Source organism: Onychomys torridus, chromosome 10 (genome assembly GCF_903995425.1).
Source record: "Onychomys torridus chromosome 10, mOncTor1.1, whole genome shotgun sequence".
In the NCBI taxonomy this organism is placed as follows: domain Eukaryota; kingdom Metazoa; phylum Chordata; class Mammalia; order Rodentia; family Cricetidae; genus Onychomys; species Onychomys torridus.
Genome location: NC_050452.1, coordinates 7,772,113 through 8,016,845, shown reverse-complemented (window position 1 = coordinate 8,016,845; position 244,733 = coordinate 7,772,113). Strand labels below are relative to the sequence as shown.

General features: G+C 39.5%; 2 protein-coding genes and 1 pseudogene across 7 annotated transcripts; 1 reads left to right on the top strand and 2 right to left on the bottom strand.

The window, feature by feature from the left end:
• The first annotated feature begins 31,240 nt into the window (after positions 1–31,240).
• On the top strand, positions 31,241–225,199 carry Usp34 (ubiquitin specific peptidase 34). Of its 4 annotated transcripts, none has more exons than XM_036201252.1 (80): positions 31,241–31,747; positions 50,995–51,082; positions 63,868–64,288; positions 71,260–71,310; positions 71,444–71,593; positions 75,538–75,605; positions 79,845–80,037; positions 82,081–82,142; positions 84,499–84,580; positions 84,660–84,752; positions 92,929–93,054; positions 93,240–93,369; positions 94,401–94,436; positions 94,885–95,015; positions 95,548–96,179; positions 99,103–99,317; positions 103,043–103,158; positions 103,245–103,372; positions 106,615–106,704; positions 107,878–107,973; positions 111,521–111,603; positions 116,193–116,347; positions 117,856–117,969; positions 120,304–120,403; positions 120,871–121,030; positions 125,160–125,286; positions 125,405–125,552; positions 131,031–131,131; positions 131,434–131,643; positions 136,092–136,217; positions 138,002–138,124; positions 138,230–138,313; positions 139,507–139,593; positions 146,864–147,064; positions 149,320–149,402; positions 155,503–155,543; positions 155,694–155,818; positions 157,194–157,346; positions 158,137–158,241; positions 159,825–159,880; positions 159,965–160,085; positions 162,648–162,831; positions 163,225–163,385; positions 166,754–166,819; positions 167,756–167,902; positions 167,989–168,045; positions 168,123–168,200; positions 168,535–168,629; positions 171,713–171,885; positions 175,251–175,404; positions 176,635–176,713; positions 180,208–180,261; positions 180,366–180,461; positions 182,839–182,903; positions 182,999–183,074; positions 183,195–183,242; positions 183,361–183,426; positions 186,282–186,362; positions 188,213–188,298; positions 188,780–188,948; positions 189,034–189,108; positions 190,316–190,467; positions 193,534–193,582; positions 193,671–193,775; positions 193,854–193,898; positions 194,908–195,012; positions 196,470–196,617; positions 200,656–201,290; positions 203,884–204,041; positions 206,172–206,250; positions 207,701–207,827; positions 208,499–208,606; positions 209,714–209,818; positions 209,933–210,057; positions 211,029–211,152; positions 219,909–219,988; positions 222,116–222,256; positions 222,368–222,511; positions 223,622–223,781; positions 223,962–225,199. In XM_036201252.1, exons 1-80 carry the CDS (start codon positions 31,705–31,707, stop codon positions 224,567–224,569), a joined length of 10,662 nt encoding a protein of 3,553 aa, XP_036057145.1. In that variant the 5' UTR covers positions 31,241–31,704; the 3' UTR covers positions 224,570–225,199. The 4 variants fall into 4 exon arrangements, with proteins under 4 accessions (XP_036057145.1, XP_036057144.1, XP_036057146.1 ...); XM_036201251.1 differs by having other exon boundaries at positions 31,597–31,747; positions 163,222–163,385; XM_036201253.1 differs by lacking the exon at positions 94,401–94,436 and having other exon boundaries at positions 31,597–31,747; positions 163,222–163,385.
• On the bottom strand, positions 112,777–113,059 carry LOC118592372 (annotated as a pseudogene).
• On the bottom strand, positions 225,114–234,582 carry LOC118592371 (activator of 90 kDa heat shock protein ATPase homolog 2). Of its 3 annotated transcripts, none has more exons than XM_036201256.1 (9): positions 234,384–234,582; positions 233,292–233,482; positions 230,330–230,415; positions 228,762–228,876; positions 227,759–227,847; positions 226,926–227,039; positions 226,547–226,648; positions 226,006–226,057; positions 225,114–225,901 (listed from the first exon to the last, which is right to left on the bottom strand). In XM_036201256.1, exons 1-9 carry the CDS (start codon positions 234,461–234,463, stop codon positions 225,729–225,731), a joined length of 1,002 nt encoding a protein of 333 aa, XP_036057149.1. In that variant the 5' UTR covers positions 234,464–234,582; the 3' UTR covers positions 225,114–225,728. The 3 variants fall into 3 exon arrangements, with proteins under 3 accessions (XP_036057149.1, XP_036057150.1, XP_036057151.1); XM_036201257.1 differs by having other exon boundaries at positions 226,926–227,033; XM_036201258.1 differs by having other exon boundaries at positions 233,388–233,482.
• Between the last annotated feature and the right edge of the window lie 10,151 nt (positions 234,583–244,733).

Genomic DNA, 244,733 nt, shown 5'->3' with positions numbered 1-244,733 from the left:
TTCTTCCAATCAAGCTACATCCCTAAGAAGCTATTCTTTTTATGTGTTAAAATGATTTAGTTTTCCATGTACATTTCTGTTAAGTGTGTACTGTCTTGTGTGGGCACATGTGCCATGACTCTTGTGTAAAAGTCAAAAGACAATTCTTGTGAAGTTGGTTCTTCTTCAACATTTATGTTGGTTCCAGGTCTCAAATTTAAGCGTCCAGGATTGTATGGCAAGTGCTTTTACATACTGAACCATCTCAGAAGCCATTTTTTTTTTTTTTTTTTAAGAAATATTTCCACTCATTCAACATAAAGAGATCCATCTGGATCTCTGTGAGTTCAAGGCCACACTGGGCTACATGAGAGAAACAGGACCAGGCAGTGGTGACACACATCTCTAATCCCAGGAAGTAATATGGCAGGACACAGAAAGGTATACAAGGCGTGAGGAAACAGGAACTCGCTCTCTTGAGGCTGAGGATTTTGTAGAGGTAAGCAAGTGGCTGACTGTTCTGCTTCTCTGACCCCTTTAGCTTTCACCCCAATATTTGGATCTGGGTTTTTAATTATAAGAACTTTTAAAATTTATGTTACATACGAAGTTTATTTTTTTGTGTGTGGCAAGTTAGCCACTGGGCAAGAAAATGCCCTTGCCTTGACTGCTGACAGTGTGCTGTGCAAAAAGATAATCAGGACACAAAAGAAAGGACTGTTGGTCCTTGCCAAGACAAGGTAGGAAGGCTCTTAGGAAATCCTGCTTCAAAGATGAGTGTGTCAGATATGCTAGGCCTGTAGACTGAAGATGATGCCCCAATGCTGCAAAGGAACCTTGGGTGACTGTCCCTGAAGCCAGCTCTTTCTGTCATTTCTCACATTTTTTTGGAAATCACTTGTTTGCATTTCTTGCTTACTTAGGTAATATTATTTCCTTCTCGGGTTTCTGAGGGAGGAGTTGAAGATTAGATAGTTATAGTTTTCCTTGTTAACAAATTCAGATAAGAAACTCACTAAAGAGGTGTAAAGTGTATTGTGGCAGCATTCCTGCTGAATTGCACCTAGCCTGGCTCCAGAGGTACAGCCCTAATCCATCTTTGGTTTAGCAGACACCTTTGTTTCCCTCTATGTGAATCTTGTCTCAGAGTCTCCCAAGGATACAGAGACCTATGCAAAACTTGGTTCAGGAAACCTAGAAAACCGTGGCACCTGATGAATCAAGGAATTTGCACTTGGCATTGTACTGTTGGGATCCCCTTTCAGGTTGTTTTGAGCATATGGAAATTAACTGGCTGACCTGAAATGGAGAGAAATATAACTGCCCTAGGCAAGGGGAAGTGCTTCAGTACTTCGAGGCTGGACGCCCCTGCAGCCATGAAAGGCTAGATTCATTCTTAAGATGCCGCTGAGTCTTTGTTCCATGGATCTGTGTGAAACCACACACCTGTGTCATGACCACTCAGTTACAGTGTATAAGTTTGGAAGATATCAAAAGACAGTTTTGTGTTTGTAATACAAGTTAGGATAGAAATCAATTTAGGTACAACACTTTCGACACAAAAATAGGATAGCTAATGGAGTATTTTCTCTGAATTTGTCAGATGTTTATGGACTGGATATAGTTAACATAACTCTTGATTGTATATATTGTATATACTTATTGTATATAGTTTTTCTTATATTAGTTATAATCATCTTTTATTATTTTAGAAAAAAGGGGAAATGTGGTGATATATTGTGTACCCTAATAAAGCTTGCCAGAGGATCAGAGGACAGGGCCAGCCACTAGATTAGACATAGAGGCCGACAGTGGTGGCACACACCCTTAATCCTATCACTCAGGAGGCAGAGATCCCTGTGGATCTCTGCGAGTTCAAGGCCAAACTGGTGGCACACTGTCAGAGTGTCGAGGTACGTGTGTGGGTTCATGTGGATCCGTGGAAAGAAGACTCAGAGGACTGAAGCACTTTCCCTTCACCCAGGGCATTTTTATTTTCTCTCTATTTATAATTTAAGCAGTTAATTTCTGTATCTTCAAAGCAACCTGAAAGGAGCTCCCTAAGATACAATGCCAAGTGCAAATTCCTCAATTTATCAGGTACTGTGGTTTTCCCAGTTCCCGAAACAAGTTTTGCATAGGCCTTTGATCCTTTGGAGACTCTCAGACAAGACTCACATAGGGAGATAAGAGAAACAAAAGGTGTGCTTAAACAAAGGATGGATTAGGGCTAGGTGCTGCTCTCTGGAGCCAGGCTAGGAGGAGCTCAGCAGGAATGCAGCCACACCACACACCTTTACTCCCAGTACTAGGAAGCATGTGTGCCCTTAATCCCAAGAAGTGACAGCAGGTCAGAGAAAGGTATATAAGGCATGAGGAAACAGGAAACAAGGCAGTTCAGCTGAGATCCATTCAGGTGAGGATTTAGGATTTCAGTCAGAGGATTTGTGGAGTTGAGATGAGGTTGGCTGTGGCTTGCGTGCTTCTCTGATCTTTCAGCTTTTATCCCAATATCTGGTACTGGATTTTTTATTAAAAGACCATCTAAGATTCGAGCAACATCTGGCACCCAATGCTTGTGGCACAAATTCATTAAAAAACGGCTTGCCTATGGCGTTGCAGGCCCAGTTCAGTCCTGAGCTGCATGTGACCAGGGTCTACACCCCACATGGGGCGGAGTCCCCAACCCACTGGCTAAGTTTTTGTTGCAGCCTCTCTGCAGCAAACTCCTGTGGTTGAAGATTTTCTTCGGTGCTGCCTGGCCCTGCAGTTCTGCAGCCTGCTTATAAAATAATCATTCAAAAGTTTCTATTAATTATAACTGCTCTCCCATTAGCTCAGGCTTATTACTAACTAGCTTTTACACTTAAATTAACTCATAATTCTTATTTGTGTTTAGCCACGTGGTTTGGTACCTTTTCTCAGTTCTGCCTTGTCATCTTGCTTCCTCTGTATCTGGCTGGTGAGTCCTCACTCAACCCTTCCTCTTCCCAGCATTCTCCTAGTCTGCTCACCCTGCCTATACTTCCTGCCTGGCTACTGACAAATTAGCATTTTATTAAGCCAGTGCACAAGAGCATTATCCCACAGCAAACTCCATTAGTTTTTTTGGGCTCCAAAAACAATAGGAGTTAGCAGCTTTCTTGTGTTTCTGAATGCAGACAGGCTTCTTCTCTCCTGGTGGGTTGTAGGCTCTCCCTGGATCCCCATCTCCAGCTGCTGCCACACTAGGTAGCCACCTTAAAACCTCTTGGGCTTCTACTGTTCTACACAGTCAGAGGAGCAGGTGAGTCAATTAAGATTTCATAAATGGAGAAATTAGTTAAAAGAGAATTTTTTCTCACACTAAAAAAAGGGAAACATATTAACAACAGAGTGTTAAAATGTTTGGTCTCTGATAATATGATCGACGTTCTGAAAATGGAACAATTAAATGAGAGAATAATTAATGTTGATGGGATAGATGTAATGGCAATTATAAATATTAGTTGTTTGATCATTTCTATTTTATCATTAAAAGGTTGGTTAATATGAGTGCCAAGATAAAAGTTTTAGGAAACCTTGTTAAAATAAATCATAAATTCAGAAATTCAGACCCAGACAGAGGAATTTAAAGGTGAACCAATCTCAGTATTACATTATACAGTTACAGAAAAACAGCCTAACTTTCAAATAACCAACTTTAATCTATCCAGTAACCTTACAGGAACTGCCAAATGCAGATCCTGTAATGATAGATCTGAGGAGATTCAAAGAAGGTATAGTATCATATGGTATGGAGTCTCCATTTGTGAAGCAGATGTTAAACTTGTGGTCAACTTGTAAAAGAATTATCTCTCAAGACTGGAGAGATTTGGTTAGAGCTGTTTTAGAAGTTGGTCCCCAGTTACAATGGAGGATGTGGTGGAAAGAACAATGAAGTAGAGCTAGAGGTTTTTGAAATCTACCAAGATCAACTTCTTGGAGAGGGAGATTATGCTAATGTAGGAGGGCAATCTCTATATGATGACCATACCCTGGCTTTATGCAGAATGGTAGCCTTCAATGCTTGTGACAGAACTGAAGAAGTAGGAAAGAAAATTGAGTCATTTACAAAAGTTATACAGGGCCCAAAAGAAACCTTCACTGATTTTTTTTTTTCCAAGACAGGGCTTCTCTGTGTAGCTTTGCGCCTTTCCTGGAACTCACTTTGGAGACCAGGCTGGACTCGAACTCAAAGAGATCCACCTGCCTCTGCCTCCCAAGTGCTAGGATTAAAGGCGTGCGCCACCACTACCCAGCTCCTTCACTGATTTTTTGAAAGGCTGTTTTTGGCAGTAAATAGAATAATACCAATTTCAGAAGTTAGATAATAATTGAATTTCTGGCTTTTGAAAATGCTAATGCACAATGCAAAAGGATAATTAAGACATTAAAGGCAAGATCAGCACTCTTGAAGGAATGGATTTGAGATACAATGAATGTTGAATCTCATGACCATGGTGATACTTGGATAGGAGAGGTGATTTCTAGAGGTTTGAAGAAAAATAGTAATGTCAGAAGTTTCAATTGTAGTAACCAAGATCACCTAAAAGGGACTGTAAACAGGGTGTTCCTAGGAACAATGTTTTTTCAAGGAACAATGACAACAGAATGCCCCTCCCTTTTGGATTATGCAGAAGGTGTGGTAAAGGCAAGCATTGGACTAATGAATGTAGGTAAACATGGGACAGACAAGGTAATCCTTTGCCTTTGCTGTCAAGAATCTCCCTGAGAGGCCTTTTGCAGACAAATTCAGTTTAGTCCTTTCCTGCCATCATAGAAGAAACCCTTTCCCAGAGCAATTAAAGAACTCACTACCTAGTGTAAAAAACCATATTGCTCAAGGTGATAGAACAGCTATAGAGGAGAAAACAAACAACAAAAAAACTGGAGAAACCATAAAGCGAATATTTTGGCAAAACTTTTATAAATGAACAAAGACCAAAGTTAAAAATACAAATAAATGACCTTCTCATTGAAGGTCTTATAGACATAGGTGAGGTCATAACAATAATTGCATCAGAATCTTGGCATCCAAACTGGCCTCTTTAGGAGGTAAATGTTCAGTTTTTAGGGATTGGAACATTATCTAAAGTGTAACAGAATGTGATATGGGTCAAATGTAGAGGGCCAAGAAAGACAGAGAGGAAAATTAAAGACATATGTTGCAAATATAGCAATGAATCTATAGGGACATAATTTATTACAACAATGGAATACCCAGATTAACATTCCTCCAATCACAGAAACAAACCATAAACTAACATATGTTTATAAGAAAAATATTAGAAGGTATTATAAAGAACAGACACTGACCATCCAGATCATACAAGAACAGGGCACAACAACTGCTGATCTTTCAAAGACAGCAACATATCTACCTGTGTGAATTCAGCAATGACCTTTAACAAAAGAGAAACTACAGGCCTTAGAACAGCTGGTATAAGAGCAGTTAAATGCTCAGCATATTGAAGAATCAACCAGCCCTTGGAATTCTCCTTGCTATTAAAAAGAAATCTGGTAAGTGGAAAATGGCAACAGATATAAGAGCAATTAATAAGGTAATTCAGCCAATGGGCTCTCTACAATCTGGAATTCCTTTGCCTACTCTGTAACCTAAAAGATGGCCTCTTATAGTTATCGATTTAAAAAACTAATAAGGATATAAGAAATGCAAGTTAATAGTCATTACAATCAAAGTTGTAATCATATTAGGTATGTTTTCAAGGTTAAACAGAAATATATTTTAGATAGAAAGGTCATCTTCAAACACTTCAGAGATCTATAGAATATGGTATTTAAGATGTTTTAATAACACAGATTTTTTTTTTTCTTTATGACTGCGAGACATGTCTGTTCCTGGCAGCACCAATCTACTTCAGAGAAGATGATCAGCATTGAAGAAACTCCATATGGAGTTTACTTTCTTCATGGCAAAAGTTAGCCAATGGGTAAGAAAGTACCCTTACATTGACTGCTGACAGTATGCTGCCCAAATGGACCAGTAGGACACAAAAGAAAGAACTGCTGAACCTTGCCAAGACAAAGTAGGACAGCCCTTCAGAAAATCCTGCTTCACAAATGAGTCTGTCAGATATAGTAGACCTGTAGTCACCCAGAGGAACCTTGGATGACTGTCCCTGAAGCCAGTTGTTTCTGTCATTTCTCACATATTTAGAAAGTCACTTGTTTGCACTTCTTGCTTACTCAGTTAATATTATTTCCTTCTCAGGTTTCTGAGGGAGTTGAAGATTAGATAGTTATATTTTTCCTTGTTAACAAATTCAGAAAAGAATCTCACTAAAGAAGTGTAAAGTGTATAAGTTTGAAAGATATTAAAAGATAGTTTTGGGTTGGTAATGCAAATTAGGATAGAAGATGGATTAGATACAATCCTTTGGATTCACAAAGATAGGATAGATAATGGAGTATTTTCTCTGAATGCAAATGGAATAGACATTGTTGATGTATTTATTGCCTATATATATTGGATATACTTATTGTATATAGTTTTTCTTATATTAGTTATAAACTTCTTTTATTAATTTAGACAAAAGGGAAATGTGTTGATATATTGTGTACCCTAATAAAGCTTACCTGGAAATCAGAGGACAGGGCCAGCCACTAAATTAGACATAGAGGTCAGGCAGTGGTGGCACATACTTTAATCCTATTACTTGGGAAGCAGAAATCCGTCTGGATCTCTGTGAGTTCAAGGCCACATTGGGCTACATGAGAGAAACAGAACCAGGCAGTGGTGACACACGACTTTAATCCCAGGAAGTAATATGTAAGTAAGTAAGGTATATAAGATGTGATGAAACAGGAATTCGTTCTCTTGAGGCTGAGGATTTTGTAGAGGTAAGCTAGTGGTTGGCTGTTCTGGTTCTCTGATCTTTCACATATTTGGCTCTAGGTTTTTTTATTATAAGACCTTTTAAGATTCATGTTACAGATCCTTCTTCCACCCCTCCTCCCACTTCCACCCAGCTTTCCCCTCCCAACCCATCCTCCATCCTTTCCTCCAAAATTGTAAGGGCTCTCATGGGGAGTCAGCAAAGCCTGGTTCATTCAGTTGAGGCAGGACTAAGGCTCTCCCTGCTGTATCAAGACTGATCAAGGCATCTCATTATAGGTAATTGGCTCCAGAAAGCCAGCTCATGCACCAGGGATAGCTCCTGATCTCACTGCCAGGAGCCCCTCAAACAGACCAAGCTATACAACTGTCTCCTATAAGCACAGGGCCTAGTTCTTTTCTGTGCAGGTTCCACAGCTGTTGGTGTAAAGTTTGTGAGTTCATAGGAGCTTGGTTCAGTTATCTCTATAGATTTCCCGGTCATAATCTTGAACCCCCCTTGCGCATGGAATCCTTCTTCCCTCTCTTTGACTGGACTCCTGGAGTTTGGCCTGGTGCTTGGCTATGGATCTCCGTATCTGTGTCTGTCAGTTACAGGATGAAGGCTCTCTTGGTCCAATTGGAGCTGATGGAGTCTGTGTCTCAGGAAGCAGCTGTGGTCTCTGGGGCGGGGTTATGGGTGGGTTTGAGATGGAATGGGGCTTGTAGACTCCAGGGTCCAATGAGGGGTGTTGGTGGGCAGGTCTGCCTACAGGTCTTGCCTGCTGGCTTGCAACTGAGGCTGCAATCACCATTCTTTAATTTTATTTATTTATTTGTTTTTTTGAGACAGGGTTTCTCTGTGTAGCTTTGCGTCTTCCCTGGATCTCGCTCTGTAGACCAGGCTGGCCTCGAACTCATAAAGATCCTCCTGCCTCTGCCTCCTGAGTGCTGGGATTAAAGGCCTGTGCCACCACCGCCCAATGGCCATTCTTTATTTTAACATTTAATTATTTTCTGGGGTGGAGGAGAGTGAGCAATTGGGCACATGAATGTCATATTGCCAGTTTTGAGGCCACTGGACAAGCCTCAAGAGTTGGTTCTCTCCTGGCATGTGGGGTGTGCAGCAAAACTCAGGTTTTCTTTTTCCTCTTTCTTTCTTCTTACAAGGTTTCTCTACATAGCTCTGGCTGTCCTGGGACTTGCTCTGTACACCAGGCTGGCCTCAAACCCATGAGATCTGCCTGCTTCTGCCTCTCCAGTGCTGGGATTAGAGGTGTGCACTGCCACCGCCTGGCTAACACTCAGGTTTCAAGCTTGGCAAGCTCCTTCATGCTGCTGTTTACCTTTGCCCTTTCACTCCTCCATGGTCCCTCTGACTCTCTGGGGGACCGCCACCCAGCTTCCACTTAAATACACAGAGACGTATGCATACTTTGGAATGTCTGCCTTTAGCTTGGCTTGTTGCTAGCCAGCTTTACTTAAATTATTCCATCTAGCTTCTGCCTTTGGGCTTTTACCTTTCTCTGTTTCTGTACACCTTTCGTTATTTCTTACTCCATGGCTTGCTGTGTAGCTGGTGGCTGACCCCTGATGTCCTCCTCCTTCTCTTGCTCCTAGATCTCTCCTCTCCCAGATTTCTCCTTCTATTAATTCTGTCTGCCAGCCTCGCCTATCCTTTCTCCTGCCTTGTTATTGGACATTCAGCTCTTTATTAGACCATTTGATGTTTTAGACAGGCACAGTTAAGTAACACAGCTTCATAGACTTAAACAAATGCATCATAAACAAAAGTAACACACCTTAAAATATTCCCCAACACCTTTATTCAGAGCTATCTTGCTAACTGTGGTTTCCAGTAGTAATGTTATGCTTTAACCTAAACTCTACAGATTAAAATCCTATGTTTAATAATAGCAACTGTGGTTAGGGGAAATGAGCAAATGATTTCCACAGAAATGTTAATTTTTTCAAAATTTCAAACATGGGTTAATTTTCAAATACTTGGTGTAACTAGAGTATCTAGAGTATAAATGAGAAAATTGATTTCACATAGAATATATAGGTTTTTTTTGTTTTTTGTTTTTTTTGAGATAGGGTCTCACCATGCACCCCTGGGGCTGGCTTGGAACTGCCTGTCTCTGCTAAGATTAAATGAATATATCACAACATCTGGTCTTGTAATTTTATTTTATTATTTTTAAAGATTTATTTATTATGTATACAGTTTTCTGCCTGCATGTGTGTCTGTCTGCAAGGCAGAAGAGAGCACCAGATCTCTTTCCAGATGGTTGTGAGTCATCACGTGGTTGCTGGGGGTTGGACTCAGGACTTCTTGTTGGCATCCAGTGCTCTTAACCTCTGAGCCATCTCTCTAGCCCCAAGCAAGGCCTTGTAGTTTTAAAAAGCATAATTCCGGGCTGGAGATAGCTCAGTGGTTAAGAGCACCAGCTATTCTTCCAAAGGAACTGGGTTCAATTCCCAGCACCACATGTTAACTCACAAACTGTAATTCCAGTTCCATTATGTACATGCAGACAAATCACCAATGCATATAAAAAATAAAATCTGGGTTGGGCAGTGGTGATGCACGCCTTTAATCCCAGCACTTGGGAGGCAGAGCCAGGTGGATCTCTGTGAGTTTGAGGACAGCCTGGTCTACAGAGCAAGTTCCAGTACAGGCACCAAAACTACACAGAGAAACCCTGTCTTGAAAAAACAAAACAAAACAAAACAAAAATTTGGTGGGTTGGTGGTGGCGCATACCTTTAATATCAGCACTTGGGAGGCAGAGGCCAGCAGATTTTAGTGAGTGTGAGGCCAGCCTGATCTACAAAGTGAGTTCCAGGGCAGCCAGGAAAAGAGAGTAACCATGTCTTAAAAAACCAAAACAAAACAAAACAAAAAAACAAATAAATGAAACAAAATAAAATTTATTTGTGCAGCCAGGTGGTGCCAGCACTGGGGAGGCAGAGGCAGGTGGGGAGGCCCACAAAGGTTTCCTAGTGAGATCTGAGCTTGCTTTACCCAGAAGAGCTGCATTAGAGCTGCATTGCTTGACCATGTATGTGGTTACCAGGTGATTGGAAAGGGTCTGTACTAGTCTGTGCTAGGGGAAGGTCTTTTGCTGCACCCCTTGGCATTCCTATAAAAGGCCCTTTAGAAGAGACAGAAGAGGCTGGTGGATATTGATCCAGGCCCTCCCAAGGTTATCCTGTGTTTCTGTTTCTCTCCTTTCTATCCTCTATCTAAATATTTCTCATTTCACTCTCCTCAAGAGTACCCTGGGGAGAAATTTAAACAGAGCCTCCCATAAAGAAATGAGTAGGCCCACCACAGGCAGGCAGACAGACCTGTCTCAAAAAACCAAACCAACCAACCAACCAACCATAATTCTACTACTAGATGGTATGTGTAAACAAAATACTGAATGAAAAAAGCCAGCCTCTAGCCTGGTGGTGGTGGTGGTGGTGGTGGTGGTGGTGGTGGTGGTGGTGCACACCTTTAATCCCAGGACTTGGGAGGCAGAGGAAGGAGGATCTCTGTGAGTCTACAGAGTGAGTTCTGAAACAACCAGGGCTATACTGTCTTAAAAATCAATCAATCAAACAAACAAAAAGACAGCTTCTTCAAAATGTCCAGCTATCTACTGCTTTTCAAGGTAGACCAAAAGTAGTATGGTATCAGTTAATGGTCTGAAAATCCCAACACTTGGAAGGATGACTGCTTTGAGTTGGAACTTTCCACTGAATGTTGGTATTACATTAAAAAAATCTGTTTTTTTTTTTTAAATGTTTTTTCCCTCCTCAATCAATAAAACACAGGTAGGGATGACCTTGGTGATTAAGCATTTGCCCTGCATATGCACAGCTTTGGTTTCTACTCCTAGAACACACAGACCCTCAAAGTACAGCCATTCTCAACTTACAAACATTTAAAACAATGTAGTGGACCAGACTTGGCCTGTGGGCTGTAGTTCAGCAGCCTCTCTCTTATCTATGGCTGGGAGGGGGGCCTGCCCCGACGTGGCCTATGACCAGAGGTCAGGTCATTAAAGAAAAACTAACCCTCTGCTAACAGCTATCGAATGCCTATAGCTCCTCACCTAGTGGTCGGGTTTTGTATGCACCTTTTCCCCTTCTGTGCTAGGATACTGTCAGTTCATGTGACACTGGCTTAAGTGTTTGGAAAACAATGTTTATCCCCTGGCTCTTACAATCTTTCTCCCACAAAGACGCCAGAGTGTTGGGGCGAGGAATGTGATATGTACAGCCCATTTAGGAGTGAGTGGTCCACTCACATTGAGTAGTTGAGTCTCTGTGTTAACTGCCATCTACTGCAAGGAGATTCTCTGATGAGGGTTGGGAGCTGCTCTGATCTATGGGTACAGCTCTAAGTCAATAAGAAGTTGTTTTAATATTATGTCCAGCTAGTAGAATACTAGTACTGGGTTTTCATGACAGGTTCTTAGCCCTTTTACAGCACTAGGTATAGATTCTGTCTCATTAGCAGACCTTACATTTGACCAGAAAGTGGTTTGTTACTCCTATATTTGTGCCAGGTGACATACTTTGTTAGGTTAGTTGTAGTTTGCAGGGTTCACAGCTGGGTGAGATTTGAGGATGACTACTTTCCTCTTGCAGTGTTTACAACACTTTCCAGGACAATGAAAGCTAGCCAGTAGAGCTTCCAGGTGAGTACTAGCTTGATTTTTCCCATGTTTTATGACTCTAGTATGTGGTATCATCAGCAGGATTCTACCATCAAGTTCTAGAGGGTAGCCAAGAGTATCAGCAATAGCCTATTAATGCTTTTGGGGATCTATGTGACCCAACTGGCCACAGTCAAAATAGTGGTACTGTTTTGCTAGGATGAGGTTAGACGCTAATGGGTTTTTTGCTAATGGGTTAGACGCTGACTATTATGCTCTGTTTTCCCAAAGTGAATTACTGGTTTTTTATCTGTAGTCTGATTTTGTAATCATCAGGATAGCATTGAGTTCTTGGTATTCTTTTTTTGTTTTGTTTTGTTGTTTTCGAGACAGGGTTTCTCTGTGTAGCTTTGTGCCTTTGTGGATCTCGATCTGCTGGCCTCAAACTCACAAAGATCCACCTGCCTCTGCCTCTCTAGTGCTGGGATTAAAGGCGTGTGCCACCACCACCCCGTGAGTTCTTGGTATTCTTGAGGGGAAGTTCAGGAAAATGGTGGGTAAGCATTTCTAAGTTGAACACTTAGTGTCTGTTAGCAGTTAAGACCTTCAGTTACTGTAGTTCTAACCAGACACTTAGGGTACCACTTAAGTACCAAATGATAGGATAGTGTGCACCGTATGTGAGGTGTGAAAGTAGGGCATTTAATTCATAAGGCAGTAGGGCTTGGGATTTGAACATTGATTGAGCCAAGGAATCACAGGCATGGCATCACACACCTGTCATGCCAACCCCTGGGAAATAAGGTACACAGATCCTTAAATCGAGGTGCTGTAACTGACCAACTCACTCTCCCCAGATTATTGATTTTTCCAACTTGAAGCTATACAAGAAAGATTCTAGGAACAGTTTTAGCTTAAACTAGTACAAAACCACTATAAAGGGTCTCCATGTAGACCTGGCTGGCCTAAAACTAAATCAGGCTGACCTTGAACTCAGAACTCTGCCTCTTGAATACCAACCACCATATCTGCTCTGGATTTTACAGGTAGATGTTGGTGAGCTGCTACGATGATGCTGGGAACTAAACCAGAGTCCTGCAAGAGTGGGACACTCTCGAACTCTGAGCTGTCCCTCCAGTACTGTGAGACATGTTTTGACAGGAGCATATGACAATATTTCAGTATTAATTATCTATACTTTGAAAAGTGGTGGACTACATAGAAAGTTACTGGTTTACTTAGGAAGACCCTGTCTAAAACAATAAACAAAAACTGCAGCACACCCAGGAAGATGTTAGCTCTAGCTACTGAGCAAGTTGAAAAGTTTGAGGTGAGGAGTTCAATACCACCCTCTGAAATACACTCAAATTTCTAAAATGGTTAATTTTTCAGTGGTGCTGGTGTTCAAACCTAGGACTTGGCACATAAGAGGCAAGTGTTCTCTATCCTTGAGCTCCGTACTCCCAGTCCAAGTTTTGTTTCTGAGACAGTGTCTTTAGCTCCATCAGACCTAAACACCTTATACAGTGGAGAGAGGGTGATCTTGTACTCGTTGGCAGTTCTGAAGTGATGGGTTTATTTGGTGCTAGTAATGGGTCCCAGGACGCTGTACATGCTAAGCAGGCACTATAACAGTGAAGCTACACCCTTAGGTCCAAATTTCCATTTTTATCTATTACAATGCAACATCTACTGCAGTAGGGCTTTAGTCAGTTCCTCCCTGTGACCTTGTGTTAAACCTAATGAGTGAGTACTTTGAAGGAAGCTGGGGAGGTGGTTCCTACAAAGCAGAGGGTAGGAACAATTGTTTGCTCTTCCAGAGGACGTGTTAAGTTCCTAGTACCCACTTCTGTATGGTAGCTCACAACCATACATGACTCCATTTCTAGGAAATCTGATGCTCTCTCCTAGCCTCCTTGGCCACCAGGATGCTGGCAAAACATACACATAAAAATCTTTAAAGAAAATACTTTGTAGATCTCACTTGAATCAATTATTTCTCAAAAACATTAAAAGTCATTTTATCCTTTTATTTAAATGGCATTACAGTCTTCTCAAAACACTTCAAACTCCTTTGAGGTCTAATCTACCCATATACATATTAATTATCTCTCACTCTCTCCCCCTTTACTTCCTATTCTCCCTCCTTTTTGTTATTTTGTTTGTTTTGGTTTTTCAAGACAAGGTTTCTCTGTGTAGCCCTAGCTGCCCTGGAACTCACTGGCTGGCTTTGAACTCAGGACCCTGGGAGTGTTAAATCTAAAGACATGCTCCACATTTTTTGGTGTTTTGTTTGTTTGGCTTTTTTCATACTATATATGGCTAGGGTGGGCATGGTCAGCTGAATACAAAAGTTTTCTCAATGGGTAGTGGTGTTTGCTACCAAAACTGGTGAATGAATTTGATCTTTGTATATACATGGTGGAAGGTAAGAACCAACTCCTGTATAAGTTGTCTACTGACCTTCACAAGTGGTTGTGGGGGGGTGGCAAGAACATGCCCACATATAGATGAATAAATGAATGTATTAGAGTGAGGCTAGAGAGATGGCTCAGTGGTTAAGATCACTGGCTACTTACACTTCCAGAGGACCCGGGTTCAATTCCCAGCACCCACATGGTAGCTCACAACCATCAGTAACTCCAGTTCCAGGGCATCTGACACAGACATACAAATGCACATAAATAAATACATAAATGAGCTGGGGTTTTGTTTGTTGAAAGAATGGGGAGATGGCTGTCAATAACCTACCATTCAACTGTGAGAACCCAAGTGCAGATTCCGAGAATGCATGCAAAACAGTCGTATCTGCCACCCCAGTACTCTAGTTAGGACTTAGCGGGGACTGGTCCCTGAAGCCCAGTGACCAGTCAATTTAGCCAATCTGTCAGTGCCAGGTTAATGAGACCTTGTCTTAAAAAAAAGTAAGGTGGAGATAGGGCAAATAGCTGGTGTTGACCTCTGACCTCTACATCTAGACCCACACAACTACCTGCATGCACATGTGCATGCATCCACAGAAATGTTTCACACACATAAGAGTGTGCCTGGATACTTTGTGAGGCCCTAAGCTAGCTAGATCTTCAGCACAGAAAAAAAAAAAAAAAAAGCTCCAGATGCTAGGGTAACTGTTTTTACCTGTGATTACCCATTTTGGCAGATCTCATAAGAATTCAGTGCACACTATCTCCTTCGTTTTACTTCATTGTCATAAGCTGGGAAGAGAAGTACTATATTGAAACACTTTTTTTTAAATTTTATTTAAGATTTATTTATCATGTATACAGTGTTCTGCCTGCGTGTATGCCTGCAAGGCAGAAGAAGGCACCAGATCTCATTCCAGATGGTTGTAAGTCATCATGTGATTGCTGGGAATTGAACTCAGGTCCTCTGGAAGACCAGACAGCACTCTTTTGTTGTTTTGTTTTTTGAGACAGGATTTCTCTGTCTAGAAAAACCTTTCCTGGAACTCACTTTGTAGACCAGGCTGGCCTTGAACTCACAGAGATCCACCTGCCTCTGCCTCCCGAGTGCTGGGTTAAAGGTGCGCTTCACCACCGCCCGGCACGCTTAACGGCTGAGCCATCTCTCCATCCAGAAGAACTATATTGAATCACACAAAGGTTGGAACTATTTCCATTCGGGTCTTGCTTTGTGGGAGTTCGAACCATACCACAGAGGCCCTTATCTTTACTCTGCGCCTCCTCACTGTGAAGCATCATCTTGCTCTTTTCCTCCTGGCAGCCCCGGGACCTCCATCCACACCAGGAAGTTAATGACTCACCATGCACTTGAGAAGAAACAACGGTCACTGATGTCCTTCACCCGGGAAGGCACCAGTGGCGAAGACATTGTACAAAACCACACCAGATGACACATTTGGATTTGGGTTCAGAACCCGTTTTACGTTATGCAAAGAAGAATGAGCCTAAACGCAGACTTGCAAGGCATGGTCTTTATGAAGAGAGAAAGACCTCCTCCAGAAAGCGGGCAGGAGCAGCGGAAGGCGGTCTGGACAGCTGCTGGTGCTGGTAAAGGCAAAGGGAGCAGATCCTCGATGACTGTTTGCTGGGATGTGTGGGTTTCTAGGGAGAAGACACATAAACCAAGAGCTTGCCTTATCTGAAAAGAAGCATAATGGTTGTTCGCGTAACAGTGACTGTCCTGAAAGCTGGAGGCAGAAGCCATCGAGTGAAGTCGGGCAGGCTGGAAGGCCGGTGAACCACTGCAATGGGCAGTCTTGTGGAGTCTACTGCTTTTCATTTGTTTTAGCATCCCCTGCCCCTTGTGGTGTTAGGGAGGGACCCAGAGCCTTAATAATTGCATCAATGGACTATATTCTCAGCCTACTGATTTAAAGTTTTCATGTTTGGTGTTGCATATCAAACCCAGGGCCTTAGAAATGCTAAGCAAGCTTCCTAACTTTGAGCTTCATGCTGGCTTCTTAAGCCATCCTTTGGTGAGTTCTGGGACAGGTCTTCCTATGTAGCACAGTTTGGCTTCTTGCTTGTCTCCTGCGCACTGGGAATATCTTACAGTGCAATCAACTTTGGTTTTGGGGATGGGCTCTAGCTACCAGACAAAATTTGAATTCTCCAAATTTTCGTCCCTCAGTTTCCTGAGTCCTGGGATTACAGGTGTGCATCTTGATACCTGGCATAAAGTGAACTGCTCTATTTATCTGTCTGTCTATCTATCTATCTATCTATCTATCTATCTATCTATCTATCTACCTACCTATCTATCTATCTATCTATCTATCTATCTTTTTTGGTTTTCCAAGACAGGGTTTCTCTGTATAGCCCTGGCTGTCCTGGAATTCACTTTGTAAACCAGGTTAGCCTGGAACTCTGAGTGCTGGGATTAAAGGCATGCACCAGCACTGCCCGACTTCTCTTTTTTAAAAATATTTTTATGTGTATTGGTATTTTGACTCCATGTATGTCTATGCACTTCTTGTGTTCATCCTGCCTGCAGAGGCTAAAAGAACTACTGGTGGTCTTTTTGTTTTTGGTTTTTCCAAGACAGGGTTTCTCCATGTAGTTTTGGAGCCTGCCCCAGAACTTGCTCTGTAGTCCAGGCTGGCCTCAAACTCAGAGATCCATATGCCCCTGCGGATGTGATGGAATTAAAGGTGTGTGCCACCATGCCTGGCTTGTTTGTGTGTGAGCACACACGTGCCCTGAATTAAACCAAAGTCCTCTATAAATGCAGCAAATACCCTTAACCTCCATGTCATCTCTCCAGCACCCTACATCCTTTAAAATTAGTTCCCAGTAGATCAGCAGAGGGCATCAGATCTGGAACTGGAATTACAGATACTTGTTAGCCACCATGTGGTGCTGGGAAACAGTCTGGAACCTCTGTAAGAACAAGCCTGCTGGGTATGGTATCACATGCAGTAGAAGCAGGCGGATCTCTGTGATTCTGAGGCCAGCCTGGGCTACACAGTCCGTTGCAGACAGCCAAACAAAACAACAAACAAACAAAAATAGGGTGTTATTATTAAATGTTGAAGTCCTGTCTCTGCCATCTAAGGGATGAACAAAGGCCTAGCAAGAAGCCTTTTCTTTGAGACAGTGTGTCATGTAGCCCAGGCCAGGCTGGCTTTGATCTTATTACTAAGGATGCACAGTACTTGGGATTGAACCTAGGGCTTCATCCAGCATTCTTCCAATCAAGCTACATCCCTAAGAAGCTATTCTTTTTATGTGTTAAAATGATTTAGTTTTCCATGTACATTTCTGTTAAGTGTGTACTGTCTTGTGTGGGCACATGTGCCATGACTCTTGTGTAAAAGTCAAAAGACAATTCTTGTGAAGTTGGTTCTTCTTCAACATTTATGTTGGTTCCAGGTCTCAAATTTAAGCGTCCAGGATTGTATGGCAAGTGCTTTTACATACTGAACCATCTCAGAAGCCATTTTTTTTTTTTTTTTTAAGAAATATTTCCACTCATTCAACATAAAGAGATCCATCTGGATCTCTGTGAGTTCAAGGCCACACTGGGCTACATGAGAGAAACAGGACCAGGCAGTGGTGACACACATCTCTAATCCCAGGAAGTAATATGGCAGGACACAGAAAGGTACACAAGGCGTGAGGAAACAGGAACTCGCTCTCTTGAGGCTGAGGATTTTGTAGAGGTAAGCAAGTGGCTGACTGTTCTGCTTCTCTGACCCCTTTAGCTTTCACCCCAATATTTGGATCTGGGTTTTTAATTATAAGAACTTTTAAAATTTATGTTACATACGAAGTTTATTTTTTTGTGTGTAGCAAGTTAGCCACTGGGCAAGAAAATGCCCTTGCCTTGACTGCTGACAGTGTGCTGTGCAAAAAGATAATCAGGACACAAAAGAAAGGACTGTTGGTCCTTGCCAAGACAAGGTAGGAAGGCTCTTAGGAAATCCTGCTTCAAAGATGAGTGTGTCAGATATGCTAGGCCTGTAGACCGAAGATGATGCCCCAATGCTGCAAAGGAACCTTGGGTGACTGTCCCTGAAGCCAGCTCTTTCTGTCATTTCTCACATTTTTTTGGAAATCACTTGTTTGCATTTCTTGCTTACTTAGGTAATATTATTTCCTTCTCGGGTTTCTGAGGGAGGAGTTGAAGATTAGATAGTTATAGTTTTCCTTGTTAACAAATTCAGATAAGAAACTCACTAAAGAGGTGTAAAGTGTATTGTGGCAGCATTCCTGCTGAATTGCACCTAGCCTGGCTCCAGAGGTACAGCCCTAATCCATCTTTGGTTTAGCAGACACCTTTGTTTCCCTCTATGTGAATCTTGTCTCAGAGTCTCCCAAGGATACAGAGACCTATGCAAAACTTGGTTCAGGAAACCTAGAAAACCGTGGCACCTGATGAATCAAGGAATTTGCACTTGGCATTGTACTGTTGGGATCCCCTTTCAGGTTGTTTTGAGCATATGGAAATTAACTGGCTGACCTGAAATGGAGAGAAATATAACTGCCCTAGGCAAGGGGAAGTGCTTCAGTACTTCGAGGCTGGACGCCCCTGCAGCCATGAAAGGCTAGATTCATTCTTAAGATGCCGCTGAGTCTTTGTTCCATGGATCTGTGTGAAACCACACACCTGTGTCATGACCACTCAGTTACAGTGTATAAGTTTGGAAGATATCAAAAGACAGTTTTGTGTTTGTAATACAAGTTAGGATAGAAATCAATTTAGGTACAACACTTTCGACACAAAAATAGGATAGCTAATGGAGTATTTTCTCTGAATTTGTCAGATGTTTATGGACTGGATATAGTTAACATAACTCTTGATTGTATATATTGTATATACTTATTGTATATAGTTTTTCTTATATTAGTTATAATCATCTTTTATTATTTTAGAAAAAAGGGGAAATGTGGTGATATATTGTGTACCCTAATAAAGCTTGCCAGAGGATCAGAGGACAGGGCCAGCCACTAGATTAGACATAGAGGCCGACAGTGGTGGCACACACCCTTAATCCTATCACTCAGGAGGCAGAGATCCCTGTGGATCTCTGCGAGTTCAAGGCCAAACTGGTGGCACACTGTCAGAGTGTCGAGGTACGTGTGTGGGTTCATGTGGATCCGTGGAAAGAAGACTCAGAGGACTGAAGCACTTTCCCTTCACCCAGGGCATTTTTATTTTCTCTCTATTTATAATTTAAGCAGTTAATTTCTGTATCTTCAAAGCAACCTGAAAGGAGCTTCCTAAGATACAATGCCAAGTGCAAATTCCTCAATTTATCAGGTACTGTGGTTTTCCCAGTTCCCGAAACAAGTTTTGCATAGGCCTTTGATCCTTTGGAGACTCTCAGACAAGACTCACATAGGGAGATAAGAGAAACAAAAGGTGTGCTTAAACAAAGGATGGATTAGGGCTAGGTGCTGCTCTCTGGAGCCAGGCTAGGAGGAGCTCAGCAGGAATGCAGCCACACCACACACCTTTACTCCCAGTACTAGGAAGCATGTGTGCCCTTAATCCCAAGAAGTGACAGCAGGTCAGAGAAAGGTATATAAGGCATGAGGAAACAGGAAACAAGGCAGTTCAGCTGAGATCCATTCAGGTGAAGATTTAGGATTTCAGTCAGAGGATTTGTGGAGTTGAGATGAGGTTGGCTGTGGCTTGCGTGCTTCTCTGATCTTTCAGCTTTTATCCCAATATCTGGTACTGGATTTTTTATTAAAAGACCATCTAAGATTCGAGCAACATCTGGCACCCAATGCTTGTGGCACAAATTCATTAAAAAACGGCTTGCCTATGGCGTTGCAGGCCCAGTTCAGTCCTGAGCTGCATGTGACCAGGGTCTACACCCCACATGGGGCGGAGTCCCCAACCCACTGGCTAAGTTTTTGTTGCAGCCTCTCTGCAGCAAACTCCTGTGGTTGAAGATTTTCTTCGGTGCTGCCTGGCCCTGCAGTTCTGCAGCCTGCTTATAAAATAATCATTCAAAAGTTTCTATTAATTATAACTGCTCTCCCATTAGCTCAGGCTTATTACTAACTAGCTTTTACACTTAAATTAACTCATAATTCTTATTTGTGTTTAGCCACGTGGTTTGGTACCTTTTCTCAGTTCTGCCTTGTCATCTTGCTTCCTCTGTATCTGGCTGGTGAGTCCTCACTCAACCCTTCCTCTTCCCAGCATTCTCCTAGTCTGCTCACTCTGCCTATACTTCCTGCCTGGCTACTGACAAATTAGCATTTTATTAAGCCAGTGCACAAGAGCATTATCCCACAGCAAACTCCATTAGTTTTTTTGGGCTCCAAAAACAATAGGAGTTAGCAGCTTTCTTGTGTTTCTGAATGCAGACAGGCTTCTTCTCTCCTGGTGGGTTGTAGGCTCTCCCTGGATCCCCATCTCCAGCTGCTGCCACACTAGGTAGCCACCTTAAAACCTCTTGGGCTTCTACTGTTCTACACAGTCAGAGAAGCAGGTGAGTCAATTAAGATTTCATAAAGGGAGAAATTAGTTAAAAGAGAATTTTTTCTCACACTAAAAAAAGGGAAACATATTAACAACAGAGTGTTAAAATGTTTGGTCTCTGATAATATGATCGACGTTCTGAAAATGGAACAATTAAATGAGAGAATAATTAATGTTGATGGGATAGATGTAATGGCAATTATAAATATTAGTTGTTTGATCATTTCTATTTTATCATTAAAAGGTTGGTTAATATGAGTGCCAAGATAAAAGTTTTAGGAAACCTTGTTAAAATAAATCATAAATTCAGAAATTCAGACCCAGACAGAGGAATTTAAAGGTGAACCAATCTCAGTATTACATTATACAGTTACAGAAAAACAGCCTAACTTTCAAATAACCAACTTTAATCTATCCAGTAACCTTACAGGAACTGCCAAATGCAGATCCTGTAATGATAGATCTGAGGAGATTCAAAGAAGGTATAGTATCATATGGTATGGAGTCTCCATTTGTGAAGCAGATGTTAAACTTGTGGTCAACTTGTAAAAGAATTATCTCTCAAGACTGGAGAGATTTGGTTAGAGCTGTTTTAGAAGTTGGTCCCCAGTTACAATGGAGGATGTGGTGGAAAGAACAATGAAGTAGAGCTAGAGGTTTTGAAATCTACCAAGATCAACTTCTTGGAGAGGGAGATTATGCTAATGTAGGAGGGCAATCTCTATATGATGACCATACCCTGGCTTTATGCAGAATGGTAGCCTTCAATGCTTGTGACAGAACTGAAGAAGTAGGAAAGAAAATTGAGTCATTTACAAAAGTTATACAGGGCCCAAAAGAAACCTTCACTGATTTTTTTTTTTCCAAGACAGGGCTTCTCTGTGTAGCTTTGCACCTTTCCTGGAACTCACTTTGGAGACCAGGCTGGACTCGAACTCAAAGAGATCCACCTGCCTCTACCTCCCAAGTGCTGGGATTAAAGGCGTGCGCCACCACTACCCAGCTCCTTCACTGATTTTTTGAAAGGCTGTTTTTAGCAGTAAATAGAATAATACCAATTTCAGAAGTTAGATAATAATTGAATTTCTGGCTTTTGAAAATGCTAATGCACAATGCAAAAGGATAATTAAGACATTAAAGGCAAGATCAGCACTCTTGAAGGAATGGATTTGAGATACAATGAATGTTGAATCTCATGACCATGGTGATACTTGGATAGGAGAGGTGATTTCTAGAGGTTTGAAGAAAAATAGTAATGTCAGAAGTTTCAATTGTAGTAACCAAGATCACCTAAAAGGGACTGTAAACAGGGTGTTCCTAGGAACAATGTTTTTTCAAGGAACAATGACAACAGAATGCCCCTCCCTTTTGGATTATGCAGAAGGTGTGGTAAAGGCAAGCATTGGACTAATGAATGTAGGTAAACATGGGACAGACAAGGTAATCCTTTGCCTTTGCTGTCAAGAATCTCCCTGAGAGGCCTTTTGCAGACAAATTCAGTTTAGTCCTTTCCTGCCATCATAGAAGAAACCCTTTCCCAGAGCAATTAAAGAACTCACTACCTAGTGTAAAAAACCATATTGCTCAAGGTGATAGAACAGCTATAGAGGAGAAAACAAACAACAAAAAAACTGGAGAAACCATAAAGCGAATATTTTGGCAAAACTTTTATAAATGAACAAAGACCAAAGTTAAAAATACAAATAAATGACCTTCTCATTGAAGGTCTTATAGACATAGGTGAGGTCATAACAATAATTGCATCAGAATCTTGGCATCCAAACTGGCCTCTTTAGGAGGTAAATGTTCAGTTTTTAGGGATTGGAACATTATCTAAAGTGTAACAGAATGTGATATGGGTCAAATGTAGAGGGCCAAGAAAGACAGAGAGGAAAATTAAAGACATATGTTGCAAATATAGCAATGAATCTATAGGGACATAATTTATTACAACAATGGAATACCCAGATTAACATTCCTCCAATCACAGAAACAAACCATAAACTAACATATGTTTATAAGAAAAATATTAGAAGGTATTATAAAGAACAGACACTGACCATCCAGATCATACAAGAACAGGGCACAACAACTGCTGATCTTTCAAAGACAGCAACATATCTACCTGTGTGAATTCAGCAATGACCTTTAACAAAAGAGAAACTACAGGCCTTAGAACAGCTGGTATAAGAGCAGTTAAATGCTCAGCATATTGAAGAATCAACCAGCCCTTGGAATTCTCCTTGCTATTAAAAAGAAATCTGGTAAGTGGAAAATGGCAACAGATATAAGAGCAATTAATAAGGTAATTCAGCCAATGGGCTCTCTACAATCTGGAATTCCTTTGCCTACTCTGTAACCTAAAAGATGGCCTCTTATAGTTATCGATTTAAAAAACTAATAAGGATATAAGAAATGCAAGTTAATAGTCATTACAATCAAAGTTGTAATCATATTAGGTATGTTTTCAAGGTTAAACAGAAATATATTTTAGATAGAAAGGTCATCTTCAAACACTTCAGAGATCTATAGAATATGGTATTTAAGATGTTTTAATAACACAGATTTTTTTTTTTCTTTATGACTGCGAGACATGTCTGTTCCTGGCAGCACCAATCTACTTCAGAGAAGATGATCAGCATTGAAGAAACTCCATATGGAGTTTACTTTCTTCATGGCAAAAGTTAGCCAATGGGTAAGAAAGTACCCTTACATTGACTGCTGACAGTATGCTGCCCAAATGGACCAGTAGGACACAAAAGAAAGAACTGCTGAACCTTGCCAAGACAAAGTAGGACAGCCCTTCAGAAAATCCTGCTTCACAAATGAGTCTGTCAGATATAGTAGACCTGTAGTCACCCAGAGGAACCTTGGATGACTGTCCCTGAAGCCAGTTGTTTCTGTCATTTCTCACATATTTAGAAAGTCACTTGTTTGCACTTCTTGCTTACTCAGTTAATATTATTTCCTTCTCAGGTTTCTGAGGGAGTTGAAGATTAGATAGTTATATTTTTCCTTGTTAACAAATTCAGAAAAGAATCTCACTAAAGAAGTGTAAAGTGTATAAGTTTGAAAGATATTAAAAGATAGTTTTGGGTTGGTAATGCAAATTAGGATAGAAGATGGATTAGATACAATCCTTTGGATTCACAAAGATAGGATAGATAATGGAGTATTTTCTCTGAATGCAAATGGAATAGACATTGTTGATGTATTTATTGCCTATATATATTGGATATACTTATTGTATATAGTTTTTCTTATATTAGTTATAAACTTCTTTTATTAATTTAGACAAAAGGGAAATGTGTTGATATATTGTGTACCCTAATAAAGCTTACCTGGAAATCAGAGGACAGGGCCAGCCACTAAATTAGACATAGAGGTCAGGCAGTGGTGGCACATACTTTAATCCTATTACTTGGGAAGCAGAAATCCGTCTGGATCTCTGTGAGTTCAAGGCCACATTGGGCTACATGAGAGAAACAGAACCAGGCAGTGGTGACACACGACTTTAATCCCAGGAAGTAATATGTAAGTAAGTAAGGTATATAAGATGTGATGAAACAGGAATTCGTTCTCTTGAGGCTGAGGATTTTGTAGAGGTAAGCTAGTGGTTGGCTGTTCTGGTTCTCTGATCTTTCACATATTTGGCTCTAGGTTTTTTTATTATAAGACCTTTTAAGATTCATGTTACAGATCCTTCTTCCACCCCTCCTCCCACTTCCACCCAGCTTTCCCCTCCCAACCCATCCTCCATCCTTTCCTCCAAAATTGTAAGGGCTCTCATGGGGAGTCAGCAAAGCCTGGTTCATTCAGTTGAGGCAGGACTAAGGCTCTCCCTGCTGTATCAAGACTGATCAAGGCATCTCATTATAGGTAATTGGCTCCAGAAAGCCAGCTCATGCACCAGGGATAGCTCCTGATCTCACTGCCAGGAGCCCCTCAAACAGACCAAGCTATACAACTGTCTCCTATAAGCACAGGGCCTAGTTCTTTTCTGTGCAGGTTCCACAGCTGTTGGTGTAAAGTTTGTGAGTTCATAGGAGCTTGGTTCAGTTATCTCTATAGATTTCCCGGTCATAATCTTGAACCCCCCTTGCTCATGGAATCCTTCTTCCCTCTCTTTGACTGGACTCCTGGAGTTTGGCCTGGTGCTTGGCTATGGATCTCCGTATCTGTGTCTGTCAGTTACAGGATGAAGGCTCTCTTGGTCCAATTGGAGCTGATGGAGTCTGTGTCTCAGGAAGCAGCTGTGGTCTCTGGGGCGGGGTTATGGGTGGGTTTGAGATGGAATGGGGCTTGTAGACTCCAGGGTCCAATGAGGGGTGTTGGTGGGCAGGTCTGCCTACAGGTCTTGCCTGCTGGCTTGCAACTGAGGCTGCAATCACCATTCTTTAATTTTATTTATTTATTTGGTTTTTTGAGACAGGGTTTCTCTGTGTAGCTTTGCGTCTTCCCTGGATCTCGCTCTGTAGACCAGGCTGGCCTCGAACTCATAAAGATCCTCCTGCCTCTGCCTCCTGAGTGCTGGGATTAAAGGCCTGTGCCACCACCGCCCAATGGCCATTCTTTATTTTAACATTTAATTATTTTCTGGGGTGGAGGAGAGTGAGCAATTGGGCACATGAATGTCATATTGCCAGTTTTGAGGCCACTGGACAAGCCTCAAGAGTTGGTTCTCTCCTGGCATGTGGGGTGTGCAGCAAAACTCAGGTTTTCTTTTTCCTCTTTCTTTCTTCTTACAAGGTTTCTCTACATAGCTCTGGCTGTCCTGGGACTTGCTCTGTACACCAGGCTGGCCTCAAACCCATGAGATCTGCCTGCTTCTGCCTCTCCAGTGCTGGGATTAGAGGTGTGCACTGCCACCGCCTGGCTAACACTCAGGTTTCAAGCTTGGCAAGCTCCTTCATGCTGCTGTTTACCTTTGCCCTTTCACTCCTCCATGGTCCCTCTGACTCTCTGGGGGACCGCCACCCAGCTTCCACTTAAATACACAGAGACGTATGCATACTTTGGAATGTCTGCCTTTAGCTTGGCTTGTTGCTAGCCAGCTTTACTTAAATTATTCCATCTAGCTTCTGCCTTTGGGCTTTACCTTTCTCTGTTTCTGTACACCTTTCGTTATTTCTTACTCCATGGCTTGCTGTGTAGCTGGTGGCTGACCCCTGATGTCCTCCTCCTTCTCTTGCTCCTAGATCTCTCCTCTCCCAGATTTCTCCTTCTATTAATTCTGTCTGCCAGCCTCGCCTATCCTTTCTCCTGCCTTGTTATTGGACATTCAGCTCTTTATTAGACCATTTGATGTTTTAGACAGGCACAGTTAAGTAACACAGCTTCATAGACTTAAACAAATGCATCATAAACAAAAGTAACACACCTTAAAATATTCCCCAACACCTTTATTCAGAGCTATCTTGCTAACTGTGGTTTCCAGTAGTAATGTTATGCTTTAACCTAAACTCTACAGATTAAAATCCTATGTTTAATAATAGCAACTGTGGTTAGGGGAAATGAGCAAATGATTTCCACAGAAATGTTAATTTTTTCAAAATTTCAAACATGGGTTAATTTTCAAATACTTGGTGTAACTAGAGTATCTAGAGTATAAATGAGAAAATTGATTTCACATAGAATATATAGGTTTTTTTTGTTTTTTGTTTTTTTGAGATAGGGTCTCACCATGCACCCCTGGGGCTGGCTTGGAACTGCCTGTCTCTGCTAAGATTAAATGAATATATCACAACATCTGGTCTTGTAATTTTATTTTATTATTTTTAAAGATTTATTTATTATGTATACAGTTTTCTGCCTGCATGTGTGTCTGTCTGCAAGGCAGAAGAGAGCACCAGATCTCTTTCCAGATGGTTGTGAGTCATCACGTGGTTGCTGGGGGTTGGACTCAGGACTTCTTGTTGGCATCCAGTGCTCTTAACCTCTGAGCCATCTCTCTAGCCCCAAGCAAGGCCTTGTAGTTTTAAAAAGCATAATTCCGGGCTGGAGATAGCTCAGTGGTTAAGAGCACCAGCTATTCTTCCAAAGGAACTGGGTTCAATTCCCAGCACCACATGTTAACTCACAAACTGTAATTCCAGTTCCATTATGTACATGCAGACAAATCACCAATGCATATAAAAAATAAAATCTGGGTTGGGCAGTGGTGATGCACGCCTTTAATCCCAGCACTTGGGAGGCAGAGCCAGGTGGATCTCTGTGAGTTTGAGGACAGCCTGGTCTACAGAGCAAGTTCCAGTACAGGCACCAAAACTACACAGAGAAACCCTGTCTTGAAAAAACAAAACAAAACAAAACAAAAATTTGGTGGGTTGGTGGTGGCGCATACCTTTAATATCAGCACTTGGGAGGCAGAGGCCAGCAGATTTTAGTGAGTGTGAGGCCAGCCTGATCTACAAAGTGAGTTCCAGGGCAGCCAGGAAAAGAGAGTAACCATGTCTTAAAAAACCAAAACAAAACAAAACAAAAAAACAAACAAATAAATGAAACAAAATAAAATTTATTTGTGCAGCCAGGTGGTGCCAGCACTGGGGAGGCAGAGGCAGGTGGGGAGGCCCACAAAGGTTTCCTAGTGAGATCTGAGCTTGCTTTACCCAGAAGAGCTGCATTAGAGCTGCATTGCTTGACCATGTATGTGGTTACCAGGTGATTGGAAAGGGTCTGTACTAGTCTGTGCTAGGGGAAGGTCTTTTGCTGCACCCCTTGGCATTCCTATAAAAGGCCCTTTAGAAGAGACAGAAGAGGCTGGTGGATATTGATCCAGGCCCTCCCAAGGTTATCCTGTGTTTCTGTTTCTCTCCTTTCTATCCTCTATCTAAATATTTCTCATTTCACTCTCCTCAAGAGTACCCTGGGGAGAAATTTAAACAGAGCCTCCCATAAAGAAATGAGTAGGCCCACCACAGGCAGGCAGACAGACCTGTCTCAAAAAACCAAACCAACCAACCAACCAACCATAATTCTACTACTAGATGGTATGTGTAAACAAAATACTGAATGAAAAAAGCCAGCCTCTAGCCTGGTGGTGGTGGTGGTGGTGGTGGTGGTGGTGGTGGTGCACACCTTTAATCCCAGGACTTGGGAGGCAGAGGAAGGAGGATCTCTGTGAGTCTACAGAGTGAGTTCTGAAACAACCAGGGCTATACTGTCTTAAAAATCAATCAATCAAACAAACAAAAAGACAGCTTCTTCAAAATGTCCAGCTATCTACTGCTTTTCAAGGTAGACCAAAAGTAGTATGGTATCAGTTAATGGTCTGAAAATCCCAACACTTGGAAGGATGACTGCTTTGAGTTGGAACTTTCCACTGAATGTTGGTATTACATTAAAAAAATCTGTTTTTTTTTTTAAATGTTTTTTTCCCTCCTCAATCAATAAAACACAGGTAGGGATGACCTTGGTGATTAAGCATTTGCCCTGCATATGCACAGCTTTGGTTTCTACTCCTAGAACACACAGACCCTCAAAGTACAGCCATTCTCAACCTACAAACATTTAAAACAATGTAGTGGACCAGACTTGGCCTGTGGGCTGTAGTTCAGCAGCCTCTCTCTTATCTATGGCTGGGAGGGGGGCCTGCCCCGACGTGGCCTATGACCAGAGGTCAGGTCATTAAAGAAAAACTAACCCTCTGCTAACAGCTATCGAATGCCTATAGCTCCTCACCTAGTGGTCGGGTTTTGTATGCACCTTTTCCCCTTCTGTGCTAGGATACTGTCAGTTCATGTGACACTGGCTTAAGTGTTTGGAAAACAATGTTTATCCCCTGGCTCTTACAATCTTTCTCCCACAAAGACGCCAGAGTGTTGGGGCAAGGAATGTGATATGTACAGCCCATTTAGGAGTGAGTGGTCCACTCACATTGAGTAGTTGAGTCTCTGTGTTAACTGCCATCTACTGCAAGGAGATTCTCTGATGAGGGTTGGGAGCTGCTCTGATCTATGGGTACAGCTCTAAGTCAATAAGAAGTTGTTTTAATATTATGTCCAGCTAGTAGAATACTAGTACTGGGTTTTCATGACAGGTTCTTAGCCCTTTTACAGCACTAGGTATAGATTCTGTCTCATTAGCAGACCTTACATTTGACCAGAAAGTGGTTTGTTACTCCTATATTTGTGCCAGGTGACATACTTTGTTAGGTTAGTTGTAGTTTGCAGGGTTCACAGCTGGGTGAGATTTGAGGATGACTACTTTCCTCTTGCAGTGTTTACAACACTTTCCAGGACAATGAAAGCTAGCCAGTAGAGCTTCCAGGTGAGTACTAGCTTGATTTTTCCCATGTTTTATGACTCTAGTATGTGGTATCATCAGCAGGATTCTACCATCAAGTTCTAGAGGGTAGCCAAGAGTATCAGCAATAGCCTATTAATGCTTTTGGGGATCTATGTGACCCAACTGGCCACAGTCAAAATAGTGGTACTGTTTTGCTAGGATGAGGTGTCGAATTGTGGTATTCCCTCCCCCATTAAATAGGGTATGTGTGCATGTGAGCGTAGGTTATATCTCTCTAGAGCTGAAGTTACAGGTGGTTGTGAGATGCCGGTTGTGGGTGCTGGGAATTAAACTTGGGTCTTCTGCTGAGCCCTTTCCAACCCTAAAGCTCTTTTCATGTACAGATATAGTTTAGGAGGCTGCTGCACAGTTGTTTCCATGTGGCTTTTACTATTAGTTACCCTCCACGCTCCTTCCTCCCCGTCCTCACTCCCCTTTACCCGTTCCTTCTCTATCACTCCTGTTACCTTCTACACCACTGGCCTTGTCCCTCTTAAAGCCTCTTCCCCTGGCCCCTTACCAAATCCCTGACCTCTACAGATATTCCAAATGGAACACAGATATCTGAAGATTCAAAGCTAACATCCAGAAATGAGAGAAAATATGCAACAGCAGTATTTTCTAACATGTAAAAATTACAACTTTCAAAACTCATTGTCCATTAACTTTTGTTTTCTTTTTTGAAACAGGGTTTCTCTGTGTTAACAGTCCTGGCTGTTCTGGAACTAGATTTGTAGAGCAGTCTGGCCTCGAACTTCAGAGACCCACCTGCCCCTGCCTCCTGAGTGCTAGGATTAAAGGTGTGCACCACCACCTCCTGGCTTAAACTTTATTTTTTAGTTTATGTATATGAATGTTTGCCTAAGTCTCTAAGTATAGGTCAGAAGGTGGCTTAAGACCCCTGAAGCTGGAGTTACCAGCAGTTACAGGTGCCCTGTCAGCACATCCTGAGCCACGTGTCCAGCCCTTATATTCAGCCTGCTGACTTGATTTACAGGTTTGTAACCACTAGGGCCCAGATTTTCTATAAAGTCTAAAACATTTACTATTTGCACCTACTAGGGGTCTGTTCAGCCCTGTAGATAATGAAGAATCATCACTGGTTCTCCAGATTCTCAGAGCATTTCTGTGTGTCTATGTATATGGATCTGTGGGGACTGAATTGAGGTATGTGCATGCTAAGCAAGCTGCCTAACACTTTACTACAACCCAGCTCAGTTTTTTTGTTCTTGTCCTTGAGACAGGGCTGTGTCATGTAGCCTTGAGTGGCCGGGACTCAGGATGTAGACCAGGCTGACCTTAAACGAGTTACAATCTTGCCTCTGCTTCCCAAGTGCTGGAATTACAGGCTTGATACTAGCATTTATTTATAGTGCTACAAGACTTGTCAGAAAGATTTTTTCTCGAATAACCGGTGTAAGAATAGACACTTGGTCAAGGGAAGATTCAGGGCCCAGATTTTCTTTTCTCTTCTTTTTGAGACAGTTTCTCTGTGTGCCTCTGGCTGTCCTGGAACCAGGCTAGCCTCGAACTCCCAAGTGCTGGGATTAAAGGGGTGTATCACCACCGTCTGGCAGGGACCCAGATTTTATTACCCTGTACATCAATGTCAAGGTTAGCTCTTATCCTACTTGTAACTTTAAATGTTAGAAGTCGGGATAAGGTATAACTGCACAGAGTGACACACACCTGTAATCCCAGTTCCTAGAAGGCAGGTGCACGAGAGGGAATTCAATTCCAGCCTGGACTAATACAGCAAGAACCCTATCTAGCGAAAGCACTACACCAACCTTACAAAATGTTTTTTTTTTTTTTTTAATTACTTTCCATATTTAGATCATTTTTTTCTGGCAAAAAGAAGGGCTAAAATACACGTTAGTTGAATTAACCCATATATTAGGGAAGGGTAATTCTTCCCCAAAGATTCCATTTCTGTACAGACTTGTCAATATCACAGGCGAGAATTTAAAAGTCGATCATGCTGCCCTCGAACTCAGATCAATCCTCCTGCCTGCGTTTAGGGATGGGTCACCGCATTAACCATCACGCCAGGCTTCGTTCCTCACGCTAGCCGCTCGTTCTGTCTGGCTTGCTGAAGACGCCCATCACACCACTTCCGAGGAAGAACGGGCAGGCAGCGTGTGAGGAGACCTCGTGAGTGAACTCGAGGTGTCGCGGGGCACTCCAGCGCGCCATGTCTAGGCCCGCCAGGGAGTCCCTGCGGAGGCGCACGAGAGCCACAGCAGGGGCTGAGGGCAGGACGCGCCCCGGGCTGCTCCACTCTCTCCGCGCCAGGCGCCGACCACGCCGCCCGCCCGCACGCCCGAGCCTCCCCGGAGCGCCGAGCCGGCCGGCCGGGGCCGGAGGTCCGCCATCTTCTCCTCGCCCGACTCCCTTCCGGCCTCTGACAGAGATCCGGGCGGGGCGGGGTGGGCGAGCGCGCGGAGGGGGTGGGCCGAGGGCGGGGAGGCCGGACGGAAGAGGAAAGGGAGGGCGGCCAGCGGCTCCGGCAGGGCGTGCGGCGTGCGGCGTGTGTGCGGCAGGAGGCGGAGGGCGGGGGAGCCGGGAGGGCGGAGGAATGAGCGCGCGGCGCCTCTCCGCGGCTCCTGCGCCTGGGCGGAAAGAGCCGAGCGCAGCCCGAGCGCTCCATTAAAATGGCGGCGGCGGCGGCGGTGGCCGCGGCGTCCGGTCGGTGGTGAAGTGACTCTGCTGCTTCTCTCCCCACCCTCCCCTCCCTCCTCCCTCCCCCGTCCTCCCCCGTCCCCCGCCGCCCGCGCCTCGGCGCCCCGAGGCCTGCGCCTCCCTCCCCGCCCCCGCCCGCCGCCGGGCCGCCGGCCCCCTCCCCCACCCTCCGCTCCCCGCCCCGTCCTCGCCGCCGCCGCCCGCCCCGGTCGTTTCCCCGCCCCGCCGGCAGGCCGGCCCCCTCCCCTGCCTCTGTCCCCTCCCCCCCGCCGGTCGGGATCAGTCCGTGCGATCCGAAGCGGGGGAGGGGGGGGGCGGCGGCCGAACGATGTGCGAGAACTGCGCAGACCTGGTGGAGGTGTTAAATGAAAGTAAGGAGCCGGGCGGGGGACCTGTCGGGGTGCACGGTGTGGGGGCCCCGCGCCGCTCTCCGGCCTGCCGCGGCCTGCCCAGGGCGACGGTCCGGACGGCCGGACGGCCGGACGGCGTGCGGGCCCGGGAGCCCGGGAAGGTGCGCGGTGGCGGGGCGGCCGGCGTCTCGGGCCCAGGCCGGCCGGGTCACCTGCGCCCGGAGGCCGCGGCGCAGCTCCGGCCCAGTCAGGCCTGGGCGGGCCCGGAAAGTTTCCTCATTACAGGTGTCAATTAATGGAGGCCCTAATGAGCCCTGCCGCCCCCGTCCCCTGCGGAGGAGCGGAGGGAGGTGGGGTCGGAGGACCGGGCTCTCCTCCGCAGTCCGAGCCAGAGGGCCGCCCTCTTTGATTCCCAGCGTGCTGGGGAGGCCTTGCTTACCTGCTCGTTTTCATTAAAGTCCCCGGGAGAAGGGTGGTGATTTTCCCTTCCCTTGAGGGTGTGTGGGTGTATTAAATCCATCTGCCAGCCCTTAAATAGCAGAAAATGAACTGCGATAGTGATGATTGGGACCGTCTTACCTTAATTAAAAATGAAGGCGATAGTATTTCTTTAGCGTACCATTCGTGGTTTAAGGAGTAAAATCTATTATAAGAAGATCTCTGTACCAAAGACAACCATCTCGAGTACTCATGGTCTATATCTGAAAATGATAGGCCTTCTTCTTTATTATTGTATTACATATTTTATTTGTGGCCCTTGCAAGATTGTATTTCTGCTTTCAAAAAGAGGTATATTGCAAGTCAGCTACTTAATGGGCCCACAGGCCTAGGTTGGAAGAGGTGATTCAGATGAAAAGGTAATTTACAAAAACTTGATTTGTGAGAAAATGTTCATTTGAAGTATCGGCACTTACATTCAGTGTAGACTGTAATGCCCTTTTTGTGTTTCAGTTTTACATTATTATGTACTTGAACCTTATTGACTAAAAGGGTTGTAATTTATTTTCAGCTGTGTATATTTACTTCATGAGAGATACAAGTAGGTGTTTGCATATATTCAAATTATACTTTCCAATATTTGTGTCATTGTGAATTTTCCTAGTATTTTAAAGTTATTCCTATTTTGACATAAATTTCATTCTTGGTACAGTGATATGTAAACATAAGTTTTAGCACTTAAAATTTTCAGTAAAACATTTGTAACTTAGAAATATATTGGTTATTGTGTCTTCTCAAACTTGAAAGTAGCTTTATTGTTTAGTATGCATTAGGAAAAATGATTAGGGGGAATTTAAAGATTAATTTTTGTTTTTGTTTGTAGGTAGGGGTGTGTGTGTGTGTGTGTGTGTGTGTGTGTGTCTGTCTGTCTGTCTCTGTCTGTCTGTCTGTCTGTCTGTCTGTGGGTATATTCTTGTGAATGCAGCTGCCTAAGGCCAGAGACATCAGATCCCCGGAGCTGGAGTTTCAGACAGTTGTGAGCTGCCCAATGTGGGTGTTGAGAACTGAATCTAGCTTCTCTGGAAGAGTTATCAGTGCTCTTAACCACTGAGCCATCTCTCCACCCATTTCTTAAGGTGTGATTTAAAACATTATTTTAAGCCTAACTAGGAAAGTTGTAAACTAAAGTTGTATCTAAAGAATATATTTGAAAAGAGATGACATCTGTATGATAAAGAAAGAGACCATTTTTAAGGGCTGATGGGATTGCTCAGGGGTAAAGGTGCTTGACTGTGTAAAAGGATACCTTGAGTGAGTTTATTCTCTGAACACACACATGCTTGCACACGACCATAAAAAGAAAAAGGTACCATGTGTAAGTCAGTGGTCTCTAAAGGTTCTTACCCCCCTTAATGTTTTCTTTAAGGCCCCTTTGAAAGAAAATGTGATGTCTTCAATCATCTCATGAGATATTTTCTTTCTTTTTTCTTTTGGATTTTTTGAAACAAGGTTTCTCTGTGTTTCCTTCCTCCCTTCCTCCCTTCCACTAGGTTTCCTAGTGGCTGTACCCAGCAGGACTACATGGGAGGTTGACTGGACCACGGGCACCAGGTGACTGTGACTAGCAAGGGGGAGGTCCTTTGCTCCACCCCTTGGCATTGTTATAAGTAGACCTTTGGACTAAAGTTCTGGCCTGGTGGATAAGGATCCAGGCCCACCCGGGTCTACCCTGTGTTTCTCTCCCCTCTATATTTCTAAGTCTCTTACCCCGCATTCCTCAAGAGTTCCTTGGGTAAATAAGTTTGTATGGGGGCTGGTCTCTTACCCTCCCTCCCTCCTTCCCTCCTTCCCTTCCTCTCTCCCTCCTCTGTCTCTCTCTCTCTCTCTCTCTTTTTTTTTTTTTTTGGTTTTTCGAGACAGGGTTTCTCTGTGTAGCTTTGTGCCTTTCCTGGAACTCACTTGGTAGCCCAGGCAGGCCTCGAACTCACAAAGATCCGCCTGGCTCTGCCTTGTCTCTTTCTTTCAACATTGTAGTTATCTTAACTGTTTTCATATGTAGTGAGACCCTATCTCAGAACAATATTTTCATTTGTGCTGTGTGGTTTTTTTGTTTTTTTTTTTTGTTTTTTTAATTTGAGCTGGGGATCGAACCCAGGGCCTTGTGCTTGCTAGGCAAGCACTCTACCACTGAGCTAAATCCCCAACCCTTGTGCTGATTTTGTATTGCAATTGTAATATTAAATTATCTGAGAACAAGGCCAACATATCACATGTGGTAATGTTTGCCCATGCACATGATGCATGGAGCTTCATGATGGTTGAACTTTGACTAAAACTTGTTGAATTAGCCTGGCCTGGTGGTACAGACTTGTCTGTAATCCTAACTACTCAGGAAGGTGAGGCAGGGGGATCACAAGGTCAGGGGTCTTCTAGGCTACAAGATGAGCTCAAGGCCGGGTGGTGGTGCACCTTTAATCCCAGTTCTGTGGGGGCAGGGGGGGAGGCAGAGCCAGGCGGATCTCTGTGAGTTCGAGGCCAGCCTGGTCTACAGAGCTAGATCCAGGGTAGGCACCAAAACTACACAGAGAAACCCTGTCTTGAAAACAAACAAACAAACAAAAAAGATGAATTCAAGGCCCTCCCCTCAACAAAAGCAACAAAGAAAATCAGGTTTTTAAAAATTTTAGATCTTTAATTTTCTGTATATGAACGCACCACCTGCACTCCTTGTGCCTGCAGAGGTCAGGGAGCAGCCGTCAGATCCCCAGAGCTAGAGTTCAGCCTTTTAAATTGCAGTGGGTTATGTCTCTCTTGTAACTTTACCTGGTAGTTATGTGTTGGCTATCCTTCCCTTCCCTATAGGTGGTGCAAAGAGGAGTACTCATTCTTGATTCCAAGTTCAGAATTACGTCCCTCAAACCATGTGCTTTTTCTTTTTCTTTTTTAAGACCGGGTCTATCTCTCCCTCCTCCTCCCCGTGTCTCTGTCTCTCTGTCTGTCTCTCTGTAGCCCTGACTGTCCTGGAACTCACTGTGTAGTCCAGACTGGCCTCAATTCACTGCCTCTCCTTCTTAAAGGTGTGTAGTGGCCACTTATTTAATCATTAAGGGGCTCAAATATAAATTTAATAAGGAAAAGAGAACTCTTGAGATTGGAAGAGGCTCAAAGGAGGAATACTGTAGAACATTTTAAAAAAAATTGACAGAGACTAGACTGAGGAGATGATTCTATGGTTAGGAGTATTTGCTTGCTCTTGCAGAGGACCTGAAATTGGTTTCTAGCACACATGTGGGGTGGTTCACGGCTGCCATATTACTCCAACTTGAGGGGATCAGAGGGTCAGACACTGTCTTGACCTTCAAGGTATGTGAACATACTCACCCCTACACATACAATTAACAGTAAAAACAAAAAAAATTAGCAGAGAGCAGAGCATTGTGGGGCATCCATGTCTTTACTTGGGAGTCGGAGGCAAGATCCTGAGTTTGAGGCCAGACAGGCCACAGTGAAACGTTGTCTTGAAACCAGGTAAATAAATCTGGTAGAATGTAATATGTCTAACAAGAAAAAAAAATAGCAATAATAGTTTCTAAACTGTTTACTTTGTCATCAGTGTTTGGCTACAATATTATCAGTTGTACCTGTAGTCCTGGAGAGGTTCTCTAGCTGTAAATTCTCACCATATAAACATAACATTATGTAACTCTGCACATAAATTTACCTACAGGTAAAAGGCCTATTGAAGTCTAGAATCAGGCTAAGAATCCTATAGGGTACTTACCTCTACCTGTCCCCCCCCCCCAAAAAAAAAAGGTTGCTCTGTGTAGCAGCTCTGGGTTTCTAGGAACTTGCTTTGTAGACCAGGCTGGCCTTGAACTCACAAAGATACACCTGCCTCTGCTGGGCTTAAAGGTGAAGGTGTGTGCCACCACGCCCAGCTGTACCTTTTTTTTTTTTTTTGAGCTGAGGATCGAACCCAGGGCCTTGCACTTGCTAGGCAAATGCTCTACCACTGAGCTAAATCCCCAACCCTCTACCTATTGTTTTGACAATTCAAGGCTGGCTTTGAAGTCCTTCCTGGTCCTCTTGCCTCAGGCTCCCAAGTGTTGGAATTACAGTCATGAACTATGTCTGGCTTTTGTATGGGGAGAATGACATTGTTCTTTTACTTTTTAGTCTAGGCTGGCCTGGAACTTGCAAGTAATATTCCTGTTTAATTGCAGATTTTTTGTTTTTGTTTTTGTTTTTGTTTTTTTCAAGACAGAGTTTCTCCTTAGTTTTGGTGCCTGTTCTGGATCTGGCTCTATAGACCAGGCTGGCCTCGAACTCGGAGAGATCTACCTGGCTCTGTCTCCCGAGTGCTGGGATTAATGGAGCGTGCCACCACCACCTGGTTGCAGATTTTTTTTTAAACTTGGAAAATCTTAAGTTATTATTTCTCTAACCAATTAATATTTGAAGCACTGGCTAACAGATAAATTATTCACAATTTCCATCTAAATATTATTTATTTGTATTTTGGGCCTAGGTCTCTGTAGCCCAGGCTATCCTCAAATAGTTCTGTTTCAGTTCCCAAGGAATAGATTATAGGCATGAACTGCCATGATCAGCTGTAATTCAAAAGCTTTATAATGTAACATCTATAAATGATGAAGCACTATAAAATATGCAGTATATTAACACAGGAAGGTATCAGCATTGTCTCTGTAATGAACACTGATTACTATGCAGCTCTGGCTGGCCTGGAACTCACTCTGTAGACCAGGCTGGTCTGGAACTCACAGATCTGCCTCCTAGATGCTGGGATTAAAGGTGTGAGCCACCACAGCTGGCATATTAACCTCTGTGTGTGTGTGTGTGTGTGTGTGTGTGTGTGTGTGTGTGTGTGTGCGCGCGCGCGCGCGCGCGCGTGTGTGTGTGTGTGTGTGTGTGTGTGTGTGTGTGTGTGTATGTGTGTGTGAGTGTGTGTGTGTGTGTGTAAAATGAAGGTAGTAGAGGTGCTAGAGGAATGGGTCAGTGCTTAGGCTCTTGTTGCTCTTGCAGAGGACCTGGGTTTGATTCCCAGCACCTACACGGTGGCTCACAACCATCTTTAATTCCAGTTACAGGAGATTTGATGCCTTCTTTTGACTTCTGGAGGCACCAGGCATTCATACCTACATATAGGCAAAACACTCATAAATAAAAATAAACCTAAAACAAAAGGCTTGTTTGTGTACTATGTATATATATGTATATATGGGTGTTTTGTCTGCGTATATGCCTAACACCAGAAGAAAGCCTCGTGAGTCATCGTGTGGGTGCTCAGAATTGAACTTAAGGACCTCTGGAAGAACAGACAGTGCTCTAAATAACTGAGCCATCTCTTGAGCTCCCAAAGATAATTTTTTTCTTTTGGATTTTGAGACAGGGTTTCTCTGTGTAGCCCTGCCTATCCTGGAACTGGCTCTGTAGACCAGGTTAGCCTCAGAGATCTGTCTGCCTATGTCTCTTGATACATGTATGCCTCCATGCCTGGCTTTAAAAAAAAATACTGGGGCCCAGCAAGATGGTTCAGCTGGAAAAAGCATCTGCTGCTAAGCCTGCCACCTGAATGCCATTCCTGAAACCTACTTGGTAGATGGAGATAACCCAGCTTCTTCAAGTTGTCTTTTGACATTGACACACTTGCCACACACAAAAATAAATGTTAAAAAAAAAAAGTGGGACTAAAGATATGGCTCAGTGCTTAAGAATGATTGCAGCTCTCGGGAGAGGACTGGAGGTAGTTTCCAGCATCTGTACCTCACAACCACCTGTAAATGCTGTTCTAGGGGATATAGTGTGCGTGTACACACACACACACACACACACACACACACACACACACACACCACACGTAGATGCAAATATATATAGTTTTAAAAAAGGTAGTATTTGGATTGTGAATGTAGCTCAGTTGGTAGAATGTTTGCCTGACACATGGTGAAATCTAGGTTTGTTTAGTCCCTAGTACCACATAAATTTTTTGAGGTAAGATCTGATATCTCCAGTTCACAAGCATATACAGGATTGATTTGAAGCCACCTTGCACATCAGCAGATCTCAAACAAGTGTTTGGTAAAAGCTTTCTCACAGGTAACTTCCCTCTGAACACTCTACCTGAATCTTGAGCTAGCCTGCCCCCCATCCCCCCATGTGAAAACCAAAAGTAATATGAGCTCTTGCAGAATCCATATCTCTTTATTAAAAAAAAAAATGTCAGAACTTTATGTTCCATTTTCATTCAGCTAAGGAACAGAGAGAACATTCTCTCCTAGGAAGCAAGAACTGGGGAAATGTGGTAGATTTTGTGTGTCTTTATTGATAGAGCAGTTAGCAAAGAAGAAATGATGAACTGCCAAATTCTGGGGAATTGAGGATGCTGTGTTAGAAACGTAGGACAATTGTTATTCATTTTATGGAAATTTCAAAATGAGTAGCTGCCATTTGATGAAATAGGCCAAAGCTATAATTCTCAGATTTCAGTTAGGGACTAGTTCTAATAAAGAGTGTCAAACTCTTCCTCCAGTCACTTTGGTCAAGTGTGGTATCCATTTATCTAACTATTTATATCTGTGTACAAATACTATGGCAAAAAGTTGCCCCTGGCAAACAACTATGTATAATAGTTATTATATATAGGTTAGTCAGAAAGTGATGACCCTAACCAAGAAAACAGCCTGGGTTCTTTTAGACACCAGCACTTGGTGTTATGTAGAAACTGTGGCCTTCGTTGTTCACTGGGAAGCTGGATCTTGTTCAGAGTCTCAGGTACGGCAGGTCAGGACGGACCCATTGTCTCTTTACCCTTCCACTCTGCAGCAGCTGCGCCTCCCTGGACCGTGCTCTGTCACCAGGCCAGCCTTTGGTTACTTTGTTGGTTTATAAAAGCTCATGGCTTTCAAGGAACTTATGTGAAGGTAGGATATGCAGCTTTCTGTGGGTGTACTTGGGAAGGCCAAGTACATGGCCCTAAAGTATTAAATGATTCTCAAGCAAACCTGTTGTAGCAACATGGCATATCTGTAGAACAGTGGGGTTTGTGGCAGCCCCTTCCTCATGATGTGAGGTCCTAGTGCAGGTAAGCATGGAAACTTAGGGGACAGTTGGCATCTCAAGCAGAATTGTTGGTTGGTTGTCTTCCAGGATCGGGTGTGCACGGGTGAGGCTGTGTCTTTGAGAACTGCTTGCCTGCCTTTGGTGGTGGCGCACGCCTTTAATCCCAGCACTAGTAGGCAGAGACAGGTGGATCCCTGTGAGACCAGCCTGATCTACAGAGCAAGTTCCAGGACAGCCAGGGCTACACAGAGAAACCCTATAAAAGAAAGAAAGAAAATTTCATGGGTTGGGTATATAGCTGTCAGTAGCAAGCTTGCCTAGCATGCTGAACTCTGGGTTTGATAGTATTACTCCATAAAACCTATTTTAGTGGTATACACCTGTAGTGTTAGCACCCAGGAGTGGACGCAGTAGGATCACAAGTGCAAGGTTATCCTCAGCTACATAGGGAATTTGAGGTGAGTCAGGGCTGCATGAGGCCCCATTTCTTCCAAAGTAAGAAAAGGGAAAAGTAGTCATTGGATGTGGCCTGTAGACATAAAAGCTTATTCTGTAGATGTAACCGGCTTATTAAATAAGAAACACAGCCAGTTGCAGAGTTAAAAACCACGAGGTCAGAGCAACAGCTGAAAACCTTACCCTTCACTGCTTCTGCTGTCCTTCCTCTCCTCAAGAGACCTACTTCTGTGTGTCCTGTCTTTTTTATAGACTTTCTGTTCTGCTTTCTCATTGGTTGTAAACCCAGCCACATGACCTCCTTGTCACGGCCTCTCTATACAGACCTCCAGGTCTTCTATGGTTGGTATTGAGATTAAAGGCGTGTGTCCTTGAACACACAGAGATCCGCCTGCCTCTGTCTCCCAAGTGCTGGGATTAAAGGCATGCACCACCACCACCCAGCTTCTGCTCTGGCTTGCTCTGACCCCAAGGCAACTTTATTAATATACAAATAAAATCACATTTTACAAATATAGTATCACCGCATTTCCCCTTTTCTATTTTAATAAAAGAAAAAAAAGGAAAAAAGTTATAACTAAAATCCTAGTCCATTTATATTTGACAAATTCAGAGAAAATAATTCCATTATCTATCCTATTTTGGTAAGTCCAAAATGTACCTGATTCACTTTCTATCCTAACTTATATTACTAACAGAACTGTCTTATAACGTCTTTCAAATTTATACACTTACAGCTCTTAGTGAGTTTTTCTGAAATCCTTAACAAAGAGATTTATAACTATAACTAACTGATCTTCAACTCCCTCAGAGACCCAAGAAGGAAATAATACTACCTAATAAAAAATAAAAACAGGAAGTGCATGCAAGCAGCTTCCAAAAAAAATGTGTGTTGACAGAAACAGCCAGCTGCCTGGACAGTCACCTGAGGTTTCTCCGAAGTGTTGGGGCATCATCTTCAGCCTATAGGCTTAGCGTATCCAATAGACTCATTTGTGAACTAGGATGTATACAAGGTCAACAGTTTGACCTCACATTTGGTGAGAGCAGTCCATGTACCAGAAACACCTGAATTCCATTAGTGTCATGTCATGTCATGATTCAGGATTTTAAATTCTGGAAATAGTTGATGTTTTTTCAATTCAGCTGTCCATTTTTCTTGGCTGTGTATATGTGGCTTCATCTTGGCATCCTGTTCTTCTCCACATCCCTCTATTAAACGCCAGTCTACTACTGAGAGGGGTGAGCTTAGTTATTCTTCAAGAATAACTGTTTCATCTGCTGTTCCATTGCACATCAGAAGCCATTGGCCCACTCCCTGTTCAGCTGCCTTCGAAGAAAAGGGCACGGTACCTTTTACAGATTGCAAAGGTCACTCACTTCAGGGATGGTGCCATATTGTCCTGGCTTCAGAAGATGCCTTTTGTTAAAGCCACAACCACACTTGTTTTGGCAAGAATTGGTAGTCCTTGGTTTCATGTCCTGTCTGTCCTGTTTGTCAGCAGTTGATTCGAGGATACTTTGTTGTCCAGTGGCTAACTTTTGCCACAATGAAAGTTAACTCCATATGCAGTTTCTTCAATGCCTATATTTTCTCTGAAGTAGATTGGTACTGCCAGGAGCTGACATGTCTTATAGTCATAGCAAAAAAGAAAAACTCCTAAGTTATTAAAACATTTTAAATGCCATATTCTATAGATCTCTGAAGGGTTTGAAGATGACCTGTCTATCTAAAATATATCTGTTCGATCTTGAAAACACACCTAATATGACTATAAGTTCAGTTCAATTGTAATGTCTAACCACTAACTTTCATTTCTATGTATCCTAATAGTTGGTAATACTAACATTCAAGGATTAGCAAGTTGCATTACATTGTTAAATGAATGGTATATAAGTACAATATCTCGAGCAAGATTAGAAATATGTGTATGGCATATTCTAACAATCTCTCTCTCTCTCTCTCTATATATATATATATATATATATATATAATTTGTATACACTATAAAACAATCCAATTCAATGTAAAGTATTTAAAACTAGTAATTTTCTTTTTCTTTTATCTCTTTTTTTTTTTTTTTTAACAAGCACCTTAAATCTAATCTCCTTTGCCTAGCCCTTTTCCTAACCCTTAACAACAACTTGTAACCAACCCTCCTAAACAATGAAAACTATCCCAGACCCAAAACCCATTAAAAGACCCAAAACCACCCGCCCCACACCACCCCTTTGGGAATGTGGGTGTCTTATTTGTAAAATTGCTTCCTGCTGGGTATGGGCGAAGGTATCTTTAGTCTGAAAAGAAAAATTTTGGGTTAATTGACAAACTCTAGGAAAGGTAACTATATTCTTTGTTATCCATAATTTCAAAGTTCAGGGTTTATCTCAAGTCCTTATTTAAGTAATCTTTGAAACTGGATCATCTCAGCTAGCCATCTCAGAATTGCTCTAAGCACTTTGTAGTCCAAAGCTGATCTGTAGATGATGTTTGTCAGCTTAGTGATATTATTTTCCACGTGGAATTGTCGTTGTGGGGCCCCATCTTCTTCCTGGAGATTTCAGTTGATGTTAGGCCTGGCCGTGATTTCCTGCAGAAAACTGAAAAGAGACTCGAACACAAAGACATGTATAGGCAGCTAATCGAAGCCTTTTCTCTAGAATTAATTAGTACTCTATACGACCATTATTATCTTAACAAAGTTTAATATATATATATATATCGTAAATTTTGATATAAAATTCATACTTTACGAAAAGTTTAAAGAATTAGAATAGAATCAAAGAATTGAGATTAGTAATAGAATAGTCCCTTAATTAATTTGGTTTTTCTCCTATCCCATGTCAGAAGAGCTTATTCTGCTGTGTGTGTGTGTGTGTGTGTGTGTGTGTGTGTGTGTGTGTGTGTTTTAAGACAGGGTTTCTCAGTGTAGCTTTGGAGCCTGTCCTGGAACTCACTCTGTAGACCAGGCTGGCCTTCAACTCACAGAGATCCGCTTGCCTCTGCCTCCCAAACATGTTCCACCACCGCCTGGCTATTTTGCTGTTTATTGGATATGGAGGAAATGTTTTCAAGTGGTTAAATAAAGGACAGTGCCATAGTATATCTCTGAATTTATGGAGTTTGGTTCTGGGAGAACAAGAAGAGGAGGTCGAGATAGGACTAGGAAGATGATGACCTTGTTTGTTTGTTTGAGACAGATTGACTCTTTGATCTATACTTGACCAGAATTCAGTAGCCCTGACTGTTACACTCACAACTATCCACTTGCTTTAGTTTTCTAGTGCTAAGAATGACAGCATGAGCCAGCATTCTTTGCTAATAAAATTTTATATGGTTTTTAGTAGCTACAGATAACTTTTTTTTTTTTTTTTTTTTTTAGTTTTCATGTGTATGTGTAGATGTAGTATACTGCGTGTGTGCGGCAGCCACCAGAAGTCAGGTTAGGGTTCCAGGTCCATGGAACTGGAGTTGCAGGCTCTTGTGAGCTGCCATGTGGATGTTCAGAGCTGATTGGATCCTCTGCAAGAGCAGCAAGTGCTTTTAACTGCTGAGTCATCCATCTCTTCAGCCCCCAGATTACATTTTGCAGTTATGCAGACAATACTTCTTACATGTCTATGAGAACTTGCTCTTATAAAGTTGATGCAAGTGAGTATAGTTTGGGTCCCTAGGAGATTGGTGTTTTTATTTGTGTGTGCACCAGTGTGCATTTGGAGGTCAGGGACAACCAGTGGGAGTTCTCCTTCTGTCCTGTAGGTACCAGGCATTGAATTGCAGTTGTCAGGCTTGCTGGTGAGGATCATTTTTACTTGCTGAGCCATCTTGCTGGCCTGGAGATTGCTCACTATGTTGCCTTGGCTGGTGGGAACTGGATATGTAGACCAGGCTGGCCTCGAACTCAAAGAGTTGCTTTTCTCTGTCTCCCTAGTGCTTGGATTAAAGGTGTGTGTTGTCATGCTTGGCTAGATTGCTGATTTTTTTTTAAAAAAGATTTATTTATTATGTATACAGAAGAGGGCACCAGATGTCATTACAGATGGTTGTGAGCCACTATGTGGGTGCTGGGAATTGAACTCAGGACCTCTGGAAGGGCAGTTGGTGCTCTTAACCTCTGAGCCATCCCTCTAGCCCCAGATTGCTGGTTTTTAAACTGTAGTTCTAGTGCTATAAGTACTAATCACGAAGTTTTATGTATTCTATGTTACTTGAAGACTTTGAAATTTTAATTCAATTTTTGAAGCTTTTATTTATTTATTTGGGTTTTTTGGAAACAAGGTCTCATATAACCCAGGCTAGTCTCAAATTTGATATGTACCTGAGGAGGACCTTGAACTTACTCAAAGCCTTTTAAATGTTTGTAGTAAATTAAGCACCTTCACCATGGATATACAATTTCAGCAGCCTTGGGTAAATACTGAATTTCTCTTTGGAATGTAAATAAAAGTTTATCTTTTAAAGAACTCATCATATGTATATACTTAATAGGTTTTTCTTTTATGTGCGTCCTGGGAATTGAGCTGATTGTCAGACTTTGGCTGCAGGTCCCTTTATCCACTGAGCCATCTCCTCAGCCCTGCATTTCTTATGTTCTGTGCTGTTAACTAAATAAAGCCCAGGATTACATTTTAAAAAAATTTTCCTTTAGTCTTTGGTGAGGGCCTGGATTATATTTCCAGCACCACATACAAGCAAAAATAATAAGATGGCCCATTGTGGTGGTGCATGCCCAAGGCAGGTGGATCTCAGAGTTCAAGGACAACCTGGTCTATAGAGTGAGTTCCAGGACAGCCAGAGATACACAGAGAAACCCTGTCTTCTTGGAAAACCAAAACCAAACAATAAAATTAAAACCCACAGGAGGTAGGAGAAAACCAAAATTGTTACTTTAACTGCTGACTCCTGATGTGATACTTTGAAATATTTTTTTACTTTTCCATAGACATTTACATTGAAAACAAAGTTTATGCAGTATAAAATTTAGCTAGTTTCATCTAACATTGATGATGGCTGTTTTGTATTTTTACCTCTTTTCTTAAATTTTATTTGTGTGTAATGGGTATTTTGCCTGCATGTATGTCTTTGCATTGTGTGTGCAGTGCCCATGGCATGAAGAAGGTGCTGGACCCTTTGGAACTGGAGGTATAGGCACTTGTGAGCTACTATGTGTGTGTTGGGAATCAAACCCAGGTCCTCTGGAAGAGCAGCCAGTGCTCTTAACTGTTGAGCCATCTCTCCCTTCCTTTCTAAAATTAACAAAGTAGTAGGTTTCATTATGGCATTTTTGTAAATAATTTGCTTTTATTGATTTCTTTTCCACTTCATGCCATGTCATGTGTGTTCTCTTACCTATACCACATCTTCAAAACCCATTTCACCTCCCCCCCCCTTTTTTCCTTTTTTTATTTTTTGAGATGTGGTTTCTCTGTGAAACAGTCCTGGCTGTCCTGGAACTCACTCTGTAGACTAGGCTGGCCTCGAACTCACAGAACTCCTCCTCCCTTTGCCTCCCGAGTGCTGGGATTAAAGGTGTGTTGCCACCACTGCCTGGTTTAGATTTATTTCATGAGTACTTTTCTGCATGTGTATGTGTGTGTACTGAGTGCATGCCTGGTTCCCTCAGAAGTCAGAAGAAGCCATTGAATCTCGTGGAACTGGAGTTATAGGTGCTTGTGAGCCACTGTGTTAGTCATGGGAACCAAGAGAACTCAGTACCTTTATAAGAGCAATAGGTGCTCTTAGCCATCTCTCCATCCCTTATCCATTGTCTGCACATTTAAATTTTCTTTATGGTTGACCAAAACTCCATTGTTAACACATTTTTATTATCTATTTACTTGTTGATATACGAGTAGGTTGATTCATCTTATTGTGAAGAGAGAAAACATCAATAAATGTGGATGTGGCCAGGTGTGGTGGCAGAGGCAGGTGGAGCTCTGTGTTTGAGGTCAGCCTGGTCTACTGCATGTCACATTTCAGGACAGCCAGGGATAAATAGTGAGACTGCCTCCCCCACCAAAAAAAGTAAAAATGGACGTGCAGGTATATCTCTGTGGTTGGCTACAAAGCCCTTTGGTTATGGGTTATGTTTATGCCCAGGAATGGTCATACCTATTTTTTAATTGGTTCATGAATCTCTGTATTACTTCTGCAGTGGCTGCACTTGCACTCTCAACAACAGTGCTGATAAGGGTTCCCTTTCCTCACCAGATGTTGCTTGATTTTTTCATAGTTTTTTTTTTGCATTTATTTACTTACTTTGTGTGGGGGTGTTTGCCTGTGTGGATGTGTCCGTGCATGTCCATGTGAGCGTATCTTGAGGAAGTCAAAGGACAAGTGCTCAGTGTTTGATTCTCTCTTTCCATGCCCGGGTTCTAGGGATCAGACTCTGATATTAGGACTGGCAGCGAGCACTTCTGTTTACTGAGCTGAGCCACTTCTTTCCTTTGCATCTTTCCTAGAACTCTCTAGAGCCGCCTGCCTCTGTCTTCTGAGTGCTGGCATTAAAGGACTGTGCCACTACTGCTGGCTCTGAGCCACTTCTTAATTCTTAATTCTTAATTTTTAATTCATTCTTTTCTCTCTTATCTCGAACTCTTCGGTAGCCCAGGCTGGCCTTGAACTCACAGAGATCTGCCTGCCTCTGCCTCCCTGATTGCTGGGCCATCACACTTAGGCTTCTTTGTTTAAATAAGCAAATTTTGCATGTTGCCTTTTATTATTATTTACCACTGAGCTATACCTATCTCTAATATCATTTATTTTGTGGCGTTGGTGATTGAACACGGCTTTGTACATAATAAGGAAGCACTGTCGTAAAATACACTTCCAGCCCTCTAAAATTATTATTTTTCTCCTTTTTTCAGTGCTGTAGATTGAATCCTGGTCGTGTACATACTAGGCAAGTGTTCCACCACTAGCTACATCTCCCCTGTAATGTTGTATACTTATAGCTTGAGTATGTCCTCTTACACTTGTGTGTTTGGGATTAATGCATGTCAGTGTACAAGTAAAGGGATGTTTTCTGCTTTATTCCCTTGAGACAAAGCCTGTTACTGAATCTGAAACATGAGGTTATGGCTGGTCAGTGAGCTCTCAAGATTTGCCTCTCTGCTCCACAACGCTGAGGTTAGAGGCCTTTGTGGCCACATCTGGCTTTTGCCTGTGAGTATTTCAATTTAGAGCCTCATGCTTATACATCAGACATTCTTATCAACTGAATTATATCTCCAGTTAATATCTATCTATCTATCTATCTATCTATCATCTACTTACCTACTTACCTATTTTTTAAGACAGGCTCTCATGTAATCCAAACTAGTCTAAAATTTATTGTGCTACCTTGCTCTTAATTATGTTTAAAAACACAGGTTAAGGCTGGATGTGGTAGCACATGCTTGTAATCCCAGCAGTAGATAACTAGGGAATCTGAGAGGATTGTGACTTCAGGGCTAGCCTGGACTACATAATAAAACTGCTGACAAAAGAGGAAAAGATAGCAGCATCTTTTCCGTATAAGTATCCAATTAAATTTTACCTCTTACAGTCTTAATATAGTTTTTTATTATTTGGTCTTACTATAACTTAAATAGCCTCCTGATATTTCTTTTCTTTAAAAAATTTATGTGTATGAGTGTTTTGCCTGAATGAATATACATGCTTGCAGAGGTCGTCCACAAAGGGGTGTCAGACCCCCTGGAATCAGAGTTACAGATGGTTGTGCGTCACTATAAGAGTGCTGGGAATCAAACCCAGGTCCTCGGCAAGAGCAAAAAGTACCTACCTGCTGAGCCAACTCTCCAGCCTACCTCCCGGCTCCAGATTTATTTTTTTATTATTTCATTTTATATGTACTGGTATTTTACCTGCAGGCATTTCTGCACCATGTGCATGCTTGTGCCCACAGAGGCCATGAGAGGATGTTGTATTCCCTGGAAATGGAGTTACAAATGGTTTTGGGCCACCATGTGCATGCTTAGAATTAAACCCATGTCTTCTGGAAGAGCAGCCAGTGCTCTTAACCACTGAGCCATCTCTCCATGCTGCCCTCCAGCACCTTCCACCCTAAAAGGCAGTTTCTTGCTATGTAGCTATGTGGCCTTGAACTCAAGATCCTCTTGCGTCAGCCACCCAAATGTTGAGACTCTAGGCCTTTACCGCTATGTGGCGAAGGCAGTAGAACCTTTCAAGTTGCATTCTCAGTAAGAAGATAACAGGATACTGTTCATTGTTTGTCAAGTGGTGGAATGTGGCCAACAATGGTGTTTTATGGTTTTTTTGTTTTGTTTCTTTGTTTTTCAAGATAAGGTTTCTCTTTGTAGTCTTTGTTGTCCTTTAGCTCTCTCTATAGCCCAGGCTGGCCTCGAACCCAGATTGCCTGCCTCTGCCTCCTGAGTGCTGGGATTAAAGGTGAGTGCCACCACCACCCAGCATGTTGTTTCATTCTAATGATGTTTTGTTTCCATCTTCCCTCCCAGGATGAGTTCCCCAAATAGCAAGATAAGTCATATATTAAGTGAGGTAATATCTTCTAGTTTGATGAAGAAATAGAGGTTGATTACCATCACTAAACCTAAAATCTAATGTTTTCTAGTCAGTGTGATGCTAGAATTTAAATTTTGAATTAAAAATTAAAAGTTTTAAAAATTACATTGATAGACATTTTGTGTGTGTGTGTGTGTGTGTGTGTGTGTGTGTGTGTGTGTGTGTGTGTGTGGCGGGGGAGAGGGAGGGAGAGAGAGTGCGTGCATGCATGCCATGGAAAGTGTGGCGCTCAGAAGACTTGCAGGAGAGTTCTCTCCTTCCACCAATTGGTTTCTGAAGATTAAATTCAGGTTTTAGGGGTTGGAAGCAGTAATTTTCACTTGATGAGCATCTTGCCAACTCCATTAAAGATTCTGCTTGTTTATTTGTTCATGAGTATACAAATGTTTGTGCGGTAAGAGGATCTCTGATCCCTTGGCCTTGCCTGACATAGGTGTGGAGAGCTAGACTCTTGTTAGCTGGAAGAGCAGCAAGTTCTTAACCACTGAGCCATTTCTCCAGCACCCATCCCCCACCACCAGCTTTAATTTTTTTTTTTTTTTAAATGTTTTTTGAGACAGGGTTTCTCTGTAGCTTTGGAGGCTGTCCTGGACTAGCTCTGTAGACCAGGCTGGTCTCAAACTCACAGAGATCCGCCTGGCTCTGCCTCCCGAGTGCTGGGATTACAGGAGTGTGCCACCACCGCCCGGCTTAACTTTTTTTTTTTTTTTTTTTTTTTTAATGTCATATTCAACTAGTAAAGTCTGCACTATTTAAATTCTGAAAAATTCTGAAGTCTGGAATAGTTCTAATTCTAAGCATTTCAGGTACAGAATACTGAGCCTGTAATGAGAGAATGTTAATGGTATCCAAATTTAAATCTTCCAAGTCTTGGGAGTAAATGAAGAATACTGAGTTTGTGGTTATGTGATTGTGAAACTTTTGGCATTTTTTATTTGATTTTACTATTTTATGTGCTGGGTGTCTGCCTGCATGTATGAACACCACATGCATGCAGTGCCTTCAGCAGTTGAAGTGTAGTACTTTGGATCACCTGTAACTGGAATTAGAGACAGTTGTGAGCTGTCACATGGGTGCTGGGAATTGAACCCTTGTCCTCCCAAGGAGCAGCCAGGGCTCTCAACTGCTGAGCCATCTCTAGCTCAGTGGTTCTCAACCCATGGGTCACGATCCCATTGGGGTCACATGTCAGGTATCCTCTATATCATATATTTATGATGCATAACAGTAGCAGAATTACAGTTATGAAGTGGCAAGGAAACAGTTTTATGGCTGAAGGTCACCACAACAAGAAGGTCTTTCTCAAAGGCTCTGCATTCGGAGGGTTGAGAAGCACTGTTGTAGCCCCTTTGAATTGGAAGCTTTAATTGGTGATGTTTCTGGAGTAGTGTGAGTTGACAAACATTGTTTTAGATTGCTGTTCCTCTTTTTCCCCCTTTGGAATTACAAGAGAAATCTTTACTGTGTTATAGAGTCACTTAAAGAAAGGTTAGGGCTGGGACTCAGCTGTTGATAAGGCAATTCACTGTTAAACCCGATGACTTGATTTTTGATTCCTACTGCAAGTTGTTTTCTGACAACTTAAAACACATGTACACAAAATAAATGTAAAAAACAAAAAACAATCAAACCCACCGAAAACCAAACACAAAAATACCAACCACAAAAACTCAGCTGGGCATGGTGGCACATACCTTTAATCCCAACACCAGGGGCAGTGCATGTGGATCTCATCTTTGTCAGTTCACAGAGAGACAACAGCAACAACAAAAACCAGGCAACAAATTGGAAACGTAAACGGAAAATGCATTCAATGCACACAACCTGTCAAACAGTTCATTGGATATATACTGTATTTGTTGTTGGCCTTCATGAAGCTATGGTTTTCTGCCCAGCATTGTAAGAGTTTCTTAGAGCATATTTATCATCTGGGAAAAGAGAATGGCAAAGTAAAAAAAAATCTCATGCTATCTGTGTACTTGTACAGCTTTTTCAACACTATAACACTACATCCCTCGCAGGAGTCATGAGGAATGGTTTGGTCTAAATAGGACAGTTCATAAGCAGCAGGGATAGAATTAACTTGTTCTTGGTTTGTAAAGTATTTCATTTGGGTTGAAGAGATGGCCCATTGGTTTAGAACATCCAGTACACTTGTAGAGGACCTGGATTCAGTTTCCACCACCCGCAAGGTAGCTCATAACCAACCGCCTGTAACTTTAGTTCCAGGGGCTCCTGCTGGCACCTGAGGCACGTAATCACGCAGTGTCACACACATATATAAATAAAACCCAGTCAATCCTAAAAACACTTTGATAAGCTAAGCCTTTTTTTTTCCCTCATTTTTTTGAGGTAGGATCTCACTATGTAGCCCTGGCTAGTCTGGAACATAAAGAGGCCCTATCTTAAAAAACAAACAAACAAAAAACTTAAAAAAAAAAAAAAAAAGGGCAAAAGAAACAAACAAAATAAGAAAGCAGGCTGAGCGAGCTGCATTTCTCTATGCCCTGTTTTCCTCTAATGGTGGACTGTAATCTTTTAGTAAAATAAACCCTTTCCTCTCTGGGTTACTGTTGGTTATGGTCTCTATCACACACATTAGGAGATACTATTCTCAGTAATCAAGATTTTATTTCAGTAATGAAATCAAAAGAATTTATGTTTGCATTTGTGTATCTAAGCTTTATTTTTAAAGTATTGGCTTTAGTATGGTTTAACATTTATTCCTACTTTTATCCTTCTATTTCAGTATCAGATATAGAAGGTGGTGATGGACTGCAGCTCAGAAAGGAACATACTCTCAAAATATTTGCTTACATCAATTCCTGGACTCAGAGGTATGCAGTTGCACGTATTTTGAAGATTAACTTGGTGAAATTGTATAAATTGCCATTCCTTGTCATTAGATTTTCTTCAAGGATGTTTTACTACGTGGTTTTCTTTTTTTGTATTAAATGGTAGTTACCAATATTCAGTCATTGTGCCTTTTCCTTAGTCATGGGCTTGATTATGACATTATCTTTAAAACAACATAAAATTGGTTTCTTTCTTTTACTTTTTCCTCATTCTTTAGGAATGAGTGGCCAAAATTTTGAAAGACATTTTTATACGTGTGTGTGTGTGTGTGTGTGTGTGTGTGTGTGTGTATGTGTGTATGTATAAAATTTACTTATATATAAATATCTCAATTATTTTGAGAGATAGGATTTTTTTTCTTCTTCTCTCCCCCGCCCCCCTTGTTTTTTGAGACAAGGTTTCTCTGTGTAGCCCTGGCTGTCTTGGAACTTATTCTATAGACCAGGCTGGTCTCAAACTCACAGAGATCCACCTGCCTCTGCTTCTAGAGTGCTGAGATTAAAGGTGTGCCCTGCTACGCCCAGCTCAGTTCAACTTTTATGTAATATATAAGTTTAGAATACACAGAATGACACTCTAAGGATCATAGTTGTTAATACAGTCAATATGAAAAGAACTAAATATCTGTCTCTGTGTGATTTTAATTGGTGGTGGTAAACAATCTTTTTTACAGTGCTGAAGTTCAAACCCAGCATCTTAATTGCTGGGTTCTACCACTGAGCTTATACCCCAGCCCTCTGGTAATCTTTTTTCAGGGAGATAAAGAAGGAATTTGAGTTCAAGGACTTGTATGTACTAAATAACTGTTCCTATACTTATATACATATCCTTAGCCCCCCACTAAATATTTTTATCTTTACGTGCTTTGCCCAATTTGAACTAGTCTTTCTGACATTTTTATGAGTTAGAAAAATGTTAAAAGTGGAACCAAGACTCCTGCTACTAAGCCTGATAACCGAGGCCCAAGCTAGGGACATTGATAAGGTGGAAGGAGAGAACTATTTCACAAGTTGTTCTCTGATTTCCATACATGTCATAGCACCAATACATAAATTAACACATGTGTGCAGGGACACACACTATAGGTATATAAACTAATTTTTTTTTTTTTTTTTTGGAGACAGGATTTTACTTTGTAGCTCTGGCTGTCCTAGAACTCACTGTATAGACCTACTGGACTCAATTTCACAGAAATCTGCCTGCCTCTGCCTCCTAAGTGTTAGGATTAAAGGTGTGTGCTTCTACACTGGGCAATAAATAGAAAAATTTAAAAAATACTTGGTTAGTGATCAGTGAACATATGTGTTATAACATGAAAGTGTATAGTATGGCTGATGATAAAAAAGCTTAAGCTGGGCAGTGGTAGCACCTGCTTTTAATGTGACCTTCAATAGACCTGCTGGCCTCAAACTGAGAGACTCCCCCTACCTCTCTGCCTCCCAAGTGCTGGGATTAAAGGTGTGTATCACCACAGCCTGGCTTGTTACTTTGTTTTTCTTTTTTAAACATTGTACTGGTACTTTGCCTGTATGTATGTGTGAAGGTGTTGGATCCTGGAGTTACAGACCGATGTGAGCTGTCTTGTGGGTGCCAGGAACCCAGGTTCTCTGGAAGAGCAGTCAGTGCTCTGAACCTCTGTGCCATCTCTCTAGCCCCACTTGTTATTTTCTTATACTTGAACAACTATTATTGCCTACATAAAAGATTGTGCTTATTTTATGGAGTAAATAGCGATTAATAGTTAATCTAAAAAATGATTAGGTTGAGGCCAATAAAAGGATCTTGGTACACTAATAAATTGGTGACCTTTCATGGAGAAAAGTAGCCTTCACGCATAATAGCAATAGAATGGGATATACATAATATAGTTGTGTTCAGCATTTGTGAAATCCTGGATTTGATTCCTGTCACCACATACAATGTACAGAAAGATTATCAAATAAATGTATTATCAGTGGTCAGGATTTGCCATTGTAATATGTTAACCAGGATAGATAGGTGAGGGGAAATCTTCATTTAGTATCATGTTGGAAGCTTGGTGTGGTGGCCTCTACCTCTAATCTCAGCACTCAGGAGTCAGAAGCAAGGGGATCTCTGAGTTTGGGGTCAGCCTGGTCTACATAGTTCCAGAGCACCCAGGGCTATGTAGAAAGACCCTGTCAAAGAAGACAAAACCAAAAGGAAAGAAAAGTCAGAGATAAAGTATTGAGGGCTGGAGAGACGGCTCACTGCTCAAGAGTTCTTACTGCTCTTCCCGAGGACTCCAGTTTGGATCTCTGCACCCACATGGTAGGCCACAGCCCTGTGTAACTTCAGTTCCAGGGGATCCAGCGCCTCTTCTGATCTCTGAAGGCTCCTGCACACATGTGGTACACATACACACACTCACACAAAATAAAAAAAATAATAATTTGCTGAGTTGGACATGGTGGGACATGCCTTTAATCCTAGCTCAAGGGAGACATAGACAAGCAGATCTCTGAGTTCCAGGCTAGCCAGAGCTATGTGGTGAGGCCCTGACTTAAAAAACAAAAACGGGTTGGGGATTTAGCTCAGTGGTAGCAAGCGCAAGGCCCTGGGTTCAATCCTCAGCTCCAAAAAAAACCAAAAACAAACAAAAAACGAAATAAAAAGATATTGCTATTATTATTTAAAGTATTTCCCTCCAGAAGTTAGCTCATATAAAATAATTCACATTTAAGATAGTCAGTAGACTGACGAAAGCCTTCGATGGAATCATCTTATTCAGGCCTGTAATCTCAGAACTGGAAGATGGGGCAGGAGGTTCCCAAGTTCCTGGCCAGTCGTGGCTACATAGTTAGGCCTCATCTCAACAAACAAACAAAATGTGTGCAATGAGAACCTGTAAAATCAAGTTGATGTAGCCCTGGCTGTCCTGGAACTAATAGAGATCTGCCTGCCTCTGCCTCCCAAGTGTGTCACCACACCTGGCCAGTATTATTGTTTCTGATAATCATATGATAAGAACTTATGATATGACATGATATGATAACCATATGGTAAGAACTTATCCATATAAGAACTCCCGAACAATTGGAATTAACTTTTTAATAGAATATCTGTTGAAACTGTCATTGATCACATTTAAAATCAACATAATTGAAAATTTGCGGGTTGGGGATTTAGCTCAGTGGTAGAGCACTTGTCTAGCAAGTGCAAGGCCCTGGGTTCGATCCTCAGCTCAAAAAAAAAAAAAAAAAAAAAAAGAAAAAAAGAAAAATTGCTAGGTTTGCCTGTGAGTAATTAGGTGCTTGGAACTGGAAGCCCTCAACAAAGGTTTACCAAGTAATCTAGTTCCTTTGAGCACTGCTGAATTACTAGTCTGAGTACCAGCTGTGGGCTGACCTAGCAGACCCCTGGTGTTTGCTATGGCAGTTACAACATTCAGCAGGTTTTATTTTGCTGTATGATGTAGGCAGCTTGACTGGAGAGATGCCTGCTCTTCCAGAGGACCTAAGTTCAATTCCCAGCATCCACATGACCCTCACAACTGTCTGTAACTCCAGTTCTGAGACCCAACACTGTGGAAAAACACCAGTGTACATGAAATAAAAATAAATAAATTTTAAAAAAAGTAAACATCTGAGTTAGAAGCCAGCACAGTCCATAAAGCATGTTCTAGGCTCCAGCCCAAAATGCAGTTGAAAGAGAAAAGAGAGAGTATTTTTAAAGTCCCCTTCTCAATCCTGTTCTGTTTTCAAGGAATGGTTTAATATTCTGCTTTTTGAAATTGTATTTTCTTGCAGCTCTTGCTTCATGTCAATTTTAGGTATAGTTGTATCTTCCTTTTATGATATATAGGATTTTACTTTATCACGTCCTTTTAATATAGTTGCTATCAATTTTTAGATACTTGTAAAAGTAAAAATGCTGTTCAAAGAGGTGCCAAAATGTTAAGTAGTTCATTTCATATCTTAGACATTTTTTGGTTTCCTGGGGTCTCTATGAATTTTTTTTTTTTTTTTTTTTTTTTTTTTTTTTCCAGAGCTGAGGATGGGACCCAGGGCCTTGCACTTGCTAGGCAAGCACACTACCACTGAGCTAAGTCCCAGCCCCTCTTTTTTTTTTCATTTAAGTAATTTTCTATATATGTATCACAAGTTCTTCTTAACCCTTTGGAGTGGTGGTGACCCATTATTTTTATTTTGTGCCCAGTCTCCTCTTGGGGTAACCTTCAGTTTCAGTTTGTGTTGTCTGCTCTTAGACTAGCTTTTCCTCAGATCTCCTCCTCAAGCTTTTACCATTTCCCTAGCCATGCTTCCTCAATTGCGTTTTTGAGTGCTTATTGCTTTATTGTTTTACTTTGACCTTTTCTGAGAAAAGTTATATGGAAAAACATGCGTTTTGGACTTGGCATGTCTAAAGTGTCTAGTCTATGTGTATGCTTTTGTTACAGGTTTTTGTTGAATACAGGATTCTGGGTGGAAAGTTATTTTCTCTCAGAATTGTGGAAGTAGTGCTTCATTGTATTCTAGGGATCCAGTGTTTTTCTGAAGTGCTGCCTTTTTAATTTTTTTAATCTCCTTTAGAAACACTTGTGTAGCTCTAGTTGGCCCAGAGTTGGGCTAAAACTTGATTCTCCTACCTCAGTCTTCTGAGTGTAGAACTGTAGATGTGTTCCATGACGCCTAGTAGTTTTTAACCCCTTAGCTTTCCCTTGTTACTATTAATTACCCTGCTTGAAAGCTCTAGGATTTTTTTCTCTTGTATTTCAAAAATGGTAAGTGGTGTATGTTTGGGTAGGCCTTTCTATTCTGAAGTGGTTACCACAAAGTGGCTGACAGCATAGGCTGCAAAGAGAGGGTCTAAGCACTGGTGGGATGTAAACTGGAACAGCCTTTATGAAAATCACTGTGGTGGTTTCTCAGTAAACTGCAAATGGAACAGTCTTTTTCTTGAGACCAGGTTTCTCCCTGGAGCCATGGCATGGCTGTCCTGGAACTTGCTCTGTAGACCTGGCTGGCCTCAAACTCAGACCCACCTACCTGTCTCTGCCTCCCCAGTGCTGGGATTAAAGACATGCGCCACCACTGCCTAGTCAAATAGACCTTTCATATGATCCATTTATACAACTCCTGGACATTACCTGAAAGTATCTTGTTACAGATACTTGCTTATCTATGTTTGTTACTGTTTTCACACTAGCAGGTAATTATAATAAACCTAGATGTCCATCAATAGAAGAATGGATAATGGAAATGTGGGAGATATCTATATATCTATACACACACAAAATGAAATTTTATTTATCTGTAAAGAAAAACAATATCTGGGTGGTGGTGGTAACACACACCTCTTTAATTCTAGTACATGGGAGGCAGAGGCAAGCGAATCTCTGAGTTCAAGGCCAGCCTGGTCTACAGAGTGAGTCCAGGACAGTCAGGGCTACACAGAGAAACCCTATCTCAGCCCCCCCCCCCCAAAAAAAATTATGCTATTTGCAGGAAAGTGTATTGAACTGGAAAATATTACATTAAATAAGGTGATTTAGAAAGACAAACACCACACACGTATCCTTCTCTCATGTGAATCTTAAAACTGTTTTTAAAGATTTATTTATTTATTATGCATATAGTGTTCTGCCTGCATGTATCCTTGCAGGCCAGAAGAGGGCACCAAGTCTCATTACAGATGGTTGTGAGCCACCATGTGGTTGCTGGGAACTGAACTCGGGATCTCTGGAAGAACAGCCAGTGCTCTGAACCTCTGAGCCATCTCTCCAGCCCTGAATCTTTTTTTTTTTTTTTTTTAAAGATTTATTTATTTATTATGTATGCAGAAGAGGGCGCCAGATCTCATTACAGATGGTTGTGAGCCACCATGTGGGTGCTGGAAATTGAACTCAGGACCTCTGGAAGAACAGTTGGTACTCTTAACCTATAAGCCATCTCTCCAGCCCTGCGCCCCTGAATCTTACAACTTTTTATGTATGCACATCTATGTGGGAGGGAGAGCAGATTGTAGGAAACCAGAAAGGGACTTATGAGAAGGGAAAATATTACTTCCAGTAGAAAATTATAATTAAGTCTCAGTAACTAATATCTAGGCTTTACTTAAAAACCCCTAAAAGCTGTGGTTGATTGGATTAGCATATGACCATTTATGAAAAATCTTAAACTCCTGATTATGCTGTTAGAACTAGTGTTTATGCTTTAGATGTATTCCTTCTTCGGGTTAGTAATTTCATTTTTGTGCATTCTATACATTTAATACATTTCCATTGAGTTTCACTTTAATTTTCATCTTGATTTTATCTTTCATTAGTACTCTTTATGTAAATTTAAATCTTCCAGTAATTTGAAAGAAAGACTAAAGAACCTTGAGGATTTTTATTTATCTGCTGACTTCTGTCTTCTATTACCAGTCTTTGATTGGTTGTGTGCTTTCCTTTTCTCCTCACTGTCAGACTTGTGTCTGTCTTTTGGGGAGATTGTTTTAGTTCCCTGTTTGTACCTTCTGTTATGTGTTATAAGCTGCTAAGATTTTAATCGGGTTTAAAGTGATAAATGATTTATTTATTTAAAAGGCATATAAGCAGGGTGGTGATGGCACATGCCTTTAATCCTAGCATTCAGGAGGCAGAGGCAAGTGGATCTCTGGGAATTTGAGGCCAGCCTGGTTTAGAGGTCCAGTACAGCTGGGGCTACACAGAGAAACCCTGTCTTGAAAACCAAAAAAAGAAAAAAGAAAGAAAGAAAAAAAACCATGCAAATAGTCTATATATGTACAGTACAGTTAAAAAGCCTTTTACCTTTCTTAAAAAAAAAAAAAAAAAAGATTATTTATTTATTTATTTGTTCGTCCGTTCATTCATTCATTCATTCATTCATTTATGGTGGCCCAGGCTGGCCTCGAACTCACAGAGATCCGCCTGGCTCTGCCTCCAGAGTGCTAGGATTAAAGGCGTGCGCCACCACCGCCCCGTTGATTTATTTATTTTGTATACAGTACTCTGTCTGCATGTATGACTTCATGTCAGAAGAGGGCACCAGATCTCATTGTAGATGGTTGTGAGCCACTATGTGGTTGCTGGGAATTGAACTCATGATCTCTGGAAGAGCAGCCTGTGCTCTTAACCGCTGAGCCATCTCTCCAGCCCCCAAATCCTTTTATCTTAAATGGTGGTTAGGGTTGAATCCAGGGTCTCATACATACAAAGACAAATGATCTAATACTGAGCTCCTTGCCCATCTGTAAAGGACCCAGTTTTTGTATTCCCTCCTTTGGTTTTTATAACATTCATTCTTTTAATAACCTAATATCTGTTAGATTCTAAGTATTAGAAAGTACAGTTAAAGTTTTTGCTTTCTTGTGATTGTGTTGGTTAGTGTTTTTTCTTTTTTTACTTAATTTATATTAACTTTAAATAATTATATGGTCATCTGGAAAGAGGTAACCTCAGCTCAGAAATTGCTTCCATTAGATTGTGGAATATTTATGGATTAATGATTGATATGGGGTGGTTCAACCTATGGTGGGGTAGTGCTACCCCTGTGCAGGAGTCCCAAAGTAGAAGCAAGCTAGTAAGCAGCATTGCTCCATGTTAATCTGTTTAACTCCTGTCTTCAGGTTCCTGTAGTGGTTGGGTTTTATGTGCCTTGTCTTCTCTCAGTGATGTACTGTGGGTCAGGAAGTGTAAGCCAAATAAAACCTTTTTTTCCTCGAGTCACTTTTGGCAAGTGTTTTATCATAGTAACAGACAGCAAACTAGGACAAAAGTTGGTACCAGACAACTGTTGTAGCTATTGTAGTGATAGACATCACCATGTTGTTTGGGAAGATTGTGGAAGTGTTGGGAACTTAGGGCTGGAAAAGCCATCGATGAAAACTTGTAATGGCCTGTTGTGTGGAAACTTGGACAGTGGTGTTTAGGAAAGTGCAGATGACAGAGGCCTGCCTTGTAGAATTACATAGAGAAGCAAAACTGGGTCAGGGCCATTGTGGTGATCTGTTTGAATTAATAATCTGTGGTTTCTGGTCAGCCGTGGCCAAACAATCAGCTCTGAACAGAAGGACAGCATACCGAGATAAAACATCTGCTTTACTGGGACAATTTCTTCAGGGCCAACACACAGAAGCTGTAGTCCAGAGGAGCCAATTCTGTTTCTCAAGTTTGCAGCTGAACTTGATGATAATGTTTAAGAGTCTTACACATGGTGCTGGTTTTGGCTGTGAAAAGTTGCGTTGTTGTTGTTTTTAACAACAGGGTCTCACTGTGTAGCCTTGTCTGTCTTGGAACTTACAATGTAGACTAAGCCAGCTTTGAACTCAGAGATGTGCCTGCCTCTGCCTGCCAAGTGCTGGCCCTGAAAGCTTCCTTTGAAAGGGATCATGGAGAGTGACTGATGCTTGGTAGTGTGAGAGGCCAGGAAAGGTCATTGGTTAAACTGTAGCCTCAGTTGTTTTGGAAACCCCAGGATTGAAGGGATCATGGACAGAAGCTGAGACTTGACACTGTGGTACAGGGTTGGAGTCCTTAAAGAGAGCCCAGGAGAGGCCATTGGTGAAGATACAGCCTCAGCTGCAGTGGAGACCCCAGCATGGTAGAGATGCCAGGATTATGGGCATTTTCTTGATTAATGATTGATATAGGAGGACATGGCCCACTGTGGCAGGTGTCGTAGGTTTTATCACAAAGCAAACTGAGCAAGCCTGGGACTATGCTAATAAGGAGCCTTTCTCCATGGCCTCTGCTTCCACATTGACTTCTGCCTTGTCTTTCCTCAGTGAGGGGTTATAACCCGGAGTTGTAAGACAAATGAGCCCTGTCCTTCTCTGAGTTGCTTTTGGACACAGTTTATCAAAGTAATAGAAAGGAAACTAGAAAATTCTGTGTTGTATTTACTTTTGAGTTTTTTTAAAAAAAATTCATTGTTATTTTTTAACTTTTTATTGATTCTTTGTGGATTTCACATTTTTTTTGAGAGAGTCTTACTCTGTAGCCTTGGCTGCCCTGGAATTCTGGAACTGCTATATAAACCAGGCTGGCCTTGAATTCAGGGATTAAAGGTGTGTACCACCAAGCTAGGCTCTATCTTTTTACTGTTCGTTTTTGTCATCTTTGGTGATAGTTTTTTATTTATTGTTTGTTTTGGTCCTTTTCTTTGCTCTTACGAAGACTTATTCTTGGCTGTCCTTTATGGTTAAGACAAGGGCACAGCAAAGTTGGATATTCTCTGTGGGTGGGACATCTTAAAATGATGATCTATACTATATGATAGGTATAAATGGTGAACAGGCTTTTCTTTTTTTGGGACAGAGTTTCACTGTGTAGCTTGGTTGGCCTGGAACTCATTTTGTAGACCACGCTGGCCTCAAAGTAGGCTTTCTTATCTAGGATATGTCTTTTGGACTAATTTTCTAAGAGATCTATCCTTTAGTCTTTGGCTGTGATAGTTTAGCTATTGGACAGGGAAAGTTACTTGAAACCTTTTATTGAATCCTTTTTCTGTCCTACTTCATCCTTGCCTGAGGCTCCAACTCTTGAGTCTTTCCAGTGTTCTTTTTTTCTTTTTTTTTGAGACAAGGTCTCACATTGGACCTCTTGTTGGTCAAGAACCTGCAGATCTAGCTGCTTCTGCCTTCCTGATTCTAGGATTAAAGGCATTCACTGCCACCCACCTTAATTCCCATTTCCTTTTTCTTTTTCTTTGTCTTTGTCTTTTTTTTTTTTTTTTTAAGATTTATTTATTTATTATGTATACAGTGTTCTGCCTACATGCATGCTTACAGGCCAGAAGAGGGCACCAGATCTCATTACAGATGGTTGTGAGCCACCATGTGGTTGCTGGGAATTGAACTCAGGACCTCTGAAAGAGCAACCAGTGCTCTTAACCACTGAGCCATCTCTCCAGCCCTCTCTTTCTTTTTTAAATTTTATGTGTATGGACATTTTGCCCACATGTATCTTCAATGCTCCACATGTATATGGTACCTGCAGGGGCCAGAAGAGGGCATTTGGATCCTGTGGAACTGGAATAATAGACAGTTGTGATCCACCATGTGGACACTGGAGACTGAAACCAGGTCCTCTGGAGGAGCAACTAGTGTTATTAACCACTAAGCCATCTCCAGCCTCAATTCCCATTTTCTGACAGCTAATTTTCAAAATAAATTTATCTTTCCTATTCTAAGTGTTAGCCAAGATCTTTAGGAACTCAAATTCTAGCTTTAATCATAAAAATGCCTAAGTCTGAGGCTTCTCACTTTAAAGATAATTTTCTGTTAGTATTATAGGAAGAAGCTGAGTCTGGAGTGGTGGTGCATGCCTGTAATCCCCTAATTTTGGAGTTCTTAAGGCAAGAGGATTCTGATCAGCCTGGACCCTGTCAGTGTAAAAAATGGGCTCAGTAGTTAGAGGGCTTTTCCAGTATTCATGAAGTTCTGTATTTGACCCCCAGTATTGGAAAAGAAAAAAAAGGGATATAGGAGATAAGAGGTAGGCAGGCTGTTTAGCAGAAAAACATTATGAGTAAATTTGGTTTTTCTTTTTGGGTTTTCAGCGTTTTTCTGTAGCTCTTACTATCTTGGAACTTGCTCTGTAGACCAGGCTGGCCTGGAACTCAGAGATTCTCCTGCCTTTGCCTCCTGAGTGCTGGATTTAAGGCGAGTGCCACCACTGCCCTTGAGTAGTTTTTGTTGTTGTTTTAAGATTGGGGGAGGGTGTCTCACTTTGTAGTTGTAGTTTACACTAGAATCACTCTGGCCTCAACTCGGAGAGGTCTATCTGCCTCTTGATGCTGGGGCTAAAGGCATTGTATTTGTTTTTCCTCATACAAATTATAATATGGCCTGGGGGTTGGGGCTGGAGAGGTGGCTCAGTGGTTAAGAGGACCCATCTTCAGTTCCTGCCATTCCTGTCTGGTGGCTTACAACTGCCAGTAACTGCAGATCCAGGGGCTCTGATGTCCGCTTGTGGCCTTCCGAGGCATGTGCCCAGACACACACAGACGCACGCTCTCTCCCTCCCTCCCTCCTTCTCTCCCTCTGTCTCTCTCTCTCTTCTTCCCCCCCTCCATCCCCATCCCCTTAGATGGAGGTACAGAGAAAAATCTTTCTGAGTGTTGTGGCACACATCTTTAATCCTAGCATTTGGGTGTCAGAGGCAGGTGAATCTCTGAGTTTGAGGTCAACCTGGTCTACATAGTGAGTTCTAGGCCGTCCAGAGCCACATATTGTCTCCAAAAAATTTCTTAAAAATCATGGTAATATGAACTTTTGTTTTGTTTTTCGAGACAGGGTTTTCTGTGTTGTTTTTGGTGTCTGTCCTGGGTCTTGCTCTGTAGACCAGGCTGGCCTTGAACTCAGAGAGCCTCTTGGCTCTGCTTCGTGAGTGCTGGGATTAAAGGCATGTGCCACTGCTACCCAGTGTGGTAATATGAACTTTTATAACTGGCAGAGACCTTTGAAGTAAAAGCACTTTTATTTAACCAGTGTAACAGATTCCTCCATAAATAGTATTTAATTAATTAGAGACAGGATCACAGTGGCATAGGAATTTTGGAAAGGTATAGTTGATTAATTCTGTGGATTATAAGGTTTTAGTCAGGATATCATCTGGAGACTTACATGGGGCTAGAGGATCTGCTGTCAATTTAAGTGCTTGGGGGAGGCCTCATATAATTTTCTTCTATAGGCAGCTGTAATGTTATTAATGACATCATGGTTGCAGTGTCTTTATGGCCTATTCTTAGATGTCCCATCCTTTAATTTCCACCACATGCTATTCATTGGGAATGAGTCCCTTTTACACTCAAGGAAGAAAATTAGGGTTTGCTTTTCAAATGACAATATGCCAGTGGTTTTTCTGGTCATACTTCCAAGTTTATTAAACCTATAAAAATGAGATTATTTTTCTGTGTGGTCATACAGTGTGCTGGTGATATATTTGGACCATGGTGGAGACATTTTGCTAATACTTCAAGGCTTAAGTCATGAGTAATAGCTGATTATCTGTCATCAGTCTTTAGATACTAATATAATTAGAGCTAGGTACTTATTGTGTGTATCATTTAGTTACTGATTAAAAGATTTTTAGTTTCTTGAAGTGTGCCAGGCATTGAGCTATTAATTGAACTTATTTAAAAGAACTAGATTTGTATGTAATACCTACTTGGCACTTCCTGGTTTTTGTTTTTGTTCTCCCCCCCCCCCAGGGTGGGGGGGGAAGCTGAGGATCGAACCCAGGGCCTTGTGCTTGCTAGGCAAGCACTCTACCACTCCTACCACTGAGCTAAATCCCCAACCCTTGTTTTTGTTTTTTTTACTGGCATTGAAGAGAGGGTTTTGTGTTCCTGAATGTGTCTGGTCTTCAAGATAGGTTCAGAATACCCATCCCAAGTGATCTTCAAGCAAATTGTTCATTTAAAAATGTAGCTAGATAATAAATTTTGTTAGTAGAGTAAAACAAAAAAAAAAAATCCTTTATTAACAAATTTTATATTACTATTACTTTTTTTTTTTTTTTGATTTTTCTGAGAGAGGGTCTCTATAACCTTGGCTGTCCTTGAATTCACAGAGATCCACCTGCCTCTCAGCTTCCCGAATGCTAGGATTAAAGGCATGTATCACCATACCTGGCCTGTGATTCTATTATTAAAAGTCAGTACAGTATTACCTTAGCAGAAGGGGGGAAAATTGATATTTTAAAAAAGTATTTTAGTATTTGCTTCTGTTATTTATTAAGATGTATAATTGTTCCCTCTCTAGGAAGCATTTATTTATTGCATTTTATTTTCTCTTATAGGCAATGTCTATGCTGCTTCAAGGAATATAAGCATTTGGAGATTTTTAACCAAGTAGTATGTGCACTTATTAACTTAGTGATTGCCCAAGTTCAAGTGCTCCGGGACCAGCTTTGTAAACATTGTACTACCATTAACATAGATTCCACGTGGCAAGATGAGAGTAATCAAGCGGAAGAACCACTGAGTATAGATAGAGAATGTAATGAAGGAAATGCAGACAGACAAAAATCAATAGAAAAAAAATCAAACTCTGCAAGAATTTGTAATCTGACTGAGGAAGAATCTTCAAAGAGTTCTGATCCCTTTAGTTTATGGAGTACAGATGAGAAGGAAAAACTATTACTGTGTGTAGCAAAAATTTTTCAAATTCAGTTTCCCTTATATACTGCTTACAAGCATAATACTCATCCTACTATAGAGGTAGGTAAAAACAGATACCATGACTCTTTTACATTATCAAGTTCTGCTAAGCTTGTCAGTCCACTCCTTATCTGTGAATGACCAAAACTAGTTATTTTTGATGGTAACCTTTCTTTCTGACTACCCTGCCCCTATCCCATTCCCTTCTCTCTCCTTCCTTCCTCTTTTCTTCTTTGAGACAGGGTTTCGCTGTGTAGTCCTGCAGTCTATAGACTTTGAACTTTCTGTATATCCTTGAGCTGGCCTTGAGCTTTGATTCCCTTGCCTCAGCCTGAGTATTTGGATTACATACAGGTGTGCACAATCATGTCCCAGTTTGTTGGAAACTTTTCTAAAAATTACTGATGTTGTCAAAATTATTTTCTCCAGACCTTTCTGTAACAGTTTATGTTGAAAATCTGTATATTTATAAGTGAACTTACAGAACTTAAATTTTAAGTGATTTAAACATTTTCATTATGACTTTTAAAAATAATAGCGTATACTTCAGTGATGGAGTGCTTGCCTATCATTTGCATGAGGTCCTAAGTTCAGTTCCCAACACTATCAAAAGCAAATAAAAATAATAGTCGCAGAAGACCCGGGTTCTGTTTGCAGCACCCATTCAGTGGTCCACAACTGTCTGCAGCTCTACTTCCAGGGTATCTGACCTCTTCAGGGAGTCTGACCTCTTCAGGTTCCTATACACACGTGATGGGAAAACATACACTTAAGCACACACATATACATAAAATTAAATAAGTAGTTGTGGTGAAAAGAACCAGATAGAGGTTTTAATTTCATTTTTAGAAACAGCTGTCAGACTAGAATTTTTAATCGTCAAACAGGGCTTAACAAATTATACACTCTAAAAAGTATTTTCTTTTGTAAGGCTAGCTGCTTAATTCTGTATCTTTTTTTTTTTTGTTTTGTTTTTGTTTTTGTTTTTGTTTTTTGTTTTTTCGAGATAGGGTTTTTCTGTGTAACTTTAGAGCCTGTCCTGGAATTTGCTCTGTAGACCAGGCTGGACTCGAATTCATGGAGATCCGCCTGCCTCTGCCTCCCAAAGTGCTGGAATTAAAGGCTTGCACCACCACTGCCCATCCACATCTGTTATTTTTGTAAGCATTTTCAGAAACTTAGTAATTTCAGGTTTGTGAAGATAATTATATTTATAGGAAGAAGGAATTGGGGGCTGAAGAGATGGCAGTGGTTAAGAGCTCTGACTGCCCTTCAAAAGGATCTAGGTTCAATTCCTGGTACCCACTTGGCAGCTCACAACTGTCTGTAATTTCAGTTCCAGGGACCTGACACCCTCACACATACCAGGCAAGGCAAAACACCAAAGCATATAAAATATAAATTTAAGAAAGGAAAGAAGGAATTGAGACAATTATGTGGTGTTGCATTTGCCTCAGTATAGTAATTTATTACTTTTCATTCTGTGGGAATGGGAGTTCCCTTCCAGGCTTGTGTGACTCATCCATGTACTACATTTACTCAGTGATGGATGGGTTGAAGTCATAAGTCTCACCAGTTGGGCTGCTTTGTGCGGGTTCCTTGTGTTTTCTTCCATGGCTACGGCTTCTACTCGGGTGAATAAGTCTCTTTACATTGCGGTTTAGGAGTGTTTGAGGGAGGCAAAGGTAGAAGCTGTAAGGCATCTTGGTTTCCTCTGAAATGGCATAGAGTAAATTTTTCACACTTTGGTGATTGGTAGAATTCATCAGGCCTTCAGCATTCAAGGACGTGGTGAAAGTCTCTAGGTGGGGAGGAAAGGTAGTGCTGCTGCTGTTAAAATTATAAACTGGGTTCAGATTGGCTCAAGACTCACTGTGTAGTAGAAGATAACCTTGAACCCACTCTTCTACATCCTGGGTGCTGGAATTACAAGCAAAATTACCATATCTGCTTATGGGATGCTGGGGATAAAATACAGAGCTTTGTGCTTCCTAGGCAAAGACCCTGTCAGTTAAACTCTTTGTCCAGTCCTCATGCATATCTTCGACACTCTGCTTCCCATAATGCTGAGATGCTAATCATTCACATGCTCACTTCATTTATTCATTCATTCAATTTATTTACTTACGTATTGAAAGGGTTTCACTTATGTAGCCCTGCCTGGTCTGGAATGTGTTGTATAGACCAAGATGGCATCAAACTCACAGAGATGTGCTTGCTTCTGCTTCCTGATGCTGGGATTTATTGATTTTGTTGTTGTTTTCTCTGTGTGGCCATGACTGGCTGTCTTGGAGCTGTCTTTGTAGAACAGACTGGCCTCAACTCAAGAGATCCACCTGCCTCTGCCCCCAAATGCTGGGGGCTTTATTGTTTTTTTCTGGTCTGTTGTTTTTTTCAGCTTATATCTTCTGTAACCTTCATACTATCAACTTTTCTTCATCTGAAAATTAGTAGTCCTTTATTGGATTATTTTCACATTGTACTGAGAAACCATAGCCCATGAAATGGTTACTATCCCCAGTAGAAATATTCATAATAACATTTTGAGCTAGATTCTGCTTTCTTCTAGAATTTAGTGTGTTGTTTCTGTATAGAAACTTTGTAAAGAACATTATAAGATACATTAAACATACCAAAAAGTGTCAAGATTTTTTAACAAATGAATTGCTAAAAAAATGTGATCTTTAGGGGCTGGAGAGATGGCTTAGTAGTTAAGAGCACTGGCTGCTCTTCCAGAGTACTCAGGTTGGATTTCCAGCACCCACACAGCAGCTCACAACTGTCTGTTCCAGGGGATCTGTGGCAGTGTTTGCACATGGTGCACACATTTACATTTGGGCAAAACACCTATACATATGAAATAAAAATTAACCTAGTTTTAATTTAATCAGAATACAGTGTAAATTGTGTTTTCATGCTTCAAATTGCCATTGGAAGATACTAGAAATACCTTCATTAGGAACCTAGGTGTGTGAATTTTATTCAGAAATTAATTTTATCCATTTAATTCATTTTTTGGTGGCGCAGAACCTCACTTTGTAACTGCTTAGTTTGCCTGGAGCTTCCATTGTAGATCTGGCTGGCCTGGAAGTCAGGAAGATCCACCTAGGTCTGCCTCCACACCCTGCTGGTTACAAACTTTTTAAATGAAATCGAATGTACTAGCTCATGCCTTTAATACCAGTTCTCGGGAAACTGAGGCAGGAGAGTCACCAACGTTTGGGCCAGCTTGGGCTAACTGTAGTAAATTCTAGAACAGCTTGGCCTTCAAAAACACCCAAACCAGAAAGAATTTTTTTTTTTTTAAAGATTTATTTATTATGTATACAGTGTTTGGCCTGCATGCCAGAAGAGGGCGCCAGATCTTATTACAGATGGTTGTGAGCCACCATGTGGTTGCTGGGAATTGAACTCAAGACCTCTGGAAGAACAGCCAGTACTCTTAACCGCTGAGCCATCTCTCCAGCCGAAATTCTTTATAAATAAATAAAGCACTATGAGTAGTACTGAACCTGTTATTTTGTTCTTTTTGTTTTGTTTTTTTGAGACAGGGTTTCTCTGTAGCTTTGCGCCTTTCCTGGATCTCACTCTGTAGCCCAGGCTGGCCTCGAACTCACAGAGATCCTCCTGCCTCTGCCTCCCGAGTGCTGGGATTAAAGGTGTTCGCCACCACCGCCCGTCTGTTATTTTGTTCTTAATGTCAGTTTAATCATCAGTGGTCCTTTTTTTTTTTCTTGGATTTAAAAAATAATGGTCTGTAAATGTCATAGTTACTGCTTAATACTTTTTGGAGTAAAGTGCTTTGTTACGACAGTTTTTCAAGACAATTTCATGTGGTTGCCTGGTTGAAAGTAATGGTATCATAAAATGTTTGAGGTAAAATTATTTTATTAAAATATTGAAATTTTTATTTAAAAACATTTTTTAGAAAAACTTAATTAAAATTATTTTACTGAAAAACCCATAAAAGACTTTTCTTATTGAATTTTGTATAGTTAATGTTTATTAAATATTCTGTTCTTATTCATTGTTTAAAAATACCCTAAAATTGTTGTTTCTATCGTAGTGATCATGTAATTAGCTGTTAATTGTCTTTTTTTTTTTTTTTTTTCCTCAGAAAGTCCTAGATTGCAACCTTGCTAAGTCTACATATTTTCTAGAGTTAGACTGTATGAATTTGTATACACCAACAATTGTTTTGGTCCGATGTTTAATAAGCAGTACAGTGACACTTAATTTCTAGTTTGCCTTTTTGTTGTTCATTGAGACAAGGTCTGACAGTGATGTAGCATATATTGGCCTTCACCATGATGATGTAACATACAGTGACCTTCAACTCACAGTCTTGAAAAAAAAAAGTCCATCTAGTCTTTACTTTTTTTTTTTTTTTTTTTTTGAGACAGTGACTTTTTTTTGGCCAGAGCTGAGGATCAAACTCAGGGCCTTGTGCTTGCTAGGCAATTGCTCTACCACTGAGCTAAATCCCCAACCCCCTAGTCTTTACTTTTATTCTTGTGCCATCCTTTCCTGATTAACCCTTTTACTTGAATTCCTATTTATTTATTTATCTATCTATCTATCTATCTATCTATTTATTTATTTTTGTTTTTTTGAGACAGGGTTTCTCTGTGTAGCTTTGTGCCTTTCCTAGAACTCACTTGGTAGCCCAGGCTGGCCTTGAACTCACAAAGATCCGCCTGGCTCTGCCTCCTGAGTGCTGGGATTAAAGGCGTGCGCCACCACTGCCCGGCTGAATTTTTATTTTTAAGAGATGCAACTTGATGAAATCTTTTACATGGAAAAAGTTCAGGACTCATGCTGTTCATATTTTGATAGCAGTGACTAGAAACATGATCAGTGCCCTTATTTAATAGAGGAAGGGTTTCTGTGACTTCTAGACATCAAAAGATTTGGCCAGGTTCCTGCTGTAGATTGCTGTGAAGTCCTAGGATCAGGGCTTAGAACGTACAACACAGTTTCTTGATAATTTGAACTGATTATCCACAGCAAATACTCAAGAGGATGGAAACTTTGAGACTCTAAAAACACCTCCCCTCTTTCATGCCTAGCACCTCTCTTAAAGTTGAATAGTATATGTGTCTTCCTTCCTTCCTTCCTTCCTTCCTTCCTTCCTTCCTTCCTTCCTTCCTTCCTTCCTTCCCCCTTCCCTCCCCTTCCCCCTTCCCCTCTCTTTCCTCTCTTTCTTTCTCTCTCCCTCCCCTCCCTCCCTCCCTCCCTTCCTTCCTTCCTTCTCTTTCTTTCTTGGTATTTTTGAGACAGGGTTTTTCTGTGTAGTTTTTTTTGTGCCTGTCCTGAATGTCATCACTTTGTAGACCAGGCTGGCCTCAAACTCACAGAGATCCGCCTGGCTCTGCCTCCCGAGTGCTGGGATTAAAGGGTTGTGCCACCACCGCCTGGCTAACATGTTTGTGTTTCTTTTTTTTGTGTGTTTATGTAGATTGAACATACACATATGTATGGGTGGGAGGAGCTGTAATAGGATTGACTAAGGCTTCATGTCTGAAGGCCAGTACTCTGTCACTGAGTCACGGCTCCTCCCAAGTCCTAAATCACTGACTATTTTTGTGTGTCTTGTTGTGTTATACACAGCTAGTCTTGAACTTGTGCGGCTCAAGTATCCTGCCTTCTGTGTCGTCATGCTCTGCTGAAAGTTAAAAATGCTTAAAAATACTTAGTGAATGCAACGAAGTAATATTGTTGGGGGCCAGGTGTTATTAGTAATCCTATGAAGTGATTTACTGTCCTAGTGTTCTAAATTTTGTTTTGGGGGAGGAGAGTTTCGAGACAGGGTTTCTCTGTGTAGTCTTGGCTGTCCTGGAAACACACACACACACACACACACACACACACACACACACACACACACACACTCTCTCTCTCTCTCTCTCTCTCTCTCTCTCTCTCTCTCTCTCTCTCTCACTGCATGCATGCCTGTTGTCTAGAGACCAGAAGAGGGCACTGGATTCCCTAGAACTGGAGCTACAGATGGTTATTAGCAAATACCTGATTTCTTGGGGCTGGATGTTATGGTCATACCTTTAATCCCAGCACTTGGAAGGCAGAGGCCTGCCTGGTCTTCATAGTGAGTTCCAGGACAGCCAGTACTATACAGTGAGACTCTGTCTCAAATAGAAAATTCACAGAGAGGAGAGAAGTGGCAATAATTTTGTTTAATGTATATATACGTGGTATGATGATACTGCATGCATATAACTTGACAAATTCAAGTCTTGCTGTATTCTCCACTACTTTATAGAGGGTGTGGTAGAGAATGCTTGACTCTGCTTCCCAATGGTGGGATTAAAGGCATGCGCCACTACTGCTGGATATGGAACACACATTAGGGACCTCTGGAGTCTCTTTAGAGATTTCCAGGTCATAGTTTGAAAATCATCTAAGTTGTATTTTTATGAAAGTCACCCTGACTCTTTTGAAGTATGCCCCCCAAGTGGTTAAGATCCAACCAGGATCTTACACATGCTAAGCAAGCAGTCTCTACCACTAAACAGCAGTTTGCCCAGATACACCATGATTTTAAAGGAAAACATATATTGTTTAATTTGTTTTTATTTGAGAAGGAAAATAAACCCAGTGTGGTTGTGCACATCTGTAATTTTAGGTCTGTGAAGATGAAGACAGGAAAGCCATGAGTTCAAAGCTATTCTGGGTTCCTGCAGAGAGACCTTATCTCAAAAAAAAAAAAAAAAAAAAGAAAGAAAGAAAAGAAAAGAAGAGAAATCAAAGGTTAGGGGCATAGCTCAGTTGTAGAGCACTTGCCTGACACTTGCTGTGTACTGAGCAGGCGGAGAAGATGGTGTCCAGTGTGTACTACAGGAAGAAGCTTTCTGAAGAAGGCTTTAGGTGCTCCAGAGCTGAGTTACTGTCACTTCAGAGTGGTTGTTGCTGTCAATGGCGATAAAAGTTAACTGTGATTTTGTAAGATCACTTTTAGAAAATTTATGTTTTTTCATTGTCATTTAATGACTTAATATTCCTTTTTTTTAAATTAGGATATATCGACGCAAGAAAGTAACATATTAGGGGCATTCTGTGATATGAATGTAAGTATTTATCTTCTTTATTCTAAAGTTTATGGAAAATTTTCTTTTGTCTTTTGAGTTTGTTTTATATAGTACTGTTTCAGTGTTTTTCAGAATTGAAAATTGTTTCTTATAAACTTCTTTGTTTTTGTAGGATGTAGAAGTACCCTTGCATTTGCTTCGTTATGTCTGCCTGTTTTGTGGTAAAAACGGCCTTTCTCTCATGAAGGATTGCTTTGAGTATGGGACTCCTGAAACGTTGCCGTTTCTCATAGCACATGCATTTATTACAGTTGTTTCTAATGTAAGTATTACTTGGAATTAGTGCTGAAATTTTTTAGCACAATATCTTGCCTTTCACTGCTATGAAATTTTTTTTGTCTAGAAATGGTCAAGTTTTGATTAATTTGCATATGTAATCTTTTGCATAATTAAAAACTGAATATGTAAGTCTGTTTTTAAAAAGCAATAAAATTATAATTTGAATAAAATTAATTTTAAAATTTAAAATAGATAAAGATTGTCCTTATCTCTTTTATGTAAAATCAAAGATAGGTGGCTTTTATTGAAATTAACCTTCTTTGTCTGGAATTTTTGTACTGGGAAAACTTTTTGCTACTTAGTGTTTTGTGTTATTGAAATGATGGCAATCTACTTCATTACTGAAGTATATCTCACTTCCCTGCACTTACATCAGAGGATATCATGTTTCCTTTTCCCTTTATACTGTCTGAACGGTAAAAATGACCTGAGAGAAGTGATTTTAGTGCCTGTATATTCAGCCTTTAATTTACTGTGGTCATTTCAGAAAGAGTGTAGCTCAAGTGGAATGTAATTTAACCAAAACCAGAATTTTGTTATAATTATTCAAATACAGTTTTAAAAATAAAAATAGTCTATGAAAAGCACCTGGTCATCCTTTTGCTGCCTTGCTTCCAGTTTTGGTCTCCAGTGCCCCAGTGTACTGTAGCGGGAGGGCGGGCACTGGCAGTGCTCAGATTTGCTGAAGGTGTGTACTTACCTACCTGTTTCTTCAGTTGATGATTTTTTCAAGATTAGTTTTAAATCCATAAGTCCATGTTTTCTGGTATGGTGAAAAAGTTTAACACAGAAGTATATGTAGTATGTATGTACTCTTGTCTGTATCATTTAGACTGTGTGTGTGTGTGTGTGTGTGTGTGTGTGTGTGTGTGTGTGTGTGTTAGGCAAGGTCTACTTTTAGAGTCGTGGCTGGCCTAGGCCCCTTTATAGCTGTGTTTGTTTTTTGTGTTTTCCAGTTAAAATGTTAACTCTTAATGTTAAAGCGAGAAAGATGATGGTGTCTTCCTAGTCTGGCAAGATGTGAGGTGCATGTGGTAGGCATGATGAGCTTAGTGTTGTCCTCAGGTTTCATAAAGTTGAAGAGAGAACATCGCCTGAGTTATCCTTTGATTTCTACTTGTGTGCTGTGGCATGCAAGTGTCTGTGTTCACATCATAAATACAAATGTAAAAGAAAATTCAGTTTATAGTTGCTATGGTAGCACTTGATGTCTGTGTAAGCACTTAATAACGACATGTTATTACTCATTTTAGCTATGAGACATTTAACTGATTCTGTTACTCTAACTTATTTTGCCAGTAGAAATTGTACTCACTCTGCTTCCTTTGGCCCTGTTCCCTTAAAACTTAACCAATCCTAGCCTTGGCTACAAAGCAGGTTGGAGTTCAGCCTAGAGTGTATGAGCCTTTCTGAGAAACTAGGAATGAATGAAAAATAGTTTCTTTAAATTAAAAACTTATAAACATTAGACATTTTGACATTTTTTTTTTTTTTAACCTGCCTTTGGTTCTTTGATCCCACCCCTCCTGAAGTTTATAAATAAACACAAAGTGATGCTGGGCGTATAAATGCATGCCTTAATTCCAGCATTGCAGAGGCAGATGGATCTGTGTGAATTCAAGGATAGTGTGTGTTCTATATAGTGAAATCCTGCTTCCAACACCGTGTCTTTAGTCAATTTTAATGGACATTGTAAATTTCAGTGTTTTTTTTTTTTTTTTTTTTTGGTCTATCATGTCCATCCTGAACACCGTAGTTTCTTCTGCTAGTCATTATGTGAACTATCATTTGTTGTTGGCTTTGTCTTTTGTTTGAAATTGTTACTTAGCCCAGGCTGACCTCACATTTTCAGTTCCCTTGCTTTATGTGAGTCACTATCCTTACACTGTTTACGTCCATTTCTTTTCTTGAAAATAGCCCGTTTTTGGCATTCTATAAATTTACGTGAACTTTCATATGGAATGAAATGAGTGATAAACAACAAAAGAGTTTCTGTAAAGATCCTATAAAGAAAAAGAAAAGCTGACGAATCCTAGTACATGATCTAGTTTAGATAGACTGGCCTTACCGCGCCCTTATTTCTCTCACAGTGTAGATTACATGTCCCATGAAAGGATAGTTACATTCTGGGGAACTAGATTAGTATGTCTGTTTTAGAGTGGTTCACTTTTTTTTTAAAGACAGGCTCTCATTATATAGTCTTATTATATGTATGTTCTGGCACTCACTATGTAGACCAGGTTGCCCTCCAACTCAGATCTGCTTGCCTCTCTTTCCCAAGTGTTGGGATTAGAGGTGTGCACCATCACGCCTGGCTGGCTTCAGCAGTTCTTGGTCTGATTGTTAGTACATTTCTCAATTTTGCACAAAGCCCACTTGTTGTATGGATCCATTCTCAGAAATAATGGCTATAGCTGCAGGAAGAGAAGATGCCTTCTCTCACTGCTATTGTTCTGATCTGTAGGTCTTTAGGAAGGGCAGTTACTAACATTTCTTGCAGATTAGAGTAGTAGAACATAAATTAAAAGAGGAGGTTTTCCTACTGAGACCCGGGTGGTGCTTTATCTTTGTTTTGAGGTTAGATTTGGTTCTAGCGTATAGTATCCTTCCTCAGCTTTTAGGTTTTCTCTAGCGTTTTCCTGTCCCAAACATATCTTTGAACTGTCTCAGTACTGCTCTAGCCAGGTGTGGTGGTGCGTCCTTTCATTTCAGTCCTTAGATGCAGAGCAGGGGCATCTCTCAATTGCAGGGGAGCCTGGTCTACATATATAGTTCCCCCCAGCTAGAGATACATAATGAGATCTTGCCTTACCCACACTCACTGTTTTTACAAGTGGAGAATAACAGAGACTTTTAAATATAAGAAATTAGTTTAGGATTATGTATTTTCACATATTTCCATGCCAGACCAAACAGTAGGTTGACAGTTTTGTAAAAATATTTTTTTGCTATTTTATCAAAAAGTAGCTCTGTGATTAAGTTATGGGTAACAGAGAACATTTTTCCTCCTTTTATTGACATTTAATGTGTAGTTAGAGGCTTGTTAGAGAGAGCAAAGGTAAACCTGAAAAGCATATTCATATTGGACATCATCCTGTAGTTTGCTTGTTTTCTATCCTAACTTTTGGAACTTATTTCTTATAAGCTTTATTTCTTATATGCTTTCTGGTAAGGCAAACCCAGAATCGATGCCATTTTTCTTGGAGCATTTGAGCTCATTATTCTGTCTTTGTAATTTGAGTCACTTTTTATATTTTGCACATAAACAAACCTTGTTTGGTTGCGATGAATCTTCAGTTTTATTTGGCTTAATCTTTACAGTGTTCAGTCTTCTATAAGGGGGCAAATGTTTCTGTAAAAAAATTTTTAGGGTTGGAGAGATGGTTTAGTGGTTAAGAACACTTCTTGTTCTTGCAGAGGACCTGGGTTCAGTTCTCAACATCCACATGACTGTTTTCAATCATACCTAACTCCAGATCTAAGGTGCACATGAAACACAGAGATACTTGCAAGCATAACATTCATATACATAAAAGAAAGTAAATAGAAAATTTTTAAAAATTATATTTTTTGTTTGTGTGTTTGTGTGTGTGTGTGAGAGAGAGAGAGAGAGGAAAGAGGGAATGAATGAGCTGTTTTTTCTGCTCATACTACACACACAGTTTGTTCATGTATACATATTTTGCTGTCATACAAGAGATAAATGGAAAAGCATGGTTTTAGCATTTTTCAAGTTTACTTTATATTATTGTATGTAAATTAGATTATCTGATAGAATTATAACTTTTGTAGTTTACCCTGTTCAAAATTTATAAATAAAATGGGTTTAAGAGGCAGCCAAATATTAATTGTTGTTTTAAATTAAGTGGAAGGCACCAAAATGTTTTGCATTTTATGATACATTGTTTTGTTTATGTTTACTTACAGATTAGGATATGGCTACATATCCCTGCTGTCATGCAGCATATTATACCTTTTAGAACGTATGTTATCAGGTAAGTTTATAAAATTTCTTCCCTCATTTATTAAGTTATAACAACATAATTAAACAATTCATAACAATTCCATTGCTATTGAAAGAGCCTCGCAGATATATACTCTAGGGAAGATTGCAGTGTATAGATAAGTATGTAGTAATTTTTATGCATGTGTTTGAGTTTATATTTGATATGTACATTTGGCAAACATATTTTTTACATGTAAGTTTAGGAAGAATGAAATAGACTTCTTAGGGTTTTACTGAGTTCATTCAATAAGTAATTAAGTATTTTGCTAAGGAACAGCTTATTTAGAAAGTAACTTGTTACACACAGTTTATAAGAAATCACAAGTATTACAGGCTAAATATCAGGAAGGAAAGAAACAGTGAGAATATGAGAATGCGGATGATAATTTTACATACCCAGGAAAGGGGTCAGGGCTGCGGAGGTGGCTCTGTTGGAAAAGCACAAGTGTGAGGACCTGAGTCCCGATAAAGACTAAAGGCCCATGACTGCAAATTTTGTAGGTGAGATGGGATTGGAGACTGATTCCTGGAAGCTCACTAGCCCCTTGTCTAGCTTACTTGATGAAGTTACAGGCAAAGGGGAGGCCCTTTCTCAAACAAAAGAGCTATGCTTCGTAAAAGGATGCCTCTTACCTCTCTACACATGAACAGAGACATAAGTCAACTAACTACAGGAACAAGACAGGTCTTTTGGGAGGAGGAAGTCAATTTGAGTTTGATTGTTAGCCTAGGAAGGAAACCTAAGATGATGTCTCATATAGCTTAGATATGAACTGTGCGAGTACTTAGAATTATTTTTCTTGATTAAAAATCAGTTCATTGTCGTTTTTCATTTATTCATTTGTAAAGTTTACTATTTTTCCTGATACTGTTAGAGGTATTACAGAATAATTAGAGCATCAAGATAGCTCAGATGTGCTGAGTTCCTTATAAGTAAAGCAGTATGGTACAAAGGAAATATGAACAGCTACTCATATGGTGTCGGGGATATGTTCTAAAAAAAAAGAACATAGGGACATAGAAAGAGTGTGATGAAGAAGATCTGGAAGTGGAGCGGTGGGAGCCTGTTGGAAGGGAGGGTGTAGTAGTGATACAGGTGGGAGTGCCCAGCAAGGGCAGAGTATTTAGATCTTTGTAGGCCACTGTGAGTATTTGGGTTTAGTTTTAGCAATGGTGACTCTGTTGAAGTTTTTTTTTTTCTTTTTAATTGGTTTTTCAAGACAGGGTTTCCCTGTGTAGCTTTGCTCCTTTCCTGGAACTCACTTGGTAGCCCAGGCTGGCCTTGGACTCACAGAGATCCGCCTGCCTCTGCCTCCCCAGTGCTGGGATTAAAGGGGTGCGTCACCACCGCCTGGCTTGTTGAAGGTTTTAAATAGATGAATCATAATGTTTTTAAAAGACCAGTTTGGCCTTTAATAAAATTTACATTTTAAGTTCTTTTTTAATAAATATATTTTTATTTTCTGTGCATTGGTGTTTTGCCTGCATATATGTCTGTGTGAAGGTGTCAGATCCCCTGGAACTGGTGTTACAGATAGTTGTGAGCTGCCATGTGGGTACTGGGAAGTGGGTCCCTTGGAAGAACAACCAGTGCTCTTAACCTCTGAGTTATCTCTCCAGCCCTCATATTTTAAGTTCTATAGAGACTTTAGTAGAAGCTTAAGGGACCAATTGAAAGTTCAATGCCATGTTGTAGGCAGAAATTTATTATTTATACCAAGATTATTGATGGCTGTATTGAAATTGTAATAGGTATATTAAGTGAAAATAAACCCACTAAAACTAGTAATTATGGGACTATAAAGAACAAGGTAATATCACAGGGGTTGGAGAGATGGCTCAGGGGTTAAGAGCATCAGCTGCTTTTGCAGAGCCTCTGGGTTCAATTTCTAGCACCAGTGTGGTAGTTTACACACAGCCATCAGTACCTCTAGTTCCGGGATTCCAGGTCAGTCCTGTTCTGACCTCCATGGGTACAAGCATGTGTGTGGTGTATGTACATGCATACAGGCAAAACACACATAAAATGAGTAAGTCTAATTTTAAAAATTTAAAGAAAAAGGAAAAAAGGTGACATTACAGATGACACCAATACTTGCCCCTTCTTAGGTCTCTCTTTTGCCATGGATATCATGAACAGTGATGGAAAAGATGGAGAAAGCGTAGATGAGACTTTGCATTCCCTGTGAGACATTAATGTACTGTTGGAAAATTGAGAGCATGAGCTGCTAGAAGAAAAATCCATGTAGTTCTCAGCATAAGGACTGGGGAGTTTGCTTTATGGGTACAGTGCTTGCTGCATAAGTCTGCAGACTGCAGTTTAGATGCCCAGCTCACGTGTAAAAAAGGAGAGTCCAAGGTGTCGTTGGCCAGCCAGCTCTTCAGGGAGCTGGCTTTAATTCCCACACCTGTGTGTAACTCCAGTCCTAGGGAAACAGATCATACCTTCTGGCCTTTCAAGCACTAGGCATATAAGTGGTACTCACACATATGTGCAGGCAAAACAAACAGATACATAAAGTAAGTATATATTTAAATAAATAAGAAAACAATAAAATGAATAATATATAAAAAAGAAATTATGAAATAAAGTTAAATTAAAAGCTAATAAAAATAATAAGAAAAATAATATAGAGAGCAGTTGAAGAAGATACTCCACATTGATGTCTGCCCTCCATACAAATGTACACACACTCACATACAAATATATCACAAACATACACACCTGTAAAACATGAACAGCAACCCCATGCTCCAAATTGTCAACATAAAAAGCAGTACTTGGAAACTAGTAGAATATAGGAGGTCAGTTAGAGAGAACAAAAAAAGAAAATATAGATGAGTCTAGGCTGAAACCCTGTGTCAGTTGCTTTTGCTATGTAAGCAACCCCCCTCCCCCATATTTAGTGTTTTAAAAAGTAATGGGCATTTATTATTTCTCATATTTGGTAGGATAGACATTTCAACTGATTCGGACCTGCTTGGCTGAAACTGCGTGGTTGAGGAAGGATAACCTTACTTGTTCTGTGATTAGCAGCCTAATTGGTGTTGAGAAATAGGATGCTCGTTCACGTTTGGCAGTTGGCTTGCTGTCAGTCAGGTTGACATTGTTCTTTCATGAAGTACTCTAATTTGTGTTTCTTCCTTTAGTGGTGGAAGTGTTTGTAATAGAGTCAAGCTCTCCATTTTCTTATGTAGTCATGTTGGTTAATACCTTCTTGGCCAAAGCAGATATTCTGACACAGTCCAAACTCAGTAGGGTAAAAAAATAGTTTTGATGGGAGGAGTAATGGAGTCACATTTCAAACACTTATATGTGTAGCAATGAGAGGAATATGTGGCATTGTTTACAGATCCCAAACATTCAGAGGTGTAAGCCAGGGCCTGAGAAAACTTTTAAAAAGCAGATGATTATTGGTTTTCAGAAAAAAAAAAAGTATTTGCACACCTTAACGAGGTTTACCTGTGTTTCAGAAGGAAACGTGCTGTTTCTTATCAAGTCAGCTGCTATTCACTAAAATGGGACTGTAAATATGACAGGTTTTTAGAGAATGATAAAGCATTATGGAGGTATAGATACATGATAAATGACCTTTTTTTTTTTTTTTTTTCAGTTGTCAGTTCAGCCTGGTCTCTCAGCGATGACACATTGTTACAGTTCAGAGTTTTAAAAAAAATTATTAAGTAGGGCTGGTGAGATGGCTCAGCGGTTAGGAGCAGTGGCTGTTCTTGCAGAGGTCCTGAGTTCAATTCCCAGCAACCACATGGTGGTTTCCAACCATCTGTAATGGCGCCCTCTTCTGGCATGCAGGCAGAACACTATACATAATAAAATAAATCTTTTAAAAAAATTATTAAGTATGAAATAGTTGAAACTAGATGGGAAACTAGATGGCTCAGTGGATGAAAGTACTTGAAGCCTCATAGCTTGAGTTCCATCCACAGGACCCATCTAAGTGGTAGTGAAGAGAACCAGCTCCCATTAGTTGTCCTGTGACTTCCACACCCACATTGTTGCACCAACCAACACATGCCTACACACACAATAAATAAATGTTAACATTTAAAAAGAGAAAAGAGGAAATTTCAAGTTGAAAATAAATGTAAAGATTCCATGGTTCTAATATATAAAATGGAGATCTGGAGCAAAGGAATGTTGATGATTTTCTATTGGGATTTTAGAAGTGCTTAGTGAGTTTTGTGTATTTTCTGTTTTTGAATCATTCAGGTATTTATGCAAGCTCTCTGATCAGGAGTTACGACAGAGCGCAGCTCGTAACATGGCTGACTTAATGTGGAGTACAGTGAAAGAACCATTGGATACAACACTATGCTTTGATAAAGAAAGCCTAGATCTTGCATTTAAGTACTTTATGTCACCAACTTTGACCATGAGGTTGGCTGGATTGAGTCAGATAACAGTAAGCAATGTCCTTTGTTTTTGCTAACTTTTTTGTTTGCTTGCTAGACAAACATAATAATGATACTAGTGAAGGACTTTATGTTAGGCTTAATGCTGTTTTACATGGATTATTTTGTATTGCCTTCACAAATAATTTTTGTATTTTCCTTTTTAAAAAATAAGACCACTGAGGACTAGAGAGATGACTCTGTGGTTAAGATCATTTGCTGCCCCTGCAGAGGACCTGGGTTTGGTTGCTGTCCCCCTTTTGTAGGCTGATAACCATCTGCAGATGCAGCTTCATGGGATCTGATGCCACCTTCTGGTGGTGCATTTGCATGGATGCAGACAGAACACTCATACATGTCAAATAAAGATAAATCTTTAAAAGTGAGACTGACACTTTGATTATAGTTTAGAGCTGTTGGGTTTCAGAGTCATTATTGTTACATGGTTTATCTTGTTTGCATTTACTCACTTGCACTCAGGTGATAGCTATCTGCTTCAGTCTGGATTACAGATGTGTACCACCATACCATATACTTATGTATGTATGGTGTATGTGTTCATGTGTGTGGAGGTCAGAGGTTGATATCCATGACTTCACTAGTTGCTCTCTCCTTTTGAAATAGGTTCACTTAATGAACCTGAAGTGCATGGGTTTGGCTAGACTACTTGGCCATTAAAAGCCCTGGTCATTGTTCTTGGCCAGTTCTCCAGCACTGTGATGATAATAAGCATGTGCTGTTGTATCCAGCTTTTTTTATGCTGGGGATCCAAACTGAGGTCCTCATGCTTGCAGGGTAAGCACCATTGAGCCAGTTGCCTTTCCTGCTTGCCTGCTTGCTGGCTGGCTCCCTCCCTCCCTCCCTCCCTCCCTCCCTCCCTCCCTTCCTTCCTTCCTCCCTCTCTCTCTTTCTCTCTCACCCCTCTTTGTCTCCCCCCCTCTTTCTCCCCCCTCTTCCTCTCTTGCTCTCCCTTCTCTCCCTTCCCCTTCTCTCCTCCCTCTCTGTTTCTCTCCTCTCCTTTCTCTCCCCCCTCTTCTCCACCCCTTCTCCCCCTCCCCTCTTTCTTTCGAGTTATGTGGCCTCAGACCAACCTTGAATTCACCATGTAGCCAAGGCTAGTTTGATCTCCCAATCCTTTTGCACTTACTGACTTCTGGGATTGCCTGGCTGTTTTTAAATTTTTATATCATTGTTGTTTGTGGAAAACATTATGATGAATTTGATCCACGGTTCGATTATATAGCCCTGGATGGCCTTAAACTTAGGATTATCCTGTCTCTGCTTACTGAGTTCTTGAATTACAGGGGTGGGTATAACCATGTCCTGTTCAATATTCTGGACGTAGACAGCATTTTAAGATAGAAAAATAATTGGCAGTGATTATCCAGAGTTAATGATAATGTTAACAGAAGCCACATTTAACTAACAGCAATGTGTTTTGTACATTAAGTACTATTTAAAATAGGGAAAAATCAAATTAATCTGTATGTTTGAGTATCTAGAAGAAGTGGGGATAGGTGAACATTTTGCGTGTTGCATGAACTAGTTGTGAAGACAAGTAGTTGACTCCTTTAGATGGATCTGCTTTCCTAGTTTACTCTGATCCTCACTAGCTTTTACTTCTTTCCATTTCTCGTTTATTTTTGTAATGTCAGCACACTGAAAATCTAAAGCAATCTAATTTTACTTAGGTGTTGGGTTTTATAAATACAGAAAATGCTTCTTGATATTTTCTCAAATAAATCTCAAGTCAGTTTTCCCTAGGAAGCCTAATGACATATGATTTACTGCCTACATTGGGTTTACCTCTTATTCCTTACTCAGCTTTATTTTCTGAAAGTGTTTAATGAAATAAAGCATACTTGTTCCTTTTGTAAAGAAATTTAGTATTTAATATGATAAAATAATATACTCAGGGTTTTATGTCTTATTTTATAATTGCAATCTTATCAGTTGTGATCTATATATGTAACGGGTTTATTGTGTTTCTTGCCATTTGCTAACAGTTTTTTGTTGAAAAAAGATAGACCTTAATTTCTTTTCTTTAATCTTAGAATCAGCTTCATACTTTCAATGATGTGTGCAATAACGAATCATTGGTATCAGACACAGAAACGTAAGTAGGGGCATTAATTGATATGGAGGTACACTTTTTTTTTCTTTTTAAAAGATCATTGCTCTGGTTGTTTTGGAACTCACTGTATAGACAAGGTTGGCCTCAGATATATCTCCCTGTTACTCCTGAATGCTGGGATTAAAGGTGTATGCCACTATGCCTGGCTGAAATACATCTGTTTATATAATAAATATAGTTGTGACTTTATTTGAAGTGTTTCTTGGAAATCTTTACCTTGTGGCCCCTGTTTCTATGTAACAGAACAATATGATGAAACTTTGCTTTTTAAAAAATACACACTTCAGTGCTGGCAAGAGGCTTAGTGGTTAAGAGAAGTTGCTTCTCTTTCAGAGGCCTCAGGTCAAGTGCCTCAGGACTGCAACTACAGTGATCTAAAGCCCTTCTGGGCTCCATGAGCAGTAGTATGCTCACACATGCACACATGAATATATATATATTCTTAAAAAAACAACAATATATATTAGAGGCAGGAGAGACCTAGTCATGAAAACCACTTGCTTTCAGAGGATCTGAATTCAATTCCCAGTACCCTTGTGGCTTCCAACTACCTGTAACTTAAACTCCAGGGGTTCGACACTCTTTTGCCCTCTACAAACATGCACACACATATATTAACCTGAGAAGCAGCTCAACTACGTGAAGCAGAGCTGGGTGTGATAGTACACACCTGTCATTCTTACATTTGGTAGGTAGAGAAAGGATCAGGCATTTAAAACGATCCTCAGTTTCCTAACAAATGTGAAACAAAACTCTGCTATAGAGCAAGACTGACTTTAAAGACAAAAAGGAGTGGGGGTGCAAGACCTATAAAACCACAGTGAAAGCCACAATGAAATAGCTATGATAAAAAGTGTAGTGATTGAGTAGGAGGGCTTTTAACTTACTACTTAATATCTATAATGAAAAATGTATGGTCCAAAGACCTGAACATGAATGGAACTAGCATCTTAAAAGTAGAAAATATCCAGACATCCATCAAAAAGAAGTGGAGAAACAGAATGATACAGCAGTGCACATGTAATCGTATTTAACAAAATAAAAAGAATGGTGTATTAGTACATACTACAAAATAAACAGAATAATTGAATAAACAGTGTAGTATATTTGAATGATGTAATACTATTAGGGAATAAAAAATACCCACTACCATGTGAGTGAACCTAGTAAATTCCATAGGCATCAGGCAGGCACATATCATTTATCTATATAGGCATACCCACACACTCATAAATAAAAATAAAAGGTTTTCTTAATCTATATCATGAAACAATACCATTCAGCAATATAAAAGAATGAAGTTCATTGGTAGAGGACCTGCCTCACATGAATGAAGCCCTATGGATTATGAATATAAATAACAATATGTAAGAACCTGGTAAATAGGTAAAGTATGATATATATTACCACATAAATAAAACTTAAACAAAAAAAATGTAGGGCTGCGAGGATGGCTCTGTTGGTTAAGTATTGGCCATGTAAACTCAAGGACTGGAATTTGGATCCCCCCAACCCACATAGAGTGCTAAGTGGGCCTAGCTAGAATCCCATGGCTTGGAAGGCAAAAACGGCATCCCTGGAACAAACTGGATAGCTAGGCTAACTGAATTGGTGAGCTTTTGGTTCAGTATATAAGAATAGAGAGCAGTTAGGGAAGACACTGAGCATAAACCTCTAGTCTCCACATGTGTGCACCCACATGGCTGCATACATATACATCACCTACGTGAATACAAATACAGCATAGTACAGTACAGTACAGGTGTACAAGGTTCCAGATACCAGCTTTGAATAAAGCATGCATAAAGGCCATAGGTTCAGTCTCTAGAATATATCTGCCTGCTTTCCACAAGGCCCAATGGAAAGTAATGTTACCATATAATCCCATTTACCTGAAATGTTTATGAATTGATAAATTATGGAGACAAAGTTAGACTAATAAAACTGGAAATGAGAATAAGGATTGACTACTGCAAGTGAGATTTTCCTGAAGTGATGCAAATGTTTATTAAAATGTGTTGAAAACATTTCATTCAAAACAGGTGAATTTTGTATGTATATCTTAGTTAAAGTTTTAAAAAATACTCAGTTTGGTCTCCACCACCGCCTGGCATGACTTGGTAGTCTTACCCTGGGTAGCTGGTGGTGTTACCTTAACTTTTCAGTTGTTAATTGTTTATAAAGTCAGGGTCTATTTATTTTAGTTATGCTTTGTAGTATTGTGTATAATTTTTTGTAATTCTTTGTATTGTATGGAAGTGAATTTAGGTTTCCTGTTGTATCTTTTTTACACATGTGAAAATTGCTTTAAATTATTTTTTCAATCATTTGGTCTTAGGTCCATTGCAAAAGAACTTGCCGACTGGCTTATTAGCAACAATGTAGTGGAACATATATTTGGACCAAATTTACATATTGAGGTTTGTGGACAATTATATTGGTTATGTATTATATAAAAGTACTTTAAAAAAAATAACTATACCAAGTTTTCTTTTTTAGATTATTAAGCAGTGCCAAGTGATTTTGAATTTCTTGGCAGCAGAAGGACGATTGAGTACTCAGCATATTGACTGCATTTGGGCTGCAGCACAGGTGATACTAACATTTCATATCTACTTAATGCTTTTTTTTTTTTTTAAATGTCCTAAATGCTTCTATTTTATGAAAGGAAACCAAGATACGAGGAAGATGTGATAGGAACCTGTGAGGATTGGGTTTAGTCCATGTGTTATTAAGTTACTGATAGAACACAGGCTATTAGAATCATTAGAACTTAAGGAAATTACTCAGTTTTAATAAAGAACCATTTTCCTGTTATTCCCATTTATAAAGTCCACTCTTACACTATGATTGTTATATGTTTCTTTTTTTTTTTCTTTTCTGTGGTATCCAACCTGCTTGTTTGCCTGCCTTCGAGCTGGGGTCTCACTGTGTAGCTCTGCATGGCTATCCACTGCCTTTTTCTCCTGAGTGTTGGGATTAAACACTTTTGCCAGCATGCCTGGATGTTGTGCTGTTTTTTTTTTCTTTTTGAGTAGCCCTGTATCCATCTGGATGGTTCAAAAATCTAAAATGTAGAAGTATGATGTTGAGTATGGATGGAGAAATGGCTCAGAGGTTAAGAATACTTGCTGTTAGAAGACTCAAGTGTTGGTTTCCAAACCCAGGTTAAGTGGCTCCAAAGTGCCTAAAAGCACTTACCCACGTGCGTCCTAACTCAAACATAGATCCACATGCACACACTTAAAAAGAGAGAGAGAGCAAGCCCAAATTCAGTACCCAGAAGTATTTGTCATTTTAATTGCACCTTAGTCTCTGAAGCAGCTTTTTTATCCTCAGGGCTAAGCCAGACATATACATAGTTCACTATATATTTTTCATATGTGTTTTAGTTTTTATTTCACTTAGTTTCATTTTTCTGAAAACATACTGCTATGTGAGCAGTTAGGCTACCCTAGAACCAAGCTTTCCTTAGCTTCCTGAGTGTTGGGATTTTAGGCATGAACTAACAGTTTAAACCTACGTGTCTGTCTGTCGATCTAATCTAATCTATCATTATATAGTTTTTAAAGGTTTATTTTTAATTTATATGTATGTGTGTGAGCACATATGTGTATGCACACCATGCATATGCAGAAGCCTGTGGAGGCAAAAACAAACGAAAAACAAAAACACAGTGTCAGTTCTGGAACCAGTTGTGATGTAGTTGTGAGCTTCTCTGTTGGTGCTGGGAATTGAACCCAGGTATTCTGCAAGAGTAGTATGTGCTGTTAATCAGGGAGCCATCTCTCTCTCCTAGTTAATATTTTTTGTTAAGACTGTGATGTATAATTATTTAGAAGTGAAATAATTTAACTAATCCCATCCATGGGTGAGTTTCCTTCTAGTAATTCTGTAATAGGGGCTGTGGTAGTTCCTGGCAGAATTACCCCTTACTCATGTAGAACTTACGGAGGGTTAACGCCTACTGACCTTGAATGATTGTGTTAAAGCAGAGGCCTGCTTTTCTTGCAAACACTGCTAGGACAGTGCCACCTTTTCCTCAGTTTCCTTTATGTGCTATCAGCAAGCTTGAGAAGAAGTTAGTATTTTATTTTGTTTTTATTGTATTATGAAGCAAGTTGAGATCGTTTTTGTTTCTTTTCTGGGAATAACTGCTTATATTCTTTGATGTTTATTAGTTGTTTTGTTTGTTTATTCTTTTTTAAACATTTATTTACTTGAGGTAGGGCTGGTGCCATGGCATGCTCATGAAGTTAGGACAAAGTTGTGGGAGTTGATTGTTTCTACCAACTGAGTCTTAGGAATAAAACTCAGATTAGTCTTGGTGGCAGATATCTTTACCTACTGAGTCATTTTAGTGGCCCTTTGATCTTTTATTTTGATAGAGTGGGTGGGGGTAGGGGTGTTCATATTCAAACCCTGTGCCTCTTGTATCTGGACAAGTGTTTGCTAAAGTGATTGTCATTTAATTTTGTTTTTTTAAGTAATTCATTTTTATTATTTTAGTTATTTATATGTGTGGGGGTTATGTTCCACTTGATTGCTGGTGTTCCAGGTTGTCAGAAGCATTGGACTGCCTGGAACTAGAGTTAGTTATAGGAGGTTGTGAGCTGTCTGCAGTGGGTGCTGGGAATGGATCTCGGGTCTTCTGGAAGAGCACTAAGTGCTTTTAACCTCTGAGCCATCTCTCCGGCCCCTGTGTACACATTTTATTATCTACACATGCACAATGGTGACATTCCTTTTAAAGTCGGTGATTGAATGTTTTTCTGGCCTGTGACATTTGTGTCATAAAATTCTTTTATTTCTTTAAGATTACAAAACAATTACATTATTCTTTAGATGCTTCTTGCGTGTTTTTTGTTGCCATTTTATATTTTCGTCTTGGATTCAACTAAAATTGACCTTGGTTTAAGGAGTCCTGTATGGTCCAGTTTTCTATCATTTATTTTGTGTAGTTCTCCCAGGCTCATTTGTTCAGTAGCTCACCCTTTCGTCAGGGGCATGGGCACCCATTGAACTTTGTGTGTTTTGTCAAGTTTGTAGCCTTGTTCACTTGTTTGTTTGTATAGTCGTCGTATATACCAGGGATTGCCAACTTGATGGTCTATAGTCTGGGTCTCCTGTCCCCCACATTTACATTCTTACCTAACCCCTAAATTTCCTGAGCGGAGTGGTTCTCACCTTCCAATGCCTCCATTCTTTAATAGAGTTCCTCATGTTGTGGTGACTCCAATCATAAAATTTTTTATTTTGCTACTTTATAACTGTAATTTTGCTACTGGTATGGATTGTAATATAGAAATATCTGTGTTTTCCAATGGTCTTAGGTGACCCCTATGAAAGGGTTGTTTGACCCCTACTAAAGGGGTCTTGACACACAGGTTGAGAACTACTGCCTTATGGTCTTATACATTCAACAGCATTTTCTCTCTCTATATAGACCTGGCTGCCCTGGAACTGACTATGTGGATCAGGATGCCCTCAAACCTTAGAGAGCTTCCTTTGTCTACTACCACACCTAGCTGAAGTAACCTTTACCTTTTCTCATCAGTTAGGTTTAAAATCTATTGTGTAAGATATCCTAATACAGATCCTTACCTTTCCCAGTTGCATTTGCTTTGGAATACCTTTTTTTCATCCTTTCATCCTAACACAGTATCTTTCTTTGATGGCGAGGTATGTTTCTTGGAGACACAAACAGATGGATACTGTCTTTTCATCTAATTTCTAGTCTTTTTTTTTTTTTTTTTTTTGGATTAAAATTTTTAGCCAGGTGGTGCACACCTTTAATCCCAGCACTCGGGAGGCAGAGGTAAGCAGATCTCTGAGTTTGAGGCCAGCCTGGGCTACTAATCGAATTTTAGGACAGCCAAGCCTACACAGAGAAACCCTGTCTTGAAAAACAAAACAAAACAAACAAGCAAATTTTATGTGTATGGTTGTTTTGCCTGCATGTTATGTCTGTGCATCCAGTACCTATGGAAGTCTGAAAGAGGATATTGATCCCTGGGACTGGAGTTACAGGCAGTTGTGAGCTGCTATGTGGGTACTGGGAGTTAAACCTCTGAAGAGCATCCAGTGCTCTTAACCACTAAGCACATCTCTCAAGCTCACCTGTGTCTTTTAATTGGAGAATTAGAACCATTAATAGCTATGTTGTTAATTAAACCATGAATAGTTATTGTTATTATAGTGGAAGGTGTTCCTTAATTCTTTATCTTTTGTTGATTTTATAGTTTTGGTGTTTTACTAATCTTCATTTAATTGTAGTTGCAATATCTTTTGCTATTCCTCCTGTAGCTTTGAGAATGTTTAATTCTCTTTGAGTCTAATTAGTCTGTGGGGTATTCTCTTTAGAGCTGGCTTAATGGTCATAAACATCTTTTTTTTTTCCCCCCCGAGACAGGGTTTTTCTGTAGCTTTGGAGCCTGTCCTGGACTAGGTCTGTAGCCCAGGCTGGACTTGAACTCCACCTGCCTCTGCCTCCCAAGTGCTGGGATTACAGGTGTGCGCCACCACTGCCCGGCCATAAACATCTTTAGACTGCTTTTGTGTTGGAGTTTTTCTTTCCCAATCAGTTATGACAGTTTTGCTGGGTTTAGTAACTGGGGTTGGAAGTTTTGGTCTTTCAGAACCTGAAATTTATATTTTTATGCCCTTCTGGGTTTTAATGTTTCTGTTGGGAAAACAGCCTTACTCTGATAAGGCTGCGTTTATTATATGTCTTTGTCTTTGGTCTTGCAGCTCTCAATATATTTTAAAAAGTTATTTATATTTATATTTAATATTTTAACTACGTTATGGGGAGGTTTTGTTTTTGTTTTTGTTGTTCTGGTCCTGTATATTTGCTGCTGTTTTGTGTACCTTTTGTATATGGGTGGACCTTCTAACATTTGGATGTTTTTCTTTTTGCTTATATTGGAAATATTTTCTGTGCCTTTATTTAGTTTAAATTAGTTTGTCATATATTACAATACTGATCCTTGACTTTTCCTTCTGTGTTCTTAATTCATAGATGTGTTCTTTTCCTGGTATCCCCCACAGTAGTGTTTTCTGTTCATACTTGCAAAAGCTTTTAGTCTCTCTTTAACCCTTGGTACTCTGTCCTCACTGTGGTCTGTTTTGTTGGGAGGCTTTCCAATGACGTTTGTTTGATTTACTGACTATTATATTTTGAGCATCATTTAATTTCTTTTTCCATATTTTTATTTCTCCATTGAAGTTCAGTTTTATACACTGTGTTGACTTCTTTATTTCATTTAGTGTGTGTTCTCTTGAAAACACAGTTTACTCATGGCCCTTTTTCGTTTCTTTTTTTAAATTTTAATTTCACATACATTGGTGTTTTGCTATGGATGTTGGGTCTCAGTAACTGGAGTTACAGACGGTTGTGAGCCACCATGTGGTTGCTGGGAATTGAACCCAGGTCCTCTGGAAGAGCAGCCAGTGCTCTTAACCTCTGAGCCATCTCTCCAGCCCCCCTTTTTCATTTTTTTAAACATACTGTTTATTGTTCTTTTAATTCTTTAGACTTGTCTAAGTGGTCTTAATTTTAGGCCATTAGGGATGGGATTGGTAGATTTTAGAGCAGTTTTGTGCCCTCTGTCTTCTTTGAACATGCTTTGTTTCAAATAGATTTGGAGTTTATTATTTCAGTTAGTATAGATTTTGAGTCTATGGTTAAGAAAAAGGAAAGTGCTCAGTAAGAAAGTAAGATCACTTGCGAACATAAGTATGGAATTCTCAAATGTGAGTTGCTTCCTTAAACATTAACAGTTTTTTGTTTGTTTGTTTTATGTTTGTGGATGTTTAGTCTGACTGTGTATGTATGTACCACTTGCATGCCTGGTGCCTGCAGAGGCAGAAGGGAGTGCCTAATTACCTGGAACAGGAATTATAGAAGGTTCTGAGCCACCATGTCGGTGCTGGGAATCAAACCCAGGTTCTCTGGAAGAGCAGCCAGTGTTCTTAACCATTGAACCATTTTCAGCCCATATTTTTATTTCTTCTGACTTCTTTTGTGTGGAGGTTATTAATATGTGCTAATTAATTTCAGAATCATTTTGCCTTGGTTTTTCATGTATTTTGTTTGGGGACAAGTTTTTTGGGATTTGGTCATTTTTGTTTTTCTTTCTTTTTTTTTTTTTTTCCCCCAGAGCTGAGGACCGAACCCAGGGCCTTGAGCTTGCTAGGCAAGCGCTCTACCACTGAGCTAAATCCCCAGCCCCTGTTTTTCTTTTATTTCAGTCTCTGTGGTGGATTTGAGTATATACATGTTCATTTGCTGTAGTTATGCACAAGTATGTGCATGTGAAAGTCTGAGGTCCACATTAGGTGTATTCCTCACTTGCTCTCTACCTGTGGGTGTTTTTGTTTTTGTTTTGGAATTCATGGTTTCTCATTTTTAAGCTGGAAGTCACTTAATCAGCTAGATAGCCTGGCCAGCAATCCCTGGGGGTTCTTCTGTCTTTTTGGCTGGTGTTTAGGATTACAGGTGCACTACCATGGATGCTGGGTATGTGAATCATGTTCTCATGCTTTGGATGTACGTGAGCTTTATTGACCAGGTCCTTTGCGAGGGCAGCCAGTGCTCTTAACCCACTGAGCCATTTCTCCAGCCTCCCTAATTCTTTCTTGTAGCTCAAGCCTAGGTTTGAACCCCTGTAGTGTATTTTTATTTCAGTTATTGTACTTTTAAGTTCTCGGTATTCCTTTTACTTTTTGTTTTATAATTTCTCTATTTATGATCTTTTGTTTGTGCATTGTGTTCTTGAATTTTTTCAATCCTGTTTTAGTGCTGGAGAGGGCATGTATGTGGAGGTCAGAGAACAAATTGTAGAATCAGTTCTCTCCTCACACCATGTAGGTATTGGGGATCGAATTCTGGTTTGTCAGGCTTTGCTGCAGGCCTAATTAGCTGCTGATCCATCTTGCTGGTCTTCTCTGCCTTGTATTCTTTTTTTTTTTTGTTTGTTTTTGAGCTGAGGATGGAACCCAGGGCCTTGTTGCTAGGCAAGCGCTCTCCCACTGAACTAAATCCCCAACCCGGCGTCTGCCTAGTATTCTTATCTTCATATTTGTCTTAAAGTGCTCGCTGTCTGTCTGTCTTTTTGTGTCTGTGTCTGTCTCTCTCTCTCTCTGTATTAAGAGGAAAAAACGGGCTCACTTTCTAGCCCTGGCTGGCCTGGAACTTGCTGTGTAGACCAGGCTGGCCTCAAAAACAGAGAGATTCACCTCCCTTTGTCTTTCATGGTGTCAGGATTAAGATTGTGTACCATCTTGGACCTTTGAAAGGTTTTATAATGTATGTGTTGAAAATCCTTGTCCTGTTTGTCCAAAGATGGTAATCCTTCTGAGAAATTGTCTTTTCCTCTTTCTTTTTCTTGGATCTTCCCCCCCCTTCCTTTTTCTGTTCCCTGTGAGTGAGGCAGTATTTCCTGTGGCCCAGGTCAGCCGCAAACACAGCAGTAGCCGCACTCCTCTGACTCTTCTGTCTCAAGTGCTGTATTAGAGGCCTGCTCTCAAGTCCACTAATTCTCTTCATTAGAAAGGGTGCACCTTAGTGGTTTGTTTTTAGATTGTTTTGAGAAGTTCTAGTATATTCTTTAGAAATTGTTAAATATTTGTAAAATTTTTAATAATTGGAATAGAAGCTATCAGAAAACATTTGTTTTTACTCTTTAATATCATCATCATTATTATTATATTAATACATTTTTCTTTTTGTTTTTTTGAGATAAGGTTTTTCTGTGTCAAAGCGTGGCTGCCCTAGAACTGTCTTTGTAGACCAGGCTGGCCTCAAACTCAGAAATTCACTTGCCTCTTTGCCTGCTGAGTGCTAGGATTAAATGCGTGCACCACCACTGCCTGGCTTATTTTTGTTTTTTTTTTAAATTCATTTTTATTTCATGTGCATTCTTGTTTTGTCTGTGGATGCATGTCTGTTTGAAGGTTTTGGATTCCCTGAAACCGGAGTCACAGGTAGTGGTGAATTGCCATGTGGTGGTGAGAATTGAACTGATTCCTCTGGAAGGGCAGCCAGGTGCTCTTAACTCCTGAGCCCAGCCCTTTTCTTGGTTTTAATTGCCTACATTATAGTCATTATTTTAAAAGATTGATTGATTTATTATGTATATTATACAGTGTTTTGTCTCCATGCATGCCTACACAACAGAGAAGGGCACCAGATCTCATTCTAGATGGTTGTGAGCCACCATGTGGTTGCTGGGAATTGAGCTCAGGACCTCTGGAAGAGCAGCCAGTGCTCTTAACCTCTGAGCCATCTCTCCAGCCCCATAGTCATTATTTTAGTATTGGTGATCAAACCAAGGTTTCACACTCTAACATGTGTTCTTATCTCTGAGCTATTTCCTCAAGCTCTTTTAGATTTCTTTTATAAGAATGATATTGGAATCCTTTATTTTAAAATTATGAAAACTTATGTAATTACTTGCTTCCCTTTTCTGACTAGAAATTAGCTTGTAGTTTGTTTTGTTAAGGTAAGTCAGTTAAATTTTTACTATTTATTTATTTATTTTGCTTTTTTGAGATAGGATTTCTCTGTGTAGCTTTGCACCTTTTCTGGAACTCACTTTGTAGCCCAGGTTGGCCTCAGACTCACAGAACTCCATCTGCCTCTGCCTTCTGAGTACTGAGACTAAAGGTATGCACCACCACCACCCGGCTACAACCTAGCTTTTTAATATCAGTTAATTAATTTACTTGTTAAACTTGGTTTTTTTTTTTTTTTTAAATTTTCTAGCTGAAACACTGTAGTCGATATATTCATGACTTGTTCCCTTCACTCATCAAGAATCTGGATCCTGTACCGCTTAGACATTTACTTAATCTTGTCTCAGCTCTTGAGCCAAGTGTTCATACTGAACAGGTAATAAATACATTGAGAATTTAGTCTTATGTTTTGTTTCCTGCACATTATAATTGTTCTTAGTTGTTCAGATTGTTTTGATTGTAGTTTTTTGTACTGTTTTAATTTCATTTAGAATTTTTAAAAGGTGTTAAATTTCTTATATGTCAGCCGCAGAGCCTCTAACCTTCTTCTTTTTCTTTTAGACACTGTACTTGGCATCCATGTTAATTAAAGCATTGTGGAATAATGCACTTGCAGCTAAGGCCCAACTATCTAAACAGAGTTCTTTTGCATCTTTATTGAACACTAATATGCCCATTGGAAATAAAAAAGGTTAGTCAGATATATTGTAGTTTGAAATAAAGTTGTACTGAAATTTGAGTTTATTAGTAAGGTGTCAAGTATTTTCTACTAGTGCAGTTTGAACATTCCCAGTCTAAAAATTCAAAACACTCCAAATCCCACAACTTTGTTGAATAAAGACATGTTGTTACACATAAAAAATCCTACATCTTTACTTAAATGCCTATCACCATTTAGTTCTAAGTGCACTGCAGAGAATATATAAAATTATTTTTAGCCTGAAAACGGAAGTTTTGTATAAGAAGCATATTAATTGAAGGGCTAGAGAGATGACTTAGTAGTTTAGAGCACTGGCTGCTCTCCCAGAAGTTCTGAATTAAATTCCCAGCAACCGCGTGGTAGCTCACGACCATCTATAATGGATCCAATGCCCTCTGCTGTCATGCGGGCATACATGGAAGTAGAGCACTCTTATACATAAAATACATGAATATTTAAAGAAGTGTATCAATTAAAAATGAATCTTGTGTTTAGAATTCTAAAATTTTAGGATAAGCATAATCTGAGACACATTAAAATTCTGTGCATTTTAGATAAAAGTTACTCAACAGGTGGATATGGGAAGTAGGGTATGTATCCAATGATTAATAAAGTGGTTTTGGTTACTGTTTTTCATTTAAATGACCTTCAAACAGTGCACATGCTTTCAGAAGTTTGTAAATTTTCTCATGTTTAATTTTTCTTTCTGGTCAAAAAGAAACAATGTTCTGTTAAAAGTAATTTTAAGATTAGAACATACTAACAATACTCTTTTTGGTTTTTGTACATCAGTTTTTCTAACTTATTGGTTGCATGTATGGGTAATTTTGAAGGGATTTCTAAAACTTTATGCACTAAGTCCAGTTTTCTTTTGATCATCTGTACTACTGTTTTTCTGAGCAGACACCCACCATAACTGACAGTTTTCCTCTCTGTGTCTTACATACATACACAGCGTCTGTGCTGTCTTAGAGAAGCTTAGTCACTTAGGATGTTTCCTCCCTGTTTTCCTTTTCCTTCAGAGGAAGAAGAGCTGAGAAGAGCGGCTCCTTCACCTTGTAAGTCGAGCCTTAGAAATGCATGACAGTGTGGCTTGGAGTTTTGGGGATCTTTGAGCTCATCGGTCTCATGTAGTGTATATTTCATGCAGTGTATGAGTCACAATTTTATTTTGAGGAAAAGACAGATTGTTAAACTATTCATCTCACCTTACTTTTTTGTTTTATTTTGTGTTTTTCTACTCTGTGGTAGTCTTAAGCCTGCTAGACAGCAAACGACTATGTCATTGAGCTATAACCCCATACCTCATCTTACCAGTTTTATTTAAAATCATTATTATTTAGGTTTTAATTGAGTTTATGTTTATCTTTAGAAATAACAAATTTAGAGGTTTTTTTTTTTTTGCTACTTCGCATAAGCTTTGATAACTCATAGAATCAAAGCTTGGTGTCCTATCAGATGCATGTTAATTTAAATTAGAAATAAGAATTTAAAAATGTATTTCAGGGTCTCCTGCAGCAAGTCCTCAGAGCAGTGACAACAGTGACACACACCAGAGTGGAGCCAGTGACATTGACATGGAGGAGCAGCTTATCAACAGAAGCAAACATGTGCAGCAGCGGCTCTCCGACACCGAGGTCAGTGCACGCTTTGTCCTTTAGGATAGGGTTTAGAAAGTCTGTGCCATGCTTGTTACTGGAATTCGGAATATGTGAGGTTTACATTTGTTTTGTAGTGTTCACAGAAATACGGCAGGACTGTTGTCAGCATTTAAAAAATGTTCGTTGTATCGAGGCTAGCCTGGTCTACAGAGCGAGTTCCATTTCAGGAAAGCCAGCACTATGCAGAGAAACCCCTGTCTTGAAACACCAACCAACCAACAACCAACTAAACAAACAAACCAAAAAACTCATTGAGGGGCTCAAAGGATCAAGGCACTTGCCATCAAGTCTGACAAACCAAGGATCCCTGGGATCCCCAGTAGAAGAGAACCAACTCCTGCATTTGTCCTTGACCTCCATGTGCACCCCACATGCATGCCATAGCACATGTGCATAGAGGCACTCATAATAAATAAATGTAATTTAAAAAAAATAATAGCACATTTTCTACATGCCAGTTTCTTTTTCCCTGGTCTGAATTTTTAAATATATTTGTTTATAAATACAGGAATCCATGCAAGGGAGTTCTGATGAAACTGCTAATAGTGGTGAGGATGGAAGCAGTGGTCCTGGGAGCAGCAGTGGGCACAGTGATGGATCTAGCAATGAAGTCAATTCAAGCCATGCAAGCCAGTCAGCTGGCAGTCCTGGAAGTGAGGTGCAATCAGAAGACATTGCAGACATTGAAGCCCTTAAAGAAGAAGAAGATGATGATGATCGTGGTCACAATCCTCCCAAAAATAGTTGTGGTACAGAACTTCGAAACAGAAAGCTAGAAAATCAAGCAGGCATTTGCTTGGGGGAGTCCCAAGGCACGTCTGAAAGAAATGGGACAAGCGGTGGAGCAGGAAAGGATGTGGGTTTTCATACTGAGTCGTTGCCATCTGTAGATAATCGAATACGAATGCTAGATGCTTGTGCTCACTCTGAAGATCCAGAGCATGATATTTCAGCGGAAATGAGTTCTCACATAGCACAAGGTTCTCAGGAGTCTTGTATCACACGAAGCGGGGACTTCCTTGGGGAGACTATTGGAAATGAATTGTTTAATTGTCGACAGTTTATTGGTCCACAGCACCACCACCACCACCATCACCACCACCACCATCATCACCACCACCACCACCACCATCATGATGGGTAAGCATGCTTAAAAATGAATGCACTGTTTGGATTTCTTATAGTAAAATACTGCTACTACTTCTTTAATTACTATTTATTTTAGTTGAGTACTATTTAGGAGTAATATAATGCAAAAATATAAATGGAATTCTCAATAGATAATGTTGAGTTTATTGTCACCAACTTAAAAAATGCACAGTGAAAGGCAATGTGATTGCTGCTAGTGTACCTCAAGGCCCTGGGTTCAATCCACAGGGACTGAAAAAAGTAAGCTTAATTTTCTTTACAAATTTTATTTAAACAAGTAATACTTAAAAGAGCATAACTACATTAATCAATACAAAACCAAATATTTTTTATTTCTATTTAAGTATTCAATATTACATTTTGCAGAGCTGAGAATTATATACAGTGTTTTGTAACTGATATGCAAGCATCTGCTTCCTAGCTATATCCTTGACTCTCTTCAGATTATATTGCTAAAATCACAATACATCTCTATTTAAAACAGCCATTTTTGCCCTGTACTATAATAGCCACGTGTACATAGCAAATATTGTACCAGACGGCATAGACTTAGATCTTTAACTTTTTGTTACAGCAATTCCCTGAAGGCACAAGCAGAATTGCTTGTGGACAGTTGAACTAAATGTTGATGAAAAACATTGACCTTCTAATTCATTATTTATTTATTTATTTATTTATTTATTTATTTATTTATTTATGTTTTTCAAGACAGGGTTTCTTTCTTTCTTTCTTTATTTTGGTTTTTCAAGACAGGGTTTCTCTGTGTAGCTTTGTGCCTTTCCTGGATCTTGCTCTGTAGATCAGGCTGGCCTCAAACTCACAAAGATCTGCCTGCCTCTGCCTCCCGAGTGCTGGGATTAAAGGCGTGCGCCACCACCGCCTGGCGACATTCCAGTTTTTAAGAGACTGTTTCTTTAATTTTTGTGATGATTTATTTTTATTTTATGTGTGTTGTGTTTTGCCTGCGTGCATGTCTGTGTGAGGGTGTCAGATCCCTTAGAGCTGTATTACAGACAGGTGTGAGCTGCCATGTGGGTGCTGGGAATTGAACCTGTGTCCTCTGAAGAACAGGCACTGCTCTTAACTGCTGAACCATCTCTCCAACTCAAGGCAGTGTTTCTTATGTTTCTTACTCTTGACACTATTGTTTTGAACCAGATTATTCTTTTGAATTCTTAATTGTCTGAATGTTTCTTGGATATTGTTTGTGGTTCTGCACTGTCCTCAGGCCCTGTCTGTAGATGCCAGTATCCCCTCTTTTGTAACAATAACAAAATAAAAAATGTAGCTAGACATCGTTAAATATCTCTGTGGGAGTGAAATCATCACTAATTTGGCTATAACGCCTCACATTGTAGATGCACACGTTATAAATTGTCCCTGGTAGTCCTCAGGATGTTGACAAAGCAGGTGGTAGTGTGTGGTAAAACGAAGGTGCAGTAAGTACAGTTTCAAAGATTGGACATCTTTTATAGTACTGACCCACTCCCATAATAAGTACAGTTTCAAAGATTGGATATCTTTTATAGTACCGACCCACTCCCATAATGTATTAAAAACCAAAATTATTAGATCTTAAATGTCTACCCCGCAAGTTTTAATAATTGAAATTTTCCTTAATCCTTTTGTATATTCTGTATAGATGTATTACTTGTGAGTCTTTGCATTAATCCTGAACTTCTCTTTATTTTTTCATCATTTTGTCTTTGATATCTTGAAAAATACCCAATGTGGTATTATTTAGAAATATGGGCCACTTAAATAGCTCCTTATTGAGTTGAAGGAAATTAATTTGTAGACTTGAAGTTATTTTGGTGGTGCCTAGGATTAAATGCAGGGTGCTGTTCATGTTAAGTTTGTGGTGTACTTTTGAGCCATACTTTTGAGACCTCCTCAATTAACAATAACTTCCTAGATTGCTACCTTAAGCTGGAATATTTTCTGTTCCTAACTATATCATTTGATAATGCACTTACATGAACAAATGTAAACAAAACTTAGTTTCACATTGTTAAATTGAGTTTCTTTAATAGTACATAACAAGTGTTACTAATAGTGCCTAAGATGAGTTTTTTAAAAATTATGGTAGTGAGGTATATTAATATGCATATTTTATAGAATATAAATATGGGTATATGTTACAAAATTAACTAGTCCATATATTAAAGTCTTCATAGTTTTTATAAATGTCTCAGTATTCCATATTGTTAAAATATTTCAACCCACTGCCTACACAGACCAACAGCTTAGTTTCTGTTTGTGGAATTAAAAAAGAAATTTATATCAAAACATTTACCTTTCATTCCAGTACTAAGAAGTCTGAGGAAGTGGATCTCTGTGAGTTTGAGACCAGCCTGGTCTATATAGTGAATTCCAGGACATCCAGAGCTACATAGTGAGACCCTATTTTGAAAAAACAAACAAAATATTGTTTATGATATTTGATTAAGTTTATAGTTTTTTTAAATAAAGATTTATTTATTATGTATACAGAAGAGGGCGTCAGATCTCATTACAGATGGTTGTGAGCTACCAAATGGTTGTTGGGAATTGAACTCAGGACCTCTGGAAGAGCAGTCACTGTTCTTAACCTCTGAGCCATCTCTCCAGCCCTAAGTTTATAGTTTTAAGGGCTAGGATACAGCTCAGTGGTAGAATGCAATAGGACTTGGTTTTGTTTGTTTATTTATTTATTTGGTTTTTGGAGACAGGGTTTCCTGGAACTTACTCTGTAGCCCAGGCTGACTTCAAACTCACAGAGATCCGCCTGTCTCTGCCTCCTGAGTGCTGGGATTAAAGAAGTGCATCACCGTCTGTCTAGGACCTGGGTTTAATCACTAGCACCAAATAAATAGATAAATAAGTAAATGAAAAGTTTGTAATTGCTAAGCTTATGGTTTTCTGTGTGTTGTAGACATATGGTTGATGACATGCTAAGTGCAGATGATGTCAGCTGCAGTAGCTCGCAGGTCAGTGCCAAGTCAGAAAAAAATATGGCTGATTTTGATGGTGAAGAATCTGGATGTGAAGAGGAACTAGTTCAGATAAATTCACATGCAGAACTAACATCTCATCTTCAACAACATCTTCCCAATTTAGCATCTATTTATCATGAACATCTTAGTCAAGGTAAGATTCTATAGTAAGTCAATATTACCTTGTTCAAACCTGGACTAATTTAATTGTATGGTTAAAAAGAATAAACTGTTAATGATATGTTTAAATGGTTTTGCCAAAATAACTTAAACAACAGCTTTCTTTTTCTTTTTTTCTTTCTTTCTTTTTTTTTTTTTTGTCAAGACAGTAGAGTTAGCATAAGCGCTCTATCATGAGACTAAATGAGGCCTTTTGTCTGTCTGTGGTGCTGGGGTCATAGAAGCAAGGGTTCTTTGCATTGTCAGCAGAACTCTGCTATTGAGTCGATTTTCATCAAATGATGTTCACCTTGGGAAGACAATGCGTATTAATGATAAGTAAAAAAATATATTTTGGGAAATGTGGTTATGATAGATTTTATTTTTAGAAATTTAGGACCCACAGATAAATACAGCACAAAATATTGTCATATAATGTGTGATTCCATTTTTCTGAAGTGCCCAGAGTGATCAGATCTATAAAGACAGAGGTACAGATTGCTTGGAGTTAGGGAGGGTTGGGAAAGTAAGAGATCACTGCTACAAGAGAAAGGTCTGTCTTCGTCTGGTAATGAGAATGGTTGAGAAGTGGTTAGTCAGATCACTCTAAATTGAACTTAAAAGTAATAGAACCTTGCCAGATTTGTAGGAATGGAGATTACGTAAGGATTAATAGACATGCCTGTAGTCTCAGCTTCAAGCAGAGTGTCTTAAACTCGAGGCCAGCCTGTACTATATAGAAAGCAAGCCTCTATCTCCAGTCCACAACAAAATTATATTAGAAGATGATGATGATGATGATGATGATGATGAAGAAGTAGAAGAATCAGAAGGAAAAGGAAGAAAAGAAAAAGGGGGAAATAATGTCTTGATTTATACCATCAGCACACAGCAGTTTAGGCTTTGGAATGACGGAGCAGTACAGTCTAAGGGAATGTGGTAGGTTGGGTTCTGGTGGGAACTGTATTGCTGCGCTTAGGTTGTTTCATCGCAGTTTGAGGACACCAGCACGAATTCGATGCCATGTTTTCATTCTTGTGCCACGAGTTTCCCTTGAGTTAGCTAGTTTTTACACATTGTTTTTACTATATGAAGTTGGAAATTAAACCAAATGGTTATGTATTAATACTGCAAACAACAGTAACAAAAGTTTTGGTATTCTAATGAACCCTTCCAACACATTGAAACAAACAGTTAAATTTGCATATGGGATCCAGGTGTGCTGTATGCTTATATTCTCAGGTTATTAGAAGGTTGATACAGAAGGATTTCCATAGCTGAACAATTTGAAGTCAGCTTGTGGATATTATAATAAAACACTTCCTCCAAAACAACAACAACAACAAAAAACCTGGACAAAAGATTGAACAGTCTCAAAAAAAAAAAGATTTGAACAGTTACTTTATAGAAGAAGAAATGATTATAGTGCATTCTACATGAGTTAATACTATACACATAACAGAATGGTAAATTTAAAGACCAGCATTAACAATGTACAACGGGGGACTGGAGAAATGGTTCAGCAGTTAAGAGCACTTCCAGAGGACCTAGATTCAATTTCCAGCACCCACAGGGTGTTCACAAATGTCTGACACTATAGTTGCAGGGCTTTTGACACCCTGTCACACACATACATGCAGGCAAAACACCAATGCACATAAAACCAATAGAAATAAGTCTTTTTGGTTTTTTGAGACAGGGTTTCTCTGTAGCTTTGGAGCTTGTTCTAGACTAGCTCTGTAGACCAGGCTAGCCCCGAACTCACAGAGATCCACCTGCCTCTGCCTCCGAGTGCTGGGATTATAGGCATGCACCACCACAACCCGCCTAAGAAATAAGTCTATAAAAAAATAAAAGAATGTACAACAATTGGAAATTCATGAGGAGTATAAAATAATGGACACTTTGGAAAACTTTTATTAGAAAGTCTGATATATTAGAATCTGTTGATTAAATTGGCTGTTTTGAGTATAAATCCAATACATTTTTTCAAAAAAGATTTTATTCATTTATTTATTTTATATGTACGGGTGTTTTGCCTACATGTATGTATGTCTGTGCACAAGGTGCATGCGCTGCCAATGGAGGCCAGAAGAGGGTGTCATACCCCCAGGGCCTGGAGTTAACGAAACACTATGTGGTTGCTGACAATCAAACCTGGGTCCTCTGGAAGAGCAGTCCGAGCTCTTCACCCTCTCTCCCTTTCTGCTTGATATATGTTGTGGGGGCGAGGAGGTGGTGGTGATGGCGATGGCAGGGTCTCACAAGGTAACTTTGCTGACCTGGAATACACAGAGATCTCACCTGCCTCTGTTGAGTGCTCCAATTAAAGGTATACAATACCTCATTATACTTAATTCCCCCCCCCCTTTTTTTTTTAAACAAACAAACAAAAAAACCAAACCAAAGTCCAAGTGTCCTTGTGGTATGGTGGAGTGTCCTTTGGGTATGTGCCCAGGAGTGGTGTTGCTGGGTCTTGAGGTAGATCGAATCCCAATTTTTTGAGAAACCTCCGTATTGATTTCCAGAGTGGCTGTTCAAGTTTCCACTTTCACTAGCAATGGAGGAGTGTTCCCCTTGTTCCAGATCCTTGCCTCCATGAGCTGTCACTTGTGTTTTTGGTCTTAGATCTCAGAGTCATTTTGATTTGCATTTCCCTGATGGCTAAGGATGTTGAACATTTCTTTTAAGTGTTTCTCAGCCATTTGAGATTCTTCTTTTGAGAATTCTCTGTTTAGATCTGTTCTCCATTTTTAATTAAATTATTTGGTTTGTTGATGTCTAATTTCTTGAGTTCTTTATATATTTTTGAAGTTAGCCCTCTGTCTGATGTGGGGTTGGTGAAGGTATTTTCCCATTCTGTAGGCTGCCGCTTTGTACTATTGACATTTTGTACTGTGTTCCTTTGCTGTACAGAAGCTTTTCAGTTTCATGAAGTCCTGTTTGTTGGTTGTTGATCTTAGTGCCTTCAAGTTTGGTATTCTGCTCAGGAAGTTCTCTGCTGCAGCAGTGCATTCAAGGCGACTCCCCACTGTCTCGTAATATATCTGGTTTTAAGTTGAGGTCTTTGATCCCCTTGGACTTGAGTTTTATGCAGGGTGATTGATATGGATCTATTTTGTGGGAGCATTCTTGTTCTGGTTTCTGGGACCCTTACCCTCAGACTGGGTTGCCTCATCAAGCCTTCAACTTGATATGCCATGTTTGGTTGATATCTATCAGAGGCCTGCCCATCTCTGAATAGCAATGGAGGAAGAGTGAATGGGGGAGGCAGAGGGGAGGTGAGGAGGGAGAAGAGGAAGGTGGGGAAACAGCAGTCAGACTGCAAAAATAAGTAAATAGAAAACAAAGCCTCCCAAAACTAAGAACTATAAATGATTATACTTGAGGGTCCCAGAATGTCCAGTGATTAAAGTCTTGTTTCAGATAACTTACCTATATGCTTCATAAGAGTTCCAGGTATTCATACAGTTCTCTTGATATGATGCATTCATATTTATTAAAAATAGAGACAATAGAATGAATATTTCACTTTAGCCTTAATTACAAACAGACCTATTGATGTTCATTCATTCATTAGTGAAACAATTATGCTAATATTATATTTTATAAGCTCAAAATTTATTACATATTTATTGGGATTGCTAATTTATAAATTCTGTAATTTCTGATTACACTCAGCTGTCTTTATCTATAATGTGTTATCTTTTGTCCTTTTAGGTCCTGCAGTACATAAACATCAATTCAACAGTAATGCTGTGACAGACATTAATTTGGATAATGTCTGCAAGAAAGGAAACACTTTATTATGGGATATAGTGCAAGATGATGATGCAGTAAGTTGTATAATAAATCCAGAAGGACATAAAAATTACAGCAAAATGTAGTCAAGATAAGAAATAACTATATATATTTTTTGTAGGTTAATCTTTCTGAAGGATTAATAAATGAGGCAGAGAAACTTCTCTGTTCTTTGGTTTGTTGGTTTACGGATAGACAGATTCGAATGAGATTCATTGAAGGCTGCCTTGAAAATTTAGGGAACAACAGGTAAACAAGAATTGCAATTTTTTTTTCTTGTTGAGTAACAGTTCTTTCTGTGCAGAATGGGTATGCTGTTTTCATAGTATTTAATGTGCACATACAATCAGTCACCTTGCAGCTGTTAGGATCGTCATGCTCTATTTCTATTGAGGGACATGTTCAATACTTTATCTCTCAGTAATAGTTCTTTTGTATTCTGCACCCAGATCAGCTCCTCTCTAGCATAATCAAAGGATTAGTAATACTCCTTTTATTTATTTTTTCTAATGATTAGAGTGTATTTATTTTCTAAATAATTGGATTCATTATACTTTCTTACATAACACACTTTCTTTGATTTTTGGCAACACAGTTGTGGTTATTTTGTTCAAATTGCATTAAAATGTTCTTGTACTTTCTTGTTATATATAAAGAAGTTAAACAAAGAAATGAATTAACTTAATCTAAAATGAAAACATTTTAGAAACCATTATTCTAAGTAGATGAGCACTTTCTTTTGGTCTCAACTTCTTTCATGTATAAAAAAATGAGGCTAAGAACTCATCGAGTTGAGTACATAAAATACATCGTTTTTAAATGTCATTCACACTCCAGTAAAGTAGATTTTTACAAAGTAGAAGATAGTACTTATGGTCCCCACACCTGTAATCTTAGATCTTGAGAGACTAAGACAGGAGGGTTGTGAATTTGAGGCCTCTGGACTGCATAGTGAGACCTCGTTTCCAGGGGTGAAGAAGGGGACCAGGAAGAGATCCACTCTGTGACCTGAATCGCATGTTCCTGTGACATCTGCCACTAGACCAGTCATTCATGACCAGCTTCTGGAGAGCAACTTCTTTGTCGAAGCCTTTAGAACATCAGCTCTCCATACAAGGTTTATTTGGAATAAAGACAGAGCCATTGGGTAAAGATGCTGCTGCCAAGACGAAAAACCAGTTTGTTCCTTTTGACCAACGTAGGGAAAGAATAGAACAGACTTTAGAAAAGTTATCCTCTGGCCTCCACATGTGTTTTACGCTCTCTCTCTCTCTCTCTCTCTCTCACTCACTCACTCACTCACTCACTCACTTAAATTTTGTTTTGAGAAATTTTGTTATTGATGTTTTATGTGTATTAGTGGTTTTCCTGTTTTTATGTTTCTTTGTTTCTTTGTTTTTTAATCATGTCCATGCCTAGTATCTGTAGAGCCAGAAGTGGGTATAGGATCCCTTGGAACTGGAGTCATGGTTCTAAGCTACCATTTGAGTGCTCGGAATCAAACCCAGGTCCTGGAAGATCATCTAGTGCTCTTAACCACTTAGCATTCTCTCCACTCCCAGTCTTTCTCTTTTTTAAAAAAACTGTTGTTGAAATTGTATTCTATAAACAATTTTGAAATTTGCTTTTTTTGTTGTGATGTTACTGTTCTATTTTTCCTTTGTGGTTTCTCATTGATTTTATTTTTGTGAAGACAAATGAAATTGATGTGTTCTATTTTAGTTAAATCTTTCAGGAAAATAAAAACCATTAGTGATGCCTGGAGATACAGTGATAGCATATATATCTAGCATGTGCAAGGCCTATTCTATTACCAGCAACACGTATGCTTACATATATACCCAGAAATAAAGCCGGTAATACTGGGCCAGTGAGATGATGCAGTGCGTACAAGCACATGCTTCCTCGCCTGGACCCGCCTTGTGTTTCCACTGCCTACAGGTTCTCCATTGATCTCCACACATGTGCCTTGGTTCAAGTGTGAGTGCACACATGCCGGCAGACAGACAGACAGACAGACAGACAGACAGAATTGACAAATAAGTAAAAACCAGTTGTTCTTCATGGAGCTTGAGAGAGGATTATTTGATGATGACTCTAGATTATAAACTCTGGATTCAGCCTAGGCAACAGAGTGCTTGTTTAGTTTGTACAAACGTGGGTGTAATGCCCAGCACATAAACCAGGGCTAGTGGCTCATAGGTTATCGCTCAGGTGATTAGGCTTGTTCAGTAAGTAATTTTTTTTCTTACTGAGCTATTCTATTGGAAAACATGTTTGACTATTTCAAAACACTTAAGTTTTAAATATTTATTTAAAATATTCAGTTAGTTCTTAGATGTCATTAGACGTTAGTTTTATTACTGTCCTGTCACTCTTTAGTTTATACTAGTGTGGTATATTCCTCTCTAGTTCTATTAAATACTGTTTAATTTTTCAGTTTTTTGCTTTTTTTCTGCCTAAGTCCTTCATACTTTTATGTGCCATTTTATATTTTCATATTCCTTGAAAATCTTGTCTTCTAAGTTCTTTGGCTTATTTTAAAAGCAACTATAGTCAGATGGTGGTGTATGCCTTTAATTCCAGCACTCATGATGAAGAGACAGGTGGGTTCACTGTGAGTTCCAGGCCAGCCAGGGTTACACAGAGAAACCCTGTCTGAAAACCCTCCCCTCCACAAAAAAAAATAATAAATAAAAAAATAAAAATTAAAGGCAACTGTGTACTTAGTATGTGCCTTTGTATAGTTTTTCATGTATAAAACAAAGGGTGTTGCACAGAAACCTCCTACCTGCCTTTACCCCACACACAGTGGGCTGAACCCAGGACCTTGCTAATGTTAGGCAGATAGTGTGTTATTGAGCTCTCCCAACCCAAAGGTTAGCACTTCTTTAGTTGAGGTCTCTCTGCAGCAGAGTGACTACCCTCCTTTCACGTTCATCTTTAGAGTATGACGAGCTCTTTGTTTCAGAAACACTGTTTATGATGCAGTGAGGGTCCATTTTTATGTAAATGATATAATAATTTGGGAAAAGTGATAATAACTATCATAAAGTTTATTTTTAAAAAAAACATATGTACTTTAAAAGGCTCTTTCAACTTGGATTTAAACCAGATATTTTTACTTTGTTTAGTTGTTTTTTTTTTGTTGTTGTTTTTTCGAGACAGGGTCTCTCTGTGTAGCTTTGCGCCTTTCCTGGAACTCATTTTATAGACCAGGCTGGCCTTGAACTCACAGCCTCCTGGGTGCTGGGATTAAAGATGTACATTATCACACCTGCTCCCTAAGTCTTTTTATAAGTCTTGGTTTGGAAATTTTGAAACTTGAATTTTTGCCTACCAATATAAACAGACATTAAATACAATTATTTTTGTAAGAGTATATTTATATGTCAAGTCCATTAAGAACTTTTAAGATTCTTAAGGACTGGGTATCTCTAACAGTCTAGAGTTCCTTGTTTTATTCTGTGCAATGTGTTTTACTGTTTCAGATCAGTGGTGATCTCACTCCGTCTTCTTCCAAAGCTGTTTGGTACTTTTCAGCAGTTCGGCAGCAGTTATGACACACATTGGATCACAATGTGAGTGAGTAAGAGATGGGAGATACTTTGTAAGATTTTCTTGAAAATTATATTATTAGGCTTTGTAGTCGATTTTGCTGTGCTTAAAGGGAAAAAGTTGGGTTTCATAATTTAAAAATTTTGCTCCCCTTTTCTGTCTTTTAACCATATGAACAGTATTTATTTATTAGTAGACTTGTTTTCTTTGTAGTTTGAGAACAATACTATAGCATTTGATGCTCTAACTCTGGGAGAATGTTTTTATTATATGTGACCACTGTAGAGACCTCCTGATAAAGATCTGTAATAAAATAAATGCTCACATTCTCTTAGTTTTTTCTATCACTAGAATATGGTACAAAATCATCTTATAGTGATCATCTGAACACTACCTTATTGTTTCTTTGTACTTACAGAGAAGTTATGATTAATGAATACTAAAACAATTGTTCTAAGGGTAATAGTCTGATAGGAAAACGCTCTGAGCTCTTATGCCTAACTGTTACCAGTTACTTAGCAGTTGGTATATCGTATATCTGTCACACTCTCTAATCTCATAGGCTTTTTTGCTATGTGAGTGCTGGAAATTGAACCTGGGATTCTTTAAGGAGAGTAGCCAGTACTGTTTACCACCAAGCCATTGCTCCAGCCTGATTTAAAAAAAAAAAAAAATTGTTTTTTGTCACAGGGTCTTATATTATATAACTTTGACTAGCCTGGAACTTGCTAAGTAGAACACATTAGCCATGGATTCACAGAAATGGACTTGCCTCCCATGTGCTGGGACTAAAGGTGTTTGCTGTGCTGTCAGCTGGGCATGGCGACTCATGTCCGTTCCAGGACAATCCTATTTACACAGAGAAACCCTGTTTTGAAATACAGTCTAATCTAGCAGGGTGGTGGTGGCGCACACCTTTAATCCCAGCACTCAGGAGGCAGAGTCAGGCGGATCTCTGTGAGTTCGAGGCCAGCCTGGGCTACAGAGTGAGTTCCAGGACAGGTGCAAAGCTACACAGAGAAACCCTGTTTCGAGAAACAAAACAAAACAAACAAAAAAAAGATAAACAGCCAAACCAAATCAAAAGAACAACTTAAAAATTTGAAGATTTCCTACACTTTCTCCATTTAAGGCGTATCTTTTGTTCTCAGGCCCTTTCCCTGGTAACAATTTTTATTCTCTTCTAATTGGGCCAGGTGGGCAGAAAAAGAACTGAGCATGATGAAGCTTTTCTTTGACAATCTGGTGTATTACATTCAAGGCATCAGAGAAGGGAGGCAGAAGCATGCATTGTAAGTACTTTTCCAGTGGGTTGGATGAGTTCTTGTCCTCTGATAGATAATTTTCTACTTTCTTTGATTAATATGTAAAAAGTAACTGTTTTTATGTGAAACTGTAAGAGAAAAAAATCAAAGACATTATGTTACAAGATTTTCATGATGTTACTTCCATAATTCTTAGTAAAATTTGGTTGTTTTACTTGGGACTTGGTTAATTTTTACTACTCAAATTAATTGAAAGTTATTATCGTTAGTTAAAAGTAATTCTCCAGAAAAGGTTAGTGTTTTTCCAATTTAGTAATACTTTTATTTTAAAGTTTGTAAATATATTTTTAAGTTGTTTATTTATTTCACTTTATGTGTTTGCATGTTTTGCCTTCGTGTACACCCATGTGATTTGTCTGCATTCCTTTCATGCCTAGTGTCCACAGAGGCCAGAAGTGGGCTTAGGATTCCCTGAAACTAGAGTTACAGATAGTTGTGAACTCTACCAAATGCATGCTGGGAATTGAACCCAGGTCCTCTGGAAGAGCAATTCTTAACCATTGAGCCATCTCTAGCCTAGAGACCTTGTCTAGAAAAGATGGGTGGAGAGTGATCAATGAATATTGTCATCTGTCCTCTTACAACTGCATGAGTGGTGTGCACTCATCATCATCTTACACTTGTACACGGTAATCAATAAAAGAATTAACTGCCAACCTTTTCAAGATGTACAGCAGCCCATTTGAGCACGACAGTCTCCTTTTTCAAATAAGAACACTAAAGAGGAAACAGTAGATCCCAAGGCCACTCATGTGGTGAGGAAAGGAGCTGGGATTTATGTCTAAGTAGTGTATAATCTTCTTTAAATTTACTTTTAAAGCAGATTTTCTTGGCCTGAAACTCATTATAGAGCCTGATTTGACCTTAACTTTAGAGTGTTCCCTTAGTGGTGAAATCTCACCAAGCTAGAACTTTTTGTGTTAAGTACTACATATTGCCATCAGTATATTCATCCATATTCAAAGTAGAGAGGTATTATCTGGGCTGCCTTAGTGTATGTTCTCTGTTTTTTCAGGCTGTATAATAATACTCATTTTTAAAAGCACATTGATCTCATGAATTTGGGGCATCTTTCGCCCCTTATGGGGATTATAATACAGAAATGCTGAGGTTCGGCCAGGGGAAGATACTGTTGGATAGGAAGGGAAATTCAATTCTTACACAAGCATGTTAGAAAATTTCTTGAGTCCCAGGGTTCCTTAGATAAAAGACTGACCTATTTTGGTATTAAAACTCCAAAGAGAGTGGTTTATGTTACTTGTTTACTTTTATATTTATGTTGTGTATGTGCATGTTAACAAGTATGGGTGCATGTGTGTGTGTGTGTCGGGGGAGACCAGGTCAGCCTCAGAGAGTGTTCCTTAGGAATTCTCTACTGTATTTTAAGAGGATTGTGCTAGTGGGTCAGAATGTCTAAATAGTCAGCCCCACTGGATTCTCTAATCTCCACATCTTCTGCTTTGGACTCTGGATTGTAAGTGCACAGACATGGGTTCTCTGGCTTTTCTGTTCTTTCTTGTTTGTTTGTCGAGGCAGAGTTTCTCTGAGTAACCCTGGCTGTCCTGGAACTCACTCTGTAGACCAGGCTGGTCTAGAGCTCAGATTATGTGGCTCTTCACATGGGTGTTGGAGATCAAAGATTGATCCTTATGCTTGTCTGATGTCACTTGATTCAAACTGAAGTCGTTTGGGAAGAGGGAACCTGGCTTGAGAAAGTCATGCTCACTGACTGGCGTTGGAGCATGTTGTTGGGGCAGGGGCTTCTTTAATGACTGGTGTGGGAGGTCCCAGCCCACTGGGCATGATGCCGCCCCTGGTGGATGGTTATAGGGTGTATAAAAAAGAAGTTTAAGAAAGCCGTGAAAAGCAAAGCCCATAAATTCCATTCCTCCATACTTATAATGCCACTGCTACGAAATTCCTGTTTATTTAAAGACTAGAAGGTATTAAAAGCCTTGAACTTCATCTTAGGTTGTGAGTTGCTTCCTACTTTTCTTCATGGCTCCAGATTTTTTCCTTTTCACAAAAAAGCACTGATACATTAAATAGCCACTAAGAGCAGGAAAGGTGCCCTATGACCTTAGTCTTTCGAGTAGCACTTTTCAGCCTGTGGGTCGTGGCAACCCCTGTTAGGGCTTGAACAACCCTTTCACAGGGATCTCCTAAGACCATTTGGAAACACAGATAATTATGAATCATAAGAGTAGCAAAATTATACTTATAAAGTAACAAAGTAAATAATTTTATGGTTGGGGGTCACCACAACATGAGGAACTGTATTAAAGGGTTAAAGCGTTAGGAACATTGAGAACCAATGTTGTTGCTGTTTGTTTTTGTTCTTTTTTTTTTTGGTTTTTTTTGGTTTTTTTTTTTTTTTTTTGTCTTTTTTTTATTTGAAAGATTTATTTATTTAATATGTATACAGTGTTCTGTTTGCATGTATCCTTGCAGGCCAGAAGAGGGTACCAGATCTCATTACAGATGGCTGTGAGCCACAATGTGGTTGCTGGGAATTGAACTCAGGACCTCTGAAAGAACAGCCAGTGTTCTTAACCTCTGAGCCATCTCTCCAGCCCGTTTTTTTTTTTGTTTGTTTGTTTGTTTTGAGACAGGTTTCTCTGTATAACAGTTCTGGCTATCCTGGAACTTGCCTTGTACATCAAGGCTGGCCTGGAACTCATAGAGAACCACCTGGCTCTGCCTCCCAAGTGCTGGGATTAAAGGCATATGCCATCACCGCCTGGCTGTAAAGGTATTTTTTATGAACTAGATTTATATCATGTTAAGTTAAATAATATCTACATGGATAGTGATATAACATGTGCAGTACAGATGGACCATGTAGTCTTTCATATATTAACTTTTAATTTATGTGGATATCATATAATTTTCAAATATCCTTTCTTTTATTTACTGATGATTTCTTAGAATTTTTTTTTTTTTTTTTTTTTTTTTACTTTTGAGTTTTTTATTTACATACTTAAAAAAAATAACTTGAAGGCTGGAGAGATGGCTCAGTGGTTGAGAGTACTTGTTACTCTTACAGAGGACCTAGGTTCATGGTGGCTTATAAAGATCCGGATGTCCAGGTTGAGGGACTCTGATGCCCTTCTAACTTCAGTGAGCACAAACAAACATTTATGTATATAAAATAAAAGAAATGTAATTTTTTTTAAAGTATAAAAAAAAAAAACTAAGTGAAAATAAATGTTGTTATAGCCTGAAAATTTTCATGACCTTGTTAATGCATACAGTTGTGTAATTAAGACAAAGGAGCATTGTATAAATCTTTATAGGATTTCTGCTTTTTTGGCATATATTATGATTAGGAACATTAAGTATGTTACTGTAAGATGTAGGATATTGTTGAGTGTGGTAGCCTAGACCTGTAATCCCAGTGATTGGCATGATGAAGCAGGATGATTGCCTTGAGTTCAAGGCCATTCTTCATCTACACTATGAAGACCCTGTTTGGTATAGAGCTTGTGTTAATTGTGTGAATGGTTCTTTGTAGGTACAGCCATAGTGCCGAAGTTCAAGTTCGACTCCAGTTCCTAACCTGTGTGTTTTCAACTCTGGGATCGCCTGATCATTTCAGTAAGATTTTAATTCATCTTATATTTATTTGTGCTTGTACATGCATGTGCCTGTTAAAGGTGCATGAGGAGATCACCGTGAAAGAATCAGTTCTCTCCTCCATGTGGGCTCTAGATCCCTGACTTGCATCGCCAAGTGTCAAGTGCCTTCCCCTCCCCTAGATACTGCATTAGACATTCCATTAGAACATTTTTTTTAAAAGATTTATTTTCATGTATTATGTATACAGCATGTATGACTGCAGGCCAGAAGAGAGCACCAGATCTCATCACAGATGGTTGTGAGCCACCATGTGGTTGCTGGGAATTGAACTCGGGACCTCTGGAAGAGCAGTCAGTGCTCTTAACCTCTGAGCCACTTCTCCAGCTCTAGAACATTTTTTTAGACATTTCAAGTACAAAATCCCCATGGCTTTTCATAGTAATTTTTATATCTTTGTGCTAGCATCATTGAATAAGCATTTACTATTAATATTTTCTTGTGGATGTTAGTATAGTATAAGCATGGCCAGGATAAAATCTCTTTCTGGCTTCACTGCTTTCAAGTGTTTCTCAAGTGGTAAAGGACTCATTTAAGGTAAAATATTAGGAATAGGAGAAAATACCACTTGAGTGTAACTACATCTTCCATCACTATTTTTGGAATCTTGTAATTTTAGTTTAAAATAGCCACAAACTTTATTCTTTGGGTTAATTTTTCCTAAAATTACTTGGGTTCATAGGTGGTATTTGGAAGCTCCAGTTACATTTCAAGTCATGTATGCTGTTTCATTAATAATTTCTCTCTCCCTCTCCCTCTCCCTCTCCCTCTCTTCCTCTCTCCTTCCAAGTACTAATTGCTTTTGTAGATTTAAGAATGAGGCCAGGTTTGCATGATAGCTATTCTTACATGGAAGAGGAATCTTGATTGCTCTTTTTCTGATTACACTGATGGTGGCTTTTCCTTTTTATGTTAGCATGTCAGAATAGCTTCATTTGTTAAACAGCATCTTTCACATGCTTTAGTTAATATGGACAGTCTCATCATCACTTTTTTCCATTAACACAGTATTTATTTGTCTTATTTCTGTCAAACTCGGAGCCAAGCACTTTCCTGGGGAGGTACAGGAAAAGGAGCACACAGGGCAGATGGGACATGACAGAGCGATGGGAGGTGGAAGTGGAGATGGCTGCTTCACATGGCGAAGAGGAGGAGAAAGGCCACCGTTAGGCAGAAGAGCCCCGTGGCCTCTGAGAGGGAAAGCTCAGAATCGCGTAGGAGATGAGCTGTTGCTTCAGGGAAGGGTTCCTGGGAAACCAATGATGAGGCTCCCCGAAATAGTCTCAATTCCAGCCCCAGAGCCAGCCACCCCAACTGTAGCAGCCCTAGCCCCTAGAAATGACTCTGGTTTGGAAGCTGCAGCTAGGGATGAGTGAGGTCAGAGGTGGAGGAACTGCTAAGCTGATGGGGCCTTCATCTGTTCATAGGTTCAACTCCACTCAGCAGCAATCGAGGAGTGGGTGGAGATGAACTTGGAGCAGGCATACATTTTCAGGAGCGAGGGGCCAAGGCAGGAGAGCTGCTCCCAGGGTAGGGAAGACAGAGAGAGCATCATCACTTCTTTAAATGTCCTGATCTATGCTAAACCATGTGTTTCTCTTGTTGGTTCAAGTCTGTAATTTTTTCACATTTAGACTAGAAGATGTTCACCTAACATTGGAATACCAACAGATTTAAAAATATAACATCTTTTTTATAGAATATTTGTTTTGTTTTATTAGGTCATTGTACCCCACTATGACTAAAAACAAAAAGAAACAAAATATAACATCATCTTATATGGAGATAGGAAATAAAACAAATAAGATCAGTATAAATAATTTCTAATAATTGCTAAGTTTTGTGTTTATTTGATTTCTTAGTAGGGGAGTTTGGTCATTCCTATTCTTTCATGCCCACCCCCAGACTATAGGAAACCACAGTAGGCTTTGGGTGGTCTCATTAAGTTAAAAATTCTTCGAATTGTCTGTTTTGTTTTGTTTTGTTTTGTTTTTCCTTTTTTTCTTTTTTCTTTTGGTTTTTGAGACAGAGTTTTTCTGTGTAGCTTTGCTCCTTTCCTGGATCTCGCTCTGTAGACCAGGCTGGTCTCAAACTCACAAAGATCCGCCTGGCTCTGCCTCCCAAGTGCTGGGATTAAAGGCGTGTGCCACCACTGCCCAGCTTGTTTCTTTTTTTAAAGCATATTCAGACTTGTGACTGCCTATAATGTTTTCTCTTTGATTCTACAGAGATTTAGATTTGTCTTTCCTTGTTATATTTGGAAGTCCTTTGATTTTTGGGTCAGAGTACTATGTATATGTCATCTGGATCCAGCAAACTTAATCCTCTGTATTTCATCATTTCCTGCATTCTTGCTTCGTGCTCCTAAGGATTTTCCCATAGTTTATAGAAATAATGGCTTTATCTCCTATCTTGGATATGCTTTCTACTCTTGTAATCCTCAATTTAGAATTGAATCCTCAAAATGCTGTGATTGCTTGTCTCCAGGTAAGACAGGTAATCCTGTCTGTAAGATAGAAGAATTTTAAGTTATTTTATGCAATATAACTTCTCTATAAAAAATTTAGTTACTGTCTAGATAAAAAAGCCAAAAATAACAACAACGAAAAGAAAAATAGCACTCCTCCCAGAGAATAATAGTATTACAAATATAGTGTAATGATGTTTAATTATGCTGGGTACATTAATACATTAATAACAGCTTTGAAAGATTATTGAATGTGTTTTAGTGGTTCAGTGAATTTGAGCAATTCTAATTTGTAATTTACTATAATTAACCATAATACTTTTTATTTTGTATAATCTTTTAACTTTATTATCATTCTTTATAACAACCGAAATTGTTTAATAACATATACTAAGCATTATCTGTAGTTTATATTACCTCTAGTCTTCTAAGATTTATTGTAATTTCTATTTTACTTATTTATTTTGGTTTTCCAGACAAGTGTGAGAGAGAAAGACAGACATGCGTGCTGGTGCCCACCAAGGCTTGAGAGTAGAACGTTAGATCTCCTGAAGCTGGAATTAGAGGCAGTTTTGCACTGCCCATTGTTGATGCTTAGACCAGAACTCTGTTTCTCTAAGTGCAGCAAGCACTCTTCACCACTGAGCCATCTTTTCAGCTCTCAGGTTGCCTCTAAGCAACACGTGTTTTTCTTAGAAAATAATCCACAACAACATATGCGATTTTTGAGACAGAGTTTCACTGTATGGCTGGTTGTCCTAAACTGCTTGAATAGCATTAATTGACTTTGAACTTGAAATTCTTGTCTTATGAACTGAGTGCTAAGATTATAGTTGTTGAAGACATAAAACATTTCAGAATATATTGATAGGTAAATGTTTTCTGACATTGTGATGTATTCACATTTTACAAACCTGACACAATCCTTTAAACCTAATTGTATGACTCTTCTAGAATACTTTCCTTTCTTTGGTGTTGCTGAAGATTAAACCCAGGGACCTCATCATTCACTAATGAGCTATATCCCCAGCCTTTCAAGTTGTGTGTTTTTAATTATGTAAGATTATGAATATGTAATATTTTGTTTTGTTTCATTTTTAATTATGTGTATCTATGTGTGGATGTGTGTATCCATGTGTGGGTACCCACAGCAGCCAGAGTCTGGAGGTATAGGTGGTTGTAAGCTAATTAATGTGGGTTCTGGATCCTCTGGAAGAGGTGTGTGTGCTCTTAAACTGCTGAGTCATGTCTCCAGCTCTGGTATTTCTGCTTTGATAGCTAATGTTAGTGCAGTTTCTCTCTCTCTCTCTTTAAATTTATTTTTATTTGTGTTTGTATTTTATGGATGTTGGGTCCCCTGGAACTGGAATTACAGACTGTTGTGAGCTCCCATGTGGGTGCTGGGAATTGAACCCGGGTCCTCTGGAAGAGCAGTCAGTGCTCTTAACCACTGAGCTATCTCTCCAGCCCCATAGTGCAGTTTCTTTTAAAGTACTTTCTGTGAAATGCTTTCAGCTATCCAGGCAGTGGTGGCACTCATCTTTAATACCTGCACTTGGGAGGCAGAGGCAGGAAGATCTCTGAGTTCTAGGTGAGTCTGGTCTACAGAGTGAGTTCTAGGACCACTAGAGCCACACAGAGAAACCTGTCTCGAAAAACAAAAACAAACAACAACAACAAAAAAAGCATGCTTCCAGCTAGCTGCTTTACATACATATTTGGCTCTAGCTGCATTTAGTATACTGAATTAGGACCAAAATGTTCTGTATAATCCTTATTCAAATTTCCAGACCGAAAATCATAAGGAATTAATACTGAGCTAGTAGTTACAACATATATGTATTTTATGAAAAAAAAAAAAAACTATATATATACACATGTGTCCAAAATTGTTTTTTACATAATTTATAGAACACAAGGCAGATGTGGTAAGTCACTATTTCATTAATTTTATAATCAATATTTCATCACTTGAAGTTGCAGGCAGGTGGAATACAAGTTGTAGGCCAGAAAGAGCTGTGTAGCAGTGTCCTGTCCCCTTCCTTGAAAAGTAATGAAGTACAAATTTATCATTTTTGTTCAGGGTTAAGTTTAGAGCAAGTCGACATCTTATGGCATTGTTTAGTAGAAGATTCTGAATGCTATGATGATGCACTTCATTGGTTTTTAAATCAAGTTCGAAGTAAAGACCAGCATGCAATGGGAATGGAAACCTATAAACATCTTTTCCTGGAGAAGGTAATTTCGCATCTTAGCAGTTCTATTTTGTATTTCCTGTATGCACTTTGACCTCTTGAAGACTAACTTCAACATATTTGTCTTAGTCTTTCTCTCTTCTACATAGATTTCTTTTTTTTTTAAGCTGAGGATCGAACCCAGGGCCTTGCGCTTGTTAGGCAAGCGCTCTACCACTGAGCTAAATCCCCAACCTCTACATAGATTTTAAATGGAACAAATGCATCAATTTTTATCCTTATTTATATGTTTTCCAATTCATATTTTCCTGTCATATTACCTTTTATTTTTAACTAAGTGTAAATTTAGTTTATTTATAAATATAATCTATTTATTCAAGAATTTAGAGCAATTAAAATAATGTTTAAGGATGGCACTAATCATAAATGTTGATTTTTGGGTATTTATTTTTAAAAATGTTTGTCAGTTTGAAATGTGTGCCCATAACAACAAGTATAAGACCCAAGTCTTTGAGTCTATTTGAGTTAAATTCCCATAATTTCAGTCTGTCTTTGGCCAACTATAAGCTAATACCCACATTTGTTAGCTACTTGGGAAGGCCTTGTAAGAGGTATAATGGTGATAGTATTGTCTGTGTTTCTGTTCACCATAATCAGATGTTGCAGGTTGTCATTTTTATATAAACTGTAACTTTCACAGCAATGATTGTTAAAAACAGATGTGTGTTATTTGTGGTACATGGCCTATGGTCTCCATATTTGAGAGGTGGGAGAAAGAGGATCAGGTATTCACATAGCAAGTTGGAGGTCAGCCTAGGCTGCATGAGACTATCTGAAAAATTAGTTTCTTTTTCCTATTTTCTTCTTCTTCTTCTTCTTCTTCTTCTTCTTCTTCTTCTTCTTCTTCTTCTTCTCCTCCTCCTCCTCCTCCTCCTCCTCCTCCTCCTCCTCCTCCTCCCCCTCTCCCTCCCCCTCCTCCTCCTCCTCCTCCTCCTCCTCCTCCTCCTCCTCCTCCTCCTTTCTTCTTCTTTTTTTTTTTTTGAGCTGAGGACCAAACCCAGGCCCTTATGCTTGCTAGGCAAGCACTCTACCACTGAGCTAAATTCCCAACCCCTTCCTCCCATTTTCTTAATGCCTTTTTTCTTGAGATTAGAAAAGTTCCCTGCAAATTCATAATGTCTCCGTTACAGTATAATAAATCAGTTTTAGGTTAAGGTACAGATAAAATTTTATTTATCATAAATTTTGTCTTTCAATGTTGCATTTAGCTACATATCTTGTAAATGTATAAAGTCATAGTATTTAAGAGACGACAGAATGTTTTTATTTACTTTTCCTGGTGTGTGTGTGTATGTGTGTGTGTGTAATTGAAGTATACATCAGGTAGGTGTGTCTGTTTGAAGCACACATCTTCAGGGTTTGCATGAATAGAATTTTATTTAATTATTAAAATATTTAAGTTATTACCAAATCTTTTTTGATAATATTCATTTTATGTTGTCGTTAGTTAAATTAATAATGTAATAAAATAAAACCATTTTTTTCCTTAAGATGCCCCAGCTAAAACCTGAAACAATCAGCATGACTGGCTTAAACCTGTTTCAGCACCTTTGTAACTTGGCTCGATTGGCTACCAGTGCCTATGATGGCGGCTCAAACTCTGAGGTAAGGCTTGACTTAATGTTTTATCAGATCAATTTGTGAGACTTCTCTTGTCTTCAAATTAAATTACCAAGGTAACTTTCTATAAACTTTGACTAGTATAGTTTAATTTTATTTCAAGTGTTGTGCCGCACCCTGCAGACAGGGTTTCTCTGTGTAGCCCTGGTTGTATTAGAACCCACTCTGTAGGGCTGGAGAGATGGCTCAGCCGTTAAAGGCTAGGCTCACAACCAAAAATGTAGAACCCGCTCTGTAGACCAGGCTGGCCTCAAACTCACAGAGATCTGCCTGCCTCTGCCTCCAGAGTGTTCAGATTAAAGGTGTGCACATCCACTGCCTATTATTTCAAGCTTTAAATGTTTCATATTTTGACTTTTAAAGCAATTTTGATGTGGTGGTTTTGTTTTACTTGTCAAAGAAAAGTATTCTTTTGCCTTGTTATTTGCTCTGTGATTGGTTTAGAAGAAAAAGTGCCTGTTCTATTATTCTCCTTGCAGCTCCTGGAAAACATAATCAAGTATTGTGTGAAAGACTTAATTTGTGTGAAATGACTTTTAAAAGACATTTATTTATTTTTGATGCTCACACTTGTGCGTTTCTGGAAGTCAGAGAACAGCTTACAGGGGTCATCCTGCTTCTACCTCATGTATCCTGCCTGGTGTAGCTAAGTCAGTCCACCAGATTTGGCAGCAAGCACTTCTTGGCACTGAACCATTTCACTAGCTCTGATGTCCAACTCGTATGCTATTTGCTATAGCTACGTTATTAGCTCTTCATAGCAGAATATGATAGTATACATATAATTTACAGTGACCTTTTCCTTCTAGAATAATCTGCATAGATCAGTTATTATGATTATCTAATTAACTGCACATTCCTACAAACTTCTAGTCTTAACATGTTTAAAATGTTCCCCTTCCCCAGATTGGATGGCTGCAGTGTATTTGGATGATTGTCACTATATTCTTCTAAAATAAACTTATTTAAAAGTCTTCCTTGTTGAACATTCTTCTGGTCAGCTAATTAGTAGCCTTTAATTTTTGTAGTATTATCTGTAGTTAAGTTTGTTTTATATCAGGACAAAATTGTTACTAGCCTATATTATAATGTCTTTTTTTTTTTTTTTTTTTTTAAGCTGAGGATTGAACCCAGGGCATTGCACTTCCTAGGCAAGCACTCTACCACTGAGCTAAATCCTCAACCCCCATAGTCATTTCAGATCTGGTGGTGTAGCTCAATCTGTAGACTGGCCTCCTAGCAGGTACAGATCCCTAGGTTCCAGTACCACATAAACCAAGCAAGGACTGTTGTGCACACCTGTAATTTCAGGACTTGGGAGGTAGAAAAAAAGATAAGGAATTTGGTGTCACTCTTGGCTACATAGTGAGTTCAAGACCATCCTGGATTACATGAGATGTTGTCTCACAAAGTAATCTTTATCTTTACATCTACTGTGTTCTTTCCTATCTTCCCACTATTGCTGTTTCTTTTTACAGTGATGTGGGGCTTTTTAAAAAAATATGTATTTATTTGTGTACACATGTGCTCTGTCTTTATGTACATAAAAGAGGCAATCAGATCCCTTTGCAGATGGTTGTGATCCACCATGTGGACACAGGACCTCTAGAAGAATAGCCAGTGTTCTTACCACTGAGCCATCTCTCCAGACTATGAATCTTGTTTTGTTTCTGTTTTAATATTAACACCAGTGTTACTGTTTCTATTTAGTAATTCCAAGGTAATCAGACAGTCTTACTGTGTCCACTTAGTTATGAGTGACTGCATGAAAGTGTAGCTTTGTCAGTGTAACTGTGATGAAAACTGTTGGAATACTGTGCAAATGATTATAATTTGTTGCTTTTATTCCTTTGTGGCATGCTTTATATAATTGAAGTTTTCATACTGTATAACTTATTAAGCAATTTTTATTATTGTTTGGTTTTTCGAGACAGGGTTTCTCTATGCATCTTTGCCCCTTTTCTGGAACTTGCTCTGTAGCCCAGGCTGGCCTTGAACTCACAGAGGTCCGCCTGCCTCTGCCTCCAGAGTGCTGGGATTAAAGGCCTGTGCCATCACTCCTGGCGCAATCATATTGTTTCATGCTTCATAAATAAATACAATGGGCTTTAAAAATACTTCATTACCTGAGGAAGTTTGTAAGTTTTTGTGGTTGTTGATAATGATGACTATATTATATAATATTCAAATACTATAAATTGCCCTCTTAATACTTTGTAAAATATTAAGTTTAATATTAATTTCGCGTTTTATATTTTAATCTAATAATCTGTCATCCTTTAACCAATGATTTGAAAGTGTTTTGTCTTTGATCCTTAGCTGTGTGGTATGGACCAGTTTTGGGGCATTGCACTGAGAGCGCAGTCAGGTGATGTCAGCCGAGCAGCTATTCAGTATATTAACTCCTACTACATTAATGGTGAGTCATTTGAAAGGTCTCTGTTGTTTCCTTAAAGGTTTTCATTTTATGTATGTAAGTGTTTGTCTGAATGTGTGTATGTGTGGCATGTGTCTGCAGTGCCACAGAGGCCATGAGAGGGCATCGATGTCCTGGAACTGCAGTCACGGGTGGTCCGTGTGGGTGCTGAGAACTGAACCTGAGCCCTCTGGCAGATCAGCCCGTGATCTTAATTTCTGAGCCATCTCTCCATCCTGGATTGCTTTTTCAGAGACTCAGTCTTGCTATATATCCCTAATGGGTTTAGAATTCTCAATGTTCGTACCTCAGTTTCCTGAGTGCTGCACTAACAGGCATGTACCACCACTCCCAGTTCTAATAAGTCCCTTTTTTGTGAGGAGATTTCATTAAGCTTCAGTTTGGTTCATTATCTTTAATATAGGTAAATAAAAATGTTAAACTGTAATGAATATACATCTGGGTTTCAGGTAAAACAGGTTTGGAAAAGGAGCAAGAATTTATTAGCAAGTGCATGGAAAGTCTTATGATAGCTTCTAGCAGTCTTGAACAAGAATCACACTCAAGTCTCACAGTTATAGAAAGAGGATTGCTTATGCTGAAGACACATCTGGAAGCATTTAGGAGAAGGTAATTTTGTGACATTGTACTGCATGAATAAATTTCAGTATTTTTATTGTTAACGTGTCTAAATGTATTCTTAAAGTTCTTATCATGAGCACCTGGGAAACATAATTTACCCACACCAAACGGGCTGTAATGGGAATTGTTGCTAAAGAAACTTAGGTGTCATTTTGCCATTGCAAAGGCAGTATAATACTCTCATAAATACACAGGGTTAAAATCTTTAGGCTCTTAGCAGTTATGCATGACTAAGAAACTCAGGACAGAATTCTGATTCTGCAGAGGGGTTACTTATGATTGAAGAGACAGGAACACTAACACCGAGGCAGGTTATGCTGCAACTCTCCCCAACAGCGTCATACAACCATTCATATTTTATCAAGTTGAATCATTTGTTTCATTTGCTGTTTTTTTTTTTTTTCTTCCTGGACTAGGAGAGAGTATTTTAATTTTGAATTTCCATTTACCATGGAAACATGACAAAAACTTTCTGTGTTAATGAATATCTGTATAATTAATTTAGACATACCCTGTGTAATACAGAAATAAAGCAAATTAACATTTATGAATATATCAACCGAAATGAAAGGTGAGTAGATAGTTTTAATTACAAAATTCTGTATGTTAAAAGTCATTTAATGATGAGCATTAATGCAAAAGTACTAAGAACTGTGTTGAAAATTCGTTAAAATTGTAACTTTCAACTTCAGATCTTAGTTTGATATATATAAAATCACGTGCAATTTATATTTTTGATATTTTATTGAACTGATAGGAAATACTGGGTAAGAAAGATAATCCTACACATTTTTATAATATCTATACATAATTCATATAGTGTAAGATTCTTTTATGATTATAGTTTGTAGAAATTTACTTAAACAATTCCTGTATTTTTGAAGAGAACTCTTAAACTTTTGCACAGAGACATCAGAGCCTCAGAACCTTTACCACTTTAGAAGAATAAAATAAAACAAATGTGGTCTCACTCAAATTAATTAAAAAGTCAATACAAACTTGCTGAAGAACTCAAACATTGCACTAAGATATTATTTGGGAGAAAAATCTCCTGTAATTGCTTTGTTTCATATTAGACATGTTTGCTGTTGATGATATACTAAATTATTTATAAAAGAATTTTGTGCTGTGAAGAGCAGCAAACTGGCATGTTAGCACACATCGTTAGGTCTTGTACATTGTAGTTTTACCAGTATTTAACATTAAATCTGAAAGTCCTTAATTTTCCTTTCCAAAATAGTACCTTTCATCAGTTTATGGAATTTAAACCCTAGTATCCCTTCTCACAGATACTAGTTTTGTCCTGCTGTGGAAAAATGTATCTTTTGAATGTGTCTTTATTTTTTTTTATGCTGAAGTTAACATTGCTGTTAAATTATATATGAACATCTGTGAGTGACTAGTAAACCATGAATTACTTGAAATTGAATAAAAAAAATCCAAAGCAGTAGCTGAAAAGTTATGTATTGCCTAACATATCTTACCTCATGTTCCTGTACATCAAGTGCTCAGTGTGCTTATTGTTGCAAACTTAAAATTATGTAACATTAGAGAAACATTCCAAATAGCCTATATAATAGTGATGAGTAGTAATATCTTAAAGAACTCACCTTTTAGAGAAAGGTTTAATCTTAGCAATGACTTTCGTTCTACAGGGACTTTGTTTCTTAGGAGCAGTAGGTAATAATCTGGAACCATTTTTCTTCTCATAACTCCAGAGGATAAGGTTGTATTGGCTTGGACTGGAGAGAGACCAGCAATGCTGGCAAACACTTTAAGGTGTGTAGATGGCCTGCCTCTTGTCTCCAAGAGTACTATAAAGTCTGGAGGTCAGAATGTCAGTGGGAGCAAGGTGGAAATCTAAAACTTGAAACACTCAGTACAAGGCATTCTTTACTTAATTCTTTTTGTTCAGTCACAGACCTGGACATTATCTGGCTTGTAGGAAATGATCCTTTTATTTCAGAGCTCCTGCTTATTTTAGGCATTCATTCATTCATTGATTCATTCAAAGTCAGGAACCTGATTCTTATCTTCGACAATGGAAAATGAATTAGGGAATTTTGCAGTATTTAGTCTGTGTCATGCTAGATGCCTTTGGGGGCAAGTGAAGAGTCCTTTTAAGAACTTACTTCATTTTATATGCATGAGTGTTTTGCCTTACATGTATGTATGTATATGTGGAGCATGCCAAGGCCTAAGGAGGCCATAAGAGGGTGTCAGACCCACTGGAACTGGAGTTATGGATGCTTATGGACACTATGTGGTTGCTGAAAATTGAACACCAGTTCCTCTGCCAGAGCAGTGTTTCTCCAGCTCACTAAAATTAGTCTTTGATCCCATGTTGTTGTTGTTGTTGTTTTACACTTGTGGGTAAATCCCGACTCTTTTCTGTGAAACTGACTTACATCGTTTGAATATATTCTTATATCTGAGGAGTATTTCTGTGGAATATATGTCTGAAAGTATTTCTTAAAACCTTTTTTTCTACATGTAAAAATGATAACTTGATACTTCATTATTAGATTAATGTTTTCTGATTTACTTTCCTCCTGCTTCTCCTACTCCCTTTTTTATTAATGTATTTATTTTTCTATTATTGGCTTGATACAGTATGAATTCTTATCCTAATAGTGAAATGTTTGATTGAGGCTTGCCCAGTAATTGAGTAAAACCAAAACTGATAAGCCACAGACATCCTAGGGTCCCCCCCATCCTATCCTCCCTGGTTCTGTGGGTAGCAGTCTGACTGTTCTTTGCTTTCTATCTGGAATCCATTTATGAGTGAGTATGCTTTCTATCTGGAATCCATTTATGAGTGAGTACATACCATGTTTGTCCTTCTGGGTTTTGGTAACCTCACTCAGGATGTTTTTTTCTAGTTCCATCCATTTGCCTGCAAATTTCATGCTGTCGTTGTTTTTCTCTGCTGAGTACTACTCCATTGTGTATAAGTACCACATTTTCTTCATCTTTTCTTCAGTTGACGGGCATCTAGGTTGTTTCCAGGTTCTGGCTATTACGAATAGTGCTGCTCTGAACATTGTTGAGCATGTATCTTTGTGGTATCATTAAGCATTCCTTGGGTATACGCCCAAGAGTGGTATGGCTGGGTCTTGAGGTAGATCGATTCCCAATTTTCTGAGAAACCGCCATACTGATTTCCACAGTGGTTTTACAAGTTTGCACTCCCACCAACAGTGGAGGAGTGTTCCCTTTGCTCTACATCCTCTCCAACATTGACTGTCATTAGTGTTTTTGATCATAGCCATTCTGACAGGTGTAAGGTGCTATCTCAGAGTCGTTTTGATTTGCAATTCTCTGATGATTAAGGATGTTGAGCATTTCTTTAAATGTCTTTCAGCCATTTGTGATTCTTCTTTTGAGAATTCTCTGCTTAGGTCTTTATCCTATTTTTAAACTGAGATTGTTCAGTATTTTGATGTCTCATTTCTTGAGTTCTTTATATACTTTGGAGATCAGTCCTCTGAGAGGGTTGGTAAAGGTCTTTTCCCATTCTGTAGGCTGTCGCTTTGTGTCATTGACCCGTGTCCTTTGCCCTACAAAAGCTTCTCAGTCTCAAGAGGTCCCATTTATTAATTGTTTCTCTCAGTGTCTGTGCTACTGGTGTTATATTTAGGAAGTGACTTCCTACTTTCTCTTGTTTTAAGTTTAGTGTAACAGGATTTATGTTGAGGTCTTTGATCCACTTGGACTTGTGTTTTGTGCACGGTGATAGATATGGATCTATTTGCAATCTTTTACATATTGACATCCAGTTATGTCCTACTCCCTTTAAATAACTTTATACAATGGGTTTTCCTCCACTCATTTTTCTGGGAGTCTATTTTAATTAAGAATTTTTTATTTGTCTTTGTTTATCCTATTTATTTTATATTCAACTCACTTTTATGGATTTTTCCATTTTGGTGGAGGCAGGAGGATCTTTGAGTTTGGGGCCAGCCTGAACTACAAAGCAAGTTCCAGGACAGGCTCCAAAGCTACACAGAGAAACCCTGTCTCAAAAAATCAAAGAAAAGGAAAGAAAAAAAGAAAAATTCCTGTAACATTAAAGTGTCGAAAATGATCTCCTCTGTGTATGTGTTTTGTGTTGTAGGTTTGCTTATCATCTGAGACAATGGCAAATTGAGGGCACTGGTATTAGTAGTCATCTGAAAGCCCTGAGTGACAAGCAGTCCTTGCCCCTAAGGGTTGTATGTCAGCCTGCTGGACTTCCTGACAAGGTTAGTTACAGAGTTTAATCTCCAAATTTAGTAACATTTCTTTTTTCAAATCTTTTCTTGGTTGTTTGGGTCTGGTTGATTGTTTGTAGTCTTTAATTGGTTACATCTTCTATTCCAGATGACTATTGAAATGTATCCCAGTGACCAGGTAGCAGATCTTAGGGCTGAAGTAACTCATTGGTATGAAAACTTACAGAAAGAACAAATCAGCCAGCAAGCTCAGCTTCAAGAGTTTGGTCAGAGCAGCAGAAAAGGAGAGTTTCCTGGTAAGTTAGACCCTTGAAGTGTTCAGTAGTTTTGTGGGGTTTTTGTTTTTTCCCTTCTGCCAGGAATGGTGCAGCCCTGGCTGTCCTGGAACTCACTCTGTAGCCCAGGCTGGCCTTGGACTCCGAGATCCACCTGCTTCTGCCTCCCGAGTGCTGGGGTTACAGGTGTGGGGTACCACTGCCTGACTGTTCAGTGCAGTTTAAGGCTCTATTGTGTAGCAGTTGTCTTGGTCTTCCGTTGCTTTAACAGTTGCCTCAGTGGAAGGGTGTTTTATTGTTGGTGGTGGTTTTTGGTTTCTTCTGAAAATGGGATCTTAACTCTGGAGTCCAAGCTGACCTAGAACTTACTGTGTAGCCCCAAGCTAGTATAGTAGACTCACACTCTCAAGAATCCTCCCTCTAGGGCTTCCAAAGTGCTGGGATTTCAGATGTGAGTCACCACGCTTGCCCAGACAGAGTAGAAGCAACTGAAAGTTGTTCCTGACTGCCCTGCAGCAGATGAAGGTACCAGGATCTGGTGCGTCTGCTTTCCTCTTAAAGTGCTGCGCCTTCCACTCTTGTTGCATTACCATGAGTGGAAGGAAGGTCAGAAAGAAAGAGATCTCCTGTGTCAAGACCTTTGTACAGGTGTTAATGCATTGGTGATCGCCTCGTCCTTGTGTCTGAACTGCTGCCAACAAATCCCACCTTCAAACACCATTGCCTAAAGAATCCATTTCAGTAACATTTTTGTGAGGGGACAAAACAGTCAGACCATTATAGCAGTTTTAAACCCTTAGAAGTCTTAGCGGCTACTTCCCTGTTCTTAGTACATTTGTGTTATGTATCAGTAGAACAGTGGTTGGGCTATTGTTTGCAAACATCATTTGTTTCTCACAGACTTCTTTTTAGGCTTCCTAAAAATAAATTTTTATTCCTTTATTTATTGTGTGTGTGGTGTGTGCATCCCGCAGTGTGCATGTGGAAGTGCAGGGACAAGTTGTAGGAACCAGTTCTACTTCGTGGGCTGTAGAAGACCAGGCTGGCCTCGAACTCACAGAGCTCCACATACCTATGCCTACCGAGTGCTGGGGTTAAAGGCATGCATCTCTTATTTTTTAAATAAATAGTTTTTTTTTTTGATGTGGAGTTTTTTTGGGGGGAGGGATGGGGATTCGAGACAGGGTTTCTCTGTGTAGTTTTGGTGCCTGTCCTGGATCTCGCTCTGTAGACCACGCTGGCCCTGAACTCATAGAGATCTGCCTGGCTCTCCTCCTGAGTGCTGGCATTAAAAGTATGTGCCACTGCTGCCCACATCTCTGATTTTCTAAAGTAAGGAATGTCTTTCACTAAGTAGCAAAAGATTTGACTGTAGAATGTTTTAGAGGAATTTGTTTGTCTTTGAAAGCAGAAGATCTTGGGAAGGTGAGATGGCTTAGTGGGTGAGGTGCTTATTGCCAAAACTGATGACCTGAGTTTGATTACTGGGACCCACATAGTGGAAAGAGAGCAGCACCAGTTCCCAAAAGTTATCTTCTGACTTCTACACACGTGCTATTAAATGCTTGTTCCTTTACTTACACACACACACACACACACACACACACACACACACACACACACGAGAGAGAGAGAGAGAGAGAGAGAGAGAGAGAGAGAGAGAGAGAGAGACTAGTAAAAAAACCTTAAAATATCAATCTTAAGAAAAAAAGGTTTTCACATAGTTGAACGTGTATCTTTGTGGTATGACTGAGCATTCCTTGGGTATATGCCCAAGAGTGGCTGGGTCTTGAGGTAGATTGATTTCCAATTTTCTGAGAAACTGCCATACTGGTTCTCACAGTGGTTGTACTGGTTTGCATTCCCACCAACAGTATTTAATCCCAGTACTAAGGAGACAAAGACAAAGATCTCCATAAGTTCAAGGCCAGCTTGGTATACAAAGCAAGTTCCAACTTAGCAGATTTACACAGAGATACCCTGTTTGGAAAAAACTTAAAAAAAAATTTTTTTTAAGACCTACAATTCCAATAGATGATAACAGAAGATAATATATATAGATGTGTTCAAGTCTCCCTCTTAACAGCTTAACTTGCTTATTAACTACGTCACTCCCTTCTGAGACACCGTTAACTGATTCAATTAGTAATATATGTGAGTATATACATCTTCTCATAAATGTGAACATCATATTTATGCTCCTTGCTGTTATCTTAGAAAACATCTCATATTAGTATATACTGAAAGTTGCCTGTTCTTGTTGAGACGTAGAGTTTGTCATAGGACAGAACCTTTTTTATTTGATCTCCTTTTTCAGTCATGAAAACTTCATTTGTTTTATCCACTTCCACTTCTTCCACTTCCTCCCTCTCTTCTTCTCTTATTTATGAGGAGGCCCAGAACGTGTGAATGATCATTCTGTTAACTGAGTATACCTTATGTTTTGAGATGGGATTTTACCTGCCAAGTTACTCAGGCTGCCCTAGAAGTTCAGATCTGCTTGCCTTCCTTTTTGATATAACTGGAATTACAGATACATCATGCCACACTTGGATTCAATTATTTGGTTGTTGTAAATAGTGCCACAGAGACTTGTATGTATTTACTTGTATGTACTGTATTTCGTATATTTTTAGTAAGAAGTAGGTACTGAATTTCTGGTCCAAGAATTATATATTACACATACAGCCTGGAGAAACTGCTTACTGGATAAAGGTCCACCACACAAGCATATGGGCCCAAGTTTGAATTGCTAGAGCCATGTCAAAGCCAAGCATCAGCAGCCTGGGAAAAAGTGGACATCCCTCCTCCTAGAAGAGGATCTAACCCAAAAGAGTTCCACAGTCAGTGAGAGGCCCTGTCTCTAAAAATACCGTCAAGAGTGACAAAGACACAGAACCTATGTCCTCTACAGGACACAAACACTCCTATAGAAGTGAATGAACCATAGACACATGGAAATGAGTTATACATAAAAAGGGTGTGAAATTAGTGAAAACATGGAAACCTATGTTGCCCAGATTAAGAGTGAGAGCCTTTTTTGAAGCTCCGTGTTTACCCCTCTCTAGTAAAAGACTTTCCAGTGCCTCTGAACACTGGCTTACCTTTTGCACCTATTACTTGGATACTTGCCTTCAGCTTATATATTAAAAAGTTTTCTTGTTTGTTTGTTTTGAGATGGAGTCTCATTCTGTAGCCTTGGTATTGCCTATGTAGACCAGGCTGGCCTCAGACTCAAAGACCTGCTTCTGCCTCCTGAGTGCTGGGATTAAAGGTGTGCGCCATGTTATCTGGCTCTAGTTATTTTTAGAAGTTACTGTGCCTGTTTTTGTGTGTATGCTTGGTGGGGTACGTGCCATGGCCATGCTTGTGGAGGTCAGAGGACAACTTGTATGGCATCTCTTCTCCCTTTGACCATGTGTGTTGCAGGGATTGAGCTCAGAATGTCATGCTTAGTAAAAGCACCTTTTATCTTCTGACCGCATAAACAAAAATTTATATTTACAAGGGCTTTAACTTTTTCCCTCTGATTGATAGTCTGTATATTACTGTTAAACTCAAACTTGGAGCAGTTTTGTCTCAGTTTTAAAAGTCCTAGGATTATAGGTGTGAGCCACCATATTTGTCTTGATCATTTCTTTTGTATTTGAAGTCAAGGAATCTTGTCAGAATGACTAGGCACTTCCTAGGTTAAAACTATCTCTTAGAGATTGGGACTCTAAGTCAGTGGTGGAGAACTTGGTCTACATACCCGAGACCCTAGTTCAATACCCAGGATGCCCAACTCCTTCAGAAAAAACCTTCTACTCTGGAGAAGAAAATTGCCAGATTCAATCTCATTGTTAGAAATGAATTATTTTCCTGTATTAAATTTTCTTGGTGTGAATTGGAAAAGTCATTTAGAACAGTTTTCTGTGTCATTCTTGGGGTGGTGAGTGTAGTTAATTGGTAGTACACTTGCCTAGCACTACAGAGCCCGATCGTAATAGAAAGGTTATACATCAGTATGTAAAGAAGTGCCCTGGGGCTAGGGATGTAGCTCAGTGGTAGAGCACTTGCCCAGCAGGCGCAAGGCCCTGGGTTCAGTACTCAGCTCTGGGGAAAAAAATTGCCCTGCATTACTCACTAAACAGTTTTCTGCATGAATACAATTCAAGGTTGGGGTTCACTCAGTGGTAGAATTTCTGTCTCACATGTGCAAATCTCTTGGTTTTGATCCCTGACACTATGAGCAAGAAGTCAACCAATTACTCAACATCAAATAAAATTAGACAATGACAGTTGTGTGTGGTGGTGCATGGTTATAATCCCCACATGTACGAAGCTGTGGCAGGAACACTGGCTTCATCGTGAGATCCTATTTAACTTAAAAACAATTCAGAAACCACTACTTTAATGTTTGATGAAATTATTTGGCATTTAACAATTTTGTTGCATTTCCCAAACAGGCATTTTTATTTGTTTTTAATTATTGTTAAAAGAATCATCTACTGTATTGTAATTAATTTGAGTGTCTACTGTTAGTGGCTAGAATCCAATCAGTAAGTATAAAAAATGAATCATGCCCCTGTTGGAAGTGATTTTTGTTGTTGTTGAAGAAAGACACTCTGTTAGGAAAGATAAAGTAGACTAGAAGGATAGTAGTAAGGTGGGAGCATTGTCATTTGTGTATTGAAGGAAATGAAGGTATATGCCCTGTGGGTTCCTGGTGCAGACATTTTATTACATTAGATGGGAACACGTTTTACAGAAAGGGCTAAGAGCTGAGTAGGGCAGCATACACGTTTATCCGGTCACTTGGGAGGAAGAGGTAGGTTTATCTCTTGAGTTCAAAGTCATCCTGGTCTATATAGGGAGCATGTCAAAGCATGAAAAGCTCATGGAACCTGTTAACCGTCGCATAGATTGTGCGGTGGGGGGAGGTGGTAGGAATGAGAGAGTCAGGCCATAAGCAGCAAAAGACTCTTGGGCATTCTTAAGTTACCTGTACTGATTTATTGAGCATGCTCCTTGGTCTTTTAAATAATAGTTCAATGAATAAACTGATCTTGAGTATTTTTTTTCTCCACATAAGCATTTAGGTTTCCATTTTTATGTTTGCTCTATTTTGTTGTGTTCTTGTTGGAAAATAACAGGAATCAGTGCTCTGTTGAACAACACATCCTGGTTTCTTGTGCAACTGATGCATTAAGGAATCTGATTTCTCTGTAGTACTGAGGGAAATGCAGTAAGTTCCCAGAAGGTTCTTGTTTTTTTTACATTTATGACAGTGTTATATTGTCAAGGAAATAGAGATTTATCTAAGTATACTAGTGGTAAAAAGTTTACTTGTATCTTTTACAACCTACATAATTTAGAAAACATTCAGGAAGCATGCTTACTATTACTGTCTGTTTCTCAGGAGTTAGAGTTAAGTTTGATGAACAGTGGATGTATTGCTCCATTGTAGTATTGTCCGCAAATGGCATTAACAACTTTTCTTTTTCTGTTGTTTTTAAGGCGGCCTCATGGGGCCTGTCAGGATGATCTCGTCTGGACATGAATTAACAACAGACTATGATGAAAAAGCACTTCATGAGCTTGGTTTTAAAGATATGCAGGTACATTAATTGAGTAGTTGGAGGAAGTCTATTTAAATACTTTTTTTTTTTTTTTTTTAAAAAGCAAGCCTTTTTTTTTTTTTTTTTTTTAATTTTTATTTTTCTGGAGCTGAGGACGGAACCCAGGGCCTTGTGCTTGCTAGGTGCTAGGCAAGCTCAGTGGTAGAGCTTCTTACTACTGTGCATTGAAGTTGTAAATGGAGTTATATTGTACCTCAATTTTATTGTTGTATTAAGTAAAAAAGAATGTATTTTTTCCTTTTTCTTTGATTCTTCTGTCTGTACCCTTGTGTTGTTTGTAGATGGTGTTTGTGTCTCTGGGCGCACCCAGAAGAGAACGCAAAGGGGAGGGCGCTCAGCTGCCTGCGTCCTGCCTGCCCCCACCTCAGAAGGACAACACTCCAATGCTGTTGCTGTTGCAAGAACCTCATTTAACTACTCTCTTTGATTTATTAGAAATGCTTGCTTCATTTAAACCACCCTCAGGAAAAGTGGCAGTGGATGACAGTGAGGTAATAATCAGATTTCTTTCCTGTATATTTTGTCTTTTCATTCAAGAAATTAAGAGATTCAAGAAATAATTTTCTAAATTTCTTATCATTAATGCCTAGGAACCATTTTTTTGTTTTGTTGTTGTTGTTGTTTGTTTTGATATAAAGTCTCAACTTGTGTAGCTCAGTCAGTACTTAAACATAGAGCCCTCCTTCCTGTTTGACCTCTGAGTGCTCTGATTACAGGTGTGTGTCGCCATTTCTAGCAGTGGTCTTGATCATGTTTGCTTCTTTGTTTGTTTACTTGCTTCTTGGTTTAAGTCTCAGCTTCACATCTCAACCTTATGGCAATCCTACTGGAGGTCTAGTAATCTTGCCTGTAAGTCTTTTTTTATAAGTAGTTCTTTGTGACAAGGATAGAGCTGACCTGGAGCCTAATGGGAGAGTAGGCTGAAAGGATTCTTGAGTTTGGAAAACAAGGCAGAGTAAAATCTTGTAAGTCATTTGGTTCATGGGAGTAGTTTCCATATTATTCAAAGTAAAGTAAACAATATTGAAAGATTTTTAAATAGAGGCAGATGCATATATTCTAGTTTTCATTTTAAATGAAGTGTGTTTGTTTGGCAAGTGTCAGAATTAGTAAGGTACTTAACACACTTGTTCAGGTAGGAATTGGTAGTACCCTAAAATAGCATGGTGATGGCAGACAAAATGTGATAGAACTTAGAAACAAAATCACCTAGTGGTAAATGTAAAGCAGAACAAAGTGAAGATTTATGTTGGAGGGCATAGGAATACCATCTGGTTTCTAGCTTGAGCAAATACTTGGTTTCTATTTGAAATGAAGAATGGATGTGTTGCACGAATCCTAAATGGTCTTATTATAATAAAATCCCGGAGCCAGGTATCACGGTGAAAGCTGAAAGATAGAGGAACAGAGCAAGCCACAGCCACCACCTCTTACTTCACCAAGTCCTCAGCCTGACAGAGCTGCTACAAATGCATGAATTCCTGTCTCCTCCCACCTTATAGTCCTTTCTCCAATTTGCAAAGATCAGCTTGCCTGTACGTGTAGTAATGAGTCTTCCTCTGTCCCTTCAGCCAACTCTCAAATAACACAGAGACTCATTATTAATTATTAAAGCCCGACCTTAGCTTAGGCTTGTTCCACTAGCTCTAATAACCTTAAATTAACTTGCTTTAATTAATCTATGTTTTACCATGTGGCTTTTTACCTTTCGTTCATCTTGAACTTCCTGTTACTGCTCCATGTCTCCTGACCTCTCCTTCCACCTTGATTATCTCCTCTTACTCCTGCTCTCTGCTCGAAGTTCCGCTTTCCCTCCTGCCTAGCTATTGGGTGTCCAGCTCTTTATTAAAACAATCACAGCAATATAGCTGCCTTCCTGAGTGCTGGGATTAAAGGTATGGACCACCATATCTGGCTTTGTTTTGATTCTTAAAGGATGGTATGATTGGGTGTAGACAGAATTTTCTCTGCCACTTGTTTGTTCCCAAATACCTAGCAGCTGCTTCTCAAATAATTGACTCCGAGGCTTAGTATTACTAATAAATGCTCAGCTGGTAGCTCAGGTTTATTACTATCTCTTACACTTAAACTACCCATGATTCTTTTTTTTTTGAGACAGGGTTTCTCTGTATAGTTTTGGTACCTGTCCTCGATCTTGCCCTGTAGCCCAGGCTGGCCTTGAACTCACAGAGATCCGCCTGGCTCTGCCTCCAAGTGCTGGGATTACAGGCGTGCCCACCTCCGCAGGCCATGATTCTTATCTGTTTAGCCAGTGGCTTGGTGCTTTTCCCAGTGTGGCATTCTCATCTTGCTTCTCCTGTGTTTGGCTGGTGACTCCCGACTCTGCCCTTCCTCTGTTTCATTTTTGAATCTATTTTATCTTCTTGAACATAGGATTTAGCTTTTTCTTTTGCTTCTTCCTTTTCATTAGAAATTGTCACTAGAGTTACCATTAATAACCATACAGCATAGTCTTGATTAGGCTGTTGTTAGATTTCCTCTGCCAAAGGAATTAACCCAAAACACTCAGGGGGACTCTTTGGACAAGAGCGGAAAAACACCCACATTCTTGATCAAAATATCGTTAGAATGATTTCTAGGCCATATACTAATACTCTTCTCCTCTGACACCTCTTGACCCCATAATTCAGTTTTACTTGGCCTATGCTAGTCACATTCAACAGATAATCCTCAACACCAATCACAGAGTATACCTACACTAACAAGATCTAGTGAAATATTTGTTAATCAATGAAATGTTTTCTCTCTGGTTTAGGCCACACTCAAACTTAACCTGCTTCATATTTTATGTCTTTTTAATTCATACTAGGACCCTAGTTACATAACTTTGGGGATTTTTCTTTCTACAGATCCATTTTTATATTCAGAATCAAGTCTTTTTGTATGTATGTTTAATAATTGCATTCATAAAGATCATTTAATAATTACATTCACAGAAATCAGAGGACAACTTAATGGGAATCAGTCCTTCTACCATGTGTGTCCTGGGTTCTAATTCAAGTCATTATTGGGCTTGGTGCCTCTACCAGCAAAGTCATTCCACACCTCTAGCACCCCTCCTTCCTTATCAGCCTATAAAAGAACTGTTGTGAAGAAAGGAGTGCCTTCAGTTTTGTGGGTGTTTTGTTTTTTTGATTACGTTTACTTATTTGTGTGTGTGTTGGGGGGAGGGTATGGGGTGCATAGGAGGTCAGAGAACAGTTTGTAGGAGTTGGTTCTCTGTTTCCACCATGTAAGTCCTGGGGATGAAAGTCAAGGCATTGGGCTTGATGGTGAAGAACTGTCTCACCAGTTTTATTATAGAGTTCTCAGTGGCACTTTGCCCACAGATCCAGAAGAATTACTCTGGGATTGCAAGGCCAAGTTTACCATAGATTCCTAGTTCTAAAATTCCCTTGTCTTCAAAATACAGTTGCCATATCTGTATTTTTCTCATGAACAAATTCAGCTGAGAAATGAAAATATGCAAAAAAAAAAACCCATTAAGTTGGGACTTGCGTCATCAGGCTTGTGCAGCAAGCACATTTATCTGCTGAGACATTTTGCTGGCTCCTATAGTCCAGTCTGTTCTCACATTTGCTATGTAGCTGAGGCTGGTCTTGAACTCCCAATCCTTCTGCATAGTCGTCCCCCCCCCCCCCCAAGATATTGCTAGATAACACAACTTGACTTTAAACTGAAACTGACCTCCTTTAGCTTCCTGGCTGCTAGGATGCATACAAGCTTTCCCATGCCTTTTATATAGTAAGCTTATAAAAGCACAGATAATGGTGTGTTTATAGATCCTAGAACCAAAACCCCACACTTTCAGAAGGACCACTCCATACTAGGTTAAAAAGATTATGTCAATTGTAGTGTGAATTCTAGTTGGTCTTAATAATAAAAACCCAGAGTCAAATATGAGGGTGAAAGCTGAAAGATCAGAGCAGCAGAGCCGCCAGCCACTAGAAAGCCTTCTTACATCTGTGCATTGTCAGACAGAAAAGGGGCTGAGCTCCTGTCTCCGCCCGCCTTATCACTTCTTCTCTCCACCCAGCCATTTCACTTCCTGTTTCCTCTTCCCAAGTGCTGGGATTAAAGGCATATGTGCCTCCCAAGTACTGGGATTAATGACATGAGACCCCAAGTGCACTATTAAAGGTATGTGCCACCATTACCTGGCCTCAAGTAGCCAGCTGTGTACTCTGATCTCCGGGCAGCTTTATTTGTTAATAGAACAAACAACATATCACCACAGTCAGTAGATCTTAGTTATTTATAGACATAGAATATTTCTTTGGTATTGCATGCATTTTATTATTAGCCCAGGGAATCATTGTAGTTGAAGCAATAGCAGTATAATAGTAATAGACGTATATTCTATGGTAAATACCGGGGCAGTAGGTTTTATCTTTTTCTGTACATTTTCTCCTGCAGTTGTACCTTAATTCAGCAGTGAGTGGAAACTTGCTTCTTAAATGTGTTTGAGGAAACATCCTTTTTTCCCCCCCGCCTTTTGGTTTACTTGCTCACCTTATTCAACTTAGGTTTTATTAAAAGCGGATTCTTTAAAGTTTTGAGCTTTCTTTTAATACTTGCTCACATATAGGTTAAAGTTTAAAGTACCAGTCTTATACCTAGAATGATAATTTGCAAAGAAGAAATAGGAAAGAGACTTGAAACAGATGATTAGACTTCTGTTTCAAAAGTTGCTTGAGGAAAGTGATCAGCCATCGTAGAAAATGTTGATGAGGAGTTGAAAAATTGCTGCTTCTTCATAGCTGTTTATTTTCTTGAATACATTTACCATGAGAAATGTGGTGCTAACATTTCAGACTTTTTTAAAGTGAGGGTAGGAAATTTTGGCAAAACAATTGAACTGAAATTTAAACTTTAATTCTTCTGCTCTATGTTGATAAAATCGTTCTTATTTATTTAGAGTTTGAAATGTGAAGAACTTCATCTGCATGCAGAAAATCTGTCAAGGCGTGTGTGGGAGTTGCTGATGCTTCTTCCTACATGTCCAAACATGTTGATGGCATTCCAGAGTATTTCAGAGGAACAGGTGAGCCCACCAAGTCTTTGTACTCCTTGTTTGGTATCTTGTGTGCATATGTATGTCAGAGGTCATTGATGGAATCCCTGCCACCCCCGTGTGCTTCCCACGTCTTGGTCCCTCTGATTGTCTTCTCACGTAACTTATAACTTGATTAGGCTTAGTTGACCCTTGAGCCAAATGTCTCCTCCTATCTCTGCCTTGCCGATGGTAATAGTACTGACGTGTGATAGCTATGCCCAGCTTTTTCAAATGGTGCTTGAGATCCAAACTCAAATCTTTATGCTTATGTGGAAAGTATGTACTAACTGAGCCATTTCACCAACCCCTCTTTGCTAATCTAATAGGAAAAAAGGTGTCAGTTTAAATACCCATTTTTTTTTAAGTTGCATAACATATTAAGTAAAATTTGAAGGATCTTCTGTTAAATTAGAAAAATAGAGATTTACCTTTTTAAAAAAGATTATTTCTATGTGCATGAGTGTTTTGTCTGTCTATATGGCTGTGCACCATGTGCTTGCCTGGTGCCTGCAGAAACCAGAAGAGGGTGTTGGATCCCCTGAGCCTAGAGTTATGGACAGCTGTGAGGTGCCATTTGTGTGCCAGGAAGTAAATCCAAGTCCTACAAGAGCAATCAGTGCTCTTAAACACTGAGCCACCTCTCCAGCCCTGGATTTGCTTTTTATTAAGGAAGTTTTAAAAAGATTGCATGTTTTGAATATTTCCTTTGGACAACAAATGTAGTAAAGTTTAGGTAAATATAATGTGATGAAGTGACATCCATCAGACCTTGTTTTAGATTGTTACACAAATCAAATCACATAATTGGGAAAACAAGGCACCATTTAATATATCTTTGATAATTTTCTTCTGTGTCACTTATATAAGTGATATTGGATTTCATTGTAAGAATGCCTTTACAATGAAAGGTTAATTTAACAAAAAAGATTTGTAAATCAGTGATGGTGGTCCATGTCTTTAATCCTAGGACTCAGGAGGCAGAGGCAGGCAGATCTCTGTGAGTTCGAGGCCAGCCTGGGCTACAGAGTGAGTTCTAGGACAGCCAAGGATGCACAGAGAAACCCTGTCTCCAAAAACAAAGCAAACAAACAAACAAACAAAAGGCTTATGTTTATTACTTTCAATGATATATTCTTGTGCATGGGTGTGTGCACTTGAATGAAAGTGCCTGGGAAGGCAAAAGATGGTGTCAGATCCCCAGGAGCTGGAGTTACATGTGGTTGTTAGTCACCCTACATTGGTGTTGGGAACAAACTCAGAGCCCCTGCGAGAGCAGTATATACTCTTAACCATCGGTCATCTTTCCATCCTCAACGTTCCTCTCCCCCGCCCCCCCTTTTGGAGACAGGGACTTACTATGTAGCCTTGGCTGGCATGGAACTCACCACAGAGATTATAGGAGTTCTGAACATCTGACTTCTCAAATTGCTTGAATTTAAAAGGACTGGTCTAGAATGTGATTGGTGACCACTTTAGTAATAACATTTCAAAGCTGCATGTTTATGCAAACATTAGTTCCTGAGTTGAGAGTAGAAACAGCAATGTTCTAATTTAATTCTTTTTCCTATGCTTTTTGTATAATTTTTAAATATTTATTGAACAGCATTTAATGCATAGGTTTTTGCTTTAAATATGCTATTAGTACCATTTTTGCTTCTTGTCTTCTTATATTTAAAGTATATATAGTATTTGTATTTTATACTAATGTTCATTTCTGTGAGCTCTAGGACTTTAGAGTTGTGTTGATAAACTTTTTCTTTTTGTAATTTAAGAGCAATGATGGACTTAATTGGAAAGAACTTCTCAAAATTAAGAGTGCTCATAAGTTGTTATATGCTCTTGAAATTATTGAAGCTCTGGGAAAGCCTAACAGAAGAATAAGGAGAGAGTCAACGGTAATTAAGTTTCCTTGCACTCCACCAGAATTCTCAGTCGTGTTCTTTTATTCTGGAGTACGGTGTTCTGAAACCTCCCTGTCTGTGTCCTTGCCTTCCCCACAGGGAAGCTACAGTGATCTGTACCCAGATTCCGATGATTCAAGTGAAGACCAGGTGGAAAATAGTAAAAGTTCCTGGAGTTGCAAGGTTTGATCATAATTGGTTTTGAAAAGATTGAGAAAAAGTACTCTTTGGGTTCTATAAATCATTATTTTAAGGTTAATTTTCAAAATTTATTTTACTTTTTATGATTTTGAGTGTTTGCCTGCATATGTGTATGTTGTGCACCACTTGCATGCAGTCCTTGTGGAGGCTAATCTGAGGGCTCTCCAGATCCCCAGGGGCTGCAGCTAAGAGATGATTATGATAACCCTTTTTGTAGGGACCTGGGTCCTTTGCAAGAGCCACAAGTGCTCTTCATCACTGAGCATCTCCAGCCCTGAAGGGAAGGGGAGGGGTAACTGAAGGGAGTGGGGAGAGACAGACAGACAGACAGAAAGTATGTATAGAGGAATGAATGAATGAATAACTAACTATTCATAGAGGCCAGAGAAGATCTTTTAGTATTATCCTCACACTTCCTTTGAGACAGGGACTCTCATTAGTTTGGAACTCATCAGTTAGACTGGACTGACTGGCCCGCAAACCCTAGATTTCCTTTTGTTTCTGCCTTCTTAGTGTTGTGGTTATAAGCACAAGCACACAACACCATGTCTTTAGGTGGGTTCCATGGATTGGATTTAGTCCTGTGCTTACAAAGCAAGGATTTTAGGGACTACTAAGCTATCTTTGTCTTTAGCCCTGCTTAATTTACTCTTTAAAGGGTAGATGAAAAATTACATTTTACTCTAAATCATAATGTAAAAAAGATTGTTTAGTGCTTTGTTTCTCTTAATTTTAGCACCAATGTTTATCCCATTTCACTGTCGTCATTGTCTCCCGTTCCTCCCAACACACATTGAAATACTGTGTTTCGACTACCTAGTGTCTGAGGTTAGATGGCTACCAAAATAGTGAAGTTGTGCTCATATATTTTTAATAAAATAAGACTTTAAAATTTTCCAAAAACATTTTATATAGGAATTAAGGGTGGTTGTGGCACACACCTTTAGTCCTAGCACTTGGGAGGCAGAGGCAGGTGGATTTCTGAGTTAGAGGCTAGCCTCGTCTACAGTGAGTTCTGGAACAGTTAGGACTACACTGAGAATCCCTGTCCCAACTCTTCCCCAAATTATTTTTATTTGTAGACAGTGATTTCTATAGAACACAGATGTTTATAATAATTGCCACTATTCTGTTAGCTGATTTTCCTTTATCACTGTTCTCAAACTTGCTTACAGTTTGTTGCTGCTGGCGGGCTTCAACAGTTGCTAGAAATATTTAATTCTGCGATTCTAGAGCCAAAAGAGCAGGAATCATGGACTGTGGTATGTAAAGGCATTCTTCCCGACTAGTTATATTTGTTACCTTATTTCAATCACTTCTGTTTCATTGACAAAGTAACTTACTATGTACTTGACTGTAATAAAATTGACTAAGACATATAGTAGTAAGTAAAAGATCTGATGGGTTGATAATAAATTAAAATTAGATAACTGCATGAAGCAAAGGCAGAATGTTATTTTTGGTCTGGGAAGATGGCATGCCATGTAAGCCTGAAATTCAATCACTGGAATCCATGTAAGGGGTGGAAGAAAAAACTAGCCTCCACAAGGTTGTCTTCTCTCTTCTGACCTCTACACTTGACTGCTCACATCTAATCCCTAACCCCCACACAGGCACACAGAGTAATACATTTTAAAAGACAGCTATGGAATTTATCGTTGTTTTCTTTTTTTGAAGTTTTTTTAAATTTTATTTTTTATCATCATTAATGTTTTGCCTACATGTATCTGTGTGAGGGTGTTGGATCCATTGAAACTGGAATGATAGGCAGTGGTGAGCTGCCATGTGGGTGCTGGGAATTGAACCCAGGTCCTCTGGAAGAGCAGCCAGTGCTTTTAACCACTGAGCCATCTTTCCCGCCCCCCCCCCCCCCACCCCCGAGACAAGGTTTCTTGGTGTATTGATTGTCCTAGAACTCTACCAGGCTGACCTCGAATTCAGAGATCACCTGTCTCTGCCTCCCGAGTGCTGGAATTAAAGGCATGTGCCACCACCACACACCCTTGAAGTGACTAGTGCTAAATTTACTCAGAAATATTAACAAGTTCGGTGGTAGTGGCGCACACCTTAAATCTCAGCACTGCACACCTTTAATCTCAGCACTAGGGAGGCAGAGCTTGGCGGATCTCTGTGAGTTTGAGGCCAGCCTGGTCCACAGAGTGAGATCCAGGACAGCCAGAGCTACACAGAGAAACCCTGTCTCGGTGCTGCGGGAGGTAATATTAACAAGTTCATAAGCAATTATTTTTCTCTTAGGTTGATTAAATCATTTAGTATTATTTATATGGTTTTAACGTTTTCTTGCTTTCTTTTGAGTTGTAGTTGTTTGTCTTTTAAATCATGGTCTTCCTATGTCCCCCAGACTTTGACATACTCTGTATTCACTTGTACAAACTTGTACTCACTGTACAAACTTGCCATCTTCCTGCTTTGGCCTCCTGAGTGCTCAGATTACAGGTGTGTGCTACAATGTCAACATTCTTTTGCTTTTTCAAAATGATTTAGGCCAGGAGTGGTGGTGCATGTTTTTAATTCCAGCACTTGGAAGGCAGATCTTTGATTTCAAAGCCAGCCTGGTCTACAGAGCAAATTCCAAGACTTCCAGGGCTACACAGAGATCCTCTGTTCAATAAAATAAAATAATAATGATTAATTCATATATATGTGCTTGTTTGTTATAGTACTGGGAATTAAATCTAGGCCCTTTTACATGCCCAAGAAGTCTTTTACCACTGATTTCTGTTTGTAGTAAATGCTTTCAGTGTTGTTAAAATTGTTAACATTTGTTCTGACCAATTCTGCCTTTATAATAACAGTACACAAAAAGTGTTTCTATACTATACTGATTGATCTTCCATGGGCTCAAGACACTGAGAATATAGTAAACCTTTCCATTTTTATAATAATTAGGAGTTTCTCCAGTTCTTTTTGTAATATTTCATATAAGCATTGGCCCTCACTTTAAAAAACAAACAAACAAACAAACAAACAAACTTCAGGAGGAAAGAAAGAACCTTGCTTTCTTACCACTATTAATTTTAAGAAACACTTTTAACATTAGGAAAAGAAAGTTACTAGTGCAGTAGTCAACTTTATAGTGGATTGATGCAGTAATGCTGTCCAAGGTTTTCAACTAAATGCAAAGCAGATAATTTTTATTGGGAATTCAAATGTAGTGTTGACTTGTTTGCACTTGGCTTTTAGAATTACTTGCTGTGACAGGCCAGCATCAGTTACCCAATGATACTGTGATCTGCTTTGTGCAGTTGATTCTTTCCTACACGTTTTAAGGATCTGGTGACTGGTAGCAAATTCAGATGACCAGGTTTTCATGACAAGTGTCTTTACTGGCTGCTGTCTCACTGGCCCCTCACTTTGCCCTTTAAACTTTGCAATCCAAATAAAAAATAGTAATGATCTCTTGAGCATCTTTTTCTGTGGTGTTAGTCATTTATGAGTGTGTGCATGTGTGTATGTGTGTGAATTCGTTATTGCACCTGTGAATGTTCCTTTACCTTTTCAGTCAGGCAGAAAGACATGTATCAGTTGATGAGTATTTGCAGTGTTTCTGCTTGGGGCCTTGTGGCTGTTACCAGTATATTGCTGTGATTGTGGCTTGGCTTGGTGTTTGGTTCAGAATATCATTGCTGGAGCTAGTAGTAATTTTCTTGAATATGTTAAGAATCAGCCAAGTAGAACTACCATTTATATTCCAGCCAGTATTGTATTTCTTGGTTTCCATACTAAGGGTATTTACATTTTCACAGCTTAGGGCCTGTCAAGTCAATATGTTCCCCTGGTGTTTATTTAGGTTTTCCTAATAACCAGGATGATTGTTTATTGGCCATCTTATACCTCGTTTGCATACATGTCAATTCAAGTCTATTGAACCTTTTTATTATTGAGTTTTAAATGTCCACTGTGTATTTTGGATATTGTTTTCTTAGCAAACAGGCTTTAAAACACTTTCTGCCAGCAATTGGATAGCTAACCCTTTCCTGCTGTGCTGCATGCAATGTATCCTAATTTTGGTTTAGTTGTATGTCTCTGTGACTTTTGTGGTATTGTGTAAGTGATGGCAGTGAAGATTGATGATCATTTTCTAGTTTTATTTCCCCCCCCCCCCCCCCCGAGACAGGGTTTCTCTGGGTAGTTTTGATGGCCGTCCTGGATCTCGCTCTGTAGACCAGGCTGGCCTCAAACTCGGCAGAGATCTGCCTGGCTCTGCCTCGTGAGTGCTGGCATTAAAGGCGTGCGCCACCACTGCCCAGCTTTAATTTGTTTTTTAATGCTTTCATTATTTTTAGGGAAAGTTTTGTTGATGTGAGTCATAATTCAGTCATTTTAAGAGTGTTGTAGTTTTGGAAGCATCTATTCTTGTGAAATGCTCAAACATATTTAAAAATGCAGAATACTTTTCACCTCCAACGTTCTCCAATAGTTTGCTTCTAACAAAGTCACTCTGAGGATCTTAATTTGCTTTCTCTTACCATACATTAAACTTCAGTTTATAAAAATTTATAATTGGAGCAATACTTAAGTAGTCTCCTACATTTGCTTTTTGTTTCAATGTGTTTTGATGTTCAAGAATATACTTTAGTATTCAGTGAGTTTTTATTGTTGATGGTGATTATTTTATATACCACAGTTGCTTATCCACTCACTTGTTGATGGGATCTTTGAATTTTCAGGGGTTTTTTGTGTGTTTGTGTGTGTGTGTGTGTGTGTGTGTGTGTGTGTGTGTGTGTGTTTTACTGGTAAAGAAGCTATGGATTCATACATAACTTTTTTTGGTACATTTGTTTCTGGGTAAATTCTAGGAAATGAAATCACTAAGTAATTTTGAAAGTGAAAATTTAAATTTACCAGCAGCTGCCAGACTGTTTTGCAGTCAAGATCTACTGTGAAACATAAGGAGAATCTCATTTACTCTACATTCTTACCAGTAGTTGCTTTTGATCAAGTTTAAAACTTGAGACTTTTTGTTTCTAAACAGGATTTCTCTATGTAGTCTTAGCTGTCCTGGAACTCGTTCTGTAGACCAGGCTGTCCTGGAACTCACAGAGGTTCTCCTTGCCTTCTGAGTGCTGGGATTAAAGGTGTGCACTACCACTACCTGGCAAAATTTCAGACTTTCAAGAGCTGATTGTAGGTCACTTGTTTGTAGAGTGTTTGCTTATCATCTATGTGGCACAGGGGTTCATCTCCAGAACTGCAAAAAGCTTTTAAAGATTTTGTTTTTTCTTTCATTAGATAGACATATAGTAAATGTTTTTGGCTTCTATATTGATGGGTCTTACTCTTTGATTTGTACTTTAAGCTGACCTTGAAGTTTCATTCTGCTGATTTAGCCTATGTTTTGGGAACTTCCATTCGTGGTTTGACAGTATCTTTTTTGAGGCAGGAAAGTGTTGTAAATTCTGGGTTGCCTTCCAAGTCCCTACATAGCTGAAGGTGTCTTAAACTCATGTTTTCACCTCTCTAGCACTGGGATTGATTATAGGTGTGAGCCACCAAATTTGCTTGATTCTCTGTTGGGAACCCATCTCGGAATTTCATGCATGCTCAGCAAGTACTCTGTTTAACTGAGCTACACATGGAGTCCTTAACAAAATTCCTTTGCATGTATTTATTCAATATTTATTTAGTTTGTGCATGTTACATGGTCCTGCTTGTGCCTTGGCCTGGTCAAGGAGGTAAGATGACAACGTGAGAGTTGGTTCTCTCCTTCTACTGTGTGGGTTCCAGGGATAGAAGTCAGGTCATCAGGCTTGCTGGCAAGCACCTTTACTGACTTCACCTATTCCACCAGCCCAATAGTATCTTCTAAGAAATGTTTTTATTTTCACGGACAATTATAATTTTATTTAAGAAATATATATTCCAAGGTCACAAATATTGTTCCTTCTATATTTTTGTGTGTGTGTGTGGGGGGGTGGAGATGTTTATGTATGTGTATGTCATCTGCATGTGTATCTGCCAGTATGCTCTCCATTGTACCTGTGTGTTGAGGCCAGAGGTTGACCTCACGTGACTGTTGCTGTCCACCTTAGTTTTTGAGTCAGGGTCACTCATTGAACCTTGAATTGGTTGGACAGTGAACCCGCTGGGTGTACTGTAACCTGTCATCACCCTTGACTTTGTGGAGGTGTTAATGGGTCTGAACTTAGTCTCTCCTGTATGCATAGGAAACACTTTACTTACTTGGCCATCTTTCCAGCTTCCTAGCCTCTTTTATAGTTTTATTTGCTATGTGTAGTGTTTGTTATATTGCATTTGAGTTAGCTTCTGTATGTAGTAGATAAGATTGAATTAGTTTATTTACTTCTTACATAACTATCTAATGTGACTAATACTTGTTGAAACAATTTTCCTTATTTTTAATTTGAATTATATTGGTGAGATTTTGAAGTTTAGTGACATGGCTTTGCTATTGCTCAGGGAAGGGTGCTGGTTTGGCAGATGAATGTAAGTGTGTAACTTAGCCTCGGCGCTGGAAGAGTAGGAGGCCAGTGGGTTACTGTAGTGACACTTCTGAAACTCTTCGGCTGCATATAAGTGACACTCCAATTAACTGATTAAAGAAAGTTTCTTGACTTGTTATTAGAGCTTAAATTCATTGTAAATTTTATTTGTTATACTACTTATTCTTCTGTATGAATATTTATATTAAATACATATAATATGATAAGTATAAGATTTTCAGTTGAAGTATCCTTTAGAGCATTTGGGAATCCTATGGTCTCAAAATATTAAGACTGATCTACATAGCAAGATCTACATAATGAGACTGGGTCTTTAAAAAAAAAAAATTGTTGCCAGGCGCTGGTGGTGCACACCTTTAATCCTAGCACTTGGGAGGCAGAGGTAGGTGGATCTCTGTGAGTTCGAGGCCAGCCTGGGCTACCAAGTGAGTTCCAGGAAAGGTACAAAGCTACACAGGGAAACCTTGTCTCGAAAATCCAAAAAAAGAAAAATAAATTGTTAATATGGAGTAGTCATATGTAATAATTTATTCTGCAGCTCATCATATTGGTGAGTGGGCTGTTAGCTATTTGTTGTTACTGTTGCTTTAAAATGACTTTTTCCTTGGCCTGGAACTCAAGCTCTAGCCTTGAACTCAGATGAACCTACCTCTGCCTTCTAGGTGTAGGGATTAGAGATGTCCACATCCATGCCTGGCCCTTTGTTGGCATTTTTAATAATTAAAAAAAAATACATTGCTTGCAGCATATTTTCCCTAAAATCCTGTGGATTTATCTATTAAGTACACTTTATAATAATTTCATCAAAAACAAATGTGTTGTTTTTAATTTATATATATATATATATGTGTGTGTGTGTATGGATATATATATATATATATATATATATATATATATATATATATATATATATATCCTCACACAATTTATATTTAAAAAAAAAATTGCCAGCCTTGGCTACCAATTGAGTTCCAGGAAAGGCACAAAGCTATACAGAGAAACCCTGTCTCGAAAAACCTAAAAAAATAAAAATAAAAAAATAAAGTTAAAGTAATAGCCATAGCTTTTGGATGCAAACTTTCTGTGCTGACCACTGTATTTATTTGAGTCCATGGCGAGTGTCTAGAACCTGAAGTGAAAACTGACTGCAAATCAGAATGAAATGGATACCTTACAATCATATTTTTTTAAAGATTTATTTATTTCTTATGTTACAGAAGAGGATGCCAGATCTCGTTACAAATGTTGTTAGCCACCATTTGGGTGCTGGGGATTGAACTCAGGACCTCTAGAAGAGCAGTTGGTGCTCCTAACCTCTGAGCCCTCTCTCCAGGCTGAAATGGATGCCATATTTGATTAATCAGTAACTCTCTAGCCTTGTGAATTGTATGGAGGAATTAGTTGTGATGAGAAGACTATAATATTTTATGTACTTTAATCTTTATTCTTTATTGTTATTATTTGTTTTTCAATTTGTTGAGACAGGATTTCACTGTGTAGCCCTGGCTCTCGTAGAACTAGCTCTGTAGACCAGGCTGGCCTTGAGCTCACAGAGATCCCCCTGTCTCTTCCAGCCTTTATTATTGTGGAATTGAAACTAAAGTGTAACTATGGGGCATGCTCAGTTGAAAGCTCAGTTTGTTTATGATCCATGGAAGTCAGATACTAATGCCCATTTACCAATGTTCTGCTATATACAAAAGAATAGTTTTCTCTCTAATGTGCCATATATAATTTACCTCTCTCAATTAAGCATAGACATTGAGTTATAAACTCTAGAGGAATGTTTAAAGGGGCCTCTCGGTGATCGAAATAATTGCTATGAAAATTATCTTTGATCTATTCAAAAATTATCACTTTAAATGCAGAACTTCCTTTACCATTCACATTTATGAACTCAGTGGCTAGTAGTTCATTTTGAGAGTTTAAATTGTAGTGGAGCATTTTCTTAAAATAGTTACATAATTTTTAAAAGTCATGTAGCACATCGATGAAAAACTATCATATAAATGAACATAGAGAGCTGACATTGTTTTCTCGTTTACAGTGGCAGCTAGATTGTCTTGCTTGCTTGCTGAAATTAATCTGCCAGTTTGCAGTAGATCCGTCTGATTTGGATTTAGCTTACCATGATGTCTTTGCCTGGTCTGGCATTGCTGAAAGCCACAGGAAAAGAGCCTGGCCTGGAAAATCAAGAAAGGCTGCTGGTGATCACACCAAGAGTCTTCATATACCACGATTAACAGAGGTAAAGTTTAGAAATTAATGTTAAATTGTTCTAATGAGTTCTACTTAAGTTTTGAGAGAGCATGGGGTTTGGTTTTTACAAAGTAAAGAAATACACTAACATATAAATACTATTCTGGATTACTGTGATACTACCTAGTAACTACAGCAGTGTTATATAAAACTGTAATAATTTTCTGTTCTTCATTTAACAGGATTGCATGATGTGTCAATTTAATATGTTATCTAACATTACACTTACTTGTATTACTAGAACTTTATAATTCACATTCCATTCAGAAAAATAGGGAAATGATAGTAGGTATTTCAACACAGGAAATCTAATAAAAGATGGATTTCACACATGTGTGTGGAAGTGCTGAAGCAACCCAGGCAAAGCACTGTTGGCCATTCCTAGAGCTGGATGTAGATCCCTGTTGGAGCTAGTAAGGAGTCACGAGCTTTCCCAAGAAAACCTGTTGGACTGGGTTCAGGCTTCTGAAAAATGGGGTTTGCTCCACTATGTCTTGATTCTCAGAGCAAATAAAAGCCAGTGAAAGGAGTTCTTTGAGAAGCTGAAGACTGGGACTGCAGAGCTGGCTCAGTAGTTAAGAGCATTGACTCCTCTTTTAGAAGACTTTAATTTGTTCAATACCCTCCTCTCACATAGCTCATAACTGGCTCCAGGGAAACCCAGCTCCCCTGACCTCTGTGTACCTGCATACATGTGATGTACGTGTACACACACACACACACAGTGAAGCCTGTTCCTTCTGGACCAGCGCCTCTGGAACAATGCTCACAAGAAAATGAGCACTATAATCTAGTGTGACAGGTCCTAGTAGGACTGCAGCCGTCAGGGAGACTCTTGATTGTCACTGCTTACAATCAATGTCCTAGTGTTTGCGTTCTACAGAAAGTGTAGAGAATGTTAGTTTAGAGATGTCGAGAAACAGTATAAAAACTAGTACATCCTTCAGCTTAAATACAGCTCATGGGCCAGGAGTGGTGGTGCACATCTAGGATCCTTGCACTCCAGAGTAAGAGGCAGGCAGTCCCAAGCCTGTGCTACATAGAGGGATCCTGTCTTTAAGGGGGTGGGCAAGTGAGAGAGGATATCACTTTGATTATTCTCTGTTCAGATAATCAGATGTACACCCTTCATTACCCCTGTTTGTTACTGGGGAGTGGGAAGAGACGAAGATTACTTGGTAGTGAAATCTCTTCCTCATTCTGTCACCCCTTGAGAGGCACACCTCGTCTCTAGAACACCAGAGTGAATTGGTACAGATAGAGGAGTTTGGTGAACATAAGATTTAGAAACCATTGATATAACTGGGGACCTAAATCATGTTTCACTTTTGCAATGTTAAGGGTTAAATTGGAAAATTAATCTTTCCTATTATTGTAGATTACTTGTATTGTAGATCTCTTAAATATGAAGTTTTTTGACTTCTAAATGCATTCCAAAGTATTTTAGTGGGAAATACTACTTGATAATTTCTTTAATGTTTCTATTATGTTTTTACCAGAAATAATCTTTCTCATTATAATATAAATAATCAAATTGATTGTGATTCTTTCCATTAACTCCTGAAATAATTTCCTTTAAAAAATTTACTTTTATGTGTATTAATATTTTGCCAGCATGCATGTATGTGCACTGCATACATGTTTGGTGACCAAGGAAGCTAGAAAAAGGCATAGGATCCCTAAAACTGGAATTACATACAGTTGTGAGCCTCTGTGTGGGTTCTGGGAACTGAACATGGGTCCTCTTCAAACACCGAAGGTGCTCTTAACCTATCTCTCTAGCCTCTCACTTAATAATTTCTGTGTTTATTGATATTTATTAGTGATTTACTCTTTGAGATTTGAATAATATAAATGTAGACAAGTATTTGTGTAAAATAAACTTAAGTATTTAGAGTGATAAATGCTTAAATATATGCAACTACATGTTGTACTCTAAAAACTATGGAAAATAAATTAGAATATACAAATGAACCTTGCATCTAGTCAAACAGGCCTGACATTTATACCTGTACATGCTTCTTTTTTCAGAGCTTTTTCATTAGGTGTTATACATCAAGGAAACAGTCACGTATATATTTCTTAATTTATTTACCAAAGCAGCTGTAGCTTAATATGCATATCAAAGCCCATGAGAAATGAAACTTCCTGTTTGTGATTTTAGGGGAGGTGGGGAAATGAAAGTACATTTTGTATTTTGCTCTATTCAAAGATTTTCTTCCCCTGATGTTTTTGTTTTTAAAGGTGTTTCTTGTGCTTGTCCAAGGAACCAGTTTGATTCAGCGACTTATGTCTGTTGCTTATACTTATGATAATCTGGCTCCTAGGTATGCATTTTTATGTGTTCTATATGTGTATATATGCAGTTACGAAACTTCAATTTTGAACTGGCCATGGTGGCACACACCTCTTTTAGTATTCTGGAGGCCGAGGCAGATGGATCCATGTGCATTTCTGGTTTACATAGTGAGTTTCCTGTCTCAAAAAAAGGAAAAACAAAAAATAAGAATCTTTCATTTGGGGGCTGGGGAGATGGCTAAGTGGGTAAAATGCTTGCTGTGTAAATGTCAGATGCTGGGTGAGGTAGGGTGGAGGGTCACAAGAGCTCAGCCAGTCCACTCAACACAGCAGTCCAGCTTTAGTAAGAGAGAGAGACTCCTTCTTAAAGGTAAGGACAAATAATAGAAGACACTTGATAGTAGCCCCTGGCCATGCCTGCATAGACACCATATAGATTAACACAGTGAACAGCCACTTCCTTTTGAAAAACGTCTAACACCAAAGTTCCTAGGATTTTCATAATGTATCGCCCTACTTTTCACCGAGACTTGCCTATCAATACTTGTCAAGCTTATGTATCCATGAGTATTTCTGTTTGTAAATTCTAAGGAATTTCATGAATGTAAGTTGTAGACACTATGACTACCTAGAAATACTTAGATATTTGTCTCTTTAAACTAAGGATATTTTCTCAATAACTAGACATGTGTGTTTGTGTGTACACATGTGTCCGTGTGTGTACACTAGTGAATGTTGGTGTCAGCAGGGATCTGAAGATTTCCAGTCTTCTGTAGCTGGAATTATAGGTGCTTGTAAGCTGCCTGTTGTATGTGCTAGGCACCGAATTTGGATCCTCTGAAAGCGCAGCAAGTGTTCTTACCCACTGAGCCATCTTGTCTAGCCCTGAGTAAAAACAAATTAACTTGCATAATTCAACATTGAATTTGGAGAGATGGCTCAGTGGTTAAGAGTGTGTACTGTTTTTGTGGACGACTGGAATTTGGTTCCAACATCCATGCCTGGAAGCCCACAATTGCCTATAACTCTAGGTTCGAGGGTATGGTAGCCTCTTCTAGTGCTCGCGCTCTCTCTGTCTCTGTCTCTCTCTCTGTCTCTGTCTCTCTGTCTCTGTCTCTGTCTCTCTCTCTCTCTCTCACACACACACACACACACACACACACACTCAAATGTTTCTTTCTTTTTTTTTTTTTTTTAAATAGTGCTAGGCACTAGACAAGCATTCTACCATAAACTAAATCCTCAAGCCCTTGTTAATATGGGTAAGTTCATGCAGAGGCCTCAGCAAGGTGGTGATGTCTTACTTTATTGTTCTTCGCCATACAGCTTTGAGACATAGTATCTTATTGAAATAAAAATTCACCTTTTTAGTCAGGCAGATTTGCCTAAAAATTCTGGAGCTCTACCTGTCTCTGCCCTCCAGTGGTGAGATTACAGACCAATGCATCCATGCCTGTCATTTTTTTGTTTGCTTGGGATTCAAACTCAGATATTCATGCTTGCAGAGCAGTGAGTGTTGCCCAGTGAGTTATCTTCTCAGTCTCTTAATAATGTTGTTAGTTTATTCTTGTCTCAGCATCATGTGATGCTGTTGTTGTCACCACCCTCCTTCCTTGTCTGAAGTGGAGGCATCTACCTATCCTCTGCTTCATAGTACTCATATTTAGTAGTATAAGCCAGTTTTCTTTTTCCCCTCCCTCCTTCCATCCCTCCCTCCCTTCCTTGTTGTTGGTTTTTGTTTTTGTTTTCGAGACAGGGTTTCTCTGTGTATCTTTTGCACCTTTCCTGGATCTCGCTCTGTAGACCAGGCTGGCCTCGAACTCACAAAGATCTGCCTGCCTCTGCCTCCCAAGAGCTGGGATTAAAGGCTTGCATCACCACTGCCCGGCTTTGTTTTTTGAGACAGTTTCTCAGCTCTGGCTATCTTAGAACTCACTCTGTAGCACAGGCTGGCCTTGAACTCACAGAGATCTGCCTGCCTCTGCCTCCCAAGTGTTTGGATTAAGGTGGGCAGCAGCACTGCCTGGTGCTTTTTTGTTTGAAACATGATCTTGCCAGCTCTGCCTGATCACAGTCTTGCAATTCTCCTTCCTCAACCTGTGGAGTGCTTGGAATCCAGCAGTATGCCCATTATGCCTAACTCCGGCCAGTTTCTGTTTTGTTTTAGAATATTTTTAGTAGCAATAGTCCAGAAGTGACATGTTTTTCCTATTATGTTCTGATGATGCCCTTTAGTCTACTGATGATAGTAATTTGAGAGTTAATCTGGCTTTTCCCCATTTTCTTTGCTAAAAACTTCCTTTTTAACAAGCTGTCAGTTTTAAGACATGAAGTTATAAGCTTACTATTTTGTATAAAATCATAAAACTTAGTTGACTTGCTTTTATCAGTAATTTTTCCTTAATTAAATGTTAACATTACTTTTACTAAATGTCGATATTCCTAATTATTGGTATTACTTCAGTGTCTATTGTTGAACAACACATTAAATAAGGAGAAACAGTTTCCTTGTTATTCCTCTATATTAGTATTATTTCGATTCATGGATTTGAAGTATTTTATTGGGTGTAATGGTGTGCTTTTAATCCCAGCACTAGGGAGGCAGAGGCAGGTTCAAGGGAGTGAGTTCTGAATGGCCAGGGCTGTTACACAGAAAAACCCTGTCTTCAAAAACCAAATATATATGTACATATGTATGTATGTATGTGTATATATTATATTGTATATAATATATAGATATATTTAATGTCAAATTCTTTATTGGCTTTATTCCTTTTTGTCAAATTATACACGTTGCCTTACAAAAGCCATTTGATACTTGTTCTTGTTTACCTTTGGGGATAGCCCTATTGTCTGAGGATAAGGGTTCCTCTTTAAAAAGTATCTCAGCTCTGTCCTTTTGGGGCTGGAGAGATGGCTCAGAGGTTAAGAGCACTGACTGCTCTTCCAGAGGTCCTGAGTTCAATTCCCAGCAACCACATGGTGGCTCACAACCATCTATAATGAGACTTGGTGCCCTCTTCTGGCCTGCAAGGATACATGCAGGCAGAACACTATATGCATAATAAAAAATATCTCAGCTGGGCAGCAATGGCTGAGGCAGGAGGGTCTCTGAGTTCAAGGCCAGCCTGGTCTCCAGAGCAAGTTCCAGGAAAGGTGTAAAGCTACACAGAGGAAACCCTTTTTCAAAAAATAAAAAATCCCAAAAATAAAAATAAAATAAAATAAAAATATCTCTGGTATATTGTAGGTTTGTCTTATTTCTGCCTTCAGTCCTGAGATCTTTCAAAAATTTATGCATATGTATGAGTACCTGGAAGTATGTGTGATAACTCGGATAGCTCAGGAGGTGGTTCAGTCATTTTGGAAAGATGCTCTAGTTTTGCTTGTCAGAAATCTCGATATTGACCAGGCATGGTGATATATACCTTTTATCCCAGCATCAGGAGGTAGAGGCAGGTGGATCTCTCAGAGTTCAAGGCCATCCTGATCTACAGAGCAAGTTCCAGGACAGCCAGGACTGTTTCACAGAGAAACCCTGTCTCAAAAAACAAAACAAAACAAATAAACAAAAAAGAAATATTAAAATTGTGGATGTTTGACATTTTCATAATTTATGTTTTTTCCGTGGATGGAACTAGAAGTATGTGTGTAAAACCACAAAAGCTATAGAGGTGACTGATCAGTTGAGACTATTTGTTCCATGATCAGCAGGTTCATGCGAATCTCAGCACACACTTAGGTGGGCAGCCCCCACACATCTGTTCCATAAGTACTGAATGGACAGAGATAGGAAGGTCTGTGGAGTGTCTTGACATCTAGCCTAGTCCAGAGTATCTGAATCCTGTGTTCACAGATAGGTCCCACATCAAAGGAAAGTGGTAGAAGATGATACTGCACACTTTCTTTTGGTCTCTGCACGAGAGTAAGCCTTCATCATACTTACACATACACCAGTAGTACACAGTCAGTAGAACATAGAACTTACACAAATAAATGTATAAATAAATTCTTTGTTTATGGTTCGAATACAACAATATCCCATTTATTTGGACTACTTTAGAAAGTTGGAAAATGCAGAAAATTTTAATATAGAATTTCAAATTATGAAACAGGTTCACCTGGGAGATGATGGTGCATACCTTTAATCCTCACACTGGAAGGCAGAGGCACGTGGATCTCTGAGTTCCAAACCAGCCAAGGCTACAGCCTTGTCTCAAAAACAAAAGAAAAGAAAAGAAAAAGAAATGGATAGATTAATATATGGTGACCTAGTTGTATATCTCTTATATAATCATATAAATTACGTTAGACCATGAAACTAATTTTCAAATATTCCATAGCATGTTTTATTGGACTGAACTTTCTTGTACACAAATAGTACGTATAAGTTTGATGTAATCATTCTTAAAACAATCCATTCCAGAGAGCTTATTATAATTTCTGCAAAACTCCTTCACTCTCATGACTTCTTCTGTTGTCTGACTTCTATGCTGTAATGTTTTCAAAATCCTTCGTCCGAGGAACTAGGACAAACCTTTTTCCTGTTACTAAAATTTTTCTAATGCATAGATGAGCATTAAACGTACAAGACAGGCATAGATTGCTATTGAGGTAAGTGTATTGTGTCATTATGGGTTATTACAATCTAAACATGAGATCCAGGTGTTTGGGTGCACTTCTGTAGTGTCAACTACTTAGAACCTGAGGCTCAAGAGTGTTGGGAGGACAACACAGGCCAGGGCTGCATCTTAGAATCCTGTTTTTGTTTTTTGTTTTTAATTTAAAACAGAAAATCTGGGGGCTGGAGAGATGGCCCAGTGGTTAAGGGCACTTGCTGCTCTTCCAAGGGGCTGAGTTAAATTCCCAGCAACCACATAGTAGCTCACAATCATCCATAATGAGATCTGGTGCCCTCTTCTGGCTTGCAGACACACATAGTGGCAGAACACTGAATACATAATAAATAAATAAATATAAAAAAACCCAAAAAACAAAAAGAATGAGAATCAGCAAAATGTAAAATTGAGTAAAAGCACTTGCCACCAACGATGCAAGCTGACACACTTTCATACAATGGTAATCATTTAAAAAAAAATCAACCCACTTAACCAAATATCAAAATTCTTGATTAATATGTTAATATGTCTCTTTTAATGTATAAGTGAGTTTTAATTTCTTTAAAAGGTCATGTTGGGGACCAGCAGTATTGTTCAGAGGGAGGATGAAGGTACTAGACTACCTAGAACCTACAAAGTGGAGGGAGGAAAGTAGCCTGGCTAGGCCAAAATTCTCCCGCTTCAGCGTCTTAATTAGCTGGAATTACATGCCTACGGCACCAGCCTCTTTCATTTTTATTTCATTTTGAAATACACTGTTATTTTTTTGTTTCAAGGACCAAACCCAGGGCCTTTTACTTGCTAAAGCAGGAGTCTGCCACTGTGTGCCAGAGACACAATGCCAGCAGCATTATACTTCAATCTGGTTGTTTTTTTTTTTTTTTTTTTTTTTTTTGGTTTTTCGAGACAGGGTTTCTCTGTGTAGCTTTGCGCCTTTCCTGGAACTCTCTGTAGACCAGGCTGGCCTCAAACTCACAGAGCTCCACCTGCCTCTGCCTCTGGAGTGCTGGGATTAAAGGTGTGCGCCACCACCGCCTGGCTGTGTTTTTGTTTTTTTATGGTTTTTCAACACAAGTTTTCCCTATGTAACAGTCCTGGCTGTCCTGGAACTCACTTTGTAGATCAGGCAGGCCATGAACTCATATGCCAACCTCTCCCTCCTGAGTGCTGGGATTAAATGCCTGTGCCAGCATTCTTGGCCAGTCATTGTGTTTTTATTGCCGTGTAATTCCTATGCTGTGCAACAGAACTTAAGATTCATCTCTCCTGTTTGGATGTCTTTCTTTGACAACAACCCTGTACTGCCCTCTCCTTTATTCTGTCCTCTGAGAACCATCTTGTTGATTGGACAAGTATTTCATTTACAGGTTCAAAGTAAGTGATACCATACTCTAAATAGTAATTTTCTTAAATCAGTTTGGAGTGGTTATATAAAGTTTAAAGAATATATAGTAATTTTTACATCATTGCCAATTTTAATTAGTGATGATAGCATATTTTTGTTGTACAGGGTTTTGAAAGCTCAGTCTGATCACAGGTCTAGACATGAAGGTAAGAGCTCAACAAAGTTCATTGTGTTTTTAAACATAATTTTTAATAAGTAAAGTGTATAATAGATGTGGTGTGAGATATTTTGTATTTAATAATGAACACTGTGTTTTTATTGACACAAACCTGTAGAATGCCTTTAATTTCTCCTAGTTTCCCATTATTCAATGTGGCTCTTGGTGAGCTGGGCTCATTGCTGCTCTCTAGTGAAATCTAGCCTTGCTGACAGTGATCATTTACAAGATTGGCTAAAGAAATTGACCCTTCTTATTCCTGAGGTAAGGTAAAAAAAACAAAGATTGCTACTTTTCCTTTTACAAGTTTGTGTGTTATTAGCATTGTTAAATAATATCCATAATGTTAAAGAAATGCCAAGATTCTATTTATCATTACATTACCTATTTACCTCTTAGATAACGAATCTGATCATTTAAAAATGTGCATATTATACATTCTGTGTCATTCATATTTGTTATTTTTTAAATTGTGTTCTATTGTGGCTATTTTAGGTGGCCACTGTATCACTTGGTATCTGTGAAGTGTTGTGATTTAAATACTTTCATAAATTGCTTCTGGTTTTACAATGTTTGTCTTGTAATTTATGTTGTAAGTAACATAATAATGAAACCCTTTAATCCTAACTTTTTACCTGTATATTTTTATATTTGTTTCTGCTTTATAGCCATAAATAGGCATTTCTTTAACAGAATGTAAGCATATACTGCTGTGCACTATTGGCTACTTTTTAAGATTGTATGTTGCTTATGTTAATATGTGTATGATCAGAATATTATGTTTACAAAACTTGCTAGGGCTGCTGATGCAGTTCATTAGTAGAGCACTTGCTCTTCTTACATGTGCAGTGTGCAAGACTGTGTTCAGTCCTCAACAAAACATGCATGACCTTGCTAAAGAAGTCAGGTAGCTCTGTGGTCTTGTTCACCTGTAGTCCCAGCCCTTGGAAGGTATAGGCGAGAGGATAATGACTTCTAGGCTAGTGTTTTGGGTGCCACAGGCAACATTAAACCCTGTTTCAAACAAACTGTTACCTAAAGTTATTTCTACTAACATTATCCTTCTTCCCTCTCCTTTCTTTTCTCTCTTCATTTCCTTTATTCTCACTTTTTTTCTTTCCTATTTCTTTCCTCCCTTCTGCACGGGCGCGCACGCGCACGCACACACACACACACACACACACACACACACACACTCTCACACACGCGCACCTTGTTCCTTGTTCATATATTCAGCTTCCCTCTCTCCCTCCCTTTTTCTCTTCCTCCCACTATTCTGGGTCTCAAATCTGAGCCCTCCCCCCATATGCTATACATCTTCTCTACTGCTAGATTACATTCTCAGGAATTCTATTTGGTTGGTTTGTTTGTTTGAAGACAAAGTCTCATGTAGCCCAGTGTGATCTCAAGATTGATAATGCAATTTAGAACAAGATTAAATTCTTGAGACAATGTGGACTCTAGCTCTCTATATAGCTGATCATAATATTCCAGTGATGGTATTACAGGCCTACTACACTACTACCTGATGGGTAAAATACTGGGGATCAAACTCAAGGCAAACTCTTATGAACTGGTCTATGTCCCTAGCCTGGGAGTCGCTTTTAAATACTCAAATTGTCCCTTTTGTCCCCTTTAGACTGCAGTTCGCCATGAATCTTGCAATGGTCTCTATAAGTTATCCCTGTCAGGCCTAGATGGGGGAGACTCGATTCACCGATCCTTTCTCCTTTTGGCTGCCTCTACCCTGTTGAAATTTCTGCCTGATGCTCAAGCACTGAGACCTCTTAGGGTGAGATTTTACCTGGCTGCAGTTTATCATTGTGTACTTTGTTCTTGTGGTTACCTCCTGTCTCTGTGGAAGTGGAGTCCTGGCATTGTAGGTGCACACCAGGTGCTTGTTTAATCACACCAGTCTCACTGTTGGCATCACAGCCACTAACAGTATCTGTGTGTTTTGATTTCAGTTTTTTGGTCATGAGAATGCTAATTTGGAAATACTGTTTGTCCCTACCAAGTTGAAAAATGATGGTGTAGCTCCTTTCCTCACTAAGTAACACATTTGTTTTCATTTTAATTCACGTAATTTTCAGATTTTTTAGTTTTTTTTTAAATCTAGTGTTAACACTAATATTGTAAAAGCTTTTACCACATAATAAATTCAGAAGGCTGCTAATAAATATTTTTAATAATTTATAAAACTGTGTGATGTGGCATTTGGATGTTACCTCTGATTATATCTTTTCTAGTTAATTGGAGATTGTTTTTCTTTTCTTGTTTTTGTTGTTGTTATTTTTGTTTTGTGTTTTAAAACAGGGCTTTGCTCTGTCCCCCAACCTGAGCTTGAACTACAGGATGTCTGCCAACCTCTGACCTCAGAGTGCTGCCATTTTGTGATTGTTTTTCTAAAAGTTTCCTTATTTTCTGAGTTCATAATTTTACAAAATTCACCAGGAATTCATCTTTTCTTAGAGTTCAAATAGTATTGAATTGTGTAGGCATTTTATTTCATAAAGTCTGTTCTTGTTTAAATACGTTATAATTTTTAAAATGATTTCACAATGTAAAATTTGTTTTAATAGATAGATGATTATGAAGAAGAACCGATGTTAAAACCTGGATGTAAAGAATATTTTTGGTTGTTATGCAAATTAGTGGACAACATACACATAAAGGACGCTAGTCAGGTATGTTCAGAAAAGTCCCTGTTATGTTGTCAATGGGCCCGAGCTGTGCATGTGGGTGTTCGTGGTTTTTACTCATCCTTTAGTGAGGGCATGTGTACTGATGTTTAAGTAGCGGGTGCTGTCCTAACTCTTCTGTTGTATTAATACTCTTCTGTTCTGTCCGTTCTTATTTTTACTTTGACTTTAACTGTTAAAGTATACCTTCATTCTTAAGCATCTAAAAGTACTCTTTACCAATCTAAGACTTAGAAAACCTTAATTGGGAAGTGATACATTTATTGCAAACACTTTACTTTTTTTTTCTTCCTAACTGTAATCAACACTTTACTTTTTAAATTATGTATGCCAGCATAAATGCTGTGTTCATAGAGGCCAGGAGAGAGGAGCTTTGATTGTCATCCTGTGGGCCATAACCCCTTGTAAGTCAGGTATCTTTGGTATCAAATATTCATATTATGGATTCATAACAGCAAATTTAGTTATGAAGTAGCAACAAAATATGTTTGGGAGGGTTATCACAACATGAGAAACTATATTAAAGGGTTGTTGCAGCATTTGGAAGGTTGAGGACCACTCCGGGGCCTAGAGCTTCAGTTATAGGTGATGGTGTGCTTCCTTATTGTGAGTCCTGGGGACCAAACTTGGGTCCGCTGGAAGAACCACATATGCACACCACACTTGGAGCCATTTCTCCAGCTCTGAGAGTTGTGTTTTTAAGTTATATATGTATCTTTTTATAAATAGAGGTGGGTTTAGAGTCCTGGTATGTAAAATAAATAAAAAGTTATGTAAATATGTGAGGATAAAAATTATGTAGAAATGGAAATTATTTTAAACTAAATAGAAGCTAATATAACATTTCCTTTCCAAGAAATAATTGCTTGAATTAAAGGTATACTCAACTACATCTAGCTACAAATAAATTTTAAAACAAATAAATTTTGAAGATAAACTAGCTGGTCGGCAAGGGCGCATGCCTTTAAACTCAAGAGGCAGAGGCAGGCAGTTCTCTGTGAGTTCGAGGCCAGCCTTGGCTACAGAAAAAGCTCCAGGACAGGCACCAAAACTACATGGAGAAACCCTGTCTGGAAAAAAGCAAAAAACAAAACAAAACAAAATTAAAAAAAAAAAACAAAAACAAAAAAGGAAGAAAAAAAAAGACAAAGCTTTCGTATCTTCTCAGTTGTTTACTGCTCATAATTTTCTATAAAGGCTATCATAATCTTTTTATTTTAATGACAGGGTTTCTTGTGTAGCCCCAGCTGTCCTGGAACTTGTTCTGTAGATAGACCAGGTTGGCTTTGACCTCACAGAGATCTGCCTGTCTCTGCCTCTCAAGTGCTGAGATCAAAGGAGTGTATCACCACTACCTGACTTACCATGATTTTGTTTTGATGGGTCTATTAGTGATGTGTTTAAAACTATAGTTTTTTAAATTGATATCATATAGAAGAATAGGTATATTGAATTTACAACTTAATTTGCAAAACACAACTTTTTTTACATATAAGGAAATGATGTTTTTCTAATTTAACACCAAAAATAAAAATGTATTTGAATTTGTATTTTCTTTTTCTCTCAAGACAACACTCCTCGATTTAGATGCTTTGGCAAGACATTTGGCTGACTGTATTCGCAGGTAAAGTTTGATGCAGAATTAGCAATTACATTATTCAACAAAGATAAAAAATATCTTTATCTTTTATGTTCTTTTTATTAATAGTAGGGAGATCCTTGATCACTTAGATGGTACCATAGAAGATGATGGGCTTTCTGGACTTCTAAGGCTTGCAACAAGTGTTATTAAACACAAACCACCCTTCAAGTTTTCAAGAGAAGGACAGGTATGTTTTAAAATGTGTGGATACAATACAATTACAGCTTCTTTTTACATTGTGCAACTATATATGCAAACACAATTTGAGCTTCATGATGAAGTCTGAATAAATTACCATTGAAAATAGGAAGCTTAGAATATATAGTTAGAATGTAAAAACAAATTTTAATTCCTGCTACTTAGTGGAACTTCTGCTTTAATGTAGCCGATGTGAAAATGTTTCCACATGTCTTTTCTATTGTGAGTAATAAATATTCTTACTTAGTAGAATCAATTTGTGATAGTCATTTGATCTGTGATAGTTTCATTTCTGATTTCTTATTTGAAATGTGTATTGAATGGTTGTTCATTATTGTTTGTATTACATTGTTTATTACCAAATTATTTTAAATGTTGAGGCATGATGCAGTGGCACACACATTTAATCCCAGCACTCAGGTGGTAGAGACAAGTGGGTCTCTGCCTTTGAGGCCTGTCTGCTCTACACAGTGATATCCAGGACAGTCAGAGCTATACAGAAAGATCTGTCTCCAAAAACCCAAACCAGACAAAACAGTTCTCTCAGGTAGCAGTTTGAATGAGTTCTTCTCTTTCATTTAGTTACCTGTTTTTCTGGTTTGCTCAGAATAAAAAAATAAAAGTATTCATGTAAGCATTTACTGGCTCAGTATTTCTGGTAAAATACTTGCATCACAGGCTTTAAGTATACTTTTTCAAAATCTCTGTAGTAGTAGAGCTTATTTTCTTTTTATATGAGTTAATTGACAAAGATAATTTGTTGTAAAGTTACTTATTTGCCATTCAGATTTGCCTTTGAAGTCTTTGTTTTCCAGTGCAGGTAATCATGTTGCTTTGTGTCTCCATGACAAGTAGTCTCACTTCTGAATCCTAAAGTAGATAACTAACTTTGCATATGTATTAACCAATCTTGGTTGTTTTTTTTTTGTTTGTTTGTTTTGGTTTTTTTTGCAAATTTGGAAAGTATATTTTTATATCCTTTGAAAATAGTAAGATTAGAAGAGGAAAATATGCTAGTGGTAAAAACATTTAAAATGTTTTGACTTTAGTGTTTTTGGATTCTTGTGGCCGAGTTCTCAGTTTCACCGCAGGTTGAGTGATTGATTAGGACTCGCAGGGCTAAGCAGTGGGCTCATGGCTTGTTTTTGTTATAGTTGAGTTGAGCATGATTAATTTTTCCAGTGATTACTCTAATAAAGCATGTTTCCTACATTTCCAGTTACTGAAATTCAAGATTCCTAAAAGCAGAATCAATGTTTAGTATCAACCACATGTGTAGTAAGGTACAGGGAGCCACTTCTGTCTCTTACAAAAGTTGAGCAGTGGAAGTCAAGTTTTCAGACTTCAGCCAAAGGCTAGTCTTGCTAAAGAGTGATGATACTTGAAATCTTCACATGTTACAGATTTTTCTGCTCAGTACCCTGTGAGGTATTATACCTCAGGGTAAATAGTATAGTAATGTTTGGGATGTGTAAGAGATAAGTAGGGAAAAGAGCAAAGGAAAAAATTTAGAAAGTAGTTAGAAGTGAATATGAGGCTTCTTTTCTAGTTGAGGAGCTTTCAGCTGCTATTGGAGGGATGGCCCTTTACATGTACACAGGAGCAGCAATGGAGCAGTCAGTGAGTATTTAAAGAGAAAAGAACATGAAGTTGGGAAGGGCACATGTTGCAACATGAATAAACATTATTTAGGATAGAGAGGGGAGTAAGAGATGATAATGATCACAGTATATTTATACAAATATGCAGTTTTCAGTGAATGAATCTTTAGAGGATTGAGTATAATCTGGTTGAGTTCACCTTCGGGAAGCCTGCACCCATGCTCTTGGGTGTGCCTTATTTTCTTCCAAGCACTTCTTTTTCTATTTGTGCTTAAGCCTGTTAAAATGTGCTTAATGAATTTTCAACTTCATAATCAAAAAAGTAACACATTACACAGATTGAATTTAGGAGAAAAGTCTGTAAATGAAGATCTGAAAACTAATTCCATTAAAACAGTTTAGGCCCATCTCATGGTTAACCTTGTGTCTACAGTTAACAAGATTAAGAAGATACTGGTAAAGAGATTCATGTTTTTCATCCCAGCTCCGGCATTGGCCACAGTTGTCACAACTAGTGAGGTTCTTAATGTTTCTGATTTTTGTTCTGGGGACTTGGAGGAGTGAGTGGCTCTCAGGGTAGGTGAGGTGCTGCTGTTCTTGTTTGCTGTGTGGAGAAGCACCTGTAGGACTTGGCAAATGGAATAACAAAGCCTAATAGACTCTCTTGGTAGTTTACAATGAAAACAATAACAGTGTGCATGAATAGTCTGTAAGGATAGCTATGAAACTTGAAGAGCGGGGAGAGTAAAAGGTGGGTCCTTTCCATTCCATTTTCTTCCAGAAAAATAACTGGTAAGATTTTCAGATGATGACAATGTTTAAAACCTCTGTGATTTAATAATAGTTTAGTAAATTGTAGTTCATTATCCATTTTATTTTGTGTGTTAATATATTCGGAATAGAACTGATACCCAGTTGTAGCTAACACCTGCTTTCTTTTTGCCCCTTAGGAATTTTTAAGGGATATCTTCAATCTTCTGTTTTTGTTGCCCAGTCTCAAGGACCGACGGCAGCCGAAGTGCAAATCCCACTCTTCCCGGGCCGCCGCCTACGACTTGCTGGTCGAGATGGTCAAAGGGTCTGTTGAGAACTACAGGCTGATACACAACTGGGTTATGGCCCAGCACATGCAGTGTGAGCCTCCTTCTTTTCATTGCATCTTTGTATGGTTGAACCCAGACATGAAAAATCAAAGGATGTTGTTTAGAGAATCCACTTTTCACATACTTTGTTGCACACATTTTTGATAGACTATTCACTCACTTTTAATAGAAAAATGTAGAAAACTTTTAGGTATTTTAAACTAATTGGGCTTTCTTTTCATAAAATAATGTAATAACAAGTAAAATATTGACTTATTTGAATTTTTACAATTAACTTTAAAATGTTTTTTACATAATTAATATTTTAAATTACAGTATTCTCTACATCTTTATTAGATAATTAATAGAGGCAATAGCTGCCAATCAAATCAAGATGTGTTTAAGTTTGTTTCGGGGCATCTTCTCCTCCCTCTTTTATCAGCAGCCCATGCACCTTATAAGTGGGACTACTGGCCTCATGAGGATGTGCGTGCAGAATGCCGATTTGTTGGCTTGACTAACCTTGGAGCTACTTGTTACTTGGCTTCCACTATTCAGCAGCTTTATATGATACCTGAGGCAAGGCAAGCTGTCTTCACTGCTAAGGTATAGTTTCAAACTATAAACCAAACCCTTATTTGTGAATCTTAAGCAGTATATTACATTATATTAATTCATATCAAGAACATACGAAAAAATGTATTATGTCATGGCTAACTATTTCAGTGTATTTTAATTTTATTTACACTTACTTGAAGGTTCATTATGTGGAATAGTTGTTTCTTAAAGTACAGCATAGTTTGTGGGTGCACAGTTATATTTCAGTAAAAATAAATACGGATTTTAATCACATAAAAATAAGTAAATACTCAAACAACCAGAGTAATATCAGACACTGAGTTAGTTTCTTTTATTCCTAACCTAAAATGAATCAGTTTGTGAACCTACTTTGAGTAACATGTGCTTTCTGGGTTTTGTTTGTTTTTTACTTCTGATTTTATACTTCTTTTGGTGAATGACCTTTATGTTTTCTTTCCCTTATTTTGCTATAATGTGGTATTGACCTTGTTTGAATCCTTTAATCTGTTTTAGATACTCTTCAAGTTATTCAATTTATATTATACTTATATGAGTTAAGGTCTTCTTACATTTAGTTATGTTGGATTTAAAAATGTAGTGTCTGTATTAGATTAATGATAGTTTAAAATGGTTCCATAATGGGTTTGTTTAATTTATCTAAAGTCTTTTAACCAAATTGAGTGGATCAATCTGTATTGTTTTGTAAAAGCAGTAGTTACCAAAGAATCATATTTTCATTTAATTTTTCCCCCCTAGATAATGACTTGGTTATACCTTTTGGTGTTTTTTTTTTTTGTTGTTGTTGTTCATATTAATAAATACCTTAAATTTTTAGCATTGTCAATAATTAGCATCAACAGAAAGAACACTAGATGTGCTTATTTTGAGTAGATCTTCTAAATAACACTTTCAGTTATAAACTAAACTGTAGGACTAAAGATAGATATCACTTCCTGTTCTTCCAAAGGACAAGTCTCAGTTCCCAGCACCCATGTCAGGCTACTTATAACTATCTGCAGTTCTAGCTCCAATGGATCCTATACCCTCTCCTGGCCTCCACAGGCACTTGTTCTTACTTCCTGCCCCTAGACACATAAACATACAACAGAATCAAAAATAAAATAAATATTTTTTAAATTGATTTTTGTTTTGTTTTGTTTTGGTTTGGCTTTTTGAGACAGGGTTTCTCTGTAGCTTTGTGCCTTTCCTGGAACTCTCTTTGTAGACCAGGCTGGCCTCGAACTCACAGAGACCCGCCTGCCTCTGCCTCTGCCTCCCGAGTGTTGGGATTAAAGGCGTGCACCACCACTGCCTGGCTAAATTGAATTTTGATCTGCATAACATTTTGTATTTTTAAAAATTGCTTTACTCAGCTGGGTGTGGTAGTGCGTACCTGAAACTCAACAACTGTAGGGGGTTGAGATGGGCAGACCTCAAGATTGAGGTCTGCCTGTTCTACATGGTGAATTCCAGGACAGCCATTACTACACAGAGAAAGACTCAGTCTCAAAGAAAACTTATTTTTTATTTCATCTTTATGAAAAGTTCTCGTGTCATGTCCTAGAGCACCCTCAGACTTACTGTTTAGTTCAGGGTAAATTAAACTGCTCATACCTCTTAACTTCTGGAATTGCTTTCTGAGGTAACACTTTGCCTATATTAGATCTGTTATATTTTGGAAATTTACAATTTAAATGACTTCAGAATCTTATGAAATATCAGAACTGTCATATTGAAGGTATACATACTTTAGATATTTTTTTGCCAATTTGTTGATCCTTTTTAGTCAAACCTATTAGTTGTAAATTTTTTTTTAATATGTTCTGGACCTCTCTCTCTTTTAATCCTTAGTGTGTCCTTAACAAACTCTTAAACAGCAAAACCATGTTACTTTTATTCCTCATAAGATTGACACAAACAGCTGATATATCACTCTGAACAAATGGTAGCGTTAATATGCATGGTACTCTCAGCAGCTTCAGAATTAGTTCATATTGTAATGTGCTAATTCCTCCCTGTAGATTTATTCTAACACTGGAGTTGAAGTTCAGCCTTGTCTACTCAGTGTTTGACATGTGTGTGGATCTCTCCTAAAGGCCTGTCTGTATTCAGATCTAACCCCACCAGGCATGGAAGTGTACTGTGATTCTATTACTTGAGCGGTGGGTGTAGGAGGGTTCCAGGTTCCAGGCTGTCTTAGTCAGTGTTCCATTGCTGTGAAGAGACACCATGGCCAGGACAACTCTTACAAAGGAAAGCCTTTCTTTGGGGCTAGCTTACAGTTTCAAAGTTTTAGTCCATTGTTGTCTTGGCAGGGAACATGGTGGCTGAGAGTTCCATATGCATGGGAGAGAGGGGTAGGGGGAGGGAGGCAGAGAGCCACTAGGTCTAGCTTGCACTTTTGAAATCTCAAAGCCTACCACTGGTAATACACTGCCTCCAACAAATCCACACCTCCTAATCTTTCCAAATAGTGCCACTCCCTAAGTATTCAAATATATGAACCTCTGGGGGCCATTCTTATTTAAAGCACCACACAGGGTATCTTAAACAGCTTGAGAACTTGTTGTCTTTTTTGTAAGAGAAGTATGATGGATTTGGCAAAGATCTTGGTTGCACAAGCCACAACATTCTGTATTTGACACTTAGCAGCCATGTAAGAAGCCAGGTATGGTGGTGCCCATTGTGATCCCAGTGTTGGGAATGGGGTGATATAGGGCAATCTTGCAGCTTGCTGACCAACCAGCTAGCCAAAGAACAGGAGGTCACAGTGAGAGACCATGTATCAAACAATAAGGTGACAGCTCCTGAGGTCAACACCAGGGGTTGACCTCTGGCCTCCATGCATATGTGTGCAGCACACACAAATTAATAAATTTTAAAAAAAGTAAAAAGCAATTAAGTGTAAGTATAGCCAGATTTTTCAGTCTTGAATTGTAGTGTTTTGATGTTTAGATTGTTTACAAAATCATGAACAATGGTCCTCTTTAGTGTTGAAGTGTACTATTTCAGAAAATGTAAAGATATGATTAATTGATACAGAAATGTGATTTGTAATATGTGGGTTAACTTCTATAAGGAATTTAGTACATACATGAAGTGCTTATTATTCCTGTGAGTCAGTACAGTACCAAAGGGGGTGATTTAGAAAGCAGTTTGAAAAAAGGTCTCTCTTCCTTCAGTTTCCCATCATAATGGCCATCACTGTATTTAGTGTAATGGAAAAATACTCTGATCTAAGATTTAATGGTAATGAAAGAGAGAAATGTGAGATGTTTTCCTGCCTAGGATTGAAAGGATAAAGAGGGAGGGTAGTTTTCAGCACCTGGTAGATCTGCTAGGGTGTCCGACATGCCACCACTAGTGTTTTGACCAAGTGTGTCCTTGACTTTCAGTACTCAGAAGATATGAAGCACAAAACCACTCTTTTGGAGCTTCAGAAGATGTTTACATATTTAATGGTATGTTTGAAAAATGTGGATAAAAACTAATTAGATTATCTTTTAACAAAAAATAACTTAGTGACTATAAAGATTGTAATGTCTTTGTTAAGACTCATTGTTTTCAAATTGATTTGTGTTCTCCTTTGTTAAGAGACTTTAACAACCACAACTGAGTTACTCTACCTATGTTCTCTTCATTTGTCCTTCATTTCTAGTCCTGGGTCCTGGCACTGGTCGTCTTAGGGTTTCTGTGCTGTGATGAAACACCATGACCAAAAGCAATTTGGGGAGGAAAGGGTTGTTTTGACTTCCACTTCCACATTGTAGCCCATCACGGAAGGAAGTCAGGACAGGAACTCAAACAGAGCAGGAACAGGTGCAGAGGCCATAGAGAGTGCTGCTTACTGGCTTTTTCAGCCTGCTTTCTTAGAGAACCCAGGACCGTAACCCAGGGATGACCCCACCCACAGTGGACTGTATCCTTCCTATCAATAACCTAATTTAGAAGGTGCCGCCTTGCCTACAGCTTGATGCTTTTCCCCTCCCCCGAGTCAGGGCCTTCTGTGTAGCAGGCACAGTTATCTGGAAGTCTGCTTGGGCTACATAGTTGAGACTTTATATGTAAGTTTATCACTTGCTTTGCTGTTTTGAGTTCGGTTTTCATCATATTTTGTGCAGGGGCAGAGATTAGGTTTTTTTTTGTTTTGGTGGATTTGGGGTTTTTGTTTGTTTCTTGTTCTTAAATTTTTGAGCTCGTGTCTCGTGTAAACCCAGGAGTTTCTGATTCTGTATAGCCAAGGCTAGCCTTGAATTCCTGATTTTCCTGCCTTTACCTTCCAAATGCTGGAATCAGTGCCATATTCCACCTTGTGTGACTTTGTTGTTGTTGCTGTTCATTCAAGAATGTTCTAGCCATTTTTTCCTGGGTATTTGCTCCTCCCTTTTCTCTTGCAGGAGAGTGAATGCAAAGCATATAACCCTAGACCTTTCTGTAAAACATACACCATGGACAAGCAGCCTCTTAATACTGGGGAGCAGAAAGATATGACAGAGTTCTTTACAGATCTGATTACTAAAGTTGAAGAGATGTCTCCAGAACTGGTTAGTACCAGAATATTGAAAAATGTGTTTGAAGTTTATACAAATTTGAAATTTAATCACCAACTTTGATTTGTTTTATTTTAAAGAAAAATACTGTCAAAAGCCTATTTGGAGGTGTGATCACAAACAATGTTGTGTCCTTGGTAAGTATACCTGTTGTTGTTTTATAAGGGAATTTTATGCTTATAACATGCTAATTTTTGTTTGTTGATTCATCTAGGATTGTGAACACGTTAGTCAGACTGCTGAAGAGTTTTATACTGTGAGATGCCAGGTGGCAGACATGAAGAATATTTATGTGAGTGACACTAGACATGACTTGAGATTGTTTTATGATTTATACATATATAAAATAAATTCATTGTCTTGAGAAGAAATATCTGTTTTCATATATTTTCTTTCATGTTTTGCTATTTAATAAGTATTAAAGATAGACCACAAAACTGGTTATTTCCTGGTCAAAATGTAAATATCTTTTAAAAGTTAGAGTTCATAATGAAGAAAAAATTATTTTATTTTCAATTTGCTTTTTGTTTAAAAAGAAAGAAAGAAAGAAAGAAATGGATTTTTTTTCCCTGTGCTTTCTGACCCAATTGCATTATGTCAACTTTCCAATGTGGGTTTATACACAGGAATCTCTTGATGAAGTTACTATTAAAGACACCTTAGAAGGGGACAACATGTACACCTGTTCTCATTGTGGAAAGAAAGTCAGAGCTGAAAAAAGGTAATGCATTTTGAAATGTAATTTTTATCATTTTGATAAACCACCCAGTGCAATTAAAGACAAACTAAGGATTAGTCAGTGTCGACCTTTCACTGCTGTGTATAAATGTGATGTAATTAACATGAATAAATAGTGCATTATAGAAACTCAGGTAATACTAGCTGTTTGGAGCTCAGTGTCACTCAGTAACTTTTATTGTCCTGTGAGCGCTAATGTAGCAGTTGGGTTGAAAGGAAGAACCTCCAGGCTCACCAGCAGTCTGTGTTTTCTAAGCACAGACATGAAAGGCCTCAAGCGTGATAATCTTTGTCAGTCTGCAACAGCTCAGATGTCTAGTTTTAGTGACTGGTTCCTAAAGAATAAGAGCTGTCTTTACACAGTGTTTTTATTTAGGAAGTACTTTCAGAATTTTACATGATTAAATTCAGTTAATACGACATCATGTTGTAGCAAAATGCTACTACTATTATTAATATCAAACTTATTTTCCATTTAACAATTAAAGATATGGAATGACAGAAAAATCATAGTTAGTTCCAAATTCTGAAATTCTAGTCTCTAAGACAGCATATGCAGATGGTCAGAGGTTCTTCATGACTGTAGTTCAGGTGCAACTGAATTCTCTAGCCTGGAAATGTTGTGTAAACAGTTAACTGTTGACCTGATCTTGGAAAGATATTTGAGTGGAAGCTAGATTTGGGAGTTAGTTAAAATTTCAGTTTAAAAGTACTGGGTTTTTTTTTTTGTTTGTTTGTTTGCTTTTTTTTTTAAAATAGTACTTTCAAAGTGGTTTTCCCCTTGCGTTACACATATTGACATTATTTTGGATTGCTCATGGTTTTTTTTTTGTGTGTGTTTTGTTTTGTTTTTAGCTAAGGATCGAACCCAGGGCCTTGTGCTTGCTAGGCAAGTGCTCTACCACTGAGCTAAATCCCCAACCCCCGAATTTTTATAAATACTTTTCCTTGAGTTACAGTTATCTATTTATTTGTTGTTTGTTTGTTTTGGTTTTTCAAGACGGGGTTTCTTGGTGTAGTTTTGGAGCCTGTTCTGGATCTCACTCTGTAGACCAGGCTGGCCTCAAACTCATAGAGATCCGCCTGGCTCTGCCTCCCGAGAGCTGGGATTAAAGGCATGTGCCACCACTGCCTGGCGAGTTACAGTTTTTTATAGAATAGAATTTCTTAGAAAATATAAATAGTTAAGCTGTCATCAGATTTAAAGGGGGCAGGCACCAACTGGGACTGGAGAGATGGCTTAGTGAACAGTTCATAATGCTCTTGTCGAGGATTTTTGTTTACTTCCCATTACCCACAATCATCTGTAACTGCAGCTCCAGGTAAGCTTTTGAGGGCACCTACATTCATGCATGCAACCCCCCACACACACACACACACACACACACACACACACAAGCAAACAAAACCAGCAAAAAATAGGGGCTAGAGAGATGACCGCTCTGCAGTTAAGAGCACTTGGTGTTCTGGAAGACCTGAGTTCAGTTTCTAGCACCCACATCCCATGGCTTTCAACTGCCTGTATGTAAGTCCATCTTCTGGGGCTGCGAGTAGTGTGATGCCCTCCTTTAATCTCAGCCATTGGAAGACAGAGACAGGTGGATCTCTGTGAGTTTGAGGCCAGTCTAGTCTACAGAGCATTTCTAGGATGGCAGGAGCTGTATAGTGAGACCCTGTCTTCAAAACTCCAGCTTCAGGTTATCCAGTGTCCTTCTAGCCCCATGGATACCCCCACATATGACTTGCATATATACAGAAACATTGAAATACATATAAATAAAAATGAATCTTTTTAAAAAAATAACAATCTTAAAAAACTTAGCTCCCGGGGTTGCTTATTTTTAGTTCAGTGCTAGAGTGCTTGCCTAGCAAGCGCAAGGCCCTGGGTTCAATCCTCAGTTTAAAAAAAAAAAAAAAACTTAGCTCCCTTTACCAATTTATAGAAACAATTTTATAGTCTCTTTCACTTTTATGTATTTTTCTTTTTTCACGGTTCACATTTTAATTTGGATGTATGCTATGTGAATGTACGTGCACTGTGTGTAGGGACACACATAGATGTGTATGTGGAAGCCTGAACATGGAGTCTGCTGATTAGGTAGGCTGTCAGACCAGCAAGTCCCAAGGACTTTCCTGTCTCTTTCTTCTCGGTGGTGGGCATATAGGCACATGGCATTGCACCAGGTTTTAACAAAGTATTGGGGATCTGAACCTGAAGTTCTTGTGCTTACAGAGCAGGTGCCTTACCAACGGTGTCATCTTCCTGGCCCTGTCTTTCCCTTACTTACTGTTTAAATGCTTGTTCAGGGCAGCTATTCTGCAGTACACAAACCCCGCGTCACAAGGTTGGTGGAGAAATCAGATTCCTGAGAGTTGTCTCTGGTCATCACACATACATGCATTCATACATACACACATACACTTGTAAATAAATAAATTTTCAAATCTTTTAAAAACTGAGCTAGCACCCGCATGAAGATCCAGCATGGGCATAGGTGTCTGCAACCCCAGTGCTGTGAAGGTGAAACAGGAAGATGCCAATGGCAAGCCCTAGGTTCATTGAGAGACCCTTTCTCTAGCAAAACCAAGAAAGGTGGTGAGCCAGCAAGGTATCAGTGAATGAAGGCACTTTTTGCCAAGACCTACAACCCAAGTTTGATTGTTGGAATTGTGGAAGTAGATCAGCAACAGCAAATTTCCCTCTGCCCATCTCTCCCCCATGCATAGAGTGTGCACATATCCACACACACTAATAAAAATAATAAGATATTTTAAGAATAAAAGAAATAATTTTAGAGAACAATAGATGACACCTAACATTAACCCCTGGCCTCCTACGGGTGCCTGAATGGGTGAGCACCCCACTACACACACACTACGCGCGCGCGCGCGCACACACACACACACACACACACACACACAAACAAGATTATGTGACTTAGAATATTGCTACTTTAAACTGATTATTAAAATAGATGTAGCACGAATATAAATAGAAGTAAGATATTTTTGAAATAAAGTATTTAACATTTTGTTTGTCTCCCCCCCCCCCCCCCCACTTCTCAGGGCATGTTTTAAGAAGTTACCTCGTATCCTGAGTTTCAATACTATGAGGTACACATTTAATATGGTCACGATGATGAAAGAGAAAGTGAACACACACTTTTCTTTCCCTTTACGTTTGGATATGACACCCTATACAGAAGATTTTCTAATGGGAAAGAGTGACAGGAAAGAAGGTGAGTTCATTTTTCTCAGTTCTCTGTTTATTGTAAAATCTCTATTAATAAGGAAATTGTATGAATGGGAAACTGTCATTAATGTTAAAGTCAATTACATGGTTCTCAAGTACAACCTTAGAAAAGAAGTTTTTAAAATAATTTATTTTTATTTTATGTGCATTGGTGTTTTGCCTGCATGTATGTATGTCAGAAGGTGTCAGATCTTAGAGTTGCAGACAGGTGTGAGCTGCCATGTGGGTTCGGAGGACTGAACTTGGGGCCTCTGGAAGAGCGGTCAGTGCTCTTAACAAGCATTGAGCCATCTCTCCAGCCTGAAAAGGAATTTTTTTATAAAAAAGTATTTTTTATATGTATGGGTACTCTGACTGCATATATTTCTGTGTACCATATACATCCACTGCCCACAGAGGCTAGAAGAGGGTATTAGAGGCACTGCAACTGGATAGTTGTGATCTACGCTTTTGGTGTTGGGAATCCAACCAGGTCTTCTGGAAAAGCCGGCTGTCTCTCCATCCCAGAAGGGACAATTTTGTTGGAGACACTATATTTACTTACTTAGCTAATAAATGTTTAGACTCTTGAAGGACGATGTTCTAGGCATTTTTTTTCCCCAGACACTGTTTATGCCCTTGGAAAACTGAGGTATAGGTAGCACTTCTTAATATTGAACCTGAAATTGTAGTATTTTGCCAGGTGCAATCAGTGTGTCACAGGTCTTGAGGAAGTCGTATTGCAGCCGTATTGCAGCCGAGATACAGAGTTGAGTGACAGCTGGAGAAGAAGGGATTGGGTTTTGAGTACGAGGGCAGCAGGGGATCAATGAGACAAACTAATTCAGGATATTTTTGCCTTGGCCATATTAACAATTTTGCCCTATGTTTATTATTTATTGTGTGAAAATTAGATTGTTCTTGTTTTGTTTTATTTTTCAGTGCTGTTTCTCTGTAGCCCTAGCTATCCTGGAACTCTGTAGAGCAGCTGGCCTCATACCCAGTCTGTAGACCATACTGTCCTCAGAGTGCTCTCTGCCTCCCAAGTGCTGGAATTAAAGGCATGTGCCACCATGCCCAGCTGGCCACTAGACTTTCAATCAGAGAAGTTCTAAAATAGAAGGCTGTTTGGAAAAGGTTATTTTCAAATGGATTAAAGAATGATGAAAAGTGTAAGGGATGCCATTCTTGGAAACTACAATGAAGACAGTGGCTTAGATGAGAAAATACCAACAGATAGGCAGAATTAATGGACTTAATTAATTTTTTGTGTGGTGGAGAGAATTGAACACACATTCCATCAATGTAGTCCCAGACTATATGGAATTCATAATTGGTTGAATGAATGAATTATATTATTATCCCTTTGCAGTATAGACTATTCTTAAAACAGCAATAATAAAATAATATCAAAACCTCAAACCTCTGACTCTCCAAATACTTTACTTGGTCTGCTACTGGAGAGGGAATGAGGAGACACAAGAGACTGGTTTTTATTTTGAACAGTAGTAAAGAGGAATTTAAATTAATATTTTAAAGTCTTCACAAAGGAACACTCCCAGGAAGAGTAAGCCCAAAAATAATTGTTAGAAAACTTTGATTATGCTTACCAGAGCAATTCGATTTAAAAGTTGAAGTAGGAAGCTAGATTTTAGTGAGTTAAGTATCAGCGACCTTTATTTCACAAGTACACCACCACCAAACTATTTTAGACTTACTGATATGTACCTCAAGAACCACAGGACTTTTTGGGTTTTTTGTTTTTGTTGTTTTGTTTTGTTTTGAGACAGGGTTTTACTGTGTAACCCTGGCTTTTCTGGAACTTTCTATGTAGATGAGACTGGCCTCAAACTCACAGAGATCCACCTACCTCTGTCTCCTGAGTGCTGAGGTTAAGGGTTCCAGCCCACCACATGGCTTTTAAGGGCATGGGAGAAGAAAGTAACAAAGCTCGCTTCTGCCTCCTCCATTTTTCTGTACTACCAAGTTCTTGTTACATAATGAGGGTACAGCAGTGTCATGTTAAAAATTTAATAATTTGGAGCTGGGGAGATGGCTCAGCAGTTAAGAGCACCTGACTGCTCTTCCAGAGGTCCTAAGTTCAAGTCCCAGTACCCACATGATGGCTCACAACCATCTGTAATGGAATCAGATTCCTTCTGGTGTACATGAAGTCAGAGCACTCATAAATATAAAATACATGGATAAATAAATCTTGAAAAAAAAAATAAAATTTAATAATTTAAGAAACCAGTATGCTATCCTAACTTTAGGAAAGAGCATCCAGTGTAATCTTCAACTCCAGTGCCTAGCAGTTAATGAATATACAGTAAACATTTAGCCTCACAGAATGGGGAATGAAAAATGTCAACGGTGAGTTATAGTCTATTTCTTCAAGATAACTTACTGATTCTTCAAAGATAGGAGAGGCGAATGCAGTCCCAGGTATAAGGGAATGTAATTAGGGGAGATAACTTTCATTAAGATTTATGTTTATAAGTTGCAGTAAGTTGTCTCATACTAATAAATATGAAAATGCAGATAAAGTAGTCATTGTTGTATACATCCTGCCCTTTAGACTTTTTATCAGACCATTCTGGAAATCGTGAGACTACATCTCAGCTCTGCTTCATTGTATTTTCATGTGATAGTTTGTTACATGCATGGAGAGAACATGAATTTATAAAGGAGTTGTTAGGCCTTTGGGGATGTGTTGAAGTCTTAGCATTTCCCACATAAGCTTAGTAAGGCTCCTCGGCCACTGCTTCAATGCTGTGGTGGTTTTCTCTTTACTGCAATTTACTTCCGAGTTCAGGCTGTGCACTGAAGCAAATCTACTCTGCTCTACATTTAGTTTTCTCAATGTTGGTGGGAGTATAGATCACAGACCATTTTTAGACTTGTCAGATCAACTGTAACTTCTTTGCTTAGTGTCTTCTCTTTTAAAATTGTTGAGATTAGAATGATGCCTTTATTTCTGTGGACACTCAGCTCCTAATAGGTATCAATACAGTGCTTAGAATGAGGCTAAAAGACTGAGCTCTTTTTAGGTCTTGTATTTCTTTTGCTGATGATAAAATTGAAAAAAAAAAAAAAAAAGCAGGCAATACTATTTTAAAGGACTAGTTAAGTCAAACACGTAGTATATGTATCACATTGGTGTTGTCTGTATGCACTAATACATGGTTAATTTTTCTCAGCTAATTATATAATATATTCATTGTAGTGGTAGGCTTATGGCTTTGCAAATAGTTTTTATATACCTATTTTATATATAAAGTTTTTATGCCCTTTTCTGTTACATTTTATAAAAAATAATCTTAAAATTACATTGTGCTTTCAAAGTGACTGCCATTATGTCGTGTAAATTAGGTTTTAAAGAAGTTAGTGACCGTTCAAAGGACGCAGAGAGCTATGAGTATGACTTGATTGGAGTGACCGTTCACACAGGAACGGCAGACGGTGGGCACTATTACAGTTTCATCAGAGATATAGTCAATCCACATGCTTATAAAAACAATAAGTGGTAAGTGTTAAATGTGTTTCCATTGGCTGAAAAAATTTCCCCTTGTTTTCAAGTATACATGTTTGTGGTTAGTCTTTCTTCTGATGAATTTTTAGTTTTCCGAAAACTTCCTATGAAATTAGGAAAAGGAAACATTAAATAATTTTTTTAAACATTTTTTCTTTGTGTATGTGTCTTGTCTGTATGGGTAGGCAGATGGACAGGTGGATGCAGAGAGGTCAGAGAGCAACTTTTGAAAGTTGTTCCTCTCTTACCCATGTTGGTAGCAAGGACCCAGTTCAGGTTGTTATACTTGACAGCAAGTACTCATACCTGCTGAGCCATCTTGGGGGCCCAGAAAAAGAAACATTTATCCCTAACAGTCTTAGGGAATCATAACTCACCCTGTGTTCATTCTTACAGGAGCTTTGTACTCAATGCCTTCTACTTAGTGGTTCCAGAGTTTGCGCATGCTCTTAGAAGATAGCCTGCATCCACTCCCCTCTGAGCACCTTCATTATTCCTTCCACATGTTTTGTTTTTATCAAGTTAGCATCAGTCACATAGTCTTTTTTTAAGTCCTCAGACGTCTTTAGGGACGTGTGTGTGCTTAGACCCTCTTGTAAGTTTTGGAAATACTGCTTTGAACAAAATATGTAGGCACTAGCATCCGTCTATATGCATTTAGCAGAATAGTTGCATCTAGCTCGCTGATTCTTTCAGACATGACCAAAAGAGTCCTCCCTTTGCCTTTCCCCCTCCCTTTTGTCCCTCCACTTGGTTATATTCCCACGAGAATATTGAATTGTTCTGTTCATATTTTAAAATGATGTTTGTCTCTTAGAGGGTTGTCACATTGCTTAATCTGTCCTATCTAATTGCTTTCTATGTTAGAGTTTAACCATGCTTTCTTTGTTTTTGCTGATATCCAGTAGTTACTGAGTGTGTCAGATTGTGTGTGCGCACACGCATGTGCCACAGGGCTGGAATCCCTTACCTCAGATAAGTGAGGCACATGTTCTGTCATTGAGCTGCTGTCCTCAATTCAGATGTGTCAGATTTTTAAAGTGATTTTGGTTGTTTTAAAAAATTTTACTCCCAATTTTTCAAAAAGTTATAAAAAGTAAGAATTTATTAGAATTTATCTCATCAAATAATGTGACTATATATCTGTCTTTTTTTTAAATAGTAGACACTGTACAGAGATTCTAGTACATACACATTTGATCACTACCATGTGCTCTGTTGTAGGTATCTTTTTAATGATGCTGAGGTAAAACCTTTCGATTCTGCTCAACTGGCCTCTGAGTGCTTCGGTGGTGAGATGACGGTAAGCTTTCTTTAATACATTGTAAATGTTTGTAATTTTTCCAGTTATCATACAATTCAGTAGCAGACTTGCTTATCATCATTATATCTGCTCATATGCAGTCTAAGGTTTATTTGTTATGTGTTTGCTGTATATACCAGGCACTAAGAAATGTTTAAAAATTGTTATTTCTGCCTTCCACCATAGTTTGATAAAGAAGGTAAGATGAAAAAAAATTAAATCCTAAGATACAAATTGAAGTACAGTGGTAGAATAATTATGACTAAACATACCAGTTATTCAAAAAATCCATGAGATTAGAGCAGAAAGAATCTACCTTTTATTGGCATAAACTGGAAAACCTTACACAAGGAATTTGATTTCTGATAATTTGAAATAATTGTTTTTTCACATGATAAAAGAATAGTGTCATTGTTAAATCTCTCCCTGGTCTCCTTGGAGTGTAGGTCAGTGGGAATGCATTTGCCTGGGGTGTGCGAGCACGTGGGGTTTGGTCTTTGTACTCCACAATAACGACTTGATGCCCACATGCAATCATATTCATTCTTAGTATGTGTGTACACAGTGAGTGTGATGGCGTACATACTTAATTCCAAGCAGAGGTAGTTGGATCTCTGTGAGTTCAGTTACAGGATAGTTGGGGCTAAATAGTGAAGACCCTATGTACAGAAAGAAAAAAGAAAAGTGTTGAGTTTCATTATGTCAGATATTTGAAGCCAGTTCCATTTCATAAATAAGCCATGACGTTTTTAAGCTTGCTTTATTTTTTGTTTGTTTGTTTGTTTTAAATTTTTGATTTGCTTTTTTGAGACAGGGTTTGCCCATGTAGCCCTAGCTGTCCTAGGACTCATTCTGTAGATCAGACTGGACTTGAATATGGTTCAATTAAAAACCGTGATTATTATAACTTTCTGTATGGAACTTTTTTTAACAGAAGGCTCTCTACTTCTGGGTGCTCATGTCTGCAGTCTGAATGAAATAGTAGTCTGCTGGAAATGTGTAAAAAAGAAGCCAGCGTTTGAATAGTACTCTGTGTCTAAACCATTCTCATCCCTAGGTATTATTCCTAGAACATTTTCCTTAGGTTTTTAAAAATAAAGGACAGTAAAGACGACACAAATCTCTTCTTTTAGCAGATAGTTATGTAAATTTCTCATTATAAAAATTATAAAACTATAAAAAGAGAATGTCTCATTCTCTTTCGTATTCTTTGGAAAGTATCTTGAATATTGACTCTTTACTTTCAAGAACTTTTGCCTCTGACTCTTACCATCACCATTAATTCACCCATAATGCACCAAGGCTGATTCCCTTTAAAAAAATTCTTTTCATTTCTTGTGTTACACACATCTACAGTTATCCAGAATTATTAATAAACCCTTTTCCCCCTTTGCATTTAGAGGTATCTTTTTTTTTTTTTCCCCTCTGAGTTTTGAGGCAAGGTGTCTCAGACTGTTTGCCCTGACTGTCCTGGAACTCACTTTGTTGACCAGGTTGGCCTCAAACTCTGAGATACTCCTGTCTCTGCTTCCAAAGTGCTGGGGTTAGCCACATGGTGATGGCGCACACCTTTAATCCCAGCACTGGGGAGGCATAGCCAGGTGGATCTCTGTGGGTTCAAGGCCAGCTTGGTCTACAAAGTGAGTTCCAGGACAGGCTCCAAAGCTACACGGAGAAACCCTGTCTCACCAAACCAAAAACAGAAAAAAAGAAAAGTGCTGAGGTTAAAGGCGTGTGCCACCTCCACCTTGCTAGAAGTGGTCTGTAATGCTCTCAGAAGCCTCCAGTACCAGCCTCTCTCACATTACTCAACTCCCTCTTTTATAGTTTGTTTCTTAGGCTCTCCCTGTTTATTTCCTTTTCTTCTTCTCTCTGGCCTTTTTTTAATCTCTGCCCAATTATTTCTTTTCCAATACCTATGTCTTTTTCTGTCAGCCATGAGTTGCATTCTTCATCTATATATTGACATGTCCATTTCATCTACAGAAAGTTATAGCTCCAAGGCTCAAATTTTTGATTTTCAAAGTTTGAGATAAATTGATAAGTATTTTGAGAATTTTTTTTTTTAAGCTTGAGGATCATTTTATTCAGTTTTGAGAAACTGTACCGTAACTCTTGGTATTTCAAGATGACTTTGTCATCTTCAGAGCCCTTTTGAGTTTAGGGTCAGCAATGGAGGTCTGCACACAGCCATGAAAACAGGGAATGGGGGAATGTTCAGAGAAGAAAATGTCAAGGCAGGTATTCAAAGAAGAGATACAAAGGAGAAAAAGTATTTATATATATATATATTTCAGCTATCTTGTCCATGTGTTGCTGAAATACATAGTAAATTTAGTACCTTTTTTTTTTTTTTTTTTAAAGATTCATTTATTTTGTGTACAGTGTTCTGCCTGCATGTATTCCTACAGGCCAGAAGAGGGCACCAGATCTCATGATAGATGGCTGTGAGCCACCATGTAGTTTCTGGGAATTGAACTCAGGAGCTTTGGAAGAACAGCCAGTGCTCTTAATCTCTGAGCCATCTCTCCAGCCTGTACTTTTTTTTTTTAAGATTTATTTATTTATTACATATACAGTGTTCTGTCTGCATGTATGCCTGTATGCAAGAAGAGGGCACCAGATCCCATTACAGATGGTTGTGAGCCACCATGTGGTTGTTGGGAATTGAACTCAGGACCTCTGGAAGAGCAGTCAGTGCTCTTAACCTCTGAGCCATCTCTCCAGCCCCCCAAAATTTTCTTCTTCCTTTTTTTTTTGTTTTTAAATTTATTTTATGTGCATTGTTGTGAGGGTGTCAGATCCCCTGGAACAGGAATTACAGACAGTTGTGAGCTGCCATGTAGGTGCTAGGAATTGAACCCAGGTCCTCTGGAAGAGTAGCCAGTTTTCTTAACCACTGAGCCATCTCTCCAGCCCTTTATATTTAGTATTTATTTCCATTTAACCATATTCAAGAAAATTAGGCTCATACCAACTATCTTCTTGCTGTGGTTTTTCTTTTTTTTTCTTTTTTTTTTTTTTTGGTTGTTGTTGTTGTTTTTTGTTACAACATTGTTCAAAATTTTACAGTGTTCAGTGTCTTAAAAGAGGTGTACAATAATGTTAGTGGAGTAAAGAATTTGTGAAGTACATAGGACTTTTTTTGGGTGGCTGCTGTGGGTTAAACCACAACTTTGTGTGTACTAAACAACCACTTTAATACTGTGATATATCTGTAGCTCCCAAGGAGTGGTTTGGGTATTGTTATTGTTGTTTTGTGTGTGTGTGTGTGTGTGTGTGTGTGTGTGTGTGTGTGTGTGTTACTGAGTATCAAAAAGGTCTTATACACATTAAACAGTGCTCTGCCACTGAACTACATCCCCAACATAGGATTTATATGAATGCACTGTTATTTTTAAGTTATTCATAAGGTTACTTTGAAGTATTACATAGGCATTTATGAAATATTGTACGTATAAACCTTGCTGAGTAATTTTTTTTTTTCCCCACAGACAAAAACCTATGATTCGGTTACAGATAAATTTATGGATTTCTCCTTTGAAAAGGTGATCTTTTTTCATATGTAATAATTTAACAATGTTGCATGTTATCTAATTTTAAATTACAATTTGTCAAAAATTAAAATATGTTTTCCCCTTGTTTCATAAAGACACATAGTGCATATATGCTGTTTTACAAACGCATGGAACCAGAAGAAGAAAATGGCAGAGAATACAAATTTGATGTTTCATCAGAGTTATTAGAGGTAAAAGTTAATTTGATTTTAGCAACAGTTCAAATTATGTTAGGTGTTTGTGCAATAAATACTTCAGTATAAAAGTAAGCTGTGCAGCATTAATATCTGTAATCCCAGTTAGATCTTAGCATATTTACAAAAAGCCATGGCAATACTGTCTTACGGTAGGTCAATGAAAGTGTAAATGTGGAGTTGAAATGAACGGCCCAACCGGTAAGAGTGTGTGCTGGTCTTGCTGAGGACCCCACCCTTGCCAGGGAGCTCACAGCCATCAGTGACTGAAACGCCATAGGTTCCAACACCTTTTAGCCTCTGGACACATCTGTACTTGTATATATACATTGCCTCCCTGTGTGTGTGTGTGTGTGTACACATGCACATGCACGCACGCCCTGTCCCTCAAATTCCTTTAAGCAAAACAGTGCTTATTGATATATTTAGTAACTGAAAGAAGACATATTGCTATGATGTTTAGTGAGTTGAGGAAGAAAGATTGGACATGAGATTAAACAGTTATTCATAAAATCATCAGGGAAGATTTGAAAAACACAGTTTTAACATTTACAAGTACATCCAGTTAACTTTAAACATGGTTTACTGATAAAGTACAAAAAGGACCATCAGAGAAACAAGATGACTGGTGTTTGAAGCAGAACTACAAGCACTGAGTATGTTGGGTCTAGGAGACAGACTAGGCTTGGGTTCAGAGCATGTCTAAGAGCCTGGATCTCTCTAGATAGCCAGAAATAAAGATGGATCTAGAAATGAGATCATGACTGGAGGTAAGAAATTTGGAATGGGACTTTCTTGCTGTGAAGGCTTTTAATAAGATAGGCAGAATGCTGTCGTGACTCCTTACCATTGTAGACATCCAGGGTCTAGAGATGTTCAAAAATGTGGAGCACTGGGCATTTGGTGAGTCAACCTGTAATTTCCCAGTGACCTTGATAAAATAGGGTAGAAAGGTGGAGAGAGAGTTGAATACTTTTAGTGGAGAATTAGTGATACCATCAGTTGAGAATGAGCCTACCCACTAACTATGGTGGTGTAAGCCTGTAATACCAGAGATTTTAAGGTTGGCTACAGTGTCAGACCCTGTCTCAAATATTGGAAAAGAAAGTGAGCATACAATCTTAAGTTTCAAAATACATAGAGAAGTTCAGGGCTAAAAAAGACAGCTAGTAATAGTAATATTTCAAACAATTTAATTTTTATATTTTTGTGAGGCTAAGGGTATGAGCTCAGTGTTAGAGCACATTTTTAGGATGCACAAGACTCCCAGTACCAAAATAGAACATTACTATGGAGCTGTCTGAGAAAGGCTAGAAGCATTGTTAGTGTTTTCCAAAGGGGACATAAAATAGCAGCATTATTCTACTTGGCCTACTATCAGAAATAGTTGTCTGTTTTTAATGTATAAGATCTACCAAAACTCCCCTCACCTCCTCAGTCAGGGTTTCTCTGTGTAGCCCCGGCTGTCCTGGAACTAGCTCTGTAGACCATGTTGGCTTTGAACTCACTGAGATCCACCATCCATTTATTGCTACAGAATGTTTTTTATCAAATTTAAACATGCCTTATTTTTAAAACCTGTCTTTATCAAAATGTAGCATGCTTTGTGTTTTCTCATTTTATGTATTTGCTCTTTAGATGAGATTTCAGAGCTCATACTTCAAAATATTTATAAATAATGTTAACTTGTGATCACTGACGTAGTCAAACAAATAATTTTTTAAAGGGCAGATTGTGGGACTTGGAACAATGGTTCAATGGTTAAAAATACTTGTTGCTCTTACAGAAGACCTGGGTTTGGCTCCCAGCACTCTCATGGTAACTATTTGTAATTCTGTTTCCAAGAGTTCCAATGACTTCTTTTGGCCTCTTTGAGCAAGAAGTACACAAATTCTGTTGATGTGCATACATATATACATACATGCACACAAAATGAAAAATTTTTCAAACGGGGGTTAGATTTAGTAACCACCTTTCTTTAAGATTAAGATTTTTTGTTTTTAAATTTTATGTGCGTGTTTTGCTGCATTTGTGTATGTGCACCAGGTGTGTACCAGGTGCCTATGTCAGTCAGAAAGCATTGGCTTCCGTCCAACTGGATTTATGGATGGTTATGAGTCACCATGTGGGTGTTAAGAACTCAGCCCTGTTACTCGATAGAACAGCAAATGCTGAGCCACCTCTCAAACCCTAGATACTACTTTTATATTCCTTCTACCTGGGAGAAAAAGTCAACTTGAATTTTAAATACATATTTGTTGTTTGTTACCTTTGTAAGTTTTTATATTATACCATTTCTTATTGTTAAATAAAAATACTTAGATATATTAAATAAACTCCTTTCTGATAAATGGTAACTTTTTTTTTTCTCCAGTGGATTTGGCATGATAACATGCAATTTTTACAAGACAAAAACATTTTTGAACACACTTATTTTGGGTAAGTCTGGATGAACTTACTGACTTTCTTTTTTTCTCTTTGTAAAGAAAGTGTCATGTAAGAACTGAAGGAACTCTTTTTTTTTTTTATTCCAGGTTTATGTGGCAGCTGTGCAGTTGTATTCCAAGTACACTACCAGATCCTAAAGCGGTGTCCCTCATGACAGCAAAGGTGATGATGTTCAGCTTAGGTAGCTTTGTTAGGTTTAGTGCTCCACAGCAAGGGAGTCGTTTCTTGCTTAATTGAATCTTTCTCTCTCTCTCTCTCTCTCTCTCTCTTTTTTTAAAACAGTTAAGTACTTCCTTTGTTTTAGAGACATTTATTCATTCAAAAGAGAAGGTATGTGTTTTTTTTTCTATGGAGTTTTGTGTCCATTACATTTTTTTTTTTTTAATTATGTTTGATATTGTCATTGATTCAAGTCTTGACTGACTTTTTGCATCTTTTCCCTTTTTAGCCAACAATGCTTCAGTGGATTGAGCTACTGACCAAACAGTTTAATAATAGTCAAGCAGCCTGTGAGGTAAGACAACAGCAGACATTGCACAGCTTCTCTTTTAAATGTGAACTGATGATTCAGTAAACTTGTTTCTATCTTTTATGAGTCATAAGAGTTCCATGTAAGTTGTTCCTAATATTTATCACTTAGAAAGTTATAGCTTATATTTCAAATCTGCTACAAAGATGAATTCTTTTCCATAGTCTTGTATTTTTCTCTTAGTGTTACACAAGTATAAAGTACATTTCTGTCTGGGCGTGACCAGAACAATAAGCCCAGTACACAGGTGGGGAAACAGGATAATCATATGTTAAAGCCAGTCTGCAGTACATATACATGTATATATGGTGAGTTCAGGGTTAGCCTGAGTTATGCAGTAAGACTGCCTCCCAAAAACAGAGTTGTCTTTCTCTGTCCCCGCAGTACTGGAGTTACAGGTGTTCACCACCATGCCTGGCCGATGCTTGTGTTTTGAATCAGATATTATGCCACTGAGCTAAACTCTCATCCCTAGATAATCCTTTATCCTTTTTGGTCTTAGTTTAATTTGTGTCCCGTAGCTTGGAGGTATAATTGATAAATACAAAGTGTACACAACAAAGATGTAAAGTATAATGATTTATGATACATATGTACATTGTAAATATGTACCACAATCAAATTAATAAATTGATGACCATGTAGATACTGTTTGTGTTGTATGTGAATCAAGATATTTAAGATGTACTCTCAGCAAATTCAAGTGAACAATTCAGTGTTAGTACTCAGTTAACTGTGCTGTGTGCAGGGCTCCTAGAACTTATTCCTCCTATAACCAGAAGTTGGCTCACTTGAGCCAAAATCTTTCCTTTTTTCCTGCCCCTCACTTAACTTTTTTGTTTATTTGATTGATTGTTTGGTTTTTGTTCTATTGTGTATCTTTTACTGGCTTTGAAATAAAGACAACCATCTTGTCTTCAGCTCCTGAATCCTGGGAGTACAGGCGTGCACCACCATACCAAGCTGTTAACTACTTTGAATTTTAATATAAAATAATATATTTAGGAGCTAGCAAGATGGCTCATGGCACTTGTTACACAAGCCTCCAGACCTGAATTCAGTCCCTAGAAACCACATAAAGATGGGAGGAGAGAACCTTCTCCTGAGCCCATCTGACTACACACACACACACACACACACACACACACACACACACACACACACAGAATGGCAATATGCACACACCAAACTAAAAAAACCTCATATGTGTCCTGGTACATGGTTTATGCCCATTTTTATTTCCTCTGCATAGTAAGAAAACTGTGTCCCTAGAGATAATTTACTAATAGACAATGAGACCTGAGTACTGTCTTAATATAATCTTTGGGGGCTGGAGGGATGGCTCAGCAATTAAAAAGCACCAGCTGCATCCCAGTACCCATATGGCAGCTCACACCTGTCTGTAACTCCAAGATCTGACACCTTCACGCAGACATACATGCTGTCCAAACACCAATGCACATAAAATATAATACAAAAAAATAAATAGCCAGGCGGTGGTGGTGCACACCTTTAATCCCAGCACTTGGGAGGCAGAGCCAGGCTGATAGATCTCTGTGAGTTCAAGGCCAGCCTGGTCTACACAGCAAGTTCCAGGACAGGCTCCAAAGCTACATAGAGAAACCCTGTCACGTAAAAACCAAATAAATAATGTAATGTAATGTGATGCAATGCAATGCAATGCAATACAATACAATACAATACAATACAATACAATAATTTTATTAACAACCAAAAAAGTATAAACCTTCCTCGTATTGCAAGTTTTTTGCTTCTTTTTCAGACACAGAATATAGTGGCATAATGCATAAAATATGAAATTAGTTGAAGACTTTTGCTTTCTTTTATCCTCCTGTAATTTTAGATTTTAGTAGTACAAAAAGAGAACCTGGGCATGGAGAGATGGCTCAGTGGTTAAGAGCACTGACTGCTCTCCAGAGGTCCTGAGTTCAATTCCCTGCACCCACATGGTTGCTCACAACTACTTGTAATGAGATCTGGTGCCCTCTTCTGGCTTACAGGGACACATGAAGGCAGAATACTATATACATAGTAAATAAATAAATCTTAAGAGAGAGAGAGAGAGAGAGAGAGAGAGAGAGAGAGAGAACGAGAACCTGATTACTAGAAATTTCATAAAATTTTTAAATAAATTATGGGGAAAAGTCAAAATGAAAGGTTGCTTTTCCTGCTACACAGCTTCCATAAAGAGTAATTAATTTTCCATTCCTAAATGTAGAAATCCACTGTCCTTTACTGCTTGAGTGCTGGAATTAAAGCAATGTGTCACTAGAGCAGCTTCTTACTTTTAATAATAAATATTTTGTATATTTGTCTAACAAATGTGAACTTTAAAAAAAATCTGTAACCATGATTCAATTTCTTTGATTAGAATTAAACAGTTCTTTACTTCGCGCAAATACTTATTCTGTGCTCCGTTTTCTGTGTTGCCAACAAGCTTTTTTCAGTTGGTTTGAATTAAGGTTTGGACAAGATCTGCATTTTACATTTCTCTTAAGTCTACTTTATCTGTCACAGTTGCTTCTGTCTCCACGCCACCTTCTGTCCTTTCCTTTAAGCACTTCATGCCTTCTTGTGCAGTAGTGAAGTGGTGTCTGTGCAGTCCTGTAGTGACGTGCTCCCTGGTATTTGAGATGTAAGAGTTTATGACAGACAAGCCATTTCGGTGAGGAGTTAAAATGATGGAATCATCAAGTAAATATCTTAAGTATTGTGTGAATATTAAGTCATATTAACTTAACAAGTATTATGTGAGTATTAAGTCATATTAACTTAACAAGTATTGTGTGAGTATTAAGTCATACTCTGTTTTCTTACAGTGGTTTTTAGACCGCATGGCGGATGATGACTGGTGGCCAATGCAGATACTAATTAAATGTCCTAATCAAATTGTGAGACAGGTAAGGAAAGATATTTTTTAAAAAGAAGTGGCTTTCCATTTATTCTAAATTGGCCTATAAATGGCATTGAAAATGATTGGCGAAGCTCTGTCTCTATCTTAGAAGTCATTTGCTTTGTTTCCATCAGCGCTTTTAACACCAGCTGTCACTCTGAAGTGACAGGAACTTTCTCCTTTAGATAGTAAGACCAGCTCTTCCTGCTGGCTTTTCTTATCCGTCCAGAGTCTGCCTAGAGTATTGTAGGGACCTACAGCATTACTTGAATAGGGTAAATATATTCTTGTGCCAAAGTCTGAATTGCCAAATGCATCATTTTTTTTCTTAAATCATTAGAAAATTTATTCAATGAATATTTAAACATTGTTTTATATTCATGTTTAGTATATCAAAAACTTAATCTCCACTATGCCACTTGCCAATTGTTATTAAAGGATAGTTCTTTTGTTGTAGGTATTAGCAATATTCTATGTAGTCAGAAATTTTCCTAGTAATGAACTATATAGACTGTATAGTCTTGATGTAAGTCTTATTCTGTAAAATTCTCTCCAAAATATCCATCACCTCCAAAGGAATCTCTAGTGCTTTTCCCCTATTGTGTCCTCATGCTTTCGACCCCTCATAACTACTGTTCTGCTTTTCATCTCTATGGATTGGCCTGTTTTCAGTATTTTATATAGAGTCATGATGTTTTCCTTCGTGACTGGCCTGACTTAATCTTTTTAAAATCTGTCCATGCTAAAATGTAGGGTTTTTTTTGGAGCTGGATGTGTTAGCTCATGCCTCTAATCCTAGCATTCAGGGGTCTTAGTTAGAATTACCATGAGTTTGAGAGTAACCTGGGCTACAGTGGTACTTGTTCTTAACAAATAGAAAAAAGTATCCTATCCATGCTCTACACACACACACACACACACACACACACACACACCCTCAGCAAATATTCCATTGACTGCATTAACATATTGTGGTTATCTATTCATTAGCTGAATATTAGAGATTTCTACTTTTTGTTTGTCTACTTACTGAGCAGAGTCTGACCTGGAACTCACTAGGTAGACCAGGCTGGCCTGAAACTTGCAGCAGTCCTCCTGTCTCTGCCTATGGAATGCCAGTGTTATGGGGGTGGGGCACCACATCCAGCTCTATTGCTATTTTCTGACTATTTTGGATGCGGATGTAGCCATTTGCCTATAAGATTTTATTTTGTCTGGGGGCTGGAGAGATGGCTCAGAGGTTAAGAGCACTGACTGCTCTTCCAGAGGTCCTGAGTTCAATTCCCAGCAACCACATGGTGGCTCACAACCATCTAGAATGAGATTTGGCATCCTCTTCTATGTACATAATAAATAAATAATTTCTTAAAAAAAGATTTTATTTTGTCTGTATTTTAATTTTGTTTTGGTATGTACTTAAAAGGGGATTGCTAGTCACAGTTAACGTTTTCCATTTTTCCACAGAGGCTGCACCACTATGTTTCTCTTAGTTGGTATATGTGGGTCTCAGTTTCATTGTATCTTCCCCAACACATACACCAGCTGAGAAAGGGTCATAAAGCTTTCATGTTTGAAATTTAAATTACTGAAGCCAGTAGTTTGAGTTTTCTCTTTTATCATAAAGTTGAATATTAAAAAATGGTTTTCTGGTGCTGGGAAATTGTACCCAGGGCCTTGGTGCATAGGGTCACTCAGCGTTGACCAGGCCTGCAGTCTCTGCCTGTTATTACTCAGATTACTACAGGAAGCCAGAGCTTCACCTGTGCAGCCCTCATGCTTCTGTCTCCTTCTTACTGACATGACACCTAGACATGCTACTGTAATGTCTGTTACCTAATGTGAGTTTCTCCTTTAAAGATGTTTCAGCGTTTATGTATCCATGTGATTCAGAGACTGAGACCTGTGCATGCCCATCTCTATCTACAACCAGGAATGGAAGACGGGTAAGAAGTCCTTATAGAAAAACAGACTTAAAGTATCTATAAGAAGATATTTGGGCTGTGCTATAACAATTTGTCTCTAATAATACATGCTAAGAAAGGAATACTATTTGTTGAATTTTTAATTTAGTACCTCTTTAAGATTCTCAACAACTAACATTTAATGGATTGATTTAGTCTCAGTAATAGAAACATAACTACTTACATTATTGAAGTTAGTATGTGTTTCACAAAATGAAAGGATGTAAGTTGGAGTTCTCCTAGCATGGCAGTGCATTCCTTTAATCCCAGCACTTTGGAGTCAGAAGCAGGCTAATCATTATGAGTTCAAGGTCAGCCTGATCCATAAAGCGAGTTCCAGGCCAGCTAGGGCCATACTATCAGACCTTATCTCAAAACAAAACAAAAAACAAAAAAAGTAGTTTGGTTCCAGACACTGTCTGTAGGTCTACTGTGTTCTCTAAGACGTGTGTGTGTTTTTCAGGTCAGATGACATGGACGCCTCAGTAGAAGACATTGGTGGTCGTTCATGTGTCACTCGGTTTGTTAGGACTCTGCTGTTAATTATGGAACATGGTGTAAAGCCTCACAGCAAACATCTGACAGAGTATTTTGCTTTCCTTTATGAATTTGCCAAGATGGGGGAAGAAGAGGTGAGGCTAATTTTTATTCATTTGAATTATATACTCTTAGCATTTCCAATTCGTTTTTTATTAAAAATGTAAATCTTTGTTTTAGAGCCAGTTTCTGCTTTCGTTGCAAGCCATATCCACAATGGTACATTTCTATATGGGGACCAAAGGCCCTGAAAATGTGAGTACAGCTCTGCTGCTGTGTGTCAGTGCAGCAGAGGCGGCTTCTGGCAGTTCACACTACATGGGTCCTTGTGTCCTAAGTGTGGTGATGTTGAGGGTCCTGCATTTATTGATCTTGGTACTGTTACTTTAGTGCATATAACAAGTCAAAAACAGATTGCGTGTTAAGTTTCATTAGTAGATGTGGAACAAAGCAAATAGACTTCATCCTAGTAATCACAGCTTAGCCATTGGGTTTTATGACTTATGTGTAATATCTCCTTTAGCCCTTCTCATATCCTTAAGAGAGAAGTACAGTTTGTATCTCCATAATACAGATGAGGCAGTTGAAGCTTAGAGAATTTCACTTCTTTTAGATCACAGTAAGTTGGGCTTTGATGCGTAGTCAGACTGCTGAGTGAAATGTCTCTTAAAAACCGTGATGTGCTGGGCAGCGGTGGTGCATGTGTTTAATCCCAGTACTTGGGAGTCAGAGGCAGGCGGATCTTAGTTTGAGGCCAGCCTGGTCTACAGAATGAGATCCAGGACAGGCACCAAACTGCATGAAGAAACTCTGTCTCAAAAAAACCACAATGCTGTCTCTTAAAGTTCATGAGTTGGTTTTGATCCGGTATGTTTTGACTGCTTTTCTTCTCCTTCCTGCCTCCTCCTCCTCCCCTCCCTCTCTTCCTTCCTTCTTTCCTTTGTTAGCAAGACAGGATCTTGTTATGTATCCTCTAGACTAATTTCCGACTTAATAATATCTCCTGTCTCAGAAAATTGAGTACTACCATTTCTGATAGTCTCTTGAATTTCAGAGCTCTTTGAAATACCTACTATTTAAATTATCTAGAAACTACAAAATAAGTTATCTTTTGTATGTGTGACTGGCATTTGTCTTCAGTAAGAAATACTGTTTTATATTCATAATTTTTTTATCTTGATTAATCACCCAAAGAGCTTGATTCCAATAAGACAAAAGTTATTAATGGATTTATGTAGGATAAATAATTTTGAGAACTGTTGTTCTGTATAGTTCCTCCATCTTATCTGAAAGTGTCCTGATTGTCATTTATGCTGTATCAAGTTAGGCTTAAACCTTTGAATGATCTTCCTGATACATGTCCCTGCCACATCTTTCTGATAGTTATATGAAAGTAAGCCAGCTATCTTCAGTGTGATACTAAGATTAATAGCAAATTAAAATTGAATTTTGTTCCAATTAGCCTCAAGTTGAAGTACTGTCCGAGGAAGAAGGGGAAGAAGAGGAAGAAGAAGAAGATATACTCTCTCTGGCAGAAGAAAAATACAGACCCGCTGCCCTTGAAAAGATGATAGCTTTAGTTGCTCTTTTGGTTGAACAGTCTCGCTCAGAAAGGTGAAATGTTTCAACATTCAAAATGCTTACAGCGTGTTTGGTTTTATTCTTTATACATAATTGTTCTATCACTTCGGTTTTTATTACATAAATCTTTTAAAATAATAATATCACTCCAACCCTTGTGGCTCACGAATCTCAGTCCTTTCTATCTAACTCGTCTGAGTCCTGCTGGAGACAGCTATTGAAGAAGCCTGTAGTCAGATATCTGGCAGAATTAAATGGACGTTCACTCTTTACCCCAGCAACCTTACTCCAGGGGTCTGCCCCCAGACAGAAAGCGGTTATGTGGAGAGTTACTTATTAAAATACCATTTCTAGTATCACAGAATTGGAGACGGCCAAATGTACACCAGGAGTCATTGAAAAATCAAGAAGTCTACTCAAGTCCACTATAGTTTTGTTTTTTGTTTGTTTGTTGTTTTTTTTTTTTTTTTCTTAATGAAATGTGGAATTCATCTCTGTTACCATGTAGAAATCTTTATTATACACACATCCTCTCTTTTCCTCTCCGCCCTTCAAAAGCCAAGGCAGGGAAGACTGTATATAATATGCTACTTTTAGGAAAAGGGAAACTAGGAAAGAGAATGTATGTATATATAACCAATCTTCATTCATGCATTTCCTATTTTCAAAGTCACATACTTATAAATTTATCTGTAATGCCAGAAAGTCAGTACTGTGGGGAGCTTTCACAGTTAACCACAGACACGTATGTATTTAGAATGGTAAATGGAGTTTTCTGGCACATGCTTTCCCAGCTGAGGTCAAACAAGGCAGTGATTTGCTGTCTTGTTTTGATTTTCCTGTTGTAAACAAATGTACGTTCATGATGTATGCCACATTTTAAAAATATTTGTGCTTTTCCTTTGGTTATGTCACTGTTGAAATGGTTCCCAAGAATAGTGCTGAAGTGCTGTTTAGTGTTCCTGAGCTAAGGAAGGCTGTAATGTCCCTCAGTGGAAATGAATATAGTAAAGTTTCATTCAGGCATGAGTTTAATACTGTTGGCTGTAAGTTCAATGTTAATCAATCATACATATTAAATAAGGTGTCATTAAACAGAAACACCTGTAAAATATGGTTTTGTATTGCTCAATTGATAACTATGTGACAGCATGTTCCCAGGGGCCCAGTTCTGTTTTCTTTCTGTAGCAATGATGATTTGGTTTTTGGTAATTCATTGTTTGTACAGTTTCATAGGATGTGACTAATCAGATACCAAGAATTAACTATAAATCAAATCATCAGTAATATGATTTTGAGAGAAAACAAGGTGGAGGGTACAGAAATGGAAGTTTGACAAAACTAAACAATTTTTGTTTTGTAGCTTTAGCTTTCGAATACTGTAAATGTTTTGTGTAACTGTAAGTAAGTACTTAAACAGCAGCAGTCTCTTAAATCAACAGTGGGGGTGATACAGCCACTGAGAGGAGTTAAAGAACATGGTAACTGTCAGCTTCTAACAGGATGGCTATGAAGGACAAGGAATAATTGAAAAATTATTTTAAGCTGTCTTAATAATCATGTTGTTGCTAATACAATTAGAATTATTCTGAAACTATTATGTGCTCAGGTACTGGGCAAGAAATGAGTGAGAATCTTGCAATGTCTTTCATTTTAAGAAGCAGAGAGATGAAATAGACTCCTTTGGGGTCATGTTTAAAGAACTCCTCAGTGTACTTTAGGAGTTACTGTCGATTTTGTGTTGGACAAGGTACGCATCAAAAGTAAGAATAACTGTGATGGAATGTAAAACACATCAAGATGTTTACATTGATAAGCTCAGAATGATGCCGTAAAAGAAAATTTGAAAAGCTTGTTGGCAACCTTTGAAATATACTGAGAAATCCAATCTTTATTTTGAAAACTGGAAAGGAAATGGTGTAAAGGATGTTTATCTTACCTGCAAGAAATAAAAGTTCATGTCGACCGAGTGGTGGATGAGGGAAAGTTCATCAATACAGATTGTTTCAACTAATAAATGATCAAGGAGTGTTGGAATTAGAAAATCACTCTCTTGTGACCCTAAGTGAAATAATGCTTCCAAGGTCATCTCGGGTGGAAATTGTCATTATGTGTCTCCCTGAGGAAAGTCCACATCACCACCTACAAAAATCCCTTGATTCCAAAGCGAAGCGTAGATCTAATCAAGTCTTTAGATCTGCCTACCATTTTACAGGAGCAGAGGAATGTGATAAAACAGCACCATCAGGATACAATTAGCAAAACATAAATATTGGAATCGCTACAGGACAAACAAGCTGCTGTCTTCAATGGATAAGTTGCAGTGAAGTGCCGAGGGAAACCAGTAGATTAAAAGTTTTAAAGACATTAAAACCAATTGTAACAAAAGACTTTGATTCACATCCAGATTGAAACAAATTAATTATAACATATTTTTTAGACACCTTAGGAAATTTGTACACTGATATTGTAAGATAGTAAGGATTTGTTGCTTTACTTTAGGCATGAATAATGGTACTATGGCTTTGTTCTTTGAAATTTACCTGAGATATGTATTGAGATTTATGGATTAAATGATAAAATACCTGGAACTTGGCTCAGAATAATGCATGTCGAATGGCTGTTGGTAAAAGTGAAACAGGATTGGCTAAGATTTGGGTAAATTTGAACTTGAGTGATGGGATACGTGACACTATCCTATTTTTTTAAATACATCTGAATTTTTGTGTAAGTTACATGTATTAACTTTAAATTATGTGGTAAAACTAATATTTCTTAGAATTTCATTTTATTTTAAAGACATGTCAGAAAAACAGCTGTTAAAATAAAATTAGACCCATCCTAGAATTTTAATATACTAATTCTATTGATTTAATGAAATGGAAATAAAGTAGACTTGAAAATATTCCAATCTTGGAAAATTACCGGAGATGCTTAGCAAGCAAATCTAGCCATCAAACACTTCCTTTCCCCCCAAATTTTATGATGGTAGGTTGATATGGTTATAGTAGAGTTGACAGGTTTCATGCATGTCATGCTGTTAATAGCTACAAGTAGTACACATGGAAAAGATTTATTTCCACTAATATTTTCTTTTAGGCATTTGACATTGTCACAGACTGACATGGCTGCATTAACAGGAGGAAAGGTAATACCTTGACCAATATTAAACAGTTTAATCATTCTAAAAATAATAATATAACAGTTCTTAAAGGAACAACTTTTCTTTTTCACAGGGATTTCCCTTCTTATTTCAACATATTCGTGATGGCATCAATATAAGACAAACTTGTAATCTAATTTTTAGCCTGTGTCGATACAATAACCGACTTGCAGAACACGTAAGTACTAAAAGCAGTCTTCAACTCTTTTGAAAAATTTTAAAAGAATATTCTGAAATCCTGCTTTTTCTGTTTCAGATTGTATCTATGCTTTTCACGTCAATAGCAAAGTTGACACCTGAGGTATGTAAGAGTCTGCTAATAAGTACATAATTTGAACTTACATTTAATTCTCTTTTTATTGCAAATACAATTCTTGAACTAAATATGAATTTGTACATGTAAATTCAGTGTGTCAGAGTGCTACTTATATGCCAAACTTCAAAGATGTTTGGCTGTAAGCACATATCATAAACTTTCCAGAACTCTGTATACATGGAAGAATATATGAAGGACACAGTACAGAATGACTATTTTTATTATATAGAAGCATTTAGCAATCTCAGCATTCAAGAGGCAGAAGAAGGTGGATCTCTATGAGTCTAAGGCCAGTCTGGTCTTTGTAGTGAGTTCCAAGACAGCCAGAGCTACATAGAGAGACCCCATCTCAAACCCCACCTCCCTTCACCCTCCTCCAAATAAAGGTCATTTTTCATAAAAATAGAAGCCGTTAGCTACTGTAGTACATGTTCAAGATCAATATAAGCACTTTCTTTAGGGATCAGAAATTGCTACAGGAAAGTAATACGAGGCTGTCAATAAAACATACTTGTTTCTTATTGATAAAATTTATTGAAAATTAGACAGGAGAAGTGAAGTCCGGAGATTGCTTTTACAGTCTTGAACTATGACAACTAACACTGTGTACTTGACAAATGCTTTGAGAATAGATTTGTGTTTTAAACTACAAAATAAATATGTGAGGTAACACATTAATTAGCTATATTTAACCATTACACAGTGTATATATATATATCAAAATATTACCTATACCATAAATATATAAAATGGCTAGTTGTCAATTTATAAACAAATAAAAATTTTGAATTACTTTTTTGCTCAGTACATTTGACATCCAGAATAATCTATTCAGTGTTGCCTCTGTGTAATTGATTGTATCTTGTAACTGACGGGACATTTTATGGTGATTGACGTTCATATGCAGAGTGCTTACTAAGTTCTGCCCGCTCAGCAGCACAGATCTAAATGAGGCTAAGAGTGTGTGTCTCACAAAGATGCGCATGTCTTACAGGCTGCGAACCCTTTCTTTAAACTGTTGACCATGCTAATGGAATTTGCTGGGGGACCTCCAGGAATGCCCCCCTTTGCATCTTACATTCTGCAGAGGATATGGGAGGTAAGTCTTGAAGTACATGCTTCAAGTCTTTTATTTTCCCAGAGATTTTCCTGTTGTTCTTTGTTTAATTTTTTTCAGAGTAACTTTAGTTAAAGCAAAACAAAATACAGCAAAATTGAGTGGAAGGTGCAGATATTTCCCACCCACCCCTTTTTTGAACTGCTACATTCTGTTTCTTCTTCTTTGGATCAAATGACTTCAAACAGTATGAACAATCTTCCTCAAGGAAAATTCCGTATAGCAGTTAGAAGCCCCAGAAATATAAACCAAGTGGTTTTAGCAGTTGATACTGGTAAAAGAAATGTCAAATACTACTTCTTTTCTTCCAGAGTCTTTGCTGTCAGAACAGATTTCTTGGTGAAGACTGGAAAAGCTCTAGGTCAGAGTTTAGTAAACCCTTTTTCTACAGGGCCAAATGCCAAATATTCAAGATTACACATTTCATGCTGCTGTAACCTAAAAGCCATTCATAAGGCAATAAATAGTAAGCTTGGCAATGTTCCAATGAAATGACAGCATAAACAGTCACAGAATTTAGCTTACAGTCCAGAGATTCTATCTACTGCTCTAGATAACTATACTTCACATTCACATGAAAAGAATCTTTAAGCTGGGTGGTGGTGGCACACGCCTTTAATCCCAGCACTCGGGAGGCAGAGCCAGGCGGATCTCTGAGTTTGAGGCCAGCCTGGGCTACCAAGGGAGTTCCAGGAAAGCGCACAAAGCTACACAGAGAAACCCTGTCTCGAAAAACCAAAAAAAAAAAAAAAAAAAAAAAAAAAAATCTTGATAGCGATTCAGTGAGCTCTTTTTACATTCTCCTGTACTAGTCATGGCTTGGACATAGAGTAAGGAAAGACAGATGAGAAATTCTAGAGGATTGAAAGGGCTTTCTCCTCCCTGTCAATGCTGGGGATAAAGTCCAGGGTTTGGATCATGCCCTGCCAGGATTCTCTCTCCAACAAAGAGATGTTTAAGTAAACTAATAGACTTAGCAAGTCCATTGGATTCTCCTGTTTGTTCTGGGTTATTTTAAATTTTAAATTTTGTGAACTAGCAACAGATTTTCCTGAGCTTTTCCTGCTCTTGGAGCATAGTAGAAAAACATGAGTAAATTTCTGCAAAAACTAGTTTGAAGAAAAAGAAAAAATAGTGGCTGGAGAAATGGCCCAGTAGTTAAGAACACTTGGTCTTGCAGAGGACCCAGGTTCAATTTCCAGCACCCACATGGTGGCTCATAACTACTTATATAACTAGTTCCAGGTAGTCTGACACCCTCTTCTGATTTCCTCAGGAACAGGTACACACATAGTGCACATGTATTAGGCAAAACACTTTATAAACAAAATCTAAAAGGAAAACGTTGCCTGAGTACTTACTGACATTAACCAAAAGAAAGTAAAAATCAATTGCACGTTCTGCTACCTTATATCCTGTTTCTGTCATTTCATTTATAGGTTATTGAATACAATCCTTCTCAGTGTCTGGACTGGTTGGCAGTGCAGACACCCCGAAATAAGCTGGCACACAGCTGGGTCCTTCAGAATATGGAAAATTGGGTCGAGCGGTTTCTTTTGGCTCACAATTATCCTAGAGTCAGGACTTGTAAGTCAGTGTTTAAAATTTAGCTAATTATTTATTGTTCCAAACTTTAGGTTTGTTTTACTGTTTGTTGGTTTGATTTTTAGGGTTTTTTGGGGGCGGGGGGTTGGAGGTAACTCAATGATAATACTCATTATTGTGTAAAATTGAGAGTTATCATAAAAGGCCAGTTTCTTTTCTTTTCTTTCTTTTCTTTCTTTTCTTTCTTTCCTTCCTTCCTTCCTTCCTTCCTTCCTTCCTTCCTTCCTTCCTTCCTTTCATTCAAGTATTTGAAAATTGTGATAGTATGAATATCTACTGTATTTTTGTTTTGTTTTTAAGTGTTACCGAAGAAAGTAGAAGATGAGAAAATTCCTTCTTAAAAGTAACTCTTGATTCCAGGACAGCCAGAGAGAGCTACATAGTGACACCCTGTCTTGAGGGAAAAAAAACAAATAAAAACAAAGTAACTCTTGATTCCAGGACAGCCAGAGAGAGCTACATAGTGACACCCTGTCTTGAGGGAAAAAAAACAAATAAAAACAAAGTAACTCTTGAGAAGGCTAAGATTAAAACAGTAATTAGACAAAAATCGTAGATGTAATTATGAGAGTTGAGTAATATACATCTTTTGTGTACATGTCATTGGAGAATGAACATTCCTGGACATACTACAAAAAAGACATTTTATGAGGCAGAAAACTCTTCGTTAATAAACAAGTATTCACTTTTGATAATTCCAAGAAATGAAATCAAAGTAATTAATTTGGGGAATTTCTTTAGTCAATGAAATGCTGTTTCCCAGATGAGAAGGCCTGAAGTCAGAAGCATATCTCATATCCATATGTTGGTTTTAAACACCATTTGCCAATCAAATCCAAACTCCTGGCTCTTTAGAGAAAAGATCAATTTTAGGGCAGGTAATAATCAAGATGAGCTGGTGCCTTGAAGATGAGAGCAGTGTATGCAGTGAAGAAGTGCTCCATATACTAGGTAATGTGGCCTTGTCAAAGGGACACAGAACTTCTGAGAGAACTTGAGGTGCTAAAACCACAATTCCAGTGACAAGTAATAAAACCCTCTAGGTTCTACTCCAAAGAGTAAGTTCATACTGATGGCTAGCACTTGCATGGCAGCTCACACCCTTCTGTCACTCCAGTTCTGAGGGATCTGACGCCCTCTTGTGGCCTCAGCTGGCACCAGGCACCAACTGGTGCCTAGACATAAATGCGGGCACCACTCAGGTCAACAAATACAGAGAAAGGACTCCGTAAAAGAGGAGACTGATGCGTGTGTCTGCTGCTCCCAGGAGAGGTAGCCTCAGCTCCTTGTGGGTAGGAGGTCAGTGATGCACGGGAAGAGTAGAAAGGAGGAGTGTGAGAAGGAAGCTGACTGTGAGGCAAGGTCGGGGCTCCTAAGAGTGCACGCCTGACATGCTGCAGCCTGTGGTCCTTTTCCCAACCCTAACCTGAGCTTGACATCATAAACCTTGGATAACCTCGCCTTGAAGGACACTCTGAACTACCACAGCTATCAGAGACAAGGAGTCTGAGAAACCGGAACCGAGGAGAGCTTAAGGAGATGCTAATTAAAATGGTGCATATCTAGACAGGATCCTGGAGGCAAACAAAAGCATCATGGGGCACAAAGTAGTGAGGTTTAAAGTGTAGAGTAGATAGTAATTTGCCTTTGTTAGTTCCTTAGTCATAATAATTTAGCATGATCATAATAGATGTTAATGGTAGTAGAAACTTGGTGAGAGTTATGTGGGGATTGTCTGTGGCACCTGTCCTAAGTCATATGTTTATTGGAGAGGAAGGCTTTTCAGTGCTATTACCCCATGGGTTGTCATCAATCCTGCTCTCCCCTTACATATTTTAACCTCCCAGTCTCTTAAGTTTTGGTTAGCCAGTTGTTACATTGATGTTCATGATAGTTCTGTGGAAACGAATTTTTCTGCATAGTACAGATACTGTAATATTACTCTCACAAAAGGCCATAGCAGTTTGTGCCGAGATGCTTTAAGAATCCAGGTGGTTGTTGGTGGCGGCGGTGGCGGTACACATCTTTAATCCCAGCATTAGGGAGGCAGAGGCACGAAGATCTCTGAATTTGAGGCCAGCTTGGTCTACAGAGCAAGTTCCAAGACAGCCAGGGCTACAAAGAGAAACCCTGTCTCAAAAAAATGAAAAACAAAACCCACAAAGATCCTTTAGGAAAAATATGTCCCTTCCCTCTAGTTTTTGTAATGCCATTTCAGGACTTACATGTAAGTCATTTGTCCAAAATAGACATGGCCATTGACATTACTTTTAAACCTATCAGTGAGGACCCTGACATGGTAGGATGCTGCTTGTAGTCCTGTAGTCTCAGTGACTGAGGCAGAAGAGTTGAGCAGCGTAGCAAACCCTCTCTCTTAAACAAAAGTCTTCCGTTAAGAAACAAATTGTTAAGTACTATTTTAAAAATTAACAGCAGTACAGCTGGCTGGTGGTGGCGCACGCCTTTAATCCCAGGCAGAGGCAGGCAGAGGTAGGCGGATCTCTGTGAGTTCGAGGCCAGCCTGGTCTACAGAGCCAGATCCTAGACAGGCACCAAAACTACACAGAGAAACCCTGTCTCAGAAAAACCAGGAAAAAAAAAATTAAAGCAGTGAAAACTGAAAAAAAGAAAGTGCTTTTAATATTAGTGTCCAAATATTTGAAAAGAATGATAGTTTAAAATAACAATTCAAATAACATAAATTAAGAAAACTAAAGGACTTATAAAAACTACAAAATAGCTTTAACAAATAACTGAATGTTGAGAAAAGAAAAAAAGTCACCAAGTATTAAAATAGGTCAGGTATGGCATACTGTCAGTATCAGCATTTGGGAGGCAGAGGCTAGCAGATATCTATAAATTCAAGGCCAAGCCTGATCTACATATTGATATCCAGAATGGCCAAGGCTATGCAGAGACACCCTGTCTCAAAAAAACAAAACAAAGTACCCCAAAAGTTGAAGACTTACTATGTAGCAGTGGAAGTAGATTTCTTCCAAGTTTCATAGTACTTACTAAACAAGACATGATAATACAGTTCAATTCTTAGCTTGTACAGATGGAATCATCTGATAAGTGAATGATAATAATAGGCTTAATGACATGCGAAACATGGGAGTCTCTAAGTTCTAGTTTAACCTTTAGAAGACTTTTGGCAAGGAAGAAGAAGGAGCAGTTTCATTGAGAAGCAGTTTTCCAAAGCAGGAAAGAACCTCAAAAATGAGTCTTTTCCAAGACTTTGTAGCCAGTTAGTGCCTTCAATCCCAGCACTTGACATCATCCTGCATCAGTGAGGGGTCATGTAGAGCAGCCTTAGCTACTCAGCCCATGCATCTCTTTCTCCCCGAAAGTGGGAAGGGGATCTCGAGAACTGGCATTCTGTTAGTGGCATACATAAACTTACTTATTTATTAAGTGTGTGATATGGCATTATCTTTAAATTATTACAAAGTAACTTACTAGGGTGTTTTTAAAGTAACACTTGATTTAAGACCTAACATTAAGTGATTTAATGGTATCAAGTATGCTATAGTAGGCCTTTTTGTTCTAAATGCTGTGTGTTTTCTCTTTCTTTTAAGTCATACTGTTTCTTATTAAAAAGTAGATTCTAAGGTAGGAGAATTCTACATTGTAGAAAACCTGAACAAATAGGTTGAAAACTAGTTCTGATAGCCAGTGCTGGGGAGATTCAGGAAGAGAATCAGGAATTCAGGGTTAGCTTGAGTAGCATGAGCGTCGGTCTCTGAATAAAAAGAACAACAGTTTCTGTAATGGTGTTCAGTGTGGCCACTTAAAAATCAACAGTGGCAGAGTGGAAGGAAGGAAGGTTCTACCTCGTTATCCTGTGGGAATCTTTCTCCTGGACGAAAGGTAAAGCAGAAGGATATTTAAGAGATGTCATGTCCCTTAATTTTTATTCATTTTTATTGATAAAGGGAAGAGTAGTTTTGTGTTTAATAACTGCTCTTCAGTCTACTTAAATCTTACAAGGATCTGACAGTTTTGTTTTACATTTTATAGCTGCAGCTTATCTTCTGGTGTCCCTTATACCAAGCAATTCATTCCGCCAGATGTTCCGGTCAACAAGGTCTTTGCACATCCCAACCCGTGACCTTCCACTCAGTCCAGACACAACAGTAGTCCTACATCAGGTCTACAACGTGCTCCTTGGTTTGCTCTCAAGAGCCAAACTTTATGTTGATGCTGCTGTTCATGGCACTACAAAGCTAGTGCCCTATTTTAGCTTTATGACTTACTGTTTAATTTCCAAAACTGAGAAGCTGATGTTTTCCACATATTTCATGGATTTGTGGAACCTTTTCCAGCCTAAACTTTCTGAGCCAGCAATAGCTACAAATCACAATAAACAGGCTTTGCTTTCGTTTTGGTACAATGTGTGTGCTGACTGTCCAGAGAATATCCGCCTTATTGTTCAAAACCCAGTGGTAACCAAGAACATTGCCTTCAATTACATCCTTGCTGACCATGATGATCAGGATGTGGTGCTTTTTAACCGTGGGATGCTGCCTGCCTACTACGGCATTCTGAGGCTCTGCTGTGAGCAATCGCCTGCATTCACTCGACAACTGGCTTCTCACCAGAACATCCAGTGGGCCTTTAAGAACCTTACACCACATGCCAGCCAATACCCTGGGGTGAGTACACTTAATACTTTTAATATCTGTTTCCTAGCAGTACATTTTTTCCCCATTTAAGAAATGATGAAATACAGAATAGTCTAACTTTAATTATTCACTCATTTTTGTCTTTCATTGCTGGGAATTGAACCCATGCTTGTGTTCATGTGCTTAGCAACTGAGCTACATTTGACTCCCAACCTTTTTTTTTTTAAATAATATTTTTCTTTAAAATTTTATCTTATGTGTATGGGTGTTTTGTCTGGTGCCCATTGGAGCCAGAAGAAGGGGCAGAATCCCTTGGTAGTGGAGTTGTAAATGGTTACAAGCTGCCATGCGAGTGATGGGAATCAGACCCAGTGGCCTTAACCTCTGAGCATCTCTCCAGCCCTATCCTAACCATCCTTAAAGAGTTCGCATTTCTTAAATACCCTTATATAAATGCAGCGTAAGTGATAAAATAAGTGACTCTATTTTCTTAGGCTGATGTTACAGTTTTGCTTACAGTGGCACATACCTTTGTAAATATGTGATTTTTATATTGTTTTGTTTTTAACTTTTATTTGGCAATGCTGAAGAACAGATACAGAACCTTGACCATGCTAAGTAAATATTGCCAACCAAATTTATGTTCTGTAAGTGTATCTTTAATGTGTGCCTACTGAAAAGGTCAAGGGAGTATTATTTTACAGTTAGGTATTCAGGGGCTAGAGATACAACTCCACAGTCAAGAATGTGTACTGCCTTTCCAAAGGCCTAGAGTTTGTATCCCAACATTCACACCAGGCAGCTAGAAACTAACTGCCTGTAACTCCAGCTCCGGGGAATAGGACAGAGATCCCTCTGGCCTCCATGGGAACCCACATGAACATACATGCAAAAAACACATATACATCTATATAATTAGATATCTGCAAACTTGGTAATGTGTGAGCTGCACCAATTTTTTAATAGTAGTATTCTGTAGTGGTGTTTCTCCAAATCTCAGAGGGATGATCCATCCATTAGTTTATATGTACATACAGTTCCAACCTTACCCCTTTTCTTTCCAGAATACTTCTAAGTTTCATATTGTATTTTCCCTGAATGTAATATTATTCCTGGTGGTTGTGCTTCACTTTTGTCTCCTGTTATAAACTATCCTTAGATTTAACGGTTCTTCACTGATCATATAGTGAGTTTAGAATCTCTTACCCAGAAAGAATAGCATAATCTCCAGTTCAGAATTAGATTGCTTGTAATGTAAGAAAGAAATATGTTCATTTAGTAACATAAAGTTCAAAGCTAAGGATGCAAAATGAAGGGAACAGATGAGAGTGTCTGTCACAGGCTGAATTGATCATGATAGTATTATTTTCAGTCAGTTTATTTCCATCATGGCTCACGTAAGTAGTATTTAACTTAGTTACTGTGATACCCAGCGTTGCATATGCCAAGAGTTGGCTGAATTAAAATGCCTGTCCTCTTGAGTTGGTTTCTGTCAGTCAGATGTAATTGTCTTTTTTTTTTTTTTTTTTAAAGAACTCAGTTAGTAGAAATTTTCATGAAAATTTGTGTTGTAAAGTTTTGCTGAGATAAGTATAAAGCTATGCAGTTTAATTCATTTAATATGTTAGCTCAACTTTTACTTTACATTTGTATAAATAAATTCATAAAATCACAGCTGATTTCACTAAATATTAATTCCCATATTTTATCACTAACCATGAGTCTAGAATGATTATTCTAAATGTTGATATGAAGGTGTGTCTCAGAAACAATATTAATTCAAGTTTAATTTACGTGTTCAAAATCTTTAACACAAAGCAAGTGAGATGCCTTTGAGGGCAAAGTCATTTGCCACTAAGCCTGATGAATGACGACCTCAGTGTGATTCCTGGATCCACATTTGGAAGGAAGAATTGACTTCTGAAAGGTGTCCTCTGACTTCCATTCATAACGGTCCTCCTTTCCCAAAATAAATACATGTTTTTAAAAGTCTTTAAAATAAATTAATGGCTTCTTGTTTATTAAAGGAATGGAACAGAGGATAAGTATAGCCTATTGCTATATGCACCTTTGAATTTAAAATGCTAGTGTTTTAGACAACATCAAGACTTATCTGGGACAGAAAAGAATTTATCTATAGTGTTGATTCTTTGTGAATTCATACAGGCGTGGCATTATCTCCAGGATAGTTATGAATACTTCCCATCACAAAGTCTTGAACATGGTACAACATGAGGTTTTTATTTGAATAACTTGATTACGTGGTTCTCAGGTATGAGCTTTATAATGTCAAAGGTTAGACTATCACGTGATAGTATATAATATATTCAAATTTTAAGTAGATTTCATTACTGACTTTGATAACTGGTTTTTAGTTGTATGATTTTTATAGTTGGCTAGTGAGTTTTAGTAGATGGCTAATGAATATTCATTCAGAAATGGTGAACAGATAATCTAAATGTTGAAATATTGAAAAATGATCTTTTTTGATACACAAGGAAGGAATTTTAATGCAGGGGAACCCTGGAATTTATTTTTTTTCCATTTATTTATTTATTTATTTATTTATTTGCATTGCTACTGGCATTGAAAAATGATCATTTTGCATGTTTGCCTCTTTCAGGCTGTGGAAGAACTGTTTAACTTAATGCAGCTGTTTATAGCTCAGAGGCCAGACATGCGAGAAGAAGAATTAGAAGATATTAAACAGTTTAAGAAAACAACTATAAGCTGTTATTTACGTTGCTTAGATGGCCGCTCTTGTTGGACTACTTTAATAAGGTAAAAAAGATACTTTGTGATTTGTGGGGGAGGGTTAGTTTTCCAAGTGAGAACATGGGACCTTTTGGCACTAAAAGAGAAAATAATTTTTAATATTTATAACTAAAAGCCTGTTCTTTTAAAAATTATTTATTATGATTGTTTTAAATACAGAGTCTGATGAAGCCTAAGTTGGCCTTTTACTTGTAGCTAAGGATGTCCTTGAACTTCCGATCCTCATTCCTCCACCTTATAGGGAGCTCTGTGTGCCTTCTTTCCCACTCCCCCATTCACAACATTGTCGAGGCTATTAGTGAAACATTTCTGCACTTAGGAAGGATTTTACCTATTTTGTATTGGTGTGTCTTTTATTAGAATCAGATCTGAGGGCTTAAAGAGTCCTTAATGTCTGAAGGTCATGTTTGTGACAATCCATCAGACAGACTACTTGGATAGTTCCAGTCTAGAGACCTCTGGAGACAGCTTTTGCATATTAAGATGAGTCTGATTGTTAATATCTCTTCTGTTTTTCTCAGCTCTGTTTGGCTTCTTATCTATAAGATTAGCAAAAATAATAGAACCATCTATGCAATAAATTGTTCCCGAGCTGTAGGATTGACTGACTGACTTAGAAAAGAACTGCCACAGATCACATTTTATTTCCTTTACCTATAGAAATAAAACTCTGCTCAATGCATTACAGCTGAGAAGGCATGGAGAAATGGGGGACTTGTTGAGGTCCTCCAGGGGGCACACAGTTTGGGTGTGCTTTCTTGAAATCTTCACTGTGACGTTAAACTAATGAACCCAAGAGAAAATTCTTCTAGACTATCTCCTTCAGAATCTTCAGTAGTCAACACAATGAAATAAGCGCTTTGGCCAAATCTGTTCAGAGGACCTCTCCTCGATGCTTTGCGTTCAGTGTGGAGACGTGGTTTTCTAAAGGTTTACTGTCTGCAGTGCCCTCCATCGAGGAGTTAGAGTCCCGCTCGTTGTTGAGTAAAGGAAGGAAGCAGTGGGAGTGAAGGAGGAGAGTGTGTCCGATAGCACAGCATGAACTCACATAGTGTGGTCATAACCTATTCTTAGGGTTTTCAGGTTTGTCCTCCCCACCCACCCCCATGTTACCCTTTCTTCCCCAAGCTGATGAATGCTTTTGGAATACAGTGTAGTCTACTATTATACAGAACTTAAGAGTTGAAGAGATAAACACATTGTTTAACTTTTTTTTTTTAATGTGCATTATTGTTTTGCTATTGGGTTTTGGGTCCCCTGGAACTGGAGTTACAGTCGGTAGCTGCCAGAGCACCCAGTGCTCTTAACCACTGAGCCATCTCTCCAGCCCAAACTCATTATTTAAAAATAAAATTTAAAAAAAGTCAGCATTGGTATACTGAGACTTAAAAATACTCTCATCTTACCTTTCTCTTGCCATTGTGAAGAATTGATTAGATATTAATACACATTTTTCTCTCATTTACATAGCAAGATTTTTTATTTCCTTTTTTCAGGTTGAGTCTCCCTTAGTATGCCTAGAGTGCTTAGAAGTGGGAGTGTTTCTGCTTTGAGAGAACTTTTTTTTAACTTTGGAAAATTTGCTGGGCATCCATAATCTGGAAATCTAAAATGTCCCATAGTTGCGTGCCAACTGACAGGTTAATTACTAATCTTGAGATTTCAGTGTTTTTAGATTTCATACTTGGGCTGCTCGTTCATTTCTGCATCCCTAAGAAGTAGTGTCCGTGCTTGTAATCCACTTAGGATGCCCAAGCAGGAGGACTGCACAAACTGGAGGCCAGCCTGAGCTACCTAGAGAAGTCTCCTAGAAACTAAATGGGGCTGGAGAGAGGACAGCTCAGCGCTTTAGAGCACTGGCTGCTCTTCCAGGGCCCTGGCTCAGTTCTCAGCTCACAACTGTCAGTGACTCCACTTCCAGGAGATCCGACACTCTAACACAGACACACCTGCAGGCAAGGCACCAGTGCACATGAAATAAAAATAAATAATTTTTCAGACATTTAAAAAACAAGCGGTAGATGTCTCCAGTTTCTTTGATGTGATAGGAAAGACAGAAGCTCACGTCATTTTAGTCACTTCTGTTGGTCATCACCAGATTGTTCTGTTCAAATTGGACCTTCTCTATTCTTCTAGTGCCTTCAGAATACTACTGGAGTCTGACGAAGACAGACTTCTCGTGGTATTTAATCGAGGGTTAATCCTGATGACTGAGGTAAATATTCTATTGCCTTTCACTATGAATGTATCTCGTTTGAATACTTTTTCCAGGACATTAATGCTTGTACATAAAGAATATCTGCTGAACTGTCTTATAGGTGGCAGGAATTTATAGGTTACTCCTCATTTAATATTTAGGTTTATTTGAAATAGACTAGTTTTACTTATTTCAGTTAGTAAATAAAAATGAAAATCATGTGATTTGTAATCAAGGTTACATACTATTTCCCAAAAGCTTATTCGGTGGAACAAAAACAGAAGGCCCTGAGATTTGCACAGAACTGAAATCTGCCAGCATGCTTTCCATGATTCTTAGTTCACAAGTGGGAGATAGTGTCAAGCCACCAGAAGTATTGCATGCTCTTTACTCTCATGCTGGAGAGACGACAAATTGGTACAGGTGGAAAGTACTGCACAAATTCAGACATAGTGTTGGTTTTTAGTGAACAGTGTTATAGAATAAGAAACTACACTTTGAAGAATTTGGACTGGTCAGTGATCAGTCGAAAAATATTCAAATAAATGACCCCCTGAGTCCAAAGGTAAGGAAGTTTTGGCTCTGTTTGAGGATTGAAATGTCTACTCTGTGCTAAATATTACACTAGGCAAAGGAATACAGCAAGGGAGATAGAATTCCTGTCCTTCCAGTTTACAGGTTAAATGTATACGATACAGCCGTCATATTGTGGACTGCCACAGAACCTAGGCTCAGAACTTTGAACTTTGAATAATGTATGAACTATAATAAACTGACTTGAGAGGATCAAAAGAAGGGATGCTTTTTTATATGGTAAAATTAAAAAAAAAAAGAACTAAAAATTTAATGTAGTTACTACTCTTTTTGTACACAGACCCTGGAAAGGTAGCTAATACAGCTCCCTAGTCTTGGCAGTCTTCTGGTCAGTGCATGCTTTTTTTTTTTTTTTTGGAGACAGGGTTTGTCTGTGTCGCCTTTGCTATCCTGGAACTCACTCTGTAGCCCAGGCCTCTCTGGCCTCACTCTGCCTCCTAAGTACTGGGACTAAGGCATGTATCAACCACTACCTGGCACAAACCAGAATTTAAAAAAATATATATATGGGGATGGCTCAGTAGGTAAAGGTAATTCTCCATAAGCTTGACAATCTGTTTGAACACTAAGGATCCACACAATGGAAGGAGAAAGAACACCATGCTCTCTAAATGGCCCTATAACCTTCACAGGCACATACACAGACATAAAACTGTTGTCAACTTTAAAAAGATGACGAATGATTGAAGATCATACCTGACATGCACACACTTACGCACCTACACATACAGAGTAGCTAAATGGAGCAATTTGACTTAGAAAACAAAACACTTGCTGTGTACACAGCTGTAACACACACAGTCCGAGTCTTGAAATACCTTTAGGAGATCAGCATTACTATTTTGTGTCTTTTTATTTCCTGAATCTCTTGTAGTCTTTCAGCACACTGCACATGATGTATCATGAAGCTACAGCCTGCCATGTCACTGGAGACCTAGTGGAGCTTCTGTCAATACTCCTCTCGGTCCTCAAGTCGACACGCCCGTACCTTCAGAGAAAAGGTTTGCTCATTGTACTTGCTGCTTAGTTACCACTTTGCTGCCGTTAAAGGGAAATTTGGTTTTTGTTCGTCTGACTAGTTTCTGTGCGGATGGTTTCTGAGCTAGCTAATATTGGGCAATGTTTATCATGTCCTCAATATAAAGGTGGAATATTCTTATTTATTTTATTTGTGTCTGCTAGGAAACAGTAGGCAAGCATTCTGTATCAGTCAATATTTGGAAGATTAGAAAAGCTTCCACACGCAGTAATAAGTTGGATTTTTTTTTTTTTTTAACCTTCATAGCTCAGATTTGGTCATTTTTAATTTCAGTAGAAATAAGTATAAAAAATAACTTTCTGATTGTAGAAAGTGCAATATCTCAAGATGTAACATGTTTAACACATACCTATAATCCTCACCCTCAGGAGGGTGGCCCAGGAGGATTCAAAGTTCTAGGCCAGCCTGGGCTATACTTAGAGCCAGAGCCAGTTTCCCCTCTACCCCCTGGATAAAAAAGGAGTGGTTTAATGTAGCAATCTCATCATCTCATGAAATTAACCACTTTGCTTTCACCAAACATGTTATGTAATTAATATAAAACTTGCAGTGTTAGTATTACAGCTGAAAGGAAATTTTATGAGGAGCTGTGATCCTTCAAAAGCCCATTTACATATGCTTTTATATTTGCAGATGTGAAGCAAGCATTAATCCAGTGGCAGGAGAGAATTGAATTTGCCCATAAACTTCTAACCCTTCTTAATTCCTATAGCCCTCCAGAACTAAGAAATGCTTGCATAGGTAAGTTGCTTGAAAAATAAAAGTTGTAGGTAAATATTTCTGGTGTTTGTTTCACTTTTTCTTTTGTTTTGTTTTTGAAGTTGTGACATTACATCATAGTGTATACTCATCTGTATAAGTCAGTGATACTCATCTGTATAACTCACAGACAAACAGGTCCTAAGAAAAACAAGTTTTTTTCTTAACGTGCTAGTGTTAGCATGTTTGTGGACATAGTATCTGGGTCTCCTTCAGTTGTTTGTAAGTTTCTTGCAACTCTAAATAATCTTCCTATCCTATATGAACATGGTAGAATCATGTCGTTACTTCCAAAGTAGAATTCACAGTGTAAAAGATAAGGTTAGTTGCTTTACTGTGGGTCTTTGGCCTTAAAAGCATTTCTTAGTAACTTTTATAGACTCTTGAGTATAACACCTTTGTGACTGATATCTTACAGAATGATAATACATAGCTGCTAAAGGAATCTTCATTTTAAATATTGAGTGAAGTTTTTTGTTTGTTTGTTTGGGGTTTTTTTTGTTTGGTTGTTTGTTTTTTGAGTTGAGGATCGAACCCAGGGCCTTGCACTTGCTAGGCAAGCGCTCTACCACTGAGCTAAATCCCCAACCCTAGAGTGAAGTTTTTTACTACCTTAGGAACCACTTGAAGTAGTGAGTGTTATAGACTGGTAATTCTTTGTAATTTCTCAAAATAGCATAAACTACTGGTTACCCATGATGAGATTTACTCTTGTGTGATTAGTGCATGAGGCTTAGTCCAATATCATAAACTTCAATAGCAGACTGCAGATTATCAGGTATCTCTCGGATCCAAGCTGTTGTGATAGACTTGAGAAAGATAAAAATAATCAGAGTATATTGCTGTATGACTAGACTGTGTCTACAAGCAAGCAAGGACAATGTGCAGATAGTGATAGTGTTGTCGATTCTTGGTTTAAGTAATGGCCCTCTGCTCTGGTTATCACAACTCTTCTTCCAGAGCTGGGCATTAGACAGTTTCCGCCTATGTTAGGAGCTCAGTTTGTAGTACTCAGCACACTACAACCTCATCAGGATTTGTGAGTTCTAACCTCAGTGTTTTAATACTCCAAATTGTTTTCATTTTCAGATGTCCTCAAGGAACTTGTCCTTTTGAGCCCCCATGATTTTCTTCATACTCTGGTTCCCTTCCTGCAACACAACCATTGTACTTACCATCACAGTAATATGCCAAGTACGTATTTCTCTCACATAATATTTGAATATGGTTGGCATGTAATCATTCTGCACACTGAAGCTTGGAGATTTATTTTCCATTTATTCTTACTGTACACTTTTAATGTCTTAGTGTCTCTTGGACCTTATTTCCCTTGTCGAGAAAATATCAAGCTAATAGGAGGGAAAAGCAATGTTCGGCCTCCGCGCCCTGAACTCACTATGTGCCTCTTGCCCACAATGGTGGAAACCAGTAAGGTATGTTGGGATGCCAGGAAAACCGTATTTCTATAGCACAAGGTAATCTGAGATTTCCCCCTGGCTGTTGAGTCTGTTAGATTTATGTGAACGTTTCATGAATCCTAACATTAGATTCATTTGGATTTTTTCCTTTAAGTGCTCTGAAATGTTGATATTTGCAAAATCAACAGTAAGCACAAGTTGTTAAGATTTTTTTTTCTTCTAAAAAAATAGCTTAATTAGTAAACCTTAGTTTGTTACTAGGCTAAATTATAGTTGTATCCTGCATCTAAATCTACAGAGTCAAATTAGGTACTTGGAATGTTTTTAATTGGCCATATAATCGAGACCTCTTTTACTGTCCCCGTAACACGTCCTCCTTAACCCACCCATAATGTCACTGTTCGCCAGAGTGACCATCTGGCTCCTGTTCTGTAACGCTTATTCTAAAATAGCGTCAATCCGAAATTGTAGAGACAAGCTGTATTAACACAAGATATTAGTTTTAACATTTTTTTAAAAATATTTTTTTTCCCCTTAGCTTTCTTCACCCACACCTTCATCCACACTCTCTCTTGCCTACTGGTTTTGGATCTTAAGTATATTTGAGCAATTCTCCATGATAAAATATTAAAAATAATTAATATTATAGTTACCCTTACAGAAATACCCTCAAATCTTTCAAAAATCAAATATAACTCATTCTTCTTGATGATATGTTTATAGCTCTAAAGTGTGACATGCTAAAATCTCAGTACTTTTACTCTATTAAAGTATATAGAAATGATGGGTAATTATAATTGATAGCATTTACACACTGACAATAAACCTACGACAATTATGATCTTAATAACACTAGAAATTTGGATTTAAAACTAGATTCTTATAGAAGTTAAAGATTTAATTAGCTTAATCTTATTACATTTGCACAAAATATGCTCTTTATTATACAATTTAAGTGCAACCATTTTATCATCTTTAACCTTCAGGGCAAAGATGACGTTTATGATCGTATGCTGCTAGACTACTTCTTTTCTTATCATCAGTTCATCCATCTATTATGCCGAGTTGCAATCAACTGTGAAAAATTTACTGAAACATTAGTTAAGCTGAGTAAGTATAAAAGATGAGCAGTAAATTCCACTGGATTATTTTAAGCCCCTAGCCATTCAGGAAGGGGAAAAAATATATGACAATCCCTTTATTTTTTTTCTTTTTTAAAGTGAATGTTTAAAAATATTAATTAGTATTCTCGGGAATATTTTAATTTTTATTAAGAAAACACCAACTTACTGGTTTCCATTGAATAGTTCTGCCCAGAGTTTCAGCTGGCCTATTAAGGAGCATGGAGCAGGGCTAATCATCACTTTGTACACAGAAGTCCAAGTCTACATCTTCACAGCAGAATTAAAAACAAAACCGCCTTGCTTAGGGAGAACAGTTAGACAGACTTCTCTGGCCCTTATCTTGAGGGTGAGTTGAAATCCTTAGTGCCAGCTGTGCTTTGGAGCTGGTGGTGCCAGAAAAGCTGAGTGGGCTTGGCAGCGTGAAGCAGAGGTGCATATATGAGTAACTAGGAGGTAAGTCTCATAAACTGAGAAGACAGATTTGAAAGGAACAACACAAGCAACAGAAAACAAATCCTTCAGTTGAGTTATATAGGGGGAGAAAAACTTCAAACAATGTCTAATTCCTCTCTCCAAGGTCAGGACCTAGAAGTTCTGAGGCTGTGTATGACCTACCTGCCTTCTAATTTTAATCAGAAATGGGCCAGGATCCTCTCTGGTCTCTCTAGTTTTCATTTTAGAGTATGGGGAGTAATCATTATGAAACCACCACTTAGATCAAGAAATAGACTATTACCATGCCCCAGAAGTCCTCTTTGTGTTCCATCTCAGCCACAACCCCCTTTCCTGTGGGAAAGGCTTTGGCTCATTCCAGGTAGGGCAATAGATATGATCCAACCCTAGATTTCATTATCCAGGAAGAAAGAAGTGGTTACAGCTGTCAGGGATAACTTCTCTTCAGAAAAAAATCATCTTATTGGTAAGTGATTAGAGCATCTTCAGATTTGAAGGGCTGTTCCTTCATTTATCTGATCATACCAATGTATCTATGGCTGATACCAAGATGTGGGGAGGTAAGACTTGACACAGATCGTCTGCTTCAGAATTCTACATCTGGGTTGTGGCACGTGGTAAAAGTCTGAAACTTTAGCAATAACAACGGCCAAGTATAAAAGAATACTCAGGAGTTCTGATAGTATAGCCTTTGTGCTCAAAATAAGGGGTGTTTCCAAAGATGCTGACCTTTGGAGAACTTTCAGGTAATTATGTTTATATAATTTATGACATAGTATGTGAAGAGCTGTTCTTGATACTTGGACAACTTTGACCAAGTAATAAATGTTCTACCGTTTTTTGAGTATCTCTTTTATCAACACAAATACGTACTTTCGTGGAAATTAAGGATGGAGAAGGGTGGCTGGATGTCGTAGCTCATGCCTGAATCACCACACCTGTAATCTCAGCACTCAGGAGGCTGTGGCAGGAAGATGGCCAGACATTAAGGTCTATCTGGGCCACAGAGTGAAACTGACTACAAAAACCGGCATAAGTAAAAGGGAGAGGAAGGACACACTTGACATCACATGCCAGAACCACATCACTCATAATCATGAAGTACTATTATTCTGCCTTACTTCGTTTTTTGTATCTACACAGTTTTATGGAATGTTCTATAATGATGAGCGTATTCTCAGCTGTGCTGTTATCTACAATATGGTAGTTAACTAGGCATGTTGGAAGGGTTAAAAATTCAAAACCATGAGAAAAGGAACTATTTTATGTAATTCCAGCCAAACTAAATTTAAATAGCCAAATGCTGGCTGTCAGGACAAAACTAGATACAAACGCAAACCACAAAGCAAGAAATTGAAAGTTTATTGGTCCATTCCTGGCTAATGTGGAAAATTGGATATCCTCTTAGTAATTTAGACAGACTTAAAAAGCAGTAGTATATGGAAAAATTATGCCCCAGAGTTTGACATGAATTTTCTAGCTGAGACAACTATTTCCAGGAAAATCGCCTAGGAAAGGACTCTAGAAAACCAAACTCACTTTAGTGAGCGCATCAGTGAGGAGAGTTGGTAATTTTGATTTGTGTGACTGAGGAAGAAAGGGAAAGGGTAAGTTTAAACTGAGCTTTTGAAGGTAGACAGTGTAAAGATGAAAATACTAAAACGTTATTACCAAGCATAAAGATTTGTCTGAAAACCTGTGTTGGGTTTCCAGTGATTGTCAGTTTTGAAGGACAAAACATGCTTGCTCATGCCTGTGAGCCCCTGCCACCATGGTCACATAGAAACCCGTCAACAACAACAACAAGAAGTGTCGCTTGACTCCCTGTAGACCACCCCAGTTTCATTCAGCTCTTTTGTCCTTACTTTCATTTTGTAAATATATTTTCTGTCCTTTCACAAAAGCAAACTAGAACGATTCAAACAGTGGGAAAAAGACCACCAAACACACACATTTAGTAGGTACTAAAGATAATTTCCAGTTAATAGAGTAGAGGTGGTATTAGCAGCATGGTGGCCCATACACTTGGGAGGTAAGGCAAAAAGATCAAGAACTCTAGACAGCTGTTGACTACATAGCAAGTGTGATGCCAGCCGGGCTGCCTGAGACCTTGCCCTCACTCCACACGTGAGTAAGGTGGGGATGAAGAGAAAAGACTCCTAGCAGCCTCCTCAGAAGCACGTGCACTTGCACCAACCACACATGCATACAGACACACACAGAAGCCAACCATGTTTAGCAGGGCATAAAAACCAGAAACAATAAACCTAAGACATTTTTGGTTACATAGAATTAAAATTATTAATAGTAGTTGTGAAAACGTCATAAATTAAAATATAAACTAGCAGCCTAAAATGGTGGCATATGCTTTTAATCCCAGCAGATCTCTTGAGTTCAAGGCTAGCCAGAGCTACATGGTGAGACAATGTCTCAAAAAACGAAATCAACCAAAAAAAAAAAAAAAAAAAAAAAAAAAATCACAAAGTAGTTAATGGGAAAGTGTTGCCAGACTTAATAGAAAAATGCCTACCAAAACACAAAATGGTTTTAGGCTTCAGTAAAATGAAAACTAAGCAAAATCAGGACATGAATAGTTATTTCATACCACACACATACACAAAAAAATGTTTGTCAGCCATATGAGAATTTGCCCACACTCATTAATGAAAAAGCAAGCAATCATTTATCCTGGGGTCAAGAGGGTGGGCATGTTTGGGCCATTCCCAATTTTCAAAGTGTGAGAAAAAAAGAGCTATTGAATGGAGTGTTATCAGTTGGGGGAGGCAAATTTGGCATTGTCATTTAAAACTTAGTATATTCCTCCCTTTGGCCTGAGCATAGAAGAAGCAGAAATTTATTCTATTTGTAATAATGTAGGACAACATACAGAGGCTGTTTATTTTCACTTCATTCACAGTGTGGGGAATTGAAAACAAAAGTGTCCATCAATAAGAGCATATTTTAGTAAGACATTTCATTTGTATTATATAGTCTTCAAAACAAACTAGATAACATTCCTTGAGTTATATGGAAAATAGACTTGAAAGGTATGCAGTTCAGTGATCCAGCAGTAAACCCAGGTATTGGGTTCAATCCCTAGCACTCAGGGTGAACAAGTAATACAAAGAGTAAACCACATTCTTACAAAGGAGTGGAGTGTCACCCTTAGTAACAGGCATACGGCCAAGAGTGGTTGTGCACACCTTTAATCCCAGCACTTGAGAAACAGAGACTCTGAGTTCAAAGTCCACCTGGTTTAAATACGGAGGTCTCGGACAGCCAGAGCTACACAGTGAGATCCTGTCTAAAAACAAGTGAATAATACTGTCATTACACAAGGGTGAAATCATGGGGTGCTTTTGTTTTCTAAGTTAAATACATTTTAAGTGTAAAATTATAATGATTTTGCATATTTTGTTGTTGTTTTTTTTCCGAGATAGGGTTTCTTTGTGTAGTTTTGCACCTTTCCTGGAACTCGCTGTGTAGCCCAGGCTGGCCTCAAACTCACAGAGATCTGCCTGCGCCTGCCTCCTGAGTGCTGGGATTAAAGGCGTGCGCCACCACCGCCTGGCATGGATCATGCAATGTTTTTGTTTTATTTGTTGACATATGGTATCTCTATGTAGCCCTGACTCTTTACACTGTAGACCAGACTGGTCTTAGTTCAGAGATCTGCTTTCCATTGTTTTCTTAGTGTAGGTATTAAAGGTATTCTTGATCTTGCCCAGGTTATGATTGGAATGTTTTTAAGTAGCATAGAAAATGGTATTGGCAAACTATAATTATTTTTTATGTCTCAAAGTTTGTGAGCAAAATAAATAATAGGATGTTTGGGTAAAAGTTAAATAAATTGTTAAATTTCATCATCATCATTTAAATTTTCATTTTTCAGTGACAAAACAAGGGTCTTGTACCTTTAGCATTTAACATTATTTATGAAATTTTTCTGAATGTGTTAAAGAACAAAATTCTTTGCAAGTAACATATACTTAAAAAACAAAACAACACTGTTTAGCTCTGGCTGTCAAATTCAGAATAGACTGGGCTGGCATCTCACAGAGATCCACTTGCTGCTGCTGCAGAGTGCTGAACTTATAGGAGCGTGCCTTAACACTTAACTAAAACGGGTTAAAGTACAGGCATGTTGCCACACATTTATTAAAGATTTATTTATTGTATGTGTGTGAATGTTTGCCTATACACGTCTGTGTACCAGTGTGTTTCTGGTGCCTGGGGAAGCCAGAAGACAGAGCCCTGGGACTAGAGTTACAGGTGCTCCTCTGTAAGAACAGCAAATGCTCTGAACTGCCAAGCCATCTCTCCAGCCCCTAAAACTGATTTAATTGGCTAAATTAAACATACATAAATTCATGGTATTCATATAGAAAGCACACTCTGATTCCTGCTTCTTTTTAGGGAGACTTGAAAATGGCTGTTTTCAAAGAGTGAATATATTTCAGACCACCCCTGGCATCTAGTGCAGATCCAAAGCTAGCTTTACCAGGCCACCAGGAGCAAATCCTACATGCTACACATAGTAACCACATGTAAAACACACTTAAACTGCTTGCCAGTTCGTTCATCTCCAGAAGAATTGAAATGGGTGTCTAAATATTCCAGAGTCAGGCCATCACATTCTCCATAACCTACAAGTTAAGTTAGAGTGGGTTACTTAGTGGGCATGCAATTTAGAAGAGGAATTCAATCAGATATTGGTATTCATAGCCTAAGGCATCTTGATTGTTTCATGGTAAACTATTACTCATGGGCCTTTCTTCACTAGCTGATGCCATTGCTTCCCTAAGATAATGATGGGTGGGATTAACACGACTGTAAAAACCAGCAGAAACCAGAAACCAGAAAACAGCTCAGAAGAAACTGTGACTGGTAGTATACATAGGAATATTTTATCCTCACAGCAATCATGGAAGTACCAGAAATTCTGAGATACCATTTCACTACATAAGCAACTCGAAAGGTGTTTCTTTCACTGACAACCCACATAACAGTGTCTACAGCCTGGGGTGTTCTGACAAAGAAAGTATACTTACAGACGTTCTTGAGTGAGGAATGGGGACGAGCATGGATCTTGCTTAAGGGTGTCTGAAGTCACAGGATAAGTTCTACAGACTCCAATGTATTTTAGATGTGCCATTCTATTTACTAAGGGAAAGCCTAGAAGTGCACCTGAGGCTGAAGAAAGTGGCTCAGCAGTTAAAAGTGCCTACTGATCTTGCAGACTACTGGGGCTGGTTTCCATAACCTACTAGATTGGGTAGCTCACAACTAACTCCTGCTTCAGGAGATCTCATGCTCACTCTGTACTCTGAACAAATGCACACAGACGCACACAAACAATATAAAAGATAAAGAAGTGTACCTGAGAGTTTCTCCGTGTGAATGAGATAGATACTAAAAAGGAGTATGTAGAATTCAGAGAATATTGGCCTCTTGCTCATCCCCAGTGCTTTGTGAAAGTGCGAGAAAGTTCAGAAGTCCTGATGCTTTGAAGGGACAGCCTTCTATCCAGAGGAAACAGCTTGAGGGAATTGGAAAGACGCAAGGTGACTTCCGTTCCCCCGGTTGGCATAGGTTGTTTAGAGTTTACTATGTGAGCTGGCTTTCAGGTTGGTAATTATCTGTTCGTTGCTGTATTACATAGTACATCAAACTAATTTCCTTAATGCTGCACTGTCTAAAATAAAGCTAACATGCTACTTACTAGCCTTAGTGAATCTAAAAAAGGTAATAAAACTAGGAAGTAGTTCAGTAGAAGAGCATTCCACTTAGTATGCTAAAGGCCCTGGGCTTGAACCCTGTACAAAGTGGCAGGGGTGGGGTGGGGTGGGGGGATTATGTTACATAAACAGGGGTGCAAGTAAATGTGAAGATCATAAAATGATAACAGAGGGTTTGAGTCAGTGTAGATTATTGAAAAGATTATAGGTGTTAGAATTTGATAAATGTGGGGTAGATGTACCTAACAGGCTTTGAGATGAATTAGGAAACTATTACAAACTCTAATCCTAACACTTAGGAATTGGAGGCAAGGGCATTAGGAAGTCAAGGCCAACTTTGGTTGCATGAGAACCTATCTCAGGAAAAAAGAGCAAAAAAATCATTCCTTGCCCCCCCCTCAAAAAAAAAAACACAATAAAATGAAATAAATAAGGACTAAAGCAATACTTTTCAAACCTGTGAAATTTTAGTGTGTTTATCTGACATACCTAATACAGTACATGCCAATAAATGTTCCTTTTCCTTCTTGTTTTTAAAGGTGATTTTATAGCCTAAGAGATGTCTGCAGGGTTGGTTTGTTGTAGTGACTAATGTTGGGTTTTTGTAGCTGTTGAAAAATAAGAAGGAGGATTGTTTTAGTTTGAGGAACAATTTTTGAAGAAACAGTTAATAAAAACTTGAGTGGTAATACAGACTTGCCATGAGAGTTGATACTAAGCAGCAGTCTGGACACTGACTGGCAGACTGGACAGCTGGACATTAGTGACAGGCTCCGCAGGCCACATGTTCTAGGTCATCAGTCCTTAAAAATGTAAAAGCTTCCAGGTCTAGGAGTTCAGCACCTGTAACCCCACACTTCTGAGTCAGAGACAAGAGGATTGTGGGTTCCAAGACCAGCTCAGGCTATGTGTCAAGAGAGCATGGTATCAGAGTTAAATAAGAAGTAAAAGCTGGGCAGTGGTGGTGCACGCCTGTAATCCCAGCACTTGGGAGGCAGAGGCAATGGGGTCTCTGTGAGTTCCAGGCCAGCCTGGTCTATAGAGCTAGTCCAGGACAGGCTCCAAAACTACAGAGAAACCCTGTCTCGAAAAACCAAAAAAATAAATAAAATCCATTCCTAACTCACCCAACCTAATAACAGGTGGGTCAGACTTGGCCAACCCTTCTTTTATGGCCAGTTACAGTGAAAGAGTATGTGACTATAGAAACATTCCCTGTAGCCACATTTTGATGGCTTGTCAGTGTATATGTGCTGTGATTGATAAATGCTTCCAGCTGCATCCAGATTAGCTTAGAATAAAGGAAGGACAAGAAATGTCTTGTCGTTACAGGGGACTAGTAGGCTTAATTCTGAAAGAGAGCCCTAAGTGTGTGATTTGCTGTTTAAAGGTCTCAAAGCCTTGCTCTACCCCAAGAAGTGGCATTAAAAAGCCAGCAGCTACCTACTAAAAGTAGGCTTCACATTTATAGACTAAGAAAATTAGAATATAGTATTTTGTGACACATGAAAATTGTGATTTAAATTTTAATATTTGTTAAGTTTTACTTGTAGCCAGCAAACCGTAGTTGTTTGCTCCTATCCCTGCCATTTTGGCATTGCCTTCACAGCCTTGAGTAGCTGCAGTGGGCATCAGATGGCCACAGGCCTATACTTAGTGTCTGCTCGCTACAGAAAATCTTGTCATCTCCTGACCCAGCCCATACTTTTTGTTTAACTGAAAGACAGCATATATTCTGTTTCTCCTCTGTGGTTATATTTTTCCTGAAGGTGGAGAGATGTAGAAGTAGTACATTTATGGAGGGAGCTGACATTGCAGCTTCTTTAAGAGAGGCAGAGAGGGTGGAGGGGAGGAGGAGCATAGGAAAATGTATTTGACCTCTACAAGAGGTTAAAATTGGGGGCTTCAGGACTTGGGCTGTAGCTCAGTGGTAAAGTGCTTACCTAGCTTACTGAGCCTCTGGTTTCACCCCCAGGAAAACACATACAAATGCAAGCCTGTGCATACAGAGTCCTAACGGCATTGACAGTCCCAAATCTGATCTGCCAGAAGATCCTGAGGTCACGGCAGTAGTAGGCTGGGCAGTGTTTCCTTCAGTACACACAGAGAAAACAAAAGAGGAAGAAACGGAATGCTCTAGAACATAGTTCTCACCTTCTCTCCCACCCTTCTGAAATGTAGCAATCCTGGGAAATTTTCTAATGTACAGAGTATGTCCTTAATCCAAGAAAACTTTGAAAACCCCTCAGAGTGACTTTAATCTTCCCAGATAAGTCCCAGTACTCAAAAATAAGAGCTGGTGAAATTGTCTTAGACCCTTCTGGGGATGAGGTATAGGGTGTAGAAGTAAATTCACAATTCCACATTCTCAATTTCTGCACTGCTAAAAACATTGTAATGAGTTCTCTTGTAAGTCTTGTATATATTTCTAAGAATACAGAGAGATGCAGTCAAAACCAGAGATAGCTAACAGTATTGTACCTGCAGTTCAGTAACTCATCAGTAGAACTTACAATTATAACCTATTCTGATTTTCTTTTTCAAATATTAGGTGTCCTGGTTGCCTATGAAGGCTTGCCACTTCATCTTGCACTGTTCCCCAAACTTTGGACTGAGCTATGTCAGACTCAGGTAAAGCAAATGATTTTTACATGATTGCTCTCTGATTCATCCAACCAAATAGCCAGGAAGTTTTAGAACAACTGGTTTAAAACTGTTTGTCTATAAATTGGGTTGTCTATAAATTGGGAGCGTTGTAGAATTAAGGGAAATACTACCTTCTGGAATTTTATTCCAACTCAAGCTTTGTACAGGAAATCCCAATAAGCTGTTTATGTTGGATTTCTCATCCATAGCTCAGTAGCAGCAGTTTCTGGGAAAGTCTGAAACAGAGATACTGGAGAAAGCAAGCTCATATCCCTCCTTGCTCCCACCACTCAGCTGTCTCCTCCTTGTCACTAACATCTCTAGCAGAAACCATGTTGCTTGGCCTTTAACTCTGCCAGGTTGTGGTTTTTCAGGGATCTCGTGCTCATGTTTTCTACCATCAGTCTTACTGAGAACAGGACAGTTTTAGCTCAAACCAAATAGAACCGGAAAGGCTACATCACCCACTCCATGTTTCAGAGTCACCTCCAGCCAGGCATGGTGATGCATGCCTGTAACTGCATCCCTGGCATATGCTGGAGCAAGAGGATAGCCACAAATTCAAGGCCAACCTGGGCTACATAACAGGACACTGCCTCAGGGGAAAAAGGAAAAAAAAAGCCAGCACATCAACACAGAAGTAATGCTTGTTAAGATGTTGAATTTGTGAAGAAGGAAGCCAGATTAATCTAATCTAAGGTTTGTCTCAGCCCTTGGCCTAAAAGGATCCCCACAAACCATTTGATTTCCTTCTGGTTGCATCTTCACATGTTCACCATGCTGTACCATAATAATGGTTATTTCTTGCTCCAAACTCGAAGACTATATAGCGTCATCTGTTTCCTTGAGGAATGTTAGTTTTCTGCAGTAGTACTTATTATTACTGAGCAACAGTTTCTCAACTATTACTACAAAGAACTTTGGACTCTTTGAAAGACACTGATCCCACTTAGCTAACATGATTGGCATTCAGAAAATGACTTATTGAATGACTTTACCTTTGAGACAGGGTCTCCCTTTGTAGCCCTGGCTGTGCTGGAACACCCTGTATAGACCAGGCTGGCCTTGAATACAGAGATTGTTCAGCCTCTGCCTCAGGAGTGCTGGGATTAAAGGTGTGCACCACCTTGAACTGAGTAGTGTCTTCAATAAGTCGGAGCAGATTTCTGCTGTTCCCTCTCTGCCACTGTTACTGCTCTTTTTGTAGATAACAGCATCAAAGGTACAAATTTCTATTTAAATTTTAATGTGTATGGGTGTTTTGTCTGCATACTGTGTGCATGCAGTCCCCTCAGAGACCAGAAGGCGCCATTGGATCCCTTGAGACTGGAGCATTACAGATGGTTGTGGGCTGCCTTGTGGGTTCTGGGAATTGAACCCAGATCCTCTGGGAAAGCAGCCAGTCAGTACTTTCAACTATTGAGCTATGTCAACCAGCACCCCCCTTCCCCCCAGCACTATGTCCTATTCTGTTCCTAATTTCTTGGGTGATCTTGAACTGACTGACTTACTAAAATATGTTCATAAATACATGCTAAAGTCTTGTTTCCTACGTGTATATATGAGTTACCCATATGAAAACAGAAAAAACAAATTTTAGTAACATTTCCAAACATTGGGACCACACAGTAAAGCTTAATTGTTTAGCAAATGTATTTTCTTAAAATGTCTTTTCTTGATATATATGTGGTTTGGTTATCTATGCATTTATTCATTGATTGTACCCTTAAAACATTCATATTCCCTATTCCTTAAGGCTTGTTTTTTAATCCTTGTTAACTCTGCTGGCTGATTAAGTTACATTTCCTTTAAGGTATGTGTTGTGTGGTTGGAGCTGGAGAGATGGCCAGTGCTTAGGAGCACTTGCTGCTCTTCCAGAAGATCTGAGTTTGATTCCCAGCACCCAGGTAGCAGCTAGCAACTGTCTAACTCCAGTTAATGGGGAATCCAACACCCTCTCCTGGCCTCTGTGAACATGGTAGACACACATAGATGCAGGCACACATGCAAAACATGTTGAGTTCCTGTAGCAAATTACTAAATTTCCACCTATAACTGAACATTGTCCAAGTCCCCAGCTTCTAACTTCAGTGTTTCTTTTCTCCACTTTAGTCCACAATGTCGAAAAACTGCATCAAGCTTCTGTGTGAAGATCCTGTTTTTGCCGAGTATATTAAATGTATCCTAATGGATGAAAGAACTTTTCTAAATAATAATATTGTCTACACATTCATGACACATTTCCTTTTAAAGGTATGTATGTAGTTCTTCTGGTAGACCATATCTGCTTAATGTGTACTTACTATGTTGGTCTTAGATTTTAAGACTTGTTCTATGTATGCATGGCCGTGTTTTCTTTTCCAGGTTCAGAGTCAAGTGTTTTCAGAAGCAAACTGTGCCAGTTTAATCAGCACCCTTATCACAAACTTGATAAACCAATACCAAAACCTGCAATCTGATTTCACCAACCGAGTTGAAATTTCAAAAGCAAGTGCTTCTTTAAATGGGGTAAGAACTGTGCTAAAGAAGTTCAAAACTGACTTTAAAATCAGCTTTCTGCCGGCAGTGTGGTGGCGAATGCCTTTAATCCCAGCACTTGGGAGGCAGAGCCAGTCGGATCTCTGTGAGTTCAAGGCCAGCCTGGTCTACAGAGAGAGTTCCAGGACAGACTCCAAAGCAACAGAGAGGAACCCAGTCTCAGAGTGGGGTTGGGGGTGAGGGGATCAACTCTTACATTTGGCCTCTGTTCAACTATTACTCTTTTAGTATTACTAGTTAATGGATCACATATGATGAGAAAAACTATTTCAGTTTGGCATTCCATACGTTAAGGGCAATGAAACCAGTCAGAACGAGGTAGTGGCATGCACCTATGATCACAGCACTTGAATAGCGGCAGGAAGGTCATTTGGCAAATTGAAGACTGGCCTTAGAACACGAGTTGCAAACCAGCCAAGGCTAGAAGTCTGTCATTATAAAAAGCAGACTAGATCCCATTACCTCTGTGTGTGTGTGTGTGTACACACACACACTATATATATATATATATATATATATAAAAATTTGTGATAATTGTCTAAGGCTCCCAAGTAATCAGAACAGTCCCACTTATGATTAGACAGGCAGCTAAGACTAGACAGTATATTGATTTATGAGGATTCTATGAAAGCCATAGAATGGAACACGCTGGAAACATGCAGCCCCTAACTAACAAGATGCTTATACGCTAAGAAGGGTTTGGTGTTCTTTGTTTTTTGTTTTGTTTTGGGTACGGGGACATAACACCAGAACTGAACTTGAGAAACTATGACTCCTATGAAATAAAATCAAATTTTATTTGAAATTATAGCATGATTTGAAGTCACTATGTAAGCCTAAGCTGCATGATTTGGTTTCTGTTTCAAGAGTCTTTACTCTGACCCACTTGACACAGGCACAAAACAATGGTATAAATGACTCAGCTGATGGAACACTGTCATGTCCTGATGCTGGTTCAGCATTATTCCACATTGCCAGAGAAACCAGAATGGATAGATTCCTGGGAAAAACCTCTTCAGCTTTCAAGCTTTGTCTAAATGTTCCTTCAGGATTTGAACTCTTCTATCTGGGTTTTTGTAGGACCTGAGGGCACTTGCTCTGCTCCTGTCAGTACACACTCCCAAACAATTAAACCCAGCTCTGATCCCAACTCTGCAAGAGCTTTTAAGCAAGTGTAGAACTTGTCTGCAGCAGAGAAACTCACTCCAAGAGCAAGACGCCAAAGAAAGAAAAACTAAAGGTGAGCTTTGTCAACTAAGTCATGGGCTAGGGCTGGGGGAGGAGACAAGCCTCAGCTTCAGCACTACCCAAAAAAAAAAAAAAAAGCTTAAAAACAAAACTGGCTTCCCCCACAATTACCCCCAGTAGGATTTTAATCTTTGGAAGAAGATTCTGTCTTAATGTAATTTTCCCCCCACAGATGATGAAGGGGCAACTCCTGTTAAAAGGCGGCGAGTGAGCAGTGATGAGGAGCATGCCGTAGACAGCTGCATTGGTGACATCAAAACAGATACCAGGGAGGTCCTGACCCCCACTAGCACCTCAGACAATGAGACAAGAGACTCATCGATTATTGATCCAGGGACCGAGCAAGACCTTCCTTCCCCTGAAAATGGCTCTGTCAAAGAGTATCGGATGGAAGGCTCATCTTCCTTTCCAGAAGACGGGTCACATATCCGGTCACAGCATGCAGAGGAACAGTCTAACAGTGGCGGGCTGGATGACTGTAAAGAGTTGAAAGACCTTCACTGTCCCAAGGACACGACACTAGCTGAGGACGGGTCCGAATTCCCTTCTGCTTCCATCTCTGCAGTTCTGTCTGACTTAGCTGACTTGAGAAGCTGCGATGGTCAAGCTTTGTCCTCCCAGGACCCTGAGGCTGCTCTATCACTCAGTTGTGGCCATTCCAGAGGCCTCTTTAGTCACATGCAGCAACAGGACATTTTAGATACCCTGTGCAGGACCATTGAATCAACAATCCACGTGGTCACAAGGATATCTGGCAAAGGAAATCCAGCTGCTTCTTGACATTAGATGTGGCATGTCTACTTTCCAGTGCCCCTCCCCCATACCGTCTGTCTCGATTTCGCTGATTTGTTTTGTGCTTCGGTTTGTCCAGTGCTCTCTGCTTGAATGGCAAGATAGATTTATAGGCTTACTTCTTGGTCAGGCAGAACTCCAGATGAAAAAACTTGCATCTTCTGTATACTTTCTAAAGGCAGTCAGATAATGGGTATGTTTTATGTAATTAAGAGTTCACTGTAGTGGCTTTCATTTAATATGGCTTTCTGGGAGAATCAGGGCTCCGACCCTGTACAATGTAATTTAAACTTACAGCATTTTTACTGTGTATAATATGGTGTCCTCTGTGCCAGTTTTGTACCTTAAAATAAGAGAGGCAGGTTGCCTCTGATCGCTGTGGTTCTTATTATCAAAATTAAGTTTACTTGTATACGGAACAACCACAAGAAATTTGATTCTGTAAAGAATCCTCTTTAGCTGTGGCCTGGCAGTATATAAATGGTGCTTTATTTAACAGAATACCTGTGGAGGAAATAAAGCACACTTGATGTAAAAATAACTGTTTTATTTTTATTGGAATGACTGACTCTGTTCTGTGCACTTAATTAAACTGACTGTGATGACTTTCCTTTGTTACGTAAGTTGTTTCAGTTTCCTTGGATGACAGCAGTGAGCAGACTGAAGGGAGGAAGCTGTTGAAGAAGTCCTCAGTAGTCCACAAAAGTAACCACGTGGATCTCATTCCTCAGAAGCCACCAAGGAGAACAAGAAGTGTTAACAATGCAGCCAGCTAGCCCTCACCACAACACTTCTAAGAAAACTACACCTTGAAAACTGGAGTAAAATAAAACAGTATAACATGCCATTTATTTGTCTTAAGCTTAAATCAACTGTAGCAATGAAGTAGCGTGTTGGGACCAGCCTTAGCTTGAGGGACTGGACTTCACCTACTTTCCAGAGAGGAACAGCCATGGAAGGTGAGATGACACCTGATTTTACTCAGTGCATAGTGTAGAATGCTTCAAGCAATGCTTTTCAATTCTGTAGTTTCATGAATTTCATCCAATATAAAATAAATTAGGGACCTTGGAGGAAAAGACTTTGAGGAAGAAAGAAGAGGTAAGTAACAGCTTACAGAAGGATGTCCTTATAAAACCTAACTAATTCAAGCATTCTGGGTGGTGAGCTGAAGTAAACCTTTTATTTCTTCAAAGTGCTGCTTCTGCCAACAGAATTTTGTATTCTCTTCTTTACAGACAGGAACTCCTTTACAGTCCAATTGTAATTCCGTTTGCCCTGGAGCAGGCACAAAATTCAATGCAACTGTTGCATAGTGTTCTAGGGGGAAAAACCAGGAGCCTTATTATGACATCAGGAAGAAGAAAGGTGTCCAGGCCAGCTGCACTTGGCTGGGCTTCCATATGTAAACTCATATCACATACCTTCTGGCCAGTTCCTGCATCTCCATTTCATGGTGATCTTCCTGTTTGTTAACTGAAAACAAAGGAGACATTTCACTAAAAACATTTATTGCACCATACAACAGAAGAAACCAACCCCTCCAAGTTAGGCTCCTTTCACTACTAGAGCATACAATCCTGTCTTCCAGTTGACGCCAATGCTCTCCAATATCCTTGGCAACATTAATACCATGACCAAGCTATGGTAATAACTGGGAACTATACAGCTAATTGGAAATGCCAGTTATATCTGGCAGCTTGGACCCTAATGACACAGAGTACTAGAACCAGAGAACTTGAAGTCTCCAAGACAAAGTGAGGCAGAATGACTATCAAAGTGAGGCTTAGTCCTTATCATTACTTAAAGATGCACAGCATATAACATTTTTCTTTTGTTCTACATTGAACCTTATTAAAAAGAACTTGAGCCTGAACTCATCAAAGCCTTTAAACAAGTTAAAACTAATAGAAGTGAAAGAGCAACATTAACTACAAGGTTACAGTGGTGGCCTGGGTTACTTACCAGTTCCACATATTCTCCAGTGATGTTCCCATCAAACATCTGGAATTTCCCTCCCCTTTCAGTTTCTAATATAGCAGGAGATTTGGAAAATTTTTGCACCAACTAGACAAACAAAACAGACATATTATTCCAATCATACCAGGTCAGTCAGCATTTCACCAATGATGTGGCTTTGCTTTAATCTTGTTGGACATCAAAGCTTTCTTTATAGAGGTGGGAAATTTATATATCCCCCAACTGCTGATACAGCCCACAAGTGCTTGTCGTCAAGTTTTTCAGAAGCTTCTCATCACCAATGTCCTGTCTTCAAACACAGACTCTGTTCCTTGTGACAGAGCTTCACACCTTGTTTGGTAGAGTAGCTTAGGGCCTTACTTACATCTTTCACGGTGAAGATACTGTACAGCTGTTCTACTGTGGTGTCAAACAGCTCCGTCAAGTGCAAGGCTACAGTCGGAATCCTTACACCCAGTGCCACTGGAGAAGCCTGCACCTCAAGATGAGAAAGAGGGTCAAGAGGATGGTGAGCACACCAGAAGAGAAGTGACAGGATCCAAAGGTCAATCCTACAAGCTGCACACTGCTGCCTCCACTTACGTGAGAACAGCATTAAAGTTCTTTGCTCCAGCAGTGTTGGCTGTGACGCCAGAAACGGAGCTTGTTCCTATGAGCACTTTACCTCCATTCCACTCCCAGGCTAGACACCTCTGATCTTAGACCCAGAACATGACAAGAGGGCGGAAGATGACCAATCCTGAAGGTAGTTAATTCCATGCACACATTCCTGTCCCCATACTAACACTAAGACCTAGACAGAACACTCTTCTCTCACCATATATGAGCCTCAATGTCACTTGGTTTTGCTGACTATGATGGCTTACACTTCTACTCTCAGCAGACAGGTCTGAAGCAGGATCACCACGATTCTAGGTTATCAACCAATGACTTAAAAATAATTTTGATGAAGTACAATGTCTGTTTAGTGTTCTCATCCATCAAGAGTTAGAACCTCAGGCTAGAGGTGAGTTCTGTGGTAGGAAACATGCCCAGCATACGACTGCCCTCATACCTGGCACAAAAAATACAAGAAGTTGTATTTTGTCATTCCACAAAATGACATCAATACCCTTTCCTCATCTACAACCCAGTATCATCAAAAGGTGGTCTGGAAATTTAAGGTGTTTTCCCTCACTACAGTCACCAGGCTCATACCTGCAAAGTATTTCCAGTCAGTTTCCTCTGAACAGTCAGTTCCTGGGTTGCTACAGCTTTTGTTGGTAAAATCATTCCTGTTGTAAATTCTATAAGGAAATGATAAAATTTAATTAACATTTTTATCTAAACAGGAATTTTTCAAAAGAACACTTGGAGGCCTTGAAAAGAACTCCATGTTTTACATATATTACTGATGCTTATTAGCAAAGGCCCTTTATTCTTTGTTCAATGCCTTGCTTTACCACATTCCTCTAAACTGCTGATTTTTCACAAGTTCTAAATAGCTAGGTTGTACGTAATTAACTAGTAATAGCTTATGGTCCTCACCTACTCTCCACTAACCCACAAAGCTTACTCTCACTCAGTCTTCATGCCTAGGGGGTCTTGTGGGAAGAGTGGTGACCCCAAACCTGTGTATGCCAATACCTGGACACTCAATGAGCAAGCTTCAAGGATGAGCTACAGAGAAAGCTCTGCGAGCCGCTCTGCCCAGCTGTCACCTCTAATTTGGGAAAATAACAATAGCCTCACTTGATACAGTACAAGGATTACCTAGGTATTACTGATACCTGTAATATCTGTGGTCTCATTCATACATTCATTCACTCAGCAAAGACTTATTAAGCACCTACTATGTGCCAGACATTGTGCTAGATGCTAGATGCAGTGAACAAGAGAGACACCTTCCATGCCCTCATGGAGCATACAGTCTAGCAGGGAAGGCAGACATTAAAAAGTAATTACACAAAAACTTTTGTTTTTTTCTTTTTTGAACAGGGTCTCACTATGTGCCCAGACTAGCTTCAAACCTGCAACAATCTTCCTACCTCAGCTTCCCGAGTGCCCATGCTCAGGAAATTATTGACAAGTCTTTCCCACAACTAGCTTTCAACGCCTAGACTACAGCTTATTCTGCAGTCTAATGATGTTTCAAGAGGCTGACTTGGGAATCCAAACAGCAAGGGACTCTGAGGTTCACAAGGGATGCCGCCTTCTTTACCCGTCTTAAGAGCCTTCAGGTACTCTCCAAGAGCCTCCCTGACCTTGACGGTGCCTGTAGTTTTCATAAGATCCTTCAGTGTGTCCCCATCTCCTTTTTTTTTACTCACGTTCACCTACAAATCAGAAGAATAAAAACCTAAGAAAAAACTGGTTGAATGGACTCTTCCAGCATGGGGTCCTACTGGTAACGGAACTGTGGACGAGAGGAAGAGGTACAAGAAATGTACGCTGCTTCTTGGTCACAGAGGAGCTGAGCGTTTTTTGAGGCCAGTACTGGCAGCCATGTTGTAGATGGACTGAACAGATCAACCATTTATTTAACTTGATTTGAAACTGTCTAAGTATAGGAGTTAAACTGAACAGAGCTTTATCTAGAGAGGGTCTGTTATGGCAGCTCACCTGTGGCTGAGCATTTAACAAGTACCTACCCTGGTCTGAACTATGCTGTCAAAACTAACACAACCAGATTCCAAAGACTTAATACAGGGGGGGGGGGAGAGATAAAGTACCTCATCAATTATTTGTTAATTACATATTAAAATCATATTTACTGGATACTGAATTAAAATTTTTTAATTATTTTATCTGGTTTTTAATGTGGTAAATTAAAATTTAAATTGCATCATGTGGCATTTATATTGAATAGCACTGGTCTACAAACCCAAAGCCACCACCCAAGAAAATCAAGTTCCCATATAACCTGGCCTTGGGCTATATACTCTTGGCAGAGAGAAAAATCAGCTAAGGGAGAGGAAAAAATGGAAGAGGAACACAGCAGAAAGACAGGGATGCAATAAGTGGTCTGGTATTCGGAATGTAAAAAGGTGTTTTCGAACTACAGCAGGTCCCAGTGATTCTGGACTGGGCTGCATCTGAATCTGCTGGATGGTACGGCAGGATAGACCTTTAGACTGTTTAATACGCCACCAGGAAGCTGCATTGTTGAGCTCTATGTGGTAAAACTACAGTACCCAAGTACAGCAAGCTAGTCTGAAGGTGATGTCTGAGACAGGCCCACTTTATAAGACCTGAGACAGACACACTTAGAGACGGCCTTTGCCAGTGTCTAGCTTTGGAAATGACAGCTGCTGTTCAACGGTCTTGCCCTAAGAGACAATGGGAAGAGTCAAAGTGGGCATAGGAAGGAATAAACCAGCTCCTCTTAGGGGGACAAGAAAGCCAGCCAGTCAAAAATAACTTTTTTTTTTTTTTTTTTTTTTTTAAAGCAGTGAGACAAACCCAAGAGAACAGTACAGTTGAAGGGTGAGAACTGTCCCCACTGAGGGGAAACAGTCACATTCAGCAAGCCATGCAAGTGGCCCAAGCATATACCTTGTCACACTTAACCTGAATACATCCCAGGTACCTGCCCAGGTCCTGGGAGTCTGAAGCTCCCTAGGGCATCCTCTCCCACTCTACTCCACCTCTCATATACCCATAGTGCAATGGCAGACAACCTCCACAGTTCACAACTACTACCGGAGACCCACACACCCCTGTGAGGAGTCTGCAAGTACCCAACACCAAGAGCAGAAGCTTGACTAGAAAGGAGAGCCTAGCAGGTACCTCGGTGTCATCAACCTCGTTCTCTTCAGAAAGGCTGGGTATTTCAATCAATCCTTTGTGTTTTGCACCAGATTCTTTAACTGTACCTAACAGGAGCAAAATAGGCACAATTAATAACTGGTTTTAATCAAAAGTCCTCTGCCCATGTATGGCTCCACCCCCTTATAGGGTGTAAGGCCATCAGAGAACAACCAAGACATGGTGGCTGGATCAGCCAATCAGTACAATGGTGTACACAAACTGGCTTGTCTGTCACTCATTTCTCTTGTCTTGCAGTGTTCTTTGCCAGTCTAGCAAGAAGGGCTATTTTGAGGGGAAGAGGACACCAGAGGGACAAGTGGGCAGAAAGGGACATGTGGACAGAAAAGGACAGAGGGACAGAAAGGGAAAATGAGCTCTGACCATGGAGAGCTTCAAAAGCTGTGGCTTGGCAAAGTCTATGTGGACTTGAAGTTTGATTTCTTCCCAGACCAAAGTCTCAATGTCCTCAAGGACGCAATGGGTTAAAAGCTGGTTACACACAGAGACTTCCTGTTGTTTTCAATGCACATCATTCTTACCATACCGGTCTAGGGTATACAGAGTACTTAATATAATTTTTCTCAAAAATGAGTAGTGGACTATGCAACTGGAACACTGTTCACCAACAGCCACACTGACACTTAGGCATGATCTAAAGCATTTCATTGCCATAAAATGAGGTGAGAAAGGGTTCCACCACCCACAACAGGCTGCCTTCCAGCCCAATGGGTTGAGTTTATGCCACGCAGGCATCAAGAGTGACTGATTCTCTGAGCCCAGACCATATATGAAACAACTTCAAATGCCAGTTTTTTGTTTTGTTTGTTGGTTGGTAAATGTAACTAACACATTAACTTAATCCAGCAGTCATACTTTCTGGGGTCTGGAATACTTGTTTATTTTTCAAAGCACAACACAGACCACACTCATCATCTACTGAAGGACGTGGACCTGACTGCAGAAGTGTGCAGACCAACTTGCAGCATACACAGACTCCAGCCACCCTCCTCAAACAGTGTTAGCGAACAAACACTGGCAACATCTAGTATCAGAGGAGCCCACCCTTGGCTTGGACAGAGAGCCCAGGCTCCAGAAGTGCTACTCTGACTAGATTCTCTAAAGGGAGTAGATGTAGGAGACAGCAATGCCAAAGTGCAAAGGTCAGCCCCAGATCCCCATCTACCTCTTCAACTTGAGATGCCCATAAATGTGGTCAGTGCTGACTTGCAAGGGAGGTGCCAAGGAATAGAGTAAGAATGGCAGCGTCCTTAGGACACTGGCCTGCCCACGTGCCTTTACTTCTTGCCCTTGCGGTGGCAGTCACAGGTTTTATGCCCACTTTGGTCTCTTCACTCTCCACCCGCAAGGAACTACCCAGGGATAATGGGCTTCAAGGTCTTATCCTACACATAGGCAATAGGAACACCAATTGGCAGATTCAGCTCAATGATGGCCACTTCAGAGGGACCTTCAAGATGCTTGATTCTGCCCCAAAGACTGTTTTCATGGCAACAATATTTCTTTCCCCTTCTATGTCTGGGGATCTATTTTCTTGTCATGCAAAAGTGGTTGTTCGGGGAAAGGGAAATGAAGAGATACAGGCCATGAGGTCCTTCAGACTCCAGGTCTGCTACACCCCAGCAGCAGGAGCTACAGAGAAAGCAAGTGAGGGCAACTCCCAGCTGGAGGAGGGTCTGTTCAGAGTCAGGGCTGAGACTGCTTGAGTGCATGTGCAAGTGAGTGAGCATGCACATGTGTGCAAGTCACTTAAGGTCTAACCTGGAGCCTTCTGCACACTAGGCAAGCATTCCATCACAAGCCACATTCCAAGCTCTTGGCTTTTATGAAGTAGATCTATGTAGCTCAGGCTAGCCTTAACTTGCCAAGAATTTTCTGGGACTGCTTTGATATTTGAATACTTCCTTGACTCCTGCACAATGACATCAGTCCAAGGCCAGCATAGAGAAAACTACACAGAAAGGAGCCAGCTCAAGGGCAGAGGCCCAACTTTTTAACACAATGCAGTCTTCCACAACCAGATCTCTCTTGTCTCCTCCCTGTCCCTGGGTCTGATCCTTGGTCATTTCAACAAGTATTGAGTCAAAAGTTAATGCCACAGGAGAACTTGGCAAAGACAAGAAAATCACCAATAGAAATGCCTGACTAGTAAACAGACAAAATGTGGTCTATCTACACAATGGATACAAAAAGCATGAAGTACTGAAACATGGTACAACATGGAATGAAAACATGACCTGGAAGCAGAGTCAGGGAACTTTACACATGACAGGATTCTAGCTATATGAATTGTCAGAGGCAAATCCACAGAGACAAAACTTAGGCTAAAGACCCCAAGGGAGGGCTGGCAAGGCAGCTCAGTAGTAAAGGAGCTTACTGCTGGGGCCTCCTGACGTGAACTCATTCCCAGAACCCAAACAAAGGTGAAGAGCCAACTCCACAAATGTGTCCGTGGACATCACATACCCACCAGGGCACACACGTTGTACACATGCATATTTTTTTTTAAAAGACCCAAGGGTAGGCTAGAAAGGAGGCAAAGTGTGTAAAAGCACTTGCTACTAATACTGCTAACTGAAGTTCAATCCTTGGAGACTTACATGGTAGAAAACTGGACTCTGCAAGTTGTTTGCCTTCTACACATGTGCTGTGGCACACACAAATGAGTTTAACTTTTTAAATAAAAAATGTTGAGGGAGCAGACATCTGTGGAGGAAGGGGCTCCAGGCAGCAGCTCCAAGAAGCCCTAATCACAGCGGATGGTAAAAGGCTTCAGCTGAGCGCGTACTGCCCTTCAGCCATCTAGAGTGCTGGGTGAAGTGCAGCTTCGGGACCCAGCAACTCCAAATGCATCTGCATCAAGAACTACACTGCTCACTAACTGGAAAAACTGCCCAACCTGCCTCTGCCAGGACCCCATTACCTTTCCAGGACAGCCTGATGTTCCACTCATAGAAGAAAATAAGCTTTCCTTTGCGGCTGCTACAAGAAGCCTCCCCTTCCACCTGCTTCAACTCACTGATCTCACATCGGCCAGCCTCATTCTCCACAGCAAGGCCAACCAGGAGCTCTCGCAGCTTCCCCTTGGACCAAACAGTGGCATCCCGCTCTGTCCTGCCAGAGAAGAGAAAGACACGAGTGAATGACCCAGCTCGACTCCATCTGCCCAGACACCAGGTGAGTCCTGTCACTCACGCAGCCTCCAGCTTGCAAAGGTGCTGCTTCGACTAGGTTTCTACTAGGTATCTTCTAAGCCTGCCGCTCAGTTTCGTAAGACACTATTATTCATCATATACTACTGGGCAATCTTTAAAACAATGGCCCCAGGAAGGAGAGTCAAGCAATCTCACCCACAGGAAATTACTGGGCTGAGGCCATCTGTAACGGTGGTAATCATTGAAATAACCTTAATCACAGTATCAATTATTGGGCTTTTCCAGGTTTGATTTATCGTATGCACTCTCCCTAACGCTCCCATCTGAAGGGACGGAGAGCGGCTGTGACAAGTCAGTGTCCTAGCCACGGAACCCAGCCTAGAGCACTGGACATCATTCTTTCAGGACAGCCAAGTCATCTAATGGTGCCGTCCGGGCTGTGCCCCGGGAACTGCCTCTGCTTTCCCCAACGCCCGCCAGAGAGGCGGCCACCCCCCGGGATTCCAGAGACACAAGGCGGGCAGGTAGCTAGTGCAAACTGAGACAAAGCAAAGAAAGTGAGATCCAAGCCCCTGCCCTTCCAACTGCACAGGGAGACAGCCCTGCACACGCACGCGCACTACGCAGCTCAAGCCCGAAAAGGCCTGGTGAGGGGCACCGCGGCACAGACGGCGGGGGCGGTGAGGCACAGTCCTCGCGGGGCTGGCCAACTTTCAGGAGGGGCCTGAAGCCGGAGGGCCGGGGCAGTTACGAACCGTCTCCCGCCAGCGGCAGGCGTGCTGCGGCGCCGCGCGGCCCTCCCAGCAGCCCGCCCGCCCGCCCGCCCGCCCGCGCCGGGGCCCAGCCGCCGCCCGCCGCACCAGTGCCAGTTGTTCACGTTGGTCCCGTCCTCCCGCTCCTCCACGATCCAGCGCGGGTCGCCCTGGCCCCACTTGGCCATGGCGGCCCGGGCGGAGGCAGACGACGAGGGTTTCCGGCCTGACGGTCTGCGGGCCTCGCAGGTCCCAGAAAGTGCCAGAAGTCCCCGCCCCGGGCCGCTCGGGCCGCGGCCTGCCCCGCCCCCCGGCCCCGCTGCCCGCTCCCCGCCGCCCGCTCCGCCCCACACCGACTCCGCCCCCGGCCGCTCCCGCTCCGCCCCGGACCCTGTTACGCCCTCGATAAGCCCCACCTCGGGACGCCGCCTTCGGCCCGGCTCCTCCCCCGGACTCGCTCCGCCCCTCTCCTCTAAGGCTCCGCCCCGTCCCTGCCCCCGACTCTCCTCTAAGGTTCCGCCCCGCCCCTGGCTCCGCCCCCTAGGCTAAGGCTCCGCCCTCCCCTGGCTTCCTTCCTCCCCTAGGGCTCCGACTAGAACTACCCGCCGCTCGCTACTCCCGGGTTCGCTAAGGACTTGCAGCTGGTTCCTGAAGCCGAGCGGGACTGCTGGCCCCGGCCGCCTACCGACGGCCAAGGCTCCGCCCAGGGCTCGCACTAGCGCTGGTTTTCCCTCTTTCGAGAAGGCCCGTGGGTCGCGAGCGAGCTGCGCAAAGCTCTAAACCCAGCACCGGGTTACTGAAGGAATACTTACCTTTATTCATGCAGTATACTCCTCTAGAGACCGTCAAGGATTGTGCTTGCAAGCGCATGGGATTGTGACTTAATACAGTTACAATAGGGTTTATTCTTTTCACCATCTAGTAAAAACTGCAACAACCATCTGGAAAGTGTTACTTAGGCGATTTATTTAGCAAAGGAAACAGGTAGTTCAGTGGAAGGTTGGGAAGGACCTGGCTGTGCTGTGGCCATGCCAGTCAGTGGTCTGCATGTCGGTGAAACAAGCTGCTGGTTGGAGCTACTGCATTTCAATGTGTTATTCGAGAAGTTGCAACACTCAAGCCACTGAAGCCACGCTGTGACTGCCAAATCAAAATGACGTTGGGAGTTTCTGATCCTACCAGAGGCACAGCTGACTGAAGGCAGCGGAGACTGCGTGCTTACTCTGATGGCTCCTAATGAAGCGTCACATGATAAGGTTTAATAATCACTTGAACCTGACATAAAATAGGACTTTCTGAAGCCATAAGCTGCTATAATCACTAAAATGTGTAAACTCCAAAACTGTACAAGAACTGATACCAATGGACATAAATTCACTAAAATGATCTAGCTGGAAGTACACAGACCGCCGGAACTGAAGCGCTCTTCAGGTCTGCGATTTAAAAATGGCCTCCAATGAAACTACATTGCAAAAATGGCAAAGAACACAATGGAACGAATAAAAACGCGGGAAAGGAGGCCCTGAGAATATTGTGGTAGAAAGAGAATCATGGACCAACAGCTAGCCAGCGAAACGGTGGAGTCTCTCCCAGGCACATATTGTGTGACAATATTTGGGATCCTAAATTGTCCAGAGTTAACTGAAGTTTTCCTTAATTCTTAAGAAGCTGGTAAAGAAAAGGATATAAAAAGAAAACCCTTACACGACAGTGAGCCCTAGGACTTCAGGCAAAGGGAAGAGGTGTGGCTGCAGATGGGAGGGGCCTGCAGACCTGGGCAGCGGACTGCAGTGAGAGCAGTGTTTCCATGGCACAGGGGAAGGCCTCCTCAAACTGTGATTGTGTAAACAACTGGCCTGGCATCCTTGTCCTTCTAGTCCAGAACATGACCTTGATAATTGTTTGCACTTTTAGATTTTTTATGTTTTATTTATTGTGTTTGTTTGCACACATTCACCTACAGGCCACAGCACAGGCGTGAAGACCAGAGGTCAACTTCCAGAGTCAGTTCCCTGCTTCTACCATGTGTACCCCAGGGATGGAATAATGTCATTAAGAATATATATATAATTTTTATTTATTTATATAACTATATAATCTGGGTCTTATTTTTAATTACTAGTGTGAAAAAAGTAACTACATTCTAATGAAAAAGCAAGTTTGATATGTTGTTTTGAAAATAATGACATTTTGTATGTTATTTGTATATGTATGCATTTAAGTGTGCAGGTCCAAGAAGTGCCTATGCATATGAATGCAGAGACCAGGGCAGAATTCCAGATAGCTTTCTCTCCCATTCCCATCTTAAAAGCAGTGTTTATTGGGGATGGAGAGATGGCTCAGGGGTTAAGAACTGGATGCTCTTCCAGAGGACCTGGATTCCGGAATCCACATGGCAGCCCACAACTCCAGTCCCAGAAGACCCAAAACCCCCTTCTGACCTCCTTGGGTACAAGGCATTTGTGGGGTGTATACACATTCAGGCAACATACCCATATACATAAAATACCTTAATATCTTTTAAATTTTTTATTTTTATTATTTTAATTATGTGTATGTCGGGTGAGGATATGTGCATATGAATGCAAGTGTCCACAGAGGCCACAATGTTAGAGCCTCTAGAGCCGGGTTACAGGCAGTGGTAAGCCACCTGATGTGGGTACTGGGAATCAAATTCAGCAGTATGTGCCCTTAACCACTCCACTATCTCTCCAGGACCCCAAATAATTTTTTTAAACCATAAAACACTTATTATTTACACTTGGGGTCCTGAGTGTGGAGGTCAGGAGACAACCTTTTGGAGTCTGTTCTCTCCTTCCACCGTGTACGTATTGTTCCCCCCTTTTTTGGTAAACAGATTGATTTTATTTAAGGATGAATAGTTCTATCCTTAGAATGTAAATACTTTTTAAATTACAGTGCATGCTTCTAATTTCAGCACTGGGGAGCTGAAGTGTGACCGTGAGTTCTTGTTCAGCCTGAACTACAGGATTCAAACCCTGTTTCAAAAGAAATAAATTTTAAAAATAAAAGAGAGTGTGCCCTGGGATGGAGAGTTGGCTCAGCAGTTAAGAGCACTGGTTGCTCTTCCAGAGGACCTGGGTTCAATTCCCAGCAACCCATACGGCAGCTCACAACTGTCTGCAACTCCAGGGGATCCAGCAACTTCTCTGGCCTCAGCGGACAGCAGCCACACATGTGGCGCACAGACATACAAGCAAAATACCACATACAAAAAACAAATTATTATAACAAAAAGTGGCCAGCAGACACTCTCTGGAAATTTGGGACTGGCTGCAATTCCATGTGACAGCACTGTGCATTTCTTTTTATAATTCTGATGCCTATGCATGTACCCAACTTCAGTCACACTCACCAAAGACAGCCGCTGCGGCACAGGCCTGCTGGTGTTGAGGATGTGTTCCTCTCTCTGTGGGCTGCAGCGCCACACTGGGCTGCAGGAAAACTGTGTGTGACTGAATGAACGCTTCTCAATATCAGTGCATTCCATCCTGCTAATGGACTAGAAAGTCTATCTGGGAGGTAGGAAACATCGTTTTTTGGATTGCATGTATGCATTTGTGTGAGTGCAAAGATCAGGAGATAGTCTGCAGGAGGCAATCCTCCCTTCTACTACGTGGGTCCTGGAGCTTTCCTGCAAGCATCCTTACCAGCGGCCACCTCACTGGCTATCACTTTTCTTAGTGACAGAAAAGACTTTAAAGGATCAGAGTGATTACAGATAGTTAAGGGAATTGCTTGTTTGCTTGTTTGTTTTTTTAAAGATGTACCTTTATGTTGAAGCATGTGTGTATGCGTGTGGGCATGTGCCTGTGCAGTACATGGGCCCTCCGGAGTCCTCAGGTCACCTGGAGCTGAGGTTGCAGGCAGTCGTGAATCACCTACTGTGGGATCAAAACTTAGGCAACTGAGTCTGGGTTCTTTGCCAGAGCAGTATATCACTCTTAGCTGCTCTCTTTCCAGCCCCCCAAATCATTTCTTTGTTTAATAAATTGTATTTATGTTTATGTGTGTGGGTGTTGTGCCTGCATGTAATATGTAAGTTTATGTACCATCTGCATTCAGTGCCCATGGAAGCCAGAAGAGGGCACTGATCCTCTGGTACTGGCATTAAAGGCAGTTGTGAGCTGCCATGTGGGTGTTTGGGAATCAAACCCAGGTCCTCTGGGAAAGCCGCCAGTGTTCTTAACCACTGAACCATCTCTCCAGACCCCAAAATACAGTTTCTTAAACGTGTGTGTGTGTGTGTGTGTAAAGTGTGTGGGTTTTAATGTTTGAGGCCAAGCGTTGTGATACACACCCAAAGTCCCTGGCTTCTCTGGAGGCTAAAGGACATTCACTTCAGCCCATGAGTCAAAAACAACATAGGTAATATGACAAAACCCCGATCTTAAAAAGAGGAATCAAGCCGGGGGGGCGGTCGGCGGTGGTGGTGTGCGCCTTTAATCCCAGCACAGAGGCAGAGGCAGAGGCGGAGGCAGGGGGGTCTCTATGAGCCTGGGCTACAGAGTGAGTTCCAGGAAAGGCGCCAAAGCTACACAGAAACCCTGTCTTGAAAAAACAAACAAACAAAAAAGAGGAATCAGACAAAGCCCTGTGAAAACAAAAAAACAGTTCGAAACCAACACTCTGTGTGTGTTAACTGCCCTGGCTTGTCTGCCGCTGTGATACAAACGCGATAAAACAGCCCACTCAGGAACGATAGGGTTTATTTAGCTCCCAGGTGTAGCTCCTCAAAGAAGGAAGCCAAGGCGAGACCTCCAGGCCGGAACCTGGAGGCTCTGACTGAAGCAGAGCCCACGGAGAGGCGCTCCTGCCTGCTCCCGATCATTTGCTCGGCCTCCTCTATAACCCCAGGAACGGCGCTGCCCACTGATCAATCAGTAATCAAGAAAATGACCCACTGCCGTACCCACGGGCCGGTGTGATGGAGGCAGTTCTTCACTTGAGGGCCCCTCTTTCTGGGTGACTCCAGCTTGTGTCAAGTTAACAGCAACAAACCAGCGCCCTTACACCACAGTGCCATAGATACGGTGTCCATGAAAGAACTGGGCCAAGGTGGGCAGACAGACCCTTGACCGGCGGGGTGGAGAGTGCCTTCCAGGACAAAGATGGCCATCATCGCGTGGAATGTGCGGGGAGCACCCGGAGGAGGGCAGGGGGCGGGGTCAGCAGGGAGGGGGCGTGGTCAGCAGGGGAGGAGGGCGGGGTCAGCAGGGGAGGGGGCGGGGTCAGCAGGGGAGGAGGGCGGGGTCAGCAGGGGAGGAGGGCAGGGGGCGGGGGTCAGCAGGGGAGGGGGCGGGGTCAGCAGGGGAGGAGGGCGGGGTCAGCAGGGCAGGAGGGCGGGGTCAGCAGGGGAGGAGGGCAGGGGCGGGGTCAGCAGGGGAGGAGGGCGGGGGCAGCAGGGGAGGAGGGCGGGGTCAGCAGGGGAGGAGGGCGGGGTCAGCAGGGGAGGAGGGCGGGGTCAGCAAGGGAGGAAGGCGGGAGTTCAGCAGGGGAGGAGGCGGGGTCAGCAGGGGAGGAGGGCAGGGGGCGGGGTCAGCAGGGGAGAAGGGCGGGGGCGGGGTCAGTTCAGGGGAGGGAGGGCGGGGTCAGACAGGGGAGGGGCGGGGTCAGCAGGGGAGGAGGGCAGGGGGCGGGGTCAGCAGGGGAGGGGGCGGGGTCAGCAGGGGAGGAGGGCGGGGTCAGCAGGGCAGGAGGGCGGGGTCAGCAGGGGAGGAGGGCAGGGGGCGGGGTCAGCAGGGCAGGAGGGCAGGGGGCGGGGTCAGCAGGGGAGGAGGGCGGGGCGGGGTCAGCAGGGGAGGAGGCGGGGGCGGGCAGACCTGGGAGGGGAGTCTTCCTGCACCGTCTGAGAGGCAGACACCTGCAGCCCTGGCGTGGCTCCCAGTTTGCTGCTCCCGTGGACTGGCCGAGTGAGCGCCGGAGTTTCTTCAGCTGTGTACTTCCTGCACCTGTGAAATGCGGGTAGTGGGACCTGCCATCTGCGAGCCTTGGACTTCTCTGCTGGTGACTGGAGACAGACGAGGTTCTGTTCTCCACTTTCCTGAAGCAGGGACATAGGTTCATCGAGACAGGTGCTCAGCAACGCGAAGGTCCACTACTGGAGACAAGATCAAACTTCCTGTGGAAGGTGGCATCCGGCAGGTGGAAGGCGTTTTCATTTTTTAGTACTGATCTTTATTTTACGTGTATTTCTATTTATGTGTATTTGTGTGTAGACAGACACCTTCCAATCCCCTGGAGCGGGAGTTTACAGTGATTGGGATACATCCCACCTGGATGTTGGGAACTGAACTGGAGTCCTCAGAAAGAACAAGAGCTCTCAACTGCTGAGCATCTTCTTCAGCCCTGTTTTCAGGGACCGATTGAATGATTTTTTAAAAATTTTTTTAAATTTAATTTCTTAATTACACTCATGATGTTCGTTAATTATACTCATGATATTAATTACATTTGTGGTACTTATTGATTACATTAGCAGACTTCATTCAATAACTATATTTATGATATTCATTAATTACATCAATTGTATTGATTTATTACATTCATGATATTATGTCCTAATAATACTGTCTGTTTGTGGAGCTTTTCCATTACACAAAACAGAGATTCTGCACTTAGGAAATCATTGCTCTATATTCCTTCCTTCTCCATCTTGAGATAACGTCTAATCTTTCTGTCTGTATGAATTTACATATTCTATATATTTCATGTAATACAATTCTATAGTATTTGTCCTTTTTTAATGTAAAAATATTTTATGTACAATTGCAGGAGAAATAATACACAGATAACTTGAACATAAAAACAGGTTATAGGGCTGGAGAGATGGCTCAGAGGTTAAGAGCACTGACTGCTCTTCCAGAGGTCCTGAGTTCAATTCCCAGCAACCTCATGGTGGCTCACAACCATCTGTAATGAGATCTGGAGCCCTCTTCTGTGTACATAATAAATAAATAAATCTAAAAAAATTCTTTAAAAAAAACCAGACTATAATTCAAAAGTCCAGGATTATTTGAAACTGGAAAATATTTTCTCTGTAGAAAATAGTAAAAATGGTAACATTTCCCAATAAGCCCACTTAAGCCAAATAATAGCTGAATTATACATATAAATATTGATTAGATTCTGGGATACAGAAGAAACCTACCTTTATCTGTTCAGAAAGCTAGGTTTTACTTAAGTTGGGTAAGCGAGATTCCTATTCATCTTCCCTTTCACTGTTTGATTTACGGCAGACATTTTTCCATAGGCTAATCTATAAACTAAACAGATTTTAGCCTCCCCTCCTGAAAGTAAAGACAGCACATTTTTTCATCAGCTTGATATGGTACAAATTATTATCCTAATGGTGAAATGTCTCACTAAAACTTGCCCAGTGATTGGGCAAAACTAAAACTTACTATAAGCCACTGTCATCCTAGGGTCCCCCCTGCTAGGTAGCCCCCCTGGACCTATGGGTTGCAGTCTGATTGTTCTTTGCTTTACACCTAGTATCCACTTATGAGTGAGTACATACCATGTTTGTCTTTCTGAGTCTGGGTTACCTCACTCAGGATGGTATTTTCTAGTTCTATCCATTTGCCTGTACATTTTATGATGTCATTGTTTTTCTCTGCTGAGTGTATATGCACCACATTTTCTTAATCCATTCTTCAGTTGATGGGCATCTAGGTTGTTTCCAGGTTCTGGCTATTACAATAATGCTGCTATGAACATAGTTGAGCATGTACCTTTGTGGTTATGATTGAGCATTCCTTGGGTATATGCCCAAGAGTGGTATGGTTGACTCCTGAGTTAAATCGATTCCCAATTTTCTGAGAAACCGCCATACTGATTTCCACAGTGGTTGTACAAGTTTGCATTCCCACCAACAGTGGAGGAGTGTTCCCTTTGCTCTACATCCTCTCCAACATTGACTGTCATTAGTGTTTTTGATCATAGCCATTCTGACAGGTGTAAGGTGGTATCTCAGAGTCCTTTGGATTTGCATTTCTCTGATGATTAAGGATGTTGAGCATTTCCTTAAATGTCTTTCAGCCATTTGAAATTCTTCTTTTGAGAATTCTCTGTTTAGCTCTGTAACCCCCTTTTTAATTGGATTGTTCAGTATTTTGATGTCTAGTTTCTTGAGTTCTTTATATACTTTGGAGATCAGTCCTCTGTCAGATGTGGGGTTGGTGAAGGTCTTTTCCCATTCTGTAGGCTGTCTTTTTGTCTTATTGACCGTGTCCTTTGCTCTACAAAAGCTTCTCAGTTTCAAGGGGTCCCAGTTATTAATTGTTGTGCTCAGTGTCTGTGCTGCTGGTGTTATATTTAGGAAGTGATCTCCTGTGCCAGTGCTTTCAAGAGTACTTCCTACTTTCTCTTCTATTAAGTTTAGTGTAACTGAACTTTCTATGTTGAGGTCTTTGATCCACTTGGACTTGAGTTTTGTGCATGGTGACAGATACGGATCTATTTGTAATCTTTTACACATTGACATCCAGTTATGCCAGCACCATTTGTTGAAGATACTTTCTTTTTTCCATTGTATAGTTTTGGCTTCTTTGTCAAAAATTGGGTGTTCATAGGTGTGCGGATTAATGTCAGGGTCTTTAATTAGATTCCATTGGTCCACATGTCGGTTTTTATACCAGTACCAGGCTGTTTTTTATTACTATAGCTCTATAGTAGAGCTTGAGGTCAGGGATTGTGATACCTCCAGAGGTTGCTTTATTGTACAGGATTCTTTTAGCTATCCTGTTTTGTTGTTGTTGTTTTTCCATATGAAGTTGAGTATTGTTCTTTCCAAGTCTGTGAAGAACTGTGTTGGGATTTTGATGGAGATTGCACTGAATCTGTAGATTGCTTTTGGTAAGATTGCCATTTTCACTATGTTAATCCTACCTACCCATGAGAATGGGAGATCCTTCCATTTTCTGATATCTTCTTCAATTTCTTTCTTTAGAGACTTAAAGTTCTTATCAAACAGGTCCTTCACTTGTTTAGTTAGTGTTATCCCAAGGTATTTTATATTATTTGTGGCTATTGTAAAGGGTGATGTTTCTCTGACTTCTTTCTCAGCCCTTTTATCATTTGTGTATAGGAGGGCTACTGATTTTTTTTTTTTTTTTTTTTTTTTAGTTAATCTTGTATCCTGCCACCTTACTAAAGTTTATCAGCTGTAGGAGTTCCCTGGTAGAATTTTTGGGGTCACTTATGTATACTATCATATCGTCTGCAAATAGCGAAAGTTTGACTTTCCAATTTTTATTCCTTTGATTTCCTTTTGTTGTCTTATTGTACTAGCTAGAACTTCAAGTACTATATTGAATAAATATGGGGAGAGGGGACAGCCTTGTTTTGTTCCTGATTTTAGTGGAATCACTTTGAGTTTCTCTCCATTTAATTTGATGGTGGCTGTTGGCTTGCTGTAAATTGCCTTTATTATGTTTAGGTATGTTGCTTGTATTCCTGATCTCTCTAAGACCTTTATCATGAAGGGATGTTGAATTTTGCCAAAGGTTTTTTCAGCATCTAATGAGATGATCATGTGGTTTTTTTTCTTTCAGTTTGTTTATATGGTTAAAAGCATTGACAGCTTTTAGTATGTTGAACCATCCTTGCATCTCTGGGATGAAGCCTACTTGGTCATGGTAGATAATTGTTTTGATGTGTTCTTGGAGTCTGTTTGCCAGTGTTTTATTGAGTATTTGTGCATCAACATTCATGAAGGAGATTGGTCTGTAATTCTCTTTTCTTTTGTTGCATCTTTGTGTGGTTTGATTATCAGGGTGACTGTAGCCTCATAAAAGGAGTTTGGTAATGTTCCTTTTGTTTCTATTGTGTGGAACAATTTGAAGAGTATTGGAATTAGCTCTTCTTTGAAAATCTGGTAGAATTCTGCACTGAAACCATCTGGTCCTGGCCTTTTTTTTTTTTGGTTGGGAGACTTTTAACGACTGATTCTATCTCCTTAGGGGTTATTGGTCTATTTAAATAGTTTATCTGGTCTTGATTTAACTTTGGTATGTGGTACATATCTAGAAAATTGTCCATTTCTTTCAGATTTTTGAATTTTGTGGAGAACAGGTTTTTGAAGTATGACCTGATGATTTCTAGATTTCCTCATTGTCTGTTGTTATGTCTCTCTTTTCATTTCTGATTTTGTTAATTTAAATGCTCTCTCTCTCTCTCTCTCTCTCTCTCTCTCTCTCTCTCTCTGCCTTTTGGTTAGTTTGGATAGGGGTTTGTCTATCTTGTTGATTTTTTTCAAAGAACCAACTCTTTGCTTCATTGATTCTTTGTATTGTTCTCCTTGTTTCTATTTTATTGACTTCAGCCCTCAGTTTGATTATTTCCTGTCCTCTACTCCTCCTGGGTGAGTTTTTTTCTTTTTGTTCTAGAGCTTTTAGGTGTGCTGTTAAGTCATTAGTGTGAGATTTCTCCAACTTC

Excerpts from the sequence above, each read along its gene's own strand:
- Usp34 (XM_036201251.1), top strand. The coding sequence starts at position 31,705 with ATGTGCGAGAACTGCGCAGACCTGGTGGAGGTGTTAAATGAAA. Across the intron at positions 103,373-106,614 it reads GAAAATTTAGGGAACAACAG|ATCAGTGGTGATCTCACTCC; the intron begins GTAAACAAGAAT and ends TTACTGTTTCAG. Across the intron at positions 223,782-223,961 it reads CAAAGAAAGAAAAACTAAAG|ATGATGAAGGGGCAACTCCT; the intron begins GTGAGCTTTGTC and ends TTCCCCCCACAG.
- LOC118592371 (XM_036201256.1), bottom strand. The coding sequence starts at position 234,463 with ATGGCCAAGTGGGGCCAGGGCGACCCGCGCTGGATCGTGGAGGAGCGG. Across the intron at positions 227,848-228,761 it reads CCTGAAGGCTCTTAAGACGG|AATTTACAACAGGAATGATT; the intron begins GTAAAGAAGGCG and ends ATTTCCTTATAG. Across the intron at positions 225,902-226,005 it reads ATGCAGGAACTGGCCAGAAG|AACACTATGCAACAGTTGCA; the intron begins GTATGTGATATG and ends TTTTCCCCCTAG.